The following is a 262928-nucleotide window of genomic DNA, read 5'->3' as shown; positions in this document are numbered from 1 at the left end:
TCATCTTCTTGTATTGGAGACCAATACTCGTACGCGTCAAGACATTCAATGTCTCGACGGTCGTCTCCAACTCCTGTGTCTGCCCGGCAGACACTGCTTGTAGCGTCTCGGTCCCTGACCGAGACTTGCGCAGCTTTTCTCGCTTGCGCCGTTCACTTCTCGTGCGGAGCCCGGCTCCGCGAGTTTCTTCTTGTCCAGGCCCGGCCGTGGACAGTTGTTCCTTGTATTCGCCGGCGGGTTTTACCCGCGGGCGCACGCGTTCAAGCCCGGCTTGATCGCGCACCGCTTCGTCGTGCAGCCCGGCTGCACGCGAGCTCGCAAGCATTTCCGGTGCGGGACGTTTGCAACCGTCCGCACTGCTTGCAGCGTCGGCTCCCAGAGCCGACGCGTCTTCTTTACCTCTACGCCTAACGGCGGAGTGTCTTTCGACCAATTGTGTGTCGACATTACCTGTCGACACTACCGCGTCGCCCCGGACGCTTCGAGACCCTCTCGAATCGGATTGAACCAGGCCCTGCTGATTCGGTCCACATCTTCTCCCAACGACTCTCGCAGTCGTTGGCGTTCGCTTGGGGTGACCGGAGACAGCCGCATTCCGCGCTGTCTCTAGTGGAGGGCCGCATGCACCACGTGGTGCATGTGCTGCGCCGACAGGGCCATCGCTCTCTGTCGCGCTGCTGCTGCTCCCGAAGCGCACGATCGTGCGCTTCATCCAGTCGATCACCGGATCATGCCGTGCAAGCCACGGCATGCCCAACACCATATCGAACTTATCGTCCAGTTCCAGGACGATAAGCTCGTCGACGAACTCCTTCTCTTGGTAAGAGAAGCGTACGCGTACGATACGCTTCTCGGTTCTAACAACGACACCCGTTGCTAGCCTCACTTCCAATAGACTTCGAGGTGTTTCCACCTCCTCGAAGTCAAGCCTTGGAAGGCTCTGCAGTCGAACAAAGTTGTTCGACGCACCACAGTCCACTAGAGCACGAAGGGACTTCTCTCTCTTCGAGCTTACCTTCAGGATGACAAGGTTCGGCTTGTCATCTTGCTTCTTGCAGTGAGATTGACTCTCACTGGGGGCAGCGATCTTCATTGCAGCGTGTCCGATGTCGACACGCTCGATCGCATCACCAGCAGGGCGCCCCGCGCCTGCTGGTCCCTTTAGTTTTTTGATTGCCCGTGACGATACCCAGTATCGCCACGACGGCTCCTCGCCGCGTGCACAGGTGCTGTGCACTCGCGGGCGTAGTGACCGATGTTTCCGCAGCGGAAACAACGCACATTTGTTGATCCACGACGCTGCTGGGAACCAGCAGCTGTCGCACTCGAGAGGTCCATTGGTTCGGGACCTCCCGACGGCCTTGCCACCGGTCGTGGCATCAGCCGTGGGGCGTTCACATGCAGTTTAGCCTGCCGCAGGCTAAACTCTTCTTGCATTGCAAGCGCAATTGCAGCCTCGAGAGTATTTGGATACTCTCGGAAGAGATAGGTCTTCACAGGCCCATCTCTAAGGCCCTTCATGAACGTGACGACCTTTGTCGCCTCGTCAATCGGGTTGGTCACGATGTTCGAGACCAAGTACCGTGCCCTTTGGGCGTAAGCATGCACGTCATGCTTGCCCTGTTGCAGATCGAGGAACTCCGCCCTCGATCGGAACTCGTTTTGCGGGGGCTCAAACGCTAGTTTGAGCTCCTCCTTGAACTCTTCGTACGTGCTAAAGCACGTAGGATCTGTGAGTCGGCGTCCGTACGCCCAACTCCTCGCTCGTCCGCCAAGACATGACATGGCGAACGCAACCTTCGACAACGGGTCGACGATACGTCGAGCCGTAATGGCAGTGTCGACCTCGACAAGCCAACGGAGGAGAGGTTCGCCCTCTCTTCCAACGTAGCTGCTTACGTGGAGTTTTAATGACTCCACGCGCGGTGTGGCCGATGGCGACACCGAAGTTCGAGCAGCGGTTTCACGCTGTTCCTTCACGATGAAACCCAGAGCAACACCGTGTTGCTCCGTCGGTGATAGCGTTCGCAACATCGTTGCTACCGCCGCTTCCCCAATGACTGTTGACAGTCGTTGGAGGGCCTCCCACTCTGGTTCCGACAGGTGGGGGCAGTCTGCACGCGCAACATGCGTTGCAGACGTGTTTGGGCTACCCACGGACATGTTACTGTCCGAGGGCAGGTTCTCAGCCCCGCGTTCGTATTCCATACGAACGTGTTAGTCGGTCGTTGGACGGACTACAAAGTGCTACCAGGTGTAATGGGTCTGCTTAGACCCACTACTTAAGCTTACACGTGTGCGCACGTGTAGGAGGAAGCGTAGGAGTAATTTACTTAAGTTCAGTATACTTGTATCCACAAGTATACTTAAACCTAGATAAACGAACCAAACGAAAGCTTTGGTGGTAAATGAGAACTCTATTGATTGTAAATGGGGTTTCCTCCTAAAACTGATATTTCTAATGAGAGGTTCTGCCATTGGATGGCTGGCAGAACCCCTATCTATTGAATGACTCTCATTGGTAGAAAGGTGTTACTTTCTACCAGTCATATGCCTTTTGCTATGAATGTGGACCACCCTGTGGTGGTCACCTGAATGTATGCCTTAGTGCATGTTGCACTAAGGTAGGAGGTGAACCGAATGTGTAGCCCCGCTACACTGCTGGTTTTGGAAATCATCAGTAAGGGCAGTACCGTCGAAGCCATCTATCGGGAAAAAGTCTATAGAACGAGTACCGTGAGGTACAGTGCTCTTTGGCGCACATCCTGGTTTCCGGCACGAAGCAATATCGTCCAGATGAAGACCGTCACACCTGTACGCTCCAAAATGCCTTCGATATTGAGTTTATTGCTGACGCCTTCGTCATAATGTACTGCTGCTATGGTTGTAAAGGCGGAGTGGCGCATGGAGCAGCTTCACCTCACGCTGAAGAAGCGCTGGCTTCGCGTGACACGACAAAGATCATTGTCGAGTAAATACTGGTCGAGGTCTCGTGTCGGATAGCGGCGCGCTGCTACTTATGTTCGGGGTGTACTCCAAATTCGGCCGCACGGGTAGCTGGCCGCCCTCGTGTCGCGGCGCTCCGCCGCGGGTCAGCCTCTGTGTCATCGGGGCCTTGATTCTCACCTTACCAAGCACCACTGGTAGGGTCACGGTCCACGACGCGCGCAGCGACAAGGCCACTGCAGAGCCGGACAACCAGGTGAACTGGTCCGTCGATCTGCCGATGCTACTTGCCGTCGTCACCTACGATACCGCCACGTACGGGGACAACATTAAATCTGGCTGTGGGACCATTCCACGGCACGAAGACCGTGCTGGAAGGCCCGTACATCGAGGTGCATCGACTTCTGGGCCGCCATCCTGGACACGCTCGGATCCATGTTCTTCGTCTTCGCACATATGGGCATCGTCCAGCGCGGATAATTTCGAGGACGTCAAGTGCGCCGCCTCAATCCCCACGTGTGATCTACTTCGCCGGACTATTGCAACTCAAAGCTTACCTAGCGCACCTCTATTGTGCCTGCAGACTTCCCTAGAGAGACTTTATAGCCAAACAAATATCACTGTTGGTCTTCTGAGCATTGAACTCATTCTTTCTAGATTTACACGACGAGAGTAGTGGCCCCATACAGGGAAGGATGGCTCATGAAAGCCGCTCACTTTGAACCCATACATTTAGTCCTGGAAGAAGTCGATTTATCACCTTCGCGGAAGAATGGTGGATTGGCGCCCCCATTCTGAGCGTCTCCAGGTCGATGGATCCCCCTCTCTTCTGCCTTGGTTACCTATAATCTAACTGTTTCCATGCATGAATAGTTCTCTTCGCGTGAATACTACCAACGAGGACTACAGGAAGGACTACGGTGGCGTTAGTCTCGATACGGTAAACATCATTCAACCGACTAGATCGATAACGCGTGCTAACTGATATTTGAGAGTAGGCGCTGCAGTATTTCAGCAGTGAGAAGAAGATCGAGTTCGATTCTCTCTACCCTGTCTACAACGACCCTGATGGACGGGTGAGTTGCCTTCATACATATCGATGTATCGAATGCCGGTTGTTCATTTTCGCATTTTATGGGCCAAGAGGACGTGACCGAATACGAGTTTGGGCGCGTCCCAACCCATGCCGACGTAGAAGACTTCATTTCACAATTGCCAGTCAAGGAGATGTATGCGATCTACGAAGCCGTTTGCCTATCAAAAGAGGAGTATATGCATGAATATCTCTGGATGATGGACTGGCTGAAAACGTCAATGGAAATTTCCGAGGTAATGCCCAGGGGTTTTCAATGATTTCCATTTACTAATGCTTCGGGTCTCTTATGTGTAAATTATGATGGTTAGATTCCACGCTCGCAGATTCAAGCCCGTATGAAATTTCTAACTGAATACGTCCTTGGAAAGTGTGACAAGCTAGATGCCCACCATGATCGCCATCTTGCAATGAAAGCAGACAAGACCATTGCCCAGGAAGAAGTGCATCAACACGGTATGCAGGGATACCGAATGGAAAAGAGGTACAACGTTACGGTCCACATGGTTATTGCTGTGGACGTGGTAGACATGTTGGCGTATCGACTCATAGAGGACAAAACTCTCCTGAAAAAGTGCGTCTGCACAAAATGCGCATATTATCGCTCTCCGCAATGGCAACATTAACAACCATTCGGTCTGACTCGTCAAAACCTGAAGTCAAAGCAATTCTACAGTCATGGATATGGAACGAGTTGCGCTGCAGACAAATACTACAACAGAACGTAGTTGAGCCGAGGTATGCGACGCTGTATGTTGCAGTCGTCAGCGTTGATAAGAAGGATTGTTGTTCACTTATGTATTTAAAAAAAACTATATGAAGAAGAATGAAGGAAGCCCAGTCTGAATATCTTGTGTAAGCTACCTCTGTGGACCACCGCCACTACCACAGTGTTCACGGCTGTAATAGTAGCATCGGCACCATCAAACCTGCCACCGAGGCCCGTGATGGTCTACTTGGAGTCTGCAGCATCGGTGCAACGCCGTCCATCCAATCATTCATTAGCACGCGAACAGGATCTTCGCAGCGGGCACATGGCGCACCATCACCGTTACAACATTGTACGCGGTCACCGTGGCACCAAGATGACCTCCAAACAGCAATTGAGGTCCGTGACTTGTTCGCTTCTACAGCAACACGGACGCCACTTCAACCGCCCAGCAGTTCGAGGCCAGCCTGGCACATGACCACCGCAACGGACGCAATGTGCATCGCCATCATCAGCACGGTGTCCACGAACACAGTGGTAGCGAGAGATCCGCTCAGCAGCAATTGTTGTCCATGAACAGACCCACGGCATCAGCACAGCATGACGTCCGTCGTGCTGTGCGTAACTACGCTGGTGACGACCACTGCAACATGCGCAAGGTCCGCAACCACTGTGTACGCGGTCACAGTAGCAGCGAGCCGGTCTCCAAACAGCACACGAGGTCCGTGATGTGACGCCATCGGCAGCAGCATCTACGACACGCCATCCGTTCAACCGTTCAATGGCGCCTGTGCATCACCATCGCACCGGACACAAGGTGCAGATCAACCCGGTGTACGCAGCCACAGTAGTAGCTAGTCGACTCGAAGTAGCACTTGAGGTCCGTGACGTGACGGCGTCTGGAGCAGCATCGACGACAAGCCATCCGTCCAGCAGTTCGAGGGCACCTGGGTCACGAGCTCCACCGCGTGCAGCACTGCCATCACCACGGTGTACGCAGCCACAGTGACAGCGAGTCGCCCTTCAAACAACAATTGGGCAGCGAGACGACCTCCAAACAGCAATTGACCTCCGTGGCGGCCTCCACGTCTTCTGCAGCAGTACTTACATCGCGAGGTTCATTTTCTCGTACAGGGGCAAGATGGCCACGACTACCGCAGCGGACTGGTGCAGCAGCAGCAGCAGCAGCACGGTGTTCGTGCCTAGTCACGGGTGGCCTCCGAGCGACGATTGCGATTCGTGACGGCGTCTACATAGTCTACGGCAGCATGAACGCCTCGAGACCAGCCTGGACCCTGCGAAGGGTGCTCGTACCGTAGGTTGGGATCGGGGAAGCGGTGACGCAGTATGCAATGGTGATAGTAACGTCCACGAGTAGCGGGTTGAATCATATGGAGGGTTGCCGGGGTGTTCAGAAGCTAGGCCAGCAGGAGCCATAGTTGATCACGGCAGCAGAGGTAACCCCGGGCGATAGTCGTAGGTAGGCTTGGTGTCGGTGTGAGTGAGTGCCAGCAAATTTGGAAATAACGTTTGGAAATGGAGCTGCCGCGGCACGGAAATCCCGGGCCAAGCGCAGGAATCCTGCTGCAACTAGAGAGGGAGGCTTGGCACGCACTTCAACGTATCCACCAAAATTCCGCCAATCATCGCCTTCTTGAAGTTTGCATCCAATCATATTCATCGGAGCGAAGACATCGAGAAAAAAACTTGAAAAGCAGCACTTCAGCCAGTGCTACCTCTCGCTATACGCACCTTGGTATTTCTATACCCCGCCATATCGGTTAGCCGTTGCAATGTCTCTTGTGCCTACTTTGTGCTGGGCTCTCCTTGTGGTCTCTTTGATCCCTCTGAATTCGCTTTGTCTACAATATCCCTACGCATAACGAGGGATGACAATGTATCGGATCGCGCAAATGCGTTGAGCGCCACCAGCAAATCACACGCGGTGACCAATTACTGGAGCCAATGTAATATAATGGTCAAAACTAAAGTATTCAAAACAACCAAATGGTGCATTTGTTCGTATTAGCATCAATATGCTTTCGCCAATGCTACTCAATCCAACATCAACGTTCGTTCGGCACTTCTACAACCACAGCAGGTGTGTAGTGCACTGCCACCGCCACCACGGCGGTCGCCACGACAGAGCAGCGATTCGACCTCCAAGCAGCAACAGACGTCCGGGGCGGCCTCCCCACCAACAGCAGCAACATACACACCTGGCGTGGCGACCGCCGTGGTGGCGGTGGCAGTGCACTACACACCTGCTGTGGTTGTAGAAGTGCCGAACGAACGTTGATGTTGGATTGAGTAGCATTGGCGAAAGCGTATTGATGCTAATACGAACAAATGCACCATTTGGTTGTTTTGAATACTTTAGTTTTGACCATTATATGTACATTGGCTCCAGTAATTGGTCACCGCGTGTGATTTGCTGGTGGCGCTCAACGCATTTGCGCGATCCGATACATTGTCATCCCTCGTTATGCGTAGGGATATTGTAGACAAAGCGAATCCAGAGGGATCAAAGAGACCACAAGGAGAGCCCAGCACAAAGTAGGCACAAGAGATATTGCAACGGCTAACCGATATGGCGGGGTATAGAAATACCAAGGTGCGTATAGCGAGAGGTAGCACTGGCTGAAGTGATGCTTTTCAAGTTTTTTTCTCGATGTCTTCGCTCCGATGAATATGATTGGATGCAAACTTCAAGAAGGCGATGATTGGCGGAATTTTGGTGGATATGTTGAAATGCGCGCCAAGCCTCCCTCTCTAGTTGCAGCAGGATTCCCGCGCTTGGCCCGGGATTTCCGCGCCGCGGCAGCTCCATTTCCAAACGTTATTTCCAAATTTGCTGGCACTCACTCACACCGACACCAAGCCTACCTACGACTATCGCCCGGGGTTACCTCTGCTGCCGTGATCAACTATGGCTCCTGCTGGCCTAGCTTCTGAACACCCCGGCAACCCTCCATATGATTCAACCCGCTACTCGTGGACGTTACTATCACCATTGCATACTGCGTCACCGCTTCCCCGATCCCAACCTACGGTACGAGCACCCTTCGCAGGGTCCAGGCTGGTCTCGAGGCGTTCATGCTGCCGTAGACTATGTAGACGCCGTCACGAATCGCAATCGTCGCTCGGAGGCCACCCGTGACTAGGCACGAACACCGTGCTGCTGCTGCACCAGTCCGCTGCGGTAGTCGTGGCCATCTTGCCCCTGTACGAGAAAATGAACCTCGCGATGTAAGTACTGCTGCAGAAGACGTGGAGGCCGCCACGGAGGTCAATTGCTGTTTGGAGGTCGTCTCGCTGCCCAATTGTTGTTTGAAGGGCGACTCGCTGTCACTGTGGCTGCGTACACCGTGGTGATGGCAGTGCTGCACGCGGTGGAGCTCGTGACCCAGGTGCCCTCGAACTGCTGGACGGATGGCTTGTCGTCGATGCTGCTCCAGACGCCGTCACGTCACGGACCTCAAGTGCTGCTTCGAGTCGACTAGCTACTACTGTGGCTGCGTACACCGGGTTGATCTGCACCTTGTGTCCGGTGCGATGGTGATGCACAGGGGCCATTGAACGGTTGAACGGATGGCGTGTCGTAGATGCTGCTGCCGATGGCGTCACATCACGGACCTCGTGTGCTGTTTGGAGACCGGCTCGCTGCTACTGTGACCGCGTACACGGTGGTTGCGGACCTTGCGCATGTTGCAGTGGTCGTCACCAGCGTAGTTACGCACAGCACGACGGACGTCATGCTGTGCTGATGCCGTGGGTCTGTTCATGGACAACAATTGCTGCTGAGCGGATCTCTCGCTACCACTGTGTTCGTGGACACCGTGCTGGTGATGGCGATGCACATTGCGTCCGTTGCGGTGGTCATGTGCCAGGCTAGCCTCGAACTGCTGGGCGGTTGAAGTGGCGTCCGTGTTGCTACAGAAGCCGTCGAGGCTGTTTCGGAGCACATTATCGCTTGGGGACGAACTACGCTGCTACCGTGGCCGCGAACACCGTTCTGTCTTCATAGAGGGTAGATTTTTTTCCCCTTTAGATTAGCACATAGTAGAGATTGCGAGTACCAATACGTATTTGGCTTGCCCTCCAGGAAGCGCGAGCATTCATCGAATCAAAACAAACGTTATATGAGTACACTGATGAGCCTCGATCGGCCGATCTATCAATGGGTACACGGGCTGCGAAGGGCTGCGTGGATTTCCAACCCAAGCTTGGCGAGCCTTTACATACAAATGCCTTGATATTTGACGCGGTGCAATCCTCTCAGTCTCCAAAAGGCGTCTTCTCGATCACTAGTTTCACTGCTTGCTATTGTGCTTCGAGATGTCGCGCAAAAGAAAGCAGTGTCTGCAAAATACGGTGGAGTCTACTCCTAAGCGTCGACAATCCAACCGCTCACTTGGGAGCACGGATGCCACGTCAGCTTCTCTTGGTACGATGTGATGCGATACTATAAGAATGAATAGTATTGGGCCAAAACCTTACACGTAAATTCACAGATACAACAGGTGATCGTGCCAGATTTGGTGCTGTTTGGCCTCTTCTCCGACGAGCTGGGTGATATGTTAGGCGTCCAAGGGGGAGCAGTTTGAACGACCTGTACCTCTACGTTCCTCCTCATGGAAATCCAAAAGGTGTGGACGGTGTCGACTTCTTTTTAGGTGAACAGGATCTCTTGGAGTATTGCAACAAGAACAAGCAGATTCGTGCCTTTATTCAAGGCGATACATTGGCTGTTACGATGATAGACGACAGTAACGCCCGTCCTGACTGTGATGAAACTGTGAAAGATCGACTTAGTGCTGAAAGTATTAAGTCCAGTAATGGCGGTGGTGGCGCTAGTGATCGCGCGCAAAAAGCTAGTGTTGATCACGAATTGATGTCGGGTGATATGTTTTATTGTGGAGACACAAACGTTGGTTCTACAATCGCTGTTTCTGTGGAAAATGTCACTGGAGCCGTTGGTCGATCATCATCAACACCTGTAGCCGCACCTGCAAGCTTTTCGGACCGGTCAGCTCACGCGAAGACCACGGATACGACGCCGTCGACCAGGGCTGGCGAAGGTACCAATTCTACATGCGCTGTCTGCAATACAGAGTGTTCAACGGAGCGAGTGTGTACATGATGTGGGAAATTCCTGCATCACTTTTGCTCTCATGATGTGTGCATCTCACTCAAAATTTGTAGCCCCAACGGTGGATTCGCTGAAGATTTTGGCGATAGCTGCTATTGCCGCAAGCTGTGCTATTCAAGTGCTACTGGATTGAATGCTGATAACTCACCAGAAAATACAGAATTACCGACAAATCAAACGACTAAATCAACAAAGACACGTTCGAGAGTGCCTGCTTCTGCATCAGAATTATCGTTGGCAAACGCGAACAAGGTGGGAAGCTGTGCCCCGACCAAGTCAGCACGAGCAGTGTGTAGTAAAACTAAAGCGCCTTCTAAACCAACAAGTCAAACCGGAAAGCCAGCTGCTCGTGCTTCGCCTGCTGCACAACGCAAAAAGAAGGCAAGCTAATCTATGCGCAAGAAAACAAAAGCTGTGGCTAGCTTACTCGCAGAGCTCATACCGCTGCAACAAAGTTTGTTGATGCTAGTGTCGCTTTTTCTCCGACCGACGAGAATTGGATGCCGCTAAGTCTGTATCATGATGCTGGGTCAGCGTATTTGATTGGTTTGGTTACTCGATATCACATTGCGAACGTCCAAAATGAGGACAGTATCAGTGTTCCATCAGCAGTATTTCAGCTCCAATGGACATGCACAGCTTCTCAAACGAAATATCACGTTCATGAGATTGCTGAGGACATTTTAAGCAGGGGGGGGTCCGCCCGTTTGCCAAGCTACAGAAAGGAACACTACGATTTGGCGAATCTTGGAGCTCACTCTGCAATATGGTTCCTAAACTATCGAATATTCCAGCCCTTACAGATGAATTCGAAGAAATGGATGGGCAAGGGTATCACGAGTGGTCTGCTTTTCGTGGTCGCAAGGAATTGCAAGTTGCTCTAAGTCCTGCAGAAGTTGAACAAATTGAATCAATGACATTTTCATCGACCGTATCGTTAGGTCAACCACCAGGTTTGTTTACACATCCCGATGGAACTTCAACGACGAAGGTTCGAGAGGACAGTATCAAGCACTTTGAGCATTTAGCAACTTCGGCCTTTTTTTGCCTTTATCCCCCTGTCGTTCTGGAACCAAGTGGTCGTATTTTCAAACGAATATGCCGCAGCAGCTGGAAATCCATCTGCTACTAATATATGTATGGAGGAACTCATGAAATTCTCGGGATTCTGTGGTACATGACTCTGTTCGACAAGGGGGAGATGAGAAACTACTGGGTTGATGACGACGAAGCTAGCATTTTCCCCGGAGCTCGTTCTACTTGTCTAGAAACAGTTATGACATGGAGAAGATTTATTTACATTCGCAAGAACTTGAGCTTTCGCTCAAAGTTTCGAGTTTGGATATCAAGCGCGACCCAGCAGCTAGGATACGCCCTCTTATCAACATATTGAAATCTCGGTGCATGCGTCATGTTGAAGTTGGTCAAAACGTGGCTGTAGATGAAGCTAGTATTGCGTGTCGTTCGCAATGCGCCCGCCATATTATAGTTTTCAATCCCCAAAAACCGACAGGGAAATATCACTTCAAGTTGTATGTTTGTTGCTGCTCGACATCATGGTATGTCGTGAGTTTCAAATTGCACTGTGCAAGTGAACTAAAAGACCGTTTGGATGGCGTGGTTCCAAGTCCAGAGGTATTACAGCTTGTTGATCTGATAGCGAAGTCCTCTGAAATTCGTTCTCACGTAATTGAAGTTGTGAAATCTTTGAAAGGATCTAATCGCGTTGTCAATACCGATAATTTCTACACCTCGTGCCTGCTACTAGAATCGCTAAGATAGATTGGTCTGTATGGTCGTGGTACAGTGCGCACATCCAGCAAACACTTCCCCCATTTCACCATGATCCGAAAAGCTGATGGAAAGCCTAGAGGCTACATGAAACAAGGCGTGTGCTTAGAGAAACATATCGTAGCGGCCAGTTGGATAGATGGCTCTATTGTGAAAGTAGTCTCTAATGCTGACGCCTCCTCTTCCTCTACGGTATATCGTCGCATAAAGGAGGAACGTGTTGCGTTTAAAGCCCCGACCTGCATCGGTGAATACAACGCGGGGATGCAGGGAGTCGACCGTCATGATCAGCTTCGCGGTCGGTTTTCGCTAGCCGATGGTCACTCATTTCAGAAGTGGCATAAAAAAATAGCAATGGCTATGATTGATATCGCGAGGTGTAATGCGTATGTATGCGATAGCTTGGCACGTGATACAAGCGAGATGGATGTTGCACAGCCTCGCAATAATGCGAGGGAAAGCGCCCGTGACAGCCACCGGGCGTTTGTCATTTCAATTGTGCGAGAATTATTCAATGGAGATTGAAAGAAGTGCATTGACAGTGATGACGGAATTGTGTACACTTCGAATACAAAACCCATGACAACTGCTGCCAATTTGACCAGAAATACGAATGAGCCAGATACGCCAGCACATACATGTGTAGCAAAAGAATCGTGGATTGTGTTACAAGGAAGGAGTCGGGCAATGCGCAAATGCATTGTTTGTAAGTTCGAGGGCAGGGATGCCACCCAGTAAACGGATTACTGCGAGACGCATCGAGTTGCACTCTGCAAGCGTACCTATCCTACCGACCACAGAAAACCGCACCTGTGTCAACAGCAAACTGGACGTGCTGGCAAAAGTATCATTTGTTCTACTTGCCGAAGCAGGTGTATACAGTTGGCGGAAATCTGAGAAGGCCGTCTCCAATTTATAAAGTACAGAGCTCGTTCTTGAAGGAGCGTCGAGACAAAGAGAATACTGAAGAGAACAGCAACCACGACTAGCGTTCAGCTCATATATAATACTGAAGGTAAAAGTAGGCACTCAATACATTGTGTGCACTTGAACTACGACTGAAAATCAACCAGTTACTTGGACTCACGACATCCTCCCTCCTTGTACATTGACCCGTGCAATGTGCGCCGCCTTGTTGCCTTTCGTCAAATCATAGAGCACATGCATGGTGCTGCATGTTACCATCAGCAGCAATGTCTCCATGCTTCCTCTCTAGGCGGCTCCAGCACCTTGATGTCACGTAGAATTCTGTTACCGGGCTCGTGATGTCGAGATCGCCTCGCGGCGAATCCGAGGCAGTCCGCGGGCTGTCGCTGTTGCTAGTTCACCCCGCAACGGGCGCCGTCGGAAACTCTGCGTCCTTGCTGCCTTTCGCCTTGTAGGGCTGCGCCACCATCTCGTTCTGACGGTGTCTAGCGTATGGCTGGTGCATCGGGCGCCGTATTCGCGCCGTACTGGATCTCCTTAGCCTCGTCCCTCCTTATTGCTCGCGCCGTTGTGCCGCACACGTGCATGATGTAGCACAATAATGTCGGGATAGGCGCCAAGCCTTACGCTCTTGTTGGTGTTGGCGCGAGTAGCTTGAGAGACACAGTAACATGAGCGTGCCGTGTGTGTTTAGGCGCGAGTAACTTGAGAAACACAATAGCTTGAGCGCGCCGTGTCTGTTCAGGATTTAGATCCCACGTTGTAAAGGGTGTTAACGCTGACATTTTGCTGGAGGGGCGCAAAAATTGTTGATCAAAAGTCGGTGCCGTATCTTAACTTCACTATAGGCTACAGCAGTCTCTTTACCTTCTTTTGGAAAAGGATACTTCATGTATCATTCTGGTAACGATAGGGTTAACGGACATCTGCTTTTCTTCATATTCGCACAATACAGGTTGGGACGCTGCGATACATCTCGCTCTAGTTGCTACCAGGTCAAACGGCAGCGATTTTCATCGGCACGGCTTATCGCCATCATGGCTTACCGACGTCGATCGTGTCCGATCGCGATCCTCGATTGACTGCAGCACTCTGGCCAACGCTATTCCAGTCACTGAGGCCATGCTCAACGCGTCACATTCAGAGACGGACGGCCAGAGTGAACGCGTAAACAGGGTTGTCAAGGACGTCTTTCAAAGCTTCGCCACGTCGTTTCAGTCGTGGAGCACACTTCTGCCTCTCGGGTGAACAGCGCGGTTCACGCGTCTACGGGTCTCACACCATTCTACGTGAACTATGGTCGACATCTCCGAGTTCCAGTGCCCCTCGGTATGGAGCGCTCGGTTTCAAGAAGCGAAACTGGCGAAGACAACGCGGACCCTACCGTATCACACAAATATCACCGTCCTCCGATACACCTTTGACTAGTGATTTCGAGTCCGCTACCGTTGATTGTCTTGAGAGTGCTCACAACACATTCTCTACCTTGCTGAATAGGGTCAATACTCGTCAGAGTTTTACAAGAATGCTGCGCAAGGAGTGCGCGCGCATACCGCCACGAAGACGGCATAATCCCACATTGCAACTTGGACATCTCAGGCGTTGATCAATATGCGTCAACGTCATTGTGCCGTCGAATACCAAGACGCATCGGCGCGGCTGAGTCACCCGTTTCAATGCCAGCTAACTTCGACCCCATTCCAGTGCCGCTGTCACACGACACTGCGGTTGTCTACACGTTCCTATAACAGCGCGAACCGGTGACACGCTATGCGCGCTACATGATCGCGACAGCGTCGATCACATCCCGACCGGCGCGGGCGTAACATTTTGGAGAAGTTCGCCGTGGGCGGCTATGTGTATTGTCCACGACCGGCATTTAACACACCGCTGTTACAAATTGGACACGAATAAGCTCGCGCCTCGCTTTATTGGACCATTTAAAGTGACGAAAGGTTCTGAAGACGCTTACGCACTACACGTTCCTACGGCTCTACATCTGTATCCAACCTTCTATGTCGGTCGGCTCGGTCGATACAACGCGGTGACTATCGCCACCGACGCCGCTAACTCTGCGGCGGCGCGTGGCACGGCGCTTCTTCCCGACGCTCCCGATGACGTTGCTCCTGGTTCACCACAGGACGGGCAAGACGATCATGACGCTGAGCCATTGATAGTGCGGGTTACGTGCGGCATATCGTAGAGGAGACGCTGGAGCACGACGATACGCATGCTGCCACACAGGATGCGCGTCAAGGCCACGACATTCGTTACCGTGCTAGCAATATTCCTCCGCACCGCCAATGCCATGTACGTTGGCTGGGTTCAATGGCTGATAGTTGAAACCTCGTTCGGGTCTTGTCGCGGATGTTCCAGACTGCGTAGCGGCGTATCCGCGCCAGACGTGTTGATGGTCACCTCAGGACCTCTGCCAAAATTCAAGTAGTCACACGTCACAGGGAAAATATGGTGGACACAAATATGGGCAGCAGCAAATTACTTGTGTTCAGTATGCAGGTCTAAACGTCGGCGAAAGCTACAACTGAGTTCTGGTCGAGAGCTACAGGCCCTTGAGTGAGCGCGGACCCAGCTAACTGCGCCCTGCATCTTCTGCCGGATGCCACCGCCTTCTTTTGCTGCGCTGCCACTTGGCGCTTCAGTCTCCCTGCTGCTGCAGCTTGCTGACGTGCTGCTTTTCGCGCAGCAGTTTCCACCTTGCGTGCAGCTCTTGCTGCCGCTGCTTCCTGTTTCGCTTGCTTCTTCGCTTCCGCCGCCGCTACTTTCATCTTGACGGCCGCCTCCATCTCCTTGTATGTCAGCAGCTTGCCCCCGGAGACGTTGACATCGACGAAGTCGCCCTTGGGACGCGGTCTCACTGCGGGCTCGATCAGCATAGAGAGTGACAGACGTGCCACGTGAAGCGTGTCAAGACTCAGCCGGCGCCTGTTCATGGCAGCTTGAACGCGTTTGGAGACAATTTCTCCATTGAAATGAGGCTCCAGAACTGCGTGGTGCCGAACCAGTATCGTCGATGAGCGCTCCGTTCCTGTCGTCCCGCCCCCAACCATCTTCTGTAGCATCACCTTTAGAGACAGCGGGAAAATCCCACTGTCTCTAAAGCCACGTCTCACATTGGCTGACGAAAAGGCAGTTTCAAACGGCCCACACGCCATGCGCGCAACGTCGTCTTTGACTGGAAGCCCCCCTCCCTGTAGCGGGAAATTTCGAACTGCCGCGTTATACAACGCTTTGTAAGGTTGAAAAACTCCGACATCCAAAGGCTGCAGAAAGTGAGATGTGTGTGCAGGCAGCACGAACAGATGTACGTCATGATCCGTGGCGAGCTTCACTGCCGCGATTGACACATGGGCGAAGTGGCCATCCAGTATTAGCAGCTGCGGTCGTGCAGCAGGGAGGCGTGCGATGAACCACACTAGCCACTTGACGAACAGGCCTGAGTTGATGTTGGATGACTCAGTGACTGCAGAGACAGCACCATCCGGTGCTCCGCGCAGCCACTGCAGCTTCCGCTGCGCTCCAGCATAAATGAACATTGGCGGAATTCGGCCGCCATCAGCGTTGACACAGCCCATCATGCTGACGTTCTCCCGGTGCGCAGAGCGCCGTACGTTCGCGCCGCGTCCCTTCGGGCAAAGTACCCGCTCCGTCCCACTCCTTTGTGCTGTCATGCCAGTCTCGTCACAGTTCCAAATCCGAGAAGGCTCGTCTGCAAGACTCAGCTTCTCGATCGCACGAGTCAAATTGTTAAAATAGAACCGCACTGTGTCCTCGTTGGAGCACTCTGCACGCTTTGCGTCTAGGATCTGCCCTTTCCGGTAGGAAATCGTGTCAATGTGCCTCTTGGTCCACCGTTGGACCCACTTGATGCCAGGGAAGTTGTCCGGAACGGGCTTCAGCGACGTTGTCAGCGCTGCTTGGCGCACAAGATCGCGAAACTGCGCAGTCCCAATGCACATACCTCTCACCGCGCGGTACTCAATGGCTTCGACGAGCCCGGCGTCAGCTTCGTCCGAGATGTACACCAGCTGAGGGCCACGTCTGCAGGAGATCGGCACAACGCCGCGAATTCGAAGACGAAGCGACTCTCGCGTCACTCCAAAACGCTCGGCTGCTTCGCGAATGTACATGCCAGCATCAACGGCGTCGATAGCGTGCTGATAGCGCTCAGTCATGGACACTTCAGAGTTATCGGGGTAGAAGAGCTGCAGCATTTTGGTCGGAGGATGGCGAATGTCTTGGGGGCTCTAACTTTCATAAAATGGCTCACTCAGGCATGGGCGAGAGCTTAAAATGCGCGGGGAGCTCTCCTCTTCCTCACCAGTGAATCTGGTGCTGGTAATACACGTTTTGTGGGTGGTATGAATTGCTGGACACAAGGACTTGTTTTGCTTATTGACTTGGTTTTGTATACTTCTCCAAAACCATAATCATGTCCAGACCATCAACATGTCTGGCGCGGATATAAGGCAAGTCTTCAACAGGGCATCATATCGTCCATTTCGAGTCGCTTGGTTTGGGAGAGTGGGATATCGGCAACGTTGGCCTCCCATTCTGCGGCAGTGGATTGCGCGAGATTGTGCGCGCGACATCTTCGGCACCCCTTGCAAACGTGTACGTAGCAGTAGCGGCGATTAGCATCTCAAGACAAGTCGCACATCCTAGGCATGAGCGCACTGACAGACATGCGCTCGGGTGTGGCTTAACGCCTCTCAATCACTTGGATGGATTCATTGCCGGTCTCTGTGATCCAGTGCTCAACGAAAGCAGTCTACGCTTGATCCAGCGAATTCATGCTTACGATATCTGTCACCGTTGTGGGCTTTCTACGCGTCGTTATCCATCGCTCAAACCACCTGACCATCTCCGCATCGGTCAGAGGACCGGGTTAAGCATCTCGTGTTCTGGGATATCGTGCACGTACATATTGCTATTACGATCGACAGGATGATACAGACGGACAGCCAACTCATCCTGAAAAGGGCAGCCTTTCAGCGCCCGCTCGGGTTAGTGGATAGAATACCGTATTGCGCAGTCCAGCACGTGCTGGCGTGGGACTGATACTACTGCGAGCGTGTCAGAGCGAATCACCAGCACTTGTGCAGTCGAGTCAAATGGTACCGTCAATTCGTGCGCCACCTTTGCCGATAAACCCAAGCGGCTCTTGGCGCATAACGCGTGGACTTCGACCAATTTACCCCGTAGCTCAAGGGCTACCGAGTTTGTACCGACTGCCACTTGGAGAACGTAATCTATCCAATTCACTTTGAGTACGTTGATTGGCTGATGCTGGGTGAGCTTGCTAACACCATTTTCTTGTCGAAGGTGAAGTCTTGAATCGCAGCCCGACATACTGTAGCCGTCACTATTGCGTAGGACCATGGGTCCATGTCAAGACTGTCAGGTTGTATGAACGCCACGGGAGAACCGACGAACGTCCTCGGCCACAGTTTGCTCTCATCGTTGTTCACAAGGCGGTGGCGAATGATCTCAGTGTTGATTGGATCCGAGGAGTCCTCATCCGCTTCGTCGGGGTTGGGCGACTTCACGTGCACGTTCGCTCTATCCACTCGAGAGACCCGCACATACTGAAACTCGCTCAGCGCTGGTACTTGTGGCGGGCCCAGGTACGCCAGCAAATCCCGGCAACAGCCGCAGAGGCATTAGGCAGCTTGTCGAGCGATGCAGTTAGCTGAGAGCGAAAAATTCGCGAGTGAGAAGCTATCTGACGAGTACTTACACTGTTGTCTAACGGTCTACCTTCGGCGATGTTCTCTTGAGTGGGAAAGGGGACTTACCGTCCGGAAAACCATGTATTCATACGGATATCTTGCAAACCCTGCAAACTCCACTCTACGTATTTTTCTTTTTCTCAATGACCACATATTACCTGCACATCAACAGCTTTTCCCCATCCTTCGAGCTGCAACACCCCTCGGGTCCACCACCGAGCTCCAATTTATCCGGAGTTCACAATATCAACGTTGCAAACCTCATGATTGAATTATCAACTTCTGTATCAACCTCCCTCATTTACACGCGAGCTACTCGAGTCCAATCGCCGTCTTTTTTCGACCTCCTTTCTGTAGAAAAGCAGCGTCTGAATGGCGTCTCGCCCGCGGGTATCCGCCGGTGACGCAGGTCGCACCCCGTCCACAACACACCCATTCTGTCCACCTCGAGTCACATCTGGTTGGGGCTTCAATTTCGAGCGAGACGAAATGGTGCCTTTGGCGAGTCGATCCAGTAATTCACTCGCTTCAGCCGGTACCACATACACAGGAGCAGGAGGTTGATACGTCCGACATAGAAGTTGATGTCGAAGTGTCTTGGCTGGAGGTGGAGGCAGCTGGGTCGATGCGTTCCAACCTTGTGGAGTGGTGGAGATCTTCTCCGACCTGCGCTCGATATTGCTAGTTGAAGTCGACTGTGAAAGACGACGGTTCCCAGTAGCAACCGGCGTGGCTATCTTCGAGGTCGCTCTTTGAAGACTTCCACTGCTCGCCTGCTTTGAAAGAGCTGATTGGGATGACTGTGCTCTGCTTCGCTGGGTGGCAGTTCGTGACGCTGCGTTTTGGCCATTTTGACGATTGACTCTCGCCTTTCCCTCCGCAGACTCGAAAAACTTCAGTAGTTGCGATAAGTCGGGAGGTGCTGGAAACTCGCGCGAGGGCATTGCAGCCTGCAAAAGAGCTGGCGCTTCTCTCACTGTGCCATGGCTTCCTCGTTCATATGCATGGCTCGACCGAAATACTCCACCCAGTAACTGATGCATTGCCTGTAAGAATAGTTGGCTGACTGGGAGACTTCATCTCTAATTTTTGTTTGTCGGCACAGCATGCAGGTGTGGTGAGGATAAGCCACCTTCCAGTTGATGATCTGACCGAGCGAGTGACCACAGACGAAACACACGCGTAAACGATGACGACGATCGCTGCTGCAGATTCACCACCCGAAGACCCCAGTATCATCTTGGAGAATGGAACAGGGAGCGATGATCGAGTTGAAGCGGACCGCGTGGTGTTCGCACGATCAGCTTCAATTCGCAGGCTTTCATCGGCTACGAGTCAAAAGGGGTCGTTCCGAAGATCATCGCTGCTCATTGGAGCCGCGTCGACGCCCCAGCTTCCTGCTTCCTCACCACTTCGACGCCCAGCAACTGCAGCAGCCACAACTCACAGCCGCGTCCACCAGGCATTACGCGAAAATGACAACAGCTTTGAGTATTCCAGCAAGGAGGCTACACTCGATGGACTGTGCTATTCGTCTCGATTCCCTATCAAAGAAATTACCTCCAAGGGTGCCATTCACAGTCGTGCGTCTTCTTCGGCGTTGCTTCGAAAAGATAACACGACTGCGGCCATTGAGACTATCCAAGCGCAGACAAGCGCAGACAATCAAAAGCTGCCAGGCCCTGAAAATGAATACACATCGGACGAGGCTACAAGTAAAGTGGGCATCCAAGCTCGGAAAAGGGAAATGCGACGACAACTTTTAGCCCAACGTGCTCGGTCCGCATCGCCTTCGTTGATGGGCTCTAGCAGTGATTCAGCAATCAAAGCCACAGCTTCTGTTGTCGATGAAGCTGCGTTCACTCTTCGAAAACGACGCTGTGCCAAAACTTTTGAAGATATGATCGCTGTGCGGTTGAGGCCGCAAAATGGCACAGGAGACTCAAAGCTCAATGTTAAAAGCACTGACCATCTTGAGCACGGAGTGGCAGGTACGCCGTCGCCGCGGACTGAAAATGGTATCAGCAAACTACTCGAACACGGAATCATCCAGTCGGTTTTGTCGTTGAGCACCAGTTCGGATGCAGCTACACAAGCCCATTGTTGTCGTGCCCTGTACTATTTGTCGCGAGCTCGTGATGCTCGAAAAGCCATGATCACACATGGCGTCGTGGCGAGTTTGAAGCAGCTAGCACGAATTACGCCTCCGGTTCCACGACAGGACATGGCTGCAACACTTTGCCAACTTTCCGAAGAAGAAAACGTGGTTGAGGCGCTGTTTTTCGAGGGTATCGACCGCTCCCTCTTGCGGCTCATCACGTCACCAAACTGGGAAACCAAACGCATCTGCGCGCTCGCTGTGTTTAACCTGTCGGCGGATGCAAGCCATATAAAGCATTTTCGCGAAGTGTTTTCTCAACTGCTGATCGCCGCGACAAAAGCTAACGGCGGAATTGGCGGCAGTAGCCTTTTTAACCCCAGCGCTTCCTTGGAGCTCACATCGTCCTCGGCATATTTGATTAAAGCGACGTACAACGCGTCCTTGGTGGCGATATTCCACAGTGCACTGCTTGGTGAAAATATATCTCGCTTCCTGGCTACGCATCTACCGATAGTACCTCCTGCAATTCAAGGCTGGGCTCTTCGAGCCTTTGTTTCGCTTTGCGAGGTACGCGCCAATCGCCAGCTCTTACTTTCGTCTCCATTCTGTCAGATTCTTGAGACGATGCTACTCTCTCCAAGCGAAGACATCCAAGAAATCACGTTGTTAATAATTCTGCAATTGTCCCTGGACGAAGGAAGCCGGATAAAGATCTGCAATTGGCTGCCTATCGGCTCGCTGATCCACACAACGAACCAACATATTGAGAACACAGGCAGTGCCACGAAAGCTGCCCGTAGAGAAAAGCGATTACAACCTACCTCCGAACAACCACAAACCGAGAACCAAGGAAACAGCCTCATTTACCTGCACTCGTGCATCCTGCGAAATCTGTGCGACAGCGTGTTGACGCACCACGAACTCATCCAAGAAGGTACGGTGCTTGTTCTGCTGGAAATGAGCAGAATGCCCGAGTCAACCGTCAAAGTGAATGCTATCTGCTCCCTTTGCTACCTCGTTTCGAGCTCCACGGACGAGGTAGCAGTTCACATTCCGGAGCTTACGGGGTTGCTACTGACACTCACAGAGTCGTCGAACACACAAGACTGCGTCTTCGCCGTGGAAGCGCTGTACAATATCTCGTGTTGCGATGAGTGCGTTCCTCTTCTCTGCGAGTCAGGGGCGCTGCAGGATCGACTGTTGCAACTTGCCATCGACCCTATGCACAAGAAAGTGGCCAAGTTGGTTGCCGCCATTGTCTACAGGCTAGCAGGTATGGTGAGTTGTGCGCCTCAATTGCTAAGGCGAGGTTTCCTCTCGCAGTTGGTCCACCTCATCCGGCAGTACCCGACTTGTCGAGCCTACGCTCTCAACGCACTTTTCTTGCTCGCGAGAAATGGCGGTGAAGACTTCCCACACGGTGGTGATGAAATGGCCCAGCTCGTGCTGGCTTTGCTGAGTAATGGCAACGAACTTGAGATGGTGGCCAAGATATGGATCAAACCGGTCATCCCCGTCGCACGACTCGTGAGGCGCAAAACAAATCTTGACATTTCCCAGGGAGACCCAGCTACAATACTGAGTGGCGTCACGCTACTTGCACATCTTGCCCACCACCCGAAAAACCGTGCAGCTCTTGTTCGCAATGGCGCCGTGTTTCGTTTCCTGAAAAAGCTGAATCGCTTGCAGTCCAAGACCAAACCAAAAGAACATGCAGGTGAAGGTGACTCGAGCGGTGGGGAAGAGGAAAGGGAAGACGTGGAGCAGGACGACGAAGACGACACGATTCTGACCAACTGTGCATTCGTGTATTATTGCCTCACGGCTACGCAGGAGGGGTGCGAATTTCTCGTAAAGGAGCGTGGCGTAGAAGACCTCATCAACCTGTCGCGTATCCGAACCAAGCACACAGGATCTAAAGCTGAGACTGGTGATGGCGGAGTGATATATACGATGAAAGAGCTGTGCACTCTTGCTTTGTGTCGTTTATCTTCATTTGCGGGACTCGAATCGCGACTAATTGAACAAGGCGCCATTCAAGCTGTGATGGTATTAGCGCTTGTGGCAACTGACAGCATCACGATCAAGGCACTGTGCATCATGACGCTTGCAAATTGTCTCGTGGACGTCACACCACACTGCTTGCAGTCGCTCGTAGGCCATGGTATTATATGGGCTCTATCGTCGTTGTGTACAGTCGAGTACCCGGAAGTCGGCTACGTGTGTGCAGTGTCCTTGTGCAATTTGTCAGCTCATCCCAATAAGGTACCAAAATTTCTGGATGCCGGTGCGCCTCGTGCGCTTATTCACCTGCTTTCTCGTAGTGGTGGAGCTGATGCCGCCGAAGATGCTGCGATTGTACTCGTGACAGTCAAGACAATCGCAAATCTGGTAGCGAACGAGAAACTCTGCCAGGCATTTCTGAATGAAGGTCTCGAGAAGCACTTGAGTGTGCATTTCTCGTCTCCGGAAAGTAGCGAGGAGCTTCGACAGCTAGCTGCCATGGTTCTCCTGCGAGTCACGAGCGCTAATGATGCTTTGATTTCGCCCGAGAGAACGAAACTTACGATGCTTCTCTGGATGGAGCAGATCATCGACATGAAGGACGAAGATCTTGTACGGAACTGCATGCTCACAGTGCATGACTTGACGAGTAACACATCGTTGGATGCGGCAGAGCTGGATATTCCCCACGTTTTACGAATACTGGTCCAAGTTTTCCAGCGCCACCACACACGCAATACGCAGATCGTGACACTCTGTCTATCGGTACTGTACAATTTGTCTTGCCAGTTTCTAGCCTTGCCAATGATTGTCCAGTCCGAGATCATGCCTTTCTTACGGCAGCAAGTGCCCTTGACGGAGGCGACATTGGCAGCCCAGAGACGCAAAGGTGTTACAAACGCCACAACTCCAACGCCCCCGCCCCCACTTTCCAATCTTTCGGTCAACGTTCAGCTTTGCTGCCTTGTGCTGCACAACTTGAGCTGTTGCCGTCCTGCCTACGACGAGAATGTTCTTGCTGCTCTCGTGTCCTGCCACGCTGTCGCCACGCTACACGATATCTACTTTGGCCCTTTTGGCGGCCTTGAGGAAACTGCTGCAGTAGCGATCTGCAACATCGCTGTCGGCAAAGTGAATTCCGCGCGCGTACTCGAAGACCACGCCGAGCGTGTATTGCTACATTTCATCCGCAGCGGAGCTTTTGCACCAAAGCACTACTGCTTGGTAGCCGCAACTTTGCGAAAACTGAGTAATGCTCCGGGCAACCAGGCACGCTTGCTCAACGCACGAATTGCCAGCTCGATGGTCTTTATATTGACGCTACCCGACATGGATAGCGACGCCAGCTCCAATATCCTGGCGGCGTTGTGCCATTTTTCATGCTGCAAGCTGCACCTTCCTCGACTTCTGAACGACGGCGTTCTGCCGTGCGTAGTGAAGCTCGCTGATCAACCCACGGCAACAGCTGAAATGGCGAGCTACTGCTTCGAGCTTATCTCAAACCTGTGCAGCATCGATTTTGAGGACTACGTGAAAGATTGTCCTGAGATCAATGTCATCGGTACATTGGCAAAGCTGGCAGATCATCATAAGCAAAGTCACCACCTGCAGCATCTAGTGCAGCAGGCACATCAAGAAGCTACACCCTCGCTCGCTTCATACTGTGCGAGAGGAGAAGGCTGCATGCTACCTTTTTCAGAGCTGATCACGAATTTGATGAAAAGTGCGACCTTCACGACCGGCGTGGCCAAGAAAACGTTGCAGATCAAGGCCAGCTACACTGTACCCGCCCGTAAATGGAGCCCCCAGGCCCAGCCAAAACCCAAGGACCCACCACCGCTCGTGTGTAACGAGATCCCGCCCACGGACAACGGACAAATTGTCCCTCCAGCAGTGAAACAGCGAATTGGGTGCTTCTCACCACTACCAAAGGAACCGCTTGTGCGCGACGAGAGGAACGACGCAATGGCCTCACCTCCCGCGAGCACACCGAATCAGTCTATCCTGGCCCGACGAAGCAGTGAACGAGGTTTCGGTGCTGAGGGGCTGCGTTCCCGGACTAGGAACACTTCTGTTGTCGGGGCAGGAAAAGTTCTGCAGCGTGGGCAGGAATCTCGACATCTTTCCGGGTGGCCTCATCGAGGGAGTGAAGTCTAGTACCAATACACATTTTGCTGGGCACTGGTCAATTTTGCTGTTGGGTGTTGATAAAATGCCATCGCCACTACAGAATGGAACTTGAGTGCCATGGATAACTCAGACCACCGCCACTTCGGCTAGCTACAATGAATGATAGCGTGCTCTGCCATAATAATATCCACGTTCCTGTATATTGATTGATTAGGAACTCAAATTTAGTCTATCCAAGAGGGAAGTTCTCATGAACATCGCTTGACGTGCCTAGCCCATTAGGAATGTGAGGCCGAACGAAACAGCCAGGGCGCCGACCGTCGTCGCCAGGTTCGCAACACCTGAGGTTGTCGCGGTCGTTATGTTTTCACCTGATCCACTGCTTCCGGTCGAGCCGCTTTCGCTATCCAAAACTGTGGCCTTTGCCAGAGTTGGGAACGAGACGCCAGTAGGGGCCTTGACGCATCCTGCACTGTCAGCAGTGCACACAGTGCAAATCTGGCCGTAGAGCTCGCGCTTGCAGCCGTGGGCTGCGGAAGCGCACTCCTTGACGTTTTTGTAGCACGGCGGGTTTTCTCCGGTAAGGGATGCCACAGTAGGCAGGGCTTGCATGTGCCCGAACATATCAGAGCTAATCTGGGTCGACTTCTTCGAAGCCAGCAACGCAGCGTATGTGTCGACCAACGCTTTAGCCCGGGCAGCGTTTTCTACTTGTGAAAGCGGCGTTTTCCAGAAGTCAATACTTTGTACACCACTTGCAGTCGTGTTGAACTCGACTCCGCCGTCTTTGCAGAACTCATAAAAGCTGGGGTAATTGGTGACGGAGTCGTTCTTGTAAGTCATGGCGGTGATGCCCACGACGTCGTCAATTGGCACATACCCGAGAATGCGGTAGTTGTAGGTGCACTTGATGCCATCAGGAAGGACGCCAAAGTCGCACTGGCCTTGGCGCGTTTTGGCACGGCAATCCTCCGTTTTGGTCTTCCACGTTGATAGAGGGCAGGTGTTGGGGAACGAGTACCACCAACAGTTCGGGTACGGGGCTCGTATGTTCGAGTCCTTCAGGCCTGCGCCAACGAACGGACCAATGTCCGGCACGCTAGAGTTGCCGTTCAGTGAGACGCACTCTTTGGAGAACACATTCGTTCCGGAAATCGGTGTGCATTGACCGCCGTCCATAGGCAGCATGGGGCCATACTCCGAGTCGTACTCGGCCACCGTCTCGTTGGTCTGCACGAAAACGATATCGTAGAAGACGATGTACTGCATCCAATTCTTGCGCGCGCATCGGACATCGAGAGTGTCGGCTCGCTGGGAGTAGTCAATGCCTTCGGCTTGTACATACATGAGCGCACCTTCAACAGAAGCCGTGTTGACGGTGTCGAGAGCACCACGGAATTTAAGAGCGTCCGTGGCACCACCGTACTTGGAGCCGAATGCATTGAGGGAAGGGACCCACACAGGAGCGTCACTTTGAGCGCGGGCATGCACAACGTGAACGGGCTTCATGTGATACGAGTCGGTGTTCGTGGTGGGCGTTAGGCCATTGATCCAGGAGGTAGTACCGGAGGCGACTGAAATGCTGGCAGCGGCCACAGCGACGGGAACGAAGATCTTCATGGCGATAGAGTCGAGAGCTGACCGCGAGGGCTGCCTGGGAGGCCTGCTTGTTTGTTTACTTGAACGGGTTTTGGGAAATGTTCCTAGTTCTCGACCAAAGACGCGCTAGGCACTTGCAGTTGAGACCACGGCCGAGGACGCTATAGGAAACTCCCAGTTTACTGGAGTCGACTACCACGCTGCGCCCTTCGGCGCCTCTGGAGTCGAAGACGTAGCGTGATAAGACTAACGGTATCAACATGCTAAATAAAGTTGGGATGGCAGATCTACATCCGTCAAAGTGGTGCTTTACCCAACGTACCACACACCTCTGACCTGAGGTGATGGTTAATTTTGTTCTAACTGTACCACGCGATCTGAGCATGCACAGATGATGTGGAGGCTGCGAAATAATACTCACTCGTGGATGAGTGAATACCTGGATTGCTCTCAGTCTACAAAAAGCCCCGAACAACCCAGCACCTTCCCTAGTTTGCACTCTAAGCACCATGAAGATCTACATCGCAGTGGCCGTCTCAGCGTTGGCTCTGTCTGCTACCAGAGCGGCACCGGATGTCGACGAGTTGGAAGTTTCCGTGTCTGCCGAACTGGAAGTCACCGAGCGGCCTTCCGCACGTAGTCGTGCTCTAGTTGCATCCACTTCTACCAGCTTCGTCAGTTCGCTCAAGAAAATCCCCAACGCGGACAAATACCACACCAAGCCCGTGCGTGTGCTTCAAGCTCGCGTTCAAAGTGATGCCCCAGTCTGGAACGAGACGACAAAGACATTCGGCTCGAAATACTACGACACGGCTGAGGAGCAGTTCCGAGGCGCACTCGACACCGTCAACACGGCTTCCGTTGAAGGCGCCTTGATGTACGTGCAAGCGGAAGGTATCAACTACAACACGCGCAGTGAGGAAGACCGGTGCTGGCGTAAGAACGGGATGCAGTACGTCGTCTTCTATGACATCGTCTTCGCTCAGACAAATGAGACGGTGGCCGAGTACGACTCGGAGTATGGCCCCATGCTGCCTATGGACGGCGGTCAATGCACACCGATTTCCGGAACGAATGTGTTCTCCAAAGAGTGCGTCTCACTGAACGGCAACTCCAGTGTACCGAATCTTGGTCCGTTCATCGGTGGCGAGTCGAAGGAAACGGACGCGCGTGCACCATACCCGAATTGCTGGTGGTACTCGTTCCCCAACGACTGTCCGCTGTCGAAATGGGCAAACAAGACTGAAGAGTGCCGCGATACAACTCGTCAAGGTCTGTGCGATATGGACAACCTCCCGGACGGCGTCACGTGCACGTACAACTACCGCATTCTCGGGTACGTCCCGATCGACGACGTTGTGGGCATCACCGCCATGACGAACAAGGCTACGGGCGCCAAATACGCCAATTTTACCGAGTTCTGCGAGGCCGGTGGTGTTGAGTTCCAGGCGTCGGAGGCTGGCGTGTGGAATGCGAGTATCCCGTTCTGGAAGAACCCGCAGAACGCAACAGCCAACGCCGCTCGCACGGAGAAGCTGCTGTCAGCCTACGCCAACCTGCTCAAGACGTCCAAGTCGTCGCAGATCAAGAGCGACGTGATCAAGCAGATGAAGGCGCTGCCGACGGTGGCTGAGCTCACTGCGGGTAACCCGCCGTGCTACTTCAACGTCAAGGACTGCGACTCACAGTTCGGCTGCAAGCGCGAGCACTTTGGTCAGATGTGCACGCTCTGCAACAGCACCGGCTCCGGTTGCATCCCGCCCACCGAGAACTTTACCTTCCCCACGTTGGAGAAGGCGATGGCGCTGACTGCAGATGCCACCACCGGATCGACGTCGTCGAGCGCTCGACAGGTACTGGCGGTTGGCGCAGCGCTCGCATCGATTGCGCTGTCACTCCTCATGGGCTAGACCGACTGTGTTGATCACCTTGAATAACGAGAAAGTTGCATTGAAAAATTACGAAGCACATAACTAAAATGGTTTTCATCCCTTTCGTGTCTCTTCGCCATCATCAAAACAAAATACCAACATTCCTTCTAGAACACCTCCAATATTCAATATAGAGTACCGTAATATTCCTGTCCGAACACATCCTCCATTCCAAAACCCTCTATCATCGAATCCCAACTCGACCAGCTCTACGAAACAAAAAATGTGAAAAAGTCTGCGTGTCGGACTTTGCAACGGCTCATTCATTACCCATCGCCAGCCACAAGATGCTCGGCGCCCCGCGTCTCGTGGTCTGCAGCCTGCGCGCGCTCTCGCGCGGCCCGTCCGGCCTGCCGCTGTCGTCGCTGCCCGTGGCACGCGCCCGGTTCTTCATGCAGCAGCCGCCCCGCGCCCGGTCCCCGACGCACCTGGCCGTGAGCCGCACGAGCTCCTCAGTGTCCAAAGCTTCGGCCGAAAACTTGTCGCACCTCGAGCGACTCAAGGATCTATGGCGTAAATATGGCGTCGTGGCTATTGGCACGTACTTGACAATGTACGGGGCGGTGCTGGGCTCCGTGTACCTGGCTATTGACCAGGGCTGGGTCCGTACCAACAAAAGAACCAGCTCCAAGGGCGAGGGACAATCTGACGAGACTTTTAACCTCGTGACGACCACCAACAAGTGGGTGTTTGTGGGGGTTTAGAGTTGTTATTATTTGTTGCTAAACTTTTTGGATACTTTTTTTTTAGGTTCGTGAGGTTTGCGGAGGATTTGGGCATCGCGCAGTACTTGGAAGTGGAGAGGGTGAACTCCAAGACGGGCACGTTCCTGCTGGCATGGATCGCCACCAAGTTCACGGAGCCGGTGCGTCTGGCGCTGACGATCGCCGTGACGCCGCGGATCGCGCGGTTCTTGGGTCGCGCGCCCAAGCTGCCCCCTAAAGCAACGCGGAAGATTATGATGAAGCAGCAGCCGCCGCAGGAGCAACCCAAGGCATAAAACTACAGAAATCAACTCAGCCGACGTGTGAACAAGCCTTCATACTGGGATTGTTTTTGACGAGAGGAGACCACCTGGGAGGAATGAGTTGTGCTTTGAGACAGACAGAGCAAGGAGGACGTCCCTGTACCAACGCAGATTACGGGTGTAGACCATGATAGAAGCTGCTCGTTTGACATTCATTTTTGCATTTTCGTGGATATCCTCGTGGTTGCCTATCATCAGCAGGTCGCTGCTCATCTGGTGCTGATGACTTCAACTTGGCCGTCTGTTGTTTGAAAATAGCGTTCGGGTGTGCGACCTTTGGTCGGAGTTCTGAGCGCTTTGCCTGGATCGGGGACGTCGAGCAGCGGGTCACCGAATTGCAGCCGTAAGTCCCTCTTGAAGTTTGTGCGTACGAGCTATGGCGTTAACATGGACTCCCGGGTGCTTGTGCCTACAGGATGCGGCTCTGAAGGGCCGACGCAACTAGCGGACACCAGTAGCCACCTGACTCCACCGAGCTAACAGGAACAAATCCAACTAGGCGTCCGTCGTCATGGCCGACGCTTCCCCTCCGTACGTCTGAGTGCAGTCGCAATAGTTGGTACGGCCGGTTAACCGAAAGCGCCATCGATGATCTTGTTGCCATGATGCAGTCGGGGCCCACCGCCCCGCGGGCCACCACCTGGTCAACCACCGGGTTATCCGCAAGCTCGAGGCCCGCCTCCGGGTTTTGCACCGCCAAGAGGACCCCCTCCAGGTACGCTGTAGAATGGCAAAATAATGATGGTGATGGCAAGCTAACTGCACTTGTGTTGTCTGTGAGAAGGAGCGCCACCAGGCCGAGGACCGCCGCCCGGAGCGCCGCCAGGACGCGGCCCCCCGCCTGGAGCTCCACCAGGAGCAATTCCAGCTCGCGGGCCGCCATCAGGGGCTCCACCAGGGATGCCACCCGGTGCTGCAGTTCCAGGAAGAGGGCCGCCTCCCGGAGCGCCACCAGGACGCGGTCCGCCACCCGTGGCTCCACCAGGCGCTATGCTTCAACCTCGTGGGCCGCCGCCTGGGGCTCCTCCAGGGATGCCGCCCAGTGCTGCGGTTCCAGGAAGAGGTCCACCGCCAGGACGCGGCCCGCCACCTGGAGCTCCGCCAGGCGCTATGCCTCCAGGTCGAGGGCCGCCGCCTGGAGCACCACCAGGGATGCCGCCGGGGGCAATGCCAGGTACGATAATGTCTTTTGCGCTGTCTCCGAGGATTGATTCTAATGCTATGCCTCGCTGCTTTTCAGGTGGACCGCCTCGAGGACCACCTCCAGGTTTCCGTGGCGCACCGCCTGCAGGGGGGCCGCCAGGTCAACCTCCGGCCATGGCTCGCGGACCGCCGGCAGGAATGCCCCCGAGAGGGTTACCGCCTGGAATGGCACCTCCGGGTATAGCTCCACCAGGAATGGCACCGCCGGGAGCAGTGCCGCCAGGAATGCCGCCTCGCGGGCCACCAGGCGCACCACCGGGAATGCCGCCTCGCGGCCCACCAGGTGCACCACCAGGAATGCCACCTCGTGGACCACCGGGCGCACCACCAGGAATGCCACCTCGCGGACCACCGGGGGCACCGCCAGGTATGCCTCCTGGAATGCAGGGAGCACCGCCTCGGGGGCCACCTCCGGGCTTTCCACCATCCCGTGGTCCGCCTGGAGCTCCAGGAATGCCGCCTCCGCGAGCTCCGCCTGGGCCACCGGGTGCCATTTCAGAATCTCCGGAAGGTACATTGCTATTTTGTGGTATACTTTGAGTAGTCGAGCAAGTACTTACGCACTATTCTCTTCATGCTTGGCCAGTCGGATCTTCGGGGCCACCACGCGGACCGCCTGGTATGCCGCCTCCAAGAGGGCCTCCGGGCGTTCCTCCGCCTGGCATGATGCCCCGGGGCCCGCCTGCGCGTGGACCCCCAGGTGGCTTCCCACCCGGTGCGACTCCGACGCCCCCTGCCGGCGGTGCCTTTGCGTCTCGTTTCGGCAAGCTCGCAGTCAAGGTGCTGCGTGCTTTTGACCTGAAAAAGCTGGGTATGATGGACACGGCAGACCCGTACGTGAAGCTCACGATCGGCACGCAGAACGTACAAACTAAGGTTCAAGAAGGTGGTGGCAAGACGCCCGAGTTCAACGAGAGCTTCGACTTTAACATCGCCACGGAGAAGGAGCTGGTGGTCGAAGTTTGGGACCAAGAAAAGAACGGCCAGGACAGGTTGATGGCTCAGGCGAAGGTGGACATTGTGGTGTGGCTTGGCAAGGGTGGCTTCGAGGGCGACGTGGAGTTGCAGGATCGTGAGGGGGGCCCTGCCGGAAAACTGGCAATTGTTGCAAAATTTACAAAGCCGGAAGCTGGCGCTGCGGGTCCGGTCAAGGCACCGCCCATGGCGCCTCCGATACTTTCAGGTCCAGCTGTGGCACCGTTGCCACCTGGGGCGAATGCCATCTCCGTTCCTGGAGCGCCACCTGTGGCACCGTCCGAGCCCCCTCGAGACCCGAATGGCAAGTTCACGGATAAAGAGATCCTGGAAGCTTTCCAGGCCTTCGACCTCGATCACAACAATTACGTTGGTGCTGCTGAGATCCGCCACGTGCTTATCAACATCGGCGAGGCTCCTACAGACGAGGAAGTCGACGAAATGATCAAGATGGTAGACAAGGACGGCGATGGTCAGGTGAGCTTTGACGAGTTCTACGCAATGGTCACGAAAGGCAAACAACCTCCACCCGGCCTGGGAGTCGCTGCAACTTCACCGGAAAAAGCTGCGGCCGCCGGCCCTGGAGGTGCAGCTTCGGGTGCTCAGGCTATCCAGCTGCGCAACCAGCGCAAGATGGCGCTGGAAGAGTTCGCACGCGACAACGGCATCAAACCCGAGAGCGTGAAAAAGGCGTACAAACGGTTCCAAGCTACCGACAAGGATGGATCAGGCCAGATCGACTACTCGGAGTTCTGCGAGGTGCTGCAGGTGGATCCATCGCCCCAGTCTGAGAAGGTGTTCCAGCTATTCGACAACGACAAGACCGGCCGGATCGACGTGCGGGAGTTCATGATCGCGCTGTCCAATTTCACGGGCGCCGAGAAGGAGGAGAAGCTCAAGTTCGCGTTCCTCGTGTTCGACGAAGACGGCAACGGCGTGATCACGCGACAAGAGCTCATGAAGATTCTCAAGGCCAACCACATGGCTTCCAACGAGTCTGAAGTCTCGCGCAAGGCAGACACGATCATGTCCCAAGGCGATAAGGACGGCGACGGCGTCATCTCGTTCGACGAGTTCTCCGTCGTGAGCAAGAAGTTCCCCAATATTTTATTCCCGGCCTATACGCTCGGCACCACGAAGGACTAAGCGGCAGGGAATACAAAGCAACACGTTGCCCGTAGCTGTTTCCATGTGAGCGAGTTCAATTTGGTTGGGTTTTGACAGATCGTTTGGCAGTCCGAAGGAAAGCCAAGACGATTGTTTTCTGAAAGCGAGTTACACAGATTGTCGAGTACACTGCCACTCGTCAACAGCTCCAACACACAGTAAAAGACGGGATCTGTTCAAGACCATCGCCTTGCCTCGTATCGAAATTCGATGCCCTCTAACGAGGCTCCTTCAGAAGGCACGAGGATCATTTGTTTCATTTAGCAACGGTGATATCGCCATCTAAACTTGGGGTGTATCTAAAGAGCGCTACGAGCCGTCCGGAACGCAACCAGAAGTGCTCATTTCAATGCATTCATCTACAGAGCGCAAAGTGGTGTGTTGATTTAGTCCTTTTTGGCTGACTTTGCAGCAAAAGACGTCGACATGGTGCTGAGCACAACACTGACGAAGATCCCAGCTGCATGGCCGAGTAATGTGCCATACACACACGTCAGCGGCCATTGCTACAGCGCGGTTGACCAAACACATTAGACTTGGCACGGAAAACAACTGAACAACAAGGCGAATGCTTTACCTGCCAAGGTCGATCCCAATCCAGGGGAATGGGAAGAGCACCCACGTATGCTCCCAGCATGGCACCAATCGACGAGCATACAAGATACAGTTCTTGGCCATTGCTTACACTAAATATCATTAACAATACAGTGTCAGCGAAAGCCAAAACACCCGACCCCCGACCACTTCCACGAACCTGAGATCCAGGATCAAATCCAGCCACTTGCGAGGTGCATACCCCAATTGTACCGCCAACGGCATCGTCGTGTAACTTGAAATTAACACTGCCAGCAGCAGCGTCTGCGCCCACAAACTACAACATCACACAACCCCCATCAACACTCGCACACCAACCAAGTAGCTCACCCAACTCAAATATCCACGTACTCGACCACGGGAGCTCCAAAGAGCACAATCGTCACGTGGAAAACCGCAGACCCCAGTGCAAGACCCAAAATCCCTTGAGCAATTTGCCTGGCCAGTGACTGGTCTCGGGATCGAAGAATCACCAGGTCCGAGGCCATTAAAACTCCCGCAATGGCAGTCACCACGGGCACGAGGCCACTCAGAACTGCATCTTCCAGGTGCTGACCAGACCTACGCAGTATTGTTATGATTGCACGGAGGGGGGTGCAATAGTTTTTACGTACAGAACGATGGGCAAATAACGGGTTAAGGCGGCGGGCAGCACGAGCTGCAGCGTCTTAGCGGGGAGGTCCATGCGGGTTCGTATGATGAAGACCGAGTAAAGTACGTAGATGCTGATATCCTAACGTATATACGACGTAAAGCAATTCTATTGGTGATAAACTATGAGGTCGAATAATGGTTCGCTGAAAGTTGCTGTAACTTAGGATAGCAGTTCGTTATGTGAGACTACACCGCCAGCTTCCCAGAGACGCCGGAGAATGGTATTTACGAGCGAGAAGCGGTGGCCAGCGGGGTTTACGCCCTTGAACGTGCACTCGATGGAAGAGAAAGGTCCCGCAGTCACCTCCTTGGCTGCGTGGCCCACCAGTTCAGCCGCAAACTTCTCCAATTTGCCTCAGGAACCAGGACTCAAGATGGTACAGCGCCGTCGGGTTCCATTGTAACGCCAGGGAAGTGACACGATGCATTTGCATGGCCAGATCGTGACTCCTAAAGTTTATTACGCTACATATGACACCATGCCGCCACCACACCAAGGTTTGCTCGTGATATTAATGCTGACATATTTGGACATTTGAGTGGGCTGACGAGTGGAATGTTGTGTTTCCTTGTAGTGATCAAGATGACGCCTACACATAGTGTGATGAAGGAGCAGTACCGAGCGGCAGATCGGAAGGTTTGTCTTGATAGATGGGATACCAGCAGCAATTGTATTTACATTTTTGTTATTCTTGAAGGTTTCTGGCAAACGAGGGGCTGGAGATCAAAGTACGTCGAGCCCTCGGCCGCCGAAGCAACATCGGCGTTGTGACTAGGAAACCAAGATAGTCGTGACTGGATGAGTAGAACTGGAAGACGCGAGCGAGCCAGTAATTTATAGACGGCTAAGAAGACTCAGAGACACTGAACAACTGAGGACTTCGAGCGGTTGAGCAGCTCCCACGGAAATGATAATCTTGGAGCTATGCTCAGTCATCAAAATGGCAGAAAGAGTCCATGGCTTGCGGGGAGAGAAGGGTGTCGGTCCAATTCAGCAAGTTGTTTACTTCCTCCTCATCCACCGACTCGTCGAGATCGATGTCGGCTGCGTTGGATACTCGAGGAGACGTGACCGGAGCTTGTCCAGAGGAATCTGCTGTTGAAGCCCCCATCGAGTGATTGAGTGGTGGCAACTTCAATGGAGACGAAACTTTTCTTTTTGAGTCTTCACCAAGCAACAGCACAGCACTGGCAGGGGCAGCTGACTGGATGAGAGGTAACCTCGTCACGATAGTAGCTTCTTTCGCCTCTGGGGTGGCTTCTGGGCGTGTTGCAGAGGTGTTTTGTTCTCCTGTGCCACCATTGTCACTGCCGGCTTGCTTAATCCACGTTGCGAACATCTTCTTGCGTTTCTGTACTTGCTCCAATGCCGTGAGCGGTGCCTTCTTGCCTTTCTTCTTTGGCTTTGGGGGCTTCAACATAGTCCTGGATGACGACACTTCGTGCGTCTCCTGGTTGCTTGTAGCACAAGACTTCACATGCCGTTGTACATCGCCACCATTCTTCTCCCCTCCACAATCACTTGATTTTGTTCTGGACGAGGCACTTGAAGCAGTCGACCGCGCCGACGGTGGTCGACTCGAACATCGACTACCAACCTCCGACTGAGAGCCACTCCTCGACTGTCCATTCCTCACCAAACCTCCCGTCTTCGACTTGGCAGCTAGCAACATCGCAGGCAGCTTGGCCACCAGGGGCTGCATGAGCTCTCGAATCCGGTCGTCGTCCCCAGGAGGCAGCTGACCGCGCAGCTGAGCCTCCCATTCCTGCCGCAGCCGCTGAATCGCATCGTCCTGGATCTTGGCCAGCCGATACTCCTGCCATGGTCCAATATACATGACTCCTCAGCACCAGCATTCAGCAATGCCCACACCGGACATCCTCACGTCGTTTCGCGTCCAATTTTACTCGGGCTAATCATACCCGCGGCGCAATCGCACTTAGCGGATCCCCGGCCGCATAGACCCGGCTTGTTGTTGGGTGTCGGCGTCAGACCTCATTGCGACGAGAGGCCAGCAGCATGTCGGGACTTGTGCGCGTGCTGAAGGACAAGGCGCCGGTGCTGGTGTTCAGCAGCCTGTGCGCGGGCACGGCCTACGCAGTGTACTACGCGCACCACCAGCAGATCACCGACAAGAAGGTGCGTGGCTCTGATTGGCATCACTGCACTGCATTCATTGACTCGTGGTCTCCTCTTGTTGCTGCAGACGATGCGTCAGGGAGTGATCAACGACATCAAGCGCGACCGCCTCAAGCGGAGGGAGATGCAGCAGCAGGAGAAGCAGTAGGTAGATATCCACAACGTCTGCAGCAAAATGACGAACTTGAAATTGTCTATACGACAGATGCTATTGCCGCTTCAGTGGTGTCGTGGTTCCAGGCTGGCACAGCCTTGCAGTGCCGACTGGATGACCTCTAAGACTGTGGAGCATCGCTCTCGATCGAGGTAGTCGTACTTGAGCAGCATTTCATCCGACCAATACTGCAAGAAGGCTCCCATCTCTGCCGAGTCCACTGCAAACGTCTTTCGAGCATCTTCCACTGCAGGCTCCTTTGTTTCATCTAAAAGCTTACCCGACGTGGCGCTGAAGTTCTCGTCAAGCACCTTTTTCACCAGCTGGAGGAAATGTTGCGACCCCGCTTCAGAGTCCGCTGGAATCTTGCAAGCGTAACAGCACACCAAGAGTTCCAGCGGGAACTGCAGCAGGCAACAGACTTGGGTAGCACTGCAGACGCGAAGCTGAGGCCGAGATAGAAGCTTGTCAAGCTCCTCGAAAAACGGTTCCATCTCCTGCACGTGGCCGAGATCTGTAAAGTCCACAGACGCAGACAAATCTACAAGCTCCAGAGTTGTCAGGGTGCTGACAACCAGCTCTGTTGCTTGCTCCAGCCCTGCCGGGTTGTCAGGCGAGTGCTGGTCTATGGCGATGTTGATAGCGACGAAAACCAGTGTCCAAATTGACGTCCAGTCTCGGGCTTGCACTTGCAAGGAGGGGCTGCGATACGGTCTCATCCCTAGACGACGAAACAATGCCACCTGTGAAGGAAGCAGAGCAAGGAGCTGCATGTCTTCCTGACCGCGAATAATATTGGAGGTGATCCACGTACTCAACCAAGCCTCCAAAAGGATGCACGGGTCGTCGTCAAATTGCAGCCGCAGATACAAATCGGTCACGTAGCTGGCAAAAGTACGCTCCCAACGCCTCATAGTTGCAGAGGGTTCCTCCAAAAATGACTGCGAGTAAACAAGTGCCCCCGACAGCCAATGCGTAAAGGGAAGAAAGAGCTGGGCAGTAGGCTCCATCACAATCACTTGCGGTTCTTGTGTCGCAGATTTCCAGGCTCCTGACACACTCACTCGCAATCCACCTGCCGTCTTCGTACTGATTAAGCGTTCATGGGACCAGCTCCCGTTATTTTCCTCGATCACTAGCCACGCGCACTTCGACATGCTCAGCAGGCCCAGCACTCCCTCAACTTGTGTGGTGGATTCGTTATCACTTATTTGTGGCGTAGATTTGCTGGGAGAAATCGAGAGCAACTGCAGCACTTTCCGAGTGACTTTTTGCAGTCTGCCGTGAATGTCAACGTCCAAATCTGCGTTTGCTCCAGCACTCCGACTCGAACATGCAATCACAGCTGTGTTCAGAAGTGCTGCCAGCCAATAACCTTCCCGCAGCGCTTTCTCCCCGAGGTCGGCATTTGTGCGGGTCAGCTCCTCCAAACTTGCCAGCAGCAGATCAACTCGTAGTGCACCTTCACAAAACTCGGTCTGCAAAACGTATTCAAAGAAGTGAGGGAGCCAGATCACAGCAGACTGCTCGTCGAAGATTTTTGTCGACCACGAAATTCCTCCCTCGAAGACAGACCCGGATACTGCAAGAAGTCTCAAAGCGTTCTCTTGATATATGATCGATTTGGCGCGCCTGGCATAATCCTGCATTTGCTCTCCATCAGCATCTTCATCGTCTTGATATGTTTGAGAAGAACTCGAAAACTCCAATCCTCGAAGTGGCGACCTCAGGGTTGTCACAGCAGCTTCTGGCAGCAACACCCGGGTATTCTTTTGAGCAACCTTCGTTAGGTGGTTATATGCATCAGGCGATCGACACTTCACAAGCGCCTTCGTCAGCAGGACCGTGAGGGTTTCGAGGTCTGGAAACGCAGCCGCTGACAGATACAAATGTAGCGCCATCTCAACACGAACAGCCGACGGCAATGATGATGCCGCGGGACTTACAATAGACGTACGTTCGCCAAAATTGCTCGATCTTCCAGCTTCTTTTACAAAGGCTTTCAAGGCGAAAACTAGATGGGAATCTAGTGGGGTCATCAGCAAGTAACGCATGCTGTCGAATTCGTCCGGGAACCATCGGATGAGTCTGGTGCACAACAATGACAACTCCAACCGCGATTCTCTCCCAGCAAAGGCTGCTCCGTGCATCTCCACAAATGAGAACCACCTTTCTAGTTGTTGTCTTAACTCGCTCAGCGTTCCAGCTGCATCCTTCATTTGCTCCATCAAGTGGCGCGTCTGAGTCACGTCAGCAAGTTTGACTGCACGAAGGAGACGCTGGAGAATATCGCTGGAATGCGTTACAAGCTGCTTGTCGAGGACAAGTGGACCTGAAATCGAGGTTCTAGCATGCTCAGTCCCATCTTTGACAACTGAGAGAACTTTGTAAAGACTCCCCTCCAGTGTTGGCGGACAGTTCGGCGCATTTTGCAGCACCTCGGCTGCAAATACTAGTGCTTCTCTGGATTCTTGATGTACAATCGCATCTCTTGCATACCACTCGAGAAGCTCTGGGAGCATGTCCAGTTCGATCATAGCTCGAAACCCCCACCTGTTAGCTCGAGTCGGCGGCTCTTTCGTATGAGTGCCTTGGTAGGCGTCCCATGCCTCACAAAAGCGCATCAACGACACAAGGTAGAGTGATGTAGCCTCGCTGTCCCTCAAGGTGGAATTGACAGCGTGCACAATCTCAATGAACTGCTGTTGCCCGGCTTTTAGTCGTTTCTGATCAACTCGACTGTTTGACTTCATGAAGGAAACTAAAGCAGGAAAGAGTAAGTTTTTGGCACCTCGCAAGCTGATATCGTCTGTAGCTCGCAGGCTGGCATTCGCTCGCAGTAGTTGAACGATAAGCTTCGAAACCCATCCTTCTCCGAAAGTAGTCATCATTAGCGTAAGCACGCGACGAACAACTAAGTGATCACTCTCCACACGAATAAGACGCCGTCGAATTGCACCGCCACTCGTTATGACCTCACCGCTAGTAGCAATAGCTCCATCCATAACGGAGAGGCAGTAACTCTTGAACGCGTGTAAAAAATACGTACGCTGACACATTGCTACCGACGTTTTGCCCCTCAAACTCTGTGCGCATTTCTCCAGCATAAGACACCAGTTGATCCCATCTTGAGCAGATTCTTTTATCGATTCCTCACCGCTTACTTGTGAAAGTAGAGCATCCCAATAATCAGTGTAGTCGTTGCTCTGCTGAATTCCAGTGAAATGTTCCGAAAAGATCTCATACAACATTAAAAGGAGCTCCAACATTGTAACTTGACTTGATCGAGTGGATTCGTTCGACGACATCACTCCGTTCCGAGCCCCTGGACACCTCAGTAGCTCACTTAAATATGAACGCAGAATGATGTTTGCTGAAGAAGCCCCCACACTTCTCGGAGCCGCGATTTGGGAGAACACCTCACTGCAGCTACTTGCCGCATCATTCCAAACCTGTGCAAACGCGGTGATGACACCGGATGTGCTAACAGATAGTGAGTGAATTACCTCCGTCACAACACGATACCCCAACAGCTGCCCAACGCATCTCTTTCGTTGGGGCGACGCCAGAATGCTAGCAAAAGCATCTGCCTTTGAACAATGGCGAATTGCGTCAACTAGTGTAATTTGGTTCACTTTTCCGACGTTCTTCAGTTCTCGCTCCCAAACACTCATCCACATTTTCTTAGCCGTATCCATCTTGCATTTCGGCCTCCAACCACAACTTTGTGAGTCTGCTAACAAAACAAAACGAATGCGTTCATACGCCGCAACCGCTATCGACGGCTCAACGCCATCTTCACTTTGCACTGAAATTTCCACCCTCCTCCTCCTCCGACCTGTTTTCACGCTCGATGCCACTCCGGCACCCGGCAACGAGTCCCAAAATCCCGACAACGCGATCATCGCTTGATTCGTCGCATAGCTCTCGCCAGCTTCCTCCATCGCCTGTGCAGTTCGGCGCGTACACTGCACCAAAAAGTCCCAGCCTCCAAATCTCGACCGCAGTGACTCGGCGCTCGCTCCGTCGCGACAGAAAGCACAGCACTTTTCCACTTTTTGTGCATCCGCTGCCTTCTTGTGCCCAGATCTCGTCCTCGATCTCTTCTGTTGGGGCTCCACAGCCCCACCGCTCGCTGTGGCCTCCAGCGCCTCCTCCAGTAGCTTTTCGCAGACCTCCTGAATCCAACTTTGCACTGCAGACTCTAGACACTTTTCCTCTTGGCTCTGCAACGCTAAACCCAGCAGTAGCAGCCTCAGCCGCAACGGCAACAGTTTCCCACCAATTACGTGCCGCAGAACGTTGAGCTCCTCGAGATTTACGACACTTTGCGCCAATTCCATCTCGCCGAGCGTCATCAGCTCGCACTGAGCCAAAACTTGGCATAGAGACGCCAGGCAAACTGCTCTGTACTCCCCAGTGTCGCCGCCTTGCGGTAGGATACTTCGCTTCTTGCGTTTGCGAGGCGTTTGTGGCATTTTCGCCATTTCTGCACCCACGACGCGAAATTCGCGCAAAACCTGCCGCTTGAGCACCGGGAAGTGTTGCAAATGGCGCCAATCGGGCGGCGGCGGTTGATGCAGCATGCACTCGCATAGTGGGTGGCGCGCAGAGGCCGCTAGCGCTGCGCTGTGGTCCGTGTAGAGCGCGCGCACGCCGCGCTCGAGCGCCGCCCGCGCCGCATCCATCGAGCCTGAGATTATGTTGCAGAAGTTAGAGCAACGTAGGAATTGGAGCAACGTTAGAAAGGCAAGTTGAAGATCATCACTCTTGGTATCTTAATCTTATTCCGGAGCTTCTACTGCAGGCAAACACATGCTCATGGCATGGACAATGTGCCGTGGACTTGGAAAACAATTATGGACTAAAAGGTTTGGCGGACCCCCAGAGTGAGCTGGGCGAGTGCCCTCGCGTACGTCTTGATGGCGGCCACAAACAATTCAGGGTTGCAAGGATTGAAACGCTACCGGAGCAGATCATACAACACATCGTGAAGCCTATCGGAGGAGACCTTGGCGAGCACAACGAGATCAAAAGAAAATGTTTGAACAACAACGAAAATGAAAACATATCTACTCGGTAATTAGTATCTTAACCTAAGCACGCGGCAATCTTACCAACCAGTCTCTCTAGGCGCGCCGAGGTCGCACGTGCCGCCACAACCCCCTCAAAAAGGCAATGCGGTTGCCAGCGAACGTTCAACCCATCTCATCAAACTAAGAACAGCACAACGAGGCCTTGCTTTCCTTTCATGATAACTGTCTTCACCTTCGACAGAGCGTAGCACTCGATGCTTGGGCAGCTACGGCGACATCAGCGAGTCCCAGTCATGGAGTGGAAGAATCGACTCGCTCCAAACGTGGCTGGTCCTTCAGAAGTCGAGCCTTTTAATACTGGTAACCACTGTTGCCGTACGGGTTGCTGCCCATGCTGCCCTGACTGCTAGCGTACGGGTTCTGCTGCATGCCGCCCATGCCCATGTTCGGCTGCATTCCCATTCCCATGTTCATACCAGGAGCCATGCCCATGCCGTACTGGGCCGAGGGGTCGTTGTACGCCGTGGGGGCAATGGCCAGCATGGGTTGCATGCCGCCCATGCCATAGGCAGGATCGAGAGTCTGCGCGTCCGTCTCCGGCTCCTGCTGCACTTGTGTGCGCTCGTCCAGCACTTTCACCTTTTCGCTCAGGTTCTTGACGAACTGGATCATGTAGGGCATCACGAAGTCAACGTAGCCGTGACGCCACGCCAGCTCCAGCGCAACATCAGGCTTGATCAGCTTGTAGCACGTGAACAAGGTAGCGCAGAAGCACTCCTTGTCGTGCACCGACACGAAGAAACGCAGAATGTCCTCCGCCAGCTCCGGGTCCTCCGAGTCGCTGGCACAATCGATGCAGTCCTTGTACATCTTGTCGGCCTTCGACAGCTTCACAGACTGCGGGTAACGCTTGTTCTTGCGGTACAGGTAGGCCGCAATACGGCGGAACTCCAACAGTTCGTGCTTCTCCAGCTTCTGCGCGAGAGAGATCTGGTCGAAGTTCTCGTACGAATCGACGGAGTCACGAAGCGCCTGGTAGTCCTCGTCATCCACCAAGATTTCATTCAGCGCCTCGTTCACAGCCGACAAGTTCTCCTTCTGCACGTCCTTCAGGTATTCCACCACGAGCGGCAGGTTCTTGGATTTGCGCAGCTGGTGGACAACACGAGCGTGGTCCAGGTTAGGCGTCAGCACTTGCAGAAGGCGCGTCAACTCAAGAGGGTGCTGCTCGAGGTAGAAGTTGATCGCCTTGTAGTGAATCTCCTGGTTGCGGACCTTCTGGATACAGTCCAGGAACAGGTCGTGCGAGAACGCCACAGGGTGGTCAACCATCGTGCGAACAGCGTTGTCGAACTGGCCGTCTTCCTTGTACAGGTACACGGCGTGGTCCCAGTGCAGACCCTTCTCACAGGCACGCAGAATCTTCGACACGTTCATACGAGAGTGGAAGATCTTAATGTGCTCCATAAGCTTGGATGGCAGGTACTTCGAGTACAGGATGGCCAGCTCCGTGAAGATACCAGCGTGGGCACCTTCCAATCCAAGACCCTGCTCCATCAGCTTCAACAGCTCCGACGAGTGGCCACGCTTCTCGTAGTGCAGAATCAGCTCCTCGAGGTGGTCCGGGTGCACGATGATGTGCAGGCCACACAGGCCAGCGAGACGGAACTCGTTCACGTCAACACAGGCGTAGTTAACCTCCTTCCATGTGCCCACGGAGTTCGCCTTAGTGGCGGCATCCACAGCCTCACGGAATTTGCCCAGACGCACGTAACAAATGGCAAGCTTGGCGTTGTTGTTGATGTTCTGGAACAGCAGCTTCGCGGCGTTGTACATGCCTTCGTCGTAGCAGCGCTCACCAATGTTCTGGATCTGCGCCACGTTGGGAGACGAGATGAACTCCTCGAGGTCCGAGTACTTCTCCGTCTTCGCGTAAGCGTAAATCAAAGACGTGTCGAGGTACTGCTCCTTCACCGTGTTACGCGCCATCTTCAGATACGGGATAAGCTCGTTGTAGTCGTTGATGCGCTCAGCCGCGGCAATCACATCAACGTACGAACTGGCATCATTGGCCTTAATGAACGCCGTCAGCGAGTCGTGCACCTTGCCCTGGTCAAGCTGGGCCTTAGCCAAACGAGACCACACCTCCGACTCGTTGCAACGGTCAGCAAACTCGTACGCACGCTCGTTGTCCTTGATGTAGTCAAGAAGCACACCGATAGCTTCCACGTTGTGGTTCGTCTTCTTGTAGATGACGAAACCCTCCTCGTAGAGCTGGTACTGCTCGCCCACAGCAATGCGAGCGATTTCCGGACCATCGAAGTTGTCCAGGCGGTTGACGTAGTCCATGACCTTCTCCTTGCCAGCCTTGATAGCAGTCAGAATTAGCAAGTTCTGCAGGTTCTTGTTCGTGGAGAAGTCCGTGCCTTGGAGGACGATGCGCTCCAGCAGCTCAATCAGCTCGTTCGGGAGCTCAGCGTTCATGAAAGCACGCACAGTGGTCGACACCTCATCGGGGTTCGTGGTTTCAGGGAGTGCCGTCTGGACAACCTGGTCAATCAGAGCGCGACGGCTAGGAGACTCGGTCTCGCCCTCCTCCTGCTTCACAAGCACCTTACCCCACAGATCCAAGTCCTGACGCTCCACCAGGTAGCGAGCAAGATCCTTGAACAGGCCGTTCTCCGTGGTCACACGGATGAGGTCGTCATCACACGCGCCGCCGGCACGGCGATAGGCCAGGTAGGCCAGAGACGGGTCCAGCTTCTCGCAGAACTTACCGACAACCTCCGAGTCGTAAAACTGGTTGTTAATCAGGAACTGCTGCGGGTCCTTGTTCAGCGTGATGTAGATCTTACCGATGGCGTTGTGCGTCGCCGTCTCAGTGTTGCCCTGAGCAACACGCGTCTCCAACCACGGCTGCAGAAGGCGCAGGCGGTTACGCTTCTCAACCTGCTCGCACAGGTCGTCCACGGGGCACTGCGCAATCTGGTTCAGCAGGTTCTTGATGTAGTCCTCGTTGCAGTCGAGGTCCAGTAGCTTGCCAATCACAATGGGGGCCTTCTGCGGGCTCACCTTCGTCACGTACACATCAATGTACTTCATCAAGTTGTTGGAGTACAGGTACTGCGTCAGCTCCTCCACAAAATCGTAGCGGTCGCACACGTGAATGAGCGGGCGGGGGTCCTGCAGCTTCGATTCTTTCAGGAACTCCTTCACCTTAACAGGTTCGTACACAGAAGAGTCGCGACACACGCGCTCCACCTCCTTGAATTGGCCCATCTTCGTGGCAGCCTCGATGTACTTGAAGTGCAGGTCTGGGTCCTGTGAGAAGTTCACGATGGAGCCCAAGAAGAAGTACAGACCATCGAACGACTTGAACTTCTCGAAAACCTCCACGAGCTCCTTGCCGCCAAGCTGCTCAGCGTACTTGGTGGCTACCTGCACAACAATCTGCAGGTTCTGACGCATATTGTGCGCCATCAGGGCGTTGATCAGTTCCATCGAAACCTCGCTCGTCAGCGTGCCGAAGAACGTAACGATGAACTCGTGGTTAATTGCCTGCGTGTTCACAATCACGCGCTTCAGGTCCGCCAACTCTGTGTAGTGCTCCAGAGCACGTTGGAACAAGCCAGCCTTCTCGCAAAGCGCAGCAATGCGCGGTCTGTCGTAGTGCGTGAACATGTTGTTCGACAGAATAGCGTCCGCCACCTGCGGCGATCCGCCCAGAAGGTTGATCTCCAGCAGTCGCGTCTGCAGGTACCCCTCCTCAGGGCGGTTGTTCTTCAGAGCCTCCAGCAGGAAGGCCGTAGTCTCCTGAATGCGGTTCACCTGCATGAAAATGTCCACAACGGCGTTCACATCCACCAGGGGACCGTTCTCGGCGACTGCCAGCTTCTGAGCGAAGTCCAGAGCACCCTGCGGGTTAGCGCGCACCAGGTTCTGCAGCATGAACGTGTAGTCGCAACGGTAGTTGGTCTGGACAGCGTACGCCACAATCTTGTCGAACTCGCCGCGCTGCACGAAGCAGTTGATCACCTTCTCCGGCACCTCAGCGCGCAGGTACACGGACAGAGCCATAGTGGTGTCGGACTGAGCAACAAGGTCACCCAGCTCTTCGGAGCACTCAAGCTTGTCCTCCGACAGCCACTTCTGCAGAAGCTGACCACGACCCTGTAGCAGCACGGGGCGAGCAAGCTCAATAGACTCCATCTTGTTCAGCGTGCCCTTCTCAAGCAGGACACTGAAGTACTGCAGGATAGGCTGCGGCTGACCCGGCTGAGCGGGCATCTGCTGGAAACGCTGGATCGTCTGCGGCGTGCGAAGAGCGCCCTGGGGGGAGGCAGCCGCAAGGCGAGCCGCACCCTGAATGTCGTTAACGCCCACAAGACGGTTGAACTCCGTGAAGTAAAGCTCTTCAGCACCCGGCAGGTCGAGGCGTGTGGCCAAAGCCAAGGCCAGCTGCGAGTCGCGCAGCGTGTTCACCACATAGGGCACCAACTTCGTCTTGTTGATAGCGAAGTGCAGAAGCTGACCGCGCCGCGTAATACCGAGCATACCCTTCGAATTGGACTCCAGGCACGTCACGAACGTCGTGTCCTGCGAAACACGAGCACGGTACACGGGCTTACCCGAATGCGTGTCGAACAGGAAGAGGTATCCCATCTTGGTAATCATGTAAACGACGTCGTCGCCAGGGCTCACAAGCATCGACACGGGGAAATCGGCCTGCGCGTCGGCAGCAAACGGAATAGGCTGGGGCGGGAGGCGGAACACGCCGCCGGGGGCGTCGCGGTCGCGACCCACCTCCATGATAAAGAGCTGCATAGGCTGTCCGTCGCCTTTGGTGCCGGCGAAGACCAGCACCTGGGCGTCATCTGTTCTTCCAGGAGGTTTCATCTGCGCAAAAGCACCGGCGTGGCCCTGCAGCACCTGGCTCACCTTCTTGTCCATCGAGTAAAGCTGCATGTTGCCGACGATGCGGCCTCCTTCTCCCTGCGAGATCCCCACGAGCAGCATCCACTGGTTGTCGCCTGAAGCCTCGTAGCTAATAATCTGCGTGCCGGCGCCCAGGTTGGCGTGGCGGTCAAAGATCTTGGCCGGGGGCGAGTCGCCCTCAATGCTCCAGTGAAACACGGCGGTGGCCGTGACCAGCGCGATGGTGTTGACGGAGATCCAGCGCCAGAAGACCACGGCCTCGTTCATCAGGTGGCTCTTCATCTTGGCGCGCAGCTCCATGTTGAAGATCTGCAGCTGGTTCTCAGCGCGCAGGGCGATGACCTTGCTCACAGGGTTCATGATAGCCGCCTCGGCGTTGATGGGGCGGCGCTGCACCGTGTTGTTGGCCGCCATGTCCACGATCACCACGCTGGCCTGGCCGTTCACTTGCTCGCACACGCACACGAACTTGTCCGACTCCATGGTCGTCGTGCCAAACTTGACATAGTCCAGGTTCACACCCAGGGTGCTCAACTGGAATACACAAAAGTACAAATAAGATCCGATCAGTTACCTGTCTACCGTGTGATGTTTCCCCTCTGTGTCGAAGTTGTATCCAAAATTAGAGGGACTGCAATTCCGCACTAGCCACGTACGTTGAGCACTTCCCCGAAGGTGATGGGGAGATCTTGCGCCATGTTGCCTCGCGTCTGTTGCTACTGGTGCTCGCGCCCTCTGTTCTTCGTGTCTGTCTTGTCGGACTGGCGGACGGGAAGGCCGCTCCTCACTCCGAGTTAGATCCTTTCGCTTCTTTCCTCCGTTTCACGACTGCGCGGCCGCTCAACGGGGGGGCCGCGTGGGCAAAAAATCTATTCGTTTCAGCAGGGGCTTAAGCGCGCTTAAATGCAGTTTTCGAGTTACGGTTCGGCCGCGAAACGCACTGCTGCTCGTTGTCGCCGATTCCGACGTGATATTTCACGAGCACGATTCATACTGAAGATTTCATGGTGTCACGGGCTACCTGGCCACTTTCGTACTGTCCTGATATCAGCATGATGCCGAGCGAAACTCCCGCATTTCGTCGTTGAAGCTGATTAAGCGCGCTTAAACGGGTTCGAAAGGGGTAGCCATCTCGGATCCCCTTGCCACGTATGTCACGTCGGCCGAAATATCGCCACTCGGCTGCCACGGCCGTGCCATGCATTGGAAAGCAGCAACAGTAAATTTTACGATGGAGAACACTTGCATGAATGGTCTGGTAGGTGGTGGATGCAAAGCTTTTTCAAATTGCTGAAAGGCGGGACACTAGAAACACATGGTGCTTGCGACGTGGGCTCCGTTATTTCGTGGCCAATTTCACTGCCTACGCGGCGAAGTTGGCGGACGTCGTGAGCGTGAGCCCCTCGGTGGCCATGTCGCGCAGGAACTCCTGCACGCAGTAAAAAAACACCCAAGAGAATGGGGAGAATCAGTTTGGGAGACGCCGAGCTGCAGCAAAGCGAAAGAACAGGCATCACTCGTTACCTCGCCGGCCTTTTCAAACCCAGGAACGGGAGAAGCGCAATCCGTCAGGATCACCAAGTCGTGGAGCCGTTCCTTGGGCCACGCGGACACTAGATCGCGCACCGTGTAGTTGACGCAGTGCGAGATGGCCTCGCCGCACACGACTACCTTGTCCGCGAGCTTGAGCGAGTCTACCAGCGACTGATTCAAGCTGCAACCATCAGACAACATCAACGTGAGTATCTACAGCTACGACCGCACGATCAATTTGCATACCTTGTCGCGGGGTCGTACGGCAGCTCGAACTCGGCCTTGAGCGCCGAGTAATGCTCCGTGAACGAGTTGCTGCCCTTCATGACGTACTGCACGGGCTTCAGCGACGTCTTGGTCCATTCCAGTGCTGCCGCATACACGTTTGGTACGATGTTGTGTCCAGGCGAGCCGATCAGACAGTGCTCGGGCCAGATGCACAGCGTGAACTTGCCGCTCGCCTCCAGCGCCGTCGTGTACGCCAGCACGTATTCCTTGAGACTGGCGTCACGCGGCCGCCAAGTGCCTGCAGTCACGTCCTTGGCTGTGATAAGCGTGAATGGCTCGGGCGTCTTGCCCTCTGCATTCTCCCAGAAGATCCCATGCGCGATGTGGTAGCGCTGGTGCGAGTCCAACGTCAGCACCAGTTGCGTGAGCTTGCTGCCGTGCTTGCGGATGAAGGCTGCGATGCGCGCCGCGTCCCCGTTCGCTGTGGGAATCGCGAGTGAGCCGCCCGGGTGGAAGTCCACTTGCTGGTCGATCACTAGCAGACACAGCCCGCCCGCGGGGATAGTGGCCGCCGCCCGAACTGCTTGTGCTTCGTTGGTCATAATCTAGGATCTGGATCTGATTCAATCTTAATCTAAAACAGACAAAATCGGGTCTCTATTACAGCCTTGATGTGGCGAAAGCGGGGGACGAGTGCAAGTGCTGTATGGCGTGGTGGGCGACGTACCGCAGCATGAGCACTTCAACAGCACGCAGCAGCACCTTCCTCACTGTGAGGCCTCGTCGAAGTAGCACGAGGAACACTATAATGTAGCCTAGTATTTGGGTCTTGCGCTTCACGGACAACGACGTCGGGGGGATACTGGCCGCGAAGTCGTGCACCTTGGGGAAGAGTTCAGGCGCCAGCAGAGGCCACTTCAACGTACCGTTTTGCACGCTCTGTGCGAACCGCACTGCTTCTGGAATGTACGCTCTCCACGATCGCTGCCGCGGTGCTAACGTGTAGTTCACAACTGGCAAGGGTACACGCGAAATAATGTCCGGCTGAACGCGGCGAATCCGCTGGAAGTCTGTCATAGAGGCGCTGCCGAGCGTGAAAATGTCTGGTGCAATAACACGGACAGCGAACGCAAAATAAATAATGGGGCATTAGAGTTTTGATGCAACACACATGTAGTAGACGGCACGAACCTAGATCGGTCTCTTGCCTTGCCTTAGCCAATGCTTCTCGGAATCCCTTGCAGCAGCCTGCGAGCAGAACACTGTTTGGAAAAGGTCAGCGCATACTACCAGTAAATGTGCAACAAAATACACGCACATGATGGAGTCGCTGCAAATCCAGGCATTGCTTTTCACATCTAGAGGTAACCTCGGCAGCGGCGTAGATCCTGTCATCCTCTTCAGTACCAACCGAAGCATCAACTGGTACGCTCTAGGCAGACACACATCATTCTTGTTAGTCACTTCATGTTACCAATACTTCCCTTATCAACACACACCTTGCAACATCGTATCTGCAGCCGAGCAACTGCCGAGCACAACGAAGGAACAGCTGCAGTTCTTCGTCGGGCATTGGCACGCGGAGCACCTACAATAGTACTTTGGTGAGCACAACACCATCCAGTAACACCTCGACCTTTTACACAGACGCACCACAGGTTGTCGTTGGGGTAGAAGGAGCCGCTCCAATGGCATCAGCTTGACAGACGGCATCCCAACGTGGAGCACAGTGTTTTCATCCAGCACCACCACCTGCCACAAGGCACCACCAACACGTCAGTATTCAGCTACTCTTCCATCAACAATCAGTGCCGGTTTCAGCTTACCACGTGGTCGTAGGCGTTCTCGGTCAGATACCTCCCTACGGAGTAGACCAGTCCGCTCGTAGTGATGAAGATCAGGTCGCCTACAGCAATTTCCAGTGCCGTAACAGTGAGCACTCACGAGATAGTTGTCCACAACACACTACACATGCCGCACCTGGTTTCACCAGCTTGGCCGCTTCTCGCGCGGCATCCTGCGCTTCTTTTGGCGATCTGCACAAGTGAGACTGTCATCCTCCCTACGGCTTCAACCTTCAGCAAATCACCCCACTCACCGCTGGAACTCGTGCTCATTGAACTGCAGACTATTGGGCGCCAGCACTTGCGCCGCCGACGTGGCCAGCGCACCCAGCGTGAAGCCCGCGCCGCGCTTCCCCGTCATGATCAATTGCCTTACGTCACGGTACCGCTTCCATGGTACTGTCCTGAAATGATAGCACCACGCATAGAAGAACCAAAAAGCAGGTCGGAAACCGGCTCCCCAAACCGCACAATCAGCAGTCAACGCCTCATAGAGAGAGAAAAGGCCCGACACTCCGCGTCGTTCCCGCGCCGTCAACCCGGCGACTTATCGGCCCAAGCGAGCGCGTGTCGCGTGGCGAGTCGAGCGCCAAGTTTCGGTCTCCAACCGCCTCGACTAAGCGCCTCCAAAGCCGTCCAAGATGCGGCTGAGCGGCGTCGCAGACGCCCAGACGCTCGTGGCCGTAGCGATGCTGCTGCACTGCCCAGAAGCCACAGCGCAGAGCCTCGTGCACGAACCGGCACGCCGGAGACTTGCGGACTCGTCCGACAGCTACAACTTCATGTTCTACTTCGTCATCGGCGCCATGATGCTCACGTGCCTCATCTACAACATCTTCTTCAAGCACAAGATGGAGGCCAACTTCCTGCGGCAGCAGGCGCTGCCCGAAACGATGCTGCGGCAGGACGTGATCGCCAGCGACCAGGACATGAACAACCTGTGGGAGTGCGAGGTCTGCTCCTTCAAGAGCTACGCGGCCCACACGACCTGCATGTTGTGCGGCACCGACCGGTCGTTCAAGATGATGGACAAGACAGGCCGCTCTGGAGAAGAATCGACCAGTGAACACAGCAACGCGCCGTCCTCGGCGTCCTCCAGCACCAAGTACGTGCTGTACATCGAAGAGAAGGAGAACCCGCTGACGCGCAGCGCCGTGAACCGCGCCACGCCGTCACGGTCCATCAGGTCCAAGTCGTCGGCCAAAATCAACCGGGAATTCTTCAAGCGCAAGCTCAGTGTACTGAACTTGCGGCAGCAGTCGGCTCGGCGTCGCCATGAGTGGTCACGGGAACGAAACGACGACGGACAGCTCATTTGGGTGCGCAAGAAACACTACATGGACCGCAAAGCGCTCAAGAACCTGCGCAGCCTCTCGTCAGCGTCACTTCGCGATTCTATTCTTTCGAATGTTAGCGCGAACTCGGTCGGAATTGTATCCCGTATTGTTGTTTCGCCGAAGAACCCGACGGGGAGGTTGTCTCTCGACCCTGCTGACGGAGCGCTGGCTACGCGCTGCTCGGACAGCTCGGAATTCTCGCAGGATGAATTGGAACAGGTGGGGTCGCTTCCCTTCCAGCAAAAGCACGCGTGGTTTGTGCAGCACACGGCTGCCATGGAGGTTCCGTGGGAGTATGGGCACTTGTTGCTGGAGATCGAGCGTGACAACCTTCTCCACAATTCGTGCGAACAGCTTTTATGGGCGACCCCGGATCAGCTGCACCAGTCTCTTCGAATCAAGTTCGCGAACGAGCCGGGCGTGGATGCAGGTGGTCTGGTCCGCGAATGGTTTACGCTGATGACAAAGGAGGTCTTCGATGATGCTACTGGGCTGTTCTACAGAAGCGGTAACGGAGATGGACTCATGGTGAATCCTGCGTCCGCTGAAGCCAGTGTTGACCACCTGATGGTACGCTTTGCGGTAGTTGTCGATGTGTTGGTGTGTTCTTACAGTTGTTTGTGTGTGTGTGCAGTACTACCAAGCAATTGGTCGTTTCATCGGTAGAGCGCTCTTCGAAGGTATCCTCATCGATGCACACTTGGCACTCCCGGTATGCAAGCATATTCTGGGTATCCCCATTACGTTTTCGGACTTGGAGTTCGTGGACAACGACCTGTACAAGAATTTGAAGTGGTTGCGAGACAACACGGGTGTAGAATCATTGGCCCTGGACTTCACGTACGTAGTATTCTGTTTCAAGCCACTGAGTTGCAGTCATGTTAACAAATTGTCTTGTGCATTTCCAGTGTCAACGTCGACCAAATGTCTGACAAGGCGAAGGTGGTGGATTTGGTACCAAACGGATCGAACATCCCCGTCACCGAAGAGAACAAGATGGAGTACGTCAACCTGCGCTTCAAGTGGATCGTTGCAAACAGCATATCGCAGCAGCTGGGATCCTTGATGCAAGGCCTCTTCTCAATTATTCCCAAGGAGCTTATCTCTGTCTTCGACCACCAGGAGTTGGAGCTCTTGATTTGTGGAATCCCCGACATTGACGTGCAGGACTGGAAGACTCACACTATTTATGTGGGGGAGCGCGACGAGCGAGCTATCGCCTGGTTCTGGAATATCGTCCATGAATTCACGAACGAGCAAAAGGCGCGCTTGCTGCAGTTCACAACCGGCTCGGCGCGGGTGCCAGTACAAGGCTTCAAGGCGCTGACCATGAATGACGGACGCATCTGCCCGTTCGCGATCCAGTGCGTCAGCGCAGACGAGTGCTTGTATCCGCGGGCGCACACGTGCTTCAACCGGTACGTCTGAATATTTGTGGTCTGTGCTTGGTAATTGATGGCGTCTAACGCGATTCTGTGTCTTGCTCTGCCTACCACAGCATTGACTTGCCACGATATGACGCGGAGAAAGACTTGCGAATCGCGTTATCCCTCGTGATCCAAATGGAAGTAACAGGCTTCACGATTGAGTAAGCTCGTAGGAGGTGTGTATTTACTGAAGCAGAGCGCGTCGCCAGAAAGTAATTGAACCATAGCAGCGATCAGCTTGCTTCTTGCTTTCCACTCCGTCCTTCCTGCCTGTCCATAACCGCCCAATCGAGAGGATCACGTATCACCCCCCTCATTTCCAAGTGGGAAGCATTCACCTGGATCATGACGCACCGAGCAGCGAGCGCGGCCCAAACGTGGCAACCGCTGAAGTACCTGAAGTTCGAGCAGGTGCGACTTCGACCTGCGTTGGAGCTGCTAGCACGAGTTCCAGCTCTGTCGTCGACTGAGGACGCAACGGAGATCATGGATTTGGGTGCCGGCACGGGGAACATGGCTCCAGCCTTCTTGTAGGTCTTCCTCCTAAGTGAGTTTGACTCTCTGCATGGAGGGGTATCAACTGACGTGGATGCCCTGGTTGACAGCAAACGGTGGCCGAAGGCTCACGTGACGTTCGTGGATTCGTCATCTTCGATGCTGGAGCGTGCGAAGCTGGAGCACCGCGCCAATGACGACGTGAAGAGCGACCAGTGCTCGTACGTGCAGGACGACTTTGAGAGCTTCCAGCCGGACAAGCCTGTGGACCTTATCTTCTCGAATGCAGCACTCCACTGGGTGAGCTCTGAGCGCCACAAGCAACTCATGCCGCGACTCTTTTCGTTCCTGAAACCTGGAGGCACGTTGGCATTTCAAATCCCGGATACTCGTCTTCAACCGAGTCACCAGCTGATCGCAGAAGCAGCCAAGCAAGTGGGGCATTGGGAACGCGTTGCTGGTGTGCGCTGGGTCACCTGCGAGCGTGATCCGGGTTTCTACTACGAGCTCTTCAAGAGTAGCGACAAGGATGTGGAGCTGGACATGTGGGCGACGGTGTACGCACAAGTGCTCGAGGGTGACAACCCCGTTGCGGACTTTACGGGCTCCACTGGAATTCGTCCGATCATGGAGGCCCTAGGTGATCCGTCCGACGCTGCCACGGAGTTTGAGCGCAAGTACCGCGAGCTGATTGCTGCTGCGTATCCCAAGCAAAGCGACGGACAAACCATCTTCAATCTCAAGCGCTTTTTCGTCGTGGCTACCAAGGCAGTGAAGGCGTAGGCTGATGTTGCTACAAGGTGGACGCTGAAGGACAACACGTTGTCAATAAGACCACGTGAATATACGTTCATTTTGTTTTTACTACCTATAAAAACTCTTTTCTCTTTTTACGAAAGGGCGCGACGGCCTGAGCGACTTGGTGGCGACTACCGGGCCAACGGACCTGACACGAGCATGGGGCCGAAGAAGGGCAAAGGCAAGAAGGAGAAGAAGGGCAAGGGCGGTAGTGGTGGCAAGAAAGGAACAGCGGAAGTGAACGACGCCGAGCGTGAAAATGAGGCGGAGCGGTCGGAATTGGTGAAGCAGGCTAAGGCTCTGCTGGAGCTCACGCGGAAGGAGGAGCAGGCGTTCAATGAGTTCCAGCAGCAGCGAGAGAAGATCAACTACTTCTGGATCGTGGAGAAAAAGAACTTTGAGGATCGAAAAGCAGAGCTGCGCAACAAGGAGCGAGAGAGACAAGACCTGGAGGAGAAACACCAGGTCGAGATCAAGGTGCGCGACGGTTGCAGTGGAGCAACTAGGAGTTTCCTAATTGACTGTGGTTTTTGGTGGCTGGAACAGGTTTACAAGCAACGGGTAAAGCATTTGCTGTATGAGCACCAGAATGAGATCACGAAGCTCAAGAAAGGTGCGTATCTTCGACTCGGTGAGGTTGGAAAAGTTGTTAGGGTACTGACTTCAGAATTTGCTGTGCTGATCTAGAGATGGAGCAGTCACTGAAGCTGTCGCAGGATGACTACCGAGGGAATGAGCGCGAGCTAAAGACTGATAAGCGCCGGCTAAAGTTCGACTTGAAGGAGATCGAGCTGTCGCATCAGGACTACCTCAAGTCGCTGAAGCAAGAACAAGATCGACGAATTACAGTACTCCGTCAAGAGTTTGAGCGGCATGCTAAAGAGCTCCAACAGAAGTATGAACGTAAACGCAAGGCCTTTCGAGACGATTTGGAGGCGCGTCGGAAGCAAGACACGCAGAAGATCGAAGAGCGCAAAAATTTGCATATCGCACAGCTCATGACAGCCCACGAGAAGGCATTTGGCGAGATCAAGAATTACTACAACGATATCACACACAATAATCTGGACCTCATCAAGTCGCTCAAGGAGGAAGTGAGTGAAATGAAGAAGAAGGAAGCCCAGGACGAAAAGCTCATGTTTGAGATATCCCAGGAGAACAAGCGCATGTCTGAGCCTCTCAAGCGTGCACTGCTCGATGTCGAGAAGCTCCGAAAAAATATTCGTGTGTACCAGGAAGAAAAGGTGGAGCTACGCACTGCGAAAGCGCAACTTTTAGTGTTGGAGCAAGAATACGCCACTCTGTCGTGGGAATTTGAAGTGCTGCAGCAACGAGCAGCGCAGGTGGCTCGCGAACTGGACGAGCTTACGACGCAATTTCACACCAGCATTTACGATGTGCAGCAGAAGACCGGCCTCAAGAACCTACTGCTCGAGAAAAAGATGGGTGCGCTAACACTCCAACTTGAGCAAAAGGATGCCGAACTCAATGAGGTTCTGCTTCATGCCAAGCTGGATCCGGCCATTGTAGACCGCGTGAAAGGCCGACTTGAAGACATCATGGCCAACAAGGCCGAAGATCTGCGTGAGCTGGAAGCTGAAATGGCTCAAGTTACAAAGCTGCAGCGGGAACTCGCCACGGCCATGCAGCTCAAAATGAGCGAGTACGGCCTCCCACTGGACGAACTGGGCTTCATGCCTCAGACCAAGCCTTCAATTGATCCCCGCGCTGCTCCATCAAACAACAGCAACAATAACTTTAGTTTTAGTGGTAATGCAGCGCCGACAGCTAGTGATTCGATGAAGGGCGCGCATCTGGCAAGAAAGCGAGCCGCAGCGAGCCACGTCGTGAACCTGGCCAAGTCCCCGACCTCGCTCAACGTCAACCACGACCGAGCCAAAGTCCAATAGGAACTCCCAGTATTCGTGCTTCGACTGGTAACATTTTCGACAAATTCGGTAAACTAAGCAACACACATTTCATTGATTCACTCAAGGAGTTGACTGTCCTCTGGGTCTGGGAATCCTCTGCCTGCCCAACACTAATCGTGAGGTGCTCACCACACTACGAGAGGCAACTGCAGCCTTCCATAATTGCACACCACCCTCTCTGCAGCTAACTCAACCGCGAGGGGAGAACCAGGAAGCACAACTTGGCAACCCGTTCATCTAAATAGTCCAACTTGACCGCCATATCGCGCTCAAACCTCGCGAGCTGCGCGTTCAGCTGTTGCACCGTGTTCACAGTAGCCTGTAACGGCACATGTCCATGATCCCCTACAGCCTGCACACACGGATTCACATCCAACGCCGTCTGTCCTCCAGCAGTGGTCGTCGTCCCAGTCTGCGCCACAGACGTAGGTCCACCAACCTGGTGCATCGTACGACTCACTGGTGCAGTAGAATAACCCTCTGGGTGGCCAAAACGGGTCACAACAGACGTCGCTCCGGTCACGGGAGCCTGCATCTGCGCCGATGCCACATCTCCCGGGCGTGCCATGTCCATGGCGGGCACAAACTGCTCAGGCAATTGCTGCATCTCCTCATGGCTCATGGTTTTAATGCCGTGCGCGTTCTTAAAGTGCCTCAGCCAGTTGGTGGCGGTCTTGAACGACACTCGGGCGTCCGAATACTGCACGAACAGGTCCGTCGTCTTGCTCGTCAAGCTCTCAGGCGTGACGGCGCGTCCCAGTCGGCGCTGGCGAATGATCCACCGGTAGAGCTCCTGCTCCACGCCCGGGTGGAACTCGCACGTGGCCTTGAGTGTTTTGCGCTTGAGCGTCGACATGTGCTTGGCGTCCGTGCAGAAGGCCACGATGCGCTCCCGGTTCTTCTTGATATCCGAGACCTGCTGGCGGCTGATGCCGAACTCGCGCGCGATGGCGATGGGCTGCTCGCCGCCCTGCAGGCGCAGCAGAACCTGCTGCTTGTCGTGGATCGACAGCACCACGCGCTTGCGCTTCAAGCCGGCGGCCGCTTCATCGCCGACAGTGAGGGCATCCTGCTCCGGATGCGGCGTGGTAACCTCGGCGTCGCTCATCGTTTATCCGGACAATCGTCAAGTGAGACTTGTGTAGGATTGATGTACGATTGGTGTACGATTGGTGTATATATGGTGTTAATGTTATGTGAAGATTCACTTTCGAGCGGTCGCGATGAATTCTCGGTGGAGCACGGCGTCGGCGAGTGCGTCCGCGCTGCCTGCGAGCGACAGCAGTAGGTTATTGCAGTGGAGTGATGTTCTAGTACTGTGTATTAATCTGACGATGCTGTCTGCAGTCTCGCAGGATCTGTTGCTGCTGGAGAAAAAGCGCAAAGCCAAGGAGGAGGCGGCCAGGGACCTGAGCAATGGTGCGACATCATCAGCTCAGACGCAATGGAGGTACAATATCGATAGTCGAGTGCTGATGGGTGAGACGTTTGTGGTGCTCATGCTGGCAGCGCTGCTGGAGGATACGCTCACGAGTCTGCGCGGCAAGGCGCAGCAGCTCCAGAACGACAAGTGGATGTACCAGGACGCCCAGCTGTAAGCTGTTAGCCTAGCGATAACGCTGAGTACACTGAAGTTGCCATTGAGTTTTTCATGCTCTTTTGTTTGTAGTTTAACGTGACTAAATCAGGAGAGGAACGGACCTCGCCTCTAGCAAACGTCGGACCCAGCTACCCAGTGACTGGCGTGTTCGTCTTCGTCTCAGCTCCTTCGCCGCTGCAGATCGAGCTCGCTGCCTCCTTCTGTTAATGCACATGGGCTGGTAGTTTATGCGCGCTTCTTCATCTCCTCGAACAGCGTCACACCAAGACGAGCAGGCGATCGCGTGACCGCGACGCCAGCGGCCTCGAGCGCGGCGAACTTGCCAGCCGCCGTGCCCTTGCCGCCCGACACAATGGCGCCAGCGTGGCCCATACGACGTCCGGGGGGAGCCGTCGTGCCGGCAATGAAGCTCACCACGGGCTTGTTGGGGTCGCCGTGGGCCATGAGCCACTCGGCGGCCTCCTCCTCGGCAGATCCACCAATCTCGCCCACCATGATGATGCCCTCGGTCTCGGGGTCGTTGGTGAATCGCTCAAGGCAGTCAATGAAGTTGGTGCCGTTGAACGGGTCACCGCCAATGCCGATGACCGTGGACTGGCCGAGGCCCAGCGCCGTCGTCTGCGCCACGGCCTCGTATGTCAAGGTGCCGGAGCGCGACACGATGCCGACCTTGCCCTTCTGGTGGATGTAGCCGGGCATGATGCCCATCTTGCACTCACCAGGCTTGATGATGCCGGGGCAGTTGGGGCCGATGAGGCGCGTGGTGCTCTGGTTGCGCAGGTGCCACTTGACCTTGACCATGTCCTGCTGCGGGATGCCCTCGGTGATGGCCACGACGAGGGGGATCTCAGCCTCGATGGCCTCGATGATGGAGGCGGCGCAGAACGGCGGCGGCACGTAGATGACCGACGCGTCGGCACCCGTCTCCTTCTTGGCTTCGGCCACCGTGTTGAACACGGGCAGGCCCAGGTGCGTGGAGCCGCCCTTCTTGGGGGTCACGCCGCCCACCATCTTCGTGCCGTACTCGATGGCCTGCTGCGAGTGGAACGTGCCCTGTGGTTGTAGAATAAAAAACCACCGGAAAAAAGCGTCAGAGATGATAGATTTTTTTAACACAAGCTCGGGATCTTTTTACCTGCTTGCCGGTGAAGCCCTGGCAGATGACCTTGGTGTCCTTGTTGATCCACACCTTGGCGGACGCAGACATGCTGCGCGTGGCCTGCGCGACGGCGGCAGCGGTCTTCACGGGGGTGCGAGCGAACATGCTGACGAAGAAGGAGTCGAAGAGCTGTCGGCCTCGAGTCTGAATTGTGAGTGGGGGATCTGCGCTCCTCCACCGGACGTTCGACTAGCCCGCTTAAGTACGTCAGTCACGGTACGATTTTTACCCACTCAGCGTTAAACCGGAGTTTCGGCCAATGAGAGCGCACCGTATGGGAGGGAAACGGGTTGAAGTTGACAGGCATTTGGCCAATCAAAGCCCAGCTGACACGACGCTTCGTCACATGATGTGGACACTTCAAGGTGGACGTCTGAAGCAGAGCATCCTTCAGTTTGTTTGATTACTTTGCTTTCTTTACCTGAGCCGCTCTAATGGCCGAGCTCGCTATTCACATCCTGCTTTCGCCTAGTAGTGGCTGTTGCGGATCACGCGCTCGGAGCTGTTTTGGATCTTGACCACCTCGTTCGGGATCTCGTGGCGCAGCCACAGCCGCAGCAGCCGCTCGCGCCGCTCCTCGTTCAGGTACAGCGGGCGGCCTTTGCTCAGCTCGCGGTTGCGCTCGCCGAACTCCTCGCCGTACTCGTCCACGTACAAGCTCCCCACGTACGCCGCCAGCTTCCAGTACACCAGCAGCACTGCGCCTTCCAACACCAACAGGAACATGCCGCTGCCTCGCCCACACTTCTTGGCGTGTACCGTGCACGCGCCCGGGTTCGCTTCGTCTGGGTACCCGCCCTTGTCGAGATGAATCGACGGACACGTGTTGGCGGCGCACAGCAGCATGCCGCACAACAGACAGACCGCAGGACGCGCTGGGAACTGGTGGCAGGCGTGGCACCTGCGCTTCGCCAACTCCGAGTAGAACTTGACGTACGGCCGGGGAAGCGAGCGTAGATACCGGGTGCGATTTGCGCCCGAGCAAAATACCGAAATGGTCGAGTGCATCGTGTGGAGGTCCCGACTCACCACGGACGTCAGCTCGAGTTTCTGCGCGCGATCCACGTTGGCAGTCGTGAGCCATTGCTGGAGAACGGCGTGGGGGTCGTTCATTTCTTCGTATGCAGCCTTGAAACGGTGCACCCAACCAAACACAAGTTGGGTCAGCGCTGCCTGCTCTCTGTCGCTGCTGTCTTGCTGCAAAGCGCTTAACTTTACAAACCCAACAGCGAGAACGTCTTCTTGCGTAATAAATATCGGCTTCGAAGCCGCAGTTGCCCCACCTCGATGGTGTGACGTGGGCCCCGTTGTCAGCGACTGTATCATGAAAGTCGCTACCTTGGCAAGAGGGACGACTTCACACGCGACGACATTAAGAAGTTGTCGCTTGTCTGCAATAGGCTCCACTTGGAAAGCCCCATCACATTTGCTCACCAGCGCCTTCAGAAGTACTTTCAACTGGTTTCCCACGGCATCCTCTCGATTTACGTGAAGATCCCCATCAGCATCAACATTGCTCGCATTTTCACCGGAAAAGCAGGCAATGAACAGTGCTACGTTTTCCTCCGAGAACGCGAGATCGTCTGCCATCATATTGGTAAACTTCTCTTTCCGAGTAATCACGTACCACAGCAGCGTCTGTACAAGGCGTGCTAGTACTACAAGCCGGGCGATAAAAACTGCATCTTCCTCGCTCCTCGCTAGCAGAAGACCCTTCATCAGCACACTACCCAAATGGTTTAGCAAGAGTGGTTTCTGTGGCCACCGCACTTTACCCCATTGGCTCTGCTTTCGCGTTTGTGTCTGTGTGCTGGGATGTTCACTCTCAAGCTCCACCGTTCCGTCCGGAAGGATATCTGATCCACCGTAAAACAGCAAATGAAGGATTTTCGCGTACAAATCCGTCGGTGATACAGAGGGGTTTGTACCAATGCGAGTGCTGACGTGTTTCAGCATCAGCGGTAGGAAGCGCATTGCCTCCAAAAACAAGTGTTCTCGCAACTGATCCGTATCATGGGTCTCGAGGAAAGAGCACAGCAACGTGTGAAAGAGTGCGTTGCAACCGGACGTAGTATAGCGTTCTGGTTGTGATTTCTGCATCGCACCACACGCCACCTTGTGAACTGCCATACAAAGTGAGGACAATCCGTACTCCAGCCACTTGTTCAACTGCTGAGTCTCTTCCGGGTCCTCTTCAGATGACATGGAGGCTCCTGCTTCCGGCTTCTGCTCCAGAAGAAGCGAATTCGCTTCCTCACTACTGTCAGTAGAGTCATTGATGTCAGAGCCAGCGGTAGTGTGTGCCTGATTATCCCTTCCAACAGCATGTTCCAGCCACTGAATCATATCGAACTGTGAAACCGTTGCCATGGATGCCTCGCCGCCAGTCACCCTGCGTTCCATTGTCGGAAGGAACTTGCTTACTTCGTCCGTCGTTGTAGGGATCAGAACGTTGGAGATCGACTTGCACAGTGGGCACAAGAACTCCTTCTTAGTGACATCGACGGCATTCAGGGCATGGCGATGGTGTCCTCCAGTGATTGCACGTTGAAACTGGGAAGTATGGTATGATTCCCAGCACCGGTGATGTACAGAATGGCCACATAGGCGGACATGCACTGGTATGTCTTCCCCAACGTGCATTTCGTCTATAGGTGTACTCAAGAACTGTCCGTGAGAGCCACCGTTCAGTCGAGAAAGTACAGGAGAGCACTGCGCAAAGCCAACATAGCACATGAAGCTGTTCTCGGAATTCACCGAGTGGCACATCGCACATTCCACCGCAGGTATGTCGTCACTCATAGCCTCACTTCCGTCCATTTCGACGTCACTGTCCTCACCAGCGACATCTGATCCACTTTGTGCATGCTTTTCTCGCTCGCCTTCAGCGCCAGGTTCATCCTCACCAACAGCATTCTCGGTTTCATTCGCCATGGCCTTCATTTGCTCGGCAAACGCTGCTTGCCGTTGTTGCATTTGTCGCATCGCGCGCATCTGAGCTTCCTTGCGTCTCTGAGCTAGGGCTAATTTGCGAGCAGCCTCATCGCGCGATTCTTGCTCGGTTACTTGATGTTGCTCCACGATACTTCGGCACTCAGGACTAATGCGAGACAACCGATGCAGTAGCCAGTCAATACCACGGCCGATTTCATGCTTCTGATCACCGTCCAATTTAGTCATGCTTGCACTTCCACCGTGGCTAGACCACGGGTTCAGCTTCAACAGCAAATAGAGAATCGCACAACGGGGCTCTGCATTCGAGTACAAACTAGGTTGTTCTTGGGGGATCCACTCAATAAAGCTGTCTGCAATCCGAGATGCCCGTTCACGCTCAAAATGCTCCGCGTCTGAGGCAGGAACCATCGTCTGGAAGTACCGTACGTCTTCCACCACGTACAGTTGAAGCGTAAACAGGTGTACCGCCCGCGATAGAACACTGAGGCTACTGTGGGCGTCTGTTATCGCCCGCCACAAGGACTCATACACCAACCTTCGCACATTAACGTGCAAAATTGAGACGCGAGATAACCGGAAGCCCAGTGGGCACGGCAAGAACATGTTCACCATTGGATAATCAAGCCAAGTCGAGTGAGTGTTGTTTGGACTACCGTCTGCTTGTTCCTGTTCTCTCTTCTTTGAAGAGCGGAGACGGTGCTGGAACCAGTTTTCATGCGCCGATTCGTGTTGCTTCCGCGTCAGGTGCACAAAAGTCGGGTTGTATTCTGCGTACAGCTCCGGCTTCAACCGATACTGAAATTTGCCTGCACCTGGTGCAGATGAATCCCCAGCTCCGGATGAAGCCGAGAAACCCGGTTCTACACAAACCTCTTTCAAAATTTGATCGAGAATAGGGCCGCCTGAGAAGTTAACCGGAAACAGGTTCTCACGACTCAAGAAAAACTCATTAGCGATCTTGGACAAGTCACTATGCGCGCACGGTCCGACGCAAAGGCGCTGAACAATCTCTCGTCGCAGGTACGGAACTAAACTGCGCATCGCATCGCCTTCTGCCACCTTTGGAGGTAACTCAGATGCGAGTTGTGATAGCAGTGCCAGGCACTCAGTTACCATAAGCTCTGCCTCCTTAGCGTCAGAGCTTTGAGCTGCTTCATACCATTCCTCAACATCGAATCGCTCCATGACTGATGCCATAACCCAATCGACGCCCAACAACTGGAAACTGAACTGTAGTAACAGCAAATCAAGATCGCGGAAGCGAGCGCAAAACGGTGGTTCGCCATAGTTCATGCTATGGTTGATAACTGACATGCCGTTGCGCACCCACAAACCCGAATGTACCTGGGCGTCCCATACGATAGCTTGTAGCACAGGCTCAATCAAGTGAACACGATGCCAAAATCCGATCGGGCTATCAACATCGTGAATCCACACCGACTCGTCGTCCTCTAATACTCTGCTTTGAAGCATGGACAAGAAAATGTCTAAACCGTTCGTCGAATCGCTTAGCGCGCGAATTAATTGCGACAGTGTGCGCTGGAGCGGAAAGTGGCAGGACACCGCTGTCTCAATTTGGTCCGCGCGAAGAATATCTCCAACCTGATAGTCCGGTGGAGGGAAATACTTGCCAGCTGATGCCAACCAGAAGTAAAATGCCTCTAGTATAGGTTTCGCGAGTTTCGCAATCAAATGCCGCGAAGCCTCAGGTGAACGTGTAGCTTCCGACCCTCCTGCAGTTTTGAATGCATTTGATACAACCCATGAAGACACGTCGGATGTCGTCGACACGAACTCAACAGTGACGACCCACCCGCGCGATTCCATCTCAACGTGATCGCCAAACCGTCGAACTTCAGAACATGCACCTTGAATATATGCTAGGTAGAGCAAAAACCGTGCTAGTCGAGAGCCTCCTTTTTCCAGTACGAAGCTCTCAGAAATGCCTTCGATTTGCAAAACGTAGCGTAAATCCAGCAGACCTGACATGTAGCGGCGACACACGAACACCGGAGAGGTAACATCTAACTCGAAGCGGCCCGTAAGTTCTGTCTCCGGAGGTAGAGTCAAGAACGGCGACATTTCTGTTCGATGCCGGATGCGGTACCCTGTACGCTCGGCTTCATGTACGAGAGCACTCACATTGACGTCTCGTAATGTATTTCCCTGAGAACGCTGAATGCCCATAGCAAACACATCCCACACATCTAGTTCCCGATTGTGCTCGGGGTGAAGCACGTGTATCATGCTATTCCAGGTATCTTCATAGGCGATGTCAACGTAATCTGTTTTCCCCTTCTTGCGCAGAGTTTCGAGCACCGAGTTAATCAGTACTTCCAGCAAATCATATTCGGCGACCAACTTTTTCACAAAAGTTGCGCGATTGAAGAATTGCACACTGAAGGCTAGTATCGTAGCAGTCGAGCTGCCAACACCGGCAGCAAATTCGCGATAAAGCTGCCGATAGGACGACGTAAACGAGATCGCGAACGCTTGCTTAAAAAGTGGGTCAGCGAGGAGCGCCATCAGCAAACTGTGGAGCGCATCACTCTCGCTCTTAGGCAGGAATGAGTCAGCCATAATAACAGCCCGGAGCATTGGGTAATCGTCTGTTTCATCCACTTCCATGCTGTGTTCGCTGTGTTCTAAACTTTCTACAGCGCACATCTGTACACGCACCAAACAATTAGTCTTTACCATCGACAGCACGAGCAGATTATCCGAGACCCAGGCATTACGCATTGTCGTACCTTGTCACAAATCAGACGGCAAAGACCGTCTGAAAGGTTTGCTAGCGAAGCGAGCCACTGAAGCAGAGAGTTGATCAAAGGCACCCTTGCTTTATATTCGCACGATACAATAGACGTCACGATTCCGTGCTTGTGCAGTGACGCTGCAAGCTCCAAAACATCTTCTCGAGACGCCTTAGCTCGCACAGCACTCTGCTTCTGCGACGACGTCTCGCCAACAATTTTCAGCATTTGATACTATCCGCACGCACGCAATCGACAAAATAATCAGCCCCACTACTGAGCAGATAAGCAAGTAACTGGACGTACGGCAATTGCGGGGTGGGCCTTGTTTAGCGCTGTCGCAAACTCCTGCGACGTCTGTAACTCATTGTAGTGAACAATTACCGAATAGCGTTTATCTGGCGATTCGCTGCCCAGTTTATCTCGCACCACCTCCAGATCATCTTCATTAATCACCGAGCCATATCTGGCCTCCTTTACCGAATTAAGCACCAGCTTCATCACTTCCCCGATGCACTCACGAGAGTTCACCAACAAGTCCGGCGGCAAGAAATTCAGCGGATTTGCGTCTTGTGCTCCCTACAACAAAAGCCTCATTAGTATCCTACCCCAGCAGAACTCACTGCTCCACCTTCCCGTACTTTGTGTCTGGTACAAAATCCCTCAGGAGCCCAGGCCTCCGTGTCGCCGCAGTCACAGCAGCCTCCACTGTGCGTATAGTAGAAGAACACCTCGTGGTCCTCATGGTCGCTAGAAATGAAGCAGTCATTGCACATCACACACGTCTCGTCCACCTTCAAAAATCATCAAACATCTTTGTCAGCTGTTTCCCAAACTGCAAAAATCAACTCAGCATCCTGCGTCCTGACCTGGCACACTTTGCAGTTCCACGCAATGTCCCCAGGCTTGAACTCGTAGGCGCACATGCGCTTGGGCAGTTTTTCGAGCGCCTGGCGGCCCTCGGCGTCCAGGACGCACTTCTGTAGCTCCGAGAGCATCCTGCGCTCTTCTCCCTCGTTCTCCTTCTCGCCCCAGGATGCGCTGGCCTGCATCTCGTCCAGCAATGCGTGCACCTTGGCGCGCGGGACGCTCAGGACGCGATCCTGCGTGTGTCCTGCGTCGTCCTGCTCCTGCTCGTAACTGGGGCGCCGAGCAACGGCCGACGCCCCGCGATGGTCGATGACGCTGCGAGCGCGCGCGAACAGATCCATCCTGGCCTGCGTCCTGTCCTGTCCTGCGAGTGTCTTCCCCCTCGCCTAAACAGGAGCGTCTATCGTGCGGTCAGCTCGATGAGAAATTTTCAGGACTGACTTTTGCAGGCGGCTCACTAAAAAGTTGTAATTTGATGTGCTCTTACATCATATTGGTGTGAGCCACCATTATGATGACACATGGCTACATTTTGAAATGGGTTCTTGAAGTTTGCATTGGACGTTGCAGTTTTACTTCTTGCTAGCGGAGGCCCGATCCTTCTCGAGATGGCGGTTGCGCATGGCCAGCTCGTCGTTGTTCTGCGTGAGCGTCGCCACCTTCATCTTGCTCTCGATGAGTTCGCCCTGGAAGTAGTCGAGCTCCTGCTCGAGCGCCACCACCTTGGAGCTCAGATCTACCGACACCTTCTCGGTCTGCTGCACCTGCTCCTGCAGGCGCGTGAGCAGCTCCTCACGCGCCATAATCTCGGCGCTCAGGCGTTCGTCGTGGTTTACGGAGATGCGGCGGTGCGTCTCGGTCGCCTCGCGCAGCTGCAGCTCACGCTCGTTCGACTCGCTCTCGACCTGCGTCTTCGACGTGCGCAGAGCTTCCAGCTCCTCACGTAGTGCGTCTGCCTCCCGCTTCACCTCATCCACCTGCGCCTGCAACTCGGTAGCCTTCTCGTCGCCGTCGGACTCGGACTGAGCCAGCCGGAATTCAAGCTCTTCCACGCGGGCCTGCAGCCGCTCGTTCTCCGTCTTGACGTCTTCCCAGAGACGCTCCAGCATTTGATGCTTTTGTGCGGCCTCTTCCAGCGCAGCTGTACTAGCAGTGAGTTGTTGGTCACGGAGAGTTTCGAGCTCTTGCTGTGTCTCGTGTAGCTGAGTGGACACGTCGCGGACCTGCTGCTGCAGGGTCCCGACAGTCGCTTCGGCGGCAACGGCGTTCTCCTCTGCACGCTCGCGCGCACTATCGGCCTCCTCCAGTTTGGTGGACAGCGTCTGGCTTTCGCTTTCAAGCTGATCTAGGGCATTCTGCACCTTCACGACTTCATCTTGAGCGGCGGCGCTAGCGATCTCGGCCTCCCGCAGTTGCGTCAGCAAGCGGGCTTTCTCCTCTTCCATCGCGGTCATAGCGCCGTCGAACTTGAGAAGTTGACGCTCCAGGCGCTTGTTGTCGCTTAATGCAGTCTCCAATGCAGTTTGAGCTTGTGCTTCGGCTTCTCCAGCTTCAGCATCGCCAACTTCGTTCCGAGCCGACTCGACTCGCTGCAAAGCAGCCGTTGAGAGCTGTAATTCCTCGTCCTTCTGCTCGATAGCAGCTCGAAGCTCTCTCAACTGCGACTCCAGCACCTTGTTCGAAGAAGTTAGCTCCTGGATCGTCACGTTCAGCTGCTCAGCTTCACTGCGCTGCGTTGCCAGCATTTGCTTGAGCGCGTTGACCTCGGCCACCAAATGCGGTTCTTCAGCATCAACATACTCGTTAGCAGAAGACGCCTCGGACGCGTCGTCCCTGACATCCTCTTTAGCTCCATCCCTGTCTTTGACTTCTTCTTCTTCTTCGTTCTCCACGTCGGCGATCGTGTACATGCCAGTCGCAGCGCGAGAAGTCTTATCCTCCTTTTGGGTAGTCAGGCAAGCTTCGTGCTCGAGTTTCAATGCATCGTACTGCTCCTTCAGAGTCATGTACACAAGGAAATCCACCTGCATCACTCCGTCCTCGGCGTCGGCTTCGGAGCTTGTACCAATGCCTGCTGCCATCCTCGTCAGTCGCTCGATCTCTCGGTCCTTCTGTTCGATGGTGGCTTCGAGCTTCACGTTGGCAGATTCACTCTCGCGAAGCTGCACCTCAAGGTTTTGCAGAGCCTTGACAAGTTCGTCGCGTGCATTGTCCGCCGCTGATACAGCTTCCTCCGACGTAGCTGGACGGCGAATGGCATTGGTCTTTGCATCTTCGCCGATATGCTCTGGAATTGGCATATCAATGTTGCGGCGGCAGTTGGAGGCCAACGACGAAGCACGGCTGTGGTTCGTGTAGGCGGACATCTCCGATCCCATTTCACTCGTGCTGTCTTCCACGAAAGACCTCTCCTTATCATACCCCGGACCATCACGATCACGGTTCACACGAGAGCTCACAACGGTGATCGAGATGCAGGCACGAGGGTCGTCAGCACACTTGGCGGTGTTCAAGCGAACGCTTTCCTTGCCCGAGTCCTTGGAAACAGGAACGAGTTCTGCCAAGTCAAACTCGAAAACAGCGACGGTCTTCCCGTGTTCGCCTGACGTGTTGACGTGAATCTGGAAGCGTTTGGCTTGGAAAAGGCCCGTCTTGGCCATGTAAAGCGTGCTTGAGAACGCCACCATATCACCCCAAACGACTTCGCCAGTGTCGCCGCTTCTCGACTGGGACGACTGAATCGCGCGAGTACCATTCAACCGTCTCAAGGAGCCGTCGTCGCCGGGGTCAGCAGGTTGATAGAGCCCAGACTTGGATGGAATTTTCTTCTTGCGTCCCATGATGACAGCGACCAGCTCGGTGTCATGCTTGAGCGCCAAATTCGCGCTCAAGCGGTGCACCACGAGCTGCACCTTGAAACCCACGGGGGCCTTGTTGGAGCGCTGCGCGATCTGCACAAGGCGACTCATGGTCACCCGATTCGCAGAGCTCACCAACCAAGAAGGTGGCGCTTCAATCCCAATTAGGAAGTCTGAGCTTCCGTCGAGAAGTTTTCAAGCAGGGACGATGCGACTATCTCCCGGAATAGAGGAACGCCAAGGATGACTCGCTTTTCGGTTGTCCTCAGAATGTTTTGCACTATTTTTACGGGTGGATTCCTAAAGTTTACACGCTTCCTCCGAGCTGGTTGATGGTTGTCGAAACGTTCGACTAATAACATTGTGTTTTGATCATGGAGGCAGGTCGGTGAGACGTATTGGTGGATTGCAAATGTTTTCTTTAAGCGAGGTTTAGTGCTTGCTGCTATGGCATTGCTGCTGTGATACGACGGAGGAGTGTGGTGGTGAGAGATGGAGGTCTCAATACGCCATGCGCTTCTTGCGCTCAATGGCGTCGTAGGTGTTGGACCAAATGTTCTTGATGGTCTCGTAGTCGTCACTTGCAAATTTGGCCGCCACGAAGCGGAGCGAAGGCACCGTCAGCGAGAAATAGTGGAGATTGCCTGTACAGCATCAAAGTCAGTCGTATGGTCATGTAACACAACGTCCTTGAGTAGTGTGCGCACCATAGCCCTTGTAAATCTTGCACTTGATCGGTGAAATTTTGTGGTCTCTGCACAGGCGGAAGGACTGGATCTGCGTGTGCACGCCTCTCTTCTCGTACAGAGCGATCACGCACTATTAATCAAGACACATACAGCTTTCAGACCTCCGTTCGCGAATTAAACCAAGACCGCCAGCCAAAGGAGTGCTCACCTCGTGGTAGGCTGCTCGCGACACGAAAAGCTGCAGAACGTCCATCTTGGAGCCCCCGAAAGCAAAGTACTTGGTCGTCCAACTCGCATTACCCGACGTTAGGTTGCCGACACTGAATGTACCATCTGCAAGTGTTCACAGAGCAAAGTGGTTAATCCAAGACCCCACCATAGTTTGCGGGTCAATCAAGTTGCAATGGCACGTACTGGAGATTCTCGTGAGAACTGTGCCTTGCGTCGAGTCCTTGGTCAAGGCCCCACGCTTAAAACGCATGCGCAGTGGTCGTGGGGCAGCCTTGATTAGGTCCAGAATGGCTACGTAGGACTCGTTCTCAACACTACGCCAGTTGATAGACACCACCGTGCTCCCGATCGTCACTCCGACGCGGTCGGCGGCACCGTTCTCGACTACGAGCTTCACCACAGCCGTTTCCTTCCGCTGGTTGGCCGAGTTCCAAACGTCGACACGCTCCATGAGTACACCCAACTTGCGGCCACTCTCAAAGCGAACGTCATATTCATCTTTGCCGCATTCCTCCGGAATCTCGCCATTTTCGTGCATCGACTCCGGCGGTGGGTTTGATGACCGGCGTTCACCCCCACTGCCCCGTCTTGAGTTCGTTTCGAAGTCGTCGAGGTTGGTGAAGTTCGCACTCATGAATGCGTCGTTTCCCTCGAGGAAATACGGGGCATTGTCATCGCTGTTAGTACCTGCGTTGGCATTCACGTCCCTGAGCGAGATCCTAGACTTAGCAGTTGCTGCAGCAAAGCCGTCCGAGGAGAAGCCCAACTGCGATCGCTGCTCATCTTGGGTTGGACGCTTGCCCCCGAAGGAGGAGAAACGATCGTTCGAGGCCGACGACGATGCTGTTGGTGTACTTGCCGCTGTAGATTCCTCGGGGAAGTCGAATGGAGTTCGAGGAGTGGACCCTTTCGGGCTGAAGGGGTCAAAGTCGACGATTGTCGCCTTCGGGTCACGCGTTTGGTGCGACATCGAAGGAGTTATCGTTGGCTCAGGAGCCCGAAGAGCAGCGAAATTGGGTGCCGTTGCAAACGGATCGGCGGGTTTCATGATGTTTCTGATGCTGTCGTACATGATCGGTTCGCCGCTGAAGGATGGCATGGGCATCAGCTTGGTGGGGGCATTATTCAAGTTCTGCTGGAACTGCGTCTGCATCATCATTACTGGGGCCGGCGCTGGCATTGTTTGTTGGTACGGGTTGTAAGTAGCGAACTGCTGGTTGCCACCGCCAAGACCTCCAAATGCCGGCGGGCCCTGCTGAGTCATGAAGTTGGCACCGTTCGGGTACATTTGCTGCTGGGGAGGTATCATCATCGCATGGCCACCTGCCATGGGGTTGACACTCGCGAAATTGTCGAACGGGTTGGCCATCGGCGGGTATGCGGGCCTAGGTGCTGTGGCGAAGTTAGACGCTCCATTCGACGGGGTACCAGGCTTCTGCGTGGGGTCCAGCATTGCAAACGGGTCGTTCATTGCTGCGTTTGGACACGAAAGCTCTGTAGGACTCTGACTCTTGAGCAGTGGCGAGAAACCAGGAAATGAACGTGCACACGCTGCACCCCGAGGTTTTAGTGAGCACCACAACGCCGCTGGTAGAAACTGCTTCGTATATATAGCGAAGCGCTTTGGAGAAGCTGGGACAGCGTGCCAGTGCAATTCACGCACAACGGCCTCGAGACGCATAATTAGGAGGACAAAACGGACGATTACTGAAGGATAATCGATGCTGTACTGGTATCGTGGTCATAGCGTAGAACTGCGTGCAGTCGATAGATAATGATAAATGTATTCAAAGCGGGTTAGTTCCGAGGCCTATGGGCTGGAATCCCGTTCAATTGTCACGAACGGAGGGCTCGTTATCATGCATGCACCTCGGTCTACCAGAAAATGTCGTTTGAACTAGCGGCAGGATTCGCAGGAGGGTTGGTTGGGGCTGCAGCAAAGATGTCGTCGACTGGCGCCAGCACAGCATTTCCAGCAGCGAAATCATCGACAGTAGGTTCGCCAGTCACAGGACCCGCCACACTCTTCAGAGAGATTTTTGCAGTGCTGCCGGTAAAAGCACCAGCGTTGAACCCGAGGGTCTTGCGCGCAGCCTCCTGAGTCGGTCGCTTTCCGTGGGCGAGGCGGCTGGCAAGAGCGCTCGACTTGCTTCCAGAAGCAGGTGACGCTACCGGAGAAGCTGCAGGAGGGGCACCGCCACCTAGGAAGCTGAAGTCCAGCTCGGCCGGGGCGTGTGGGGCGCCAAACGGATTGGCGAGAGGTGCAGTGGGCTCAGGTGCCCGGACAGGTTCCATCGACGAGTTGCCCGACACCTTCGCACCGCCACCGAGACCCTCCAGAAAGTCCATAGAGGCATCGTCAACGACAGGCTTCTTCTCGAGCAGCTTCTTGATGTTGTCGTACATGACGGGGGCCTGCTGAGGCGGTTGCTGCCCAAACGGGTTCGGGTGGTTCATTCCAAGTCCCATTCCAGGAGCACCGGGGAAGGCACCGGGCATCATTCCACCGTTCGGAGGCATACCGCCCATGTTCATGTGCATGTTCATGCCCCCACCGTTGAAACCAGGCGAGGCACCCATGCCCATGCCCATGTTACTGTGTTGAGCAGACATCCCCATGCCCATTCCCATCCCGTTCATCGGGGCGACTGGAGCAGGAGGTATCCCCACTGGGGCATGGTGAGGCTGGCTAAGAGCTTTCTCAGCGGGGGTCTTGGTCGACGCGATCGGGTTGAGGAAATCGAACGGGTCACTCATGTTGCTGCGAGTTGGTAGCACGGGTGTTCAAGCTGGCAAATTCGGAAGTGAGGAATGTGCTGGCAGGCATCATTTTTGGCTTCGCTCCTCTCAGAGCATGTAGTAAGGTATCGTCTTCTCTAACAATAGGAAGCGAATAGGACTCGATGCAGGCAGAAGCGAGTCTTCGCTTCTTAGCTGCTCCTATTAATGGTTAAGGCTTTCATGCACTTCCAGCGGGGTGGTCTTAGCGCCAACGGTCCTCGAGGATTCCTCAATACCAGAAGCTCGCAAGCATGTCCTCAGACCACCTTGAGCAAGAAATTCATGACCAGGAATGCCAACACATTACATTGTTCCAATATGGACATAATAAACTTCCATAGCGCCTGCCTAGCATGCCTACTCGAATCTCCTGTTGTCGTGGTTGTCGATACACCTTTGGTACCAACGAGGTTGGTGGGAACCAGCCCGCTTGCCCGAGCACGCGGCGACGTCTATACTAATACTTCACTCGTATGATTCAACCCGGTCGCGTTCAGTCGTACTTCTCCACGAACGGCGTGGGGAAGGAGAATTTGTCGGTGCTGTCCAGCTCGGATGCCCGCTCCGATGCAGTCGTAGAGCCACCCGTTCCTCGGTACGACTTGCGCTGCTCCGTAGGCAGACGGATCTCCATCTCAGCCACACGAGTCATCGTTGTTGTAAGCAGCAGCATGGCCTCGTTGTACTGCTTTTCTTGGTCTGCCACGCGGGTCATAAGAATTTTGTTGCACTCCTCCAGAGTGGCAATCCGGTGCTGTAGCCCACTCACATCCGCTGCCTGTCGGTCACTGTCCGTAAGACTCACCATCGTGTCGCTGACTGCGGTGTTGTTACCATGGGAGCGGCCATTGCTCGCCACCCGGTTGGGTCGCGCACCGACGGTGTTCGTGCTGTAGCGCAGGTTCATCTGCGGACCGGGGACATTCGATGGCCGACCCATCATCGAATGCGTAGACTCAGCACGCGTTGTGCGTGCTCCATTGAGACGAGATCCCAGCGTGTTGCTCGAGCGAGTAGTGTTGTACAGCATGCTGCTGTTCGAGCTAATCGTGTCCGTAGCTTCAGGCACCGTCGAAGGTGCCGATATCGTCGATGGCGGAGGCAGCGAAGCAGTAGATCGCAAATTCGGGCCCTTCCTGTCACCGGGAGGTCCAGTGCCCGAAGCGTGGCTTCCTGATGCACGAACTGCTCGGCCGCCACCACCAGTAGCGCCAGACGTGGTGTTCGCCGACATTGGTCCGTTGCGATAGATACGGTAGCAGTCACCACACACCGAGCGCTTCTTCGAGTAGTTCGGCAGCATAATTTTGCCAGCCACGTGCTTCTTGCACAAATAGGTGAAGCACCCCTTGCACTGGTACTTCTTGCGGAACATCGAAAACTTCTTGTAGCACACACCGCAGACGCCGGCGTTGTGGTCGGGCTCATAAATGGGTCGTCCGTAGGAAGCGTCATCGAATGGGGCAGGAGCTGGAGCAGGAGTCGGCTCGCGAGTGCTCTTGGAACGAGCAGGACCCAGCGCGGGCGGGCCACGCAGTTGAGTGGGCAGCGACGTTGGAGGCGGAGACAATGTGTCCGTCACCATCGGCTGCGTCGTACTTGCACCCTCGTTGTTCTTGTGAGGAGGTGGTGCCACCGACTTGGACAAATTGCACTGGGACTGCACGAGCGCTCCATCCACGAAGCTGAGCGTCGTGACCATTCCCTGACTGCTCTCGAACGCGTTGGTCGAAGCTCCCAGGTCAAACGCCTCGCCGATCGGGTTGGAAGGGGGCAACGAGGCGTTTGGGCCGCTCATCGAGGGCGGGTGCAGCATGCTTTCACGCAGGAGCTGGCTCTGCATCTCAATGTCCCTCTTGACATCCTCGTAGTCAAAGGCCTCGTCGTCGTCCTCGCTCAGGTCGAGATAGTCCTGTTCAGCACGCTGGATCATCTCCATGGCTCCCTGCGGCAGCTGCATTTCCCTGGCAAGCTGGAGCACCGTCTTGCCCGCGGGCGTTTCCTCCATTAGCGAGCTGGGGCGCGCGTCCACCAGCAGCCGCAGCGTCTCCAGCGGCGCGCGAGCTTTCACTGCGATGTGGATGGGCAGGTACTGCGCGTTGTTCTTGGTGATGACCGCCTCGGGGAACGCCGCGAGAAGCGCGCGCACCGCCTTGGGCGGCGTGTCGTCCTCTGTGCAGGCCCAGTGCAGCGGCAACATCCCGTGGTGGTCTTTGTGGCGCGCGAGCTGCGGCTCGGACGCCACGCGCTCGACGAGCGCACCCCACTTGCCCATCTCGGCCAGTCGGATGCCTTCCTTAAAGTGCGGGCGGGAGCTGCGGTCCACGCCTAGCGAGTCGGCGCGCAGTGAGCGGCGCGCGTCCACGTCCTTAGGCTTGAGCTGCTGCGGCTTGTCGCTGTCGGCGCTGCTGGTGCTGCTCGTGTCCGTGACGGCCGTGGGCGCCTTCTTGAGCTCGGGCTGCTCGGGCATGGCCATCTGATGGGAAAGCGGAAGCGCTGCCTTTGTGGTTGTGCGCGCCCTGCGTGGCTGGTTCCCTCGGCAGTTGTGCGCTCGTCGGAGCGCATGGGATCGCCGCGCCCGATGCGCCGTCCGGGTTATGGAGCTTCACGCATGACTCGCGCTGCCCACAACCCGACACTGAGCACGTTTGAAAGGGTTATGACAGAAGATAGTTGGTGATGGAACGACGAGTGCATGTGATTGCAAAGGTGGTGTACGCTGTGTGTAATGAAATAATGACAGATACGAGGTAGAGATTGGAGAGACCGGCATTGTTTGTGCACCGCACGGAACCGAGCTGCGATTGGTCGAAATGCTCTCTAGGAAGCGAGCTGGAAGTTCAGATGGTCTAGGTCGGCTAAGCTGGCATGGACGGGCCGCTTGATGCCCATCGCAACAGGACGACGCCAAGATGCCATGTCCCCAGACGATGTGTGTCACCCCGCTGCAAACGCCGAGCACCTGGGGGCACTGGAGCCATGCCAACGAACGCCAAACCTTCACTTCAGGCAAAGCTCAATGGATTCGCAGTGCTGGAAAGCAGGAACGTTACGCATGATTCGCTTGAGCTCACTAATTTGTCAGGCAATTCACAATGCAAACACTGCTTGCAGAATCTTCATGAAGCTCTTCGTATGGCATGAGAGACAGTCCGTTGGTCCCACCCGGCATCACGCTCGGCTACCCTGGCGAAGGCTCGCTCGATGACGGCCACCTGAGGACGAACTGCGTGGACGATGCGGTTGCCATAGAGCTCCCTCTCCTTTAACGGCGTCGGCACAGGGCTATCCGCGGCGCCACGTCCGCGCACAACGCGGCAATCGCTTTGTTCCTGCGCCGCACTCATGTTGAAGGTCCCTACCGGCAATGCCAGTTTGTCTCCGCGTTGCGGCCAGCTGCTTGTAGCGACGTCTAGGTACGGGCTTGACAATCAAGTTTCGTTCAAGCATCAGCAGCCACCGAACTGGCGATGGAGAGCACCGCCACCAAGTTGGCGACCGTCCTCGCTCTGGGCAGCAAGATTTTGACTTATTCTCCCATGTTGGCGTCCGGCGATTTGCTGTCCATGATTCAGACCTGCATCTCATACTGTGAGGTGAGCGAGCCCTCACCACGCAACCAAAGGCACCGCTGGACTTTGCTGGCATCGAAGAGCATTGCAAACTTCGGTGAGGCATCAAGCAGCTCCAACTTCAAGCTGGATCGCTCTAGGTCGGGTCCTAGAGAAGTATACTTTATCCAAGATAAACGATTCAGATCACAATACTGCAACCCACAAAACGTTATGTACAGTCTCCACTCCAAAAGTCACGACCCCTCATCAATGACCACCTTTCGTTCACGGAATGATACATGTATCGACAACTGAGACTCCGCGCGATGATACTTCCTGCGCCGCAGAGATCGATGCAGCAGTCACCATAACCTCAACACCTTCCCCAATAACCCCTCAATCTTCAGGTGGAAAACCAGCTCTGCGGGCGAAACACCCGGAGCGTGAGCGCAAGAGGAAGGAGCGCTTCGAGCTCCTGCACTCCATGAGTCCAGGTTCGACCTGGTTCGTTACGAAGGAGACGATTGCAGCCATAACTCAAACCACTATGCTATTGCTTCTGTATATTTACATAGAGGGGCGAATTCGGTTCTTGAAACAGGAAGCTGCGGAGAAGGAGGAGGCGCTGCAGCGGCTGCAGCGAGTGGTGGCGCCGGACAGCTCCAACCAGCGGATTGCCATCGACTTGGGCTTCGACAGCATCATGAACGACAAGGAGATCCGAAGTCTGGCCAATCAGTTAAAACTCAGTTATGGGGCGATCAAGCAGATGCAAGAACCGTTTCAGCTGCTGTTCTGCAATCCCAGCGAGCAACTGGAGCAGTCGCTGGAACGGTTTGGCGCCAGCAACTGGTACATTCAATGGCGACGTGGTGCCGATAGCGTTGCAGAGCATTTTGGACCAGAAGATCTTGTGTATTTGTCACCAGACTCGCCGAATGTGCTGGAGAAAATGGATCCAACGAAGATTTACGTGATTGGCGGCATCGTGGACAAGTCTCGCAAAAAGGTGAGTACCGTCTAAATTATAAGCTGCAGCAGAGGTATGTCGGTGCTAACGTACGCTATGTGGCTCATTGTAGGGAGCGACGCTTAACGCAGCTACCGAAGCGGGTATCACGACAGTTCGACTACCGATCCAAGAGAACGTCCCGGAGCGGTTGGACCACATTTTGAACGTGAACAGTGTTGTCGACGTGCTTATCAACTTCTTAGAGCTCGGTGACTGGCCACGGACGTTGGAAATTGCGTTGCCACAGGTGGGTGAAGATCAGTGAGAATAACAGAGTCGTCGAGTTCTGCTGCGAGTGCTTTTTGAGAAAGAAGCTAACCTATAGCAATGCATGATGTTACAGCGCAAGCGCAGTAACGTGGGACGGAAGGCAATCCGGCGGCGTCAGAAGCAACAAATGCTGCAGAGTTCATTCGCAACAGAGGACGCTGCTCCACGGCAAAACAAGCAGAGCACAAGTAAGTCGCGTGCTGTCGTCCACGAGGCAGCAGAAACCCCCGAAACAGAGCTGTCTCCAGTAGAGGATTTGGGTCTGTGGCTGGATGATCTAGCGGCATGATCGCTGTCAATACATGTAGTAGTTGACGAATAAATCCCAGGACAGTGCATCTTACCGAAGCCCACAAACTGCTTTCGCTGGAAACCCAGCGAAGCCCGCAGCTTTCAGAAAACTGTGACTTGTGACGAAATGACCACTTTGGGGTACCCTTTTTATTGACTTGGTCCATTTATCAATTTACAAGGTAGAGAGAGAGAGAAGAAAACTACACCCGATGCCTTCGTCTGCCATTTCTGCCACCGCTCTAAGTACCGGAGCTATTGCTCAGTCACGGCAGTGTGCAGTTCACGGATGTGAGGGCTATCCTCAACGCACGGGTTTGTGTCGAGCTCACGGCGGTGAAGGTGGTCGGTTGTGCCTCACGGAAGGCTGCGACCGGCGAGAACAAGCTAAAGGCCGTTGCCGTGTTCATGGCGGTCGGACGTCATGCCGAATCGAGGGTTGTGATAAGTGTGCTCAGAGTCGAGGCTTGTGTCGAACTCATGGTGGTGGAGCAGGGAAGTCGTGCATCGTGGAAGGTTGCACTCGTAGAGAACAAGTCAACAACCGCTGCAGGATTCACGGGGGGAAAGAGGCGTGTCGAGTCCAGGACTGCTCCAAATTTGCACACAAGGCAGGTCTGTGTCGTAGGCATGGAGGTGGAAGTGGAAAATTATGCGTTGTCGAGGGCTGCAGTCGACGACAACAGGCTAAGAGCAAGTGCAGAATACACGGCAGACAGACTTGCAAGACCAATGGGTGCAACAAATGCTCGCACGAAGGATGATTTTGTCTTGAGCATGGTGATGAGAAGCAGCCAACGACGCAGTAATTGATAAAGCGAGCTTATTGTGAAGCAACGGTCCCAATTTCTTGTGGGACGATTCGCAGAGCTGGACGCGTGGTCTCCAGCTTTGGCCCTTGGTGTGGGATGATGGGTTGTGGAGTATCCGATCGTGGGCCACGAAAGCGCCACTGGTTTCCTTCAACTGCATTTCCCGTTGGATTGCGGTGGTGTTGGACATGCAGAGCTGTTTGGATCTCGGCCAAATGACCAACAGGTGACTTGTCCGGAGCTAACATTTCCTTCAAGTGCAGGTATCCACGACCACGTGCACTGCCAAGAGTGGGAATCCGGCTACCCTACGTCTGTTGCTTGAAGATGTCGAATCAAATGAATCGTTCGCCGTTCGAGGTCTTAGTCACCTTGACCGTTGGGAGGTAGATTGAATAGGAATGATGGCTAAAGGACTGGTCAGTACCGTCAATATGGGTGTCTTGCTGCAGAGTTATGTTCGTTTGTGTCCACGACCAGCTCCTACGAGTCGTAGTCAATTCGTGGATTGGAGTCGAAGGAGGTCTCGGAATAATGGTTTAAAACAATTTGATACTCGTACTTCTATTGTGTGCTAGCATTGTCGGCGCACTGAAGTGCCATCCAGAACCCTTTGCACAGGAAACGAGCTGGAGTTGATGAAGTTGCCATCATTACCGGGATCTTTGAGGTTGCTGAAGTCTGCTGGAACTGACAGCCCTCGGGTACACATGCTATGGACTGATGGAACTTGTAAATATCTTTTTGGTCTAGGTGGTCACGAACATCAAGTTGCCAAATTCGCGAGTATTTTTATCAATTCCTGATGCCTCTCCATCTGTGCGGAGCAACACGATGGCTGGCCTTAATGATTATTATCCCCCGTCGCCATTGAGCAAGCAAAAGTAGTAGTAGTGAGTGCAGCATGGCCTTCTTGGCTTCGGAGGATCGCTTTGGGCCAGACTTGGACAGATACAGACAAGGTGAACCAGTAAGTCACTTGAACGTCTCCATCTTCGTGGAAATGTTTCCGATTATGACGCTCGTCTCTTTGTTTCCTGCCTAGAACCCATGCACTTACACATCGGCAGAAGGCGGGTTGGAGCTACCTGGCGGGAAACACGCAAGCGGAACGTTTGGATACCATCGTCCGGAACAGCATGAGCGCCCGTCCCATTTTCTGAATGCAGCCTCCTCTTCGCCTGCAATAGCCGCCACTTTGAGAGTTTTAGAGGAGAACTCGCTGCAGAGAATGCGAGATACCAGCGTGCCGCATTCCTGCACGTATTCACCAACTATGGAAGGTCAATTTCCTCGAACGTACACAACAAGTGACATTCAGGCAGAGCGGAAGCGTGCTGCATCTCACGTGAAGAACCAAGACTCAATACCAGCTCGAGAACTCCATCTCGCTTTGGGTCCCGGTAGCTACAATGTGAGCCAAGACGTACGCAAACGATAGCAGGTATCAAATCTAACACTTGCTCATGTTAACAGACAGACCAGGAGATGATTTCCACTCCATTTTCCTTCACGCATGAAAAGCGTCACGGAATTCTAGAGAATACGGCTGCCCTGGGGCGTGTAGGATGCAGTCCTGGGCCTGCGCTTTATCGTATCGAAGGCAGTATGACCGTGCACTCAGCTTCAGCTGTTGCAAGCACCCCATTCCGATCAAAGCATGCTACTGCATTTATCATGGTACGTGAAAGCGCTTCGTCCTGAAGTCACTTACCGCAGCGAACTCATCTCTTCCATGTTATCAACAGCGTGTGCGCAGTGACAGTCAATTGCACCAACAGCAGAAGAAAGATGCTGCAGTGTACTCAAAAGAACTGGCAAAGTCATACCAAGAACTGGGTGCTAGCGTCCAGGTAGATGCTTGCTGAACGTTAAGGCTGTCACCCTCTTACCTAACAGACTCGTTGCTTTTTTTCACATGCTCTCTAGCGACTTGGAAAGCGACTTGCGTCGCCTGAGCTTCGAGAACAAATCTTTCGGCGGTTCGACAAGGACGTCACAGCACTTGAAGCTTATCGAAGGGGTCCTGGAAGCTACGACCCCGCTTGCAAGCGTGATAACATCACTTGTCGACAAAAGACAAACGCTGATGAGAACGGAAAAAGCGAAGAAACTCCGTTTCAGCTTACTAAGTTGTCAGGTAAACCAACCATCGGGAGCAAGCGGAATAGCTCGTTCGGTGGCGTGGCTAGCCGCGACTTGCTCACATCGATGATTGCAGCCGGCCATGCGAGCGCACACACCATCGGCCCAGGCGTCTATGACGCTTATTCACCCTCGTTCATTGTCCCCACGCACAACCTCGGATACAAGCAGCCTACGACCAAGGCGAGAAGTACAAGCAAAGCCAGCTCTGGAGCCGATGACGGGATTGGAAGCGGAACGAGAAGGTTGAGTCACAGAGAGATGTGGAAAGCCATGAAGCAGGGACCAACGCTGCCGTGATAACTACAACATTCTATTCCGTCACAAGATTCTCGGTTTTGCTGCCACGCAGGCTTTATACACCGCTCTTTCAGCTCACACGTCGAAGAACCACGGCCCAATTCGACTCGTCGTAGTAACTCTCTTCCACCTCGGCGTTGCCAGCAAGGCCCACTAGACTTTCCAGCTCGCCTTGTTTGAACATGTGGCAGTAGCGCTGAACCAGCACTCGCTCGTGCACCTTCGCCGTGGATTTATCACAGGTGTTGTCGTCTCTATTAGCACCGTCGTCTTCGCTGGGATCCTGTTGGCTTCCTTCTTCGATCGGTTCAACATCTTGGCTAGCTTCTGCAGTCTCCGTAGTTGTCGAGCCATCTTCATTGGAAATGACAAAGCGCTTGTCGAGATTCCACGGCACCATGAAATCTTGCCGACCCTCTTCGAAGCGGCGACGAGATCCCTTCATCTGCTCATGCGCCCACGCGTAAATGATCCCTCGCCCACCTACACGCAGAACACGCAGCAGCTCCTTGACAGCAGCTAGCCGGTGTCCAAGAGTACTGAGATGGTGTAGCACAGCAATTGAAAGCGCAGCGTCACACGAGTTCGAGCGCAACGGAACTGCCAGCGCATCGCACACCACAGCTTCGAGGCCACGATCACGACAAATGGTCACGAGTCTCGAACTGCGGTCACCGCCCACCACGAAGCTCTGAGCAGCATCCACACACTTCATATACTTGCCATTTCCACAGCCAAGATCAGCGATCATAGACCCACTAGGCAGTGATCCCACAAACTCAGCAACCCTCGGCCACGGACTGTGTCGTGTGCTGCTGAAGTGCGCCGCTACTGTTTCATAGAATTCATGCACAAACTGCTGCTCCAGCGCGGTTGGTGCCAAACTCGATGCCTCCGCAGTAGTAATAGCCTCTTGGTCATCATCACCGGTATTTTCCTGTCCTTCACGTTCCGGGGTATCACAATACTTTGGGAACTGGCATTCGCACGGTCCCGACCGGACCTTGCGGAATGTGATGCTCACTCTGCGCTGACGGTTCACTTGTTTCCCATCGATCACATCAAACGTACGAGGGACGATGGCATGCTCCCACTTGTAGCGACTAGCACCGCTCATAACAGCCAGCGACCGAGCCGGTAGTAGAACACCTTCATATCGAACACCATCTGGGTGTCGGAAGTCCATGACCACTTCACTGCAGATACTCAGCGATGCAATCGTGGTCGTAAACGCCGAATGGGTGTCCAAATGGAAAGCGATTCCCTGTCCCGGCAAGTACTCGTTTATCGTGATCTGATCCGGCGTATCGCCGTCCATGATCCCGCTCTGTGCGATCTTCTCCATAATCGGCTGCAGCACCTCCGGAATAGGTTCTTTCATCGGCTCATCGGGGTCGCACCTCCTCGTATCGTAGTTGAACTCGTAGCCGAAATGCTGCACCTGTCTCGCTCGGATGGTATTCGCCCAATGGGCGCCATTTTCTCTCTCAAAGAACGCCACACACGCCGCTTCCTGCTCTTTGGTGATGAATTCGGCCTCGAATCTCAGTCCGGGCACCCGCAGTCCTGGAGGATCCGCATTGCGTTGCACATTGTGCGCTCTCAGCAGGCGATCACGAGCCTCCTGCTCCTTCCGAGGCAGTGCAAACTCCGCGTACATGGGGCGTCGTCCCAGCAGCTCGCAGGGCTTCTCGTGCAGCTGTTCGCGCAGCTTCTGGGCCACCGACACGTCCGACAGCTCCAGCAGCACCACACGGCGCGATCCGGTGCCATATAGCACGCGCTTCACGATGGAATCGGCGTCTAAGGAGCTGACGGCCGGGACTGGGTCGATCTGCAGTAGTTGCAGCAGGAATGGGAGGAGCTTGGGCTCCGCGATGGCCTTGTCCTTGATGCGGCGGCTCATCGTGAGCTTCAGGTACTTGCTGGGCTGCTCATCGGCCACGAAATCCGTCAGCGAAGGCTGCGCATTGGCCGCAGACTCGCCCACGTCGCTCATGCTGGGAATGGCCAGCAATCTGCTACTGAAGGCAGTATATTACCTCGGTTCAGTGGCTTTTACATCATTTCTATGCAACTGTAGCCATTTGGACGATACATGGATACCTTTTCGTATACACTTTGACATGCATGCCCACTTTGCTTGACACCAGCGTTAAGGCCGTTGGCGGCGGAGGCGAGCGGAGCGTCTGGGTGGTTCAGACAAACTCGGTGAGTGGTCGTCCTCTTTGTCATCCTCGTCATCCTCGTCCTCGTCCTCGTCTTGGCGCTGCCAGACGCAGAGCTTGCCGTAGAAGTCCGGGGACACGATGGTGGGTTCGAACGGGTGCCAGCGCACGTCGCGCGTGAGTCCATTAGGCTTCATCGCGAAGATCTCCACGAGGTCCCCAGAGATGCTGTCGTACACGTATACGCGTCCGTCGGCTGAGCCAGTGTAGATGTACTTCTGGGCCGTCGAGTGCAGCGGCGAGAAGTAGCATCGGATCAGCGTTTCCACGACCATATGACCACGATACGTCATGACAGACTTGTCGTTCGGATGCTCCACAGGTATATGGTTGCTCCCAGGATACGCCTGGTAGCGGTAGTCCCACGAGTAGGGCCTACGGACCGGCGCAAGCTCGTCAAAGTCGTCCGAAGAGAAGCACTTCCGGATGTCCCAGAGCTTGGTGGTTTGATCCTTCGAGTTCGAGATGAAATAGTAGCCATCGTCGCGAGACGAAATGTGTGTGATGCCGTCAGTGTGGCCCGGAAATACGCCCTGCGGCTTCGGGTTCGACTCGGACAGCACACGGCGATCCCACAACTTGATGAGCGAGTCATCCGAGCCACTCACAAACACGTTCGTATGCAGGGGGCCGTCCACAAATGAGATAGCATTGACGTCGTCATGGTGGCCAACGACGTGGCACATCGGCACGCGCGTCTCCATGTCCATCAGAACGACGCTGCTCTGAGATGTTCCGGCCACGAACTCGGTGCCAGAGGCATTGATATCGATGCACCACACACCAAAGCGTCCAAACCGGTTCATCCGAATCGAGTGGCCATCACCGCGTCCTCGCGTTGGACGTGCCAAAGGGAACACGTACTCCTTCTCGTCTTCGTCATAGTTGGTACTCACCATTCGCACGTTGCTGTTGATGGTCGAGTACATAACGTTCTTGTCGTCGGGCGTGAACTTGGCGTCCGTCACTGTCCAACTGACGTCACGCACCGGCAAGAAGGCTGTCCGCGTCCAGTCAATAGTATCGTAGAGCATGATCTCCCCTCGCTGTCCGGCCGTCAAAAACCTCGAACCGGTACTGTTGAAACCTCCACAGTACAGTCGGTCGCGCACCGAGTCCACGACCCGACAGTGCTTGTTCTCCTGGAAGGGCATGAAGGTCTCCTGCAGCTTGATCAGCTGCGCCTTGGATGAGGCGCCCACCTGTTCGCGATGGCACAAGGTGCGGAACATGAGCTGTTTGCGACTTAGAGAGGTCGGCACCGTGTCCTCGTTGTAACCACGGAGCTGGTGGGCGATGCGCTCGAGTGGAAGCATCTCCCGCTGCTTCTTCTCATGCTCCGAACGCCTGAAAGCCCGCGGAGCGTACCTATCACCGTCGAACACCCTGTCCAGCTTGGCACGCTCCTCGGACGAGAGGATAGGCGAGCCGTCGTCGTCCTCGAAGCTCAAGGAGGTGGATTGGCCCTCGTACTCGGGCATCCAGTCGCTGTCGTCCCCGTCATCGTCCTCCGAGTCCACCCAGCGCAGCAGCGACGACATCATGCCCAAATGAAGATTTTCTTTCTCTGTCGGTTGGGCGAGCCCATAATCAGAATCGACTGCATAATCCGAGGTCGCTCGAAGGTACCTGATGGGGATGCGACACAATGTTACCCGAAGGTCGCCGCAGTAGGAGATCATTCAGTGATTCATATCCTTCTTCAAGCCCGACCGTCATGGGGGGCCGACAGCACACGTCGGGCGTGGTGTTCGCCATCTTCTTCTTCATCGGCATCGGGTCCTCGCTGCCATGGAACGTGTTCATCACTGCGCAGGCCTATTTCCAGCACCGATTGGCTGGCACCTCGTACGAGGACTCGTTCCTCAACTGGTTCAGCATGGCCTTCAACGTGAGCACGCTCATGACGATGCTCATCCGGACGGCGGTCGTGGCCGAGCGTATGGCGGGCGCCGTACGCACCGTCTTCTTCTCACTTATCGTCATTATGGGCGTCATCTTCATGCACTGCTCCTGGACGCGCATGCCCGAGTTCCGCGGTACAATACGCTGTCGCCATTGACAAGTTGTGATACATTGGAGCTAATGTCAACGTTTGTTGCTAATTTTTAGGCTATTCCTTCTTCCATACGACCATGACGAGCATTTTGTTAGTGGCGAGCGCCTCGACGCTGATGCAGGAAGGACTGCTGCGCATTGTGGCTACGTTCCCACCGCAGTACACGCAGGCAGTAGTCAGCGGACAGTCGTTTGCGGGGTTAGCAGTGTCGCTGTCGAACTTTATTATTTTGTGGGCGGGAGAAGACGAAACGAGGCTTTTCCACGGTCTGCATGCAAATGCGGATCTGTGTGCGTTCCTGTACTTCGTGCTGGTGTTCATCACGCTCGTCCTGTGTCTGCTGACGTTCGCGATCCTCACGCGGATGACGCTCTTCCGCCACTACCAGAGTGTCGACCATCCAGGACATGGACAGAAGGAGTATTTCGAAGATGCTTCAAGTGAGGCGGAGACGGTGGACACTTTGGACAGCTCGCCGCGCAAGCGTCTGCTAGAAGGAGAAGGTGAGGGCGAAGCAGCGGAGACCAAGGTGGACATGCTGGAGATCGCCTTCAAGATCCGGTTCTACGCAGCCGCGACGTTCTTCATCTTTATAGTGACGCTGGGTGTCTTCCCAGGCATCACGTCTGCGATCAAGTCCGTACAGCCTGACAAGGGACTGTTCTTCGACACGCTGTTCACGCCGTTCACGCTCATTCTGTTCAACACGTCGGACTTTGTGGCGCGTCTGTCGGCGTCCTGGTGGCCTCCTCTGGGCCAGAAGAAGGTGCTGCTAGCCAGCATCGCCCGATTGATGTTCTTCCCGTTGCTGATGCTGTGCAACCTGCAGAACAAGTCGCACGAAGTGATCACAACGGTGATCTTCCGTAGCGACGTCCTCGCCATGCTCTTCATAGCGGCTTGTGCCTTCTCCAATGGGCTGCTGTGCACGCTGGCGTTCATGGAGTACCCAAACCTCCTCCGCAAAAACGCAGAAAAAGAACTGGGCGGCAGTGTCATCTTCTTCGTGCTATCCATCGGCCTCACCGCCGGCTCGCTCATGTCCTTCGTCGTGCGCGCCATGTTGAAGCCATGAACCAATTTCAACTACACAAAAAACGAAGCAAACTTTGAGTGCATACAAAATATAAAAAGACTAAAATTGTGCACTGTACAAAATATACGACCACAAAAATCGTTCGACGGCGATCATGGCGTCCAAGCTCGAGTACCTGCAGCGCTACATGTCCTCTAGCGGCGGCGGTACGCAGGGCACAGCGCTCCAACTCACTTCATCATACACCCAAGAAACTAATCTATCCATTGACTCCTTTCCCGTGCTTTAGACGCCGAGAGCGACAAGAAGAGGAAGAAAAAGGTTAAAAAGACGAAAAAGACCAAATCGGCGGCGCAGGGCACGCGTGTCGTGGACGCGGACGATGCGTGGGAGCAGTCGGCGCCCAGTCGTGAAGATATCGAGAAGAAGTGGGAGCAGGACGCCACGGAGGACGAACAGCCGCTGGTGGTGGCAGCCGACGGGGAGCAGCTAGAGGACCCGCAGGATCTGCCGGTGTACGTGGACTCTGACAAATATCTGGACGAGTTTAGGGGCAAGAAGAAGCAGAAGGAGGACGGAGATTTGTCTCCACCCAGAAAGAAAAAGACGGGAGGTCCTCGGGGACGTGACAACAGTGAGGATAAGTCTCCGCCTAGGAGACCGAAGAGAGAGAGGCTCTCAAATGTTGCTACGGAGTCGGAGGGACAGGGAGGAGATAGCGGTGAAGTCGTTTCGCCGCCAAGAAAGCAGCGGCGAGGAAGAGATGGAGACGTCTCCTCACCAAGACGAGATGGACAGGATGACGCGTCTCCGCCACGGCGACGTGCGATGAAGAGCTCCACTTCGAGGGGTCTACGTGGTGACGACGTCAATGCCTCACCGCCTCGGCGTGGGCGCGATCAAAGTCGTGATGTTGCCTCACCGCCTCGTCGTGTGAAGAAGGAAACGGAGCCCCCAGTTGTTGAGCGGAAAGCTACTACTGTGAAGGAAGAAGATGCATCTCCACCGAGGCGATCTCGTCGCGACAAGAGGGATCCACAGCGAGAGGAGCGTCAGCGCCGTTCACCATCTCGATCTCCTGCAGCACATGACCGACAGCGACGTGTAGATTCTCTTGGACGTGATATTCCCCCTCGGTCTGGCCGAAGTGAGCGGCGGTCTCCATCAGCTTCAAAGGGTGATGACAGCAGGCGTCGCGAAAGGAAATCCACGAGAAGCCGCAGCAGGAGTCGTGGTCGGGGCCGACGGGATGAAAGAGCATCTCCGACCAGAAGAAGAGGGCGTGGAAGCCGTAGTGGCTCGCCACACTCACGGCGTCGTCGTGAGAGTCGCTCGCCGTCTGTTCACCGCCAACGTTCGTCGAGGAGATCGACAAGATGGGAATCACCACGACGAAAGGATCCCAGCCGTGACCGTAGCCACAGTCGAGGAAGACGTCGGTCTCCGTCTCCACCTCGGCGTTCTCATTCACGATCAAACAGCCCCAAGCGCCACTCCTCAAGGCGTGAATCGAAGAGAGAGAGATCACCCGACAACCGCGATGCTCGTAAGGCTTCGCGCCTGGCTGCTGATTCAGCCCCGGATCAAAAACCCACGAACGAACCAAGCAAGAGGGACGACAAGAACTTAAAGAAGGAGAGTGTCAAGGCAGATGGAAAAGAAGAAAAGAAAGCGGGCTTGTTCACCGCCACTGAGTTTGAAGCGCAGCGCAAGGTCGCAGCGAGGCGAAAGGATGTTTTGCACGGTGTTGATGCCTCCGAGATGGGTGCCAACGCCGAGACGGTGTATCGTGACAAGCGGGGTCGTAAGCTGGATATGTTAAACGAGATGGTTCGGCAACAGGAGGTGCTGGATGGTAAACGCAAGCGCGAGGAGCGCGAAGAGTACGAGTGGGGCACGGGTGAGGTGCAGAAGCGCGAGCGGATGTCGAAGCAGGAGCTGATTGAGCAGATGAAGAAGACTCCGTTCGCCCGTCACGAAGATGATGAAGAGCTCGAACGAAAGCGCCGAGACCGCGTTCGTGCGTTTGACCCTATCAACAGCAAGACTTTCCGAGAGGACCCGCTTGCCGAAGAGGGCAAAGGCAAGAAACAGAAGAGCAAGAAGGACAGAAAGAAGACGAGCCAGGCGAAGCCTAAGTATGCAGGCCCACCCGCCCCGCCCAACCGGTTTGGCATCATGCCAGGCTATCGCTGGGACGGTGTCGTACGTGGTACGAACTGGGAGGAAAAGATAATGATGCGGCAGAATGCGAACACGGCAGTAAGCGAGGAAGCGTACAAGTACGCAGTTGCCGACATGTAGTCAAGGTGAAGCCTTGAGCGAAGAGCTTTTGAGTTCCTCGAGATCGTTCGAACCGGAGAATGACACGGAAGTCCATCGGATCAAACGAATAGGGTCGATTGTTCGAGCTGACAAACGGTGGCAAGAAACGTGCTTAGTTACTTTACTTGTGTGTTCGTCGAGGCAGCGGCGGATGGATACCGTCGCTCCACGAGACGGGGGTCAATTTACGCCTGGCTGTACTCCTTGTGCAGGTCGAGCACGCGCTGGACGTCGCGCTTGCAGCCGAGGAAGATCGGCGAGCGCTGGTGGATGTCCGTGGGGACGAGGTCGAGGATCCGCTCCGTGCCGGTTGTGGCCATGCCGCCGGCCTGCTCCATGATGAACGACATGGGGTTGCACTCGTACAGCAGACGCAGCTTGCCGTCCTTGACCTTCTCGCTGCCCGGGTACAGGTAGATGCCGCCGTACAGAATGGTACGGTGGATGTCGGACACCATACTTCCGACGTACCGCGCCGCGTACGGCTTGGGCTTGTTCTTGCACTCGTCCACGAACGCCTTGGTGGCGCGGTCCCAGTGGGCGTAGTTGCCCTCGTTGCACGAGTAGATGGTCTTGGGCTCGTCCGGGATGCGGATGTCCTTCTGGGACAGGATGAAGGCGCCAATAGTCGGGTCCAGCGTGAAGCAGTGCACGCCCTTGCCCCACGTGAGCACGAGCTGCGTGGAGCTACCGTACATGCAGTAGCCGGCCGACACGAGCTTGTGTCCAGGCTGCAGAATGTCCTTGTACCTGTCACCCAAAGCCACAGTTATCAGTACGTGCCCAACTATAGCAACTTCAACAGAAGAAGCTGCGACTCACCCTCCCTCGGACGTGGCGTCCCGCTGGTAGATGGCGAAGATGGTGCCCGTGGACACGTTGCAGTCAATGTTGGACGAGCCGTCCAGCGGGTCGAAGGCGATGCAGTACTTGGTACCGCCGGACTCGTGGTCCACAATGATGGGCTTCTCCTCCTCCTCGGACACCATGACCTCGATCTTGGTCGAGAACTTGAGCGAGTTGACGAAGATATCGTTGGCCAGCACGTCCAGCTTCTTCACCTGGTCGCCCGTGGCGTTCTCCGAGCCATCAAGCCCGTAGAGACCCGTGAGCCCGGCGCGACGCACAGAGCTGGCGATGACTTTGCAGGCCAACTCGATGGACGTGAAGAGCACGCTCAGGTCGCTGTTGCCCTGGATCTCCTTCTCGGCCAGGATGAAGCGCGAGAGCGTGATGGGGTTCGAATGGTCCACTTCGGTAGCCATGATGCGGCGGACTTGCGGGGAGAAGCAGCGGCGGTGGAGGACGGACACGTGCGGCCGACGGAGCAGATTCGCGAATGCCATATCCGGCCAAGCGGCGGCGCGACGTTTGACTTGAAGTGAGTGGGGCCGAAGTGAGACTGTCGACGTCGCCCGTGTCATGCAGCCATTCTTGAGACAGACAAACTGATCCAATAAATTGTTATCGGATAAGACGGGGTTATATATGTTGAGGGGTTTTGTGACTTGAATATTGAACTCTGATGGTTTAACTTGAAAAGGTTATTGTTTGTTGAGTGTTCGATTGCGACGTGTAGGGTGCTTCAAGAGCTGCTGCAAGTACGTGGCCGACAGATGCCGCGGACAGTGGTCACTACGATAGCCTGCCACCTTGTATCCCTCACTTTAGTTCTGGCCGTGCTGCTTGTAGAGCTCGATCACGCGCTGCACGTCGCGTTTGCAGCCCAGGAAGATCGGCGAGCGCTGGTGGATGTGAGTCTGCAGATATCGACAAGGCAGTTAAGTTAGACCAGATCAGCAGCACCATTGCAATGGCAGCGATGGGACGTACGGGGCACAAGTCGAGGACGCGCTCGGTACCGGTCGTGGACGCGCCTCCAGCCTGCTCCATGATGAAGGACATCGGATTGCCCTCGTACAACAGACGCAACTTGCCGTCTTTGCTCTGCCAAGTCGACAAGTTCAACAAGGTTAGTGGCCGAGCTTGTCGTTGTGTTTGCAGACAGCGTATTACCTTGTCGCTGCCAGGGTACAGGTAGATGCCGCCGTACAGGATCGTACGGTGAATATCCGAGACCATGCTACCGACGTAACGGGCGTTGTACGGCGTGGGCTTGTTCTTGCATTCGTCCACGAACGCCTTGCTGGCCTTGTCCCAGTGCGCGTAGTTGCCTTCGTTGCACGAGTAGATCTGCGTTTTGGAGGCATCATGGCGTTTGGCGTCAAAACTCAAGCAGCAGCGCAAGCAGGAGGGAAGTTACAGCGCGTACCGTCTTGGGGTTCTCGGGGATCCGCATGTCCTTGTGTGACAAGATGAACGCACCGATCGTCGGATCCAGCGTGAAGCAGTGCACGCCCTTGCCCCACGTTAGCACAAGCTGAGTGGAGCTGCCGTACATGCAGTAACCTGCCGCCACAAGATCCCTGCCAGGCTGCAGGATATCCTTGAATCTGCAATTGATTCATACAAACGAAAGTCAGCTTCTCTTCTTGCAAAGAAGGCCTGTCGGACTCACCCGCCAGGCTGTGCTGCTTCACGGTGGTAAATGCCGAAGATGGTGCCGGTGGAGACATTGCAGTCGATGTTGGACAAACCGTCAAGAGGGTCGAAGGCGATGCAGTACTTGGCTAGAGCACATCAAAGTTCCAACAGGTTAACAATCGTTCACTGGTGCATCCAGCGCTGCGCTACTCACTTCCACTCGAGTCGTTCTCCACACAAACGGGCTCGACTTCCTCTTCGGAGACCATAACCTCAATCTTGGTGGAGAACTGCAACACACGCCCAGGTCAGCGCCCACCCACATTGTCAGCGCATTTTCAACGTACCTTCAAGGCGTTGATGAAGACATCGTTGGCCAGCACGTCGAGCTTCTTCACTTGATCGCCCGTGGCGTTCTCCGAGCCATCCAGACCGTACAGCCCCGTGAGCCCAGCTCGACGAACGGAGCTAGCGATGACCTTGCAGGCCAACTCGATCGACGAGAACAGCACGCTCAGGTCGGCATTGCGCTGGATCTCGCTCTCGCCGAGGATGAAGCGGTTGAGCGTGATGGGGTTCGAGTGGTCGACTTCGGTAGCCATGGTGAAGGAGGAGAGGAGCTCTTGAGCGAACGAGTGTGCGCTGCAGCGCAAATTGCGGAATGGCAATGAAGTGACGTAGGACAAATGCCACGCAGTGACGTATGGGATCGAAGGGTGCGACACACAACATGCGAGGTAGGATAGACCGCCGGCTTGCCACGATGAGGTAAACCGCAGCACCCACGCAAGATCTCCCAGTGGCCCATAAACACTCGTGTTGCGGCAACAGAGCCGCACTTCAACAACAACTTCCATGCAGTCTTCGCGCAATCGACTTTGTACGGAAAGGATTCCTGGCACGTATCCAGCGGACGAACATGAAAACAACACTACAAAACTAATCAATCCCACAGACATCCACTCAGCCAAAGCCAGCACAGCGTTCTCTGCGCCGAAGAGAGCTGTTCGTGTGTCTTGTCTTTTTTCTGCTGTTTTTGTGTGTTAATTTCTACTCGTAGCTCCGAGGGGCTCAGCCAGCCGAGCACCGCAATCAGCAGATGCAGTTGGCGAGCGTCCCTCGGCTAGTAACGTGGCGGGCAACCTTCCTGTACCTGCTTACATCTTGTTCATGGAGGCAACGTCCACCGACTGCACGTAGTCCTCGAAGCCCTCGATGGCCTCCGTGATGTCGTCCAGCAACACCAGGTCGTCAATGATGATGCACTGCACCAGCAGCTTCTTGATGCCGAAAGCCACAGGCACGAGCTTGTGGCCCTCGCCCCACGTAAGTCCCTCCACGGGGAGGGCCTTGATCTTGACGGCCAGCTCCTCGAGGTCCGTCTCGGCCTCCCAGGGCTTCACCTCAATGACCACCTGCGAGCGCTCCACGGGTTTCTTCTTCTCCTTCTTGGCGGACTTGGCGGCCTCGGCACGCTTGGCGGCCAGCGCCTTGGCGGCCTCGTCCTCCTCCTCGTCGTCGTCACCGAACAGGTCGTCGTCGTCATCGTCCTCTTCCTCCTCCTCGACCTTCTTGGCGGCAGGGGCGGCCTTCTTGGCAGGGGCAGCAGCCTGCTTGGTCACCAGGATGGCGCGCAGGCCCAGCTTGGCGGCCACGTGCACGTACCAACGGTACACGTTGGCCACCTTGGCGGCGTCGGGAACAGCCGAGAAGTTCTCGAAGACGGCGACGTCCGCGGCGCTGAACTGGTAGCCCTCGATGTAGCTGCGGTTGGTGAGGAAGCCGTTGAGCTTCTTAAGGCCCGCGTCCTGGTCCAGGTTCTCGAAGGTCACGCCCATGTTGCTGTAGTAATTTCTATGCGGCTGGTTGGCTAGTGACGCGGGGATCTTGCAGGGGAGACTCGGCTTGGCTGGCCAGGAGCGCCGGTGTTGGGGGTGTGGAGGATTATGGTGCAAGAGGTTAGAGGCATAGTGGATTCAAGTCTGCGGAGCGAGGGTAGGGCACACCGCCATCTGTTGAGAGCAGATTTTGCACCAAAGTGAAGTTTTGTGATCGAGCCTTGCAGGATCGTTTGTTTGAGTTTGAGAATCTGAGGTTCTGGTGTTGCAGCTTGGTCTTCTGCGTTGCCTCTTGTTGCCATGTTCTTGATGATGTGAGAGTAATACGAAAAACTCTCCGACAAATTCCTCAACATCGGAAATTGGTTCGCGGGGGCAAAGCTGTGTGAATTGGCGTTCAGTACACTGTCTTTACTGTTAGCGCAGGCAACTCAATCTACCGTACCTTCAACGTCGCCGCCAAATACACGGATGTAAGCTTGGAGCTGTCAGACCATTCCGGCTTGGCCTAGATGATACGTCGAATGGATTGATGTCAGCTTCGCCAGATTGTTCTGAGGCGGCGTATCCATAGCACGTTAGATTCAAGTACAAGTTTACCACCGGTGCCGGCGCTTAAATAAAGCTTGGTTCAGGCCGGCGTAAGTATGTCAAGCTCGCAGGAAATAATGTCGGAGTCGATTTTTAAAAACAATCTCCTAGAGAGTGGCCCCCATCAAAGTTGCGCTATTTTTCAACGGCATTGGACAGGCAGAGAAATAAAAAATGGCTCTGCTTTATATATTTTCTAGCATGTTTCATAAGATTCTGACGTCAAGAAGAGTGCCGTTTTACTTGCTATCAATAGTCCACATTGACATGGCCAGATGCGGGTCAACATATTTGTTTCATTACGCAATTTTATCGGTACGAGAAAACCCCTGTAGTCTCGGGTTCCGTTTACTTTTACTGTTTTCTCCAGACCGATACTCCATGTCGAGTGCGTCTGAAGACCCCCCAGGTGAGCTCAATGTTATCCAGCCCAAGCCTTCCGAGCAAATTCGCCGGCGCTCGCATCGACTGTCAATAACAAACTGGCGAACAAATAGTGTTTGTGCGAGGAGTATAACCCAAGTCGACGTTTATCTCGGCTCGCTGACAGCAATATCGGAGCAGCTGGCGGCATCTCTAGTTAAGCAGAGCCAAGAGCGAGGAGCAGAGGTCACTATGCATTCGTTGGAAGCTTTCCACCCGGAGCGATACGTCGATTCAAATTCTCCCTATCGCGCACCAACACGCGTGGCAGTTTTCGTAGTATCCACGCACGTTGCAGGGAAACCAGCTCCAAATGCCGAAGCCTTCCTGCAGTGGCTTCGCGAGGTCCCAACCGCAGTGCCTTCGTCAACGGTTCATCATTCCGAGGAGACCCTGGAAGCAAAAGCGATTGAAGCGAGTGCACCGCCACAAAACAGCTCTCATGACACCAAAAGTCCGCGGACGCATCGAATTCATTCAGAGGGAGTGCTGCAGCGACACCACTCGATGACAGATGCATTTCGAGCAAGCTTTCGTGTATACTGGCGCCACCCGTTTGGCGGAGGTGACCCTGAGAGTAAGCCTGATGGTCCCTTGTGCGGAGTCCAATATGCTGTTTTCGGGGTCGGCAACTCGATATACCGCACGTACAACGCTACAGCCAAGTACGTGGACTCACGGTTGCACGAGCTAGGAGCTATGCGTGTATGCCCCCTTGGACTGGGTGATGTCTCCAAAGGCATTGAAGTTGTGTTTGCCAAGTGGGAAGCTCAGCTTCTGCAGACGATTTCTAACAGTGTGTCAGTCAGCGCACCAGCCACAGCTCGAGAGCCATCAAGCCCACCACCCCGAGAATCGGTCCGGTGTGCTCCTACCAGCTCTACAGAGATCAGTATCTCAGAGGTGGTGGAGCAGTCGATAGTACAAGGCTCCACACCAATGCATTTAAGGCTGCCCCGTGCTGGGCTGCCCGGGAAACAAGGGCATGAGTCACCTCAAAGGCGATACAGCAGCGCGTACACAAGCATTATTGCGCAGCGGGGAGCTTTCGATCAAAACACCTCAATGCCTCCGCTTATTGATCGAAGATAAATGAAAGAGGTGCCAGAATAATATCCACTGCAGTTTTGCAGACTTCCTGTTGTCTCGGACTCCGAACCATCGTAGAGAAAGTAAGGATAACATATTCTCCTGTGGACGGTGCACATTGAAATGTCTGGTTAAAGACGTCAGCGCAATTATGCCTTCATCACTAAATCCAAAGCCTCGATTGACGGATAATTGGTTCAGCGATCACAGGACAACTTTTTTGCACTCTTCACTTCAGCAAGTTTACGATTGTTATTTGTGGTATTGCTACTGAATGCTGTCGGCAAGGCGGCATAAGAAAGCCATCGAGGGCGAACAGAATTGGTTCTAACTATCAATAGGACAGTGAAGAAGTTTAGATCAGCAAAAGCACCTCATAGAGAAGCAACCAAATTATCTTTACAGCGCCAGGAGTGAGTCGACCAGCTCGCTGGTTTGCGACGTGCCTGATCAAAGATGTCCAATGGCGTTCGAAGTCTCAACGAGGAGGAGCAGCACCAAGACAAATACCAGTACTCGAATCAACTACTGCTGCCCAATTGTGGGTCAAATCACTCCCCAGACTGCCGGATAACCCATGTGGACGTGTTTCTCGGGTCGCTGACTTTTACGTCGGAGCAGCTTGCATTTTCACTCGCGGAAAAGGCCAAATTACGTGGAGCAGTCGTCACAGTTCAATCGCTGGATGAGTTTCAGCCCGAGCAGTACATCGATTCAAGTTCTTTGTATCGCGTAGCAGTATTTGTGGTCTCCACTCACGCTGCTGGGAAGTCATCTCCCAATGCCGAAAAGTTTTTGCAGTGGCTTCGAAAGACATCAAAACCATTTTGCTCCCCCACGAAAGGTCCACCGCAGCTTCAAGTCAACCAAGACAAACTTTCAGCAACGAGAAAGCTAAACGCGGGTTTTCCCGCTGGGAGACCCTTAAACGCTAATGATCAAAGCCCACGAACACGCCAGATCACCGCAACGAGTTCTCACTCGCAAGATACCCGGTCGAATTTTCAACTGAAGTGGCGTAGTCCATTTGGCCGAGCGAATTCATCCAAGACATTGAACAAACCCGATGAGCCCTTACGGCGTTTTCAGTATGCGGTGTTTGGCATGGGCAATTCTAACTACCGCACCTTCAACACGACAGCAAAATATGTGGATGAGCGATTGCAGGAACTAGGAGCCGTCAGCGTTTGTCCACTCGGACTAGGCGACGTATCGAAATGCGTGGAAACAACGTTTGAGAGCTGGGAAACACACCTGTTACAGATGATCTCCGCGTCGATGTCGACATGTACACCACCTTCATTGGACGAACCGTCAAGATTATTGCCAGTGCACAGAGCATCGCTTCTTTGTGCGGCTACTAACACAAAAACTATCGGCAACATACCCCAGAACGATCTTGTACATGTTGGAGATATCGCTAAACGCGGTCCGACATTGGCAGATTTGGAGCTTCCACTGCGGCAACAATTAGAAAAAAACCGTCAGAGGTGACACAGTAGTGCCACTACCATGATCCTGGGTCAAGGCACAAGTTTTGAAATCAATACTGCTCTCACTCCCAGTATCTGACTAGGGACACAGAGAAAAATTGACCACCATAATGATATGGTTAACTTTTCCGAGATTTCACACCTTTTCGAGCGCAAATGCAACGTATACCTTTTAGGAATTTATGAGAGCTGTCATTAAAAAAATAAGAAAGCGACCTGAAATTCTCACACTACTCACACGTAGCGTCGTCAATTTAATGTTAAAACCCACATACCAGTGTACAGTACAGTACATGTACTTCCAAAGAACTGAAGTTCCACTCGCTATTCAAATAGGACAGTTGCTGTAACGCAAGATACTTTCCTGCTATCCCGTAAGGTCCTCAGGTCGACAAAGTTCCAAGCCATCAATTTGAGCTTCGCTTCCAGGTGTCACTACCACCAACGAGATCTGTAGCGTTGGAGAGTTAGAAAGGAAGACAGTCGCACTTTCGGATTTGGACATTCCGTCAAGGCAGCATGGCGACACCAACGCTATTTCCATCCCATCGCTGACAGACCGTGGCTGAACAACCAGGAATGTTTTTCCGGAGATCAACTTCGTGGAATGCAGCTTTCTCTATGTCGTGAAATTAAACGTTTGATAGCTCTCATCTGGTTCAAGCCTTAAAAGCATTGACTGCGTAACACCCCACTTTTACCAAGTCTACTCACTTCAGAGGAGATCACGCGTTCGTTTCTTAATCAGCACCCAACAGTACATCGAAATGACAGCAAAATCCGCCCAACAATATGCGCTGTCGACAAAACACGCGCGTGCCGCTGCGATTCCCCAATCTTGGATTTCAAGCGGCGATGGTGTTGGTTGCAGTTCATCAGAAAACGCCTAGCTAAATGGAGCCTCTCAAGTTAAACCTTATGCTGATGTCCATTGATACTGGACTATCAATAGTCGACATGCAAGTAAAAACTTGAGCGCGTTCATAACGAATTACGGAATTTTGAGCAGCGCAGCCTTCCCGTCTTGTGCTCAGTACGCAGTATTGATGGACACAGAATCACCCGCCACCGTGCAGCATTCACCGAGACCACCACCTCAAAGACAGTCTCGGCGTCTGTCCGTATCCTTTCGGAAAATTAACCAAGCAGTCGGCACGATAACCCACGTGAATATTTTCAGCGGGTCATTAACTGGAACATCCGATCGCTTCGCTTCATCATTAGCTGAGAAAGCCGTTCAATGCGGAGCTGACGTCTCGCTAAAATCTCTTGAAGATTTCGATCCTGGATGCTTCAATAACGACCCAAAAGGTTCGTATCATTCAACTTCACGCGCTACCGTGTTCGTGGTGTCTACACATTTTGCTGGTGGGCCATCCCCGAACGCAGAAATCTTTTCTCAATGGCTTCGCCTAGCATCCGGAGACGTCAACGCATTTGCCTCAATTGACTCGGTGCTACCGGAGGAAACGAGACCAACCGATGCAACACTTCCAGTAGAAACTGATGCTGCCACCGAAGCGAGCACAACAACACGGGGTAGTTCTCCGGACTCCACAAAGCTCAGACAACGAATAGCTATCTCGCCAAACACAGCAAGAAAACCACGCCGTCAAAGTTCGTTTTCTGCTGCAGTTCGACCACTTCTTCGTATGAACTGGCGAATCGCATTCAATAACGGGAATGGATCACTGAATACCAGTAAGCCGAAAAATCCGCTACAAGGTGTTCAATACGCGGTGTTTGGCGTGGGAAACTCCATGTATCTCACGTATAACGCGATGGGAAAATTTGTAGACGCACGGATGCAAGCTTTAGGAGCCGTTAGACTGTGCCCACTCGGGCTTGGTGATGTCTCGAAAGATATTGACGATGCCTTCGTCAAATGGGAGGCACATTTTCTTCAGCTTTTGGCGTTCCAAAAGCCTGGTCCTCCAACAGGCATAGCAGTTGACGCCCATGACCCCCAGGAATCAACCTTAGAACAGCATCAAAGTACACCAAACACGAACAAGTGTGAGGCCATCGAACTAACAAGAGCTACGAATGTCTCGCCATTAGCACCGAATCAACATTACTTGGAGACAATCTCTCAGGAAAGTGAAGCGTCATCCCCGTGTCAACCCACGGATGAACCTGGTAAAAGCGCTAGCTTCACCGCATCAGCCGCTATCACTGGAACAGGGTCACCGGTACGATTATTGATGCAAGATCACTACGGGCGTCATGTACGCTTGCGCTTCCGCTGCCGCTATGTTAATACGCAAGAAGCGAAGCCTCCAACAGACACAAAGCTGCCCATGATTGCTAAAACCAAAGATACCCAACCACAGCGGAAGCTTTCCCGAAGGCATACTTCAGTGCGGCGTGACGCCACACACATCCGCCACCCCTGCTTTGCACTCCAAGCAATAACGATGCTCAAGCGTAACGTCGGCAGTGGTGACTGTCAATCAAATGCGTCAGCACTCAAAGAGATTTCACTTGCTCGGCTCGCAATCCTAGATTCAGATTTGACGTTCGAGACGGCCGACACATTTGGTTACTTCCCACCGAACCCAAAAGACACAGTAGACGCCATCGGATCAAAGCTTGGTCTCGACATGGATGCATATGTCGAACTATCTTTTCATGATGGAGAGCCAGCTCCATCTACGAATCTAGCTGCTGAGTCAGCAGCGCCATCAGCATACAGCAAAAATCGCCACCTTCCATTTCCAAGTCCATGTCGGATACGAACGATCCTCAGCGATTTCTTGGAGCTGCGAGCTATTTCTCGAGAATTTGTGCGCGTAGCATCTGGCTTCGTGACGGACCACAAAGAGCACGAGCTTCTGGAGAACATGGCCTCTATCGACGGCTCTGCAGCTTTTAACCGAGAATTCGCGCAAACAAAATCCGGCATGCTGAAATTGCTGGATATGGCGCCAAGTCTACGAATGCCCTTCGAGGTTTTCGTGAACATTACGCCGCTACTCAAACCGCGGTTGTATTCAATTGCCAGCACGCACTTCAAGAACGATCGAGAGTTCGACATTGTTGTGGCATTAGGCAACCCGAACGAAGCGCACGGGCTATCAGTCTCAAACTTTCGACGCATCTTATCCAAGTCAGAAATTCAGTTGCCGCCGACTGAGAACAGCACCAACCATAACAGTAATGCTCCTGCGGAAGCAGCTCCAGCATCCGCTCCAGTACTCCGAATGCTCCGCGGATTTGTGGCAGCATCACGATTCAAGCCTCCATTTGACTTATCAGTGCCTACAATCATGATAGGGAATGGCATCGGCATTGCTCCTTTTCGAGCACTTCTTCAGCACCGTGAATTTGAAGTTGATAGTGGCAATGATGATTTGGCACGCCAACAAAAAATATTAGGAACTGCCGATTCTGCCAGAACTCCGACCAGTCTCTCGTGTGGCAAGAATTTGTTATTGCTTGGATGTTCAACCAAAAATTCAACTCTTTTCGAATCCGAACTGCGTGACTGGGAAAGCAAGGGTCTCTTGGAATTCCATGTCGCCCATTCTTCCGAGCCAGAACAGCCCGCACAGCATGTGCAGGATTTGGTTGCTGCCCATAAACAAAAGATTGCTGCGCTCATGGCGAGCTCCCCAGAGGCGCGAATTTATATCTGCGGGAAAGTTGCTATGGCCCGGGCTGTGCATCAAATACTTGCCGCACAAGACACCACAAACAGTTGGTACCAAAAGGCATTGCAAAGCGGGCGGTACATTGAAGGCATCTTCGAGTGAGCAACACTCAGTCTTTGGAACTGGGGACCACTTCTCACAGTCAAATTCGCACGTCCACAGGCTGTAGACCTGCAGGCACAGGATCGGAAGAGTTTATCCAGTGTTGAAGAACACCTTCTCCGTGTTGTCGAGAACAGTAGCAGCGACCTCGTCCTGAGTTTCACCGCGGATGGCGCTAACAATTTCCAGCACTTGGCTGCACAAGGTTTGATAGAGATGACGCAAAAATATTAGCGCTCCGGTTGTAAATTCGACAATATGTCCCTCATAAGCGAGTGATACTTACATGAGGGTGCAGGGCTCATTGCGACCTTTAACAAGGCAGTCAGGTGCGTACTTTTCAGCCTTTTTAGACGGCCACGAGGTTTGCACGTGGCCGTGACCAGCATGGGTTGCTCGAATATCGCACCAAGGAGCATCTTACCGCACACAAAAGAGTCCGTCAGTCCTAAGCTACTTCCACGAGTCATGAAGATTACGATACTGTACCGGTCTCAATCATCATCCGCTCAAGCGGGATGGCCTTGACACATTCCAGATTCTCCGCCGTCTTCAACGAGCAGCCATTCACACCTGCAGCACGAGAGCCCAGTTAACACCAAATCAATTTCCCCAATTGAATCAAACACTCCTCACGCACCAATATACAGTCCGAGTTCCACCAGCTTGAGCATCTCCTCCTTACTGCCTGTGAACGAGTGCACGACTCCATGCGAGAACCTGGACCGGTTCTTTGAAATCATTTCTACAGTAGTTCCCCAACAAAACCCATTAGCTCTCCAACTGTAACATTGCATCCTCTCACCCACCGTAGAAATCTCCTCCTGTGTTCCTGTTGTGCAGGAAGAGCGGGAGCCGTGTCCTCTCCGCCAATTCGAACTGCTTCTCAAAGTACTTGAGCTGCGTCTCCCTGTCGCAAAACTCGAGGCGGTCGTAGTCAAGCCCGCACTCCCCGATGGCCACAACCTTCCCCTGCGCCCGTCCGGCCTCACACAGTGTCAACAACTCGTCGAAATACGCGTCCGGGTCGTTTCCATCGGCCTCGAACTCCCCACAGCGCGTGGGGTGCACTCCCACGGTGGAATACAGCTGCGGCAGCTGTTCACTCTCATTCTTGTTGGCTAGTTGCAAAGCCGTACGACTTTCCTCGAGGTTTCCGCCCGTCACGATGACTTTGTGGACGCCGACAACCTTGGCCCGAGCCAGGATGTGCGTTAGATCGGACTGCAATTACATCAAAAAGGCAGAGGAATTAAAGCGTGCGAATTGGTGGATAGATAAACAAGACGCTGGAGATTTACCTCGTGCTTTTGTTTGCCGCGGTAGAGTCCCGTGAAGACCGGATCCGTGAGGTTCGCGCCGATATCGATCATCTTGAGCGCCATTTTGGATGTGCGCAGCATGAAAGCGATAAGTTCGCACCTTGGTTGGCTAAGTTCGAGTTTGTACTGTGAACCACGAAAGTATTGATCCGTAAAATTGCCACAAAAAAGTTCATACATGAACGACAACTTCAATTTCAAAAGGGAAATTTACGCGGGAAAAAGGGAAACCGAGAGCTCATTTTTCTTTTTGCGTCCTAGCAGAGAGCTACAGATAAGATGGGAGTGTTGTCGATCTCGGGCGAAGAGCGCGGTGAGATCGTCCAGATGCGTAGGGCTGGAGTGTCCGTAAAGGAAATCTCCAAGCTGACGGAGCGCAGCACCCACTGCGTCTACCGCATCTTGAAGAAAGTGAATGATGCCCAACACACTATCACGACCACCAACAAGAAGACGACGACTCCCAATACACAGGGACAGAGTGAACCTCTGTCAGATTCCAGTGCGGTGCTGTTGTGTGAAGTCGAGAGCATGGAAGTCTCGGCGCTCGAGCCGATTCCGATTCCGATGCCAAGGTCGATGAGTGAATCGCAGCAGCAGCAAATGCAAGCACACTTGGGTCGCTCTGACGCGGTGGGTACAAGTGTTGGGTTTACCACTGCATCAGTTGCCACGAGTGTTGCCAAGCCTCGTGACAATGAAACCAGCGTGGGTTTCTGGCTCTTGCGGGATGCAACTGCGTCAATGGTTTCTCCATCGAGTCCGTCAACAAGCCAAGCGGCTCCGTGTGCTGACGCAGATATTGCAAGGCACAATCAAGTGCAATCGTTGCATATTCAGCCGACCAAGAAGCAGAAGACTTCAACTTCTCAGGCTTCGGAAGACGCTCAAGTGTTGCCAGTATTAGGAGATATGGAGTCGACGCCAACCATTCGAGCTGTTCCAAGTGCTGGAGCAATTATCCAAACGCCGGCGCAATCACAGCTTTTGCTGCAAAGCCAACTGTCCAAGAAGCAGAAAACTTCAACTCCTCAGGGCTGCCTACCATTGTCGACTCCGATATCTTCGGAGTTGGCAATAAACCAACGCTCCAACACGACCGGGAGCACGACCACGAGGAACTACAGCTCTGATGATAGATTTGACAAACTTCTCGAGCGGATCCAAGACGAGATTCGCCGACTGGGAAGCTTAGCGCAGTCTGATATTTATGATGCTCAGCTACTGCAGATGCTGGTCAAATTCCGCGCGGAAATGTTGCTTGTGCGGATGCAGAAGGCACACTGCAAAGTGGTAGAAGTATCCTGTAAGCGAGTGACGGAGGAAGGCTCTGGCGACATGGAAACAAATTCCTTACTTCGCCAGAGACTGGTGAAGGAGATCGCACTCCTCGAGGTCCAGGCAGCCCGTGAAAGACTGGAGCTAGAGCGTGAGCGGATCAAACACAAGACGACCTCCATCCTGTGCCGCAAACGACTCTTGGACGCTCATGCTTCCCCGGCCGACGTGGACAAGCTGCTCCCTCGTCACTAACAACGCCTTTACTCTCCGGAAAACCAACCCAGCAAACCATTTCACGGAACAGGCCAAGTCAACAGTTGGCAGACGACATCGGTACGCTGCGTGTTTTGCATCCCTCTATGTTGCCATTTTTGTGCGTTATCGATTGGTTCTACCAATACTGCGTTCGCTGCCACTCTCCACGTTTAGTTTTCATGCCTCTGTTGTTACTTCTCCGCGCTGCTGAATTACATGTGACTTAGCTGGAGCTGATTGGAGTACATGTCTTCGCCTTCTTGAGCAAAGACTCCGAATTTTCTCCTTCGCCCAGTGCGAGCTTCCGCTTCGCAGCGATTAACTCTCCAGATTCGACGCTCGTATCATCAGTGGCATCGCTTCCTACACTATTACTATTGCTATCATCGCGCTTATCGGCCCTGGTGCCACTTTGGTCATGTTTCTCCAATGTTTCTGTAGACGTGCTGGTCCCATTTCCATTGCTATCAGGTGTAGCGAGATTCCACGAGATCTTCTGAAACACGTTCTTAAACTGGGGCGATCGGGCCTTGTTAGAGTTCTTGTGGATAGCTTTTTTCTGAGCAAACAGGTTGCTTCCTCCCAGGAATGACTGTGTGTCCACCTCCTCCTTCTTCCGTACTGGTAGTTTGAGTTCGTGCTCTTCTTCAATAGAAGAAGCAGGAGCATGCGGCGACCCTGTGGAAGTCAAATCAGTGCTTTCTTCCTTTTGCGAGGTCGTGGTTTCATCATCGTCATCATCATAATCGACAAGCTTAACGGATCGTGGGCGGTTCTGGCAAGGTACCTCTTCCTGAGTAAGCATCAAGCACTGCACAGTTAGCATGAATAAACGCTGAGCCCCTCAATGCATTCATGGAAGCAGATCTCACCTCTGATAACCCATTCTTGTCCAACTCAGGCGTAGGCTCGTTCGTATCTGTGTCTTTTTCCCAGTAAAGTTCCTCCTCATCGTCAATACTGCCAGACCGGACAAATCGAACCTTGCTTGGAGTATCAGCAGAATCCATAGTTGCCTCGACAGAGCCAGAGTTACCGTCATAGCGCGTATGTATGGCCTCAAATACCAGCGGACACACTGTTTTGTATGTCTCGTAAAACTTCGTGTAAATGTGCTCCACCAACGACGTCAAATTTGACTTCATCGTGCAACACACACAAGCCAGATTAGCAATGAGTCAAGTCTTAAATCAATCAAACGTGCTGTCCTCACCCTTTCAATAAACGCCAGCACTTCCAAGATCGCTGAACTGACCGCACCAGAATTAGGTTTGCCGATCTCCATATTCGCAAGCATAGGTGAAAAGAGATCATTCTGAATCAAAAACCTTGAAAAGAAAGCTTCAGCCCGAACTGCACATGCTCGAATAAACTTCACGGCATCTGAGTTAAACAAGCGAGTGACACAATCAGTCTGCGTGGCAATTTACGCTATTTCACAATGGAGCTCGAGGCACCTGAGCAATGATCTGCCGGTTCGGCAAGCTACTACGTACGGATAACAAAGAGCTTGTTCTCTGATCGCAGCATCTTTTCGGTGTAGGTCGAAATAGGTTGCCTCCCAAACAAATACTTGACGCGATAGCCGTGGTTTTCCGTGCAGAACGTGAGCAGTTCCATGATACTGTCTTGCAGATCAAACATGGCGGATTCATCGTGAACGAAGGTATTGTTCTTCAATGGTTGGAGCAGCCAATGCATGTAGTTCGGGTAGAGCACACTCAAAAATTTGTCATCCTTCAATAACAGACGTGGAGCAGACAGCTTAGCCATTATTACATGTCATCTCAGCCCACCAAAGTCATCAGAGACTTACATGTCCAATCGGTACGCGAAATATCTCCCGTAGTAAGTTGAAAAGCTGAATTCGCATAGGCTCGTCACGCTCAAAAACAATGAGCATTGCGGTGAACAAGGAAGAGTCTGATGTCCACGTTATCCGGTCCTTATCGGAGGTCGGCGCAGGAATGCATTTGCCCTCGCTGGCAAGGTACGCTCGTAACCTGTCTGGGCCCTGGTATAAAACCAGCACATTCAAGATGTCGACCGCCAGCGAAATTTCCTCGGATGTAGAGTCAGGAGAACCCAACACAGCGGCAAACGCCCCAAAAAGTTCGCCATCTCCAAACAAATTGCCGATAAGAGAGCCGAATACTGGTGGGGGACCGAAAGGATCCCGGCGCTGGGGTGGTCTGTCGATGGGCTTTGTCACTCGAATCAAGTAGATAATTGCCTTGAGGAGTCCAAGACCATCCAACCGTTTATCTTTGCTTGAAATAAGTCCGGTACTGCAAGTTCAACGTACAAATTAGCATCACGCTCCGAGCAATTTAGCTGGCGGTGCATCACCACGTACATGGACTTCCAATAGTCTTCGGTCTCCGAAATGTACGAAAGAATGTGGTAGTTGTTCTCGTTGGTCATGTGTTCCAGCAAGAGCACACATCCGTCTGGTAGCGTGCGTGACAACACATTGTCCTTGATCACCTGAATACGAAAGTTCATGTGCACGCGCTCCACCACACCCCGATCCAAGATCGGGATCACCTATCATGCAGCACACGGCCTTTAATTCTCACCCCTCCGTTGTCCGTCAACGCCTTCGTTCTCCACGTACCTCATGGAATCCCCCATCTCCTTCTAATTCCGTTCGAAAGTCCATCTCTCGGATTAATCCGGGATTGTAGCCGAACACGCCGACTACCGAGATGAAGTTGGTGTCACTCAGTAGCACCTCGATCAGACTGCGGTTACCCATTTCAACTGTGGCCCAAAAGTCACCCAAAAAGTGTCAGTCCTGCATTCCTCTCCACTCAAAAGCGTCAAATCCACTCACGGATCGCATAGAAAACCTCGAACAGTTTGTGCAGCACGCTCTTGTCCTCGTCCAGCTCGCTCACGTCGAACAGATCCAGCAGCTTGATAATGTACGCACCACCCTGCCCAACATACAAAAAATTCATCATTCTTGACTCGCATTTCAGCCAGTCAGCGCTGCTTGCTCACCTGGGCCACGAGGTCCGTCTGCACTTTGGAGCGCACTGTCGGGTGCGACGTCTTGAGCACGAGCAGGAGCTCGTCCAGGTGCTCCAGGTCGCACGGCGGCAAGTCGCGTCTGTCATGGGAGAGCCAATCAACGGTCAGAAACCGCCGCATCGCGCCGGACAAGAAGGAACGAGCGCTGCGTACGGCTTAATGTCCTCGCGGAAGAACTGGTCGAGGCTGCTGCCGACGCTATCCATCGTCGCGTCGTCGTCTTCGTCTATGCAGGCTGGGAAACCACCACGCGCGCGATTAACTGATCGCTGGTCCAGTGGCAACTTTTCACTCTGCCTGCGTTACGGAGCTTTTGAAAAGTGAAGGTCACTCCCCTTTTTATCGTCCGTTTTCGACCAATGGAAAAGAGGATGAAGCTGACTTTCGACCAATGGAACGAAGGTTGCAGTTAACGACGATGCTACGCTGCGTACGCGATGGGAAGCAGCTTCGCGCACAAGCGAAATCAGACACGCGCTTGAAGCCACAGAACCGTCGACTGTTTGTAGCTGACAGTCTCCAAAGGTGACCGGTCGACCAGCGGACCGCAGCTTCGGTAAGCTTACCAGTACAATAACATCAGTACAAATTCCATTTTCAATTTCAGCCAATCACTATCCGTTCCAAGCGCCTTTTTCTGCCAATCGATCATCGGACAAAACTTGTCTCGCATCGCCGTGTTCACAGCGCTCAGTTGAAAATGGCGGGACGGGAGTTCGCGCATGTTCAGCCGGTGCGTGCGCGGCCCCTGGCGGCCCACGGGCCTGCGAACCGACCCCTCTTTCGTGCCCATCTGCTCTGCAAGAGACCTCTCTAACTTGCGGCAAATTTTCGCTCTTCTGTGCGCCAGGACAACGCCGAGATCGAGCGCTCTGTGCTCTCGCAAGAGGTACTCCACGCTGCTGCTCCCCACAGTGCTGCTACATAGAGGTCTCGGCATACTAATAACTGTGTGGTGCTCATGTGGGTGTTTATGACTACAGGTGGAGGCGCTGCGGAACCGACTGGGGCTGCGCCAAGTGGACGTGTCGAAGGAATGCGGCGTGAACGCCAGTATGCTGTCCCAGTGGATGCTGGGCAGGTACAAAGGCAACGTTGGCAGAGTACGTGATGCAATTCTATAGGCTGGGAGGCTGTGCAATGTGCGGGGAGCTGGGGCCTAACGTGGTGTCTGTGGCAGATCAACGGACTGATGGAGTCGTGGTTGATTCGTCGGCGCGGAGGGAAACCCATGGATAAGGGCATGATGCGTACGTTGCAGAGAGCGTTGATACATATGAGTTGCGTCTGACGTGCTGTTGTTGTGAGTAGTGTTCACATCGACGGCAAGCTCGCCAAAGCTTAAACGGCGACTGGAGGAGATGAACGACCCTTTGCAAGCGAGGAGGTGGGCAGACTCTGGTTCGATACGCTCGTGTCGTCAGTCTTATTTATTGTTGGGTGATCGTTTGGAGTAGGAAAGACGGCATGATACTCGCCCAGCGGAAGCTGTATAGCTACCCGAAGGTACTTCGCTGCTGAGCGAATTGGTTCAATGACGAACTTCAGCTGGGTGCTGACAATTCAAATTGTTCGTGCTGCTGCAGTTTCCAACTCGCGACATTTTACTGATTCCCATCAGACTTGATCTCGACATCGAAGGCTATCGATACATTGACTCCTTCTCGTGGAACTTGTACGATCGAACTTCCCCCCATTGCATGATGAATTCCTCATCATTTGGTCGATTTCGGACACTGATTGCGCCTGCTGCTGTGCTTTTACCTCCAGATACGAAAAGGATTTCACTTATGATACATTCGCCGCCGCATTAATAAGAGATCTGGACCTTCCTGAGTGCTTCTACAAGCGCATCGCGAAGTCGATTCAGGAGCAGGTTGAAAAAGCGCGGCGATCGCTCCCATGGCATGAAGCCGTCACCAAGGAGAGTTTGCATCCTATCTTCATCAACCTACGGCTAAATGACACCATCTACATTGACCGGTTTGAGTGGGATCTGAACAACCCGAATAACTCGCCCGAGCAATTTGCCCAGGTCGTATGTGAAGACTTGGTAAGTCCACAGGTCCATTAGCCTTACTCCAGACAGTGTTTTCTCATTTCTTTTGTGCGGACACAGGGTTTAAGCGGTGAATTCGAAGCTCAAGTGGCGTTATCCATCCGCGAGCAGCTTCGTGACTATTCCAGAGTAAGAAGACTTGACATGTTGGGACTTATGCCGATTGTGATAGCTAACCTGATCGGATTCGTGACCTGGTGCAGCTTATTCGTGAGGGTTTGAAAGATCGGGTTACCAGACTTCCTCCTGTCACGGCCGCGTTCCGCGATCGGCTTGATACAGAGGCGTGGGGCCCCTCTGTGAAATACATTTTGGCGGATGATATCCCGCAACTTGAGCGGGAAGATTTCAAGCGGATGCGGCCGCTGTCGCGACCCACAATGATCGTGGTTCCGCCACCTCCGCCCACAGCGAAGCCCAACCGCCCACCCAAGCCAGTGAATACCTTCCTCATGTTCTGCAGGTACTTCATATTATCAACCTCGCTAATTCTGGGGGACTCTCTGCGAGTATTCACCGTTGTTTTGTAGGCAAAACCGAAAGAAGATCATGGCTGACTACCCTAGCACCAGCGCTAAGGATGCATCCAAGATTCTCGGCGATATGTGGCAAAAACTATCTGAAAAAGAGCGAGCCAGGTATGGGCAAGGATCCAGTCCCACGAATGGAAACGTTGCAGGGCTAATGGAATGATGTTATTTTACAGTTACATTCCCATGACGGAGATGGAGAATCAGCGGCGAATGAACGAGTGGCGGATGAAAGAGAACGCCCTGAATGGTATTACCTCAACGCTCACTGGCGGCATCGCGACCCCATCGACAGTGCCAAGCCAGCCAGCTACCCCCGTGCTGCTAGCTCCTAGAGTTACACCGAGTGCAGCATCTTCAATTGATGAAGTGGATGATCCCGATGCTGACGAAGAGGATGAAGACGAGGACGAAGAAGAAGACACCGCTAGTGCAACCAGTGTGTCGTTGTAGACAGACACCTCCTGATAATTTTGCTTCGATCCTCCTGGTCTCTCGCTTTATATTACGTCGTCCATATCATACTCCATCTCCTACGACGCCTCCTCGCTGTCTGTCGAGGGAGACAATCGCCACTTGGACTGGTAGTAGTGGCTCTCCAGCTCGAACAGCGCCGACGAGATGTCGGAGCTCAAGTGCGAAATCTGCGCGTCCACGTCGTCGCATCTGTCCACAAGGCAGCATTAGCATAGCACTGTATAGCAAGATATGATGTACGCTCGGGCGGCCCTCACCGCTTGAGCAGCTCGTCCGACGTCGAGTCGACGTTCTGGCTCATGCCTTCGAAGTCGCCCAGCGCCAGCGACAGCTTCATCTCGGCCACGAGCTTGAGCAGCGACTCGCTCGCTTGCACAAGGGTCGTGGCGTAGATGGAGCTCTGGAAGGACTCGCGCGTGGTATTGGACGAGTCCTTGATCTTGGACGTCTTGATCAGCCCCTTGAAGTTCTCCACCAGCTTCTCCACATTGTTGTCTAGCCGCTGCCGGTACTCCTCAGCCATGCTGCGCGCTCAATTTTAAATTGCGCTACGAAACGTAGATGACAATTAATTGAAAAGCAGAAGAGAGCCTAGTATAGGCTCATGACCTAGTTAAGTGTTAAAAACACTATTTACAGTAACGATGTGGCCTTGCTGCGCGACGCATACCCGCTCTTAGTGATTGATATCTGGACATGCACAGTCGAATGAAGGTAGCTCGCAAAGGTGCTCGTGCACTTCAATTGCTACCACACGGCTCGGGTCCGTTTCCTGGTGGCGCTTGGTGCTCAAGTAAAAAAACGGATCTTTGCCGAGGTTTTTCGGGAAAAACCTCTTGCCAAATGTAAGCAGCTCGAAATCTAAAAGGGGGGACCGTCGCTGCCTTCAAAAGCAGTTCCGCAACATTTCAATCAGGTGCGTGGCTTGTCGGGGCAGGGCGGGGCGGCTCGCGCGCCGCACGGGATCGCGCTCCACAGGGCGGAGCAGACCGCGCCGCCAGCGCCATCATGTAACTCATGTCCAGAGCCACCTAACAAACTGTTTACACGATTGCTGCCTCCGTTATAGAACAGCACCTTAGAACCCTTAAAGAAAAGCAATGCTGGCTCAACTCGTAGCAGACGTGTGCCCGTCGTCGGCGTCGTTCTTCGGCTTCATGGGGGTCGCTTCCGCCCTCGTCTTCGCCAGTACGTTGTCTGTAGCCGTGGTAGTGGCAGTGTAGCAGTAGCTGTTGGACTGCTACAGTGCTATTTGCTGGGTCGAAGAGTGCGTTTCTAAACTGTTGCTGTTGCTGTTGTTGTTGCTGCTGCAGACCTCGGCGCCGCGTATGGCACGGCCAAGTCTGGTGTGGGCATCGCGTCGATGGGTGTGATGCGGCCCGAGCTGGCCATGCGCAACATCATCCCCGTGGTCATGGCCGGTGTGCTGGGCATCTACGGTCTGATCGTGGCGGTGATCATCCAGGGCTCAATTGACCCTCCGAACGGAAATATGCCTAAGTACGGCTCGTACTCGGGCTTTGCACACCTGGCGGCCGGTCTGTGCTGTGGTCTGAGCGGTCTGGCGGCCGGCATGGCCATCGGCGTGGTGGGCGACGCGGGCGTGCGCGCCGTGGGCCAGCAGGAGAAGCTGTTCGTGAACATGATCCTGATCCTGATTTTCGCGGAAGCGCTGGGTCTCTACGGCTTGATCGTGGCGCTCATTCTGTCGCAGAAGAAGAGCGATTGCCCGTCGGAGTAAGCTATCATTTGTGGATGGCGGATGCGAGCTTTCGCTTATGGTGACTGCTCTCATTCGTATTCATAGCTTTTGAAGGAAGTAGAATGGTGGTGCCAAGCGGAATGGCAGTGATGGTGATCGTATCAACTTTGCCTCCGTTCCTGTCATTTCGTTTTGGCGCTGCTGCAGGTGATAACACTAATACTACAACTCTTTTACATAAGCCACTTAGGAATCGATAGCTCCTGCCAATGCGAATATCAGATGCTGGTAGGGCGTTAGCTCGTCCGTATACTAGTACAAAACGAGATACACGATCACCGATCGATATCCAAGTTGTCAGCCCGCGTGGGGAGCCAAATCAAGATGATGGAGGGCTCTATGTGGCTGGACTGTTCACCATTCGACACCATAGATAGTAAGAATTGAGCTCTGAGTACAACAAGTGCATTTCAGATTATCCGCTCAAAAAGCTATCTATCTCTTTTGACCAGCTCACGACGCTACTTTATGTGCATGAATTGCTTCGACAGCGTGCACAGAACTTGACAGGTTTGCAGTAGCATAATTGCTGTGTACTTCGAAGTACTTCCGCAGTACGCCGTTTGTTTGATGCTAGGCCATGTTGTGCACGATGCAGCTCTAGATTTTGAAAGATGAAACTAGTTATGGTATTTGTTTTGACTGATGTAGTGTGCGGTTCAAATGCTGCAAATGTAGCAGTAGCTCAGTTTCTTCCTTGAGAAGGTTTACTCCAGATCTTGTTCTTTCTTTCGGCTCCGCTACCGTTCAAAGTGATTCTTGCTTGAAGTTACGAGAGCAGATTATCCGATCGCGATTTCTCTCATTCAGAGCGAGTCGTTGCCGAGGTGGGTGATCAAATCAGTGGTCAAACCCTGCTCATCAGCGGGCCCCTTTCCAGCAGCTTCTTCTACTTCACTCACAGCGTCCAACGGCTCGTAGTTTCGTGCCCAGAAACGCCAGTGCTTTCAGGTCACTCGTTTCACGCACACCTTTCAGCGCGTCAATTTGAGACCCTCCTTGATGACCTTCTTCAAGTCGCCCACCGACATGCTGCCTTCAATCTCCACAAAGTACCCCCCCCCCCCTATCTCTTAACTGCCATTTCGGCAAATTCTGGAATGAGATGGCTTCAAACTGAAGGCATTTATTTTTTACCAGAACCACTTTACTGAGAAAACTCAAAGGTTTATGCGGCGTGTTAAGACGAGGCCGTCGGCCCAAAGGCCCAGCTCGATAGAAATGTAAAGTAGCTTGTTGAGTTGTTAGTGGGGTCTTGCTCTCTACGTGCCAAATTCGAAGTGACTCCTGGTCGTGGCGTCGGCAGCGTCGAAGCGTTCCCCTGCACCTACTTACTCCGACGGGCAATCGCTCTTCTTCTGCGACAGAATGAGCGCCACGATCAAGCCGTAGAGACCCAGCGCTTCCGCGAAAATCAGGATCAGGATCATGTTCACGAACAGCTTCTCCTGCTGGCCCACGGCGCGCACGCCCGCGTCGCCCACCACGCCGATGGCCATGCCGGCCGCCAGACCGCTCAGACCACAGCACAGACCGGCCGCCAGGTGTGCAAAGCCCGAGTACGAGCCGTACTTGGGCGAGTTGCCATTCGGAGGGTCAATTGAGCCCTGGATGATCACCGCCACGATCAAACCGTAGATGCCCAGCACACCGGCCATGACCACGGGGATGATGTTGCGCATGGCCAGCTCGGGCCGCATCACACCCATCGACGCGATGCCCACACCAGACTTGGCCGTGCCGTACGCGGCGCCGAGGTCTGCAGCAGCAACAACAACAGCAACAGCAACAGTTTAGAAACTCACTCTTCGACCCAGCAAATAGCACTGTAGCAGTCCAACAGCTACTGCTACACTGCCACTACCACGGCTACAGACAACGTACTGGCGAAGACGAGGGCGGAAGCGACCCCCATGAAGCCGAAGAACGACGCCGACGACGGGCACACGTCTGCTACGAGCTGAGCCAGCATTATTTCTTCAAAAGATCTCTGGATTGGACGACTGAATAGGGACAGAGCGCACCACATACGCAACCATCATACGTTAGCCCCTTCTCTCTCTCATACAGCCTCTCAGCGTCTCCGTAAAGCAAGAACAGATCGCCGGACCTACCTGATCTGCTGAGCTACTCGTCCGGAACGCAAATGACTCGAGACCTTGAACCGACGCTTGGATCTAGTTCTCTCACCTTCAGACGACATTCTTCGATGAATGTTGCGCGAACAAAAAGTATCTTCAGGAGATGCGCATCAACCGCAAGATGCCATCGCCGTGGTTGTGGACATTGCTGCTGTCGCTGTTGGTGTACACGACGTCGAGGCCGCTGGACCGACTTCCGGGAGGAGACAGCGGTGAGTTACTGGCCGAAGCGTGCGTGGGAGGCGTGGCGCACCCTCCTGGGTATCCGCTGCTGCTCTCGTTGCTGCGGCTGGTGCACTGGACAACTAAAAAGTATTGCGGCGTTGCTGGTGATGGAGACAACTCGGTACATTTCGTGCAATTGGCCAATGCAGTGAACGCCGTCATGGCGGCAGGTGCATCGGCGTGTGTGACCCACACTGTGCACTTGCTGACGTCCAGGAACTCGTCGGTAGAGGCAATCGCGGCGGGACTCAACTTTGCGCTCTCCAAACTCACGTGGGAGTACGCAACGGGCCTTGAAGTGTTTGCACTGAATAATCTACTCGTGGGGGCGCTACATGTTTTGGTGGTAAGGCATTTTATGCAGCCTACGATGAAGAATGCCTGCTTGGGAGCATTCGTGTGCGGGCTTGGACTTGCGAATCAACACACGATCGGTAAGGAATGGAGCTGCATCTTGGAACTATGAATTTGTAGGCATTTTGCTGAGATTGCTTATGAGTTTATGCGGTTATTTTTTTGCATTCTAGTGTTGTTCGAAGTCCCATACATTTTGTTAGTTTTGTGGACGCGTCGATTTCGCGTGGTGGAACTTCTCTTGATGGCAGTAGTGTAAGTCTTAACTGCTTTGCTGCTACATATGTACCAGTATACTCAAATAGGCTCTCACATTGCTTTGTTGTGAGATAGTTTTATAGTTGGTTTGTCCATCTATCTGCAAACTTTTGTATCCGCGCAAGAGCCAACACCCGGTTCGTGGGGCGATACGTCTACGCTGGGAGGTTCGATCCATGACGTGCTCGCAGGCGAAGTATTTTTCAGCTAATAAGTTAGTTTTGGTATCACAGGACTGTTTGATCATGTACGTCGGAAGGAGTACGGAACATTCCGACTTTCGCCACTGTCAGGAGAGTCGGAGGTATTGATGCGCGCGTTCCGTATATGAGCTGAGGAAACATGATAGCTAACGTTCATTTCTTGTTTCAGGGCCTTCTGCTTCGTTTGGAAGCCTATGGCACAGACTGTTTTGATGACTTCCACTGGATGGGACTTGTTCTGATGTGCTTCGGTGCCAAAATACTCCTGTTTCCTGGAAGAACTTCCAGCAACATCACACAGGTATTAATCAGCTCGTACTGATGAAGCTGTGCACTGAGACTAACCGACGAATGTATGTGGTACGTATTCCTACTTGCAGCATCATCAATCTTCGTGGTATAGGCACGCCGGGTATGCACAGATGTCCGCTATGGTGTGTTATCTACTGGTATTTCACTCCTTGGCCAATCTCCCGCTCGATTCGCCAATGCCTCGTGCGGTCTCAAGTCGCTTCAATATGCAGCCGAACTCAATTCTAGCTATCTGGCTGGGAATCGGACTAGCTGCTATCACGTCAAAAATTGCATCTTTTGTCGCTGCGGATGACAATTTGACAAAGATTGTCCGTTGCTCGATCTGCATGGTGTTAGTGGCATCTGAATACCAGCGAAACCAGCCAATTGGTGACGATATGAATGGAGATATGATCCGAAGACACGGTGAGGCAATCTTCCAAGTCGTCCCACGTGATGCAGTGGTGCTCTCATACACAGATATCAATTGGAACTCGCTACGCTACCTTCAGGTATGGTTGCTAGAGATAAGGTGCTTTCGAAAATGTCCGGCTCATAGATTTGTTTTTCTTGGGCAGGCTTGCGAAAACGTCAGGCCTGACGTAACGCACTTGAGCCTCCAGCTCTTACCTTTTCCGTGGTTTCCTCGACAACACTCGCTGTATCCAACAATTGCATTCCCACCAGTACAACGAGAGGTTTCTACGGTGAAAAGCTCACCAGGTTACGCGCGGCTTTTGCACGACTTCCTGGCTGCAAACATGGGGCGGCACGGGGATCACCTTTTTCTCGACCTGCACGCGGTGGTAAGAAATTGGTGAAACTACTTTCTATAGTATCAAGCGCTTGCTCTAATCGTGCTTGTTTCGCGTTAATCGTATTGTACTGTAGAATGACGAAGACATCGCTCCGAATGGCCAGTATCTCGGCTTTTCCCTCATACCTCATGGGTTGGTCTGGAAAGTGAGCTTGCCACCGTCGACCACAGCAGACTCCGACGTTATCTATGCGCAGTGGAAAGTAGTGCCATCACCTCCAGTGAACTTCAGCCCCTTGCTGTACCCTCCGGGGAGTTGGGAATTTGCGTCGGCTACCATCGCGAACGACGCGTGCTACCAAGGAGCCCTGTATGCCTTGAGCCACTGGCTCCAGCGTGGAAGAGCTGTCCAGCACGCAAGTGAAGCCGCCACGTACGTACTCGGAATGCACCACTCATGGCAAATGCTGAGTCAAGTGGAAGCAGATGCAACAGTGGGCAATGGTTCGTGGGGACTCACGTACGAAGCGTACGACGTGGTCAAGAACGCGGCGCTTGCCGCCATGCGGTACTCAGACGGACTCGAGCTCATGGAGCCGCTGATAGCTCCGTTAAAAGAGCAACAGAGACGGCATGGATCGAGCCGCGAAGAGAAGACCGAGCTTCAGCAGTTGCAGAAGTTAATGAAAACCTTGACGGAGGCGCGACAGCATGCAGTCCGGCGGATCGAAGCGCTGCTGCCAGACATGAGACTGCGCCAAGATCCCGACACGAAGGTATTTGAGAACTTCGTAGGAGCTCAACCTTCGCAGCCAATGACCAAGAAGGCCAAAAGGAAGAGCAAGAAGAGGAGACAAGTCTAACCAATATGGCTACATGCACTTCAACATGGCAATTTGTCAGTACTGACACTTTAAACTAAATTTCACATTGGCCATGCAAAATATAGCGCTAGAATATTGCATCTTTTCGTACTTAGTCGAGAGCTCCATCGCTTGGCTCTGGATCCGTCGAAAGATACACCAGTCACAAGTGCCAAAGCGTCACCAGTGCGACCTCGTTCCCGTCGTCACTCCGCTGTCTTCAGCTTGCTTCACCCCGTACAAGCACATTATCCATCATGGTACGCACCTCCACCACCTTGTTATCGCTTCGATTGCCTTCTGCCGCCCCGTATAACCTCCGCAATTGCAATTCTCCGCTTCCAGTCAGGCACAGTCAAGACGCAAGCGGAAGTGAAGGACATTACGCGCATCGAGCGCATCGGCGCCCACTCGCACATCCGTGGCCTGGGTCTGGATGACAGTCTGGAGCCGCGGATGTCGTCACAGGGGATGGTGGGCCAGACGGAGGCCCGCAAAGCTGCTGGCATCGTGGCCAAGATGATCGAGGAAGGCAACATCGCCGGCCGCGCCATTCTCTTGGCCGGCAAGCCTGGCACTGGCAAGACGGCCATTGCTATGGGCATTGCACAGGCTCTGGGAGAGGATACGCCATTCACTACTATCGCCGGTAGTGAGGTGTTCTCACTGGAGATGAGCAAGACCGAGGCGCTGACGCAGGCTTTCCGGCGCTCCATTGGCGTGCGAATCATGGAGGAGACGGAGATTATTGAGGGAGAAGTTGTCGAGATTCAGGTGGACACCCCTACCGGTGGCGTAGGGGATAAGGTCGGTCGCCTCACGCTCCGCACGACAGAGATGGAGACTGTGTACGACCTCGGAGCCAAGATGATCGACTCTTTGACCAAGGAGAAGGTTGAGGCGGGCGACGTGATCACGATCAACAAGGAGTCGGGCAAGATCGCCAAGCTGGGGCGCTCGTTCACGCGCTCCCGCGACTATGATGCGATGGGTGCCCAGACGCGCTTCGTACAGTGCCCCGAGGGGGAGCTGCAGAAGCGGAAGGAGGTGGTGCACGTGGTGTCGCTGCACGAGATTGATGTGATCAACTCACGCTCGCAGGGATTCCTCGCACTCTTTTCTGGTGACACGGGTGAGATCAAGGACGAAGTCCGTGAGCAGATTGACACCAAGGTGGCGGAGTGGCGTGAAGAGGGCAAGGCTACGATCGTGCCAGGTGTGCTCTTCATTGACGAAGTGCACATGCTGGACATCGAGTGTTTCTCGTGGCTCAACCGTGCGCTGGAAAGCGACATGGCCCCTGTGCTAATTATCGCTACCAACCGCGGCATTACGCGTATCCGCGGTACCAACTACAAGAGTCCGCACGGAATTCCCATCGACTTGTTGGACCGCCTTATGATCATCCCCACGAAGCCGTACAGCGAGTCCGAGATGCGCAAGATTCTTATCATTCGCTGCGAAGAGGAAGACGTTGAAATGACGGAGGAGGCCAAGGACCTTCTCACTCGCATCGCCGTGGAGACGTCGCTGCGCTATGCTATCCACATGATCATCACAGCGTCGCTCGTGTGCTTAAAGCGCAAGGGCACCGAGGTGGATGTGCCTGATATCAAGCGCGTCTACTCGCTGTTTGCCGACGTCAAGCGCTCCACGCAGTTCCTGATGGAGTACCAGCGCGAGTTCATGTTCCACGAGGTGGACGACGAAGAAGACGAGGATCAGGATATGGAGAAGTAGATGAGGACAGGCAGTCCTGGAGCAAGGAGCACAGGTGATCTTGCTATTGCTCCAGTTGCCAGCGCCTTGTGTGACCTATAACAATGAAATCCCCTCTTACTATTGCTTTGCTATTTGCATTGCTTCTACACTTTATAGTGCGCTGTTCATTTAGCCGAGAAGAAGGAGCGCAAGTCACGCTGCTTGGGCGGGCCGCTGTGCTTCTTGGCCTCTTTCTTGGCTTTTGCAGCCTTCTCCGCGGCAGTTTTCTTCTTCTTCTCGTCCAGTTTTTTCTTGGCGTCCTTTTGCTCCTTCTCGATCTCCTCAGGCGTCAGTTCTACCTCCTCGTACGTCTTCTCCGTCACCATGTATCCCTGCTCGTTAATGCGAGTCTTACTGACTAGTACCCGTCGCTTGGTTGCAACCTCTACCACAGCGTCCACCTCGCTGTCAGCTTCGTTCTCCGACTCAGCGCGCTGCTTGTTGGATCTAGTCTCTTCTTCTGATTCTTCAACCGGTTTTGCCTTCTTCGTCTCGGCAGGAGATGCATTCAACTTCCGCTTCACGTTGCGGCTCTTGGGCGCGGGAGTGGTCGCAGCCTTCGCAGGCTCGTCCTCTTCGTCTTCATCATCACTAATAATCCTCTTACCGCGTCCGTTCGACGTCTTGACAAACACAGGAGCGTCCGTCTCATCGTCCTCCTCCTCATCACTGTCCACCGTCAGCACATTGCTCATATCGAGCTTCTTCGTCTCCACTTTGCTGCTCGCTTTACGCCCATTCCTGCCAGACTTCGACAAACCAGTCTTGCCACTGCTCTTGAAGAATGACGACGACGACGGTGCTGCTCTCTTAATGGCCGACGCGTTAATGGAGTCAAACGCCGAGATGGTCTCCTCGCCCTGTTCCTCCCCGAAGTCCTGACGCGCCGAGGCCTCTGCGCACTGGACGCCGCTCGCGTACAGCGCCTTGGCAGCTCCAGACAGCGGCGCGTGCTTGTCCACGCTGCTGAGCGCGTCGTTGCGCGCCTGACGCTCCTGCGCCCAACAGGCCGTGGCCACCGCCGCGGCGTCGTCTCCGCCGCTATAGAGCGCGTAGATCTGTTGGCACAGCACGTCGCCCTCCTTTTCCTGCTCTTTAACTGTCAGAGTCAGCACACGAGCGCGTGGGTCGCGCGTGGCGACCGCCGTCTCGCTCTTGTCGGCTTCAGAACTGGTTTGTTGCGTCACCAGCACGTGCAGCCCTTTGGCGCCCTCATTCCCAGCCAAAAAGTGAGCGAGCGCCTCCACACTGACAGCGTTGGATACATGCGAGCGGATGCTCAGCGTTCGGTACGAGATGGGCTCACCCGCGTCCAGCACGGCCGCTCCGATCTCCTCCAGGCAGCGCTCCATTGCTTCCCGCCAAAAGACGATTGCGATCGCGCAGTGTGGTGCACGTCATATTGGTGTGGTGCACGTCTTATAGGTGTGGTGCACGTACTGAGGCACGTTTCTGCCCCCGAAAAGATCGCGATGGCTGACCATCTGTTTGGTGTAAAGAAACGCTACCTCGAACCGCCGGAACTAGAACTTGAATACTGAAAGTCGTTTAACAGTACTAATCACAAGATTAATCCACTTCAAGTTCGAGATACAGAAAAACTTCGAGGGGGCAATCAGACCTGATGATGCATTCCTCGAGGATCTGGAGTTGCATTCGACGCCGAAGCTGCTTGCTTGCACATGGCGCACGAACGTGTTTGACCAAGCACGGACATGGTCAGCACCTTGGAAATGCAAGCACGACAAAGGTGCTAGGTGCACACGAAACCGATTTATGCTGCAGTGCTACGACAAGAACATGCACGACGTGGAACTAAGTTGCATGCTGCATTTTCAAATAAAGAACTGTCACCTGGCCTATCTACCGGCCGAGACTTTCCTGCTGGTATGTTCGCGGCGGCCGCTCGCACGCGTTCGGCCACACGCTCCTCCCTGTGTGCATCACTATCTGCTTACTTCTTCTCGGCGAAGTGGTTGTTGATCCACTCGCTGGTGATCGACTTGGGGCGCTCCAGCGGCAGGCTCAGTGCGCGGTCCCAGAAGAGCTGTGAGAGCACACCAATAGCACGCGACACACCGAAGAGCACCGTGTAGTAGTTCTTCTGCGTCAGGCCGTAGTGCTGCAGCAGCACACCGCTGTGCGAGTCCACGTTCGGGTACGGGTTCTTGGTCTTGCCGTGCTCCGTCAGAACACCGGGCATGACCTGGTAGATCGTGTCCACGATACGGAACAGCTCGTCGTTGGGCATGTACTTGAGGCCGAACTCGCGCTGGCACGAGTAACGCGGGTCCGTCTTGCGCAGCACAGCGTGGCCGTAGCCCGGGATGACCTTGCCGGCGTTCAGCGTGTCCCACGCGAACTGGGTGATCGTCTCCTTGTTCACCTCCAGTCCCTTGGTGTGGAACTCGGCCTGCAGGTCAAGGATCCAGCCCAGCACCTCCTGGTTGGCCAGGCCGTGCAGCGGGCCAGCAAGGGCGTTGAGGCCGCCCGCCAGAGAGAGGTACGGGTCCGACAGCGTGGAGCCCACCAGGTGCGTGGTGTGTGCGCTGGCGTTGCCACCTTCGTGGTCGCTGTGGATCACCAGGTAGAGACGCATGAGCTCGTCGAACTCGGCGTTGTCGAAGCCCAGCATGCGGTTGAAGTTGGCCGAGTAGTCGAGGCTCGAGTCGTAGGCGTTGTTGGCCTCGCCGAAGTACGTGTTGCGATAAATAAGGGCGGCCACCTCGGGCAGGCACGCGATGAGGTTCATGCTGTCCTCGTACGTGTACTCCCAGTAGGTGGACTTGTGGATTCCCTCGGCGTACTTCTTGGCGAAGAGACTCTCGGTGTTCATAGCCGTGACGGCAGCCGACAGCTGCGTCATAGGGTGGGCATGCTTGAGGTCACGGACGATCTTGAGCACGTGCTCGGGCACCTTGGCGCGCGAGTGCAGCTCGGCGGTGACGCTGGCGGCCTGGGCGGCCGTGGGGATCTCGCCCGTCATGAGCAGCCATAGTAGACCTTCCGGTAGGGGCTCGCCGCCCTCCTCCTTGGCCGGCAGCTTCTGCTGAAGGTCGGGGATGGTGTGGCCGCGGAAGCGGATGCCTTCCTCGGCGTCCAGCAGCGACGTCTCCCAGAGGAGCGACTTGATTCCGCGAGCACCGCCCAGCGTCTGCTCCACAGTCACCTCGCCCAGCGACTTGTGGCCGTGCTCAGCCTTGAGCTTCTTGAACGCCTCCTGGCGCACGGGGATCTGTTGCTTGAGCTCGTCCAGGAGCGTGGGCGTGGACGTGGAGAGCGAGCGGACGGCGGCGGGCGAGCGCGCGGCGATGGAGGCCGACTGGCGGAGAGACTTGACGATGGCGCTCATGTCTGGGAGGTTTGGAGGCTTCTTGGAGGTGTGCTCGGCGCCCGGGGGATTGCGAAATGCGGGAGTCTGTGGCTGCGCGACCATTTAGCGTAGGCCCCGGCTCGGGCGTGGCGGTTCGATGGTTCAACCTGGTCGGCATTCGCGGGGATATACTATATTGCAGGGAGACTCAAATAAAAATAGTAGGGTAACAGAGTGTGTGTCGCGATCGATTATGGCAGGGAAGACGGATCATAAAGGTGGCAAGTTCCGCCCGCGATCGCTGATTGGATGCCGACGTACGTGGCCGGTCCAATGCCTTTGCGGCCGTGAATTTCACGGCCGTGAAGGTGATGGGTATTGCCTGCACTTTGGCTGGCGGTGACACGCAAGCCCGGACCTCGCTTTCGATGGAGCGGCTCCGGCTGGGCGCGCTGGCCTCGCTCATGCAATGCATGCATCCCCGTTTAACGTGAGGTCTGCCTGCGCAAGACCTGCGTTTTCGCAGATGACCGCGAGCGCCGCGGCGGAAGCGCAACGCTGCCGCCGCCGCACGACAGTCGCACTAGGGAACCACGCGTCGAGACGGCGGAGCTGACGAGCCAAACATTGTCGAGGACACCAAGCCCCTATCCTCTCCGCAAAGTTGACGGCAGACACCGGATTTGCTTCAGAGGCTGCTTGGCGCTGATGGCGCCGCCGGCTGCTGCACTGCAAAGAGGAGCTTGAAGCTCAGCTTCCGTTCCGAATGTCGCGCGCCGCTCGTTTGCAGGTCTTGGACCCCAAGCACCAAGTGCAGACGTTGACATGCCCGGTCCCGTGTGTATCTTGAAGTTGTTTAACGGGTGACTACTGTTCCCGACTGGAGGATACTGAAGTCCGGAGTGCATTGTACATAGGCGTTTTATATACTTAATAGTACATTTTATCCGGACGTGTATAATAAAATTATAAAACGTACGGAACGGGAGCAGTAGTTCGGTTATTGCAACACGCAGTCGGGAGCAGCATCAATATGGCGTTCAGTCAAGTTTCAGGCAAACTTCGAGTCTAGAAAAGGGGGGAACTAGGGGGGATGCGCTCACCACCCTGTCTATGCCCGCTTCAGACTTTACAGCTTGCAAGTTGTTGCTCGTCAGCGGATACTCGAGGATACTCGCGTTGAACATGCATCCTGCGCTGCTGATCCTGCAACTGGCTCGAGGGCAGTGGCCAAATCGCCGCCATTTTCCGAATCGATGGCGCTGCGCATCGAGCACGAGCATGCAAGGCGGCGGCCACTTCCAGATCGCGCTTCCAGCGGAACTTCCAGGCCGCGGCCTCGTATCACGACACTGGAGACTGCCAGCGTCCTATTTGGACTGCTGATTCCTTCATGGTTATAAGCTGCGACTGCTAACTTTCAAGCTGGCTGGTGGCGATGATGGTGTGGTCGTTGATCGTCCGGTCCTGGTGGTGCAGACAAATTGCCCTGGTGGACGGGGCCGATGCAGAGACTTACTGTAGCCTGGCAAGGCAAGCAGACAACTTGTTGCGCTCGGGGCGGACCATTGCCTCGTAACTTGTCTCGCTGGGCCTGCGCTGCTCACGTATCGTACAAGCGTTGATAATCCCGGTGAATTGCAGGAGGCAAGAGTTCATCGTGGCTTGACAGCAAAGTTCGTGGGGCGTCTTGTGTGTTCGGCTTTACAGAGGCAATTTCGTCGGCACCTATATCGACTGCGCCGGAACTCGGAGGAGGCCGCTTGATGCTGGTGGAAACCTGGATTGCTTCGTCTGGTGATGGCCATCCTCGAACGCTGCCGCAGCCTTGCGTCTGGATCGCATGAATGACTGGGGTCGTGTGACCCATGGAGACCAAGTGCAGTTTACGTGCTGTGGAGACTTTGAGTTCTGCGGGCTGCAGCGCTACGTTGAAGGCGTCGTTGCAACGCGTTTGCAATGCTGCCGGTTTGACAGGCAAAATCGTATGGCGCTCGCATTTCATCGGCCACGCTGCAAAGTACTGGTACCCTTTCACTACCTGAGCGGGTGTGAGTGCCTGCCTCCATCGCCGTGCGGTCACTCGTAGTCTCAGCGCCTGTAGCTGAAGCCGAAGCGCGGTCAAGCAACTGGTGCTTGCTGCATGGGTAGGTTCAATGATGCATCTCTGAGTCTTCAAGTAAGTGGACGAGAAGCGTTTCGAGCTAAGCTCAAGGTGCCTTCGTCGCAGAGCTGCCGGTTTTGGTGCGTCGCGCATTGGCAATTCTTGAGGGAAGATACTTGCTGTTCGTATTTTTTGCGTCACGGGAGCCATCTGGCAGAGGCGATTGGAAGTTCTTATGCTCCGCGTCCGATTGGATGTGTCTTGCAGCGAGTTTGTATCCATCGGACGCACGAGGCAGCAAAATTGCATCGCGTTGGCTTTCACTCGATCCGCACAATTGCTCTGCTCCTCGAGATCAGAACTCATCGTTGCCGAGCCGAGTGTACCCATTCAAATCCACTTCGTACCGCAATGTCCGCCCTGGGTCTGTCGACGAACGCCGCACTTCGAGGCCTCTGCCTCAGCGCAACGAGAAGAATTTGCGCGCAGGCGCGAACTTCTTCGTGTCTCTCCGTTGATGCAATGGCCTGCCAGTCCGGCGGCAACTACGGGCTCTGGTATCGCACTCGCTCTATGCCGTAACCGATCCCATCCGTTGGTTTCCTTTCAGTTCACCAGCCACTTGTTGCCTTCCAAGAGAGATGAACCAGATGTCTGCGTCTACCTGGCTGCAGGGATCGCTTGCTTTCAAGGCTCAGGAAACCGCAGTCTCTGCCGCAGCAAGCGCAACATTTCGGGCCGAGGCGCTCTTCATCTCGCATTTGTGCGCCAACTTCGCAAGCGAAAAGGTGCAACTCGCCACGACAGACGCCTAAGCTCCCATGAGCGGCGGCCCGCCCCCTTCCTCCGGCTTTGTGCCTCGCAGCTTCGGGCTTCCCCCCATTTCGCAGGCGCCGCGCTCGTCCATGATGTCGGTCGAGTACGACGGCATCCCGCTGCCCCCGCCCAGCATCCGCTCGTGCGGCTCGCAGCAGTACGTCACGAGTTACATCCCCACGGGCGCCGCCTTCCCGTCGGGCAGCGTGCAAGAGATGATCTCGAGCATGAAGTCGTACGCCAGCGCCACGGACCTCGTGCGCACGTACAGCGAGATCCCGTCCGTGGAGGAGGCGCTCGTGACGCTCGACCGCGCCGCAGTGGCACTAAATGCGCGAAGGTATCGCGACGCCCTTAAGCTGTACCTCGAAGGAGGCTACGCCATGGCCAATGTGGCCGAACGACAGGCCAACCCGAAAATCTGCAACTTGCTTACGAGCAAAGGCTTCGAGACGCTCAACTGGTGCGCAAGACTGTGCGATTGGATTGAAGGCCGCATCAAGGAGAAGCACCCGCGCCCGGGGGTGCACAAAGTGGGGATCCCCGTGTCCAATTGGGACGAGGACTGGGTCGGGCCCTATCTGGACGAAGAGGAGGCGCGTCGGATGTGGTATACCCCTGTGTACTGTCCGCACCCGATCGACTTTTCCAACATGGGTTACCGGCTCCGCTGCGTCGAGACTGGCCGTCGCCCTCGACTAATGATATGCATCACCATGTACAACGAAGGCCCGCAGCAGCTCAAGGCGACGCTCAAGAAGCTGGCCAACAACTTGACGTACCTCAAGGAGCAAGACTCGGGCCACGACAAGGCGCTGTCCGAGACGTTCAAGGGTAACGACGTGTGGCAGAACGTGCTCATTTGCATCGTGGCGGACGGCCGCGAGCAGGTGAACGACAAGATGCTCGACTACCTCGAGGCCGTCGGACTGTACGACGAAGACCTGCTGACGATCAACAGCGCCGGCATTGGCGCGCAATGTCATTTGTTCGAGCACACGCTGCAGCTGTCGGTGAACGGGAAGTGTCTGCTGCCTATTCAGACGGTGTTTGCGCTAAAGGAGACCAAGTCCAACAAGTTGGACTCGCACCACTGGTACTTCAACGCCTTTGCAGAGCAGATCCAGCCCGAGTTTACAGCTGTGATGGACGTGGGCACGATGCTCACCAAGTCGGCTCTGTACCATTTGCTGTTCGCTTTTGAGCGCAACCACCAGATTGGAGGAGCGTGCGGACAGTTGACGGTGGATAAACCTTTTGAGAATCTGAGCAACTGGGTCATCTCGGCGCAGCACTTCGAGTACAAAATCTCCAACATCCTCGACAAGTCGTTGGAGAGCTGCTTTGGCTTTATCAGTGTGCTGCCTGGGGCGTTTTCAGCTTACCGGTATGAAGCAATTCGCGGAGCTCCGCTTGATGCGTATTTCCAGACTCTCAACGTCGACCTGGACGTGCTCGGACCGTTCATTGGCAACATGTACCTGGCCGAGGACCGGATCTTGTCGTTTGAAGTGGTGGCGCGCAAGAATTGCAACTGGACGATGCACTACGTGAAGGACGCTGTCGCTCGCACGGATGTCCCGCATGACCTTGTGGGGCTGATTTCGCAACGCAAGCGCTGGCTGAACGGCGCGTTCTTCGCTACACTATTCAGTATTTGGAACTGGGGACGGATCTACTCGGAGAGCTCGCACACTTTCACGCGTAAGGTGGCGTTCCTGGTCTTTTACGGTTATCACCTGCTGTACACGGCGTTCGGCTTTTTCTTGCCGGCAAATCTGTACCTCGCGTTGTTCTTCATCGTGTTCCAAGGCTTTCAACAGAACCGCCTCCAGTTTATTGACACGTCGGACTTTTCCCAGACCGTGCTGGACTGCGCTGTGTACATTTACAACTTCGCGTACCTGTTCGGCCTCTTGATGCTGATTATCATTGGGTTGGGCAACAACCCGAAGCACATGAAGCTCACGTACTACTTCGTCGGCGCCGTGTTTGGCGTGATGATGATGCTGTCGTCGCTGGTGGGTCTCGGCATCTTCTTCTCGACGCCGGCAACGATCAACTCCATCGTGGTTTCCATTCTCACCGTCGGCGTGTACTTCATTGGCTCGGCGCTGCATGGCGAGATGCACCACATCTTCATGACGTTCACGCACTACACGGCTTTGATCCCGAGCTTTGTGAACATCTTTACCATCTACTCGTTCTGCAACCTCCAAGACTTGTCGTGGGGCACCAAGGGCCTGCACGATGACCCCTTGCTGGCCGCCTCCCTGGATGAGACTGAGAAGGGCGATTTCAAGGATGTGATTGCCAAGCGCCGTGCGATGGAGGAGCGTCGCCGCGAAGAGAAGGAGCGCACGGACAACCGGAAGAAGAACTTCGAGGCCTTCCGCACCAACGTGCTGCTCACCTGGGCGTTCTCCAACCTCATTTTGGCGCTCTTCGTCGTGTACTTTACCGACTCGTCGACGTACATGCCTATACTGTACTACTTCGTGGCCAGTCTCAACTCGTGCCGGCTGCTGGGCTGCATCGGCCACTGGGTCTACATTCACACGGATGGACTGCGCGGTCGTGTTCTTGACAAGACCGAGTGCGGCAACGGCACGGGCCGCTACCCGCAGAACTCGTACATTCAGCTGGACGAGCACTACGCTGCTCTAGTCGAGGACCAGCGCACGTACGCTTCCGGACGTACCAACGCATCAGTACGTACCAACAACGACATTTCCTCGGCCGCGTAAGCCGAGAGGAACGTGACAACCTCAGTGCTCTGCTGCGATCGAATGCAGCTACCACACAGAGAGGTCCCAGCAACAAGCTGCAACAACCAAACCCACACTAGCACAAGCGAACATGTCGAGCAGTAGTGAGTCAAGTCTTTCGTAGATCAAGATACATATCCGATAGCACGTTTTTAAATCGCCGACATCGCCATACAATTCTAATTTTGCATTTTAGTCCTCAGGGGTCGCGTATCTTTTTTTGATTAGCAAAATGGCGCTGGAAGCTGCGACTTCGCTGCTCGGGACTTGGGAAAGCAACGAGGCCTTCGGCAATACGGCGCTCGACTGGTCGCAGGCCGTGAAGGACCAACGTGTGCAGCTGCAACTCACGTTCGAGTCCGGCGACAAGTACAAGTTCCACTTGGTGTCGAAAGAAGGCGAGACGGACGTGACGTCGGACTTCCACCACGTTGTCGCGAGTGAGGGCTCGTACACGCTGCAGGGTGAGGACGGGATCGCCATTCATGGAGACACTTCCGGCATCAAGTGGACGTTTATGTTCGAAGAGGAGGACAGTCTCAGGATCCGGTACGATGCTGGTTCAGGACCTTTGGACTGCTGAAAGTGCTCATGGATGTCGTTGTAGGCTCGAAGGAGCCAAGCGCTGGGGGAGATGCAAGGGTGTGGACGTCATCTACTTTGCCCGAGTGAAGCCAACGCCGTAGTGTCAATGCATCGAGATCTTAGCAAGATGCAGTGCTTTTGATAATGTTGCTACATGTCCAGGACGTCGTCCAGCCACTCTTCGAGTTGTTCCGTTTCAGCAGGAGTCCTCGTAGGAGCTGGTGCTGCAGCAACAGGCATCGCCGGCTTCACTACCGATTTGTCACCACTGGAAGTCGACGCGCTCAGATGCAGCAAAAAGTCTAAGTCCGCGTCTCCCTTCGATAGTTCTGCTGGTGCTGCCGTCGTAGCAGTAGCAACAGGATCCGCCGCACTCGTTCCTTCGTTAACAGCTTCTTTCTCCAGCTCTTCACCCTGCGGCTCGAATGGCAAGTCAATCTGTCACAACATGCGTCAGATCTTCATCCAGAACTACAGCATTTTGCACAAACTCACGCAGTATTTCGGGTCCATCCGGTACCGAATATCGGGCGACACGAGCTCCAACTGCGACGCGATCCAGTGCAAGTCCTGCAACATGCAACACGTGAGCGAATGGCTTTAAAGTACTGCAGAATTCGACGTACCAGCACTCCGAGAGCTCCGCCGTCGTCTGCAGCCGCGTCCTTATCTTCCCACTGCTTCATGACACGGCTCTGGAAGTGCTCGCCAGGTGCAGCCCCCATCTGTTCCCTGTAGCTGCGCTCCGATGCAAAGAACTGTGTGCGTCCGCCATCGACTCCGACTTCTGCCGCTTGCTCGTCGACGTCTGTGGCCTCGCGCTCCTCAAAGCGGAACGCGTTGGAGCCCAAATTACGCAGGTGGGAAGGTCTGCCTCTTGAGGATCCACCGCCGCGTCCCCCAGCTGTGTCGCCTCTTCCTCGACCGCGGCCACGCCCGTGCGTCGCGCGATACTTGACCTGCGACCGCCCCATGATGATACTACATGTAAGTGAGCCAAAGTAAATTTGCCACGATTTAGACCAATCAACGCGTATTATTTCACGAGACTACAAGATCAAAAAGAATAAGAACGTTTAAGAGAAGCCAAAGAAGACAAGAAAAAAAACAATACAAAATAATTTTGATGAAATCAACTCCGTTGTTCATTAGTGGTGGTGTGGATAGCAACCATCCAAAAAGCTAAGAAGTAGTTTACTTCTTCGACTTCTTGGTGGCGAGCTTGCGCTGGTAGAACTCAAGCTCCTTGCCCTCCAGCAGGTAGCCGTCGGCGCGGCCGGACTGGCCGGGACGCGACGAGATGACGGCGAGCAGGCGGCCAGAGGTCACCTGCTCGTCGATCTTAGGGTCGAGCACGCGCGTGCGCTGACGGGCGGCCAGCTTGCGGAGAACGTGGTCCGACTTCTTGACCTCCTCCTCCTCCTGCTTCTCGGCGTTCTTCTTGACACCGATCTTGACACCGTAGTGGGCCTCGTACCACTGACGGAACGGGGTGGCGTCGATCAGCACCACGGCGCCCTTCACGAGCGTCTTGGTACGCACAAGCTCATTGTTCGAGGCGTTGTAAACGACGTCGAGGATGCGCGTCTTGCGAGCGCAGACCTCCGTGCCCCACGAGAAGTTGCCCGTCTCCAGGTGCAGAGCGCGGAACTTCAGGTGGCCACCACGCACGCGCACAGTGTGCACGCGCTTGCCTCCAAGCTTGGTAGCAGCGGGCTGACGGCCGAGCTCGAATTTCCTTTTCTTACGGAACTGCTTGCGCTTGCCACCAGTTTCGCGGCGCTTGTGGCGCGAATCGCGAGAGATACCTGCAGAGTGTAAACAGCTGAGACGTTAGTAAAAATGACCATTGCTCTGGTATGGAATTCACATGGGGACGGAGCACGCGAACTCGAATGCTGCACGACGAGGAAACAGCAGAGAGTCCGCGCGGGGCGGCGCGGGGAGTGCCACGACGGCAGCTCGGACCCGACACCAACCGCATGCGCACTGGGCAGCAGCATCTCCATCCCGCGGAGCTCTTGACACGAAGAGAAGGCCGAAGCTTACCCATGATTCCGACGGAGTAATTTCGGTACTGTGGACACAGCGGCCGGGCGGAAGACTCGAGCGCCCGCAGCCAGTCAAAACGGTGGCGGTGGGAAGAAACCCTGTTCAATCCGATACGGATTGGGGTGACTGACCTAAATTAGTGTGGTGGACATGATGCGGACTTTCAGCCAATCCGCGTGCGTCACCCGTTGCCCGCCATTTTTCGGCGCGCAAGTTGCAACCGAAAGCCATCATGCCGCAAGAGGACTTCTCCGCGGAGCTGCTGCAGCTCTACTATGGTGCGTGTGCGTGTGCAACCGCTTTGGTCATCTAGAACATGCCATCACACATCTAATGAGCCCTCATTTGCCCTCACCCACGCTCTCTAACCCTTTGAATTCCTTGCAGATCGACTCTTCCCGTACCGGCAAATGACCCAGTGGCTCAGCTACGACGGCGGTGCGTGGTTCTCTCTATATTATGCAACTAGAGAGGTCTAACTGTGTATACCTGCAGGGGAGGAGTTCTTCTTCCGTCGCGAGCTGTCGTACACGCTCGAGAATGACACGTACATCCGGTACAAGGCCTTCCACACTGCCGAGGAGCTCAAGAGCAGCATGAGCAAGACACTACCCTTCAAAATTGATATTGGAGCGGTATTCTCCGTGTCACCCGCTGACAAGGGCAAAGTCAGTGCTGCGGACTTCACCCCCGAGCAGCGCGAGCTCGTGTTCGATATCGATCTCACGGACTACGACGACATCCGCACGTGCTGCGAGGGCGCCGCTATTTGCAACCGCTGCTGGCAGTTTATGGTCGCGGCCGTGGAGGTGCTCAACGCGGCACTGCGCGAGGACTTTGGCTTCGAGCACCTACTCTGGGTGTACTCTGGACGTCGTGGTATCCATTGCTGGGTCGCGGATGAAGGAGCTCGCGCACTGGAGAACGAAGCGCGGTCGGCAGTCGTGGGATACTTGTCACTCGTGGAAGGCAACGAGAACTCCGCTCGCAAGGTGAAGCTTCGTGAACCGCTGCATCCGTCACTCGAGTGAGTTGCTAGTGTTTTCTGTGGAGGCTGATGGAACCATCACTAATATTGTGTTGCTGGAATGTAAGCCGCGCGTACCGCCTGCTGGAGCCGATGTTCGAGGGCATAATTCTGTCGGAGGAAGGTCAGGGTATTATGAGCTCAGAGAAGGAGTGGGCCAAGCTGCTGGCGATGGTCCCAGATGAGGACATCCGCGCCAACATGACCCGTCGCTGGGGGGCCACAAACTGCAGCACTAGCCCCGGTGAGAAGTGGCGTGAACTCAGAGACGCCGTGGACAAGCAGGTGTTGAAGAATGCCAATGCCGCGCGCAGCGGTAGCAGCCTCAAGCGACCGGCTCCTAACGGCGACGCCAACAAGCGCTTCGCGGCGGCTGAGCTGCGCACGTGTCTGCAGGAGATCGTACTAGCTTACCTGTACCCACGGTTGGATGCCAACGTGTCCAAGCAACGGAATCACTTGCTAAAGAGTCCGTTTGCTGTGCACCCCAAGACGGGTCGCGTGTGTGTGCCGATCGATGTGTCATCCATGGAGGCTTTTGATCCTTTCAAGGTGCCCACCCTGGGCCAGTTGCACGAGGAACTCGACTCTGACGCACCCGATACCAGTATGAAGGAGTATGTGGACTTCTTCGAGTCCTCGTTCCTGAAGCCATTGGCCGTGGCCGCTAAGCGGAAAGAACGCGACGCCCGCGAGAGCGACGCTGCGATGACTGGTGACTGGTAGAAGAAGCATGCGAACGGCGAGTGATAGAATGCAGGCTCAGCATAGCGGGTAAATATATTGTGTGCCTTTACGGCGTAACTTTCTAGCCCTGCTGTATTGTGCACCTTGCTAACGCAGCTCTGTCCGGCCAGGCATTTTGCAACAAAGTCTTGGACTTAGTTGGGTCCTCGGGTCGCTCTGGCCGCTTTGAAGCGGGATACTCGCTTCACAGGTTGCTGGACGAACAAAACGGGTAAACGTCAGGAAAATGACTCAATCACAAAAAGAGCGCCGGGTGAACGTACCGCTTCGCCGACCGGTTCCAGGCTCACTGTTTGACCAGTGTAGTTTGTGCCGTTAAAGCGCGAGTGTCGAGGCTCCGAGAAGGAGGCACTGGGGGTAGACACTGGGGCCGGCACCTTTTCCTTGACTTCATGTTCCACGATGCTACCAGAAAATGCTGTCGAGGCCGAAGAGGCCGAAACGAACGAAGCAGTTTCTGGTACTGGAGGCTTCAGCGACGGTGACGGTGACGGCGCAGTAGCAGGTTCTGTAGTCGAGGGTGTGAGTGTCGGCTTGGGTTTCGTCTTCGCAGCGCTTTCTTGCTGCTTGCCAGTCGCCTTAGCGTGTGCCTTCTCACGCATCTGCTTTGCCTTTTCTCCTAATTTTTCGTCGGTGGGGCTCAACTCCATGGCACGCTCATAAGCCTCGGCAGCTTCTTCATACTCTTCCAGTGCTGCCAAAGCGCACGCCCTGCGGTAGTGTCCTTTGACCCACGGCTCGTGCAGCGAAACGGCGACGTCGGAATCCTCCAGCGCCAGATTGTACTTCTTCAGACGATGATTCGCCGCAGCACGGTTGCCATACAGAATCTGTCAGGAAACAGCGGCAAGGCAGGTTAGTCAACGAGCGGAGAGTAGCCCAATGTCGACGAATGTTTACATGTGCGGTCGGGTCCAGCTTAATGGCTTGGGAGTAGTACTGAACAGCCGCCTGAAAACGCCGCCGAGCGAAAGCATCGTTGCCCTTGGCCTTCAATGCAGCAACCTGGTCCTCCACCGACTCTTGTTCCTGATCTGCTTTCTCCTCGCCCTGCACGCTTTTTCCAGATTCCTCGCGCGCTTCCAGATCTTCCATGCGCTTCATCATGTCGTCCCAGCTCCACGAAGCCTGCTCCTGCTTCAGCCGCTCTTCCTCCTCTACTTCAAAGTACTCTTTGATATCTGCACACAAAAGTACCATCACCGTTAGCACCAAGACTCCGACAGCCAACAACCAAACGCTCCGCACCTTCATCCGTTGCACGTGGCACAGGTCCAAAGTCACTCTCCTCCTCCGTCTCCTGGATCTCGCGGATGTTCTCGTCCTCATACATCTTCTGCAGCTGGGCGACGCTGCCCACGTCCGTCTTCTTGGCGCTCAGCTCGCGCAGATTCTCCTCGTGGGTCTCAATCTGCTTGCGTAGCGCTGCAATTAAAACGAATCATCAGCCTCTAGTCTTCATCCTCCAGTCACACCTGACAGCGCGGTACCTTGCTGCTTGCGCTCGATGATCTCGAGGGCCTGCGGCGTCGAGCGCCACGAGAAGAACTCGTCGCCCAGATGGGCCAGCACCTCATTGGAGCGCACGATCTTGCCCGGGACCATGGCGCGCTTGCCCAATGGGACCATCACCTGGTGGGAGAGCTTCTTGGGCAGCTCCATCAGCGTGTCGGCCACGGCGTCGAAGCGCTGCACCTGGTCCAGCAGCTGCGCCACCTGCTCGCGCACGCTCTCGATTCGCTGCAGGCGTGCAACCAACGGGAAAACACGGTCAAACAAGTGCAGATACTGTACAGCACATTGCAGGCGCTCGTACCTCCTGCAGCAGCCGCGCATTCGCCGCCTCCGCCATCATACCTTGCGCCGCCATTGATCCAGCCAATCTAGGAGCTGAGCTACAAAAGGGTACTCGGGGTCGGGTTTCCCGGGTAACCTTTTGTAGATCAGCATATTCTCGGTTATGTCCGAATTGGTGTGTTCGTACGCAAGTCTTTTTGAAGAAGATCTCCCCCAGATATAACCAGCGAGCGAAGATGGCAGCGGGCGAGTGCCAGACGGGCAACACCAAGGACTACGACAAGGAGGAGGATGACCTGCTGGCCGGTCCCGAGACGGTCCTGGACGAGGGCGACATCGCACTGCTGAAAACGTACGGCCTGGGCCCGTACTCGCGCGTGATCAAGCGCGTGGAGGACGACATCAAGAAGGCGCAGAAGGCCGTGAACGACCTCATCGGCATCAAGGAGAGCGACACGGGGCTGAGTCTGCCCAGTCTCTGGGATCTCGTGAGCGACAAGCAGATGATGCAGGAGGAACAGCCGCTGCAGGTCGCGCGCTGCACCAAGATCATCAACGCCGGCGAGGAGGACGCCAAGTACATGATCAACGTCAAGCAGATCGCCAAGTTCGTGGTGGGACTGGGTGAGAAGGTAGCCCCCACGGACATTGAGGAGGGCATGCGCGTGGGCGTGGACCGCACCAAGTACGCCATCCAGATCCCGCTGCCGCCCAAGATCGACCCCACGGTGTCGCTCATGACGGTCGAGGACAAGCCCGACGTGACGTACGACGACGTGGGCGGTGCCAAGGACGCGCTCGAGAAACTGCGCGAGGTCGTGGAGCTGCCGCTGCTCCACCCGGAGCGCTTCGTGAACCTGGGCATCGACCCGCCCAAGGGCGTGCTGCTGTACGGACCTCCTGGTACGGGCAAGACGCTGTCAGCCCGCGCCGTGGCCAACCGCACGGACGCGTGCTTCATCCGCGTCATTGGCAGTGAACTCGTGCAGAAGTACGTGGGAGAAGGTGCTCGTATGGTGCGCGAGCTCTTCACCATGGCCAGATCCAAGAAGGCCTGCATTGTGTTCTTTGACGAGGTGGACGCCATTGGCGGAGCACGCAGCAGCTCCGAGGAAGGAGGCACGGACAACGAGGTGCAGCGCACCATGCTCCAGATCGTCACGGAGCTCGATGGGTTCGACCCGCGCGGTAACATTAAGGTGCTCATGGCCACGAACAGACCCGACACGCTGGACCCGGCGCTCATGCGTCCCGGGCGATTGGACCGCAAGGTCGAGTTCAACCTGCCGGAGCTCGAGGGCCGCACACAGATCCTCAAGATCCACGCCAAGAGCATGAACTGCGACCGCGGCATCCGCTTCGAGCTCGTTAGCCGTCTGTGCCCCAACACGACCGGTGCTGAGCTGCGCAGTGTGTGCACGGAGGCGGGCATGTTCGCGATCCGCGCGCGTCGCAAATCCGTGAGCGAGAAGGACTTCCTCGAGTCGGTCAACAAGGTCATCAAGGGATACAAGAAGTTCTCGTCCACGCCCAAGTACATGGTCTACAACTAGGTCAGACGCTTGGTGGTGCCGAGGCGACTAGCAACGCGACAGAGATGCTTAAATAATACACGCTTCTGCTTCCAAATGATAAATCGGCTAAACTCGAGATCAGTTTCATAATCAGAGCCAGTCTAAAACAGCACTCTCAGCATGACGTCGCGACCTGCGCCGGCCAAGCTCAAGGCGCGCTCCGAGTTCTCCGTGACGCTGGAGGTGGCGCCCTCTTCGTCCTCCTGGTATCGCTACGAGTACAAAGAAGCAGGCTCCACGTGGGAGCAAGGCGCTCAGCGTGTGGACGCGGCTGCGGGCGCCTCGGAGGTGGTTCTGGACGACCTGAACCCGACCAGCACGTACCAAGTGCGCGTGTACGAGGTCTCGCAGGCTGCGGACGGCAAGGAGCAAGTGTCGGAGCCCAGCGAAGTGGCCGCCGTGGACACGGAAGTGCCCGGCTGCGGCCCCGACTCCAAGGGCCAAGGCTGCCTCTGCATCATCCAGTAGAGACTCATAACACTTTTGCAGCACAATTTGTTGATATTCACACAGACCTCCTTGTCCGCACGATCCTGCAGCACTCTTTGAGCTCCAGTGTATCGTGCTGTGACGAGAGTTTGAGGCAGAACGACACCTTACCTACCTCTTTTTGTGCATCAGGACCTCACTGCAGCAGCAACTTCCACTTGGCTAGTCGCTCGTCCAGCGGCTTGTCGTCTTCAGCAGCGGGCGACATCTGCGTCCACACTGCGTCCACGTCCGACTGCTGTTTCCACCAGGCCACGAGAGCTTCTTGGCCCTCGCTCGCCTCCAAGGCGGATAGCAGCGCGTCTAGTACATCGGCTGCGCGGCCACTCTCGACCAGGTGCGAGCAAGCCTCACGCAGCCACTGGACCGAGAGCGCCTGCTTGGCGAACAACGGCGTCCAGAGCTCGCTCAAGTTGACGGCGAGCTGAGGAATGTCCACGCGTAAGTCGTCGTAGTCGTCTAGAATGGACTCGACCGCGGCCGCAATGTCGTCGGAGGTGACGTGCTCCGCGGAGAACAGCTGCACCAACAGCTCGGCCACGTCGGAGCGTACAGACTGCTTCGCCTCGAGACTAAATGCCAGCACGACGTGAGCAAAATGCCGCCAGCGATCCGGATCAGCTTCGAACTCCTTGATGCACTGCACCACCTCGTTGAAGTCCTTGACTGAGAGGTACTCCTCCACTGTGCTGCGCATCTTGGCCGCGATCTCCGGGTCCAGCGCGTCCTCCTCGTCGCTGTCGCCACCGCCAAAGAAGTCTTCGATGCCGTTTTCGCGAAGATATGCTTGCACGTCAGCTTCATTTGCCCTCACTGCAGCGGGCAGCACACTTTCCGGGGTGATCTCCTCGTCCGTGAGCATCCGAATCACCGTCTTCTCGTCGCTCTCCACTTCCAGCACGGACAATACCTCAGGGAACACCAAGGAGGTAAGTTTGCACTCCACACAATGGGCCAGGGCTTCGGAAATAATCCACGACAAGCCAAAGCAGCCCGCAGCGACCAAGCGACCGAAGATCAGTGCCGAGTACTGATGGATGAGAGGCAAATCGATGCGCATGTCTTCGAGGAACTCCATGACGTTCACCAGTGCGGCCTGGATCGAGTTAGCGTCCAGCGCGCCACGCTCGTAGAGCCCCACAAGAAGCTCCACGGCGTGCTCGCGCTCGCTGGTCTTGCCTTCCAACGCCGTATTCATTGCTTGCTCGGCAAACTCCACGTGATACGGATCCACGGCCAGCTCTTGAACGCACGTTGTCGCTTCATCCAAGTCCAGGATGGAAATATACTCGTGGATGATGTTCTTGATGCGACTTGACATTTGGGCGGGGGACAGCTCTTTGTCATCGTCGTCCTCGGGCTCCTCAGGTTCCTCTTTCTTGGCCACAATGAGATTGCTGCTCTGCTTTGCAAGCTGAACACTTGAGATTCGTGTCTTGTGACGGCGTCGTTGCACATCATCGTGCTGGGCATTCTTTCCTTGCTGCTGGAGCTTTTGAGCCTCTCTGCGGACCTCGTCCAGCGTCTGCTGTTGCAGTTCCTGTACATACATCGAAACGATAGCAGAATACGAAAGAGTGAGCAAACGGAACAGTACTGGGGACCGCGCTGTTGATATCCGACGAACCTTGCGTCGAGGTTCCCACATGTGGTCTCTCGTTTCTAGGACGTCCTTGACCAGGAATCGAGCTCGCGACGGCAACCTTTCGTCCTCGGACAGCTCCACCATACGCAAAATGATGATCTTCATGATTGTCTTCGTCTTGGGCTGGTCGAACCTTTTACCAGCCGTCGCCAACATCTTGCAAAGCGCCTCCAGGTCTTCTTCGTCGGGAAAGCGCACTGCTTGAGCCTGAACCTCTTGACCATCCTCTCCGGGGATCAACTCCAGTCCCAGCAAGTAGAAAATGCACCCTTGCACTCCGGATTGCTATAGTGGCGTTAATGTACCCGAGTCAATATGGCACACAATAACACAAAGACTACCAGGAGACATCAAATCGCACCTTGATCAGATCCACCTTGTACAGTTCGCCAATGAAACGAATGTTACCAAGCATCTTTGCCTTCGCGCGCATCGCAAGCTTTGAGCGGAACATCATCAATTAGACCAGCACCTCCATAGAGCAATACAAGCGATACGTACGATTTCGCGTCGTCGAGGGTCAACCTCTTCCTCTTTCTTTTCATCCTGTGGGCCGGTATGTTTGTTCTGGTTTGAAGCAATGCAGCACGATGCAATGAGTACGGGTATGCAACATCCAAGTTGACACACAAGTCGATCCAGGCACAGAGCGCGTACCGTCTTTTCAAATTCGCCTTGGCAGCGATTCACAAGTAGTCGTGTGAAGGTAACTTGAGCTGAGGCCGCGTGGCGTGCAAGCTCGGCTGTCATAGCACAAGGTATTCAGTGTGTAAGTTCACGTCCGACCACCAAATGCAAATCAAAATGAAGGGCCCGCACCTGACTCGAACGGTCCCCCAAAAGGCTCGTCGTCCCCGATCTCGCTGATCTTTCGCTCTGGTACAGTTAACCACGCATAACAGGTTACCATCTCACACCAACATGTAACTTACAGTTGCAGTTCCTCACTTGAGTAATAGAATGCTCCTGGCTCCTTTTCGCCCACTGCAACCAAGCAGTCGCCGTGGCGACGGAATTGAGCAGTAGGGATTGATTCTGGTTAAAACGACAGACACGCCACACCGACTGAGTTAGACGATAGCGCAGACGAATGCCCAATAAGCTTAGAGCTGCTTCTTACCACTGCCACACGTCGAAGTAGCCGCACTTTCGGGTGCCATAGCATCCTCCAGGCAGTTATGGGGGCTATTACCAAACCAAAACGTGTGTCAAAAATATGAGCTTGAATAGTTTGTAGGCAGTGAACATACCTTTCGAACGGGCCAGCAAAGGATGCGAATGTTGCCTTGTCGATGGCAGTCCAAAAGAACGACTGCAAGATCGTTCATAACAAAGATGGTGGTGAAATTAGTTAGGAGTTGGCACGAGGATAGATTCGAGTGCATTTTTGAAAAACGTACGCTTTTTTCATCACTCAGCACATGCAAAAAGCTCCAGCTTTTCTTAAGCGTTCGCGCGTGAAATTCCTTGCACAGATCGGCGTATACATCTGCGAAGTTTGGCTCTTCCAAGGCTTTGTCCATAATAATTGAAACAATTGAGCTTCACAGGAATTAAAAGCCAAGTTGTCTGTCAGAACTACCGGAAGCCCCTCTTGCACGAATTTAATTTGCTCCACATGATGAAAAAGAACGTACCTCAATAAGGCAAAGCTGTCGATTTCAACGGCGCAGAGCTCATTTGTCAGCTTCGCAAACTTTTCTCTCGTAAGCTTGTTCAGCAGGCTCTTCACATGGCTCATCATTTTCTCGAGTGGGGACGCGTCCTTCTCCTTCACAGGTTTCCACCGGTTCTCTGACACTGTCAAAGGCTCAATAGGGCCATCGTAAAGTGGTGGTGGAGGTGGACGGCCATAGCCACGACCCCCGCCACCCCCGCGACCTCCGCGACCACCACCACCACGGCCGCCACCACGACCTTGTCTACTATCTCTTCTACCGCCGCCTGGGCCACCCTGGCTTCTCGAACCACGTCCGCCAGATCCTGAGCGGTCATCCTTTCGAATACTGCCTCCAATAGACCTTCCAATGCTATGTCCAAGGTGCCCGGATGACCGTTTGGAAACGGAATTGGGGTCACGAATTTGAATGACTTCCACAATTTTCATGTCTGGGAGATCCGCTGGTCTGGGAAGCGCAACGGCGACGAGTCTACTCCCACACAACAGGGTGCCAGTTAGTCCAACAACAGCCTCCACAATCAAGATCGCTGCGCGTCAATTGTTTACCTTCGAAGTTCCGCCAGCGTGAACTGGATCTTCTCGATACGTGACACAACAGGTCGAGACGGTGCCAACGATGCTGCCAAAGTTGACTTCAGCGTTTGGGTCTCCATTGACGCCGCCAACGAAGTCTTCAAAGTTCGCGGCGGTGCCCTATCATTTGACGCCGACAACGACGACTGAACCGTTCGGGGTGGAGCAGTGTCAATCGATGACGACAATGAGGACTTGAATGGAGCAGCACGTCGCGCAGCCTCCCGCTCCTCGCTTTCCTTGTCAAGCTTAGCATAATACTCGCGGGTTCTTGCGTCCTTTTCAGCGTTAGCATCACCATTGGATGTTTTGTCATTTTCCAGCTCTTTTCTTGCCCCAAGCGGACTCCGCCGCGATTCCTCTTCCATTGACCCCTTGCGATTCAACGGTGCCTTCATCATTTGAGCTAGACTACTGCCACGTTCTTGTTTCCGCGATTCCATGCGCTCCTTCAGAGTGTCAGCAAGGCGTTTACGCTCCACCTCGTCAACGATAGGAGGCGTCTTCACGGGTTTATCCTCCTTTTCTTTAGCCGCAGGTGACTTCAGCGGCTTCGGGGAAATTGAGTCTCTGGCAGGAGCATTTTTCTTTAACCCACCAGGTGCTGATGGAGACCGCTGTGAATCTGTAGGACCTCCCATCAGAGCGCCCTGGGAGCCTGCTGACGACCCAAGCGGCGAATTCGAGTTTACCCTACGCAGGGAAGCTGCTCCACCGTCCAGAGACGACCGCCGCGACGCTGTATCTAGCGCTGGTCTGCCATATAAGTGGCCGATTGACCCCGACAAGGGACGTTCCTTTCGAACTCGTACATCTTGCGAGCTCTCTGAAGCTGACAAAGAGCCTGCCAGCGGCGCTTTCAACGCCGCTTGTCCAGATGAGCCACTCGAGAGCCTGCGCACAGGCTGCGGCCCATCATTGAGGCTCAAACGGTATTCCTCGCTGTAGCGCTCGGTCCGATGGTTCCTGTCACTGCGATCCGATTTCTGCGATGACACACTGTCCGTGCTGTTTTTCCGGGTCAGTCTTGTTCGCGACACAGAGCGACTACCAGGTCCCCGCTCCGCATGTCGATACGATCCCTGGTCTTCGTTCCTCGGCTCCCTACTGGTTGATCGACGCAGCGACGATCCCTGGCCTCTTCCACCCCTGTGATCCTTATTCTGTCTCGGTCCACGATCGTTACCATGGTCGAGCGACTGCGCTAAGCTGCTCACAAACCGCTTGGTTTGTCCTGCTCCCTTCTGCGGGGACGGCGACGATAATGAAATCACCTGTCGCGGTCCTTTCGTCTGCACCTGCAAGTCTCTCTTCTGCGGCGTTGGACTCCTGCTCCTCGCGTTCTTGGGTCGCTCCCTGCTCCGGTCCCTATTACCCGCCCGGTCTTTCTCCACACGAACGGAGCGCTCGTTCCTCTTGGTCGGAGCTGGCGGTGGGTCCTGTCGCAGCGACGACCGCAGCGACGACTTGAACGGGGCAGACGGAGCTGCTTCTGTCTCTTTGCCATTGTCATTCACCACCTGCACTGAGCGACGCCCTCCAGGGCTCGTTTTGGAGCCCCCGTCCTCCTCCCCGTCCTCTACCGAGGCCTGCACACGTCGATACGTCGTTCTGCCACCGCTTCCTTTGCGTCCCAAGCCACCGCCACGACCTCCGCCTGTAGTATCATCAAAGAATTGATATTTAAGACGACTAAAAACGAATGATACACAGATATATCCATGTTATTGCGAAGGCTCTACGGCGCGTCAAAGCGCTGGGAAAGCATGAAATTACGCGTTACCTCTACGTTGGGCGTCTGCACGCGACGTTCCATCCATGAAACAACCCCTCGCGCTCCTGTACACGTCGATAAAGCGCTCGCCTCGTCGCCTCACTCCCCAGTCTTGATGCTTTCTGGCACTCCCAAAACACAAAAATCATGTGATGTATCAGTACACCATAGCATGTAGCATACACAACTATTCCATACCACAGTCATGCTTCAACATAGGCTCTTCCGTTGCCAGTCAGTCACATCACTGGATGCGCCTTGGGTCTCTCGCCCGCCTGCTTCATCCCTCGCGCTGCAGCCTCCACCGCGCCATGGCGTCCTCCTCCTCCTCCGCTTCGCTGGCCAAGACGCTGCAGAGCAAACCGGCGCCGCCCGGCCACAAGATCATCCGCGAGGGCGACGGCGTCATGATCTTCCCGGAGCAGAACCAGGTCTTCTACAACCCCGTGCAGGTGCTCAACCGCGACCTGAGCATCGCCATCATCTCCGAGTTCGCCCGCACCAGAGCACGCGAGCAGCTGATCAAGCAGGCGCGCAAAGAGGCCACCGCCAAGGGCGAAGGCGCCTCCTTCCAGCCGCAAATCTACTGTGACGAGGACATTGACAAGCACCTGGCGGATACGGCCGAGGACAATGGCATCCGCATCTTCGAGGCGCTGTCCGCCTCTGGTCTGCGCTCTATTCGCTACTTCCAGCAGATTCCTGGGGTCAAGTCCATCCTCGTGAACGACATGGACCCAGCAGCCGTGGAGAATATCAAGCGCAACGTGGCGTTCAACGAACTGCCGCTGGACAGAGTCATCCCCAATGAGGCCGACGCCACGGACGTCATGTACAACCACAGGAAACCCGCCGACCAGTTTGATGTCATCGACCTGGACCCGTACGGATCCGCGTCCATCTTCCTGGACAGCGCCGTGCAGAGCGTCGCCAATGGCGGCCTGCTCTGCGTCACGTGCACGGACATGCCCGTGCTGTCCGGCAAACAGCCGGAGGTGTGCTTCTCGCGGTACGGCGCGCTGCCCAACAAGTCGCACTACCTGCACGAGATGGCGCTGCGCATGGTGCTGCAGACCATCGAGGCCTCGGCGAACCGCTACGCGCGCCACATTGTGCCGATCGCGTCGTGCAGCATTGACTTCTACGTGCGCGTGTTTGTCCGCGTGTACAAGTCGCCAGTCAACGTCAAGAAGGCGATGACCAAGCTCTCGTACGTTTACCAGTGCGTCCAATGCGAGAGCTTCCACCTGCAGCCGCTGGGCGTGTCGAGCGGAAACAGCTACCACGCCTCGCGGGGGCCCATTGTTGGCCAGCAGTGCGACCAGTGCAAGGGCAAGTACAAGATGGCGGGCCCGATCTGGTCGGCGCCTCTCCACAGCCGCGACGTCGTCCTGAAGATCCGCGAGCGCGTCGAAAAGAGCACCACCGAGTTCCCCACGAAGCCTCGCCTGCACGGCCTTTTGACCACCATCTCGGAGGAGATCGTGGACGCCCCGCTGCACTACACTCTATCTGGCCTGAGCAAGGTTCTCCACTGCTCGAACCCACGTATGTCACAGATCCAGGGCGCCATTCGCCACGCAGGCTACCAAGTCTCGCAGTTCCACAAGGTTCCCGAGGCTATCAAGACCACCGCGCCGAACGACGTCATTTGGGATATTATGCGTTGCTGGGTCAAGAAGCACCCGCTGAACAAAAAGCGTGACGGCCAGGAAACCCCAGGCAGTCGCATCCTGGCTACCGAGCCCAAGTTTGAGGCAAATTTCTCGTCGAAGCGTCCCGGCCCGAACGAGAAGCCCAAGGCGCTCCGTTTCCCTCTCAACCCGGAGCCGAACTGGGGTCCGAAGGCGCGTGCTGTCGGTAACAGGGCTGACAGCGCGGCTCCTGTTGAGGAGAGCGAGGGTGAGTGAAATTGCTAGTGTCAATTTTGAAGCACTCCATTCATCTGACCATTCTGTGTGCTTGCTATCCCTGCTCTCCATGTAGACCAGGTAGAGGAGCCGGATGCAAAGAAGCCCAAGACGGAGTAAGTGCAGCGAACGCGAAATAGACAAGAACGCCCCTCTCCATATATTGTTGCGTAATAGAGTGCTTGGGGCTTGCGCGTACAAGCTCGCAGTGAAGAGCTAACGTTATCGTCTTGCTGGTGAACGTTATTGGGACGTGTCACTGTGCCAGACTTTGACCTTGAGCTCATGGTACGTAAGCGGGTACTCCTCTTCCATGTTGTCTTTCTTGCGCAGCTCCTCCATGGACATGTGAGGCGGTCGAAGCCCAGAGTAGCGGTAAGGCTGCTGTTTCGACAGCAACGTATTGACAGTCTTCGTATTTGGTGACTTGCTGCCATCAGCTGCAGCAACCGGAGGTGCTTGGTTCGTAGTTTTTGACGCGCTACTGCCACTGGAAGAAGATGCTGAGCCTGTACGAGTTGCCTCGCCTTCTTTGATGGATTCTGTCGCCACCTTTGGTATCATACTGCCGCGCCGGTTGCGTGTAGCAATGGAAATTGCCACGGAAGCCTTGCGCTTGGCTGGCGACGCCACGTGTGGTGAGAGGCTGGAACTAGGAACGATATGCGTTGGGACTTCGTCCTTTTTAGTGGCCTCGACCTTCGCGTGATACGCTTGCAAGACGGCGACGATTTGCTCTTCGATGTCGCCTAGCACCTGCTTCATATCGTCCGCTGGCAAGGAACAGCGAGATGAATTGTGAGCACGGGGAGAATAGCTGGGATGGAAGTGCTACTTACTGTGGACGTCAGAGCAGCCGATACGTGAGTGGAACAGCAAGACTGCTGGTTTGATCCCCTCGAAGAATGTCTGCATCTCTCGGTTCGCATCCTCTTTGAGTTTCTTCTGCTCATTCGTGTACTGCAGCTTTGAGCGGAGGCCTTCAATGCGGTTCATTCGCTGGAAATCAATGGAATCCTTGCGCTGCTTCAATCTGAACGACGTCACGAGTCAGACAAGTGAACGAGCCAGACAAGTATCGCTGCTTGCCAGGATTTCCAGGTGCACTTACTTCCCGATCTCTTCGCGGAGCTTCGTACTGACTTGTCGATGGGTCTCGATCTCCTCGGCCAGTTGGTTCACGTGTTGGATACGATCAAAGTGCTCAGCTTCTGTGAGAAATCATCAAGCAAAAGCACCCAGGCGAACCAGAGCGCAGCATCGAGGGCAGTTAAGGAATGTAACCAAGTACGCACAATTCAACATGAAGCTACAGAGACGAAGGACAGCAACTCGCAGGAAAGGATATTGGTTGTTGAAGGCGTCGATCATCTCCGAAACAGTCTTCGTGCCCGAGACCTCGTGGATCTTTTCGATGTAGTTGCGATTCTCTTGATACCTCGTCAGCATGGCGTCCGTAGTGACCTTGGTCTGGCCGCTTTTCCACTTACTGCGCTTGGCACGAGACTGCACCACACTTTCTTGCGCTTCGGACACAGTTTTCATAATGTCATTCTCGCCCAAGAACTTGTACTTGTCCACGTCGACCAGTTCCTCGGCATCTTTTTGATGCAGCGCAATCTCTTTCAGTTCTTGTAGCAGGACTGCCGCACGCCGGTCGCACTTCATCTCCCACTCTTCACCTTCCTGCCGCACGTCTTCAATTTCCTGTTCAATGGTCTCGATCTCCTGGCGAAGCTTGTCCACCTCGTCGTTGACCTTCGCCACCTTGTGTCGCTTCGACAGCGTCTCGGTGGAGGTCCTGGTGAAAATGTCGTCCATGCGAGCGCGCTCGGTCCGATGCGCGTCGATCACCTCGCGCAGCTGGCGATTGCGGTTGAGCTTCTCGTTCATCTTGACAAGACGGCGGTCGATGTCGTGCTCCATCTTGCGCACCCGTCCGAGCATGATGGCGTGGTTGTGGTCCAGCGCCGCCAATTCATAGAGCTGCGTCTTCTGCTGCGCCAGAGTGGACTCGTGCGACTGGATGAGCGCGTTCAAGCGCGCCACTTCCTTGCGCTCCAGCTCCAGGCGAATCATGAAGTTGTTGCCCTGCAGGTACAAGTTAGACAGCTTCTCGGCGGTCTGTTCGTTGAAGAACGGGTCATCTCGCGCCACGTGGTCATCGAACGAGAGCTGCACACAACCAAACGATCAGCGATGGGTAGATGACGTGACTACAGTCGATGGGACTCACGCACCTCCTCTTCCAGTCGGCGGTTCTTCTCCTGCAGGTCGTCGATCTTCCTAGCGTACTCATTCAGACACAGAGTAAGCTCTCGCGCGTGGCGCTTGCCGTCGTCGTGCTCGAGCACCAGCAGCTGCTGGTCGATGTGGTCGCTCTGCAGCTTCTTGCCGGCTGGAGTGGGCGAGGCAGCAGGCGAGGGGGCTGCAGTCCCCGAACCAGTGGCAGGACTGGGTGCCGCTTTCTTCACAGATCGCGGGGCTGGCGACGTCGGCATCGGAGAGAATGGACGGGTCGTTTCGGACTCAGCCATAAAAAGGGTCCGGTATTTTGACGCAGTATCCATGTGTGTAGACGAAAAGTGTAGCCATTGTAGACGAACGTGCGGTGCTGGGAGCTGCGTGATCAATCCGATTGCGGACTATTTGCCCATCACCCTTTGGCCATCACGTCAAAAGTCGAGCCATGACCACGCATAGCGAATAGTATTGCTGCCCATACTGCTGCACGTCGAGTTCGCCTTCGTTGGACGACGATCTCACAGAGCTGCTGACCACCCACTTCAACGTCGCTAATTGGTGTGACGCACACGCTTGGTGTGGTGCACACGAGCGAAACGCGTTCCCAACTTTAACCGCTTCTTCGGCGCCAGAACGAAACTAGCGGCGCGGGGAACTCGCTCTCCCTCTCCGCGACGACAGCAGCGCGCGACCAGTTGTGCTCCGTGCGCGAGAAACCCTCAGCACAGACGCGGCCGCAGTCACTTGCTCAGAGGCCGCTCAACACCCACGTGCCCGCCAACCCCCCCCCCTTCTCCCCGGAAATTCAATTGTACCCTCGAAATGGAACACTCCCACAGCAGTACCGTAACTGACGTTAATACTAGCCCCCCGAGTCCAAGCTGTAGCAGCGGCGGAGGCAGTCCCAGCGCCGCTGGCAACCGCAACCGCAGCGTGAGTATGAACATGCACTCGAACGCGCCCCCCAGCAAGAAGCAGCGAGCGTCGGACGACGAATTCGAGCAAGCGTCGCCTCCCCCAGCCCCAGTCACGTCTCCGTACTCTGCTACAGACGCGGTGGCCGCTGCCGCCGCAATTGCTGAAGCTCGAGACCAAGTGAGTGACGGTACCGACGTCCCGGACGTTGAGGAGGACGCAGAACAAGTTGCAGGCTCGGAATCCGCCAATTTGCCGAGTTCTGTGCCTTCATTCGGAGGAGACGGAGATTCGTCCTCAGACGACAGCGACGTCAATGAAGAGGCCTTTATGAACTGGCTCGTGGACCAGAAGACGGCCGGAATGCCTGCGGGCCAAATGCTGGACGCGCTCGGACTGGGCGTGTCGGAGGGAGTCGCGGTGGACGACGACGAGCTGTGGGAAGCCATGCTCTCGATGGGCATTCGACTCATCAAACCGTCAGCTAATGTGCGTGATAGGAAATTCGGAATCGTCCAGGCTGTTTTTCTTATGTTTGCAACCTTTGTCTTTGTTTATCTGTTGTTGTAACAGAGGCCGAGAGAGAAGCTGGACAATGTTAATACACTGCAGGATGTGGCGGCGCTGCTACGCTCCAGCAAGAAGATTGTGGTGCTGGCGGGTGCGGGTATCTCAGTGTCGTGTGGTATCCCCGACTTCCGATCGGAGAATGGCATCTACAGCGTAGGTTATGATGAGGATGTTTGTGTATGATGTAGGACTCTAACTGTGTGCGTGTTTTTTTTTCTCTTCGTTTTCTTGCAGAGGCTAAGCGAGTACAACCTCCCAAATCCGCAGTGCATGTTCGGTACGAACCTGGCTGCTCAGTTCGTATTTTGGAAGGGCCTCACCTGTTTTACTTGTCTTGTGCAGACATCGAGTTCTTCCGGTCAAACCCCAAACCGTTCTTTGCATTTGCGAAGGAGTTGTTTCCCAAGTCGAGCGGCTTCACTTTCGTGCCGTCTCGGTGTCACTATTTCTTGAAGCTGCTGGAGGAAAAGGGCAAGCTGCTCCGCATTTACAGCCAGGTAAGCCGATATGTTTCCCGCTAGCACGCTTCTTCATTCGGCTAGAATGACGGCTAATAATTGGGGATGCATTTGAATTATCCAGAATATCGACATGTTGGAGCACGCGGCGGGGATCTCTCACGAACACAGTGTGCTGTGTCACGGTTCTTTCGCGACGGCGACGTGTCTGGCATGCAAACGAATGTACCCGAATGACGCTATTCGCGACGATGTACTGAATCAGCGGGTGCCAATGTGCACGTCTTGCAACTCCCCGGAAGGGATTGTCAAGCCCGACATCGTGTTCTTCGGCGAATCGCTGCCGCGGCGCTTTCACGACTCCATTAAAAGTGACGAAGATGAAGCGGACCTAGTGCTCGTCATGGGTTCTTCTCTGAAAGTGAACCCTGTGCGGAGCATAGTTAGTCGCTTCAAAAAGGATACGCCTATGATCCTGATCAACAGGGAACCAGTGGGTCGTCCGCACAAGTTCGACGTAGAACTGCTAGGATATTCAGACGAGATCGTGCAAGAGTTGTGCCGATTGCTCGGGTGGGAGATCCCTCAGCCGGACCCCGTGCTGCTGGGTCAGTCCAATCTCCCGCGCCCACCTGTGATATCTACAAGAACTCTCGAGCCTCTGTCGTTCGAGTTTGTTGCTCCGTCAAGGCATATGTTCAACGGCTCCAAATCTACATATTGCAGCTCCAGCGACGACGACAGCAGTAGCTCCTCTAGCGAGGATGGAACTGGTGCCGAAGGCGACATTGATGCTGACCCAGATGCTGTGGCGGTTGCAATGGATGCAGACGACGAGAAGAAAGAGGTACCCAACGATGAGTTGCCAAAGGACGACCAAGACGAGCTGATGGGAAGCGGCAACGAGCTGCTAGCAACTCCAAGCTTCGACGACAATTGAACAGATAACGCTCAGTCTGTGTGTCAACCCAAACGAGTCCAGCACTCAAATATTGGGGACGCGACCGAGTTGCTATCCGGCGCTTCCATCGAACTCAGCCGACCAGACATGCCCCCCCCCCACCATGTACAACAACACAAGGCTGAAGACGGCAATCTCCCCGTTCTCCTGTTGCCCTGAGCAAAAGCTGTGCTGTCAATATTGACATGCCCTGGTAAAACAAAAGATATGAGCTAGCCAGGGCCACGCTGTGAACATCAATCGTAGACAAGATACATGCTTCACGGGCCTGCTTGTACGTAGATATGTTGTGTCCTGCATTGCTGCGTCTATCTATCTTGTGACGTCGTCTTGGTGCGTTAGGTCTCGGCTTGGACGAGCACAGGACGAACCATTCTTCCTTGCGGCGATCGAAGCATGGCAAGGGCATAATGTCCCTGCTTGCTGAATGCTTGACCTTGGCTTGCTACAAAGAGCTGCTGAAGAGGCTCGCAAGCGATGAAGCCTACAGCGCGGAACGCACCCTTGGGTCGGTCGTACACTGCCGACGTCACGTAGCCGATGAGGGATCGCTGGTAACACAAGCGCGAACAAACAGTCAATTCATCGCCCCTCACTGAAAGAACAGATCAGTCAGTCTCACCTCATCAGCTCTGGAGTCCTTGGCTTTGCTCTTCTTGCTCAGCTCAATAGCGCAGCCCTTCCAGCTTTTGTCGTCGCGGAATTGCTTCACGTCCTTCGCGGAAGGAGCGAAAAGCTAACAGCAACAAACACAAGAAACCCACTTGTCAGCTCCAACAGCACTAACATCAGGAGACCTCAATCTGCCACGTACCATGGCGTTGACCTCAATATTGCCTCGTCTTGGGACAACGACAACGACGCGAACAAGAGTCGGCGTCGGTGCAGGTACACTGGACTCAGCATCGGGCGCTGGCGACGTCATTGCCTCATTGACTTCGTCTTCGGCGTCTTTGCTCTTTGATCGATAGAAGCAGAAAGGCTCCATGTATTTCTCTCCGCGGAGAACGCAAGGTGCCTGCGGGACCTCATCTTCATCTTCACCATTTTCTGTTTCAAAGAGCGACTCCCATTGTGGCTGGAACGGTGATGTGACACCGTGCTTCTTAAAGTTGACGCGCTTCGACTTGGGCTTCTTCGCCTGTTCAGTTGCTAGATCACGTGCACGGGCCTCCCAGTGTGCCTGTCCTGCTTGAGTGTCAGGATAATCGCAAGGGAAGCTACACAACAAGAAGGAATAGTGACGTTAGATAGCCAATTCAGGACGGACGTCAGCAAGTGCACGTGGGTACCTCGGCTGATGCAGCACTGTCGACAGAGCGGCGTCTTCCTCGAGTCCTACGACCAGCGCTCCACCAAATACCAGCGTCTTCAATAAACTAGGCACGCTCGCCGGCGGACACACGATATCCCAGCCGCTCGTGTGAGGGTACGGTTCGCTCTTCTTGATGATCAGGAGGTGGAGAGGTGGAGACTTTACACGTAGCTTCTCAGAGCTATTTACCAGCGTACCTTCCTTTCGCTGACGGTATATCTCCTCGTTCAGTGTGTTGTCCTTCAGGAAATTGCTCTCAATTTTCTGCCTCTTGGACAATGACCACAACAGAGAGCTGGGGCTTGTTTCCACCTCCATAGCCCTGTGATCCTCAGCTGGGTTCAGCTCTGTTTGGCTTGCACCTGCAATTTTATTCGGGTACTTGGCACTAGCAGGTTCATCTTCAGAAGCAGCCGTGCTCGAACCGCTCGTTGTCCAAGCCAGCAATGCCTGCATCTCCTCGAGAATCATCTTCGACTCCGGTTCTTCTGCATCCTTACCAAGCGAGGAGAGGCTAAGTCCAGATAACGGGCTCTCAATCACACTCGTACCCACTTCCGGGACTGCGTTTGCAGGTGGTTCATGCAGAAGTGAAAACCCCGTCTCCGGACGAGCAGAAGGATGGCAGAGTTTACCGTCTTTCCAGCGTGCGAGACGCGGGTCCTTCACTGCGACAGCATACATGGTATCCTTCTTCTCCTGTCCATTCTTGTGAAGTGCACGCAGCAAATTCTGTCGGTTGCAACCACGGCTCTTCTCAGCCGTGTCCTTCTCCGCAAAGCCATCTTCATGATCCGAGTCTCCCTCCTCCTGCATGTCGTCGGTCTCTACCTCCGAACCACCTGCAAGAGCCTCCACCAATTCATCAGCCAGTTTGCCACGCAGCTTCAGGCGACACAGGTGTCCTCGTCGATCCAGCATCTCCACCCCTTCCTCCTCCTCCTCACCAACCACCGCTTGACACGCCGATGCAATGGCCGTCGCTGCTTCCATGTACGCCGCCGGATGCACCCAAAGCCACAACTGCCTCTTGGTGCTCTGCCAGTCTTCATGCAGCTTGAACTCTTCTGCTTCATAGTCGGCCTTCAGCGGTCTCCACATGAACGTCACGGGTGCAATTGCACCGTGCGGGAACTGTCCTTCATGGTACACCATGCTGCGCCCTTCCTCCGCTCCTGCCAGGAACCTCAGTCCATGGAAATCGGATCCGTTTGGGTCCGAGACCAACTGTAGAGCTTCCAGGATGACCTGGGGCAGTCCAAAGAGCTCAATAACCCCATAATAAGAAGCATCGTGCAGCAGCGCCGTACTGCGAAGAGCTTGCAGCGCTGCAGACGCGCTCTTGTCCGTCCGCCGAGACGCCAAAACGTATCCAAACTGCTGCGTCATGGCCATGCGCTTGGCGTGCCACAAATGCGACGAAAGCCAGAGCGGCCGCTCGCAACTTGCAGCACTTCGCATTGCCAGCAATTTGTGTGCACGACGCTCGTGTTTCCGGCAGCGATTCGCGTCGTTTTGTGCCGCTTTGGGCGTCACGCGCAGTCTCTGCGGCATTTGGTGCGACTTGAAGGCGTTGGCGCGGCGCCGACGCTGGTTCTTCTGCGACTCAAGTTTTGCATCGGTGGGGCAGCGGAGAGGCGCATGCTGCGACAATTCGTGCAGCGCCTGGAGCTCCGGCGCGCGTGCGTTGGCGAACTCGAGCACCTGCAGCATGCGAGGACCAAGACCAGCCATTGCTAATGGCAGGAATTGCAATTACTGTGATCACTTTGAAGGCGCAATACTTTACTTTTCAATATCAATAATTGAATTAATCTCAATTATTGGAGAGTACAAATTACGCTACCATCAACTTCAGCAGGATGGTCCATCTTCGGTGGACACTCGTCCCAGGGAGAAAGGAATGGAGAACAGCATGGATTCGCGGACGACGCGGCAACGAGCGGAGGACAAGTGCGTGTACTGGGGAGCGCAGGTGCAATGGTGGGGGCGGTGGGCGCAAGAGCACGACCTGGGTCTGGACGCTGCTAGCAGTGCGAGTGTCCACCTGTCGTTCCTGCAGGAACTGGCGACGCAGGCAGCACAAGAGCAACAGGCTGCAAAAGAACCAGCGACCAAGAAGAAGACGTCTTCAACCTCCAAGCAACAGTGAGAGCTTCAATTACCTCTAACGTCCCAAAATGTTCCTCGTAAAAAGTCTGCACTGTCCTCCTCGATTCCGAGGGCGTCCAACACTTGCTGCAATGGTGGGGCTTCGCTTGAGGGGTCCTCTACTCCCAGCACTAGTGGTAAATATCTGGGACCAAGGAGCTCTGGTGCCAACTGAAGTACATCAAAAATTGCCACATCTCCACAGTTTACCACATTCGTGGAGGTGGTTTGCACGAGAGAAAACCCTGCGTCTCCTTGGAAGCGAACACCGGAGCGTTGTCGACTGACTTTTGCAGCAGTTGGGTCCCCATTCTCTTGTCGGGAGGTTACCAGCATGTCCTGAAGCAATTGGTGCACAGTGCGCTCGTCCGGCAGCTCACTTCGACAAGTGGATATCACGCGAATTTCGCGCTCTTGTCGCCATCCTAGTGATGCCGCTGCGGCGGGATCGAGAACCATGGTACGCGTCGTGTATTCTCGAACTTCTTCTTGTGCACTTGGTGCTCCTTCGTCGTCGAAAAGAGCTCCGAGAGAAATCCCCCCCGCTTCTGTTGCAGGTTTATTGCTGACTTGGCTGGGGTGCGGGAGAAGTGGCTTGAGATTGCTCTCAACGAGTTTGCACAATGGACGATGGAGCACTGAAGCGAGGCCGTACTTTACTTGTAGAGCCACGGCCTCCCGCTCTTCGCGGTTGTTGCCATCTTCGTCGTCAACAGCCCCATCTTGCACCAGTCGTTCCGCTAGTTTTGCCAACTGCGACTCGTGCAGCACACAGTGGAAATGCTGCTGCGTCTCAGGGTCGTCCATGGTGATGTCCAACAGCAATTCGCCATCCCACAGCTCTTGCAGCCGTACACAGTAGAACACGTCGCCCACATTAACAACACATTGGTGCGTCAGCGTACTAGGAACTGGTACCGAGCATGGAGGAACCAGTCCCAGCTTTTCAAGGCTGAGCTTGTCCTGGTTCTCGACCGACAGCCTTCGTCCCCGGTTCTGCGGCTCGGCTCCAGTTGATGGTCGACTCTCCACCTCCGCAGCTACTTCAAGCGTAGCAGTGCCACCAACTTCCGACAGAACAACCCGAAGACTATCAAATAGCGGCTCTAGCAGCGCCTCGTGTACTGCAAACAGCTCGGCATCGTCATTGTTACCACCTGCGTGGCTCTCGCTCGGGCGATAACTTGCGAACGTTGCACAAAACGTAAGCAAGCGGCGTAGATCCACCTTTGCAGTCAAGGACTCGCTGTCGCAATTGCCCTCGCAGCCCAACAGCACAGCGCGAACCTCCAGCCACCAAACTTGCGACGTTGCAGCAGAGAACGCCTCAATCACATCCAGTTCCGCGAGCACCGCGTCGTCGTCACACGCGCCGGCAAGAGGGAGATATCGTGTGCCTCTGTACACCGTCACCTCGTGTGTACGCTGCTGCTCTTGTTGTGCCGCTAGCTGCTCTCGAGGAAGTCGCGTAGCTGCCTCAGGTCCACTGGTCTCCGCTAATACAAGGTGGCCATTCTTGTAGCCTGCGTGAACGTGGGTCAGCAGTAGCTCGGCCAATGCTTCCAGTCGTTCACGACGCCGGACTGAATGCTGTGCTAGGAAGCTCTCGTGGTTTGGCACAAGTCGTTGAATGTCACGCAGGTGGAAGGTGAGGAAATCGTCCTGGGCTGAACGGGGTTCGTACGCCACAAAGTGCACGCTAAAGCCATCGTCTGGCTCTTCGGGCTCTTCGGACTCCTCGTAGAGCACTTGCAGCAGCAGCAATTGGTCAGTAACCATCCTTGAACTGTTCGAGAGCGGAGTGCTCCGCTTCAAAATGCCTGGTATACCACCGGCAGCGCCGAGTGAGTGATACTTGAGAGCGTAGCTGCTCAGAACTTGTTCCAGCTGCTCGCCAGTGGCATCCCGTTCCCGACACACACGCGCTGTCTCCAGTTGAGCGACCCGCATACTCTGCTCGGCTCGCATTGTACGGCTCATCAGCGCCTCCATCTTGTGTCGTAGAGCCTCGCGTCCGAGAGAGCGAACTGCAAGCTTCATGCGGGTTTCAAGCTGAGCACGACGCGAGTCGGACAGCAACTGCGCAGTTTGCAGGCTCGCCTGCTCCATAACCTCCTGAGCTCGCTGCTGCTCGCGTTCCAACGTCACTCGAGTCTCGACTAGTTCTGCTGACGCGCGGGAAAAGCCCGCGGAGATCTCGCGTAGTTGACGCGCAAGCTCCAGACTTGTGTTGCGTTCCAGCACTAGCTGCGCCTCGAGTGCTTGTGTGCGTTCTGCTGCTTGTGTGGTCTGTTTCCGAAGCTGTTCTTGCAACGCAAACAGCGAGACCTTCGTCTGTGCTAGAGCTCGCTCCAGTGCAAAACTGCGCTCTCTGTACGACCGCTCTTCCGCGTTCTCTGGGTCTCCAGCCGCTGTCGGCCTGATAATCGAGCTGCGCACGGTTCGCATTGTCGGCGACGCTGCAGTAGCCTCCGATAGCTCCGTTGTCGAGCGATCAAGCGCAAGAAGTTCTAACTGCTTGGTAGCGTTCTCGGTCTGGACTCGAGCCTCGTTGCGCTCGCGTTCCATTGCCCTCAGTGCCTGCTCGAGCTGCGCAACGCGTTCCTTTAGCGCTCGCTGCTCTCCATATCGACGGTGCATCTTTTCGTGGTACGTGGCTGCATCAATCTGGCGGTTGGCGGCATGTGATCGAGCTGCGTACTCCTGCCAAAGCTGCTGCATTATCACTGGATCGGGGCCTGTGACCTCTTCCGTTGCACGCAGTTTAAGATTCTCCTCGCTGCTGCTCGCAGTTGCAGGCGACGTGGGCCGTGAGCCATTGCTAGGAGACCCGGACAACGCACGGCTTCGAAGACTTCCACCAGTGTTCACTCGGACATCCGTCCTTGATGGTCGTCTAGGGGCTCCGTTCGTTGGTGGGGTCGCAGGAGCTCTTGGAGATATTACCACGGACCCAGCCGCCACTTCATCTCTCTCCTGTCGGTCATCCACCTGGTCACTTCTACTTGAAAGCGCAGCAGCAACTTCAACTGCACTGGCGTCGGGTCCTTGGGTACCTGGTCGAGCATGTTCATGTCCTGGTAGCAGTGGGAACACGACACCCCGCTCCTTCTCGATGGGTGAGCCATGCTGGTCGATATCTGCATCACCCGACGCTTGAGTCGAGGCCACTCGGTGCCGTGGCGTCCTGCCGTTCGTGTGCCAGCCTTTGCCCTTCTGGAACGGCTGAATGTTGTGATACCCCGTCGGCATCAGCGTCATCAACGGAGACAACAGAATCGGGTCATTATCTCCTGGTGATGCCCGTGGAGGTGGCAGTGGTCGAGACGGAGGTGTGCTGCTCATAGCCGCAGCGTCCTTTGGCAGACAGCAAATCCACTAAACCCGCACCAAACTTCCCCGTTACGCTGGACACGACTGGCGTCTCTTTGGTGGCCTCGTCCCCAATTAGTTGGGAACGCCGCAGCCTCCTGAACGCTCAGGTTTCGGTTTTGCAGACACCAGTCCATGACTCAAAGCACGACGCGAGATTCCAGCAGCGATGCCGCTCTCCGAGAGCTCGAGCGAGCTCTGGACGCGTTCATGGCGACCCACGTCATCACCGCTGCGAATTCATTAGCGATCGCCGCCAGCAAGAGCGGAACCGAAGAACTGGGCGACTTGAGCCGAGTTTCCGTGGACGAAGAGGACGACGATGAGCCAGTGGAGGTCGAGGTGTCCACAGAGCCGGCGAGGTTCCAGCGTGACTTGAAGCGACTGCAGTGTTTGAGTTCGGTGGTCACCAGTGCACGACAACGCCGAGGCCCTTCGGGTATCGTGAGTGTCGGGAGGCTTCTGCTTGCGTGGCTGCAGACTGTCGAGAGCTCCAGCGCAGCAGCTGCCGCTTCATTGAGCTCTGGTGCGTCGCCTCCACCGTCTGCAGTCGAAGCTGCACGAGCTGCAGAGCAGACCCAACAACAGTCGCCAATTGACCCGGTCGCGTCGTGGCTGGTTGCGATTCTGCTGAAGGTTGCGTTCCAAGTGCCTCAGACGAGCTCAAGAGCGGACCTGAGCTCAGCGGAACGCGCATCGATTGATGAGCTCGTCGCGTACGTCGTTGGCCGGTGCTTGCAGGCCTTCCAGCGGTCGTGGCAAGCAGACGAAGAAGCTCAGCGTCGAGCTCGCGCTGAAAGCTCCGGCACTTTGTTCTCGTACCTGACGCTGCGAAAGGCAAAGCCGAAGACGCAGAGCAATTCGGGGCCTCCGAGCGCTGTAGCGACGTCTTTGGCTTGCACAGCTGAAGCTGCCGTAGTCTGGAGCCACGTTCTCGGCCTTGCAGCGCCTTTTGCACCGGAAGTCTCTCGCATGAAGCTGCAGAAGGAGATTCTTGCGCGTGCTGCAGTGTGGAATGCAACGAAGCACGCGGCTGCAAGTGGCGACAGCTTCCAGCATCCGTACTTGAAGCATTTGACGCATGTACGACTTGGCCTGGCACTCAGTCGGGCGCATCCAAGCGCCACTTTGACTTCGCGGATGTCAGAAGCTTCTCGGTGGCTGCGCGTGGCGATGCCGTTGCTGCTCAAGCCGCACCGCTCCCATCTTCGAAGCTCTTGTGCGCACCTCATAGCTCAAATGCTCATCCACGAGCTCTATTCGTTCTCTCGACAAGAGCTCAACGCGCTGTATACATCCACCGGTAGCGACTGGAGCCGCTGCGTTAGTGATCTCCACGCGGCCGCACTCCGACTAACCGATTGCGCCAAGAAGAAAGGGCGAAGTCGCTCACAGCAGCACCTGGAGGCGTCGTCATGGGCTCTCCGAACTGTGGTGCTGGCGCTCTCTCCAGGCGAGATTTTTGCTCGCTACTGGCGTGAAGATGCGCTTGCGTTGCTGAGACTGCAGTACCATCTCAACCAAGACGCTAGCGCTGGAGGCGCGACGGCGTACAACGTCCTGCCGAGCTTGGAATTGAGCTTCACGTACTTGATGCACCGCCACTTGTTGCTGCGAGACTCGGGAGCAGCCGCAGCTGGAGCGCCGTCGGACTCAGACTGCATGGAAATCATCAACACCACGCAGGCGTGGGCATTCTTTTCGCTGCCGCGCTTACGACCGCAGTCTGCCAACGGTACCAGCGCCAGCGGCTTTACAGCTCTCAAAACGGTAGCATTGCCAGCTTTGGTGCACGTCACGCGCGCCATCGCCTCGTACAACATGACTTACACTGTCCAGAGTCATCTGCGTCGGCTCTTGGCGGAACCTGTCGGGGTTGGTGACCCACAAAAGCTCATCGGCCTCGAAGGACTCGCGGATTTGCTTTCGAGCTCTGGGGGTGATCCCGAGAATGCTGATGGAAGTGGTTTGAGCTTCCAAGTGAACGCCAAGGACCTGAGTGCCAGCAGACAAATGGTCGGGGAGCTCGTAGGTCGAGTGCTTCTGGAGTGCAGTACGCGGATCGGACACAAGCTGCTTACGGAGATCCCCGTGACAATGAACAAGCAGGATAAACTGGAACATGACGATGGAGACGACGAAGACGAAGAGCACTGGAAAGACCCGACGCAGGCTGTTGCTGTGGCGACATTTGCGGCAGCGTTGTCTCTGATGCCGCCGCTGTACGCACTTCTAGGGCTCAGCAACGACCAAAAGCTGCTGCTTCTTGTGCGTGCCAGTGTTCACGCAGAGCGCGCAGTGCATCGTCGTGCTCACGAAGCTCTTCTCGCTCTCATCGGCCCTCAAGCCTCGAACTCGGCTGAGTCTCCACCTCCAGGTGCAGCGACGGTTATCCGTGCGTTGACCGACTACATCATGCGGATGCATGGTAGCAGTACCACAGCAACCAGTGATGCAGCGGGGGCGATTGTCATCTTGCGGCTGCTAAGTGTCCTCCTTGAGCCGTCAAGAGGTACGACGACACGCTGGGAAAGCCCTCGGGCTCGATTCGAGGCGTTAATCCAGGTGGAGGCCATTGCCGTCTACCTTCTTGCTCGAGGTGATGACAACGTCGAAGCCGAGCAGCTACTGCGCTTAGCTGCACTGGAGACGCTTGAAGTCGCGCATGAAGCGCGTGTGGTGTGCTGCCAGCAGCCAGGGATAAGGACCTCGGTGCAATTACCGCTAGTCGATCGCCCAAGCGTGTGGACACTTCTCGGCGACCTTGATCCTGAGCTACAAAAGACGTTCTTTAGCTTCGGAGCCACTGCGTTCGAGGACTCCCATCCTGACTTCGTGGACAGGCATTCAGCCCTCCGACGCCTGGTCTCCGATGTCTCTGAGCGTCACAGTTTTCGATGGTCTCTGTGTCTTGCACGCGTCTTCAAGTGCCTGGCAAGAAGAGCCCCTGATGTGACTGCCTACATTTGGGCCGACGTGGCTGACAAGGTCACCAAGCTGGAACCTGTGCTCGCAGTCACACCAGTAGCAGCAGACACTCAAACTCAGCGAGAAGTTGCTCGATGGCGAAACTTGGCCTTGGTGACTACGGTATCAGCATGTCCGATCCTGCAGACGCAGACCCGAAAGACAGAAGTGTCTTCATTCGGCTCTGAAAGTTCATCTATCGCCCCCAGTGTGGCTCCGGCGACCATGGTGGCATCGCTCGTTCGACAGCTTGCTTGTTATCTGCGCAGTACCAGTGTCGCTCAGCGGAATGCCGTCGTGTTGGCGCTGGGTCACGCGGGTATCGTGGCGCTACCAACCCTTCTGGACGTTCTAGCACGACTTGAGGGAGAAGCATTCACCACAACCAGTAAAGGAGAACAAGAGTCGTCGGAAGGGAATTCAACGTCGCGTTCACGGAGCGTCAGGACAGCGAAGCTGCCACGAAAAAAGATGCTGGAGCTGCAACAAGCGCGGACCGCACAACTCACTCTGCAGTGGGCTATCGGAAGGTGTTACCGGCTTTTGTTGGAGTCCCGAACGCGTGAACAGCACGACAACTCGGAGCTGGAGCCGGGTGGGCCCATGGGCGAGCGTCTCCGACAAGTTGTGGCGATATTCCTAGCGAAGATGATGACTACGTTCGAGAGTGGCGCGAGTTCTCAGGTTGACAGCAGTGAGGAGGGATCAGTGACCATCAGTTCTGGGACGCAGATCCCGGAAGAAAACCCGGTGCTCTTCATGGTACAGCTCGACTTCATCGCGAGTTCACGGGCTCTGCTCCTCCATTCAAACGCAGCGACCAAGCCAGCATCGCAGCTACCGCATGATAAGCTAGCAGCTGTGCTACTCGGCTGGTGTGGCTCATTTGACGAGGACCTCGCGGACAGTGAGTTGGCAGGATGTCTCCATTCAGGTTTTGTATCTCCTGAAGCAGGTTGCGGGTTATACTCCCACTGGATGCACTTGTGCGATGTCCACACCGCCCGAGACGGCCAGTTAGTGTTCCCGTGGGTGTGGATCGACAGCCAGCATCAGCTTCTTGGAGGGTCCACAGCAGCTAGCGGTGCCTGCTCCGCGTCGCGAAAGGTGGCGCGATACTTGCTGTGCCATCGAGCTTTCTCAACTCTAGCCGAGCTGCTTCGTAGCAGTTTGGAAGCTTCAGACGGAACAGGAACCTGGGATGGAGACAGCGTGGTCGCATGGCTTGATGCATGCTTCAGCGTGGATGCTGTAACATGTCCGCACTTCACCGATCTCCATCAACTCGCACAACGAGCACTGCACGCTCTTCTGGCGCTGCCCCCTGGAAGCACGCGGTTCAACCACGTGGTCAAGCGCTGTCTCGAGAAAGCCACTTACGCATTTTCCAGCGCAGAAAAGGCCGAGCAGCGGGTAGCGCGGCAGTATCTCGAAGCGCTCGGAGCCTCCAGCGAGGTCGTGGGCTTCTTTCGGTCTCTTCTTCTTCGATTGCAAGAGCGACGCGGTGATGTCCACGACAAGGAGGAGTCTTACCTTGCCGTGCGTCTTCTGCATGTGCTGATTCTTCATGTCGGTGTCCAGCTGGATGACAAGTTAGTGCAGCAACATCGCCAGGTGGCACTCGACATGGTGGCAGCTCTGGTCTGTGAGCCTGACGCTGATGGCGACGACGATGAGACTGCAGCTGCTCGCTGGGGACTGCAGGGCTACTACAGCCCAAGTCTCGAGGGACAGGTCGCTGGTCGACTGCAAGTCAGCGTGTCTGCGCTGTTAGCCTCGAGATTTTCGGTGCTGAGTTTGCGCGTAAGTCTCGCGATATTGCGCTCGATGCCAGCAAACTCCGTTCAGAGCCGTGACGATGTGGCTCAGCAGCGGCAAATGCTAGCGGCAGTACTGCCATGGCTTGCTGAGGTGCCGCTCAGGGTATCCAACGAGCAAGCTAGCAGGCCAACGGAGTTACTTGACTTGCTGTTCGGCCTCACAACCGCTCTTGGGGATAGCTGCAGCGAGCAACTTGATCACATGTGGCTAACGCTAGCGTTTGCTAGCAGCGGTGGAGACGACACGAATCTCAAGGAGATCGTAGGCTTCCTGTTCCGACAGCAACGCAAAAGCCAGCTACCGTCAGAGACAGCGAAGACAATTTTGTGGTGGCTGTGTCGATGGCAGGATGCGGCATCTGATGTGTTACGCTTGCTGCTGCTCCAGCTGCAGCTCTCGGCAGCACAAGAGCCAGACCCAAGCGAAGTCGTGACTGCCTTGGACGAACTTGGCGCGATGGTGACGTTGGCAAGCGACACCAGTTGCCACCTTCGACAGTCTGGAGGGAATACTTCCAACGCCGACGTACGGGCTTTAGCTGTTCACCTGGTGCATACGTCACTCGCGACGCTTTTCGCGCTGCTGAACAATGACGCCGTCGACGAAAGCGTGTCAAGGAGCATCACACAGCACTGCCACGTCCTGCTCCACTCAGTTCTGCCGCTTCTGGAAGCTCCACGAGGGCTACTTGCTGCGGCACTCGCCTTGATCCAAGCCACGACGTCGATAGAAAAGACCAGGGTGCTCAAGAACGAGGCAAACAAGCAGTCCTCGGTACAGTCTCGCATGCGCGTCGAGGACTTCCTGGAGGCTCTGCGAGCCCTTGCCGTGTGCTTATCAACCGTCGAAGCACAGATCTGGAGCGAGCTCTGCGTACAAGAGATCGCATTGGCGATCTCGCTCGATGGGCCCTCAACGTTGGAGAGTCTGCAAAGTCTACGACGACCGTCACAGCCACATGAAGTGTGCGTGCGCTTCGCCTTGGTGGCGTACACCCAACTATCGCCACGTTTCCAGGGCGACATTCTGCTCTCGGTGCTGACTTTGCTACGCCAGACACTCACCGCCGGCGTGGATGATGGTCGACTATCGCGGTCGTTGTCGCTTGCTCGAGAATGTCTGGCCCTGCTAGCCATGCTGGTGCGGAGTATGCCCGTGTCCAGACTTGTGCTGTATCCGCAGGTGTTCTGGGTATCCCTCGCACTTCTCACACATTGTCGCCAGCAGCGTGATAATCCGCCAAGCGGTAGTCCTTCACTGCATGACGGAGCGTTGGAGCTCTTGTCAATTCTCTGGAATCGCACCCCGTTCACCAGCCATGCCGTGACTCAGGACCTCATTCGCTATACACGTCCTGCGCAATGGGAGTCCAATACTGCGCACAACTCCGTCCTGCTGGAGATCGTGCGCTGCATTTATTCAGAAGAAGCTCCTCAAAGCCGCGCTCGAGCCTTGGATATGCTGAGGAGGTCAGTGCTGCTGGTGCCTCACGACCTTCTTGGGGTATCGCGTCGCGAACACTTGGTGGTCTGCACACTTGCACTGCTGCCGGCACTAATCGTTCCTTCATCGAAGAGAGATGAGTCGGATTGCTGCGCTTGGGACGACCTGGCAGTGCTCTGGCAGACAATGGGGACTTCTGCAGCATACGGCCAAATGCTGGCGTTGCTCCAGGCTCGTGATCTTGACCAAAATGAGCGAGGAAGCAGCCACAAACTCGCAGCAAAGTTCATGACGATCTTCGTTTCTGCGTTGTACGCGTTGGAGCAGGACAAGAGCATCGACAATGCCGAGTTCGACGGCTTGAAACTGAGCTTGGAAGTTCTTGTGGCAAGTTTGCCACTGCCCGCTGGAACTCAGAGCACGGAGGCATCGCCTTCTGAGAGAGTTGATGCAGATTTGAACAGCAAACGCTCCGATTTCGTCTTCGCGCTGCTTGAAGAACTGCTTCGTGATGTGCTGAGCCGAAGGGAGACGATGAAGCGTTCGTGGAAACCCGTGCCAGAGCTCGAGGCAACACTAGCAAGGCTGCTTCGAAGTCCGAAAAACGAGCGGCAGTGGAGAGCGTCCGTGCGAGTACTGAGCTGGGTCGCAGAGATGGCAAAGGCAGCCAGTGGTTCGTTGGTGTCTCCTCTGCCCGTGCCCCCCTCAGCGAGGAGAAGTCTGCCTGGCGGAAATTCGTCCGAGATGTCAGCTGCACTTGGACGCATTGCAGAATCGGAGAGTGATCCACCCGGGAAGGTAAAGGCTCCCCCTGGTAGCTCAACAGCGATAGAAGATGCAAACGCATTGAAGAAGACTCCGTCAACCAGAGCTTTGATGCGACTGATGGTCCCACGCTCTCGAAGCAGCGGCAGCATCAGCAAGAACTCCGTGAACGAAGGTGCCAGCAACAACAATGAGTTACCAAGATCACCCGAACCTCCATCGATCAAGGAACAGCGCTTGTCCGAGCAGCCTGGCAGCGAGCATGAAGAGCACTCAATACCCAGCGACGTTGAATCCGCTGTAGACACTTGAGCCTACAACATTCAAAGTACAAGCATACACGTTAGAATGAGGCTCGCCACGACTGCACACACACTAGACTCGTAACTATCAGCACAAGACGCGTGTAAAACAAAGCATGCATGTTAGCTGCCACGCAACAATTCTAGACCAGGCCAGCTCGTACAAAGCTGGCTGGCGGCCATCGTACTGCGTCCGCGTCCGTACTTCATCGACCACTCGACAACCTCTTCACACCCTCGGTCCACTCCTTACACTTTATTCTTCTATGCCCACAGCTCCTGGATGTAGCGGTGGTCGTCCTGCAGCTTCTTGAGCGTAGCCAGCGCCTCGTCCGCAGACTGTCCACCGAACTTCTCGATGATCTCGTGCAGCACCTTGTTGACGTCGTTGCCCATGCTCGTGGCACCGCACACGTAGAGGTGCGCGTCGTGGTCGCGAATGAGCTCCCAGGTGGCCTGGCCATTCTGCACCAGCAAGTGCTGCACGTACACCTTCTTCTCCTGCTCGCGCGAGAACGCCAGGTGCAGCTCGGTCAGCACGCCACTCTCCTGGAACCCGTCAAGTTCATCCTTGTAGATAAAGTCTTCGTCGCGGCGGCGGCAACCGAAGTACATGATTGACTTGCCCACGGTCACTCCGTCCTGCTGCTGCTTGGCACGCTCCTGTAGGAAAGCACGCATGGGGGCGATACCAGTGCCCGGGCCGATGAGGATAATAGGGGTGAGCGGGTTTTCGGGCAGGCGGAAGGTCGACGCGCGCATGAAAATACGAGCGGCAGGCCACTCGCGCGGCTTCTTGGAGCCCTGCTCTCCAGGGCGGCTGTCCCGCTTCTTCTTGTCGTCCGTGTGCAGATCCAGGGGCTGCAGTCTGCCCAAGTAGGTCGAGCACACACCGCGGAACACACGGCCATCGCTCTTGGAGCTCTCGATGAGGCTCACAGTAGCGTGCACCCGCTGCGGGTTCACAAGACTAGAAGACGAGATCGTGTAGTACCGAGGCAGCAGGAACGGCACGATGTAGAGCAGGCCCTGCATGGACATCTTGACCGAGCGGAAGTGCTCCAGCACGTCGACAAACGAGCGTTCGTCTTCCAAGATCCACGTCTGGTACTCCTCCTTGCCCTCCTTCGACGCCAGGCGCTCGAGCTGAGCACGCTCTGCCGAGTCGGACGCAAAGAACGCAAGCTGCTTCAGCGGGCCCTTGCGCGGCGCGCTGTTAACGGCCAAGTACCTAGTGAGGATCTCTTCGATAGTGCAAGGCGACGGGAAGGGCAGTTCTCCATGTGCATCGGAGCTCACAGGCTGCACCGACACCCACTGGTCCAAGTCGTAGCCCAGACGCTTGGCCAGACGCTCCACGACGCTCGTCTCGTTCTCCGGGAGCACTGCGAGGTTGTCCGCCGTGTGGTACGTGACCCCCGTGCCGCGCAGGTCCAGCTCCACATGGACAGTCGATCCTCCCTCCGTCGAAGGACGCAGCTCACGGTTCACCACGACCTTGGCACTCTTGGCCGTGAAGAAGTGCTTGGTAGAAGCCTTCATCTTGACGTCCTTGGCCGCCTTCTGCGCCTCCGACGCACGAATCTCCACCACTTGGTACTCGTACTCGGGCGCCGTCATCTTCTCCCCGTCCTTACCGGTAGCAGCGCCGTTCTCCTCAGTCTCCTCGCCAATAAACTGCTTCTTGAGCGCTTTCCACAGAGGCTCCTTCCAGTCGTCGAAATCTTCATCCAAGCTCGCGTCGTCGTCGCCCTCTCCATAGTGGAACACCCTCTGCGCACCGTGCTTGTCCATCAACTTGTCCACGAGCCGCCCCATCTCGTTGTAGTGCTCGTACTGCGTGTTCCCTAGCCCAAAGACCGTGTAGCCCACGCCAGAGAGCGCATTCTCGTCCAGATTTCCGTCTTTATCCTTCAGAAAGTCAATAAAATCCACGGCATTGTCCGTCGGGTCGCCCTCTCCGTACGTGGCCATGACGAAGATGATGCACGTCTCGTCCTTGAGCTTCTCGGCCGCGTCGTAGTCCTCCAGGTCGATGGCGAGCGTCTGAAAGCCCGCCTTGCGTCCCTCTTTCTTCAGAGCCTCCGCGAAGCCCTCGGCCGTGCCCGTTTGCGAGCCAAAGAGGATGGTGACGCGTCCCCCAGGGAACTCAGGGCTCTCCTCGACGCTGGGGCGGCGCGCAGAGGTGGCGGGGGGCGCCGCCTCCTTGTACATCTTCATCTGCTGGCCGATGCGCAGCATCTCCTGGGCCAGTTTGTCCTGCTTGGGCTTGGGCTCCCGCAGGAACAGCACGGCGGTGGCTAGCATGGCGAGTAGCGACCCGACGACGACGTACGCGTCAGTCGACATGGCACAGAAGCGACTTGTGCAGTACTCGGCAGATTCACGAATGACTCCATGCTGGCCACGCACGCGGGAGTACAAGTTCGGGATGGAGAAATGTACAATTGGTGGTGGAGAAAATCGACTGGCACCCTCAGAGGGAGGCTGAAGGACGGCACAAACAAAGTTGCTGCCGCTTACAGGAAAGGAGCTGGATTGACCTTCGTGCAAGCTGAAGGAAGTAGCGAGGACGAGATCTGCAGATTCGGCCAGAGGGTATTATAGCACTGGTGTCGTCAATCAGCAACACAATTTATCTCCTGTGATTTATCTCATGAACATCAATGCTCGTCGCCCGTGAAGGATTAGGACACCCTAGACCAGCAAAGGGTAAGGCTTGGTACGTTTAGTTTGACGCTGCCTATTTTGAGGTTGGATATATAAGGATATACACACTTGCTGCGCCAAGGTTGGGATGTAGACCATCGATGAGTCAAAGGAAGAGGATATAAAACTAACAAAAGAGATTCAAGGGAGAGCTTGCGGAAACAAAAGCGCTCTCGGAAAGAGTGGATAAGAAGAAGCGCTTCAACCGTATCAAGGCTGACGCTGGCCGTGCAGGTGGCAGCTTTAATCACATTAACATTAAGAATTTCTTAACCAACCAACGGAATCATACAGAGCTAAAGGGCATCTACGGGAAGGAGTGCGACTGCAGGGCCGAGTACAACAAGTAATGCAAACTAGATACGTGCTACTAGTAAACGAAATAGTTGAACGCATGTCCTCAACTTACAGAAAGGTTACCATCTTTTTTTGCGATGTAGTGAACGCGAAAGCGAAACACCTGAACGCGTGGTGGAACTCCTATAATTGTGGTCGTTTTAACTCATTGCGCGGGCCCACCCCCGCTCCGTGAAAAGTTATTGGTCCGAAAGCCTCCGGCAGCGTGCACGGCTGTGTCAGATGCTATCGACGCGATATGTAGAGCTTATTATTTGTCTGCGAGTACCCTAGAAGTGTTATGCTCTCGGAGGTTGTTGGCTCCGGTGCTGTTGACAAGGTTCGCTACAATGTCGGGAACAAGCAATAACTAGTCGGTCACTCGACCACATACTGCAAGTCTACATGTACACTCAGGGATCCCGAAAAATAGATATCGCGGGAAATATATTTGCATTTTACGTATCAATAATTTATTTTGGGAATTTTCCTAGTTCGGTCAGTAATTTATGTTTTATAATCTTAATTCTCGGTAACTTATTTCTCCCCTCCATCCAATCGGACAGGCCCATTGCGGCCACCTACACGCTGCTAGGGGCGGTACCACCAACCTCCAATGGGAGCGTCTCTTTAGCGTGGTTCGTGCCGTTTTACGCCACGAGCGTCATCGCTTGTCTCCCTTGATGCTGGAGATGATTCTCTTTTTGAAGGTGAACAATTGCCTGTGGGATGTGGCGACTGCCGAGCAGTGCATGTAGGAGATGAACTTGACGAACACTATTGCAGTAATTTACTGCTCTAACTCTTGGATTGCAGTTATTTATTTCCTTCCTTTTGTCCTGACAAACAAATACGTATTTCTTTCCTCGTGTTGCAATAAATATATATCGAATTTTCGGGATGCCTGTGTACACTACGCGTGATGCGCCTTGTCTTGCTGCCGTCAACTGCTCGTCGACGGCCCCCATACAGCCGTTGCGTGTTTTTCGCGCACTTCAACGTGCGTCCGGTGGCGGTAGTCTGCATGGCTCCATCAAATTCAGGACAGCTCGCAGGCGTGCTTCGGTAAGCCAGGATACATGTAGGGTTCATATCATACAGGATATCGCCAGCAAACGCGAGCCTGCTACTGGCACATTCCAGGATTGACCACGTTAAGTTGATAGCTTGCCGATTGATGCCACAGGCTGTAACTTTTCGAAACCCAAGGTTGCTGACGTACACGAAATACATGCTGGTAAGTTAGTATTCGGATCGCCGACGGAAGAACTTTCAGCATTAGCCTGAAGGTAGCTTTGTACCGAGACTGGATTCATGCCGCTCGTAGAATCCAGATAAAAGGTCGACAGGAACCTACTTCCGGGCAGGCTTCATAGACCTGGATTTGCCAGTTTTGGTGAAAGTTGGTTTGCAGTTGATAGAGCGGCCGGGGTGCAGCAACCTCGCGCAGCTGTCGTAGTGTGCGTCCTGTAGCAGCGGTTCTTCGTAGCTCAATCAAAACTGCGCCATCAACAGCAATAACAACCCGTCAGAACCCTTCATAGAAGCACTTCATGACAACATGTGTCTTACCGCAAGGTCAACCGACCGACACGGCACGTAGTTTCCACACGTGAAGGCCGTCTGAAGCGCTTTCCCAAGGCTGTGAGCGAGGGTCAGGAAGTGCTGCTCGCCAGAAAGGTAGTAAGCCGACAACAACCCTCCCAGGGATCGGATCGTGACCTCGAAGAAGCTCACGGTGCTCTCCCGGAACATGGTCTCACTTAGGTTTGCCTTCACCCACGCACTCGCCTCGTCGAATTCGTCATGCAGCCCCATCACAAACAAAGTGTCTAGTGAATCGACCGTCGTGAGCGCCATATCGTGACCGTACACGTTCCCCCCCTCGAGGCTCGGCATGCCCAGGTAGTCGCTCCACCCTGCAAATTTGCGGTATCCGTGCCAAGCGTGACGCGTCATGTTCACCACTTTTTCTTGGTCTTCATTGAAATTCTCGGATTGTTTCTTGTAGACCGCTCGCAGACTCGAGGCTATCGGAGTGGGCTGGTGACGCCCTGCTCGCAAGAATTGACGGGATCCTTGCTCCCCAGACATGGCAGGGAGGTAGATGAGGTGCGCGTACGTAAACAGAAAGAGACTCAGCGCCGCCATGGCTGCCACCATCGCCCACAGCAGCTTCTGCACCGCACCACGCTTCACATACACCACCGAGCCATCCTTCATCGCAATATACGCGTCCTCTCCACAACGCATCGGTTGATACGTCGAAGATTTATGGACGCGACCTTCCTACCGCTGAAACGGGTGCTGCTGGTGTGTGTTGTAACTGCTCAGACTAAGCCTCAGTCGAGTGAGCTGTTCAGAAGATTGACACGAAGAGAAGAACAAGATGGCCGAGGACCCCACGAGTGTGTAAATTGACGTACGGCTAATAAAGCTACTGTAGTCTGATCGGAGACTTGAGTGTGGACATGTGAGACTTGGATACGCGGGCCCGAAGCTCAGTCTCGATGTCATTCACTGAAAACCCAACTGATCGATTGAAAATTCACGAAAGCCTTTGACGGCACATCGAAAACTGGCATGTCAACGTAGAGTGACGGACTCACGGTGAATGCGACCTCGGTGCAGACTAAAATATAGCCCTTGAGCGTTGACACGCTCACAATGCCATCTAGCGGCCACCTATCACTCCCCATATTCTTGAATACTCCAACCAAAGCTCGAAGTTGGGGCTTTCCCTCGCAATCGCTAGTTCAACCCCTTTCAGTCCGTAATACTCGAGAACGAAATTAGGGTCCTTTCTCGCCTTCAGCCAAGATCGAAATTGTAGGTTCTTCGCGGTCTTGGGGAGCTTCGCCTTCTTCGCGAGATTGGCCAACTTACCCAGAACGGCGGACTGGAATCCCCGTTCCTCGGCAGCAGCAGAAGCGTCCTTGTTGTCTTCTTCAACTGTATCGAGACTTCTCAAAACTCGCTTGCTTGGGCTATCAACGAGCTGGCGGGGCCGAAGTGCGTCGCCACCTGAAGCCAAATTTGTCTTCTTGGTCTGGTAGGAGCTCGTGGACGATGAGAGGACTTCGCTGGTTACAGCGAGAAAAATCGCGATCGCAAGCAAACGTTTATACTTTCCCATGCTTTCTTGTTTGTTGGCGAATGCTGGGATCGGATAGAGAGGATTGGAAAGTGAAAGTATCGTTGTACGGTAAGGCCAGTCGGTGGCTGGGAATTTCCTGAAACGATGTTGATTGGACTAGTTTAGGCCATATATTCCCACCCCAAGGTGGTGGGATGAATCCCCGTCCCCATATATACATGAAGTCATCAATAATCATCCCCAGCTTAGACAGTGTCTGGTTATTAACGCCAACACTAATCCCTGGGATAGCCCTCTACTCTGATTTCCACTATCAGTGTGCATACTATTGCAAACTCATGGCGATTGTACCATTGCAATACCAAACAAATCTGCCTCGCTGCATGCCATCAGCAAATACTACTGATAGGGTCACTATCGCTGCCTGGTAGCCATCTGTTATTATAGGCAATCATTTCGGACGGGGGACAGTATAATCGACTGATAATCATTTCCGACGCGAGAAAGTATAATCATTTTACATGTACTTATTTTCTATGGGTGGTTTACTCTTGTCATTAAGCGAACCTTAATGTTCTACATGCACATGTACGTGATTTGAGATAAGATTAGACGTATTTAGCTCAACATCTCAATATTGGTACCTAATTTTTACAAATTACACTAAATATTGTCGACTTGTATTGTGACCACCATCAATATCTGTGGCCACATATGCTTAAAATACAATATTAGCTATCATTTCGCTGTGCGGCGCGACATGCATGTTCCGATCCTACTGCTGTGGGACGACTTCTCCCGCTACTGGACCAATGAAGTTGTCTCGTATGCAGAATTGATTAATGTGGTGCTTTTAGAAGTCCCAAAGAGTGCTATATCAGTGTGCCAGCCAGCTGGAACTACCCGTTTAAGACTCGTTTGCGCGACTGCTGGGCCCAGCAGTTGCGAGAGCAGCTCCGTGGTCACACCAGTGGTAAAACGTTCAAGGTGTGGAGCCGATTGGCGTGGGATGGCGTAACAGGTCTAATCACGTCTGCCTGCCCACGGAACCGTACTGTTTTGAGCATGCTGTGGTAGACTCCCAGTAGTCCGCTTCGTCACAACTTCAACACACTGTAGGGCACTGCAAAATAACCGGAACTCTCGTCCCTATTTCTTCAACTTCAACTCAAACTCAACTCGTACTTCGCCCTGTCCCCGTATGTACACTCGTACAAGTGCACATACTCGAACATGGAAGGCATGGATTCTACGTCACGTCCCCTCTACCATCTTGAACTCAAACAAGAGCCCGAACTTGTTCTCGTCTTCGTCTTTAACCTCAAATTCGTTCGCCGTATGACGTCTCTCTGTCGCCGCTTGGACCTCGAGCTCAAATCCAGAAGTGAACGCCATCCCACTTGGCCCCAGCAGTTTGACCTGCCATCAACTCCATTACACGTCTTCTTCAAACCCACAGTGTTTCACTACTCTGCCGGCCTGGTACCGTTCGTCGTACTCAGTGATTGGCACTCGTCGTCGTTCGCCATCCTCTACTCCGTGCTGTCGATACAAGGGCTGCAACTCATACTTCAAAATGTAGTGGTCGGCTTTGTTTCGCCGTCGTCGTCTTCGTAGCTTCAGCAGTCTCTCATTAGGTCAACTCCACGCACCATGTCTGCCCATTGTTCGTCTAACTCGCTTCGTATTGCCTGCACAAGAACCGTCGTTGTTCTATATTGTGGAGAAGTGGAATCGCGAAATTTGCTAACGCGATCCAACTTGCGCACGGTATGCCCGAACTACCGACTGTCGGAGGGGGTACTCCGTTGATCTGGTGCTATCTCAACCTTTGAGTGTGTGTGTGTGTGTGTGGGGGGGGGGGGGGGGTGCTTGGGTGTATTCTTTTACGTGTTTGCCGTCTCCTATGACGGGGTCTTCTTGGGCGGGGTAAGTGGTTGTGCACCTGGCCAAGCGATCCAGGGACTTCCGTGTAGTTACTGTGCGCGATGAGATGAGTCCGAAGTCGTCAGGAAGGCCAACGCACTTCCCAGCCAATAAACGAACGCCATGATGAGAGAGAGGAGGAGGAAAGATTGCTTGGGGCTGGCGACGAGAAAATAGAAGTGTGGCCTCCCTGACCAAACAGCTCTGAACCAAACGCTTGATTGAGAAAGCCTCTCTATTAAATATTATCCTATCTAATCTGATATACAATGTGAGAGTACTACCTTACAATCCAATACATGTTCTAGTAGCCGCTCTTGTCACCGCGACCTCAACATGGCGTTCGACTTCGCCTTCATGTTCTAGTTGTGCCTCAATGTCCGCCGTCACTTTCTTCAGTAGTGTCGTCGAGTAGTGATAAGTCACTACAAATGATACATGAGCTATAAATTCGTCACCATCTTTTGCCCTATCTTCTCTCTCGATCAGATAGTTATCATAACCGGCAGGTTCCACAATCAGTATATATCCGATCCATGCGTATACAAACTTGGTTGCTTTCGGCCCTTTCGGCGGCCAACACATCCAAACTCGATCACCGGCAACGAAATTGCGCTTCTCCTTCATTTTTCTGTTGTAATACCAACCTTGGGCTCACAACCTAGCAGAATGCTTTGCGGAGGGCTTTGCTTCAGCGCTGCGTACTTGACCTCATAGATGAACAACTAGATGAGAACAAAGTGATCACAAGGAAGACAAAATCAGAATGAATTCATTTCCTACTCGTTACCGGATGTTCTTGTACATGCAACCTGTCGTACGCGAGGAAGAAAGACCGTTGTACATTTAGCGACAATATTAACAGCAAAAAGAACCTTTGATCTTTCGTATCTCAACTGACGGCACGAAAATCGTCTTGTCTCCGCGTACACCTGGCTCCAGGTGAGTTACATCATCGTATCATTATGCAGTGCAACCAATACAGCATGCAACTTTCTGCTTTTTTCAGCTCGACTTATCAAGAAAGTATGCCAGCACCGGGCAGTAAATTGGAGCTCGTATGCAGCGGAGCACCCAATTGAGGATACCATGTACTTGTGAATTGGCAACAGAGTTGATATTGCGCACCGATCAGGGGAAAGTGACGTATGAGACATTGACCAACCGTTTCAACACATTCGTTTCGTGTCGCATTGAGGTCACTCAACTTCGCTTGACAATTGCCATCAACGACCTTGTCGTCATTCGAAAACCTAACGATTGCAAAGTTAATGTTGACACTATTTTTATAGGTCGAAGCTCGTCAACTGCGTTCCAAAAATGCGTGTTCTCAACAGATTATTTGTTGTGAGACCGCTGCGAACTCATACTGACAGAGAACGAGCGCAATGTCAGCTCTGCAGCTGAAATCCAGCCCATGTGCGTTTTAGTAATATAGTAGTCATATTAGACTTAGTATTACTAATATTGTGATCGGCGACTGTTTTGTCCTTTCCAAATGTCCTTTAATTGGACCTTCGCGGTCGAGGGTAACGCATAAATGTAAGGCAGTCCGCGATTGCAATTGGGGTATAATTCGGAGTTGCCAATATTAAAAAGGTCGGTTATGTTGCGTAGCTTTGCGGTAGAGCCACCAGTCATTGTTCAGAATTCCGTAAGTGTACTCGGCAGATTTTCGCTGGAGAGCAATAACGCTACACTAAGCTTAATTGCCACCAGCTGTGCCTGCTTAGCGTACTGGCTTGGCTTCATGTAGAGTTTCATGTCGGGCCGAGTCTCCTTCGTAGAGTAGCTATTCAGAGCCGAGATCACCTTCGCCTCAGCTATTGACTAGACCTTCTCAAAGCTGTCATGCTCTTCGTCAATCCTAGTTCTGCTAGTCTGTCACAACTCCCAATCCTTACTTCGACTCTCTGCGTTTATACGTGTTGTGGACGCTCCGAATGCCCAGCCAAGTATGGGCATTCTAAGGGAGTTACTTATAAATCGGCTGGAGAGGACGCTGATAAAACAGACTTCAAATCTAAGAATTAGCATCTAACATTAAAGTTGACCCCCGTTTTTATTATAGCAAGTCGGGGGTTGCGTTTCTTAATAGCGCTGTAAATCGGTTGATTTGCACGGCATTCACAATACGTAGTACTAAATATTAAAAAACCGTTTCCTACGTATTGGTTGTGTGGTAACTGAGAAGATTATGCATATTTTAGTTGCAGAAGAATACCAAAGTTGCACAGGGGGGGGGGGTTCCAGATGGAGATAGCAGTGCTATCATATCGCTCATGTGTTCGAAATGCATCGATCGAGAAAGCTGCCAGTTCCCGATTTACTCTTCACTCAAGTCTGCGGTTGCTGCTCCACCTCAATGCGCCTACTCCGTAACACGTTCACGGCGGTTGCGATCGTCCTACTTGCTGTAAGTGATGCGTCGTCACTCGACCAGACAAAGACCTCGGCGATGACTTCGACCGATACAGTGTTACCGACTCGCTTGCTCGTGGATGGCGAGGGTGTCAGCGAGCGATTTCTGAGGGGCAACAAGGGCAAAACAATTGCTACGGGCGACGACGATCTAGCTGACAGCGAGGAGAGGCTAGCAGTTCCCTCGTTGCTTAAAAGCATGGCGAACAAGATGTCAACGACGCTGTTCGTAGCAATGAAACGTGCGGGTAACACTCCTGGACGTTTGGCTGAGAAGCTCAATATCGGAAGCCCAGGAACGCCAGGCATCTACAACAGGCTTTACAAGAGGTTCACCACTTGGTACGGGGGGCGCACAAAGGGTGCCAAGGTGTAAGGAGGGGTTCTATCAACAAACAAGGAGGAGAGCCCAGCAACAACAAAATGAAAGGAATCGTTCACGCCTGGCAAGATCCGATTTCTGTTGACGACATGTTTTACTAGTTGCGTACTACGTAGTATACGGTAGATGTTGTACGCGAGCGAAAACTCTCCAAAAGCTACGAGTGCTCAACCTGGGATTCTCGTGGGAGGGGAACGTGACGTGGCTGGCCATTGCCGCGCGATAGCAACCTAACACTACGTTCCCACAGCGTCACGGCGAAGGCAGGCATGGACCACCTTAGAAGCCATTCATAAGTTTGCCAGCCTGACCGAATATCAAGTGCCCACCCGTTTACCTGTTACCGATTTGCATTTCCCCCTTGTATGAATCACACAAACTACTGTACATGTATCGACCAAATTGGCAAATCTCTTAGACTATAGCCTCCTGCAAACTGACAGGCTGTAATAATACGACATCAAGAGCTTGTGAAGCTTCGGGTAAGTGTTCCGATGAAGAGCAGGGTTTGAAGGTGGGTGGGCGCTGGGAGGTAGTTTTGCGGAGCTTTAGTCACTGTGCTCCCACATACGACGACAGTGGGGTCAGGGTTCTCAGTAATGAAGCAGGTACATGTGCCGAGAAGAGAACTTGGCCAGGAAGCTTTGAATAACAAAACTGAAACCCATGGCCGTCCACTATTCAGCGTTCTGTACTTTTGTGTACCCCACACAACCTCAGCCATTTATCTTGGAGCTGGTCGTCGCCGACCTTTGGCGCCTCTCGCTGCTGCATGGAGCGCGCCCACGTGCTCGTCCGCTTGCGAGGCGAGGCGTGCACGTCTCCGACTGTGGGAATCTGCCGCACGAGCCCTACCACTGTCCGCCTGGAGCACAGCGACATGTCTCCGGGGGTGGCCAGCATCACCTTCGAGCAGGTCTTCGACGTGAACGACAGCAATTCCCGCGTGTTCCAGCAGAGTTTGACGCCCGCAATCGACGACGTGGTCGAAGGTAAAGCTGCCACGCTGATAGCCACGGGTGCGACGGGCTCGGGCAAGTCATTCGCGTGTCATGGCGACCAACAGAAGCCTAGCAGTGGAAAGGCGGGGCCCGGGCTTATTACGCTGGCAATACGCCGCGTGTTCGGCCAGTTGGAGGCGAACTTGAAGAACGGAGGCAAATGCAACGTGCTGCTGAGCTGTTGCGGCGTCGGACGCAGTGGAAGCAGCGAAGATGAAGCTCTGGTGGACCTTCTAGCGGCCACGACGCGTGCTACCGTGTTGCCAATGGAAAACATGGAAGATGTGTTGGTAGAGCACTCGGTGGTGGTGTCTACACCTGCTGAAGCGGTGCATTTGTACTCAAGAGCACTGGGGAGAGTGACAGACGCGGAGAAGCAGGACTTTGTGTTGGCTTTGCATGTGGAGACGCTGTTGCCCGACGGAGAAGCAAGGAGAGGGCGATTGGTTGTTGTGGACATTCATGGAGGCTCTATTGTGGAGCCGCATGGAAGAGATTCCGTGAATCAAGCGGAGAAGAAGCGCGGACAGCAGTATCTGTTGGACACGCAGTTTCCAGTCCACGAGCCGTTGAGTGCTGCTTTTGGTACGTTCGTGGGTAATACGAGCGCGACATACCTGCTCGTTGCGATACGAACCCCAGCGCAGTTTCAGCAGCAGGTAAGAGTGATCCCGTGTCTTGGCAATCGATAAGGCTGAATTGACTAACGGAGTGCCTACTGCCATGGAAAGTTAGGCCATCCAGTCACTTTTGTATGCGTGCAAGGCGAAAGAGATCAGAAGCTCAAGTACAATAAACTATTTATCAGCTTTTGTCGAGAAGCACAGCACGTATGAGCCTTTGAAAGCACAGAACCGACTGTCGATAGGCTCTGGGAGCCAACCTCCAGGTTGTCGTGAAGACTACCTCGCGCCTGAGGCTCCGAATACACACTCCTCGGCCGATCAGGGTGTCTTATTATATTCTAGCAGGTCATCACTGCCTGCACCTGCACCACTGTACGTCTTTACCCTGCTTTATGCTCCTCGAGTGAAGCTTCTAACAGAAGTTCTTGTGACCTGGACTAACAGGTCTACTACTTGCAGCGATTCTACATGTGAGATACCATTTGTTGCCCCACCTTCTCTAGCAGGAGAGCCAGCATTGTCACCGAGTTTAAGTCCAAGCACGAGTTGTGAGAGCGAAGAATCGCAGAAGCAGTCTGTCGTTTCGAGACGTGTGCGCAAGGCCTATGACATCGCTAAAGCTGCAACCAGTTCATCAACTAAAGCGAGTACTCCGTTCGATGCAAAGTCCAACCAATGCGACGAAACGGCTATCCAGATCGCGATTGATGCATTACTGAAGCACCTCCCACACGATACACTGCGTGGGCTATCTCTGCAAACAAAACTGGAGCACATCCGCACAAGCCAGCTTGATCTTGAACGCGCGTTGGTTCACGAGACCTCTATCAAGGACAAGTGTGTGGACCGCATCTCCCGGCTGAGCCAAACCATGAGCTGTCAAGTAGTTGAGCACGAGCAACAGCTGCAGGAAGCGTTGACAGCGAAGCACGCGGCCGAGGCTAAGCTTCAAGGCATCAGCATCAAGTTTGGCGGTGTTGGGCGAGAGGTAGCGCGATTGCAAGAGGAAGTCAAAGCGTTGAAGGCTGGCCAAAAGATTGTGGCGGATAATGAGGACACTCAATCGTCATCCAGCGAGCGGGTAATGCTTCATACTTTGTCAGCGCGACTAGAGGAGGCCATGATACAAGCCAAAGACGTGATAACGTTTAAGGACAGCGTCATCGAGTCGTTGGAGGAACGACTCCAACTCGCAAGCAAACGTGGAGCTGACGTAGCGACTCTGCTTGAAGACGAGAAGAATCGATTTGAACGAGAGAAGACGGAACTTCTCACGCAGCTGCAACAGAGCAAGGAGAGTAAGAGCAGCAAATGCAGCGAAGAGGTTTCACGGATACAGGCGGAGAATATGCTGATCCAGCAGCAGAAGGCCGACCTTACTGTGAAGGTGGCGCAATTGACCCTTGAGTTAGAGACAGCCAGGTCTCAGTGGGCGCAAGACGCTCGTGAGCGTGAGGAACGAGCTGAGCAACGATGCACAAACCAAGTCGGCGAAGCTGAACAGAAGCTTGAACAAGCGACGGCCTCGATGCAGCAGCAAATGGCACAGTTTCGCAATGAGCTGGACATGAAGGTGGCCAGGCAGCGTGTAGCTACACAAGTGGCCTGTAAAGCTGGTGACCTCAAGCGTGATCAGTTGGAACGAGAGTTGCAGCGTATGAAGGTAAAACTGGCCAAGCAAAAGGTTAAACTGGAGAAAAAGGCGCGAGCCTTAGTGGCCAATGCACACAAACAGCACGAAGAGCCCGTGGCGGTTCTTGAACGCGAGCTTGAAGGTCTATCTGCACGCATGGCGACCGTGTTAAAACGAGAACACGATGCATTGACGCAGGCTAAGAAGAGTGAGAAGAGCTTTGATCAGTTGAAAGCGCAAATGCAGCAATTGCAATCGTCGGCTGCTGAGTTGGAGCGTGAGCGAGCAGCTTTGGGGAATCTTTGCCAAGAGCTTGAAACAGACAAAGTGCGCTCAAAACTGAACTTGGGCGGCGCACACGTGAGATGGAGCAGTCATTGGCTGAACAGGTAACGACGGCCGAGGCACGAGTTCACGAACAACGAGACCGGCAAATGCAGAAGATGGTGGAACAGCACAATGCCGAGCTTAGTCGTTTGAAGACCATCATAGTGGAAAAAGAAAAACCAGTGCCCAAGCCGACAGAATTAACAAGGCAACAGTCCTCGTCGCCTGTATCACCACGGTCTTCGTCGTCCGGAGAGGATGGATCACTGTCGTCAGATAGCAGTCATCAGCAGAGTATTGACGAGTTAGACGCTCTCATCGACTCGAAGGAGCGGCGATATCGGCAGCTAGAAAAACGGCGGAAGGCTGGCAGTTTGTCACCGCCATCTTCTTCACCAACCAGAACCTCCACGTCGTCTTTAAAGAGGGCATTGTCACAGAAGCAGGAGGAGATCACCGAGCTTGCAGCGCGTCAAAAGCAGCTCTTAGCAGCGCTGGCGACCGCAAATGAACAGGAAACGCTGGCCAAGAATCAAAACCAAGAGATCGAGGCACGGTGTCAGAAGGAGCTCGCTCGGTACGAGGAGCTGCTGCAACAACTCAACAGCGTCAAGCAGGAGAATTGGAACCTCAGCCTTGCACTCCACGTCACAGAGGCGACAAACCAGCAGCACCAACGTGGACCACCAAGAGGAAATTCAATGTACTAGCAATGAAGGCGAGAAGTACTATTTGCTCCACCATGACTTGATATGCTGTGTGCATTCATTCCACTTCGGTACGTTGCGTATTCGTTTACTTCGTCGCTTCATTCGGAGCGCTGATCTGCTCGGGCGTCTTGCCACACAGTCGCTTGTGCAGCTGCCACGCCGCCTTCTGGCAGTCCCTCGAGCAATACACTGCATCGTGGCACCTCGCACATTTCGACAGCTTCTCGCTCGGTGCGTGGCAAAAGTCGCACGTCTTGCCCTTGGTCTCCTGGAACCAGAACATGGTGTCCTCTTCACTCGGGTGGGTCACACCCTTTGGGTCCTCTTCTCCGTGGCAGAACACGCTCTCACACGGGGCGTAGAACTCCCACTTCTCAGTTTGGTGCATGAGGTTCTGGCCCACACAGCCGAACTTGCTCATGAGCGAGTCCAGCTTCCTGTGCTTGTCCTCCTTGAACTCGTGGCTCAAGCCGTCCACACTGGCGGGCACAAACTCGACTGCAAATTGCGCCACTGATCCATAGTCCGCAGCTCTTGCAACAGGTGCAAACTCCTGCGAGATGGCAAAGTCACTCAAACTCCTCACGTTCTCGTCCTCCTCTGTCTTGGGGAGCGCCAGGAAGTCGGCGTCTCCTAGCAGGAAGCAGAACAACGGCTTGTCATCGTCGTTCAGAGATTTCGAGTGCTCCACGACTGCCTCAAAAGTGGCGTACGGACTTCCATCACTACGACGCTCCCCTGGAGGCGCCACGTATACAAATACCAAGTCTGCGGCCAATGGGTCGGCCTCAACCTCGTAGCCCATGAGCTCGCAGGCCTTGGCCAACCGTTCCTGGAACTCTACGAAGCCATTAGCCTCGATAAAGACCTTGGTTCGAAGCGACAGCGACGCGCCCTCTGTATTGTGATTGTACGTCGCCACCCATGCAGCATGGAGGTACAGGAGGCGGCAGCCGATACCCGTGACGCGGCTCTCTGCCTGCTGGAACTCGGCCTCTTTCCTGCGGGGTTTCAAGGCGTTAGTTCTGCGTAAATGCATAACAAGCGACGTGAATAAACAGCGCGCACGCGTACCATGCGTAGTCATATCGCATGAAGACCTTGGAGGCCACGAGGCGCTCGCGCCACGGCTGCAACGCCGACGCCGGCGCCGTGAGAGGAAGCTCTTCCTCGGCCATTTTTGCTTAGGTCTGACAGGTACCAAATAGCGGGTACTTCGCGATTATTCGAGAAGTATTGCTTCGTCTCTGGGTGTGTCTCGAAGCGTTTGGGCTCACTTGGTTTCACTATACTTCGTCCCGGTGCTGCGAACAGGAGGGCAGACGTTTCTGATTATACCGCTACGAACGCCAGATTTGAAGCTTACTGAGACGTCGCCCCGCCTCCCGTCACGCTGAATTGCGAATGAAACACCGTCAATGGCTGCCAGAACCCAATTAGCGACCAAGACGCCAGGTCCCAGACAACATAAAGCAATGCGCAGTTACAACAGCGGAGGCGTGTGCACTTACGGCCAGGCCGGATATCTCTTCGAGCGCAGGCAGAACGCGCTGCGCCAACGCAGCTTCGGGCGAGCGCGCGGCATCATGGACCCCCCACTGAAGCGACGCCGCGAGCAGGACAGCGACAGCGACGAAGAAACCTACGGACGCCGCCCGGTGCTGGATGGCATCAAGCGCCTGCGGGTGTCGTCCCCCGAGAACTCGGCCATGACGGACGAGGAGGCTGCCACCCCCAGAAGCACGTGGCGGACCAAGGCCATCGTCCCCAAAGCTCCCGAGGCAGGCAAGAAGAGGCCCTTGGAGCTCTTCCCAGCAGCTACGGAGGCGTCCAAATTACCGTGGAAAATGCCGCGACAGGACGAGTTTTTCGCGGAGCAACCAATTGAGATGCCCAATGATGCATCGTGTCGCGCTATGGTGGTCTTTGACCCGTACAAGTCGATGGCGTTGTCGCCTTGTCCGCGGGTGGAACTCGTGGAGGACGACAAGCAGTCGGAGACGGCGTCCGAGAGTGAGGAGGACACCGGCGTGCGGTTCGAGGAGCTCCCGTCAGATAACGACGAGCCCGTGGACATGGAGGTGGACTGAAACGGATGGCGTCTGTCCAAGTAACGTGATACCCAAGTGAAAAAAGCGTTCAAGCTGTGGCGACAACAGAACCACCTCGACCTGCTATTTAGAGCCGACAACCAAGACCACGACCCGGCCACTTATCCTATTTTGCAATGTTAAGAGCAGCAACTACTTGCGCAGCTTTATGAAAACACGGATCGACTTTTTTGATATTGATATTGTTATTGAGCTTCAAATGTTGCAACCTTCGTTCGCTCACTATTAGGATCGGGCGATAAACATTCACTCACGCGCACGCTGAGCTAATGTCGCGTTTTGGGTGTGCCCGAGAACGCGCTTAGAATCAAAGCTGGTGATTCGGCTGAACAGTGCCACTGGGGAATGCATGGCGAACGGCAGCGTTAGGGGAAGCAGGCTCATTCATCCCAACGTCGTAGAGATCGTACAATCAGCGATCCAGTTGGATGGACATCTTGCCGCAGAAGACGTACTAGACGCCAGGAAACTGCCGGTACATTGCCGCCCTCGGGTAGGCCGATGGCCACTCTTGACGGTGCATGACTTCGACAACCACAGTTCGCTGCGGCACTTGAACCCCAGGAAGTGTAGACAGCGGACGGCACCACGACCAGTCTAGGTCATACGTCATCTGCCGACCATTTGGCCCAGACCCAATAATGTCTGCATGTTCAATCCTAGCGCACTCCAATGGAAAATGACATGCAGCGTATCCAGTGGAGCATTCGTGCGCAGGCGTGGTCGGGTACTCCACAACTCAGGCTCTGCCACCATCCCACACCAACTGCCAGAGGTGGAGACGGCGAGGCAGCACGATCCGATTCCACGTCTTCAGGGGAATACGCTCCGCCATCAAGACGTCGTCCAACATCCTCGTCACCAACAACAGGATCGAAGTCGACGGTCCTGAGCGTCTGTCCATAGCGTTCCTCACTTCCGCAGTTCCTTGACGGCGACGCATATCCAAACTAAAAGAACAAATGGAGAAGCCTCAGTAAGTGAAATGCCAGTTTCGTGTACAGTTGAAGTTGCCCATATCTCCAACATGGCTACATTCGACTAAACTCTGCAATCATTTCAGCACAACAAAAATCACAATCAAGCGAAAGTCTCAGTATCATAGCTACTTCTTCGCCATGTCGCGTCTGTTGCTGCGCTCGCTTCGTTCTCCCCCCGCTGTGGCTGCCTTGGCAGTGGCTGGCAGCTTCTCGGCGGCATCCGTGCGACCCTCCTCTCTGTCGGAGGGCGTCTCCTTCGACAAACCCACCTTCTCTGAGCGCACCGTGGGCAGCTACGAGAACCGCCTGCGCAAGTTCAGCGCCCCCGAGCGCGTCTTCGAGTACTTTTCGAGCGTCGAGATCGACCGCCACTACTTTATGACGAGAGATGACCTGGCGCGCGCCGTCACACCATACACCTACCGCCACGGAGCCCCTACAGGCTCCAAGAACCCGAAATTCAACGCCAAGGCGAGCGCCGACAAGACCCCGCAAGAACTGGCCGACCGGTACCTGCAGAAGGTGCAAAAGCTGCTGTTGGAGACGCCCAAGGTGACAAAAGTTGACGTGGAAGAGCTGCTGGCGTTCCGAGACGAGAAGGTGGACTTTGAGACGCACGTCAAGACGCTGAGAACGCTGCAGATCACCAACGCAGAGTTTGACCAGTTTGTGGTGGTGAGAGAGATTGGAGACTTGTTGGCAGTTGGAAGGAGTTGATGGCAGTTTTTTTGTAGATGCATGGCGGACCGCAGCGTGAAAAGACGTTCTTCGACTTGGTGGATGCAGATGGAGATGGCATGATCTCGTACCCCGAGTACATTTTCTTCAACACGCTACTTGCGAGTAAGTGTGTGGTTGGGTATTGATGAGTGGGAGATAATGAGCTGACGATTGCGGTGGTGCAGTTCCTGAGCGTCAGTTCGAGTTGGCGTTCAAGATGTTCGACGCCGATGACAATGGCGAGCTGGATCATCGCGAGTTCAAGCAGGTCGGGCTGTTATACGCTCTGCAGGTGTCTGTTTCGACTGTGACTTACTCGATCATGCTGTACTTTGTAGATCATGGAGCTGTTGCGGCTGCGTACGCCTGCTGGGCGTCAGGACCGATCGCTGCATGACGACGACGACGTGCCGATCTTCAAGCATTTGTTCGGCGAGCTTGCGACGAAGACGCTGTCGTATGAAGACTTTTGCGCCTTCCGCCGTGACCTGAAGCAGGAGATCTTGCGCATTCAGATATCCTTTCCACCTGTCATGATTGCCACTGGGAAGTTGTGAATGTTTTTTTGGTTTCCTTAACGTCGAATTACTTCGAGCAGTATGACGTGGATGGCGACAGAACGCTTTCGCCGCGTGAGTTCGGCATGTTTCTGGTGTCGCACGTGGACCAGGTTCGTAGACGAATATCAGTGTTCTCCTTGGAAGATTACCGATAGACCTAACGGGTTAGCACTGCATGTCATGTCTTCGTAGCATCATATCGATAAATGGGTTGAGCGTGTCGATACGTTGCAACATCTGCAGGTTTGGTTCTGATTTTGTCCTACTTGCACGATTCGAGCTAATACGCTTGCATTCCGGAATATAGGGACACATCAGCGAGCAAGAGTTCATCGATTTTAATGTCTTCCTGGAGCACCTGGACGAGCTCAAGGTGGCTATGGATCTCGTTATGCAAGACCGCGGTGTGAACAAAGGTATGTGAGTCATTATGGTTTTTCTCTACTACTACTAGTATCGCTTACAAGAGTTTATGGCACGGCGTTGCTTCTATGGTCTATGATGTTCAGAACAATTTCAGCGCGCCACAAAGGCTGCGCTGCGTGGAAGCAAGACGACGAAGCCTGTTACCCCACTGCAAATTGACATTCTCTTTGCGCTGTTTGACCTTGATAGTACGTGATCTGGGGTTGTACTGTACTGTACTGTGGTCATGCTAACTTTGATGCTAGGTGACGGGCACTTGTCGACGAGGGAGTTTATCGAGGTCATGCAAACTCGCAAAGACAGCGGATTGAACGAGGTATTTTATGGATACTGTTTCGGGAATATTGGTGGGATAACAGGAGCTTGACAGATATTTGTGTGCCAGCCTCGTGACACAGGTGCATTTAACCTCATCCAACGCGTCAGGGACTGCATTGAGAGCATTTTGTAACTGCAAATCGGTGGCACCTTCACCTCGTTGCATTGGAACAACGGCGGGTGCGATGAGTATCGTAAACAACTCTATGTCGATGCTCCAGAGTATGGACCAAACAACACCTGAGCATTGGCAGCAGCAGTGTCTTCCTCCTGTTTCTTGCTTTTGTCTTTCTTGCCATCGGTAGACGACGACGACGGTGTCCACTTCAACAGTTTGTTCTTGAACTGCGAGAGTCCTGACGAGGCGCTTTCCTTCGTGATGTACCATTTCAGGTGTGACTCGAACTTCTGCAGGAGCTTCTTGGACGTGCAGAGTTTGCTTTGACACAGGTATGGCGGCAGGTCCAGGTCGAAGTGGCTCAAGTTCACGAAGAACCCGTTGCAGTTGATTCGCAGACGGACGTTCCCCACTCTGACGTACTTGACGTAAAATAATTCGCAGTCGTCTGCAGTCGAGTCGCTGTCCTCAAACACAGACATCTCTTCAGAGCTGGAAGCGGAAGTGGGGGAGTTCGGTCCGGCAGAAAGAGAGCTACTACCCGAGTCCGCAAGCATGTTGGTTGCTGATCCAGCAGAGTTGATCTTCCGAATCGGACGGAGTGAAGACTGCACTGGTTGTGAACGAGATTTTGTGAAAGGCGAGCTGGAGCCTCGATGGCTCGGCGTGATGTTGCTGCTTGATGCCGATGGTGAAACGGGGCCGTACGTCGACTTCCGACCGAAAAATACTTGCTCCGAGTTCTGGCTGCTGGCAGGGGCAGGAGATACATTTTCGAAGAAGAACTTGTAGATCAGCTCGTAGAAGTCGGCGGCGAGCTGGATGACGATCATGTTGGACACCTCTGGGAACATACTAACCTCCAGCACTTCCAGAACGCGAAGCTTCTGTCCGTGAACGCGAACGACTGGGCCACTTTCAGCTCGAACCACTAGCATACCTTTCTGGTTACCCGGGTTCAGCTTGGAGCTGCTTTCAAAGCGTTTATCGACGAGTAGTTTAGCCTTCAATACCGCAGTCGGGTCCTCAAAGGCGGCAGACGACGGCCCTGGATGCAGGTTACTCACCTCAAGCCACTGCAGATTCAATGTGAGCTTCGTACAATGGTTCGTGAAGTAGGTATGACAACCTGTAAACCCCTGGATACGAATTCCGACAAATTCATGGTCAGCCCCAGTGATTTCGGGGCTCAAGCGCAAGCGCCACTGCATCCCAACAACTTTGAACGAGATTGCTTTGAGCGCGGTCGCCTTGGACCGGAAAGACGCTCCTCGCGTACGGACTTCTCGATTTCGCAGTTCTTCTTCGAGGAGGACGTGCAGCTTTTTCGTGGAAGTAGGAGCCGAGAGCGTATTTATACTAGTAGGAGAAGGCGGTACGAACACCATGATATCGCTGCCATCTTGCTGCGGTGGTAGCGGTGACTCTGTGGAGTACGTCCTTGGGGTGTATGTGCGTTTGGGTCGTCTCGCTACTGACGGCGGTGCAAGAAGCACATGGCGAATCACATTCATAAGCTGGTAGAACTGGTGCCGATCTGTTGAGAGCTGCAAGAAGGACAGATCTACCTCCGTGTTGGTGGCACCCGTGGAGCGGGTATGCCTATACGCGCTGGTGAGGCTGCACTCGTCCATGATTTGCTTCAGCAATGTCGATCCAGAAGCTGAAGGCGAACCAACATCCGACTGAGAGTACCACAACACGCCTGCCGAAATGTCAACGTCAATGGGAGCTACGTGAGCTGTAACGTTGTCGAAGGTGAGATTCGCAATGGTGTTGGTCTCGCCCGCGTCCGTACCAATTTCAAAGTGAATGTGCTTTGACGCTAACAGCATGTTGCTTCGTGTGTTTTCTTCGCGTACGTTGATCTGCGCATCGTGTATATCAACCGTGTATGCTTTCATGGCAATGGTCTTCGGAACATCGTGGTCGGTAGTGTCTTCGCTGATACTTCCACGCGAAGAGCTGTTATCCTCGTCAAGAGAGTTTGAGGATGCTTCACGGTCACTATCCGGTGTCATACCCAACTTTCCCTGCTGTAGCAAGTCGAGCAGCGTTTCTCGAGTACTTCCTCGGCGGCTGAAGAATCGAGGAGGCTCTGGAATTCGATCACTGCTTTCAGCATCGGAGCTATTTGACACAATAGAGGGAGACCGATAGCTACTGCTCTTTGGACGTCTAGGCGAATATGGACCAGCGTATTCTACGTCAGTCTGGCCTTCGGCGTTGGTAGAGGTACGTTGGGCATCCGTAAGCAGTTGGAAGCTTTCCAAGGTCGTAGTAACCATGTAAAATATGCTATCACGAGTTTGAATCGTCCAGAGAAGCCTCATTGCGTCCACTTGGATTGGAGATGAGCCGTCTTTCAGGAACAAGTTGTCCATAGACATCGACCGGCGCTTGAGTCGCGACAATCTGTTTCTTATATTCTGAGCCCAGTTCTTCCCTGACCGAGGCGATTTCGACGGAGAATTTACAGTAGATGACGCCCGAACGGATACAGGAACATGTAACAAAGGAAGTCGACTCGCGGTCGATTCCTGCTTCGCCGGGACCTTGGGGAGACTGGCAATTGCGAACTCGTAGTCAATTTCTTCAAAATCGTCGTGCATTTTCTCGAACATAGTGGAGTTGGATGGAGCAAATGTAGCAGCCACCTCTTCGTCAAGGGCCTCATAGTCCTCATCTGCTTCTGGTGTATGCGTGCTTCGATAACTCGTTCCCACAGTCTCCACAGAGAAATTCGAGACCATTTCCGATCCGAAAGGGAGTACGTCAGGAATGATCTCCTCAGCAGCCTCAAAATCTTCCTCAATGTGAAGCAAGTACCCGCGGAATAAATGCAGGTAGACTGTTGCTTCCCAGAGCTTCCATTGGCGCTGACCGTCGAGCTCTAAGTCGAGTGAACTAGAAGAACTGTCCGTTCTCAGCACGCCATGCGTGAGGAACTCGTTTAAGACTATAAGCATGCCGATATCCTGTGTCACCGTATCCCACCAGGCGATCTGAATCACGCTAACAGATAAATCCCACTGCACACCAATACACTGAGCTCGCTTACCATCGTTAGTTTGAGCTTGATCCTTTCTAGTGGCACTGTCAGGACTGCAATCGTCATCGTCATCGGTTGTCACGCAGATGAGCCACGGGTAGACACAGTCCCAGTTAATGGCCACAAGGGCCTCGCCAGCAAGAGGAACTTGCGTTGGTTGGCCATGTGGATGCATATTACCAAGTGCAACTTCCAGCGACAAGGCATACTGTAGCTGTCCGCTGTAGTGAATTCCATGCTTCCAGTGGATGACTAAATGCACACTGACTTCTGGGACGAAGACCAGCTGCAATGAATCCACGCCTCGATTGATCCCTAGTTCGGTATGACCTATGGAAGTAGCGTCCTCCAGCATGACTCGCACTGGCGAGCACTTAATCTTCAGTACCTGAAATTGACGGAGATTGAACGCAACCTCGTTAACCAGCACGCGTGTCACCTTGTTTCCGATCTGCCCTCGATCGTCTTTATCACCGTATGGACAGACTAGTTCGGCTTCATGGAAAGCGATGTCCAAGTTGCCAGCATAACGCAGTCGAAAGCTGGACTGCTCTGATAATGCCTCGGTACCCCCCCCGTGTGGTTCTCCTTCGTATCAAAGGCTTCCTGGAGAATGGGGGCAAGTCGTAGTAGAGAATCAAACGGCTTTCTTTCCATCGCCAAATACATTTTTTCAGTCACCATGCTCAGGTCAAAGCCCAGCGTTCGCGACACAACGGACCCCTCTTGGCCTGGCTGATCCCACGATAGTAGTCGGCTCCATTCCACGTCTGTAATGGCAAAGTGTAGCTCTGTATCGCGCAACTCAACCAGCTTGTTGGATGTTATAGCAGCAATTATTGCGCCAGCTGAAGCCGTTCCATCCATGACCATTACTCTGTCCGTGACTTCTGCAAACGTTCGCCCGCCAAAACTTTCCTTCCCCAAACTGTTGGCGATCCGACTCATTGCCTCGGTGATTTCGCGCGGAGTACGCCGCGTCATCTTAACTCCAAACGTTGTTAGTTTAATGCTGGCTACGTTTTCAGTTGACTCGACGCCCTCCAGCTCAATGGTAAACGTTCCACAATCAAAAGAAATGCCCTGAACAGTAGAGCGTTTCGAACTGTCGACCTTTTCACCTGATCCACTCGTGATCTGGTCAAGACGCAGAAACAGAAGCAGCATTCGACTACAGGGACGGAGGTGCATCTTCAGCGAATTGCACCGGATATCGCTTTGAATCGGGACTTTCATGAGGTACTTTTGCCGACCAAGACTGCTTCTGTTTTGGAGAGACGCATCAGTAAGCTCAAGTGTCGACAACGCCTCCCCCAACACAACTTGGCACCTGCACAGTTTACTGCAGTGGTAACTGAAAGCTGTGTCGCTCGATGGCTTACTCGGGTGTCTGCCAAACAAAATGTAGCTAATGCAGCTACCTCTGGAATATCCATCACGTCTATTGAGGCATCTTTCGAATACACGTTGATGTTCACGATTTTTATCGGAATTTGTTCGGTTGCGTTCACATTTGAGCGTTTTCTCTTTGTAGACGAAGTGCTTGCCACCAACTGATCGAGCTGATCAATGACACTTGTGATCGCAGCCCATTCCACAAGAAACGTTTTATGGTGTCGATAGTCCCATTTTACCTTTGTGTTGTCGATACAAATGTCCATATCGCTTTCAGTGGCTTCAATTGACACCTTTTCCTCTCGATCGATTTTGACGTCGTGAAGGTACATTGCCGGATATTTACTAGGCTCCCCGCTGCTCTCCGATAGTAATCCATTGATCGAGACGTACTCAAACTTCGCCGACGTTCCGACTGTTTTCGTGCTTTGGGTGGGGTCTAGAGAATTCGTTAGAGCCACCTTAACTCCCCCAAACGCAGCGGAATGTGCACTTAGACCGTTTGGAATCAGGTCGACATTAATATGCTGAACCACAACACAGCGCTTGATAGTTGACGATCCGCTCTCACTTAGAATGGGAGCCAAAGGCGCTTGGATTGAAGAAGCAGTCCCATAAGCAGTGAAGTCATGAATTCCACCGTCCTTAGCCATAGCTTTGAAGGCAAGCATCCACGAAGTAATTTCAATTTCGGCATCCCAATGGATCCGGCCTTCTCTTTCTGGCGATGAAAGTCGATCTCTAGTTGAGGCGCTTGGCCTCTTTGACAAAACATTATTTATCATTCTTTTTGCTTCTCTCTGGCATTTTTCCACTCGTCCCTGTGTTTCCACGAGGGAGCGGACAATCTTTTCCGAGCGGTGACTCAAGAAGAACTCGACCTTTTCGAACGTTCCAGTAACAACTCCACGGTTTTTAGCCGTTTGCTTTGCCCGCATCTCAACTGAGCACACAGAAAGTAACTTTGCACCGGACGCAACGTTGCAAACTCGCGCGTTTTGGATCAAACCTTCCACATGTACCCTAACTTCGTCGTGAGTGTTGCTAGCGTTTGTTTCAATATCCGAAGGCGAATTTTCAGTTGAAGACTCCTGACAAGGGACGAGATGTCTGAAGTATGTGACTTTGCGGACGTCAGCGCAATACCGAAGAGGGACAGACCCGACAGTGTCCACATTCTCGACAATGGTGACGCCAAGGTGGACGCCAGAGATTTCTATCTCTGTTGGTGATACCACAGGCGCAGCAGACGACTCCCCTGGACGAGAAATACCCGACTTCACATCTCCAACAGCAGCCAATCCCTTCTGAATAAGTTCATTTCTCGTCAAAAGCACGCGCTCCAAGAAAGCAGTGGAGACCACGATGCTGGTCGTCTGTTCTTCGCACCCATGCAGTTTGCACCCAAGGAATCGTTGATTCCGCAAGTGGAGATCCAAAACAGCGCTTGCAGCCGGAATTTCCAAGCGCACTCCGTCACTGCCGTCACTTTCGTCGACTCCTTCAACTTGAGGAGAAATTTGCATGATCATCAACTTTGCTTGTACCTTCAGCTGTAACAATTCTCGCTGTACAAAGACGTCTGTAATCCCAACATAAAGTTTCTGGCACAGGAATTGGCTCTTCATTTCCAAACAATCGACCCGAAGTCGGATACTCTCCACCTTGAGATCTACAAACCGCATGTAGCAGATTGGATTGGTCTTGGCTAGAATATTAGCACACAACAAACGGAAAGTTAGTTTCCTTTTTTCAGCTGGTGGCACAGCAAATTTCAATCTTACGTCGAGCTGTTGCAGCTGCATTCCTGGCCGACATTTTCTTGGGCAAAAGAGCGTCTCGAATCAGTTCTTCATCCACTTGGTCTGCATCTCCCACGATTTCATCAATCACCAAGATACAAATCTTAACCAGTCCAAAAGACTCGAAAAACTCTTTCACATGGCTCTGCACTTCCACTTTAGTGAGCACCAGCCGCCAAGAGGCTGATCCACTGCTGCTGAGCTCCACATTGAAGAACCGCAGAGGCTGTAGCGAGACTCTTTCGACTCGGACAGTGATCACAGACAGTTTGGAGCTGGACGAGCGAGAATTTGACAATTGATACGTGATGGCTTTGGACAGTAACCAGCCCATAGCCCGGTACCGGTACAGGAACAGCCAACCTAGCAGCCCGAGTAGCACGACCCATTTGCGATGCCATCCTGTAGTGTCCCCTCCCTCCATCATGGAAAGGAAGCAATGCAACCTTTCGCGTCCATCGATCTTCTGTGTCCTGAAATGAAATGCCCAAGTTGAAGTGCACTATACAATCTTCATGAGGAGACTTGCAAAGGGGACAAATTAAATGGAACGACGCCGATCTTACCACACTACAATATCACGTTGGCAACTCAATTCTACTCAGGAGCCTCCCTTTACAACGAGCTGTGCGAGGAACTCCTGATACTCTACTGTCCCAGATTGGTCCTTGTCGAAAACATCGAGCAGCCGAGCTGCTTCATCTCGCGAAAAACCGCAGTCCAGGACCAATTTCACGAACTGGGCTTCGTTCAGGCATCCTTCTCTGTCAAGGTCGTACTCTCGGAAAGCGCCTTGCACGGTTCCACGAATTGCGAGGATCCGGTCAAGCATTTTCTTTTGAGCGCTTCGATGGAAGGGGTCTTGGATTGCCCCTGTGGCTTAGCGCGAAAGTGAGGTTTTGGCTTCACATTCCCTTTTCCTGGTGACGAACGCTTGCCAGCTTCCTTTTGAGTAGAAGCAACTGTCGCTGCACCGCCGTTTTCCTTGGAGGTTCCAAAACCAGCGATAAACTCCTTGTAGTCGATGAAGCCTGACACGTCGCGATCCAGGTGGCGGATGACTTTGCGAATTTCTACCTCCGGCAGCCGATACGACTTCAGAACGCTTCGGAACTCTTTATATTCTAAAAGACCATTGCCATTTGAGTCGAACTTTCGAAATGCGAGGCGTAGGTCTCGTGTTTGATGTGCCATTCGTTGTGCCAGCTCGCGCTCGATCTCCAAGATGGACTCGAGTTCTTCCGGATCGAAGATATCCTCAGGCGCGGCCGCAGCAATCGCACTTATTCCCTCGGCAGTACTTCCTGGATTCACCCGCGCAGGGTTGAAGATGACCGAGAATTCATCAAACGAGACTGTCCCCGAACCATCCGTATCGAGCCGACGGATCAGTGTGTCGATATCGTCATTCTTCACGATGCCGTATCGTTTCATAAAGTGGCGGAACTCTTCGTGGTCTAGTTCATCGTTGCCGTCGTTATCATACTGATAGAATGCAGACTCGATAGATTCATGACAGCTCAGCACACGTTTCATCCACTTGATTTGCAGATCTCGCAAGCGAGCACCACGAGCATTCTTTGACTCCACTGGAGCAACGGGTTTAGCAACTGTCCTTTGGTGAGGAACTAGAGCACTCGAATTCTGTCGACGCTCCCCGTTTCTGGTTACTCGAGCTTCGTGAAAAGTGGTCGCAAACTCCTCGTACTCGATGCACCCGTTGCCATCAGCATCGAGCTTCTTCATCAATAATGCAATGTCTTCTTCGTCCCGGACTCCAAATTGATTCATTAGCTTGCGGAATTCATCACATGTGATCTCGCCATCCTGATCTCGATCCACGGCGGCAAACGCAGACCGTAATGAGTCATGCCCAGCTAAAGCGCCACGAATCCACTTCTCTTCGAGCTGCCGCAACCTTGCAGCTTTGTTAGGTTTATTATCATTTCTGACGCCCAATGACTCACTAGCATGTGGTCTTGCACCGCGTCGAGGAAGACGCTCTACTCCGCCGTTTCGTTGAAAGATTTGTGTGTTGGTCTGCACGTGCAACGCTTTTAGTAGTTGCTTTGTGACGAGCCAGACGCTGTGCGTTGAATACTGAGAGAAACTCTTGAAGGTCGATCATCCCAGAGTTATCAGCATCTAACCGCTTTAGCAGCATGGAAATATTTGCCTCCTCTGTAATTCCGTATTGGCCCATAAAGTCTCGAAATTGCTCGAAGTCCATCTCGTGTCGACCATCTCGATCAAATTCCAGGAAGGCATTCTCGATGGAGTTGTGCCGTCGAAGCACTCGCTCCATGAACTGCAGTTCTTGTTCCTGCAGCGCCACTAGTCGTGACCTTGCGGTCTGCTCAGTCTCCGTTTGCGAAGATTTTCTCGCTGTACTTGCTGGCTGCACAGTATCACCTTCATTATAGCGGCTAGATGCCTGCTCGTGTCGCTGCCGGTTGTTTTTCAACGCGGGTTTTATACTACTGTCATACACGCGAGCAAACTCATGAAAGCTAATGGCGCCACTCCGGCCTTTATCGATTTCGTCGATCAATGCATCGATGACTTCGCTGCTCTTCACTCCGGATTCGTGCAGCATGCGTCGAAATTCGTCGTATTCAAGCTCTCCGCTGCCATCCCGATCATACTTCTTAAAAGCGCCCACTACTTCGTTGTCCGTATTGAGAGAAGGCTTTATCCTCCGGTCATATACGCGTGAAAACTCTTCAAAGCTAATAGATCCGCTCCCGTCTTCGTCGATTTCGTCGATTAGTGTGTCGATCACCTCGTTATCTTTTACACCAAAGTCATGCATCATGCGTCGGAATTCCGTGTAGTCCAATTCACCGCTTCCGTCGCGGTCGTACTTGCTAAATGCAGCGGAAACCTCGCCATCTACTGTTGAGTAGCGTTTTATCCTGCGATCGTATACACGCGCGAACTCATCAAAGGTGATCGATCCGTTGCCGTCTGCATCAATTTCATCTATCAACGCGTCGATCTCCTTATCATCCTTTACACCAGATTCGTGCATCAATCGTCGAAACTCAGCATAATCCAGTTCTCCGCTGCTATCTCGATCGTGCTTATTAAATGCCGCTAGCACCTCGTCGACTGCTTTCGAGGTCGTTTTCTGGCGTCGCTTCTCCATTGAAGGTTTTACTTTTCTTTGATCGGTAGTCTCCTGAACGCCTAAAAGGTTCGCAATTGTCTGGAATCCAATTGTTTTCTCTCATCAGGATCGATTTCTTGCAGCACCACTCGAAGCTCTTGAGCTTTCAGCTTAATACCGAGTCCAACCAAAAGCGCACCAAACTCCTGGTGGTCGAGACGTTTGTTGCCGTCAACGTCGTAGTTATCAAATTCTGCTCTTAAATCACGCGAGCGCCCTGTCCGCTGCTCTGATTTTTTCAGCGCTTCTTTGAACTTGCTTCGTATTGAGCTCTGAATCTGCTGAAGATCGGTCTGCTTTGAGGCTTGGGAGCTTCGCGCAGGTTGGGGCGGCGAAGGTTGTTGTGTCTGTTGACGTGCTACTTTGTCAAACGATTTCGATGACGAAGAGGTCGCCTGCACAGGGACCACTGGCACCGCTATCGGAGGGCGATAAAAAAGAAGCCCTGCCGCAAACTCGTCGTAGTCGATGGTACCAGATCCGTCGCGGTCAAGATAGTCTACAACGGTCTGAGTCTCTTCCGGTGCAAATTTGTACTTGGCCATGAAGCGGCCGAACTCTTCGTAGTCAAGTTGCCCGTTACCGTCGCCATCGTACTCCATGAACACCTCGCGAATAGTTTTACTATGCCCCATCCATCGCTCGCGCAGCTTGGTGCGAATAGCCTCCATCGGGTCCTGCATCATTTCAACTTTGGCATCTTCGTTCCAGCTTTAGCTCTGGTTTTGGTCTGTGGCTGCGCGATCTTCTTGGGTTGCGTCTCTGTTAATTGCGAGAGTGCTGTATTTTCTTTGGGGAGTTGCCTGCATTGGCGTTTTTGGATGGCGGGTAGTTTTGTTCTGCGCCGAGCTGGACGTCGCCCATGAAGGCGTGGAAGGACACACTCTGCTTGTCTTTAGTACCCAAATGGCGCAGTAGCAGCTCCGCGTCAGCATCCGGAAGTCGTGGTCGCGCACAAGTGCTCGGAATTGCTCAACTGTCAGCACACCGGCCGCTCGCGGTCGTAGTGGCGGAAAACGTCCTTAACACTCTGCGTCTCGCTACGGAGAGCACACGCCAGCAACTTGCGGTGCAAGTCACGCGCGCGGGCCGATAAGCCCCGGCGCTCGAGCCATCGCGGGCGGACGTCATCTCGGTGGACGATGAGGATTTCTGGACCAGGAACATGTCATGGATCGAAAAATAGTGCACTACAATAGAACATCATGTTGAAGTTGCCGGAGGGTGATGGTCCTGAACAGGGCTGAAAGGATGTATGACGCCCTTGTTTGAATGCTTTTACTACAATTTTGGGTTTTGGAGGAATTGGTTGTAAAGTGTTGGGCCACACGAATTGAGTACAAAACAATTCAAGAATACGCACGTCTCGATGTCATTCACTGAAAACCCAACTGATCGATTGAAAATTCACGAAAGCCTTTGAGGCATCGAAAACTGGCATGCCAAAGTAATGTGACGGACTCACGGTGACTGCGACCCTCGGTGCAAACTCCCTTATAGCCCTTGAGCGCTGTCATGCACAATGCCTTCTAGCGGCCACCTATCACTCCCCATATTCTTGAATACTCCAACCAAAGCTCGAAGTTGGGGCTTTTCCTCGCAATCGCGGCTCTAGTCCTTTCAATCCATAATACTCGAGAACGAAATTGGGGTCCTTTCTCGCCTTCAGCCAAGATCGAAATTGTAGGTTCTTCGCGGTCTTGGGAGCTTCGCCTTCTTCGCGAGGTTGGCCACTTACCCAGAACGGCGGACTGGAATCCCCGTTCCTCGGCAGCAGCAGAAGCGTCCTTGTTGTTCTCTTCAGCTGCATCGACGCTTCTCAAAACTCGCTTGCTCGGGCCTTCGCCACCTGAAGCCAAGTGGTGGTCTTGATCTGGTAGGAGCTCGTGGCCGATGAGAGGACTTCGCTGGTTACAGCGAGAAAAATCACGATCGCAAGCAAGCCTTTATACTTTCCCATGTTTTCTTGTTTGTTGGTGAGCGCTGGGGTCGAATGGAGAGAGTTGGAAAATGAAAGCATCGTACTACGGTGTTTTTTCGCCACATAATCATTCTCGAAATACAGACGATTATAGTTGAAACGCGCAGTCATCAGCATTACGGCAAGTCAAACTCCGCTACACCGGGAACGGGTGCGCCTCCGTGTTGAACACAATCTCGTCGAGGGCCAGAATGTCGGCGTCCGAGAAGAGCAGAACAGGTACTTGAGCGTCTCCGCGACGAAGAAACTCTCCATTGGCCCCTCTTTCGTCGACGGTATACCGCGCCAGACATTCATCGTGCTGCGGTATCCACCTTGTGAAACCGTGACGGAATGCGCAAATCGGTTAGCGACTGGATCGTCAGTCGTGGGCGATCTGAGACCACCGGCCATTCAACGCACCTTGCTGTGCTTTTCAAAGGCTTCCATGATGACGCGTCCGTGCTCGCGGTAGATGTCGTCCCCCGTGACACGATGGAGGATCATCAAGCTCTCCACGTCTCGGTCGCAGAATGTTGTAGTCTTGGGTCGTGTGCGCGTACAACTCGCCATCGTTTTCTTGAGAGTCCTGAGTGCTGGCTTCAGTGGCGAACTGGTGATCTCGGGGACAAGTGCGATGCAGACTGCAGATACATCTACGATCTCGCAAGCCCCCATGAACACAATGGACATTTCACTAAAACAAATGGAGGAGCAAGTACCTGGGCACACGTTTCGGTGAGTTCCTTGGCCAGCTCCAGGTGAGAGGTCGGCATGCCGTGATGATATCCGAGCGCAAGCATGCCTGGTACAAAGCAAGTCAAATGCTCCATGGCAGGGTCGAGCTCCCCGGTGGCGATGCGTTTGCCGACAAACGCGTAGTTTGATGGATACGAGCGGCCGACCAGCTCAGCTTGCATCCCTGCCACAGCCGTGACGTACATCTCTCTCATGGTCGTCCTTCTTGCCAGAGAGCAGCCATTGCTTCAAGAGATACTCGTAGTGGCTGTCGCCAAGTGCACCGACTGAAATGTCCGAACCTGGCTGTCCCCTACGCATCCATAACAATGGTAAACGCTTTGAGCGCATTCGAAACGCAGAAACATTGACCTGCTTACCGCATACTGTTCCAGTCCACCATAACGGGATCAATCCGTTCGGGTAATGCATTCTAACCAGGTCGGACATCTTCAGATTCGAATGACATACATCGTGGATCAGTACATGACACTTCTCTCACAACGTTTGTTAGCGTGACTTCACTTACGATGCGTTGACGTGGTCCACCTGGAGCAGGAACGAATCGTCTGCCGTGGCGTGAGCGAGGTACGCAAATTCGAGTTGAAAGGTCCCTGCCTCGGATAGCAGCGGTTCTTCGTAGCTCAAACGATACTGCGACATCAGCAGCAATAACAACCCGTCAGAACCCTTCATAGAAGCACTTCATGACAACATGTGTCTTACCGTAAGGTCACCGACCGACACGGCACGTAGTTTCCACACGTGAAGGCCGTCTGAAGCGCTTTCCCAAGGCTGTGAGCGAGGGTCAGGAAGTGCTGCTCGCCAGAAAGGTAGTAAGCCGACAACAACCCTCCCAGGGATCGGATCGTGACCTCGAAGTAGCTCACGGTACTCCCGGAACATGGTCTCACTTAATTTTGCCTTCACCCACGCACTCGCCTCGTCGAATTCGTCATGCAGCCCCATCACAACAAAGTGTCTAGTGAATCGACCGTCGTGAGCGCCATATCGTGACCGTACACGTTCCCCCCCTCGAGGTTCGGCATGCCCAGGTAGTCGCTCCACCCTGCAATTTGCGGTATCCGTGCCAAGCGTGACGCGTCATGTTTCACCACTTTTTCTTGGTCTTCATTGAAATTCTCGGATTGTTTCTTGTAGACCGCTCGCAGACTCGAGGCTATCGGAGTGGGCTGGTGAGCCCTGCTCGCAAGAATTGACGGGATCCTTGCTCCCCAGACATGGCAGGGAGGTAGATGAGGTGTGCGTACGTAAGCAGAAAGAGACTCAGCGCCGCCATGGCTGCCCCATCGCCCACAGCAGCTTCTGCACCGCGCCACGCTTCACATACACCACCGAGTCATCCTTCATCGCAATATACGCGTCCTCTCCACAACGCATCGGTTGATGCGTCGAAGATTTATGGACGCGACCTTCCTACCGCTGAAACGGTGCTGCTGGTGTGTGTAGTAACTGCTCAGACTAAGCCTCAGTCGAGTGAGCTGTTCAGAAGATTGACACGAAGAGAAGAACAAGATGACCGAGGACCCACGAGTGTGTGAATTGACGTACGGCTAATAAAGCTAGTAGTCTGATCGGAGACTTGAGTGTGGACATGTGAGACTTGGATACGCGGGCCCGAAGCTCAGCTTGGCTTGCGGTACTTTACGCAGTGGTGCAGTAAATGCAGTGATCCAGTTGCACGAACATCGTGCTTGCGCCAGACGAACACACTCAGCGATTGCGCTCACCGCCTTCTTGTTTGTTCCCTATCCTATAGCGTGGGTTTTGGTAAGAGAGCGAGTAGTCTCGTATGGTATGGAACGCAGAGTCTAAACTCCGTCCCTTTAGGCGACGAAGGCATTTTTACCGCATGTGGAGTTTCTAGCACGATCGTGATAAGCACCTGCTGCTGCTGCGCGAGCTTCTGAGTGCGGTGCTGGCGGCTCACAAGCTGGCGTGTTATTTACCTGCACTTTCTGTGGGAAATAGTCAGTCAGATCAATATGATCACTAGCAATGATCAATTATCACTGCATGAATCACTTGTGCCGAGGATTCGTACGGCAGTTTGACGACAGTTCGAACTAAATGATACCATTGGTCAAAAGTATCCGGCAAGCGCGACAAAACTGAAGCAGAGTGCTCAAGTAAGTGCATTTATGCTTGGCGTCTTCTCTTCCTCTGTCTAAATGAGCGTTGTTGCTCTCTCTCCCTAACTAGACAAAGCATTATGGTGATCTTGAGCTGTGTTAACCGACGAGAGCGACGAGAAGAGCTAATCGGCAGACCGTTCACTCCAGTAATACACAGCATCGCTGCCTGCTGTTCAGCCATAGAGGTAGGTGGTTGCGCTCCAGTCTCGCGTTCAATTGCTGCAGAAATGTGCTGCATCGTAATTCGCCACTCTGAATAGGTTTGCCGCTTCCTCCTCGTAGATAGATCACCTGTGCTGCTCCTCTCTGGTGTTGCGCTCGCTTCGATGCGCTTCAGACCGGAGAAAAATGTCTTCATTAGGTGGCAGCGAGTGGCAGTTTCTTCTGCCGGAAGATGTCTTTAATAGCACTTCGATAGCTGCTGAGGGTTGTAACCTTGAGAGTTTTTTTTCAGTGTCGTTCATCTTAGCTAGCAAAAAGGCCTCCAAATCTTTCGGCGTAAATACATTGACGTCAGTTTCACCGTTAGAGTCAAAGTACCTTGCAGAATCCGTTTTAGTCGCATGAATCCATGCAGCAATGTCGCGGCGATAGCTGCGGTAAGCCGTTTTAGTCCCGGAGGTTGTACATGCGCGGCGAACGTTCTCCGTGTTAAGAGACTCGGTGGGTGGCGCTGAGGAGCTCAGAGTAAAACCATTGCTTCTCGGGAGGACGATTGCGCAGAACGATGGGGCATGGGAAAATGCTGGGGACTGGGAACTGGAGACTATGAGGTGCTCTGAGCGATTTTAGCCAATGATATAGCTCAGTCTGTCGTATGACGAGTTGTCGTACGAAATGCACGCCAAAATCATTGTTGGCTGGAGGACACATAGTAAAACCTAGTGTAAATCTCGATGATAATTCAGCAACATATGACACGCTGTCAGTGGGACAGTCCGACGGCAGCTTACGAAGCGCATAAATCAACACTGAAGCTGTCCAACTTGGACTCCAAGGTACATGCACAAAGAACGTGAGTACTGGCTCACGCCGTGTGACATGAACTACGTGGACCGGTTGAAAATTACAACTGGTTTGATTCGCTTTTGGTACGACTAAAAATTGTGATTTCAGGAATCACATCGACCGACCATCGGCTACCAGCCAGGCTGTTGATCATAAAGCAAGTATTATACCACATCTGGTATGATAAGCTGAATCGAAGCGCTATTACATGTATACAGACGTCCTCGCCAAATCTGCAAAGGTCGGACCAATAAAGACTGCGAAGTTGCAAGATTCGCACAGGTGCCATATAGATGCAAAAGTACTAAGTTACTCTGAATTTATTGTTTCCACGTGCTAGAAGCCTCGCGCATCGCGAACATTTTCCCTCCACGTTGTACCTACCTCAGTACATCCCCGACCAATTTCAAATCCCATGCACATGTACTACCTGTGCGAGGTAATTGCTGCTTGCAGTTGCACATTTGCCGGGGACATCTGTACTTGGCACTGGCACGTTTCGAAGCATACAAAAAAAACGGTACAGGTAGTCTTTCTTTGAGCTGATATCCAGCTTGATCAGGCACAGTGAGCATATGTTAATTTTGAAAATTGGCTGTACGTATACGTTAGATAAAAGTCCGTCTTGCTCTTACTATTGGTAAAAAAAGTAAGTGCCAGCCAATTCGCTCCTCTTAAGCTTTCAATACTAGTATAGTATATAATACATTTATCCCCCAATCTGACTTCAAGCGAGGTATGGTGGGAGGTCAAAGAAGGGTGAATGTAGCCTTAATGATAAAAGGCTACCAGTATACATGCAACTGTAGTAAGCTCGCATCCCAACGAGCGCAAACTGACATCCGTCCTCCTCAATGACTTTCTAAAATATACTTGTTTTAATCCTAATTAACTATTATGTTTTTTTTGTACTGTATCACTTGGAGCTGCACTGCTGGTCGAGACAAATACTGAGAAACGTTTACAGGATTGTTGAATCAGCATTAAAGACTACTGGCACATTGAGGTCGCGCTATTATTAATATGAAAGCGTGAATGTATTTTAAAAACATTTTTTTTTTCTGATGACGACACTTCGGCACAGATAACTGCAATGATGACTGCACATCCGAGGCGAAATCGTTCGTATGCGCACGTATTATACCGTAGTACGATGCTTTCATATTCCAACTCTCTCCATTCGACTCCAGCGCTCACCAACAAACAAGAAGCATGGAAAGTATAATGGCTTGCTTGCGATCGTGATTTTTCTCGCTGTAACCAGCGAAGTCCTCTCATCGGCCACGAGCTCCTACCGGATCAAGACCACCAACTTGGCTTCAGGTGGCGAAGGCCCAAGTAAGCGAGTTTTGAGAAGCGTCGATGCAGCTGAAGCGGACGACAAGGACGCTGCTGCTGCCGAGGAACGGGGATTCCAGTCTGCCGTTCTGGGTAAGTTGCTCAACCTCGCGAAGAAGGCGAAGCTCCCCAAGACCGAGAAGAACCTACAATTTCGATATTGGCTGAAGTCGAGAAAGGACCCCAATTTCGTTCTCGAGTATTATGGATTGAAAGGACTAGAGCCAGCGATCGCAAGGCAAAAACCTAACTTCGAGCTTTGGTTGGAGTATTCAGCAATCTGGAGGGCCAAGGTGGCCGCTACATGACATTGTGAGCGTGTCAACGCTCAAGGCTATATTTTAGTCTGCATGGAGGTCGCATTCACCGTGAGTCCGTCACTCTACGTTGGCATGCCAGTTTTCGATGTGCCGTCAAAGGCTTTCGTGAATTTTCAATCGATCAGTTGGGTTTTCAGTGAATGACATCGAGACTGAGCTTCGGGCCCGCGTATCCAAGTCTCACATGTCCACACTCAAGTCTCCGATCAGACTACAGTAGCTTTATTAGCCGTACGTCAATTTACACACTCGTGGGGTCCTCGGTCATCTTGTTCTTCTCTTCGTGTCAATCTTCTGAACAGCCCACTCGACTGAGGCTTAGTCTGAGCAGTTACTACACACACCAGCACCCGTTTCAGCGGTAGGAAGGTCGCGTCCATAAATCTTCGACGCATCAACCGATGCGTTGTGGAGAGGACGCGTATATTGCGATGAAGGATGGTGGTGTATGTGAAGCGTGGCGCGGCGCAGAAGCTGCTGTGGGCGATGGTGGCAGCCATGGCGGCGCTGAGTCTCTTTCTGTTTACGTACGCGCACCTCATCTACCTCCCTGCCATGTCTGGGGAGCAAGGATCCCGTCAATTCTTGCGAGCAGGGCGTCACCAGCCCACTCCGATAGCCTCGAGTCTGCGAGCGGTCTACAAGAAACAATCCGAGCATTTCAATGAAGACCAAGAAAAAGTGGTGAACATGACGCGTCACGCTTGGCACGGATACCGCAAATTTGCAGGGTGGAGCGACTACCTGGGCATGCCGAACCTCGAGGGGGGGAACGTGTACGGTCACGATATGGCGCTCACGACGGTCGATTCACTAGACACTTTGTTTGTGATGGGGCTGCATGACGAATTCGACGAGGCGAGTGCGTGGGTGAAGGCAAACTTAAGTGAGACCATGTTCCGGGAGAGTACCGTGAGCTTCTTCGAGGTCACGATCCGATCCCTGGGAGGGTTGTTGTCGGCTTACTACCTTTCTGGCGAGCAGCACTTCCTGACCCTCGCTCACAGCCTTGGGAAAGCGCTTCAGACGGCCTTCACGTGTGGAAACTACGTGCCGTGTCGGTCGGTTGACCTTACGGTAAGACACATGTTGTCATGAAGTGCTTCTATGAAGGGTTCTGACGGGTTGTTATTGCTGCTGATGTCGCAGTATCGTTTGAGCTACGAAGAACCGCTGCTATCCGAGGCAGGGACCTTTCAACTCGAATTTGCGTACCTCGCTCACGCCACGGCAGACGATTCGTTCCTGCTCCAGGTGGACCACGTCAACAGCATCGTAAGTGAAGTCACGCTAACAAACGTTGTGAGAGAAGTGTCATGTACTGATCCACGATGTATGTCATTCGAATCTGAAGATGTCCGACCTGGTTAGAATGCATTACCCGAACGGATTGATCCCCGTTATGGTGGACTGGAACAGTATGCGGTAAGCAGGCCAATGTTTCTGCGTTTCGAATGCGCTCAAAGCGTTTACCATTGTTATGGATGCGCTAGGGGACAGCCAGGTTCGGACATTTCAGTCGGTGCACTTGGCGACAGCCACTACGAGTATCTCTTGAAGCAGTGGCTGCTCTCTGGCAAGAAGGACGACCACATGAGAGAGATGTACGTCACGGCTGTGGCAGGGATGCAAGCTGAGCTGGTCGGCCGCTCGTATCCATCAAACTACGCGTTTGTCGGCAAACGCATCGCCACCGGGGAGCTCGACCCTGCCATGGAGCATTTGACTTGCTTTGTACCAGGCATGCTTGCGCTCGGATATCATCACGGCATGCCGACCTCTCACCTGGAGCTGGCCAAGGAACTCACCGAAACGTGTGCCCAGGTACTTGCTCCTCCATTTGTTTTTAGTGAAATGTCCATTGTGTTCATGGGGGCTTGCGAGATCGTAGATGTATCTGCAGTCTGCATCGCACTTGTCCCCCGAGATCACCCAGTTCGCCACTGAAGCCAGCACTCAGGACTCTCAAGAAAACGATGGCGAGTTGTACGCGCACACGACCCAAGACTACAACATTCTGCGACCCGAGACTGTGGAGAGCTTGATGATCCTCCATCGTGTCACGGGGGACGACATCTACCGCGAGCACGGACGCGTCATCATGGAAGCCTTTGAAAAGCACAGCAAGGTGCGTTGAATGGCCGGTGGTCTCAGATCGCCCACGACTGACGATCCAGTCGCTAACCGATTTGCGCATTCCGTCACAGGTTTCACAAGGTGGATACCGCAGCACGATGAATGTCTGGCGCGGTATACCGTCGACGAAAGAGGGGCCAATGGAGAGTTTCTTCGTCGCGGAGACGCTCAAGTACCTGTTCCTGCTCTTCTCGGACGCCGACATTCTGGCCCTCGACGAGATTGTGTTCAACACGGAGGCGCACCCGTTCCCGGTGTGGCGGTAAGCGAGACGGAGTTTCAATATAATAACCCCGACCTCTTTGATGGCAGGCCAGCATGCCTTCGATTCAGCGGTTGCTCCTTCCCACCCAAACTCCACGTCCAGTTGATGCCAGCACTCGGGGTCTCGTGTGATGACCGATTTCTCGCAGCGCCGAATGCCTTCTTGCTGCCGCCATTGACCAAGGCAAGCGAGCCCTTGCTGCCATTGACGCTGTGCGATCCAACTTCAACTCTTTCTCTCAAGCAACATAACGATCAATCAAGCAACATAATACAAACTGATTATTTTCAGCAGGTATATCAGATGATACAGGTCTTTTGTGATATTTAAGCTACCCACACGCCATCAATTATTGTAGGTTTTTTCAATTTATGATTTGTGTCCCCTTTTTGCGCAAGCACACATTTTTGGTCCGTCCCTTCTGAAAACGCATTCCCGAATTGTTCTGGCCACCAGCCTCACGATGCAATTTGTCTCAAGCCTGCTCCAGTGAACTTCACTGCGAAGCCTCCACCCTCGCCGCTTCAGCGGAACGCGTCGTTGAGCAGGGCACAACAGAGAGAGCGAAGCCCTCTCTCCTTGGGACAGCCTCCATGCCATGGCTGTGCTCCCCGTCTTTCCATTCGTCGAAACTCTGCTTTCCTGCTCCCCTTTTTCAACCAATCCTGACCATCCATGTCTATACACCTTCCACTCGTCTCTGCGCCAAACTATAATTCGCATCACGGGAAGCCAGACTCCACAACCGAAGGAGATCCAATTCGCGCGACCGATCCCATGGGCGCAGCGCTGTGCTCGTGCGGCGGGCCGGAGGACCAGGGCCTCAACGGCCTGGGCTACGACCGCCTGGGCAGCCTCAAGGCCGGGCGCGTGGCCGCCGTCGTGGGCAAGTACGGCGCCTTCCCGCCCAAGTACCAGCACTTACAGCACCCGGAGCACAGCTCGCTGCTGCTGAGTCGCGGAGAGACGTACGCGCTCTCGGACGACGCGCACGACGAAGTCGGAGACGATGCGCACGGCGGTCGACATGGCAGCGCGCAGGCCTACGCCGATGCCTTCCGGGCCAAGCTGCAGGAGCCGCCGCTCAGTCCGCGCAGCAAGTTCAACCTGCTGAGCTCGCGCCTTGCGCTGGGCAGCAGCCTCACGACCACAGAGAGCAGCGCGGGCTCGGACGAGGACGAGGACCCAGCCTCGGGAGTGCGAAGAAAACAGCGGCAAATGGCCTGGAACTCGTACTCGTTCCCGGCCGAGGAGGGCGACAGCTCCCTGGACGACGAGTCTGTGACCGAGGAGGACTGGAAGCAGCGCGCCAACCCGCTCATCACCATCATCGTGCCGCCTGGACCCTGCGGCCTCGTGCTGCAGGTGGACCGTGACGACTCAGGTGCGCCCGTCGTGGACGGCTTCGTGCGCAAGTACGACGGCCGCAAGAGCACCATCGAGAACAGCGGCCTCGTCAAGAAAGGCAGCGTGCTCTGCGCCATCAACGACATCGACGTGACGCGCATGCCGCTCAAGGAGGTCATCCGCACGCTCAACCTGTCGTCGCACCTCGAACGCGCCTTCACGTTCCGAAACGGCTTCCAGCACCGCAACTCCATGTGACGGAAGAGAAGACAAGTCCCCGTTGAGAAGAACCCAAGGCCGTTGCATGTGCTCTTTATAAGGATTCGAAAGTGAGCTTCAAGGCGGGAGAGAGAGGAAGGAAGGATGCTGGCTTTGACCGGCGCGAAGCCGACGCGTCCATTTAGTGTAAGGATATTCTAAAGCGATGGCGCTCCTTGCCAGCTGTATAAAGGCTTGCGGGCAATACATGTACAACAGTCATCGCGGTCGTGTATTGTTTGCATTGCTCGTGTTGGTGCGTTTATGGTGGGGTGACTGACTCGGGAAGCAGCAGCTACTTCTTGTCGTCGTCCTTGGCGTCGTCGCCCTCGCTGGACGGGGCCGCCTCGGTCTTCTCCTCGCTAGCCTTCGCAGTGGCCGTCGCCTCGGGTGTTGCCTCGGACGTCTTGGCCTTGTCTGCCTCATATTTGTCAGCGTCCTTCCAGGACTCCTCCACGAACTCTGTGTATGTCTTGTTGCCGCCAAACGGACGCGGGCCCAGGACCCGCACAATGTCCGAGTGGTTGATGGTCTCGTTCTGCAGCAACTCCTCGGCCAGCTCATGCAGTTGGTTCTGCTTGTCCTGCAGCAGCTGCTTGGTGCGCTCGTAAGCGTTGTGTACGATCTTCTGCACCTCCTCGTCCATAACCTCCGACGTCTTGTCACTGTAAAGCTTGTCTGGGTACGAGCCCTCATCTTTCGGGAACGAGAGCTGACCCACGCGGTCGTTCATGCCGTACAGCTGCACCATCGAGTAGGCAATCTGCGTTACCCGACGCAGATCGTCAGAGGCGCCCGTCGTGATACGGCCATCGAAGTTCACGAACTCCGAAGCGCGGCCACCCAGCGCCATGCACATCATGTCGGTGAGCGCCTCGCTGCTGTGCAGAGCGACCTCCTTCGGGAGGTACTGCGCGTAGCCGAGCGAACCCTTGCCGCGGGGCACGATGGTCACCTTCAGCAACGGGTCGGCGTGCTCCAAGAACCAGCCAGCCACAGCGTGTCCAGCCTCGTGGTATGCCACCGTCTTCTTCTCCTCGGGCGACATGATGCGATTAGTCTCTAGTCCCCCGATCACACGGTCCGTGGCCTGCTCGAAGTCCTTGAACGAGATGCTCTTACCATTCCGTCGAGCGGCCACAATGGCGGCCTCGTTACAAATATTGGCAATCTCGGCACCAGCGAAGCCAGGCGTCAGAGCAGCCATTCGGCGAGCGAAGTCGTCCACCTTGCCATCCAACGTGAGCCCCTGGAGATGAACCTTGAAGATCTCGCGACGGCCCTTGATATCCGGGACGTCCACAGTGATCTGCCGGTCGAATCGACCGGGACGCAGGATGGCCTTGTCAAGAATATCGGCGCGGTTCGTACCAGCAAGCACCACCACACCCTCACTCGAGTTGAAACCATCCATCTCACCAGCAGCTGGTTGAGCGTGTTTTCACGCTCGTCATTGCCGCCGGAGAAGTTGCCCTTGCTTCGTGCACGGGCCACAGCATCAATTTCATCGATGAACACAATGCATGGAGCGTTCGCGCGAGCCTCCTTGAACAGGTCACGTACACGCGAGGGACCCACACCAACGAACATTTCGATGAAGTCTGAACCAGAGATGCTGAAGAACGGCACGCTGGCCTCGCCAGCCGTGGCCTTCGCCAGCAACGTTTTGCCCGTACCGGGCGGGCCAACGAGCAGCGCGCCCTTGGGGATCTTCGCTCCAAGCTCCGTGAAGCGCTTTTGGTTGCGAAGGAAGTCCACGAACTCCATGATTTCCTTCTTTGCCTCGTCCACGCCGGCAACGTCCTTGAACGAGATCTTGATGTCCTCCTTCGTGATCTTTTTTGCCGGGCTCTTGCCAACCTTGAAAATGTTGCCAAGGCCGCCGCCGCCGCCTCCGGCGCCACCACCCATGCCACGCATGGACATGAGGAGGAATCCGATCAGCACCATAGTCGGCAGGAACTTCATCAGCTCCGATGTGAAGCTAATCTCGCTGCTGTACTGCACCGGAATGTAGTCGTGCGGGCGGATGCCCATCTGGTGCTGTGCGTGCTCAATCTGTCGCTCAAAGCCCTCCACACTGCCAATGTTGAAGTAGTACGTAGGACTGGAGATCGGGCGTCCAGTAGCGCCACCGCGCGAGCCCATACCAGGCACGTTCAGTCCGCGACCGCCACCACCCGCGTGGTGTTCCGGCTCAGCGCCAAAGTCGTACTCGCGCTGGCCCTTGGCATGGGGGTCCTGCCAGTCCGAGAAGTCGGTGCTACCTCCCGGAACAGAGCTCGACGCAACGGGCGATGAAGCACCAGCCATGTCGTTCAAGAACACCTTGACGTACTTCTTGTTGACCACAACCAGCTTCTCTACGCGTCCCGACTCCAAGAACGTGTTGCGGAACTCCTGGTACGTAACTTCCTGCATCGGCTTGTCGATCGACGCCAAGTCGGACAGGAACAGCGCCGCCACAGCCAATGGGACCAGGTACGCCATGCCATCCTTGCCACTCGGACCGCCGCCTCCCGACGAGCCTCCGCTGCCACCAGCCTTCTTCTCCGCCGTCTTGGAGCTCAGCTTCTTCACGTCTGCCGCCCCCTTCTCTCCTGTCTTGGGGGCCGTCTTGGGCGGTCCGACCTTGCCGCCGTTTTTCGGGTAGAAGCGGCCGAAGCCCTTGGGAATGTTCTCCGACAGCCACGTCGCCCAGCTCAGCGGCTTCTCCGCGTTTGTCTTGCGTACTACTCAACAAAACATCATATTATTGTAAAAATGAGTCCTCTTCAAGGCATTGCAACGTGTCAAAATGACGTACGGAACGAGTGCGGCCTCGTGGACTGCAGCATTTGACGCATTAGCGCTGGATTCTGTTGCGATCCGCGCAGGAATCCTTGCATGCCGCTGCGCTGCAACGTGTTGCCTAGTTGCTGCAAGGCCAGACAATAAAAAAATAGGGTTAGCGGCTGCAATTGGCGGCGTATCTTGCGCTCCTGGCAGCGCTAATGGGACGCACCTGCTGCAGCAAGTGCAGTCGCCGTGCCTGACGGGGATCGCGCAGCACCGAGGCGGCCTCGCGGCGCAAGCGCTGCGTCGACGTCGTCGCCAGCATCATCTTCACGGAGGAGTCTCGGAACTAAGCACTCGTTCCCCCCTTTATCCAATACAGACCACCCGCCCCACGATATTAGCCCTGCGTGTTGTCTGAATGTACAGTACCATCATTCCTATATTGGTGTGCCGAACATAATCTAGTGTTTTGAACACTACATCCCGAATTACGCACCTTCGCGCGACACCCCGCAGTGACTGGCGGTCAACGCCCCAGGCCATTTGCGCCGCCTTCCCCGAGCGGGTATTCGTTCATTTCGCCCCTAAGAAGCAGAGGAAGTACCGAAGACAATGGCTGAAGCTGCTCCTGCACCCGCTGGAGAACGTGGAGGATTTGGCCGTGGCGGCCGTGGCGGCCGCGGTGGTCGTGGCCGTGGCCGCGGTCGCGGCCGTGGCCGTGACGAGTCCAAGGAGTGGGTCCCCGTGACCAAGCTTGGCCGCCTGGTAAAGGAGGGCAAGATCAACTCGCTCGAGGAGATCTACCTCTTCTCGCTGCCCATCAAGGAGTGCGAGATCGTCAACCACTTCCTGGAGGCGTCGCTCAAGGACGAGGTCATGAAGATCATGCCCGTGCAGAAGCAGACGACGGCCGGCCAGCGCACGCGCTTCAAGGCCTTCGTGGCTGTGGGCGACAGCAACGGCCACATCGGCCTTGGTGTCAAGTGCGCCAAGGAGGTGGCCACCGCCATCCGTGGCGCCATCATCCTGGCCAAGATCTCGCTCGTCCCCGTGCGTCGTGGTTACTGGGGACGTATGGTCGGCAACCCGCACACCGTGCCCAACAAGGTGACGGGCAAGTGCGGTTCCGTCCGCGTGCGCCTCATCCCGGCCCCCGTGGTACCGGTCTGTGTGCCGCCCCCGTGCCCAAGAAGCTTCTGGGCATGGCCGGTATTGAGGACTGCTACACCTCGGCCCGTGGCCACACGCGCACCCTGGGTAACTTCGTGAAGGCTACCTTCTACGCCCTGCGCGCCACCTACTCGTACCTGACCCCGGACCTCTGGGAGCAGCACACGTTCGGCCCGTCGCCGTACCAGGAGCACACGGACTTCCTGGCCAAGACCGCCATCAAGAAGTAAGCGGCCTTATTTGGCAGTGAACTCTGTTCTCAACAAGAAACGGACGATTTGGAAGCGCAGTTTGGTTTAGCGAGGGGGGAAAGCGTGGATCTGAAGCGCTACGGTGCGACGGTGTCGACCTCCCTCATTTGTAGAGATAGGGACTCGGGGAGAGCGTCGGGGCGACGCTACGGTGCGTAGGTGTCGACCCTGGGTAACTTCAAAACGAAGAAAGCATGTGCGTCTTCTACAACAACTTCTTCTAGCGTTGTTATTGTTTTCTATTGATGATCCACGCCCTTGAAGGTGAGCTGAACTACGGATGGCAAAGTCATTGTAACGTTACTTGTCCTTCTTGGACTCGTCGTCAGTCTCTGGCGTGTCGGCGATCTTGTCGGCGTGGTGGTTCTTGATGACGCCTACGCTCTGCTCCAGCAGGAACGAGACAATCGGTGTGATGGTCTCCAGTTTTTTCTGCAGCACGGTGGCGATGTCCACCACGCGCTCGTGGAGCGCCTGCACCTTCTTGTCATTCACGGGCGTCGCCTCCTCAGCGCTCTTGAGCTGGTCACGCACGGCCTTGAGCTCCGCGCCTGCAACCAGCACCACCTCGAACGCAAACAGCTCGTTCATGAAGGACCTGCATCAACAAACACACAGCGATGTTCAGACACTGGAATGTCCATCGTGGGGAGTCAAGAGGAAGCAGCCAACGTACGTTCTTGTGGTCGGTAAAGCATAGGAGGGGGGCAATTGTTACAGTGTTAGCATCATCTCACCCACAGCCTCATTCCCATTGCAAATGCCGTTCGTACCCGAGCACTGGTTGCTGCACCGCCGAACGCGCGGCAGCCACCGTCCACTTGCGATAGAGGAAGGCGAGGACAGGCAGCGTCAAGAGCAGGCCGTGCCACAGCCCCTTCCAGTACGACGTCGAGTCTTCCGTGCATGAGTCCATGTTTGTTGCACACTAAGGTCCCAGCAAATTGCTGGCTTCGTTCCGAGAGTACCGGTATTGAAAGCCTGTACGTGGGTTTTGTAGGCCACTATTTCTCACTTACCGTTTGTATGTGTGCAATAAATGGAAGGTCACGGTATACATATACTGGTATTTGGTCGGTTCACCTCAAAAACGAGGTTTTTCTCGCTAGATGGGTACCGGTATTTGTATCGGCTGCGTACCGGTTACCCACACCTCGACACCAATGGTGACTGCCCACACACACACAAGAACGCCCTTGCTGTCACCACCACACACACACAAGAACGCCCCCTTCCCCACACAGTAGCATGGTGCAGGTGACCAAGCCCCTGGTGATCGCCGGCGTCTCGGCCGTGGCGGCCGCCGCCCTCCTGATCTTCGCGCTCACCCGCAACGGCAGCTCTAGCGTACGTGGCCAGTTTGTTGCCTAGTTGGGCGCGTCGTGCGCTCGTGTCGACAAACTCAGCGATGGTTTTGGTGGTGTGTACCATGCGGAATGGTACACCTGATGACAGTCAACTGATCCGCTACGTTGCTTTGCCTCTATTGCAGGACGCCAAGAAGGCCAAGCAGGACGACGGCGTGCGCGAGGTGCCCAACCTGCACAAGGAGCAGCTGCTGAGCATCCTGGAGACCATTTGCACGCAGATGGGCCAGGTCGTGATGCAACTGGCCAAGCTGGAGGCCAAGATCCGCCAGGAGTCGTCGCAGAGCGGCCGTTCGTTGCCCGAGGACCAATTGGCGTCCTACCTCATGGGCCAGTTCGAGGAGGCCATGAAGGCCATCGAGTCTCAGGTGTACGCCAAGTTCCAGACGACGGAGGACGAGGTCAAGGTGGCCACCGAGTACTTCGAGGAGGAGGACGACAAGGACGTGGCCAACGCCGTGGCCAAGCTGCAGGAGCTCTACCGCGTGATGACTGGCGGCGGCTTCAGCGACGTCGAGGTGCCGGCCGAGCTCACGCTCACCAAGTTCATCGAGATCATGCAGGAGACCATGGAGTCGCTCAACGTGGCCATGGAGGAAGTCTGCCTCGAGGTCAAGGACCTGAACCCGGACAACAAGGAGGAGGCCATCAACCAGCGATATGTCAAGCGCGCAGACAACCTGTCGGCCGAGATCCACGCCAAGCACGGCCTCACGCGCGAGGTGCTCCAGGCTGCCATGATGAAGTACCAGCAGGAGCCCGCCTTCCTCATGGCCATGACCGAGCTGCAGCAGCAGCAGGCCGAGCGCTTCGCGGCCGCGGCTGCCATCTTCAACGGCGAGGTGAACATGGGCTTGACGGAATAAGCGCGTGTGCCAGCAATATCTACTAGAAGAATGGAACCCGATCTCACAGCCCCATTCAACTCCTCCAGCCCAAGTCACCTGTCTCCAGCCACCCCCTCTTTTTCCCTATCCGCCCCCAAGACGTTCCCGACGCTCACGACCACGTGATTCGGAGTTGCTAGATCCACGCCGTCCTTGTCCAAAGTTATGATCGCTCACTAGGAGCGAGGTAGGAGACGAGAGAGGAGGCTTTGCGACCCCGTCGTGGGCACGCCTTTTTGATTGTCTGGCTGTGCGTGCGCGTCGGCTACATATCGGTTGAATGAGTTGTGCCGGTCAAAGTTGTGCTCCTGTTCTGCGTTTGTCATTGTGCTGCTTATCACCTCAGGTGGGACCTTCGCTTCAACTGGAAACGTGAGCCGGGCATTTGACTGTCCACGTCGGTTGTCCTCAGCTTTTGACTTGATCCGGTGGCAGCACCTTCATATTTTTAGTCGCGTTTTCAAGCTGGTTCACGAGGAAGCGCATTTAGCTTCGAGCGGCATGCAGCAAGCCCGCCTGGAAGGATGGATGGTCAAGCAGATCGAGAATGCCGATCTGGCTAAGGAGACGGCGATCCAGCTACCAGCACCGAAAAACTCGAGGATTGCCGCATCGTCGTCGGCCAGAGTCACCCGACCGTCAGCTGCAACACCCAGGGGGATAAAGGGTGGGGTGGCTGCGTCACGCCGCTCGGTGGCTGCCGTCGCAGGACAGGAAATGTGCGCTCTGCAATCGCCTCGTCCAGTCTCAGACCACCCTGGTACAACAGAGATATTCCAGAGAGTCCGTGACCCGGACGAGGGCGTCGAGAAATTGTGGCGTGCTCAGTTCCATGATCGCCGACAAGCTTGCGTCGAAGGTGACCACATAGATCGGACCAAGGTGCTGCAAAATAGGAAGGAAAAGCAGCACCAGGGCGACGATGAACAGTCCCCGTTGTTCCTGTGGGGGTTGCCTCGTGAACACATTCTCGATTTCATCCGCCAGTCCGTGCTCCCGTCGTCCTGGGCGTACGTATTTACTGTTTGCAGCGTCGTTAGTGAACAATGCTGACTCGCTTTTTGCTAGAAATCCTGCTCCTCGCCCCGTAGGCGAATGGGAAGCTGTTCCAAATGCAGAAGAGGAAGCTGCGCGATTGCAGCGGGCGATGTAAGTCTCATTGTTTGCGGCTCTCTTGTCCGTGGAGAATTCCCATTGAATGCTGCGTATTCCACCAGATCAAACGCGCTAGCACATGCACCCCCCAAGGCATCAAAGAAACCTTCGTCACCTCGAGCCTCACCTCCTCGGAGTCCATTCAATACAAACGACAGCGCTTCGAGTCCTCGCAGAGGTGGCGGAGTGAGCCCACGTGTACAGAGTGTAACTGGTGGTCTTAGCTCAAGTGCACCACCGAGTCCGAGAACACCACGGGTGACTCCACGGTCGGAAGAAAGGCAAGAAGCTTGTCGGAGACTTCACAGACGAACGCCACCATGAGGTTGACGCTCGCTTTTCATTGTGCAGAATTCACAGATTTATTGCCGATCTACGCACAGATCCAACGCTTTGGGAAGCATTCCAGGTGCTTAGACATACTTTCTGACTCAAAGGGTGACTTATACCATGTTGACACTGAAATGACCTTGCTTTTCAGCGTGATGTTGAGCACATTCAAGACCAGTACCGCCTTGTAAGTTCCCTGCTCTCTGATCAGCTACTAGTATTGTTGGCCCATTGCTTATTGCTTGACGTTCTGCTTTGCAGAGGAATAATACGAGCGACGTACGTGTAAAGCCCTCTTCGTAGTAGTCACGAGGTTGCTTATGTTGACTGTCCTCAGAAAATTAGAGAGAATAAGGAGCGCGCAAGAACGCCTCGATCAACAGAAGACCATGAACAGAGGTAGAAAGCGTGCTGTTCGTTTTACTACTGGTGGCTATAGAATCATTGGGCTGACTGCCTTCGGCATCCACCATGGCGCGCTAGGAAGAAACAAACCGAGGAGCGGATGGAGCGCGCACGGCGACAGCGTGAGCAGCTTGTTCAACTAGAGGACGATCGACTAATAGCCAAGCGGGAGGCTTATCTGCGTCGAGTAAATCCTACTCGGCAGCTATCGCCCGCCGAACTTGAAGTGACGGTGCGCTATCGACGACACAAAGTATGGCTCCACGTCGTGTCGTTCGCAGCCATCTCGAATCGTTGGCACCAGCAGCTCGTCCAGACCAAGCATTGTATTCTGATACCAAAGGTCGAAGGTATTGCTGCGTCCACGATTCAGCGGATGTGGCGCAAGTGGAAATGGCGGCATGCGTCCAAGCACACGGTCCTTATGTACACTTGGCTGCGTAAATGTCTGTGGAAGCTTCTTTTGCGAGCACGTTGTCGTCGGAAAGCCCGGCATGCAAGTTTGATACGGCAATTCATGCTCGATCACTTCACCGAGAGCCATGCCACTCGAAACTTCAACCGGGTGATGGTTCACTGGCGAAGCAAAGTCATCCAAGCGCAGAAGGCTGGCATGTAAGCTCGACCCCTTAACCAACATCACGTCGGTGTACTGTCGTCCTAACTATGAATGCGTTCGTGGTGCTATGCAGGGCCTTTATCTATTGCAACCGAGCTCGAATGCTAGCATTGTCAATGTGGTGGGATACTGTTGACCACGAACGTCAACGCATGGATCGTCAGCTTAACAACACCATCGACGATGGGCGGCGCCTGACAGTACGGAGAGACTCGGTTCTCAATAACATCGGATCTGCGGGTAGTAGCAGCGCACCTGGTTCTGCCGGGAGAAAACGGAGCAGCTTTTCTCGGGCTAGTTCGATCGCATTGCTTGGTGGAATGGATGAGAAGCTGACCAATATGCAGATGCTTTTAACTCCAATTGAGCTCCAGCGCCTACAGCAGACTTCCGTTCAGGTCGTGAAGATCCCCAAGAGGTGAGCTACCCGAATTCTTACCTGGTATCAGCATGCTCAGTAACTGACCTGTTTCCTTTTCCCATCGTTCAGCACCAAAATGCGGTTGCTGACAGAGTTCCTTGCTGAGGCAAGAAAGGCTTTCCGACAGACACAGCAAGCGTATAAGGAAATGATGCTTTGCGCAAGCTACGCCAGGTTTGTGCTCTACCTGTTCCGTGTTGAGAATGCGAAACTTACCCTGTCGATACCTTCATGGACCTGAATTTGGTAGAGAAGTCAAGCTGGAAGAAGCTCGCGCTATCGTGCAGAGCTCCAACAATCGTGGAATCACCCGCACAAGCAGTATCACTCGAGTGGCGCACCCGCCTCCGTGTTCTCTCTCTTCTCAACCCGAACGGCGGTAAGCTGATGGAGGCTCTCGTTCGGCGAGGAGTACAGCTCACGCTAGATGCTGATCCGGAGCTTCGAGCACTCGTAGTGCGCCAGCAAGAGCACCGCTTGCAGTCGCCGCATCAATCTCCTCGTCGGCCTTCCGTATCCTTCTCGGTACGGCTGTACTCTCCTTTGCAGCCCCATCAGCTTCGCCATCAACCCATCTCCAAGGAGCAGCATCTTGAAAAGGCCAACACTAGGAAATCTCCCGTTGCACCTTTGCCATCCACCACTCCCGACGCAACACCACTCCAAGCACCGGCACAAGCAACCATTTCTGGCAGGAGAACTCCCAACTCGGCTCGAGGCTCTCGTCGCTGAGAACGTTAAATGCATTAATTTATTAACGGCGCTAGAATGCAACTGAGCTTACCACATGACTGCGAGTCTCTCTCCTCATCAGAGCAGGCAATGCGTTTCCTCTCCTACGAAAACATACGAACATTCGAGACACGAACGAGGCACCACAAGCAAGCAGCTACGTCGGGTTGCTGGTGATTATACTCTATCCATGTCTTCGGTCCGCGTCCATTAGCGGAGCTGCGCTGTGAGAGTGTACTGGAGTTCCTCTCGGTGCCCGATGACCGCAGCAGTGCCATAAGTTGGAATGATTGAGAGTGCTATTTCGTAAGCCAGAGCGCTCCGCAAGCGCCACGCTGCCGCAGACTGCCGACCCCCGACCATGACTCTCACCATCCATCTCACCGTCCTCTTCGTCGATGTCCTCGAACACAAAATGCTGTCGTCCCACGATAGGTTGAGATCGAACTCCGTTTCACGGATTGAGTTAGGCAGCTCACCTCCGTGGCGGAGCCGCACTAACTCCGCAGGAGCATCCGGCACAGTCGTTTTATCCTGGTTTGTGAGTTGAGCATCTTCAATCCGCTTAGCCTTTGGAGAATGACCCCGCACAAGGGTCACAAGCTCCAAGCTCAGCATGGGCGACTGCACTCAATTGGAATGGCTTCAATAAGTCCGATTGGCTTCGAGATACCCTTGAAAGTGTAGTAGCCGTGTGCCTTGAACTGGAACACTGTGGTACCCGGAATATCCTTGATCTTTTCCGCCTTCGTAATGATTGCTGGCTCTGGCACACAGCCTGAGCAGCACAGAAAGCGCTCCATGCGTCACCACCAATAAGCACCTGACCACCATGTGCAGCCTTAGCAATCCGGGCGGTTTGGTTTACAATATTGCCGAAGTAATCAGCGCGTCCACTTGTTTTGTGTGGGCTCACACTTGCAGGCACACCGGTCTCGATACCCATCGACATGGAGAACCGGAGCTTGATTCTCGTTCTCAGGTCCCATTCGCGGAACTTTTGTCGGATGCGTAGCTGGAATTCTCCACACCACAAGATCGCGCTTGCAGGCGTGAAAAACGCCAGCATAAAATCTCCTTGCAATTCTTGGCACTCGTAGCCATTGTGTTTTCTCAGAGCTCACGGGCTACCATACACAGTGTTAATGCGATCTGCAAGCTTTCGGCGTGACAGCGAACGAGCGGACGAGCGCCTTCAATAAACGTGAAGACCATCGTCACTGGCTTCTGTGCAGAGGGGGCATCGCGCATGCCAAGCGAAAGCTGGTGAGGGCTGTTCAAAGTAGGGAACCGTCGTAGCTCCAGATCGCGCGGCAGTAGAAGCTGAGCAATACTTCGTCCCCGAGAACTGCGTGACAACCGAGGTCTTCCACCACAGGGTTGCTAGCTGAACAAGCTGTTCCTTGAGTCGGTCCCACACGTTGTCGCTCAAAATGATCTGGCCTCCGTGAGCATACTCGCTCACAGTCTTTGTCCACTGAACAGCCTCTGATAACGACGTCTCCGGCGTAATTCGGGGTCAGCGTGTGGACCATCCTGACCCGGAACCCGCGGTAGAGCAGCAATTCTTCTGGTCTTTCCGTTTGTCGTCACTGATACTTCCTTCATGTCGTCAAACTGCTTGAGCAATTTATCATTCCACGCAGCATACACCAGACTGAGCTGCAGCGAGACACCACTTGGCAGCGTGGAATTCCGAGGCAACGCAATCACAAAGAGCCCCGACCTCGAGTGGCTCAGGATCTCCTGTCCGCCGTACTCGGACGCCAGTCGAGAGAGCACCGTATGTTCATACAGTAGCTTGGCGTCCTCCATGAGGTCCTTAGCCTGACTCACCATCTCCCGGAAGCCCTGCACTGACACCTGCACAATCACGACCTTGTCCCACCGCACGGGCGTGAGGTCTCCCAGGTCCGTCTTGATTTTCAGCACCGACGTCTTCTTCCCCACTGCTGCGGTGCTGTTGGAGCCTGCACCGGAGTACTCCGAGCCCGACATCTCCACGGTCTGCGTGCTGCTTCCCACCCCGTTCTCGGCCTCCACCGAGTGAGATGAAGCAGAGATGGTCCGTCTCCTCTCTCTTGACTCGATTGCGTCCTGAATCCGTCCTGTACTGCGGCCAGCTCGGCCGCCACGTTCTGTTCCTTCTGTAGTGCCACGTTGGCGTAATCCTGGCCGCCGCCTGTCCGGCTTCCGCACGCTCATCTTACAGAGCGGCCTGCTCTGGTTTGCGCCGCTGTCCGCCTGCAGGCTGAGCTCGCAGTCCAGGCTGTGGCGCAGCGGGTAGCTGGCGTTCACATGGCGCAGCGAGTCGCTGGACGTGGCCGAGTCCTTGTCTAGGCCGCGCGGACTCTGCGAGCGCACCCAGGGCCCGCCCAAGTCGCCTCCCCGGCGCGTGTCGTCGTCCAGCGTGTCGTCCTGGTGCACGTGCTGCAGATACGGCGCCAGCTCGCGCACGATGTCGTTGCGGGGCAGGCACTTTTCCAGCACGCGCATGCAGCACCACCAGCACATTCTGCCGCTGGCAATGGAGTAGTGGGGGGGGGGGGGGCAAGCAAGCGAGTGAGTGGCGTACGGATGCGGAATGGGTCGAGAGTGAATGCGGCGGCTTTCCCCCTTTCCTGCGGCGCGGGGTTTCGTTACGGGCCGAAGGACGCGCCTCTATTGGTCTCGTGGCTGGTGCAAGGCGGAAGGCTCTGCTGTTGGGGCTGCTTGCGCTGTGCTGGGCTTGCTTCTTTTCCGCAACATACACTCTGTCTGACTGGCGCTCTCTATGCGGCATACAATTCGGCTGTCTGAGCCGTCGTGCGCTCGTACGGCCAGAAACAAGCCAGCTAAACTTCCGCGGAATCGCGATGATGCCGGGCTCGGCAACCCGGTTCGTGTGGCACCGGCCTTCTTCAGCCATCCAGCGTCTGCCTGCGAGGCAGGAACGCTGCCGACGCTGCCTGTTATTCACTGCTCAATCTATTATCTAAGATGGAACCCGTACGGTGGACGCCGCGATCGAATCCGCGGAAACGCTAGGCCGTTTACGCCGCGGCGCGTAATAACCAGTTTGCCTCGATGCGACGGCCGTCGCGTCGACTGCAGCGCGGCGCAATGTCATCGCTGGATCTGCCCGCAACTGGGCAACACGGCAACTCGGCTGGGATCGTGTTAAACCTGAACAATCACGGACAATGGATGCAAGGTATCACCTGGTTGGGTGTCTAGTTGACAGTCAACGGACCGTTGACGTTGAACGGCAGCCCCGGCTATCAATGTCCGATAGAGGCTCCGTCTCCGATCTCAAGGTGTTGTCATTGCAACGTGCAGACCCAGGAACCGAAAGGCATGCTTTTCGGTGCAGCATGTTGCGTAAGCCGACATACGAGCGTATGCGAAAAATCGGCGTCGCTGACGCAAACGAGCAATGACGAGCAGCAAGACAAGTGTGGTCGATTAGTTCTGTAGGTTGCCTCGCTGTTAGGCCGAGTTGGCGATCATCATGGCCAGCGTGATGTACATTTGGATCTTCTCCTTGATCATGAGCATCAGCGCGGACGAGAGCGCTCCCTGCATCGGCAACAGCTGCACGTTAGCCTCTTAAGCATCAATGGGTGCGCCCATTTTCAAAACCTACCCTGGTGAGCTCCGGTCCGAGGCCGCGGTAGAGCGCCAGCGGACCCTCCTCCGTGTACACGCGCTGCAGCGTCGACGCGATGGTCTCCTTCTTGGGCTCGCCCTGTTTCGCGTCGGCAACAGCCGTCTGCTTCTTCTTGTTGGCTTGCATCAGCACCTTGGCGCGGATGTACGGGAACAGCGCAAGCGTCGCGATAGACCGCGCGAGGGCTCCCAGCATGAACGCCTGCACCAGCGAGAAACAGACAACACAACAGTCAAATCAAAACAACCCCAAAACGACAACAGCGAAAACACGGGACTCCACCTCCAGCGCGCCCAGCGACTGCGAGGCCTGCTTGAATTTGCGCAGGTACATTCCTTTGAGTCGCTCGAAGACTGTGTACTGGATGGTTGGCTGCAGACATAGCACAAAGTAGGCTCCGAGGCCCTTGTAGAGTCCTCCGACGCCGTTCTCCTTGATGATCGAGCGGAGGATCTGGAGGATGCCGCCCGACTCGGAGCTCGTCTGCATTCGCGTGCCCACGAGTTCCATGGGCATCGTGATGGGCAGATGGAGCAGCTCGCTTAGGTAGCCAATGCCCAGGTCCGTGAGCGTGCCGATGGGCTTCCCGTCCTTGGGCGTCACCATCTGAGCCAGCATCGTGTATGCGTAGAAGTAGAGGAACTTGGAGGTCGACGACTCCGCCGCCTTGTACTGGATGCCCTGGTACAGCGACTTGATGAGCGCCACCTGCTTGTTCTTCTTGGGCGTCGCCTTGTCTTCGCCCTCCTCGTCCTCGGGGAGAAGCGACGCGCCCGACTGGATGCGTGTCTTGAGCGTGTCCAGAGGGTACAGGATGCTCGTGGACAGGAAGCCGCCCACGCCCGCCGCGGTGGCGGCCGCCACCATTTCCATCGGTTTACTCAACGCCATCTCGATACTTTTGGTATCTGCTGGAAGCGACGCACGTCGATTCAGACGGGAGGCAGTAAATCGGGGTATTATTGCCACTAAATCGAGTTCCGACCAATCAGAGGAGAGCAAGTACGTGGCGAAGGTGGCTGGATGCACATCGGTGTCAATGTGCATCGGCAGCCACGAAACGTGGTCGCTGCAGGCTATTGATCGGGGCACGAGAGTGGAGAGAGAGAGAGAGAGAGAGAGAGAGAGAGAGAAAGCGTGAGGCAAGTTGTCCGAGGTGCTCAATGCCAGCGTTCGCTTGGTGATCGCCAACTTGCACGTACAGGCTGAGGCGCGAGCGGAGCAAGAAGAGGCTACGGCAATGCCCCTGATGGCAACCCAGAACAACATTCAAGCGTGCATTTGCAGCTCGCTCCAGCGGCAGCGATTTTTTTTTTTACCTGCTTGCGACGAGCGGTGCGAAAGACCCCTGGCCGGTAGTAGCGGAGCGTAATCGCAGGGAAAGCAACAAAGGCGCGCTGTGCATGTTGAAGCCGCTGTTGCTTCTACATGTAGTGCAAGCATTGATGTATGGGCGAAAACATCGCTCCGAAATATGCCCGAAATGTTGCTCTACGCAACCGCTCCACGGACGTCTGGCCTTTGAGGTCTACTCTAGTCGTTAGAGCTAACGAAAGCATGGAGTTTCTGTTGTCGGCAGAGCTATCCCATCGTTTTGCAGGCTCGGCAAGTGAGGTCCGCACCGCTCGAGAAGTCCGGCCGACTAGCAAAACCGTTAACGCTTTATCGCAGAGTTATTCTAATATGATCGTGATCGGTTCTCAGGTTTGAGCTGCTGGGGCTGACGGTGAACACTCAACCTCGTGGATGTCGTTGTCGGAGCAAAACGGTAAATACTGTAAATTGCAGCCTGAACTCGTCACTCTGGCGGAGCTGCGGCGCAGTCAGCCCTGCTCCATTCGCACAGTGCAGCTCCGCCTTTGATGGGCGGCGCACAATTGCCCGACTGAGCGCGCAATCCACATCGTCTCATCGGGTGTCGCAGGCTTTCACTTGGGTCTTCTATGCATTCCAGCCCCATGATTGCGGTCAGCGAAGACCACCGTCAGAATGCTGGGGCCAGCGCTCTCATTCGCCATTTCGGCCCGCGTCAAGGAAGAGCTAGGCTTAGTAGAAGATCCGATGGCCACCGTCGAGCACGCCAACATGCGCGCAGCCGGCATGTCCGAGCCCGAGGGTTTCTGGGGGCCACCCACCTCCACCATCGACTGGTGCGAGCTCAACTACGAACACAGCTACTACATCGCCGAGTTCTGGAACACCATCAGCAATTCGCTCTTCGTGTTGCTAGGACTCTACGGCCTGTATCGGTCGATCAAGATGGGCTTTGAGCCCCGGTTCCACTTGCAGTTCATCGGCGTGATGGTGACGGGCTTCGGGTCCGCCATGTTCCACGGCACGCTGCAGCACGTATACCAGCAGTGCGACGAGACGCCTATGGTGTGGGCCATCCTTGTGTGGATCTACATCGTGTACAACAACGAGATCGAGCAGCTTCCGATGAAACACGCCAAGAGCTGCGTGATCGGCTTTCTGACGACCATCGGCGCGGTCTTCACGGTCGTGCACGCCATCTACCGCTTCACGACCGTCTTCCAGCTTTTCTTCGGCGTCTTGGCTGTCCTCACGTGCGTTCGTCTGTGCATGCACTACGCTGAGGTGAAGGACCTAAGGGCCCGAGCTGTGGCGAGGTCCTACGTGACGTCGGCGCTCATCGGCTTCAGCTTCTGGATGCTGGACTACCACTACTGCCACACGTTCCGCGGACTTCCCGTGAACCCGCAGGGGCATGCCTGGTACGATGCTTATTACGTGTCTGTGTTTGTCCTTTGCTGGTGTCATGCTAACTCGTGCTTGATGTTATCACAGGTGGCACATTTTCATGGGCATCTCGTCCTACCACGGCCCGATCTTCATGCAGTACGTCCGCATGGAGCAGCTCCAGAAGAAGGTGCGCATCCACGACACTTGCCTCGGCATCCAGACCATCGTCGTCGAGGATAACGATCCACAGAAGCCCAAGCAGTTGTAAATACTCGCTGTGACACGGCTGGCGAGCGACCAAGCACGCCTGTTTGTGCTTGTTGGCCATGCCCGTCGTCCCATTATTTGCGTTTAACCTAATATATAGCAACTGAAGTCGACGCTCACATTGACCGTTTTGAACGCTTATGCAAGAAAACGCTTCTCGTAAGTCTACTTCTTCAACATACACAGGAAAAGGCGTCCAGCATACAAAATTCAAGTCAAAAAGCAGCTGAGATCAAAACGAACGTCCCTTCCGGAGCCATTTTCGCTTTCGCCAAGTTGTGCGCAGGAGCTTCCCAACCGAAGGATGCAGCACGCCAGCATGCGAGCGCCGGGCTTCTGGGGGCCACCCACCTCCACCATCGACTGGTGCGAGAACAACTACGAGCACAGCTACTACATCGCCGAGTTCTGGAACACCATCAGCAACTCGCTCTTCGTGTTGCTAGGACTCTACGGCCTGTATCGGTCGATCAAGATGGGCTTTGAGCCCCGGTTCCACTTGCAGTTCATCGGCGTGATGGTGACGGGCTTCGGGTCCGCCATGTTCCACGGCACGCTGCAGCACGTGTACCAGCAGTGCGACGAGACGCCCATGGTGTGGTCCATCCTGGCGTGGCTCTACATCGTGTACAACAACGAGATCGAGCAACTTCCCGTCAAGAACGCCAGCAAGTACGTGATAGCGTTCCTCGCGACCATCGGCGCGGTCTTCACGGTCGTGCACGCCATCTACCGCTTCACGACCGTCTTCCAGGTCTTCTTTGGCAGCTTGGCGGTGCTTGGCGCTGGACGCCTTTGTGTGCACTACGCGGAGGTGAAGGACCCAAGAGCTCGAGCGGTGGCGCTATCCTACGTCACGTCGAGTCTCATCGGTTTTGCGTTCTGGCTCGTGGACTATCACTACTGCCACCTCATGCGTGGACTGCCCGTGAACCCACAAGGCCACGCTTGGTACGTTCGGCTGGATCACTGAATAAGCGTATGTCTGCTAACTGAGTGGCTATCTTTCAGGTGGCACGTGTTCATGGGCATCTCGACCTACCACGGCCCGATCTTCATGCAGTACGTGCGAATGGAGCAGCTCCAGAAGAAGGTTCACATCCTCGACACGTGCATGGGCATCCAGACGATTGTGGTGGAAAACAGCGGTCCCGACAGCCCCAAGAAGCCCAAGCAGCTCTAAAAAAGGTGTTTCAACTATCTAGCTGCATCTCGAACAGCAAAATGCAACAGTCATAACTGAAACCAGCCAGCTAAAATTCAATGCGCGTTGCCGTTTTCCAGTTAGCAATATGGCTACATACTATGTAGCCATATTGTTCATATCCTGTCGAACACGATGATCAGTTTTGAACTGCTGCTAATGGAGTGCGCAGCGACCTTGCTGCAGCTTGTGCGCGATGCCGCTGCAGGCGTCTACAGCTCGAGTTTGAGCGAGAGCGACCTCATCAAGCATCTAGATGGCGTCAGGAAGCAATTACAATGCTCCGGAAGCGCTGAAATTGGTCCAGAAGCGCGTGCAATCGCCGTATGCCACGTGACAGCTCAAGTGGTGGCGTTCCTGGCCCTGAATCGACCCATTACAGCGCAAACAGCGCGTTCCAAGTGGCAGCAGCGCGTGTTTCTATTGGAGACTGCAGTGGCGAGCTCGCTTGCGAGCGTTGGGAGCTGTGTCAGCGAAGAAGACGCGGATTTTGAGCTGAAAACGACAGACAGGAGGCACTTTTGCTACATGTACCAAAGGCTGCTACAGAGGCTCTGGGAGATTGCACAGACGCCAACACAAGCTGTAGCGGTGCTGACGAAATTGTGCGTGTTGTTGGCGTGCTGCTGGTTATCGTACGACCGAATTGGGACGCTGGAGAAGGTGCAGGAGCTGCTCACAGTGTGTAGCGACTTCTGTTTGAAGCACAGAGAGACGAAGCATCTGGCCAAGTGGCCTTTGTTTCTACGTGGGATGGTGGTTATGGTGGAGAAGAAAGAAGACGCGAGAGCGTTGACGTGCTTTCAGAGAGCGGTGGGCGTCTGTGGGGATGACGAAAGTGACGGGGTTCTCTTCTATTGGTATGCGGTGGCGCTCCTTCGTAATGGGAAAACGGGTGATGCGGTCGCTGCGCTTGACAAGTGCATTCGAGCGAACTACGAACCTGTAGCTTGCTTATCGCTGCAGGCTTTGACCGAGCTGCAAGATGAAGATTTTCACGCTGCATCGGAGCAGCTGCAACGTGCTCTGGAAATTGACGCTTCGCAGTCGAGGTCTTTGTTCAACTACGCGCTCCTCATGGGGCGCATGGAAAACTTTGAGGGGCAGCAGCAATTGCTGGCATTCGTTCTGGGGTCCGAGGATGATAATAAAGTTCCAGATCGGAAGCGAAAACAGCCTGGTGGTAACGCTGATTTCTCTAGCGCAGCGGAAGAATCAGCACGTCTATTTGATAAAGCCAGCCTGGAGCCGTTGTTTCCGTCTCAGCGCACAAGTGTGAATCTACCGACGGTTCATTTACACTTAGCTGGAGCTGCTATGGAAAATGGTGAGCAATTTGGATTGATGCACGGTGTGCTACGAAGACGTAGCTAACATGTTCGATCTTGTTGTCATTTAGGCAGTTGGCTGAAGTCGAAGAAGCATTTCGAAACGTTCCTTAGTCTTGAAGACCTACGTATATCTTCCGCTGTGGCCACTGAGACTGCACGAGATTATGTCTACGTGCTGCTACAGGTATGGCGCAACGTTTCATTTCTGCGTTCGACTGACTTATTGACGCAATGTGTTGCCTTTAGTGCAAGCTTCCATCACTGGCGCTCATAAAATGCGAACAATTTTTGCTAACGTTTGGCGAGAACAGCATCATGAAAGAGGAGTCTGTATCGGTGTCACTACTGCTTCTTCATCTGTACAAGGCCGACGCTTTGTTGTGCTTGGAGCGCGTCGATGAATGCTACGAGTATCTCAAACAGACTGCTCTACCAAAGGTCCAAGATGCGATGCGACAGCTAAACAGGCCCAGTGACACCCTATCGATCGATGTGATTTCTGAAGAGATTGTGTCGTGCCACACGCAGTTGCTGAACAATCTGGCCATTGCCACGGCCTGCCGCAATAATGTTGATGCTGCGATCTCGATCCTACGAGAAGGGCTTCAGCAATATCCGGATTGCCTTGCCATCAAGTTTAATCTCGTTCTTCTGCTGTGGAGAAAACGTGACGAGAGCGCTGCCTGCTCGATATGGTTCACAGCTCGAGGTTGGGATCTCCAAGCAAACGGCAACGAGCTTGAATCGAACGGCATGGCAGGTGATGCTAACCGATTGGCGTTTACGGCCGCAGCATCCGCCACTTCTTCTCGAAATCCGTCCTTTTCAGAGCATGTTCAAGACAACCTTAACGGAGAAGCTGGTGTGTCCGCCCAACAACTTGTCTATCTGGATGCATTGATTTTGAATTATTGGCACAAAAGCCGGAATATCAAGCTTGCTGATACGTCGCTCCAGTACATCGAGTACATTGAAAGCCTAGGCACAACTGATAGCGCACGGCACGATTGATGAGGCCATGGAAATACCGCAAACCTCAAAGGAGTTTCAAGACCACTATTTTCGCGCTTCCTCGAGTCGACACCTTGGCCGAACGCATCCAAAGTTTGAAGACAGCTCAAGAATGCCCACCAAGGACTCCCGTTTGACGCGTCGTTCTAAGAAGAAGACGCCTACCGATGCATCGATTGCAATACTCACCCCTGAGCACAAGTGGTGGAAAGCCGTGGGCCGCCTGGCTCAGGTCCAGCTTGGGTGCAGCCTGCTGATGCAGCTCTCTTACGTGGCATTTCCAGCCTACAACTTTTCGCTGGCGCTGTGGTGTCTTCTAGCTTGCACTCCATCATGGAGTGCGAAGTATACGCGTCTTGTGCCTTTGCACATGATCGCTATCAGCTTCTCCGTGGTCACAGACATCGTTTGGATGAATTTGTGGGTTTCAGGGCGGGTGTTCTTTGACCAGTTTTGCAATACGAATGCCGTCTCAATCGTGAGCTGTGGCGGCGCGTCCGATCACTTCCCGGGCTGCAGTACGAACCAATTCGCCCTCTTCATGCTCGTCGTCAACCTCCTGGCCAAGATCGCGACTGTCGGAAGTATGCAGCGCATTCATGCGATGGCAATGGCCAACCGAGCCAAACACCGCAATCATGTAGCTGTTGCTAATGTAGCCAGCGAAACATCGAGCGCTACCACTGACGGAGCAGAAGTCAAGCCTCTGCCGGGAGATACCAAAGACGCAGTTGCAGTACAAAAGCACTCGAGTAGTAATGGCAGTTCAGGAGCAGGCTCGTAAATGACGAAACACTTTTCAAGATTATTTAGTTATTGGGCTACATGCCAAAGTTTTCTTCAGGGTGTTCCGAAACAAGGTTTTCATCTTCAACTTCTTCTGCTCTAGCAGAAGGTAGTAGTACCCCATCGTTCCAGTTAATATCTTCTGGTATTTCTGCTAGGAGCGATGAAGACACGTCCGTAGCAGTGTTTGCTGCTTGTGATAGCTCTCCATCATTCTGCTTTGCAGACTTAGCTCTCTTTGTTTGTCGGCTAGTGTTCAGTACCGCTTCAGGAGACGCGAATGGGTCAACCATTCGATCATCTGGAAGTAGCGATACCAACCCGTGATCGTTGCAAACTACCACGAAGGCCTCCATGGATAACGCAAACGACTGGTCTACGCCACCCATTAGAGCCTCGCGGAACATGCGCAGGATTCTTCGGTCGCTGAAGTGCGGCTTTCGGCTTCGGATAATGGCACTAAACTCGTCAAGGTTTAGAACGCAGTCGTGGTTCATATCGCCCTGCACAAACAAAATACAGCATAGCATCGTTACAACTCACTTTCAATGAGAGGGTTTCTGTAGGATGAACGCGTACTGTGTCAAAGAGTGCAGTCAGGTCCTTCTTGATTCCTTCACGACGCTGCTCAAGTGCATCCATTAGCAACTTGAGCACCTTGTGCACATCTGCAACGATACGAGGAGGTAAAGGACGTTGTCGACTCTCCGGGTTGTGAGTTTGAGATGGCGCAGAGTCTGGATTCTCGTTTGCCAACATAGCACGCCGCATCTCAGCGCGAACGGCTAGACGATTGCCTGCAACTTCTGCAATCGTTCGTCCATCGTAAATTGCTGTGTTATACTCGACCTACCAGTGACAATAACAGGTTTAGAGAAATACATCAAACCTACGACCTAGCGGGGGACTACCTGCCGGCAGTAGGTGGAGATGCTATCCTCGGGCAGGCAATTGATATACCACCGAAGCACACTGATAGCATGATCGAGTGGCACCCACTTTTTCGTCGGCTCCACTTGAACGACGTGCTCCTCCACCAGCGGTTTGTGATTTTCCAGTTGACGTATTTTCTTCCCTTTCGGAGGCACTCGTGGTGGTGCGCGTAACATATAATGCCGGGCTTCCAAGAAAACGCGAAGGAAACTCCGATCCACGTAACCGGAACGCTTTTTAGTCTTGAGGTTGGAGTCACCGCCAGAGTCCGTTGTCTGACTGGAACTGCTGGTGTCTTTCTTCTTGCCAGCTACTTTGGTTGTTAGCGTCGCACCTGGGTCATCGGTTTCCGGGTCCTCGTCTTGAGCTTTGAGCAGGTGCGACATACGGGCAAATAGTCGAACGTGCGAGTTCCGTTGGTACGTACTTTTGACTGAGACCAAGAAGCGGTACAGCCCAATCTCGGCACTTTGGCGTAGACCGTGAGTCTTCAGGAAATACTCGCAGATGAAACGAGACTGTCAATTATTCGCCACACAAAGTAATGCTGTTAGACCTCTTCTGCTTTCGCGAACCGAAAATTATGTTCAAGCGTACCAGTTCCTCTCGGGCTACACCGTCAGCTTCATCTGCCTTGTCGGAGACGAATTTATCGTCATATATGGCCTCGATCTTCTCAATCACCTGCTCAAGCGTGTAGAACGGGAACGCTACAACTGATTTCGGCAAGTTTGAAAGGAAGAGCACGGTATGACTCGGCAGCTCCCTAACACGAAATAAAACCAATATTAGCGAGATGAGCATTTACACTTCAGCAATGACCATCCACTCAACACGAACCATTGCTGCTCGATGCGCTCGAATCGCCTTGCTGCTTTCTTGGTGCGCTTTTTGCTCCTGTCAACTGACCAAATGTCTGTTTCCTATTCACAAATCACCGCGCGTTAGTGGCAGGTCTTACGCTGTTCAACGTCGAGTTTGTCAAGCTACCCCGTCATTCTCATCATGGTTTCTTCCTAATGGATCCGTCTTTGCTGCCTTAGGAAGAGGTCGACCACCGCAGTTCTTGCACGAGACAAACGCATTAAATCGGCGCCACATCATCTTATGCATCACACTTTTTGACACGAATCGAGGGATTCCGTCCTATCAAGCGAGACGGCCAGCAATTAGTCCATTTCCGCTATTCTAGCTGACACCAAATGCAATTGAGCGCAAACCTGAACATCCCACAGGCCATCGTCATCGACTTCAGTTTGTGATGACCGCGACTCATAGACAACCGGAGCAACAGCAACGATTTCCTCCAGTTGATGAAGCGTGATTTCCTGCTTTGTAATGAATCTGTCTTTCTCTCGAACCGTCCGCCTAACGGCAGACGATAAGCAAATACCACGTCACAAGGCATCGTGCATACCCAATTAGTTGCTTCAAAGCATACCTGAGGTCGTTGACGAGCTGCTTATGTTGCGCTTGCAGCTGTATTCATTGTTTAGTCAGTGCCGCATTCGTGAAGACCATCTCCACCATCAAAATGCAGCTGCAGTACCTCTTCACGTAGCTGTTTTTGATACTCAAGTACATTTTCATGAGTTTTCTACCCACAACAATCAAAAGTTGAATCAGTCTGAAGCCCTAAGGTATCAAACTGCGGCAGTAAAATACGCAGAGACTTACTGTCAGCAGGGCATAATCGTCTTGTAGCTTGCGTCCAAGCACTCGCTGCAGAGCGGCCGCGTTCTGTAGCTGAAGTATCTGTGCCTCTAACTCACGTTGACTTCCGAGCTCTTTCTCAATCTCTTTCGTTTGTCCTTGATAGTCGCGGAGCTCGATTTCCCGAGTCCGGTGGATAATTTCCCGCGCAGCCAGCTTCTTGTTGATTTTCACGCATTCTACGCTTTTTCGCTCGTATTTCTCACGCCAGCGCTCGGCAGTCGCCCGGTCTTCTCTACGCTGCGCTTCAGTGCGCTGCTCATAGTCCCAGTACAATCGAAGAGAAAGCTCCAGCAGCTTTTCAAAGAGCTTGAGGTAGCTCTCCTCGATACGAAACAGCGTGAGTCCCAAATCCTTCCGGTGGCCCATCGTATTCTGCGCCACATCCTTAAACTGCGCTGACAGCACACGCACCGAGTCAATAGCTCGCAGGATTTCAGGGTCACGTTGCACCCGTTCGAGCTCTCGTTGTTGGGCTTCAGGGTCACTCTGTATCAACGCGCGTGGTAGGTATCGCCCCGTAACACGGTGACACAAAGCACTAGCATACGTAAAAAGCTCCGTATTCTCCGGTTGCTCCAGCCGCTCCGCATAGCTCTCGAGCGATCGTGTTATCTGTACCGGTGGTCTCACCTCCTTCTTGATCGACTTCGGAGCCACCGGAGGGCTCTGCTCCGTCCCGCTAGTCAAGAAAAACGTCGCGTTCTTGCCAGGCCGAGGCAGCGACAACGGTCCGAGCGTCGACGGCGATGTCGGCAGGGACGCGTCCACCTTGATCCCATTCTTTTGAGGCAGAATATCCGTGATGGTAAACTGTACCGGGCGTCGCGAAACGTGCTCCTGGTGGTTAAGCAGTGCCTCCGCCGAGATACTCGCACTCAGCGTCTGTCTCGCCTTCATCTTTTCACTATTGCTCGCCATTGCCCCTCTCAAATCCGTTCTCTCCTTGCTCTAACTAAAAACTTCAACTTTCACTTCAACATACGGTACGCGAATTATCTCTAAAAATACTAAGTCTATTTTTATCCAATCGCATCTCTTGCTTCCCCAGGCCTCAGTATCTATTTCGCCGCCATGAGGCTCCTGGTGCTGCTGCTGCTGTCGCTCCCGTGCGTGCAGAGCGTGCTCCCCACGGGGGTCCTGTCGCTGGACCTGCTACCCCAGTCCGCGCACGAGTCGCCGGCCTTCGCGGAGCAGCTGTGCTCGCCCAGCGCCGCCGCCGGATGGGGCGTCTCGCTGCCTGCGCGTCACGACTCGCGCTGGAAGACGTTGGTGCAACTACCGGTCGGGAACCGAGACGGCTGCACGTCCTACCAGCTGTCGGACGACACAGTCACGTCGATACACGGCGCGGTCGTGGTTGTGGATCGCGGCAACTGCTCGTTCGTCGTGAAAGCGCTGAAAGCCCAAGCGGCCGGGGCCAAGGGGTTAATTGTGCGAGGCACGAAACGCGCCGTGTACGAGGCTGTGGCTAGTGGTAATAGTACAAACACGTCAATCTTGAGCTCTGCTGCTGCACACACAGGTGCAGGGGCTACGAATCTGGCGCTGGTGGACAAGCCGGCGTTCGAGTTCGACTGTACTCGCGGAGAAGCGTTCGTGGACAGGTTGGCCACGCCCGCATGGCGGACAGACGCAGAGGAATGCAGCGGCGACCACAAGTGCGTGTCGAGGTCGTGTGTGTTGACTGGACGCACCAGCGGCAGGAAGCACCAGGTCTGCTGCTTGTGGGACACGTTCGTGCTCATGGGCGTAACGAACCGGACGGCGGCCAAGGAGCTGACCATCCCCGTCGTGTATGTGACGATCGCGAACGGAAAAAAGCTGCAGAAGGCTATGGAGAAGTACCCAACGTCGCTGGTGGCACGAACGTACCGGCGTGAGCTGCCGCTGGTCGACGTGTCGTCGATGCTGCTGTGGGCTCTGGGTGTCGCGACGGCGTTGGGGGCCGCGTACTATTCGGCGAGTCCACTACGTCGTCGGAGTGAGAATGTTGCAGCCCGTGAGCAGCAGAAGATGAGCGATGACCAGGACGCGCACCACGAGGAAGAAGAGAACGAACCACGCGAGGACATTTGGGAGCTGGATGCCAGGCACGCGGTCGGCTTCATCGTTCTTGCTGGGGTTTTCTTGACCGTATTCTACTACGTGAAGATCGGCGGCGCGATTCCAGTGCTGTTTGCAGTGTCGGGCGCAGCTACGCTGACTCAGGTGGTGGCAATGCCTGCAGCGGAGTGGCTAGTGCCGAGCTCTGCTTCCCGAGAGGTTACTGTGCCATTGCTCGGTGACACTGCACGACTGTCTGAGCTTCTCGGTTTCCTGCCAAGTTGTGCACTTGCTGTGGTATGGTACCTGCATCGACGGACGTACTGGGCACTGCAAGACATGATGGGGATTTCACTTTGCTTCGTGTTCCTGAGTACGGTGCAGTTGCCCAACCTCAAAGTGGCGACCGTGTTGCTTACGTTGGCTTTCTGCTACGACGTCTTCTTCGTGTTCTTGTCCCCGATATTCTTCGGCTCAAGCGTGATGGAGGACGTGGCCACTGGTGGACCTGCAGCTTATACGAAAAGCGGCTACCCGGGCGTCGACTACTGCGAACGATACCCACAATATCCGGCATGTGTAGACCCTGAACCCATGCCAATGCTCCTCGTGCTGCCTCGGGTTCTCGACTGGTCTGGAGGCGTCAGCATGCTCGGTCTCGGCGACATCATTTTGCCAGGCATGCTCCTTTCGTTCTCACTGCGCTTCGACTATTCTCAGGGCACAAACTACTTTCAGCTCCTGGCTGTCGGCTACGCTGCTGGCTTAGCTCTAGCCAATATTGCCGTCATGGTCACGGAAATGGGTCAGCCGGCGCTCATGTACCTCGTGCCGACTACGCTGGGCACCCTCATTGCCGTGTCGAAGCGGAACGGCGATTTCCGCTCCATGTGGATTGGTGCTGGAGTTATCGAGGACGACGTGTACAGTATGAAGAGGGGAAGCAGCGATGGTCCCGGATACAGAGCTGTTGGGTCCGAGGAAGCACCCACCGGAATCATAATTGGTGAACCGATTGGGCGCGTGAGCGACAACTCAAGAGGAGGTGATCACGTGCCGCTGCTGAGTTCGTCGAGCTCTTAGACCATTTGGACTCTATTCTCACTTTAATTCATCAACAGGTATGCTTTGAAACCTTAGTACGTGCGTGTCCGTTGAGTGCTTGGACGACTTCTGCAAAGCGTCGCTATCGCTTTGAGCAATGGCGTCGGTGCATCTCGTTGGAGAGCTCCTTGGTGCGTCGGGTCTGTCTTGCCCAGCAGGCCAAGAAGCTTTCTCTATCGCCCATGTGCTGGACCTACTTTCACTGCACCCGTCTTCCGACTTCAGCTACTTCTGCAAGTGGCGCCTGCTTGTCGATGACCGGGCCAAGACTCCACACGAGAATGCGTCCTGGAAAGTGATTCAAGGGGAGACGCGAGGTCAAACCCAAGTCCATGCAGCCTCGAGTGGTGGAGATCTTGCAATGCCAGAGCTCTGTCGCCACTCCAACGGCAAACAGGAACGTGAATTACTACCGAAGATGGATACGGTTTGGACACACCCGATCGAGCTTCACCTAGCTGTATCGCACTCGGACGCGTGGACTTGCTGGCCGAGGTTGGAGTTCCAGGTACGTTGGGGATACTACACGAGTAATACTTCAAGTATCAACACTCATATTTTCATTTTCTCTCAAGGTCTGGAGTTTGGATCGTTTTCAATTGGAGACATTGTGTAGGTGCTGCAGATCTTGGGCTGTAGTTGCAGTCTCGATCCTAATGGTTTTGTGGTAAAAGGTGGAAGAGCGAGCATCCCATTGCCCCTAGTGACAAACGAGTATGTGCTCGACTTACCGATTGTACTGCACGAGCCGAAATCCATGTTGGCGTCTTTGATGCGAGCTGTCGGGCTACCATGTCAAGACGCCATTGCGAAGAGCGACCGATTGAGTGGCGAGGATTGTGACACGACCATCCGAGGCACTGGCATACTATACTTGCGCCTTGCAGTGCTCACTCGCGGGTTGTCTGCAACGAGAAACTAATTCCATTTTACTGTCGACACAGCTAACTACAAACTGTTCCAGGCGTAAACGCAAAGAAAAATGAAAAATGTAAGCCACCTACAGCACACTGCTGTTGGCTGGTATCACCCCATGGCTATGGTCGTCTCAGTCTTTGGTCAGTCATTGCTTCATGCAATCGTTGTCGATCCAGTCCACAGCGTTTTGGAAGTGCGGAGGCTGCTCGTACACTCCGTAGAATCCAAACTAGACGAAACAAAAAGAGCACAGCGTTGTCAGTTATACATTTTCGATCCCAAATAAACCGACGAAGACGTACCTTATTTGCCGCCTGAACAATGCAGTCTTGCAGTTCCTGTTGCTGCTTCAGAATCTTGGTGCTCTCAGCCTCCTCATCGTGCGCCTGTCCCTTCAAAGCCATAACCTTCTCGGAGAAGTGACTGCCAATTTGCAACTGGAAATCGTCCTTCGTCATGAAGTCCTTGTCTCCGTTGTCAACGCCATTCTGACGACTACCACTTGGTGATGGCACCGTCACGATCGTGGTCTCTCCTCTGGAACCCGTCGGGATCCCTAACTCGTTGTTACCGTCCGAAGTCTTGATCACATCCACAATCGTCGTCGACTTGTTTCCGTCCATTGTCGTGATTGACACAACCTGCTTGTCGTCAATGACTGGACCCACGGGGGTAACGATCACCGGGCCTTGCGGGGTGTCTACTTCGACTTGCGGTGCCTGGTAGTGTACCGTTGAGATGGATGGCGACGGCAACGTCACTGTCGTGGCCTCTCCTTCGGGTCCTGTCGGGATCTCCAACTCGGTCTTACCGTCCGAAGTCCTGATCACTTTCACTGTTGTAGTTGACGTGCTACCATCGGCCTTTATGATAGTGACATCCTGTCTACCGTCAATTACAGGTCCGTTGGGAGTCACGACGGCTGGGCCTTCTGGGGTATGAAATTCCACTTTCGGCACCGTCAGCACGTTTTCATTGCCTGGCCACGCTGGCACCGGCACCGTCTTCGTCAAGTCTCCGGGACCGACAGGGACATCCACAGTATCACTGCCGTCACGGAGCTTCGCCACAGGGAGCGTCATCGTCTCAGGCAAGTTGTTACCAAAGTATTTTAGCAGCGTAACACTCACCTGCCCATCGGACACGGGTCCATTGAATATAACCTTCGCAAATCCTTCGGACGCATCAAAATCAACCATGGGCTTCCACTCGATCAATTCCCCGTGCAACTTAATCGAAGATTGAGGAACCGTCTGGGAGCCGTCGGCGTAGCTGCCCTCGGTCGTCGTCGATTGCGACGGGATCGTCACCGTCGTGGTCTCTCCTCCGGGACCCGTCGGGATCTCCAACTCGTTGTTGCCGTCCGAAGTCTTGATCACGTCCACAATCGTCGTCGACTTGCTTCCGTCCGCCGTCGTGATCGACACGACCTGCTTGTCGTCAATGACGGGACCCACAGGCGTCACGATCGCCGGACCTTGCGGGGTGTCCACCTCGACTTGCAGCGCCTGGTTACTGCCGGTACCCTGCTGCTCCGACGGGTAGCCGTTGGCGTAGCTGCCCTCGGTCGTCGTCGATTGCGACGGGATCGTCACCGTCGTGGTCTCTCCTCCGGGACCCGTCGGGATCTCCAACTCGTTGTTGCCGTCCGAAGTCTTGATCACGTCCACAATCGTCGTCGACTTGCTTCCGTCCGCCGTCGTGATCGACACGACCTGCTTGTCGTCAATGACGGGACCCACAGGCGTCACGATCGCCGGACCTTGCGGGGTGTCCACCTCGACTTGCAGCGCCTGGTTACTGCCGGTACCCTGCTGCTCCGACGGGTAGCCGTTGGCGTAGCTGCCCTCGGTCGTCGTCGATTGCGACGGGATCGTCACCGTCGTGGTCTCTCCTCCGGGACCCGTCGGGATCTCCAACTCGTTGTTGCCGTCCGAAGTCTTGATCACGTCCACAATCGTCGTCGACTTGCTTCCGTCCGCCGTCGTGATCGACACGACCTGCTTGTCGTCAATGACGGGACCCACAGGCGTCACGATCGCCGGACCTTGCGGGGTGTCCACCTCGACTTGCAGCGCCTGGTTACTGCCGGTACCCTGCTGCTCCGACGGGTAGCCGTTGGCGTAGCTGCCCTCGGTCGTCGTCGATTGCGACGGGATCGTCACCGTCGTGGTCTCTCCTCCGGGACCCGTCGGGATCTCCAACTCGTTGTTGCCGTCCGAAGTCTTGATCACGTCCACAATCGTCGTCGACTTGCTTCCGTCCGCCGTCGTGATCGACACGACCTGCTTGTCGTCAATGACGGGACCCACAGGCGTCACGATCGCCGGACCTTGCGGGGTGTCCACCTCGACTTGCAGCGCCTGGTTACTGCCGGTACCCTGCTGCTCCGACGGGTAGCCGTTGGCGTAGCTGCCCTCGGTCGTCGTCGATTGCGACGGGATCGTCACCGTCGTGGTCTCTCCTCCGGGACCCGTCGGGATCTCCAACTCGTTGTTGCCGTCCGAAGTCTTGATCACGTCCACAATCGTCGTCGACTTGCTTCCGTCCGCCGTCGTGATCGACACGACCTGCTTGTCGTCAATGACGGGACCCACAGGCGTCACGATCGCCGGACCTTGCGGGGTGTCCACCTCGACTTGCAGCGCCTGGTTACTGCCGGTACCCTGCTGCTCCGACGGGTAGCCGTTGGCGTAGCTGCCCTCGGTCGTCGTCGATTGCGACGGGATCGTCACCGTCGTGGTCTCTCCTCCGGGACCCGTCGGGATCTCCAACTCGTTGTTGCCGTCCGAAGTCTTGATCACGTCCACAATCGTCGTCGACTTGCTTCCGTCCGCCGTCGTGATCGACACGACCTGCTTGTCGTCAATGACGGGACCCACAGGCGTCACGATCGCCGGACCTTGCGGGGTGTCCACCTCGACTTGCAGCGCCTGGTTACTGCCGGTACCCTGCTGCTCCGACGGGTAGCCGTTGGCGTAGCTGCCCTCGGTCGTCGTCGATTGCGACGGGATCGTCACCGTCGTGGTCTCTCCTCCGGGACCCGTCGGGATCTCCAACTCGTTGTTGCCGTCCGAAGTCTTGATCACGTCCACAATCGTCGTCGACTTGCTTCCGTCCGCCGTCGTGATCGACACGACCTGCTTGTCGTCAATGACGGGACCCACAGGCGTCACGATCGCCGGACCTTGCGGGGTGTCCACCTCGACTTGCAGCGCCTGGTTACTGCCGGTACCCTGCTGCTCCGACGGGTAGCCGTTGGCGTAGCTGCCCTCGGTCGTCGTCGATTGCGACGGGATCGTCACCGTCGTGGTCTCTCCTCCGGGACCCGTCGGGATCTCCAACTCGTTGTTGCCGTCCGAAGTCTTGATCACGTCCACAATCGTCGTCGACTTGCTTCCGTCCGCCGTCGTGATCGACACGACCTGCTTGTCGTCAATGACGGGACCCACAGGCGTCACGATCGCCGGACCTTGCGGGGTGTCCACCTCGACTTGCAGCGCCTGGTTACTGCCGGTACCCTGCTGCTCCGACGGGTAGCCGTTGGCGTAGCTGCCCTCGGTCGTCGTCGATTGCGACGGGATCGTCACCGTCGTGGTCTCTCCTCCGGGACCCGTCGGGATCTCCAACTCGTTGTTGCCGTCCGAAGTCTTGATCACGTCCACAATCGTCGTCGACTTGCTTCCGTCCGCCGTCGTGATCGACACGACCTGCTTGTCGTCAATGACGGGACCCACAGGCGTCACGATCGCCGGACCTTGCGGGGTGTCCACCTCGACTTGCAGCGCCTGGTTACTGCCGGTACCCTGCTGCTCCGACGGGTAGCCGTTGGCGTAGCTGTCCTCGGTCGTCGTCGATTGCGACGGGATCGTCACCGTCGTGGTCTCTCCTCCGGGACCCGTCGGGATCTCCAACTCGTTGTTGCCGTCCGAAGTCTTGATCACGTCCACAATCGTCGTCGACTTGCTTCCGTCCGCCGTCGTGATCGACACGACCTGCTTGTCGTCAATGACGGGACCCACAGGCGTCACGATCGCCGGACCTTGCGGGGTGTCCACCTCGACTTGCAGCGCCTGGTTACTGCCGGTACCCTGCTGCTCCGACGGGTAGCCGTTGGCGTAGCTGCCCTCGGTCGTCGTCGATTGCGACGGGATCGTCACCGTCGTGGTCTCTCCTCCGGGACCCGTCGGGATCTCCAACTCGTTGTTGCCGTCCGAAGTCTTGATCACGTCCACAATCGTCGTCGACTTGCTTCCGTCCGCCGTCGTGATCGACACGACCTGCTTGTCGTCAATGACGGGACCCACAGGCGTCACGATCGCCGGACCTTGCGGGGTGTCCACCTCGACTTGCAGCGCCTGGTTACTGCCGGTACCCTGCTGCTCCGACGGGTAGCCGTTGGCGTAGCTGCCCTCGGTCGTCGTCGATTGCGACGGGATCGTCACCGTCGTGGTCTCTCCTCCGGGACCCGTCGGGATCTCCAACTCGTTGTTGCCGTCCGAAGTCTTGATCACGTCCACAATCGTCGTCGACTTGCTTCCGTCCGCCGTCGTGATCGACACGACCTGCTTGTCGTCAATGACGGGACCCACAGGCGTCACGATCGCCGGACCTTGCGGGGTGTCCACCTCGACTTGCAGCGCCTGGTTACTGCCGGTACCCTGCTGCTCCGACGGGTAGCCGTTGGCGTAGCTGCCCTCGGTCGTCGTCGATTGCGACGGGATCGTCACCGTCGTGGTCTCTCCTCCGGGACCCGTCGGGATCTCCAACTCGTTGTTGCCGTCCGAAGTCTTGATCACGTCCACAATCGTCGTCGACTTGCTTCCGTCCGCCGTCGTGATCGACACGACCTGCTTGTCGTCAATGACGGGACCCACAGGCGTCACGATCGCCGGACCTTGCGGGGTGTCCACCTCGACTTGCAGCGCCTGGTTACTGCCGGTACCCTGCTGCTCCGACGGGTAGCCGTTGGCGTAGCTGCCCTCGGTCGTCGTCGATTGCGACGGGATCGTCACCGTCGTGGTCTCTCCTCCGGGACCCGTCGGGATCTCCAACTCGTTGTTGCCGTCCGAAGTCTTGATCACGTCCACAATCGTCGTCGACTTGCTTCCGTCCGCCGTCGTGATCGACACGACCTGCTTGTCGTCAATGACGGGACCCACAGGCGTCACGATCGCCGGACCTTGCGGGGTGTCCACCTCGACTTGCAGCGCCTGGTTACTGCCGGTACCCTGCTGCTCCGACGGGTAGCCGTTGGCGTAGCTGCCCTCGGTCGTCGTCGATTGCGACGGGATCGTCACCGTCGTGGTCTCTCCTCCGGGACCCGTCGGGATCTCCAACTCGTTGTTGCCGTCCGAAGTCTTGATCACGTCCACAATCGTCGTCGACTTGCTTCCGTCCGCCGTCGTGATCGACACGACCTGCTTGTCGTCAATGACGGGACCCACAGGCGTCACGATCGCCGGACCTTGCGGGGTGTCCACCTCGACTTGCGTTACAGGAATGGAAGGCTCAGGAGTTGCGACTGGTGCCTGTGTGGTGGGGAACATCTCTATATACTTCTGGGGGATCTCGATCGGAGTCTCGAAGCAGTACACGTCAAGCATGTAGTAGAGCGAGTCGATGGTCTTCTTATCAAAGGTCAACGACCGCTTCTTCGTCTACAAGTGACAAAACGACACACACCGTTAGGAGACTAGAACCTAAGTATCATTTCAAGGTACAGGACTACACGTACCGGAACCATGGCCTTCTTGACACAGGTAGTGTCGCTCGCGATCTTTTCGTTCAGCTGGTCATACAGATCATCCTTGACGACCTCCGGTAAATCTGAGTTGGCGATGTCCTCCTTGTTCTTGGCCCAGACTTCATCGAGGTCGCTCATGTACTCCGGGTACGAGACGATGCCGTCTCCATTCCGGTCGAGCACTTCAAAGCTCGGGTAGTAGGGGTCCCCCATGGACTCGACAAAGTCCGGGACCTCCAAACTCGCCGCCATTTGCTGCTTGGCCGGCGTCGCTGTAGCGTCCAATTGTCCTGCTCGCAGCGTGGCGTACCCGACGCCTGCCGAAGCACCGATCAAGACCAAGGCTGCGCCTGCCGCGGCCAAGCGTTTGGTTTGCCGGCGCTTGGGATTGGGGCGATCCGGTGCGACGACGCGGCGAATGAAGCTCGCCTCTTCATTCTGGCTCCCGTAGTCGGTGGGAGGCTTCATGCTGCTGACACCTCGCTGGACGAAGCTCCTTTGTGGTGCGTTCCGTTACGGAAGGAATATTGAGAAGTGACCCCGACAAAGACAAAGATTTCCATCCGTCGGTGGACAGGAACCCCGAAGAGTCTCCGCTTTGAGCCATGCCGACCGCATATCGACGATCTTCACTACGCTTGGGATCCAACGATTTTGATCACTTGGGGCACGAACCGACACTGAATTCAAGCGCCACTCGATCGTACATCGCGTCGCTCCACGCGGATACGTGCGGCTAGGAATGCGTATTGGTTATGGACTACTAGCCTTGCGATATACCGGGTGGCTGGCGTGTCGAGGCCAATGTAGCTGAGGCGCGTGTGCGAGGTGGTCCCGTAGTAGACCGATATTCGTTCGGATGCTCGGTTTCAGTTTGCGCTGGTACGAGAGGGCGTCGGCGCTTGCTGCGTGCGCAATGGGGACTGTCATCTCCCACGGAATGCGAACAGGATCCACCACAAGTTGACGCGAGAAGCGCGTCATGGGCGCGCTCAGAGCAGACGGCTGCTCCTCCCTCTTGGCACGAGCGGCTGATAGTTCGTCCATCAACGGCTTCTGTCGGTCTTGAGCTAGCACCACGGGCTTGAGAGGAGACCGTTGACCCATGTACCGATCGCGCAGCTCTCCAAACGTTCTGCAGCTGCCAGCAGTAGCTAGCGCGGGAGTGTCGACTCCGTCGTTGTTGTTGCTGTAGCTTTCTACTGCAACGGGCCACGGAGTTGACGGTGAGAGGATCAGTTCGTCATCTTCGAAGTCGTACAAGGAGTCGGAATCAGACTCCTCGGATCTAGTGGTCATGACGGCCGGCCTTGAGTGAGCGTGTGGTTTTGCTCGAGCGTGGCCCATGGACCGCAGTTGGGCTTGACGAGAGGCCATAGCCAGCGGAGATTTCGGCTTTACTTGATAGCGACCCAAGCTCCGCACGTCGCCTTGATCACCTTCCTCCTCAGGTGGCCGAACGAGGTCTTCGACCGAGCGATGACGCCACTTCTTCGCCAAGTACACGACGCTCCTTCGGTCCTCGTTGATCACACTGGCACTCGCACCATGCTCCAGAAGCACTTGCGTGGCCACTTCATTCCCGTTCATCGCAGCGAAGTGCATGGGCGTGTTGAGCTTCATCGACTTCGCGTTCACATCTGCCCCGTTGGCAATGATGTCGCGTAGAAGTTGTCGGTCTCGACAGAAAGCTGAGAGGTAGTGGAGTGGGCTGTGGGCTTGCTTGTTCTGGTGTGACGGGTTTGCGCCTGCGTCCAAGAGAAGACGCACAATCTTCAGTTGCCCTCCAAGGCACGCCTGCAAAAGAGGCGTTTGTCCGTCAGCGTCCACAGCGTCCAGAGTCGCTCCTGCTGCTAGCAGCTCCTTGACCACGTCTATCTCTTCTGTGATCACTGCCAGGTGAAGGGGAGTCCAGCCGCCTTCTCTGGTAGCTCCGTTGATCTGCACCTTACCGCTGCGAATCATGGCTATAGTAACCCACCGAAAGTTCTTGAGAATTGCAGTGTGCAAACAGCTGTGGCCCGCCACCTCGTCCAGACTGCTGAACGTCGCGTGCGCTTGGTCGGAAGGAGTGTGCGCTAAAAACACCGCAACGAGCTTGTCAATGTCGAACGTCTGCTGCAGAGCGAGGTGAAGCGCGTTGAAACCTCGTCTGTCGCGCACGTCTGTCTTCGCATCAGTCATCTTGAGCAAGATCTCCACACAAGAGATGTGTCCACGCAGCGCCGCGAGATGCAGAGCAGTCCGCTTCTCGTCCTGTGTCACGAGATGTACCAGAGAGTTCATCATATCTCGCCGAGATGGCAGCAGCAGTTCCGTCAAAATGGCGTCGCTACCGTTCGCCGCTGCAATGTGCAGCAGCGAGTACCCGTTGCAATCGAGTCCCAGTAGAATCTCGTCCGTCTCCGTCGTCAACATCGCCGCAAGGAACTTGAACAAATCCGTGAGTCGAAACTCCGCCATGACGTGGAAAACACTCTAACCACAGCACAAACCCAACGTTAGCAACCAAAGGTGATCACAGTAAATGATTGTTTACCCTCCACCTTTTGCAACTGGTCTTTCGTGGTCAGGTCTGCTCCGAGTCTCAGCAGCAGCTTCACCAATTCCATGTCGTTGGTCTTGCACGCCCGGTGCAACGGCGGCAATCCCGCCTTATTGGTGCTGATAAAATACGCTCTTTTCGCGTCCTCCGATGCGACCGACAAGCTCGCGTCGATGAACGCGAGCAGTCGCAGGTCGATGGCCATGTTCCACTTGTCCGAGTCGGACCTCAGCTGGGTCAGCATGGACGTTTCCTGCCTCAGTTTCTGCTGCTTGGCCGCCTCAGATTTCGCTTGTCCAGTCGCCAATTGGCTCGCGTAGTGGTCCTCCCACATCATCTGCCGGCTCTCGCGAGCTTCGCGTTTGCCGTCGCGCAGCACCTCGAGGCTCTCGGCACAGTCCGAAATGTCGGCGGTGTTGAAATCCAACGACTTGTGCACGAACTCGCGCTGGAATTTGTGCGCTGCATCCACCAGATCCTTGGGAATTTGGCCCCGTTGCCGCCGCCGCGGGGCCTCGACCATCGAGCGCAGACGCTCCTGCAGCGACGCCATAGCCGACTAAATGACATGCATTTATAGCATGTGCGGTATTGGCCAATGAGGACGCACCATCACATGTCGCATATACTCCCGTTAAACTTAATCGCTGCTAGCGAGGTATCACTCCGCCACAAGCGACAAAGCAGCGAAGAAGCGAGGATGTTCGACTACGTGGCGCGCCAATACCGCTGGTACAAGCTCGAGTTCGGGCTCACGATGCTGAGCTGGTGGGAGGTGTCCATCTTCAGTACGTTCCCCGGCGTCTGCACCTGGCTGCTGATATAAATTCTGACGAGTGAGTGCCAAATGACAGACAGCTTCCTGCTGCTCGTGACGAGCGTCACGGGCTACTACATCTACACCTTCGGCAGCCATGTCGCCGGCCTCCTGCAGTAGATATAAGAAGAGAGAGACGCACCACCGAAGGATCCGGATGCGAGACTTTATACTGATGAAGACAGCAGAGGTTCTTGGACGGAGCTTAAGGGAGCTAGGCTATCGTAACGTGGTGATCCATTTAGCAAATTGGAATTTTTGCTTGAAATATTGTTGATGACCAGGCTGCTAGTGGTTTCGTGGGATGAAGATTTTCTTTTGCTCACTATTATTAGGGGGGAGGAGGGTACCGAATAACGAGCATTAAAGAAGCACAAAACTTGCAGGGAAGGAAGATGGAGGACTTTGACTGTGACGACTTTGACAGTGCGTTGGTGGTTGCAGGAGGAAAATATGAGAAGGTGGCTGGCTGACTTGTGCATGGTCGACTGCTGTAGAGACGCTGAAGGTGATTGTGGTGGGCAATGGCAACGTGGGCAAGACGAGCATGACCACGCGGTATGCCAAGGGCAGGTACACTGGCACCTACAAGAAAACTATTGGCGTGGACTTTATGGAGAAGACGGTTGAGCTGCGTGATCTGGGCGAGACCATCAACCTCATGATTTGGGACACTGCCGGCCAGGAAGAGTTCGACGCGCTCACAAGCAGATACTACAAAGGTGGGGGGTTGGCTCAGCTGTTAACCTCGGTGGCGGAGGTTCTAACAGTTTTGGTGGATGGTCAGGTGCTGGAGCGGTCATCTACGTGTTCTCCACTGTGGATCGAGCTTCTTTTGACGACCTGCCCAAGTGGAAGCGCAAAGTGGAGGAGGAGTGCGGCCAAATTTGCAGCGTTATGGTGCAGAACAAAATCGACTTGGAAGATGATGCGGCCATGACGCGAGATGAAGTCGAGGACATGGCCGACTATTTAAACATGCGGCTTTATCGCTCTTGCGTTCAAGACAACATCAATGTCGGCGAAGGTTTGTGCTGCTCTCTAATACTTTTGTTGACCGGAATTGTAGAGATATTCACGGTTGGCGTCTTTTGTTTCATACGCAGTCTTTCGGTACCTGTGCCGTAGGTTTCTGAAGAGTGGCGACGACGGCGACGAAATGGTGCATGCTGTCACTGATATTTCAACACTCAGCCAGACAGTGAAAGCTACCGAAACCTCGCGTCACAGCTCGCAGCCGGAGCCCAGAACGAAGCGCGAGATCTCGGACATCTCGGATATCGAATCGGATCGTACGTCGACGGCTGCTCCATCGCCCACCTCCCAATCACACTTGGGGAAGGCGTTCCCTTCTTCCCCGCCGACGATAATTGATCGTGAATACGCCAGTGATAGCGGAGACGAAGCAGAACCCGACTCTCCCAGGAGGGGGCGTAAAAATGATGGCGGCGATGCTCGAGACAGTGGTCGAAAGCAAACCAAGCGACAGAGCTCTTCTAAACGCAATCCGAGGCAAGACGAAGACGATATCGCTGAACGTACTGAGGAATCTCCACGCCGAGCGGATTCAGACCGCGGCAAGGACAGAGAAGACTTCGATGATGAGGGTGAAGATGAAGATGAGGATTCGTCGGACACGCCCAAGGTGAACCCGAGCAAGCGGCGCACAAATGGCAAGAAAACTCGCCCGCCGCCAGAATGCGTCATTTCCTAAGGTTTTCTCCGCTCAATAGCTCCACACACCCATCAAGGGCTACTCCAACTAAACTACCGCGTTGAGAGAATGCTCTTGTTCATCTTTCGTGTTCAGTGCACGGCCCTTTCCGTCGAGGGCGTGCTTTTCATTAAATGATATCGTACGTCCTTGCTAACTTAGTGTCTGCATCGCTTAATAGTGCGCGCCGTGGATTCTTGAGCGTGACAGCGAGTACAGGTCCGAGAGGAAGCCGTCCTTGTCCGAGTGGCTCGTGCGTCCGTATCGTGGAGCTCGCTTGTGCTGTTGTGGGCGGAAGCCATCGTCAGAGTACATGCTGATGTCGAGGCTGTCGAACTCGGCGACGGGAGCAGCCTCCACGACGCCAAGGTCAAACTTGCTCAGACCGAGACCAGACTCCTCCAAGGGCAGGGCTGCGACCTCGTATCCGTCGTCGCTGTCACTCGAGATGACGGTAAAGCTGCGACCAGAGCTCGGCGTCTTCAGCTCACTCGTCTGGTACGGGGAACGGAAAGGAGGCAGCGGGGCCTGGTACCCTTGCTGCACGTGTGTGTAGCGAGGAGCAGGCTCGTGGCATTTCTGCTGCACTTGCGTGTACCGCGGAGGTGGGGCCGTGTACTGGTCCAATGGTGACTGGTACTGCCGAGGCTGTTCGTAGGCCGAAGCCCTGCGCTTCGGATTCGTTCGGTTCTCCTGCACGCGTTTGTTGCGGCCTTCCGTTTGCTGCTTGTGCTTCTGAGGAGTGGCTGGGTACGGGGAGAACTTGTCCTCCAAGTCCAGGTCGGACAGCGACACAGTGTCGCTGCGGTTGCTTTTGCTCTTGGTGCGTTCCCGCCCAGCAGCAACACGTTCACGAATGTATTCATCATCGTCGTCGTCCTGGCTGCTCCAGTCGCTCGCCCAGTCCAGGTAGTTGGAGCGCAAGCTGGTGTCGGTAGTCGACTGTGACGTCTGGCCCACCTTGACCGGAGACTTCAACGCGTTTTGTCGGGTCGCCTTGGCTCGTGGCCCACGAAGAGCAACACGCTCCACTTCCGTGTCCGTGTCGGCATTGGCATCACGGGCCTTCTTGATGGAAGCCTCGAAGTTGAGCGAGTCGATGACCACGGTGTTGTTGATGCAGAGCTTGCAGAAGCGCTGCTGGTGCGGGCGCCCAGTCTTGGCGTCGATGTGGAAAATGAAGCGGTAGTCCGAGCACGACTTGCAGACACTCTGGAAGCAGCCTGCACACGGGCGGTTGGTGGATATGAACGACCGGCCGTAGCAAATGTGGCACAGCGAGCTGGCCGGCCACTTGTTGTGCTGGGCGTGCTTCATCAGCATCGAGTACTTCTTGGCGCGGGCGCTCTTGACGGACTCGGTGACATTCAACAGCGTCCCTGCGACCACATACTCGGCGAGACGCTGTGCTACCGAGTCCAAGTTGTACACGGTGGACCAGATGAAGCACTCGACGGTGGTGTCGTCGCGGTTGCGGTACAGGAAGCACGTGACCTGGTGCTCGCGCTTGATGCCCTTGATAGCGTCGATCGGCCAGTCCGGGTGGTCGATCGAGTGCAGCACGTGGTAAGCCAGCTCGTTGCCTTTGGTGTCGGTGGTCGTCCCCATGCGCTCGTACGCAAGCACATCGCGGTGCTTGGACAACCCCCAGGCAGCCTTAGCGGCGAACCACTTGATGCCGGCGAAGCGGTACGGCGCGTCGTCGCTCCGTGCTTCGGTCACGTTCATAATGCTGCCGTCGACCAACTTGTACTTGAGCAGCGTCTTGCACGCACGGAGATCGTCCGTTGTGTCGCAGTACAGTCCATCCATGACGTCCTCCACGGGTCCGTGGATCAAGCCTGTGCCTTTGAAGAGCGTCACCTGCGGGTCGCGTGTGCCGTACACGCTCTTGTAGATACTAAGCTGCTTGCGCCGCCGGACGTGGATCCAAGCGCCTTCGTTGCTGTGGCTGCTCTGCGCAGAGTACTCGGCCACTGCGTCGCAAAGGAACGAGGTCACATTGCGGTCGTAGCGAGCCTGCTCCTCCGGCGTGAGCTCGATCTGTGGGAATGGCGGGATGTGCTCTGTCATGGCTGACCTGCCGGCTCTGAAAGCGACGGCGAGCGGGGAAGCGTTCAATAAGGCGACGTGTGCACAAGTCGGCAAATCACTTTTTGAGCGACGCCTGCGGTCTGTATTTTTCGAGCAGGTTTTCAGACGGCAAGGCCGACGTCGTCGAACTGCCAGAGAGACGACAAACACACAAGCATGGTTCAAAGTCGGAATCTTACGACCGGGAGGTCCATCTTTTGTAGCCTGGCAGATCCCAAAACCAAATCCGGCGGAAGGGGTCTCGACAAGCTTGTGGATAGGGAGGGGCCGCAAGTTGCAACGGAGGACACGCGACAGCCTGTATCGAGCAACGAACCGAGGACTCTTGAGTCAAGAGTCTTGACCGGATAGAGAACCGGACGCTTCAACGATAGTGCACGATGAGGTGAGTGGCCGATGTAAATGCAGAACGAGATCGGTGGCTCGTGTAGCCACCTTCGCCTCTGCAGACACGTTTCGGTGGGCGATGCACTGTTCGAGGCGATACATGTACACTTTATAGATTGCAGCGTAAATTGCAAAGCAGGCCATTGTGGAATGCCTTAAAGCAGGCAAGTGTCTCTACATCGCGTTAGTACATGCTCACTCGAACATAGATGTTCGTCACAATGCGGCAATACTGCAGCATCTAATAATAGCCAGCTCAAGACGACGCGAAACAAACTAGTTTGAGGCAATCTCTGTTTATAAAACCTCTATCTTCACATTACCTACATTAAAAAAATGAATGCTTTAACTTACTCAGTTTCAGAGGGGTTTCCAACTATTTTTGGTGGAACATCCTTGGATGGGGTGAAGCCGCATTTGAAATGCCGTTTCAGCATTTTGCCGGCGCCCAAACAAGCAGAGGCCGCGCCGGAAGTGTATCCCGAAGATCGACGTGCGAGAGATAATTGGTCGTTCACCTGGACGCATGTTGCAGTGAAGCGAGCACCTCAAACTTCAAAGTGGTCCGTAGCCACCTCCTTTGATACCTGCTCGTCTCGTTTGGCAGACACGGCCCTTCCTTGTAAGCACAAGACTTCTACAGCGTCGGCAAAGCCCGAGTTCGGCGGGAATCAATGCCTTTTCGGGGTGATGAAATCCCCATTAATCCCACAGATCCCGCTGAGGGTATCACTGCATCAACTGGTCCTGCCACTGTGCGGAACACACGCAGATTCGCCCTGCAGTGCAGGTCTTGCTGTACTGCAACTTCCAAATTTTGCCCAAGCGAAATGCACACTCACCATTCGAGTTTCGTTAGTTAATGAAGAGCCGACCGGGTCACACTTTGGTGCTACAGCTGCAATCCTTCCGCCATTGCTCCAACTATGCACTATCGATCTATCATGTAGGCAATACATGTGTACTTCGATGCAGTCTTTGGATCGGACCATAGGTCAATACGCCGCTGTTTCGGCGATTGGCTCAGCGTGAGTAGCGAACCTATTCGTCGAGGATAACCATGTCCTTACCAAGGGCGGACTATTCCTTGATCGGACACTGCAACGTGATGCAGCTGTTCCAAGTTTCGATTTCCAACCCTATTGTACTGAGTTTGAGTTTTCCGCCAGCATGTGCAAAGTTTCCAGGTGTTGCAGACGTTTGCATTTTTAAAAATTACAGCAGGCCACATGGAATGAGCGAAGTACAAACGTCGACACACATTGTCTGCCCTCCTTACTTTCAGCGTCATATGAATTGCAATCGGGAGATTTCTTTGTGGACTCCGACGGCGGAGTACATCTACTGTACTGTACTGTAGCTTCCTGTCCGTGTTCGACCATTTCGCATGCTTGTAGTATTACTTGCGAGATGCCTTTGAATTCGTCCGCTCAAAAGCGCGGCGAAGATAACTCCACCCATAGGAATAACAATCATAACACCTCTTCTTGACATCTCCTTTAGCACAGTAAACGTATCGGGTACATGTACACGTATGTACCGCGCTCTTTTCCTGTTCGAACAACGCCGTGCTCGCTCGTCGACAAAAAAAAAAAACAGCAAACGATGGCCGCTCTCAAAGCCGTCCTCGTGTCTCAATCGCAGGCCGATCCACGCATTTACGGACGCATGCTCGCCCCCAGGCCCGGCGTTTCTGTTGTTTGTGCTGCTGAATAGTCTCGTATCCATGTATCCACAAAAGGTGGACGAACAGAAAATTCCCCAGCTGAGTGTTGAAAGACACATCATGGGGCAGGCAGCGTAAAGAATATTGCATTCACACGATCAGTTCCGCAGATCAAAGATTCTGAAAAGCAGCGTCAACCTGAGCCCTTTCAAGCTTGAAAGTTTCAAGTGTACATGAACATGCAGCTCGGTTCAAGGATCCATTGAAGAAGCTGTTGATTTTGATAGTCGACAAACTTGCCGTTTACATTTCAAAGTGTTTGGCCGCTTCTCCTCGTGGAACGCATGCAGGTTCGTTTGAGCAACTCGATAGAGAATTGTTTGTAGTATCGCTGCTCCTCGTCGTGAGGTGGATGGTCGGGAATCGGCTCGTCCCCAAGCAGAACACCATGGAGGTGATTTTTTCTAGTGAGCTTTCACTAGACAATGACTAATGAGGCAGACGATGGCACTATCGACAGCACTTCGTGCCCTTGGTGGGACTTTACGACCTAATGCATGGCATGGCAATCGATTGTTGATCTCGTTCGCCTCATCGGTACATGTAGCGCAACCAGCATCCTCGTGAGCTTCTTGCCATTCAGGTAACGCGATCGATCACCTTGACAGGATTAGGAAAGGACGCCATTGAACGGACGCCACGAAAATCCCCGTGCCAAGATGAAACATCTGACGTCTTTGCCAGCTTTGGCTCGCGCTATAGCACTGCTAGGCCTCTACAGCCTCGATCTGCTTGACCTGTACGGCAAGGTGGTTTGGATCGGCCCCACCGAGTCATTCTCCTTTGACGTGGTGCACGAACAGCGCTTCGAACAAGAACCGCTTCCAAGACCGGCGTTTGTAGTGGCAAACTCGTCAGCTATTGCACTGGAATCGGGTGCCGAGTTACTTCGTGCATCTGGGTGGACATCGTACTACGAGAAATGCAGCGAGCTGTACGCAACCAAGTCCAACGAGCGCTTCGACATGATCAAAGCGGTCAACTGCGACCTCGGAGCAGCCTTCGCTGCGGACACACACGTTGCTGGTGAGCTGATCCTCTCAGCTAGCATACGTGCAGACTCCGTGGCTTGGGTAGGGTGCCAATTACTCTTCTTCCACCGGCGTCCGCCACTCTGCCAAGAAAATCTCGTCACGCTTTTCCCGCAACGATATCAAATGCCTGAGGGCGAGACGAGTTACGACAAGATGGCTCCAATCAATTCGATGGCCGAGGCGGAGCTCTTGAAACTGCTGAGCCTGCTTAGTCGCAGCCATCCATTGTCAGATGTGGTTTGTGCTCAAGGGTTTGAGTCCACTGCAGGTCCTGGGCACTACGATGTCGCCGTGTTTGGTTGCGGGAGCCCAAATGTTTTCGAGAGTGCCTTTGTCGGAGTGTACGCGCGGGCGTTCGCGGAGTTGCATGACAATTTGTCGTGGCTAGCAGTCGACAAGTTGAACATTATGGGGTTCGAACTTGTGTCAAGACAGAACTCTCGCTCCCAGTTCATTCTTCGCGAAAAAGACGGAGAACTCGTGGTTATGGAGGAAAGCGCTACCAACTTCGCCAGTTTTGGACACCTCTATGTTGTCTTGGTCATCGTGGATATTATCCTTGTCGCTGCCAATGTCCGCGCTGCGTTTGAAACTTCTGGACTGTTTAGATGGAGGACACTGCTTGGGTTCAATGCAGAAGACGACGTTGACAAGGGAAACTGGATGTTATTATACCGATCATTGTATCACAGCAGTGCTATTGCTGCCCTCACGATGTTTTCTTCGCTCACTTCGTGGCTTGTGACTTTTCCGTTCGCGCACTTGTGGTGCGATGACGCCGATGCAGCAGGATACGCGGTTTTATCGGCTCTGCGTGTGTGGATACTTGTGCTCTGCATGGTAATCCTACTTTGGAGCGTGTTCGTTCGGCTAAGTGAGAGCCGAGCATACAATTTGGCAAAGAGCTCGTTCGTGACCCCACTCGAGGTGCTCGTGTTGTCGGCATTTGTGATTTTTCTGGAGACAGGAAGACTTTTTGATGTAGCTAAGGCCAGACGCCAACTTGACGGCCAGCAAGTAATTGACAAGGAAGCTTTCGCCGGTCGTTTGGCGGTCGCCAACGCTTACAGTGAAGATCTTGATGGATTCGCGACGACAACTCCTCGAATACTGCATGAACTATTTGCCCCACTGGGGATCGTAGTCGCTGAGAGTCTAGCCTTAATTGCACTGGTACTCGTTGTGAAATCCATTTACTACCGCCACCGAATAGATCTGGAAAAAAGTGATTCCGTTGCAGTTGTGGATTTCGACGACACCGATGAGCAGGTCTCGACCGATCGAACAGCTGAGCACTACTTGGCAGCACCTCTATTGACTCGCCATCGTGCAAAGCTGTACCATCGATTGCCATTGGAAGAGCTGCTTCAAACACCTGCGCGCGCGAATAGCCTGGTGCGTGGCTGCTATCGAATCGACGAGGTTGAGGAGGACAATCTAACCTACATGCTACCGCACGTGTACTATGCCTTCGGAATCGTTGTGAGCGATGCTGGATTCCTTCGTACTCGACGCGGTTTCTCCAACGTGATCCAACGCAGACTGGACGTCGAGATATTTTTTGCTCCGTTGGAAGACACAGCTTCAACGTTAGCGTCAACTTCTAATTGCCAGCGTATCGGCGATGGACATGCAGCAAGCAGGGCCAAGTTCGCGTTAAATAGTGTGCCATCTCCCGTCGATGCAATCGCTACAGCACAAGGCAGTCCGTCTCCTCCACGGGTGCGATCCGAGCTCAGACCAACGGCGATGTCTCGACCTGTGCGCCGGCGCAAGAGTATGGAGGGTCTACCGGACAACTCTTCGCCCAAGTTCTAAGAGCTCGGAGGACGTTGGCTGCCAACCACCAGTTTTTTCGGAGACCCTGGAGCAAGGATGCAGCACGTGCCGTCGGACCGGTACATCAAATTCCGGTGCGTGATGAACACGAGTTGACGTGGAGTACTGTGGCCCTATCGCCAACATGACGTGGATCGAGTTGATCACGACGCGCATGAGGAAGCGTTCCAAATCGACTGGCGAGACAGCGGAGATGGGAGCTGTAGACGACAACAGAATAGTACTCTACCCACCTACATATTACTGTACATGTATCCTATGTAAGCTTAGTGGAGTGAACGAGCACCTTGCGGATAGGCAACACTTTCGCTAACCAGTGGTGAAGCTGAGACCGTCGATCATCAAATCACCGAAATGTGTGACATGTGATAGAAGTGCGTGGCGGACAGCGTCCAGCATTGCGATGAGTGTGTCAATGCTGCTGAGCCGGCATTCCGTTATTTGCCTCTTAGAGCATGGGCGCTATCCAGCATTCGAAGGCTACCGAAGACGCTCCGCTTCTGACTGCCACTCCGACCGGGGCCGTCGCCGTCAAAGTCGAAGGGGAACTCCAGACAGAGCCCAAGCACCATGCGCTGCTGGGAATGGCGTGTGTCGCCTGCTCGGCGCTGTGCTTTAGCTTCATGTCGACGTTCATCAAGTATCTGACGTATTCGCTCACGTCCATGGAGGCCATCTTCTGGCGCTCGATCGTCGCCTGCCTGTGCAACTTCGTACGTCCTTCAGGTTTACTTGTGAAGCGGTTGAACAGCGTGAACTGATGCAGATGTGTGTGCGGAACAGATTGTCGTAAAGCTCAGCGGACAGGACCTCTATGTTGCGCCGGAATACCGGCGAATGCTGCTGTACCGTTGCTTCGTCGGCTTTTCGTCGATGGGCTTCGCCTTCTACTCGATCTCGCAAATGGTGCTCGCGGACGCAAGCGTTGTCATTTTCACATCGCCAGTAATGACTTTCTTCATGGTGAGTTTGACGTCCAAACACAGCGATGTACTCTCATTGGAACTAACAAGCGGCCTTTGCTGAACAGGGTGCTCTCTTCTTGCACGAGAAAATTGACGCTATCAGTCTCATTAGCGCCATCGCGGCGTTCGGCGGACTTGTGTGCGTTGTTCGCCCGGGCTTCCTGTTCGGCTATGATCACCCCACCGCATCGACGGATGGCTCGTGGATTGCCGTGTGCTCCGGTTTGCTTGGTGCGCTGAGTCAAGTGTTCGTGTTCCTGATCGTGCGGCAGCTCCGCGGGCTGAACGTGTTCGTGATCATCCACTACTTCACGATGTCCAACGTCGTATTTGCTATGGCGTGGGTCGCGCTGGTTCAACAGGTACGCCTCGAAACTCTTGCACCCTAATGGTGTGTGTATTCGACCTTACATTGAATTTTATGATAGACTTTCTCCATCCCCTCGACGCCTCTGGTCTGGGGAGCCATTGTCGGCTGCGGCATGTTCACGTTCCTAGGCCAGTCCTTCCTCACTCGGGGCTTCCAGCTGGAAAAGGCGGGCATCGCGTCCGTCATGCGCTATCTGGACGTGGTGTTCGTCTTCATCTGGGACTCGGTCATCCTGGGCGAGCACATCAACCACTGGAGCATCGTCGGCGCCTTCATCATCGTCACGTGCGCAGTCCTCATCGCGCTGCGCAAGATAAAAATGACCGCAGCCTGAGGAAGTTTAGCTGAATACTGAATACACTAGCCGAGCGCCGCCCGCGTTGCGGGCGGTGGGTGCATGGTTGGTTGGTGCCCGTTCGCTCGCTCATCCAGCTCGCTTCACTACTATTTTTACTATGACAGGGTTATGTTTTATCTCAGTATATTTTACAGTAAACTTGTACCATAACCCTAAGCCCGCTACGGCTCGCAAGCTTCGCCTTCGCTTGTCTACCATGCACTGTTTGGTCCTGGGTTTTCACCCGCGTGCTTCGCACACGGACTTCAAACCGCAGGCGTACTCGCTGCGCTCGTCTCACGTGGTTCCCGTGTGTACGAACCCTAAGCCCGCTACGGCTCGCAAGCTTCGCCTTCGCTTGTCTACCATGCACTGTTTGGTCCTGGGTTTTCACCCGCGTGCTTCGCACACGGACTTCAAACCGCAGGCGTACTCGCTGCGCTCGTCTCACGTGGTTCCCGTGTGTACGAACCCTAAGCCCGCTACGGCTCGCAAGCTTCGCCTCCGCTTGTCTACCATGCACTGTTTGGTCCTGGGTTTTCACCCGCGTGCTTCGCACACGGACTTCAAACCGCAGGCGTGCTCGCTGCGCTCGAGGGGGAATGGTGACTCTCAACAATTACCGCTATGCAAAGTGACAAATGTATTCCTTTCGTAAAATATGCATTCACACGAAGTCGCTGCCTACGCCCTCTCGAACAGCTGTCGGTACACTATGTTCGCCGTGTACACTCCGTCTTCTTCCTCCCGCTCTGGATACTCGACCAATGCCTTGAATCTCGACCTCGACGTAACCCTTGACATGGCCACATACAGCTGACCGTGGGAAAAGCAAGGAGTCGCCAAGTACAGTCCCAGGTACTGCACCGTTTGTCCCTGCGCCTTGTTGATCGTCATGGCAAAGGCAGTCTGGATAGGAAACTGCCTGCGTCTCAGTCGAAATGGGAAATCGCGGATGTCGCCATCGCTGATGAACACGATGCGCGGGATCAACACATGCTGGCCTTGTCTGTCGCCGGCCATGATGGTGGCGTGGATGACATGATCTTTGAGTTCGACGATTCGCAGGCGTGTTCCGTTGCACAACCCCAGGTCGGGATTTAAGTTCCGCATCATGATGATCGGCATCCCCTTCTTGAGTTTCAGCTTGTGGGGTGGGATGCCACTGATGTTCAGGGAGTTGAGCACCTCCTGCTCGAATAAGTTCCCGTCCTCGTCATCCTCCACTGAGTCCGTGGACACATATTCTCGAGCTGGCCCAGTCATGCGATCCGCTACGGCTTCGTTGATACGATGGACTATCGCGTTCGTGGTGGTGAGGATGGTGCGACTCGCAAAGTACTCGTCCGTTGCGACTTCCGAATTGTTGATGTCGGCGTACATCTCGTCGATCATGCGCCGCATACCTCGCGGAATAGCTCCCGGACGGATCTCCTCGTCCTCATCTGGATCACCGGCGGGGTTGTCGATGAGCATGTCGCGTGGAATCTTAATGTAGTCATTTCCCAGATCATTGTGTACCTCGTGTCTCCCCTCTCCAACCTTCAGCAGGTACTCGGAAAACGCAGCCATCTCAGCAGCACTATCGGACGTGGCAGCCGTGCGAACACGCATGTTCTCTGTCAGACGCACCTTAAGGAAAAGTGGCCACAGTTCGGATGACTTCAGGCATGCGTCGATTGTCTCTGTCGCCGAGCCGCCCTTCACCACCGGGAGAATTTGCCTGAAATCTCCCGAAAGCACAACGACTTTCCCACCGAAAGGTTCTGCCTCGTTATCCAAAACATCACGAAGCGTTCTATCCACTGCCTCAAACGCGTGCCGATGCGCCATGGGTGCCTCGTCCCAAACTATCAAACTTGCTTTCCTCATCAATTCCGTGACCTGGGATCGCTTGTTCATGTTGCAAGTAGATTCGCCGTCTATCTTCAAGGGGATTTTGAAGGTAGAATGCGCTGTCCGACCTCCCATAAGCAGCAGAGAAGCAATCCCACTGGAAGCGACCGCGATTGCAATTTTTCCGGATAGACGAACCTTGGCCAGTATGTTCCGAAGCAGTGTCGACTTCCCGGTACCGCCTGGTCCATCAACGAAGAATAGCTTCCTGCCTTCCTGTGGGTCCTCGACAGCTTGGGTGATCTGATCATAGGTGAAGCGCTGCTCCTCGTTTAGGTGGTCCTCCTCGCTCACAATTTGTTCAAGAACAGACGCGTCATATCCCGTTAGCTCTCGTCGGATGAGATTGTTTTGCAGAACAGACTCAAGCACCAGGCGAGGGAACTCGCTCAGCCGAGGGAGATCAAAGTCTTGGACGGAGTACCCACTGACACTGAGCAAGTCTTGGATACTCTTCAGTGTGTCGAACGTCACAACAGACGTTTTAAAAGGGTCCAACATCTCTCGGTTCCTGTAGGCATAGTCAAGCGAAAGGTCTTTGAAGAATTGGTCCCAAAGACCCCGAACATCCGTAGGCGCCGAGTAGACCAAGATTGTTGCAAAGAGCTGGCGCAGCTGGTACGGCATCTGGAACTCGGCAGCCTCCGACAAACACAAAACCCATTCGCTGTCGTTCTCCAGATAGCCGGCATGTTCAGCCGCGTCTCGATACGTGGGACACAGCACACCATCAACTGTCCGCAGGTCTTCGAAAGACCTCGGTCCTCGGCGATGGCATAATAGCAGGCGTAAATAGAAGCGCTCCATATCACGCGGTGAAACATGCACCATCCGACCAATTGCAGCCTGGTACCTTTTACGTCGAACCCAGCACTTCGTGTTTCCCATCCAGCGGAATTCCTTGGGTATATCCTGGTACAGCATTGTCTTCGCGATCTGGTTCTCGGGTTCGTCGCTCGCACACAATTCGAAGAAGCGGGTCAACATGGTGTGATTCCCACGACCAAGGACACGCTCCGGGTCTTCCGTCGCTCTGAAGAACACGGTTTGGGCATCTTCGACGTGAACGGTAAGCTGAGTGACTGCGTGTGTCTTTCCTTGGATCAAGAAGTCGAGTAAGCGGATACAGGCTTCAACTGGAGATATGTACCTGGCCGTGAGGAAGCGCAGAATCTCGTTTGGCTCTTGCCGAGGGAGCTCTCCACCCGCGCGAACTGCCTCGACAGTTAGCACAGCTTTATCGGACCCTTTGTAGACGTACTTGTATAGATATTTCACAGCTGAAATATCCGTGCACACCTCGACGTTGATGTGGCAATTGTACTTTTGGGATAAGTACGGGTTGTACGGAACAACCCACTGGTTAATAGTGGCGTTGTCGTACTCCCTGCCCTTCCATACCAGGACGCCTTCAGCTCGTCGACGCCGTCTGTAGACCGGATAGCCGTTCACATTGGTCCTTGTCGCCTCTGCAAAAGGTTTCGGATATCCTTTCGTACACTTCCCGTCCTTCATGCAAGCGCATGACGGGTTTGCCGCTCCACAGGGTCCATGCAGCATGCATGTCATGATTGTCTCGAATAGCTGCGGGAACTTTTCTCTGTCAGGAAGCTCTGCAGACACCATACGATCTACGATTTGGCGAGTACGCGGCTTGTCCTCTTCAGCCAAAATGATCAAGATGTGCGCGTGAGGGAGCCCTCTCTTTTGAAACTCGACCACGTAAATCCGCGCTTCCATACGGCCCAGCACTCCTTCGCTCAGGTCTTTAAGCTGAGCTTGCAGTTTTTGCTGCCAGACACGGGCTACAATATCGGGGCGGTCCTGAGCGTTTTGTTGATCGGACCCAAGGGCCTCGACTATCTCTTCCCATGTAGGGCTGCAGGTCGTTGTCATGAACACATCAGGCTTGCCGAATTCTCTAACAATGGCCATTGAGTCTTGGTAGGACTGGTACATTGCTCGAGGACTGCCCATATGAGATGAGGGCAGAATAACGCGGCGTCCCACTTGGTTGAGAAAATGGGTATCACCACCTCGGCCTCGATCAGGGTGGACCAACGTACCATCGCCTCTGTCGAACTCAGAGAGTAGTCCTTCGCCTGCTTCCAGCTGAATTGTACCTTCGTTAAGCAGTGCATCCTGAAGCCCTCGGTACTGATCGGCGCGAATTTGCTTCTGATGTGAGGCCACCCAGCGAAGTTGCTCCTGCTCGCATTTAGCGCGTTGGTCGACACACCACTGCTGAAAGAGACGGCCGCCTTGATGAAGAGCAGACTGATCTCCCTCTTTTTGGTGCAACCGGAAGGCGACATGTTCGCGAAGGGACATCTGGTTCTTGTTGCGACGTCTGACTCCGTTCGCGTATGTGTCCGTGTAGGTCCAACCCAGCTCCCCATACGGAAGCAGAAGAGGGTACTGAAGCGGATCATACTCCGGGCGCGTCTCGAACAGTCGCAGAAGCCTGTGATCCCGAGTATACAGTAGTAGATCGCGAGGCCTATCCAGGTTGCCGTCCTCGATGAGCGTCGCGCCTACCTCAGAAACGGTTGGCAAATTGTATGTCCGAGGATGCGCTATATTTTCGTGGAGGCGGAACACCATATCCACGACGTCGCTCGTGTCTCGCGAGCGCACTTGCTCTCCGAAACTCAGGAACTGCTGAGCAAATGGGTTGTGCTGCGCCATCATTTGCTCAATGTCCATCAACGCCACAGGATCCAAGTCAGCAAAGATTCCTCTGCGGCGTTGGGCGCGCTGCTGCATGTCCGGGTCCACAATATAGATCTGCGCGAACTTAGGGTCCGTGCGCTCTCCGGTGGCGGGATCAATATAGGGGAGTAGAGATCCCAAGTAGTGACCCATTGCACCCTGGATGCGGTACGTGTACACACCCCTCTGTCCCGCTACGCTTGCATCCTGGTTGACGTCCTGGAAGGATCGGTTGGAGCACGAAGCGCCAATGGACGTGAACGCAAAAGCTTGGTTATACGCTCGTATGTGCTGTCGAAACGCTGGATCCCGGTACAGTTGCAACAATCTTGGAGGTGCAGGCCGTAAAGGGGGAAGACGAACCTTGTCTTCCAGACAACAGCTCATTTTGGATTCGCCAGGCCACTTCCAAGCGCCACAATGTTCACAAACAGTGGTGGGAGGAAGCCGATGGCGCCCATTCACAACGTCTGGACCCTGGACGTAGGCCACGTCAAAATCGTCGTGGTTTGCCAACGCCTCTCCACGTCGAGCCGATCTACGCCGAAATCGCTCTCTCTCGCGTTGCTCCAGTGCTTCTTCCTCAGTCTGTTCTCTGCGGCGTTCCGCATGTTGCTCTTGGTTTACCCTTCGCGCTTCGGCGCGTTCCTCCTGCGTAAGCTGTGATCTGCGCTCCGCGTGTTGCTCTTGGTTTGCCATCCGTTCTTCAGCACGCTGCTCCTGCGTAAGCTGTGATCGGCGCTGGGCATGTTGCTCCTGGTTTACTATCCGTTCCTCGGCACGCTGCTCCTGCGTAAGCTGTGATCGGCGCTGGGCATGTTGCTCCTGGTTTACCATGCGATCTTCGGCACGCTGCTCCTGCGTAAGCTGTGATCGGCGCTGGGCATGTTGCTCCTGGTTTACTATCCGTTCCTCGGCACGCTGCTCCTGTGTGAGCTGTGATCGGCGCTGGGCATGTTGCTCTTGGTTTACCATGCGTTCTTCAGCGCGCTCCTCGTGTGTAAGCTGAGACCGGCGCTCCGCGTGTTGCTCTTGGTTTACCATGCGTTCTTCAGCACGCTCCTCCTGCGTAAACTGAACCCGGCGGTCCGCGTGTTGCTCCCGGTCTGTCCTGCGCTCTTCAGTGCGATCGTGTACACTCCTGTGAAGCGCGCGAGAAGCACTGTTGCGTTCACGCTCCGCGGCGTGGACCTCTTCGTTCAGATTATGCCGACGTTCCTGCTGTGCGATCCGGTTTCGTTCTCGTACGTCCTGAAGCTGCTCGGCACGGAGCTGGGCTCGCCGGGCTAGCTTTCGCTCCGCGTCACGCCGCCGCGCACTCTCCCGCTGGGAGTCGGTCATGTTACTTCTTCTGGAACGCGCTCGCTGCGCCTCCCTCATCCGACGTGGATTTGCTTGTGGGTCAGTCGCCCTCTGCACTGGAGCACCTGCAGAGAGCTGGCTAGTCGCCCCTTGTCCAACGACCGTCGGCACAGGAGGGGCGGTTTCACCCGTTGCAACTGTGACGACGTCCCCTCCACCTGCGGCCGCCTCTTGTAGACTCAGTTGTTCCATCTGCTCCATTGCCACCCGAAACCGCCTTTGAGCCGCGCGGCGGCGCCCCAAGCGTCGCCTCTTAGACGCCGGAGACTCATATCCTTGTGGTGACGCGTTGGCATCGAGGGCCTGGGTATGGCGCTGGTCCAGCTCCTGACGCCGCTCATCACTAACAAAAGAGACCACTGAGCAAGGGACACTTGACAACAACCAAGAAACAGCCGTACCGCTCCCGCTTGCTGCCGACATTCACCATGGTGCTGTCCGCAACAACTGCAACAGCAAATGCAGCGTTAGTGGACTTCCCAATAAATGCGCACGTGCATTGGAAAACAACCACCCAAAACTGCAGTCGTTAGTAAAAGGACGGCCGGTACCTCGCAATTCGCAAGGAGACGCCTTCTGGAGACACACCTGCAGGATACCCGTGTAGCACCTCCAGTCTTGCACAGTCCTCGCCACGAACCCGAGTCCTGCACGGCTGTAAAACACCTCATTAGCCTTGCCGCGTTTGCTTTCGTTTGTTTCTGGTCCCTCACATCCACCGTTATCCCTTTAAAGCACCCCCGCATTGGTGCTGCGTCTCAATACCTTTGGAGACACAGCTGCGGGTTCGAGGTGCTGAAGCGCGACTCGGTACCTCAATTCTTTTTTTTTCTTTTCTTTTAGTTGCTTCCTTTGGCAACGGAGGTCTACCGGTCGCGCTCAATGCCACTGAGCTTTATCAGCTCAGGCAATTAACCGTTTTGGTTGTAAAGGGACACGTGTCAGCTTTTTGGGAATCTTTTTTAATATTTTTTTTAGCAGCAAGGCATCATAGGCATTAAAGGGCCGTACAAACCCCGAGTTCGCGCGCAGACTGCACCAAACCAACGGTTTTCCACCGGTACCACTGCAAATGGCCACCGTCGAGCGGTCCTCACTTGTCACAATAGTGCCGACTCGTCCTTTTGATTGGAAAGTGTCCGCCACAGCCGTAACTGCACAGAAACCCAAATAGCATGTTACCACACTATGGGCCGGTCCCATTACACGGTGTCAAGCCCGGGGCTAGGATGGACGACCCGGCTAGGCCGGCTTTTATCGCCGTGTGTACCCATCCCAGTCCCCCGGATTGGTATGAGACTTCCCACTATGCCGGCGGGCATAAATGGGCGCCTCAGCACCGCGGCTCCGAAGAGCAGGTTGGATGGCGGACTGTCTTGGAACGCATTTCGGGCGCCAGCTGCAATCTTTTTATCGGACCTCTAACCTGGAATTATGCTTCCCGGGGGTGAAGGGAGCCCCCCAAAATAGCATGTTCACCAGAAAGCCCGAAAATACGGGGTAACCGTCACGATTGCTTCGAGAGAGGTCGGCCTGGCTCGCTGGGCAGGGATGGGATCCTCTTGGGGGCTGGCTAGGCCGCATCAGTGTGGCCGTCATAGGGTACCCATCCCTCCATGCAGTTGTGCCCTTCCCACACAATGCACGGCTCCGGTTATCCTCCTCTAACACGCACGGTTACCCCTCGACTGCCCTGAAGGTACCAGTTATCCGCAACAGGCGGCACTCCCGAAATCGTTATGTATTAGAATTAAATAGCATTAATCTATACCTACCCTGCCTGCGGCGGGGATGACCTGCCTGCGAAGCTATCCCGCCCGGTCCTCCGTCGAGCTGGTCCGTCGCCGGAGCGTCGTTTTGAAAATGGAAATGAAAAGAAAAGTTGTTGAAAGGCGGTTTATTTTGTCCAATCAGCAGCGATTTCATTCGGCTAGTTCCGATGTGGTGTAGTCCACTCTACGCATTATAATAGCCAATCGCGCAGAGGCTCCACTAAATAGCCAATGAGAGGTCTCGTATTATAATAATAGCGAATGGGAGGGCCGCCTTCGCTGCGCTCGGCAGCTATTTATAGCCAACGGAAAGTCCGGATTTGCGTTACGCTCGAGGTGCGTACGGAATGACGGACAGACGGACGGACGGACGGACGGACGGACGGACAGGTTACTCTGTTACTTGTAGGGGACTAGCCGAGCGCCGCCCGCGTTGCGGGCGGTGGGTGCATGGTTGGTTGGTGCCCGTTCGCTCGCTCATCCAGCTCGCTTCACTACTATTTTTACTATGACAGGGTTATGTTTTATATCAGTATATTTTACAGTAGACTTGTATCAAAACCCTAAGCCCGCTACGGCTCGCAAGCTTCGCCTTCGCTTGTCTAGCATGCACTGTTTGGTCCTGGGTTTTCACCCGCGTGCTTCGCACACGGACTTCAAACCGCAGGCGTACTCGCTGCGCTCGTCTCACGTGTTTCCCGTGTGTACGAACCCTAAGCCCGCTACGGCTCGCAAGCTTCGCCTTCGCTTGTCTACCTTGCACTGTTTGGTCCTGGGTTTTCACCCGCGTGCTTCGCACACGGACTTTAAACCGCAGGCGTACTCGCTGCGCTCGTCTCACGTGGTTCCCGTGTGTGCGAACCCTAAGCCCGCTGCGGCTCGCAAGCTTCGCCTCCGCTTGTCTAGCATGCACTGCTTGGTCCTGGGTTTTCACCCGCGTGCTTCGCACGCGGACTTTAAACCGCAGGCGTACTCGCTGCGCTCGTCTCACGTGGTTCCCGTGTGTGCGAACCCTAAGCCCGCTGCGGCTCGCAAGCTTCGCCTCCGCTTGTCTAGCATGCACTGCTTGGTCCTGGGTTTTCACCCGCGTGCTTCGCACACGGACTTCAAACCGCAGGCGTACTCGCTGCGCTCGAGGGGGAATGGTGACTCTCAACAATTACCGCTATGCAAAGTGACAAATGTATTACTTTCGTAAAATATGCATTCACACGAAGTCGCTGCCTACGCCCTCTCGAACAGCTGTCGGTACACTATGTTCGCCGTGTACACTCCGTTTTCTTCCTCCCGCTCTGGATACTCGACCAACGCCTTGAATCTCGATCTTGACGTAACCCTTGACATGGCCACATACAGCTGACCGTGGGAAAAGCAAGGAGTCGCCAAGTACAGTCCCAGGTACTGCACCGTTTGTCCCTGCGCCTTGTTGATCGTCATGGCAAAGGCAGTCTGGATAGGAAACTGCCTGCGTCTCAGTCGAAATGGGAAATCGCGGATGTCGCCATCACTGATGAACACGATGCGCGGGATCAACACATGCTGGCCTTGCCTGTCGCCGGCCATGATGGTGGCGTGGATGACATGATCTTTGAGTTCGACGATTCGCAGGCGTGTTCCGTTGCACAACCCCAGGTCGGGATTTAAGTTCCGCATCATGATGATCGGCATCCCCTTCTTGAGTTTCAGCTTGTGGGGTGGGATGCCACTGATGTTCAGGGAGTTGAGCACCTCCTGCTCGAATAAGTTCCCGTCCTCGTCATCCTCCACTGAGTCCGTGGACACATATTCTCGAGCTGGCCCAGTCATGCGATCCGCTACGGCTTCGTTGATACGATGGACTATCGCGTTCGTGGTGGTGAGGATGGTGCGACTCGCAAAGTACTCGTCCGTTGCGACTTCCGAATTGTTGATGTCGGCGTACATCTCGTCGATCATGCGCCGCATACCTCGCGGAATAGCTCCCGGTCGGATCTCCTCGTCCTCATCTGGATCACCGGCGGGGTTGTCGATGAGCATGTCGCGTGGAATCTTAATGTAGTCATTTCCCAGATCGTTGTGTACCTCGTGTCTCCCCTCTCCAACCTCCAGCAGGTACTCGGAAAACGCAGCCATTTCTGCAGCACTATCAGAGGTGGCAGCCGTGCGAACACGCATGTTCTCTGTCAGACGCACCTTCTGGAAAAGTGGCCACAGTTCGGATGACTTCAGGCATGCGTCGATTGTCTCTGTCGCCGAGCCGCCCTTCACCACGGGGAGAATTTGCCTGAAATCTCCCGAAAGCACAACGACTTTCCCACCGAAAGGTTCTGCCTCGTTATCCAAAACGTCACGAAGCGTTCGGTCCACTGCCTCAAACGCGTGCCGATGCGCCATGGGTGCCTCGTCCCAAACTATCAAACTTGCTTTCCTCATCAATTCCGTGACCTGGGATCGCTTGTTGATGTTGCAAGTAGATTCGCCGTCTATCTTCAATGGGATTTTGAAGGTAGAATGCGCTGTCCGACCTCCCATAAGCAGCAGAGAAGCAATCCCACTGGAAGCGACCGCGATTGCAATTTTTCCGGATAGACGAACCTTGGCCAGTATGTTCCGAAGCAGTGTCGACTTCCCGGTACCGCCTGGTCCATCAACGAAGAATAGCTTCCTGCCTTCCTGTGGGTCCTCGACAGCTTGGGTGATCTGATCATAGGTGAAGCGCTGCTCCTCGTTTAGGTGGTCCTCCTCGCTCACAATTTGTTCAAGAACAGACGCGTCATATCCCGTTAGCTCTCGTCGGATGAGATTGTTTTGCAGAACAGACTCAAGCACCAGGCGAGGGAACTCGCTCAGCCGAGGGAGATCAAAGTCTTGGACGGAGTACCCACTGACACTGAGCAAGTCTTGGATACTCTTCAGTGTGTCGAACGTCACAACAGACGTTTTAAAAGGGTCCAACATCTCTCGGTTCCTGTAGGCATAGTCAAGCGAAAGGTCTTTGAAGAATTGGTCCCAAAGACCCCGAACATCCGTAGGCGCCGAGTAGACCAAGATTGTTGCAAAGAGCTGGCGCAGCTGGTACGGCATCTGGAACTCGGCAGCCTCCGACAAACACAAAACCCATTCGCTGTCGTTCTCCAGATAGCCGGCATGTTCAGCCGCGTCTCGATACGTGGGACACAGCACACCATCAACTGTCCGCAGGTCTTCGAAAGACCTCGGTCCTCGGCGATGGCATAATAGCAGGCGTAAATAGAAGCGCTCCATATCACGCGGTGAAACATGCACCATCCGACCAATTGCAGCCTGGTACCTTTTACGTCGAACCCAGCACTTCGTGTTTCCCATCCAGCGGAATTCCTTGGGTATATCCTGGTACAGCATTGTCTTCGCGATCTGGTTCTCGGGTTCGTCGCTCGCACACAATTCGAAGAAGCGGGTCAACATGGTGTGATTCCCACGACCAAGGACACGCTCCGGGTCTTCCGTCGCTCTGAAGAACACGGTTTGGGCATCTTCGACGTGAACGGTAAGCTGAGTGACTGCGTGTGTCTTTCCTTGGATCAAGAAGTCGAGTAAGCGGATACAGGCTTCAACTGGAGATATGTACCTGGCCGTGAGGAAGCGCAGAATCTCGTTTGGCTCTTGCCGAGGGAGCTCTCCACCCGCGCGAACTGCCTCGACAGTTAACACAGCTTTATCGGACCCTTTGTAGACGTACTTGTATAGATATTTCACAGCTGAAATATCCGTGCACACCTCGACGTTGATGTGGCAATTGTACTTTTGGGATAAGTACGGGTTGTACGGAACAACCCACTGGTTAATAGTGGCGTTGTCGTACTCCCTGCCCTTCCATACCAGGACGCCTTCAGCTCGTCGACGCCGTCTGTAGACCGGATAGCCGTTCACATTGGTCCTTGTCGCCTCTGCAAAAGGTTTCGGATATCCTTTCGTACACTTCCCGTCCTTCATGCAAGCGCATGACGGGTTTGCCGCTCCACAGGGTCCATGCAGCATGCATGTCATGATCGTCTCGAATAGCTGCGGGAACTTTTCTCTGTCAGGAAGCTCTGCAGACACCATACGATCTACGATTTGGCGAGTACGTGGCTTGTCCTCTTCAGCCAAAATGATCAAGATGTGCGCGTGAGGGAGCCCTCTCTTTTGAAACTCGACCACGTAAATCCGCGCTTCCATACGGCCCAGCACTCCTTCGCTCAGGTCTTTAAGCTGAGCTTGCAGTTTTTGCTGCCAGACACGGGCTACAATATCGGGGCGGTCCTGAGCGTTTTGTTGATCGGACCCAAGGGCCTCCACTATCTCTTCCCATGTAGGGCTGCAGGTCGTTGTCATGAACACATCAGGCTTGCCGAATTCTCTAACAATGGCCATTGAGTCTTGGTAGGACTGGTACATCGCTCGAGGACTGCCCATATGAGATGAGGGCAGAATAACGCGGCGTCCCACTTGGTTGAGAAAATGGGTATCACCACCACGGCCTCGATCAGGGTGGACCAACGTACCATCGCCTCTGTCAAACTCGGAGAGTAGCCCTTCGCCTGCTTCCAGCTGAATTGTACCTTCGTTCAGCAGTGCGTCCTGAAGCCCTCGGTACTGATCGGCGCGAATTTGCTTCTGATGTGAGGCCACCCAGCGAAGTTGCTCCTGCTCGCATTTAGCGCGTTGGTCGACACACCACTGCTGAAAGAGACGGCCGCCTTGATGAAGAGCAGACTGATCTCCCACTTTTTGGTGCAACCGGAAGGCGACATGTTCGCGAAGGGACATCTGGTTCTTGTTGCGACGTCTGACTCCGTTCGCGTATGTGTCCGTGTAGGTCCAACCCAGCTCCCCATATGGAAGCAGAAGAGGGTACTGAAGCGGATCATACTCCGGGCGCGTCTCGAACAGTCGCAGAAGCCTGTGATCCCGAGTATACAGTAGTAGATCGCGAGGCCTATCCAGGTTGCCGTCCTCGATGAGCGTCGCGCCTACCTCAGAAACGGTTGGCAAATTGTATGTCCGAGGATGCGCTATATTTTCGTGGAGGCGGAACACCATATCCACGACGTCGCTCGTGTCTCGCGAGCGCACTTGCTCTCCGAAACTCAGGAACTGCTGAGCAAATGGGTTGTGCTGCTCCATCATTTGCTCAATGTCCATCAACGCCACAGGATCCAAGTCAGCAAAAATTCCTCTGCGGCGTTGGGCGCGCTGCTGCATGTCCGGGTCCACAATATAGATCTGCGCGAACTTAGGGTCTGTGCGCTCTCCGGTGGCGGGATCAATATAGGGGAGTAGAGATCCCAAGTAGTGACCCATTGCACCCTGGATGCGGTACGTGTACACGCCCCTCTGTCCCGCTACGCTTGCATCCTGGTTGACGTCCTGGAAGGATCGGTTGGAGCACGAAGCACCAATGGACGTGAACGCAAAAGCTTGGTTATACGCTCGTATGTGCTGTCGAAACGCTGGATCCCGGTATAGTTGCAACAATCTTGGAGGTGCAGGCCGTAAAGGGGGAAGACGAACCTTGTCTTCCAGACAACAGCTCATTTTGGATTCGCCAGGCCACTTCC

General features: G+C 54.5%; 101 protein-coding genes across 102 annotated transcripts; 49 read left to right on the top strand and 52 right to left on the bottom strand.

Annotated features, from left to right (window-relative positions):
- Window positions 1–3811: 3811 nt before the first annotated feature.
- On the top strand, window positions 3812–8515 carry KRP23_10652 (uncharacterized protein; the record flags this gene model as incomplete). Its single annotated transcript, XM_067881127.1, has 3 exons — window positions 3812–3886; window positions 3945–4022; window positions 8354–8515. The coding sequence occupies 3 exons, from the start codon at window positions 3812–3814 to the stop codon at window positions 8513–8515; spliced, it is 315 nt and encodes a 104-aa protein (XP_067741402.1).
- Window positions 8516–15137: 6622 nt separating this feature from the next.
- KRP23_10651 (MFS-type transporter clz9) lies at window positions 15138–16850 on the bottom strand (the record flags this gene model as incomplete). Its single annotated transcript, XM_067881126.1, has 1 exon — window positions 15138–16850. One exon carries the CDS (start codon window positions 16848–16850, stop codon window positions 15138–15140), a length of 1713 nt encoding a protein of 570 aa, XP_067741401.1.
- A 2707-nt stretch (window positions 16851–19557) lies between these two features.
- Window positions 19558–24630, top strand: KRP23_10650 (uncharacterized protein; the record flags this gene model as incomplete). Its single annotated transcript, XM_067881125.1, has 1 exon — window positions 19558–24630. One exon carries the CDS (start codon window positions 19558–19560, stop codon window positions 24628–24630), a length of 5073 nt encoding a protein of 1690 aa, XP_067741400.1.
- A 243-nt stretch (window positions 24631–24873) lies between these two features.
- On the bottom strand, window positions 24874–26223 carry KRP23_10649 (uncharacterized protein; the record flags this gene model as incomplete). The annotated part of the gene is made up of 1 exon (XM_067881124.1): window positions 24874–26223. The coding sequence occupies one exon, from the start codon at window positions 26221–26223 to the stop codon at window positions 24874–24876; it is 1350 nt and encodes a 449-aa protein (XP_067741399.1).
- Window positions 26224–26711: 488 nt separating this feature from the next.
- KRP23_10648 (uncharacterized protein) lies at window positions 26712–28112 on the top strand (the record flags this gene model as incomplete). The annotated part of the gene is made up of 1 exon (XM_067881122.1): window positions 26712–28112. One exon carries the CDS (start codon window positions 26712–26714, stop codon window positions 28110–28112), a length of 1401 nt encoding a protein of 466 aa, XP_067741398.1.
- Window positions 28113–28420: 308 nt separating this feature from the next.
- Window positions 28421–29133, top strand: KRP23_10647 (uncharacterized protein; the record flags this gene model as incomplete). The annotated part of the gene is made up of 2 exons (XM_067881121.1): window positions 28421–28815; window positions 28884–29133. The coding sequence occupies 2 exons, from the start codon at window positions 28421–28423 to the stop codon at window positions 29131–29133; spliced, it is 645 nt and encodes a 214-aa protein (XP_067741397.1).
- A 403-nt stretch (window positions 29134–29536) lies between these two features.
- Window positions 29537–30343, top strand: KRP23_10646 (uncharacterized protein; the record flags this gene model as incomplete). The annotated part of the gene is made up of 4 exons (XM_067881120.1): window positions 29537–29559; window positions 29660–29691; window positions 29772–29875; window positions 29945–30343. 4 exons carry the CDS (start codon window positions 29537–29539, stop codon window positions 30341–30343), a joined length of 558 nt encoding a protein of 185 aa, XP_067741396.1.
- Window positions 30344–30379: 36 nt separating this feature from the next.
- On the bottom strand, window positions 30380–30880 carry KRP23_10645 (uncharacterized protein; the record flags this gene model as incomplete). Its single annotated transcript, XM_067881119.1, has 1 exon — window positions 30380–30880. One exon carries the CDS (start codon window positions 30878–30880, stop codon window positions 30380–30382), a length of 501 nt encoding a protein of 166 aa, XP_067741395.1.
- A 104-nt stretch (window positions 30881–30984) lies between these two features.
- KRP23_10644 (Calcineurin subunit B) lies at window positions 30985–32484 on the top strand (the record flags this gene model as incomplete). The annotated part of the gene is made up of 1 exon (XM_067881118.1): window positions 30985–32484. The coding sequence occupies one exon, from the start codon at window positions 30985–30987 to the stop codon at window positions 32482–32484; it is 1500 nt and encodes a 499-aa protein (XP_067741394.1).
- A 407-nt stretch (window positions 32485–32891) lies between these two features.
- On the bottom strand, window positions 32892–33784 carry KRP23_10643 (Phosphatidylinositol-glycan biosynthesis class F protein; the record flags this gene model as incomplete). Its single annotated transcript, XM_067881117.1, has 5 exons — window positions 32892–33011; window positions 33083–33191; window positions 33260–33376; window positions 33451–33660; window positions 33714–33784. 5 exons carry the CDS (start codon window positions 33782–33784, stop codon window positions 32892–32894), a joined length of 627 nt encoding a protein of 208 aa, XP_067741393.1.
- A 187-nt stretch (window positions 33785–33971) lies between these two features.
- KRP23_10642 (uncharacterized protein) lies at window positions 33972–34529 on the top strand (the record flags this gene model as incomplete). Its single annotated transcript, XM_067881116.1, has 4 exons — window positions 33972–34130; window positions 34194–34251; window positions 34329–34390; window positions 34452–34529. The coding sequence occupies 4 exons, from the start codon at window positions 33972–33974 to the stop codon at window positions 34527–34529; spliced, it is 357 nt and encodes a 118-aa protein (XP_067741392.1).
- Window positions 34530–34682: 153 nt separating this feature from the next.
- Window positions 34683–35591, bottom strand: KRP23_10641 (uncharacterized protein; the record flags this gene model as incomplete). The annotated part of the gene is made up of 1 exon (XM_067881115.1): window positions 34683–35591. One exon carries the CDS (start codon window positions 35589–35591, stop codon window positions 34683–34685), a length of 909 nt encoding a protein of 302 aa, XP_067741391.1.
- A 182-nt stretch (window positions 35592–35773) lies between these two features.
- On the top strand, window positions 35774–36041 carry KRP23_10640 (uncharacterized protein; the record flags this gene model as incomplete). Its single annotated transcript, XM_067881114.1, has 2 exons — window positions 35774–35893; window positions 35961–36041. 2 exons carry the CDS (start codon window positions 35774–35776, stop codon window positions 36039–36041), a joined length of 201 nt encoding a protein of 66 aa, XP_067741390.1.
- Window positions 36042–36112: 71 nt separating this feature from the next.
- KRP23_10639 (uncharacterized protein) lies at window positions 36113–40735 on the bottom strand (the record flags this gene model as incomplete). Its single annotated transcript, XM_067881113.1, has 3 exons — window positions 36113–37525; window positions 38486–38916; window positions 39886–40735. The coding sequence occupies 3 exons, from the start codon at window positions 40733–40735 to the stop codon at window positions 36113–36115; spliced, it is 2694 nt and encodes an 897-aa protein (XP_067741389.1).
- A 699-nt stretch (window positions 40736–41434) lies between these two features.
- On the bottom strand, window positions 41435–46716 carry KRP23_10638 (Clathrin heavy chain 1; the record flags this gene model as incomplete). The annotated part of the gene is made up of 2 exons (XM_067881110.1): window positions 41435–46552; window positions 46675–46716. 2 exons carry the CDS (start codon window positions 46714–46716, stop codon window positions 41435–41437), a joined length of 5160 nt encoding a protein of 1719 aa, XP_067741388.1.
- Window positions 46717–47381: 665 nt separating this feature from the next.
- KRP23_10637 (uncharacterized protein) lies at window positions 47382–48381 on the bottom strand (the record flags this gene model as incomplete). The annotated part of the gene is made up of 3 exons (XM_067881109.1): window positions 47382–47447; window positions 47543–47732; window positions 47798–48381. The coding sequence occupies 3 exons, from the start codon at window positions 48379–48381 to the stop codon at window positions 47382–47384; spliced, it is 840 nt and encodes a 279-aa protein (XP_067741387.1).
- A 58-nt stretch (window positions 48382–48439) lies between these two features.
- Window positions 48440–49984, bottom strand: KRP23_10636 (uncharacterized protein; the record flags this gene model as incomplete). The annotated part of the gene is made up of 8 exons (XM_067881108.1): window positions 48440–48882; window positions 48971–49041; window positions 49098–49211; window positions 49279–49367; window positions 49433–49531; window positions 49606–49685; window positions 49760–49815; window positions 49878–49984. 8 exons carry the CDS (start codon window positions 49982–49984, stop codon window positions 48440–48442), a joined length of 1059 nt encoding a protein of 352 aa, XP_067741386.1.
- A 280-nt stretch (window positions 49985–50264) lies between these two features.
- KRP23_10635 (E3 ubiquitin-protein ligase pub1) lies at window positions 50265–52552 on the top strand (the record flags this gene model as incomplete). Its single annotated transcript, XM_067881107.1, has 4 exons — window positions 50265–51530; window positions 51595–51800; window positions 51869–52378; window positions 52459–52552. 4 exons carry the CDS (start codon window positions 50265–50267, stop codon window positions 52550–52552), a joined length of 2076 nt encoding a protein of 691 aa, XP_067741385.1.
- A 180-nt stretch (window positions 52553–52732) lies between these two features.
- On the top strand, window positions 52733–53665 carry KRP23_10634 (Trans-aconitate 2-methyltransferase; the record flags this gene model as incomplete). Its single annotated transcript, XM_067881106.1, has 2 exons — window positions 52733–52917; window positions 52993–53665. The coding sequence occupies 2 exons, from the start codon at window positions 52733–52735 to the stop codon at window positions 53663–53665; spliced, it is 858 nt and encodes a 285-aa protein (XP_067741384.1).
- Window positions 53666–53839: 174 nt separating this feature from the next.
- On the top strand, window positions 53840–55590 carry KRP23_10633 (Dynein regulatory complex subunit 4; the record flags this gene model as incomplete). The annotated part of the gene is made up of 3 exons (XM_067881105.1): window positions 53840–54157; window positions 54227–54293; window positions 54368–55590. 3 exons carry the CDS (start codon window positions 53840–53842, stop codon window positions 55588–55590), a joined length of 1608 nt encoding a protein of 535 aa, XP_067741383.1.
- Window positions 55591–55795: 205 nt separating this feature from the next.
- On the bottom strand, window positions 55796–56719 carry KRP23_10632 (Jerky protein homolog-like; the record flags this gene model as incomplete). Its single annotated transcript, XM_067881104.1, has 1 exon — window positions 55796–56719. One exon carries the CDS (start codon window positions 56717–56719, stop codon window positions 55796–55798), a length of 924 nt encoding a protein of 307 aa, XP_067741382.1.
- A 115-nt stretch (window positions 56720–56834) lies between these two features.
- Window positions 56835–57209, top strand: KRP23_10631 (uncharacterized protein; the record flags this gene model as incomplete). The annotated part of the gene is made up of 3 exons (XM_067881103.1): window positions 56835–56895; window positions 56959–57030; window positions 57121–57209. The coding sequence occupies 3 exons, from the start codon at window positions 56835–56837 to the stop codon at window positions 57207–57209; spliced, it is 222 nt and encodes a 73-aa protein (XP_067741381.1).
- Window positions 57210–57436: 227 nt separating this feature from the next.
- On the bottom strand, window positions 57437–58475 carry KRP23_10630 (Succinate--CoA ligase [ADP-forming] subunit alpha; the record flags this gene model as incomplete). The annotated part of the gene is made up of 2 exons (XM_067881102.1): window positions 57437–58264; window positions 58347–58475. 2 exons carry the CDS (start codon window positions 58473–58475, stop codon window positions 57437–57439), a joined length of 957 nt encoding a protein of 318 aa, XP_067741380.1.
- Window positions 58476–58838: 363 nt separating this feature from the next.
- Window positions 58839–65289, bottom strand: KRP23_10629 (E3 ubiquitin-protein ligase UBR2; the record flags this gene model as incomplete). Its single annotated transcript, XM_067881101.1, has 5 exons — window positions 58839–63992; window positions 64076–64312; window positions 64385–64657; window positions 64720–64872; window positions 64948–65289. 5 exons carry the CDS (start codon window positions 65287–65289, stop codon window positions 58839–58841), a joined length of 6159 nt encoding a protein of 2052 aa, XP_067741379.1.
- Window positions 65290–65520: 231 nt separating this feature from the next.
- On the bottom strand, window positions 65521–67917 carry KRP23_10628 (uncharacterized protein; the record flags this gene model as incomplete). The annotated part of the gene is made up of 1 exon (XM_067881099.1): window positions 65521–67917. The coding sequence occupies one exon, from the start codon at window positions 67915–67917 to the stop codon at window positions 65521–65523; it is 2397 nt and encodes a 798-aa protein (XP_067741378.1).
- Window positions 67918–68307: 390 nt separating this feature from the next.
- KRP23_10627 (uncharacterized protein) lies at window positions 68308–70197 on the bottom strand (the record flags this gene model as incomplete). Its single annotated transcript, XM_067881098.1, has 4 exons — window positions 68308–68450; window positions 68514–68625; window positions 68704–68828; window positions 68910–70197. The coding sequence occupies 4 exons, from the start codon at window positions 70195–70197 to the stop codon at window positions 68308–68310; spliced, it is 1668 nt and encodes a 555-aa protein (XP_067741377.1).
- Window positions 70198–70601: 404 nt separating this feature from the next.
- KRP23_10626 (uncharacterized protein) lies at window positions 70602–71483 on the bottom strand (the record flags this gene model as incomplete). The annotated part of the gene is made up of 1 exon (XM_067881097.1): window positions 70602–71483. One exon carries the CDS (start codon window positions 71481–71483, stop codon window positions 70602–70604), a length of 882 nt encoding a protein of 293 aa, XP_067741376.1.
- A 517-nt stretch (window positions 71484–72000) lies between these two features.
- On the bottom strand, window positions 72001–73983 carry KRP23_10625 (uncharacterized protein; the record flags this gene model as incomplete). The annotated part of the gene is made up of 1 exon (XM_067881096.1): window positions 72001–73983. The coding sequence occupies one exon, from the start codon at window positions 73981–73983 to the stop codon at window positions 72001–72003; it is 1983 nt and encodes a 660-aa protein (XP_067741375.1).
- A 1562-nt stretch (window positions 73984–75545) lies between these two features.
- Window positions 75546–76632, top strand: KRP23_10624 (tRNA methyltransferase 10-like protein A; the record flags this gene model as incomplete). The annotated part of the gene is made up of 4 exons (XM_067881095.1): window positions 75546–75555; window positions 75637–76070; window positions 76144–76320; window positions 76417–76632. The coding sequence occupies 4 exons, from the start codon at window positions 75546–75548 to the stop codon at window positions 76630–76632; spliced, it is 837 nt and encodes a 278-aa protein (XP_067741374.1).
- Window positions 76633–78722: 2090 nt separating this feature from the next.
- On the top strand, window positions 78723–79891 carry KRP23_10623 (uncharacterized protein; the record flags this gene model as incomplete). The annotated part of the gene is made up of 4 exons (XM_067881094.1): window positions 78723–78860; window positions 78923–79126; window positions 79195–79299; window positions 79376–79891. 4 exons carry the CDS (start codon window positions 78723–78725, stop codon window positions 79889–79891), a joined length of 963 nt encoding a protein of 320 aa, XP_067741373.1.
- Window positions 79892–79961: 70 nt separating this feature from the next.
- On the bottom strand, window positions 79962–81890 carry KRP23_10622 (Alkylated DNA repair protein alkB-like protein 8; the record flags this gene model as incomplete). The annotated part of the gene is made up of 1 exon (XM_067881093.1): window positions 79962–81890. One exon carries the CDS (start codon window positions 81888–81890, stop codon window positions 79962–79964), a length of 1929 nt encoding a protein of 642 aa, XP_067741372.1.
- A 156-nt stretch (window positions 81891–82046) lies between these two features.
- On the bottom strand, window positions 82047–83663 carry KRP23_10621 (DDB1- and CUL4-associated factor 11; the record flags this gene model as incomplete). The annotated part of the gene is made up of 1 exon (XM_067881092.1): window positions 82047–83663. The coding sequence occupies one exon, from the start codon at window positions 83661–83663 to the stop codon at window positions 82047–82049; it is 1617 nt and encodes a 538-aa protein (XP_067741371.1).
- A 173-nt stretch (window positions 83664–83836) lies between these two features.
- KRP23_10620 (Equilibrative nucleoside transporter 1) lies at window positions 83837–85253 on the top strand (the record flags this gene model as incomplete). The annotated part of the gene is made up of 2 exons (XM_067881091.1): window positions 83837–84158; window positions 84232–85253. 2 exons carry the CDS (start codon window positions 83837–83839, stop codon window positions 85251–85253), a joined length of 1344 nt encoding a protein of 447 aa, XP_067741370.1.
- Window positions 85254–85368: 115 nt separating this feature from the next.
- On the top strand, window positions 85369–87518 carry KRP23_10619 (BUD13-like protein; the record flags this gene model as incomplete). Its single annotated transcript, XM_067881090.1, has 3 exons — window positions 85369–85420; window positions 85504–85827; window positions 86791–87518. 3 exons carry the CDS (start codon window positions 85369–85371, stop codon window positions 87516–87518), a joined length of 1104 nt encoding a protein of 367 aa, XP_067741369.1.
- A 206-nt stretch (window positions 87519–87724) lies between these two features.
- On the bottom strand, window positions 87725–88804 carry KRP23_10618 (Fructose-1,6-bisphosphatase 1; the record flags this gene model as incomplete). The annotated part of the gene is made up of 2 exons (XM_067881088.1): window positions 87725–88289; window positions 88362–88804. The coding sequence occupies 2 exons, from the start codon at window positions 88802–88804 to the stop codon at window positions 87725–87727; spliced, it is 1008 nt and encodes a 335-aa protein (XP_067741368.1).
- A 402-nt stretch (window positions 88805–89206) lies between these two features.
- On the bottom strand, window positions 89207–90625 carry KRP23_10617 (Fructose-1,6-bisphosphatase, cytosolic; the record flags this gene model as incomplete). The annotated part of the gene is made up of 7 exons (XM_067881087.1): window positions 89207–89299; window positions 89373–89486; window positions 89556–89732; window positions 89812–89992; window positions 90058–90169; window positions 90238–90313; window positions 90371–90625. 7 exons carry the CDS (start codon window positions 90623–90625, stop codon window positions 89207–89209), a joined length of 1008 nt encoding a protein of 335 aa, XP_067741367.1.
- A 555-nt stretch (window positions 90626–91180) lies between these two features.
- On the bottom strand, window positions 91181–91861 carry KRP23_10616 (Elongation factor 1-beta; the record flags this gene model as incomplete). The annotated part of the gene is made up of 1 exon (XM_067881086.1): window positions 91181–91861. One exon carries the CDS (start codon window positions 91859–91861, stop codon window positions 91181–91183), a length of 681 nt encoding a protein of 226 aa, XP_067741366.1.
- A 7444-nt stretch (window positions 91862–99305) lies between these two features.
- On the bottom strand, window positions 99306–100615 carry KRP23_10615 (putative deoxyribonuclease TATDN1; the record flags this gene model as incomplete). Its single annotated transcript, XM_067881085.1, has 6 exons — window positions 99306–99408; window positions 99499–99631; window positions 99702–99785; window positions 99853–99957; window positions 100022–100436; window positions 100514–100615. The coding sequence occupies 6 exons, from the start codon at window positions 100613–100615 to the stop codon at window positions 99306–99308; spliced, it is 942 nt and encodes a 313-aa protein (XP_067741365.1).
- Window positions 100616–100813: 198 nt separating this feature from the next.
- KRP23_10614 (uncharacterized protein) lies at window positions 100814–102067 on the top strand (the record flags this gene model as incomplete). Its single annotated transcript, XM_067881084.1, has 1 exon — window positions 100814–102067. One exon carries the CDS (start codon window positions 100814–100816, stop codon window positions 102065–102067), a length of 1254 nt encoding a protein of 417 aa, XP_067741364.1.
- A 226-nt stretch (window positions 102068–102293) lies between these two features.
- KRP23_10613 (Serine/threonine-protein phosphatase 4 regulatory subunit 3) lies at window positions 102294–105312 on the bottom strand (the record flags this gene model as incomplete). 2 transcript variants are annotated; one of them, XM_067881083.1, is made up of 10 exons in its annotated part: window positions 102294–102881; window positions 102943–103209; window positions 103284–103453; window positions 103567–103807; window positions 103887–104358; window positions 104427–104617; window positions 104688–104833; window positions 104907–105009; window positions 105077–105185; window positions 105260–105312. In XM_067881083.1, 10 exons carry the CDS (start codon window positions 105310–105312, stop codon window positions 102294–102296), a joined length of 2340 nt encoding a protein of 779 aa, XP_067741363.1. The 2 variants fall into 2 exon arrangements, with proteins under 2 accessions (XP_067741363.1, XP_067741362.1); XM_067881082.1 differs by having other exon boundaries at window positions 102294–102863.
- A 494-nt stretch (window positions 105313–105806) lies between these two features.
- On the top strand, window positions 105807–108148 carry KRP23_10612 (Chromatin structure-remodeling complex protein BSH; the record flags this gene model as incomplete). Its single annotated transcript, XM_067881081.1, has 12 exons — window positions 105807–105839; window positions 105957–105995; window positions 106090–106209; window positions 106287–106356; window positions 106418–106493; window positions 106564–106612; window positions 106693–106781; window positions 106877–107159; window positions 107226–107294; window positions 107369–107628; window positions 107696–107803; window positions 107872–108148. 12 exons carry the CDS (start codon window positions 105807–105809, stop codon window positions 108146–108148), a joined length of 1473 nt encoding a protein of 490 aa, XP_067741361.1.
- An 80-nt stretch (window positions 108149–108228) lies between these two features.
- Window positions 108229–108695, bottom strand: KRP23_10611 (putative mediator of RNA polymerase II transcription subunit 22; the record flags this gene model as incomplete). Its single annotated transcript, XM_067881080.1, has 2 exons — window positions 108229–108361; window positions 108430–108695. The coding sequence occupies 2 exons, from the start codon at window positions 108693–108695 to the stop codon at window positions 108229–108231; spliced, it is 399 nt and encodes a 132-aa protein (XP_067741360.1).
- Window positions 108696–109329: 634 nt separating this feature from the next.
- On the top strand, window positions 109330–109913 carry KRP23_10610 (V-type proton ATPase 16 kDa proteolipid subunit; the record flags this gene model as incomplete). Its single annotated transcript, XM_067881079.1, has 2 exons — window positions 109330–109360; window positions 109486–109913. 2 exons carry the CDS (start codon window positions 109330–109332, stop codon window positions 109911–109913), a joined length of 459 nt encoding a protein of 152 aa, XP_067741359.1.
- Window positions 109914–111265: 1352 nt separating this feature from the next.
- Window positions 111266–112137, bottom strand: KRP23_10609 (V-type proton ATPase 16 kDa proteolipid subunit; the record flags this gene model as incomplete). The annotated part of the gene is made up of 3 exons (XM_067881078.1): window positions 111266–111693; window positions 111819–111937; window positions 112049–112137. The coding sequence occupies 3 exons, from the start codon at window positions 112135–112137 to the stop codon at window positions 111266–111268; spliced, it is 636 nt and encodes a 211-aa protein (XP_067741358.1).
- A 41-nt stretch (window positions 112138–112178) lies between these two features.
- Window positions 112179–115029, top strand: KRP23_10608 (Transmembrane protein 260; the record flags this gene model as incomplete). Its single annotated transcript, XM_067881076.1, has 8 exons — window positions 112179–112734; window positions 112828–112909; window positions 112988–113079; window positions 113146–113216; window positions 113285–113416; window positions 113496–113921; window positions 113988–114215; window positions 114301–115029. 8 exons carry the CDS (start codon window positions 112179–112181, stop codon window positions 115027–115029), a joined length of 2316 nt encoding a protein of 771 aa, XP_067741357.1.
- Window positions 115030–115286: 257 nt separating this feature from the next.
- KRP23_10607 (RuvB-like 2) lies at window positions 115287–116769 on the top strand (the record flags this gene model as incomplete). Its single annotated transcript, XM_067881075.1, has 2 exons — window positions 115287–115289; window positions 115375–116769. The coding sequence occupies 2 exons, from the start codon at window positions 115287–115289 to the stop codon at window positions 116767–116769; spliced, it is 1398 nt and encodes a 465-aa protein (XP_067741356.1).
- Window positions 116770–116915: 146 nt separating this feature from the next.
- KRP23_10606 (uncharacterized protein) lies at window positions 116916–118142 on the bottom strand (the record flags this gene model as incomplete). The annotated part of the gene is made up of 1 exon (XM_067881074.1): window positions 116916–118142. The coding sequence occupies one exon, from the start codon at window positions 118140–118142 to the stop codon at window positions 116916–116918; it is 1227 nt and encodes a 408-aa protein (XP_067741355.1).
- Window positions 118143–118744: 602 nt separating this feature from the next.
- Window positions 118745–120226, bottom strand: KRP23_10605 (Citrate synthase, mitochondrial; the record flags this gene model as incomplete). The annotated part of the gene is made up of 1 exon (XM_067881073.1): window positions 118745–120226. The coding sequence occupies one exon, from the start codon at window positions 120224–120226 to the stop codon at window positions 118745–118747; it is 1482 nt and encodes a 493-aa protein (XP_067741354.1).
- A 2802-nt stretch (window positions 120227–123028) lies between these two features.
- On the top strand, window positions 123029–125770 carry KRP23_10604 (Chitin synthase; the record flags this gene model as incomplete). The annotated part of the gene is made up of 1 exon (XM_067881072.1): window positions 123029–125770. The coding sequence occupies one exon, from the start codon at window positions 123029–123031 to the stop codon at window positions 125768–125770; it is 2742 nt and encodes a 913-aa protein (XP_067741353.1).
- Window positions 125771–126023: 253 nt separating this feature from the next.
- Window positions 126024–126477, top strand: KRP23_10603 (uncharacterized protein; the record flags this gene model as incomplete). Its single annotated transcript, XM_067881071.1, has 2 exons — window positions 126024–126340; window positions 126399–126477. The coding sequence occupies 2 exons, from the start codon at window positions 126024–126026 to the stop codon at window positions 126475–126477; spliced, it is 396 nt and encodes a 131-aa protein (XP_067741352.1).
- A 49-nt stretch (window positions 126478–126526) lies between these two features.
- Window positions 126527–127350, bottom strand: KRP23_10602 (uncharacterized protein; the record flags this gene model as incomplete). The annotated part of the gene is made up of 3 exons (XM_067881070.1): window positions 126527–126814; window positions 126872–126946; window positions 127003–127350. 3 exons carry the CDS (start codon window positions 127348–127350, stop codon window positions 126527–126529), a joined length of 711 nt encoding a protein of 236 aa, XP_067741351.1.
- Window positions 127351–127570: 220 nt separating this feature from the next.
- On the bottom strand, window positions 127571–128429 carry KRP23_10601 (40S ribosomal protein S8; the record flags this gene model as incomplete). Its single annotated transcript, XM_067881069.1, has 2 exons — window positions 127571–128184; window positions 128426–128429. The coding sequence occupies 2 exons, from the start codon at window positions 128427–128429 to the stop codon at window positions 127571–127573; spliced, it is 618 nt and encodes a 205-aa protein (XP_067741350.1).
- A 231-nt stretch (window positions 128430–128660) lies between these two features.
- On the top strand, window positions 128661–130181 carry KRP23_10600 (DNA primase small subunit; the record flags this gene model as incomplete). Its single annotated transcript, XM_067881068.1, has 4 exons — window positions 128661–128706; window positions 128816–128866; window positions 128924–129455; window positions 129524–130181. 4 exons carry the CDS (start codon window positions 128661–128663, stop codon window positions 130179–130181), a joined length of 1287 nt encoding a protein of 428 aa, XP_067741349.1.
- Window positions 130182–130336: 155 nt separating this feature from the next.
- KRP23_10599 (Hsp70-Hsp90 organizing protein 2) lies at window positions 130337–132072 on the bottom strand (the record flags this gene model as incomplete). Its single annotated transcript, XM_067881067.1, has 6 exons — window positions 130337–130396; window positions 130466–131032; window positions 131103–131383; window positions 131451–131627; window positions 131693–131942; window positions 132019–132072. 6 exons carry the CDS (start codon window positions 132070–132072, stop codon window positions 130337–130339), a joined length of 1389 nt encoding a protein of 462 aa, XP_067741348.1.
- Window positions 132073–132235: 163 nt separating this feature from the next.
- KRP23_10598 (26S proteasome regulatory subunit 7) lies at window positions 132236–133552 on the top strand (the record flags this gene model as incomplete). Its single annotated transcript, XM_067881065.1, has 1 exon — window positions 132236–133552. The coding sequence occupies one exon, from the start codon at window positions 132236–132238 to the stop codon at window positions 133550–133552; it is 1317 nt and encodes a 438-aa protein (XP_067741347.1).
- Window positions 133553–133693: 141 nt separating this feature from the next.
- Window positions 133694–134041, top strand: KRP23_10597 (uncharacterized protein; the record flags this gene model as incomplete). Its single annotated transcript, XM_067881064.1, has 1 exon — window positions 133694–134041. One exon carries the CDS (start codon window positions 133694–133696, stop codon window positions 134039–134041), a length of 348 nt encoding a protein of 115 aa, XP_067741346.1.
- A 157-nt stretch (window positions 134042–134198) lies between these two features.
- KRP23_10596 (Eukaryotic translation initiation factor 4G) lies at window positions 134199–139781 on the bottom strand (the record flags this gene model as incomplete). The annotated part of the gene is made up of 13 exons (XM_067881063.1): window positions 134199–135602; window positions 135690–135992; window positions 136069–136146; window positions 136209–136274; window positions 136365–136450; window positions 136527–136583; window positions 136656–136742; window positions 136828–136892; window positions 136958–137019; window positions 137108–137249; window positions 137345–137857; window positions 137935–139618; window positions 139745–139781. 13 exons carry the CDS (start codon window positions 139779–139781, stop codon window positions 134199–134201), a joined length of 4584 nt encoding a protein of 1527 aa, XP_067741345.1.
- Window positions 139782–140046: 265 nt separating this feature from the next.
- Window positions 140047–141765, top strand: KRP23_10595 (tRNA (guanine(26)-N(2))-dimethyltransferase; the record flags this gene model as incomplete). Its single annotated transcript, XM_067881062.1, has 2 exons — window positions 140047–141637; window positions 141722–141765. 2 exons carry the CDS (start codon window positions 140047–140049, stop codon window positions 141763–141765), a joined length of 1635 nt encoding a protein of 544 aa, XP_067741344.1.
- A 123-nt stretch (window positions 141766–141888) lies between these two features.
- Window positions 141889–144146, bottom strand: KRP23_10594 (Outer dynein arm protein 1; the record flags this gene model as incomplete). Its single annotated transcript, XM_067881061.1, has 5 exons — window positions 141889–142418; window positions 142485–142678; window positions 142757–142853; window positions 142941–143820; window positions 143886–144146. 5 exons carry the CDS (start codon window positions 144144–144146, stop codon window positions 141889–141891), a joined length of 1962 nt encoding a protein of 653 aa, XP_067741343.1.
- A 682-nt stretch (window positions 144147–144828) lies between these two features.
- KRP23_10593 (NAD-dependent protein deacetylase sirtuin-1) lies at window positions 144829–146772 on the top strand (the record flags this gene model as incomplete). The annotated part of the gene is made up of 5 exons (XM_067881060.1): window positions 144829–145293; window positions 145378–145527; window positions 145609–145651; window positions 145717–145871; window positions 145957–146772. 5 exons carry the CDS (start codon window positions 144829–144831, stop codon window positions 146770–146772), a joined length of 1629 nt encoding a protein of 542 aa, XP_067741342.1.
- A 359-nt stretch (window positions 146773–147131) lies between these two features.
- Window positions 147132–149842, bottom strand: KRP23_10592 (Ribonucleases P/MRP protein subunit POP1; the record flags this gene model as incomplete). The annotated part of the gene is made up of 4 exons (XM_067881059.1): window positions 147132–147344; window positions 147416–147529; window positions 147608–148013; window positions 148086–149842. 4 exons carry the CDS (start codon window positions 149840–149842, stop codon window positions 147132–147134), a joined length of 2490 nt encoding a protein of 829 aa, XP_067741341.1.
- A 169-nt stretch (window positions 149843–150011) lies between these two features.
- On the top strand, window positions 150012–150260 carry KRP23_10591 (uncharacterized protein; the record flags this gene model as incomplete). The annotated part of the gene is made up of 1 exon (XM_067881058.1): window positions 150012–150260. One exon carries the CDS (start codon window positions 150012–150014, stop codon window positions 150258–150260), a length of 249 nt encoding a protein of 82 aa, XP_067741340.1.
- A 424-nt stretch (window positions 150261–150684) lies between these two features.
- On the bottom strand, window positions 150685–153604 carry KRP23_10590 (uncharacterized protein; the record flags this gene model as incomplete). Its single annotated transcript, XM_067881057.1, has 2 exons — window positions 150685–150853; window positions 150915–153604. 2 exons carry the CDS (start codon window positions 153602–153604, stop codon window positions 150685–150687), a joined length of 2859 nt encoding a protein of 952 aa, XP_067741339.1.
- A 162-nt stretch (window positions 153605–153766) lies between these two features.
- KRP23_10589 (uncharacterized protein) lies at window positions 153767–160939 on the top strand (the record flags this gene model as incomplete). Its single annotated transcript, XM_067881056.1, has 1 exon — window positions 153767–160939. The coding sequence occupies one exon, from the start codon at window positions 153767–153769 to the stop codon at window positions 160937–160939; it is 7173 nt and encodes a 2390-aa protein (XP_067741338.1).
- A 254-nt stretch (window positions 160940–161193) lies between these two features.
- On the bottom strand, window positions 161194–163278 carry KRP23_10588 (NADPH--cytochrome P450 reductase; the record flags this gene model as incomplete). The annotated part of the gene is made up of 1 exon (XM_067881054.1): window positions 161194–163278. The coding sequence occupies one exon, from the start codon at window positions 163276–163278 to the stop codon at window positions 161194–161196; it is 2085 nt and encodes a 694-aa protein (XP_067741337.1).
- Window positions 163279–165468: 2190 nt separating this feature from the next.
- KRP23_10587 (Mannosyl-oligosaccharide 1,2-alpha-mannosidase IB) lies at window positions 165469–166227 on the bottom strand (the record flags this gene model as incomplete). Its single annotated transcript, XM_067881053.1, has 2 exons — window positions 165469–165474; window positions 165547–166227. The coding sequence occupies 2 exons, from the start codon at window positions 166225–166227 to the stop codon at window positions 165469–165471; spliced, it is 687 nt and encodes a 228-aa protein (XP_067741336.1).
- A 421-nt stretch (window positions 166228–166648) lies between these two features.
- KRP23_10586 (Secreted RxLR effector protein) lies at window positions 166649–167110 on the bottom strand (the record flags this gene model as incomplete). The annotated part of the gene is made up of 1 exon (XM_067895907.1): window positions 166649–167110. The coding sequence occupies one exon, from the start codon at window positions 167108–167110 to the stop codon at window positions 166649–166651; it is 462 nt and encodes a 153-aa protein (XP_067741335.1).
- A 4345-nt stretch (window positions 167111–171455) lies between these two features.
- Window positions 171456–171794, top strand: KRP23_10585 (RxLR effector protein 24; the record flags this gene model as incomplete). The annotated part of the gene is made up of 1 exon (XM_067881052.1): window positions 171456–171794. One exon carries the CDS (start codon window positions 171456–171458, stop codon window positions 171792–171794), a length of 339 nt encoding a protein of 112 aa, XP_067741334.1.
- Window positions 171795–172572: 778 nt separating this feature from the next.
- On the top strand, window positions 172573–176097 carry KRP23_10584 (Kinesin-like protein KIN-5C; the record flags this gene model as incomplete). Its single annotated transcript, XM_067881051.1, has 4 exons — window positions 172573–173460; window positions 173537–173799; window positions 173872–175387; window positions 175450–176097. 4 exons carry the CDS (start codon window positions 172573–172575, stop codon window positions 176095–176097), a joined length of 3315 nt encoding a protein of 1104 aa, XP_067741333.1.
- An 85-nt stretch (window positions 176098–176182) lies between these two features.
- Window positions 176183–177275, bottom strand: KRP23_10583 (N-lysine methyltransferase SMYD2-A; the record flags this gene model as incomplete). The annotated part of the gene is made up of 2 exons (XM_067881050.1): window positions 176183–177098; window positions 177172–177275. The coding sequence occupies 2 exons, from the start codon at window positions 177273–177275 to the stop codon at window positions 176183–176185; spliced, it is 1020 nt and encodes a 339-aa protein (XP_067741332.1).
- Window positions 177276–177572: 297 nt separating this feature from the next.
- On the top strand, window positions 177573–178187 carry KRP23_10582 (uncharacterized protein; the record flags this gene model as incomplete). Its single annotated transcript, XM_067881049.1, has 1 exon — window positions 177573–178187. One exon carries the CDS (start codon window positions 177573–177575, stop codon window positions 178185–178187), a length of 615 nt encoding a protein of 204 aa, XP_067741331.1.
- Window positions 178188–179326: 1139 nt separating this feature from the next.
- KRP23_10581 (Calcium uptake protein, mitochondrial) lies at window positions 179327–181345 on the top strand (the record flags this gene model as incomplete). The annotated part of the gene is made up of 10 exons (XM_067881048.1): window positions 179327–179863; window positions 179923–180031; window positions 180094–180176; window positions 180247–180423; window positions 180498–180578; window positions 180661–180711; window positions 180776–180884; window positions 180978–181082; window positions 181140–181210; window positions 181280–181345. 10 exons carry the CDS (start codon window positions 179327–179329, stop codon window positions 181343–181345), a joined length of 1389 nt encoding a protein of 462 aa, XP_067741330.1.
- A 71-nt stretch (window positions 181346–181416) lies between these two features.
- On the bottom strand, window positions 181417–184737 carry KRP23_10580 (Protein KINKY POLLEN; the record flags this gene model as incomplete). Its single annotated transcript, XM_067881047.1, has 1 exon — window positions 181417–184737. The coding sequence occupies one exon, from the start codon at window positions 184735–184737 to the stop codon at window positions 181417–181419; it is 3321 nt and encodes a 1106-aa protein (XP_067741329.1).
- Window positions 184738–188329: 3592 nt separating this feature from the next.
- On the bottom strand, window positions 188330–189370 carry KRP23_10579 (Squidulin; the record flags this gene model as incomplete). The annotated part of the gene is made up of 1 exon (XM_067881046.1): window positions 188330–189370. The coding sequence occupies one exon, from the start codon at window positions 189368–189370 to the stop codon at window positions 188330–188332; it is 1041 nt and encodes a 346-aa protein (XP_067741328.1).
- A 175-nt stretch (window positions 189371–189545) lies between these two features.
- KRP23_10578 (Calmodulin) lies at window positions 189546–190727 on the bottom strand (the record flags this gene model as incomplete). The annotated part of the gene is made up of 1 exon (XM_067881045.1): window positions 189546–190727. The coding sequence occupies one exon, from the start codon at window positions 190725–190727 to the stop codon at window positions 189546–189548; it is 1182 nt and encodes a 393-aa protein (XP_067741327.1).
- Window positions 190728–190768: 41 nt separating this feature from the next.
- Window positions 190769–191434, bottom strand: KRP23_10577 (Microtubule-actin cross-linking factor 1, isoforms 1/2/3/5; the record flags this gene model as incomplete). The annotated part of the gene is made up of 1 exon (XM_067881043.1): window positions 190769–191434. One exon carries the CDS (start codon window positions 191432–191434, stop codon window positions 190769–190771), a length of 666 nt encoding a protein of 221 aa, XP_067741326.1.
- Window positions 191435–192865: 1431 nt separating this feature from the next.
- Window positions 192866–193281, bottom strand: KRP23_10576 (Mannosyl-oligosaccharide 1,2-alpha-mannosidase MNS3; the record flags this gene model as incomplete). Its single annotated transcript, XM_067881042.1, has 2 exons — window positions 192866–193030; window positions 193132–193281. 2 exons carry the CDS (start codon window positions 193279–193281, stop codon window positions 192866–192868), a joined length of 315 nt encoding a protein of 104 aa, XP_067741325.1.
- Window positions 193282–193971: 690 nt separating this feature from the next.
- KRP23_10575 (uncharacterized protein) lies at window positions 193972–194415 on the bottom strand (the record flags this gene model as incomplete). Its single annotated transcript, XM_067881041.1, has 2 exons — window positions 193972–194100; window positions 194173–194415. The coding sequence occupies 2 exons, from the start codon at window positions 194413–194415 to the stop codon at window positions 193972–193974; spliced, it is 372 nt and encodes a 123-aa protein (XP_067741324.1).
- Window positions 194416–197737: 3322 nt separating this feature from the next.
- On the top strand, window positions 197738–198256 carry KRP23_10574 (Secreted RxLR effector protein; the record flags this gene model as incomplete). The annotated part of the gene is made up of 1 exon (XM_067895906.1): window positions 197738–198256. One exon carries the CDS (start codon window positions 197738–197740, stop codon window positions 198254–198256), a length of 519 nt encoding a protein of 172 aa, XP_067741323.1.
- A 450-nt stretch (window positions 198257–198706) lies between these two features.
- Window positions 198707–200670, top strand: KRP23_10573 (Endoplasmic reticulum mannosyl-oligosaccharide 1,2-alpha-mannosidase; the record flags this gene model as incomplete). Its single annotated transcript, XM_067881040.1, has 6 exons — window positions 198707–199345; window positions 199418–199543; window positions 199623–199693; window positions 199762–200092; window positions 200160–200396; window positions 200476–200670. 6 exons carry the CDS (start codon window positions 198707–198709, stop codon window positions 200668–200670), a joined length of 1599 nt encoding a protein of 532 aa, XP_067741322.1.
- A 776-nt stretch (window positions 200671–201446) lies between these two features.
- KRP23_10572 (uncharacterized protein) lies at window positions 201447–202274 on the top strand (the record flags this gene model as incomplete). Its single annotated transcript, XM_067881039.1, has 1 exon — window positions 201447–202274. The coding sequence occupies one exon, from the start codon at window positions 201447–201449 to the stop codon at window positions 202272–202274; it is 828 nt and encodes a 275-aa protein (XP_067741321.1).
- A 295-nt stretch (window positions 202275–202569) lies between these two features.
- Window positions 202570–205377, bottom strand: KRP23_10571 (ATP-dependent zinc metalloprotease FTSH 10, mitochondrial; the record flags this gene model as incomplete). The annotated part of the gene is made up of 4 exons (XM_067881038.1): window positions 202570–203616; window positions 203694–205006; window positions 205081–205192; window positions 205279–205377. 4 exons carry the CDS (start codon window positions 205375–205377, stop codon window positions 202570–202572), a joined length of 2571 nt encoding a protein of 856 aa, XP_067741320.1.
- A 287-nt stretch (window positions 205378–205664) lies between these two features.
- KRP23_10570 (40S ribosomal protein S2) lies at window positions 205665–206452 on the top strand (the record flags this gene model as incomplete). Its single annotated transcript, XM_067881037.1, has 2 exons — window positions 205665–206186; window positions 206246–206452. The coding sequence occupies 2 exons, from the start codon at window positions 205665–205667 to the stop codon at window positions 206450–206452; spliced, it is 729 nt and encodes a 242-aa protein (XP_067741319.1).
- Window positions 206453–206773: 321 nt separating this feature from the next.
- KRP23_10569 (uncharacterized protein) lies at window positions 206774–207389 on the bottom strand (the record flags this gene model as incomplete). Its single annotated transcript, XM_067881036.1, has 2 exons — window positions 206774–207071; window positions 207247–207389. 2 exons carry the CDS (start codon window positions 207387–207389, stop codon window positions 206774–206776), a joined length of 441 nt encoding a protein of 146 aa, XP_067741318.1.
- Window positions 207390–207721: 332 nt separating this feature from the next.
- KRP23_10568 (uncharacterized protein) lies at window positions 207722–208706 on the top strand (the record flags this gene model as incomplete). The annotated part of the gene is made up of 2 exons (XM_067881035.1): window positions 207722–207820; window positions 207966–208706. The coding sequence occupies 2 exons, from the start codon at window positions 207722–207724 to the stop codon at window positions 208704–208706; spliced, it is 840 nt and encodes a 279-aa protein (XP_067741317.1).
- Window positions 208707–209228: 522 nt separating this feature from the next.
- Window positions 209229–209880, top strand: KRP23_10567 (uncharacterized protein; the record flags this gene model as incomplete). The annotated part of the gene is made up of 2 exons (XM_067881034.1): window positions 209229–209737; window positions 209796–209880. The coding sequence occupies 2 exons, from the start codon at window positions 209229–209231 to the stop codon at window positions 209878–209880; spliced, it is 594 nt and encodes a 197-aa protein (XP_067741316.1).
- A 1254-nt stretch (window positions 209881–211134) lies between these two features.
- On the top strand, window positions 211135–212040 carry KRP23_10566 (uncharacterized protein; the record flags this gene model as incomplete). Its single annotated transcript, XM_067881032.1, has 4 exons — window positions 211135–211232; window positions 211310–211654; window positions 211727–211831; window positions 211908–212040. 4 exons carry the CDS (start codon window positions 211135–211137, stop codon window positions 212038–212040), a joined length of 681 nt encoding a protein of 226 aa, XP_067741315.1.
- Window positions 212041–213850: 1810 nt separating this feature from the next.
- KRP23_10565 (uncharacterized protein) lies at window positions 213851–214903 on the bottom strand (the record flags this gene model as incomplete). Its single annotated transcript, XM_067881031.1, has 1 exon — window positions 213851–214903. The coding sequence occupies one exon, from the start codon at window positions 214901–214903 to the stop codon at window positions 213851–213853; it is 1053 nt and encodes a 350-aa protein (XP_067741314.1).
- A 954-nt stretch (window positions 214904–215857) lies between these two features.
- Window positions 215858–216929, bottom strand: KRP23_10564 (Peroxisomal adenine nucleotide carrier 2; the record flags this gene model as incomplete). The annotated part of the gene is made up of 3 exons (XM_067881030.1): window positions 215858–215947; window positions 216015–216239; window positions 216321–216929. The coding sequence occupies 3 exons, from the start codon at window positions 216927–216929 to the stop codon at window positions 215858–215860; spliced, it is 924 nt and encodes a 307-aa protein (XP_067741313.1).
- A 1098-nt stretch (window positions 216930–218027) lies between these two features.
- Window positions 218028–219009, top strand: KRP23_10563 (Alkaline ceramidase; the record flags this gene model as incomplete). The annotated part of the gene is made up of 2 exons (XM_067881029.1): window positions 218028–218773; window positions 218847–219009. 2 exons carry the CDS (start codon window positions 218028–218030, stop codon window positions 219007–219009), a joined length of 909 nt encoding a protein of 302 aa, XP_067741312.1.
- Window positions 219010–219312: 303 nt separating this feature from the next.
- KRP23_10562 (Alkaline ceramidase) lies at window positions 219313–220191 on the top strand (the record flags this gene model as incomplete). Its single annotated transcript, XM_067881028.1, has 2 exons — window positions 219313–219959; window positions 220020–220191. The coding sequence occupies 2 exons, from the start codon at window positions 219313–219315 to the stop codon at window positions 220189–220191; spliced, it is 819 nt and encodes a 272-aa protein (XP_067741311.1).
- Window positions 220192–220371: 180 nt separating this feature from the next.
- KRP23_10561 (uncharacterized protein) lies at window positions 220372–222554 on the top strand (the record flags this gene model as incomplete). The annotated part of the gene is made up of 3 exons (XM_067881027.1): window positions 220372–221539; window positions 221612–221727; window positions 221790–222554. 3 exons carry the CDS (start codon window positions 220372–220374, stop codon window positions 222552–222554), a joined length of 2049 nt encoding a protein of 682 aa, XP_067741310.1.
- A 112-nt stretch (window positions 222555–222666) lies between these two features.
- Window positions 222667–223338, top strand: KRP23_10560 (uncharacterized protein; the record flags this gene model as incomplete). The annotated part of the gene is made up of 1 exon (XM_067881026.1): window positions 222667–223338. One exon carries the CDS (start codon window positions 222667–222669, stop codon window positions 223336–223338), a length of 672 nt encoding a protein of 223 aa, XP_067741309.1.
- Window positions 223339–223375: 37 nt separating this feature from the next.
- KRP23_10559 (uncharacterized protein) lies at window positions 223376–226886 on the bottom strand (the record flags this gene model as incomplete). Its single annotated transcript, XM_067881025.1, has 10 exons — window positions 223376–223843; window positions 223920–224189; window positions 224252–224791; window positions 224871–225039; window positions 225114–225196; window positions 225264–225419; window positions 225494–225641; window positions 225715–225752; window positions 225823–225870; window positions 225951–226886. The coding sequence occupies 10 exons, from the start codon at window positions 226884–226886 to the stop codon at window positions 223376–223378; spliced, it is 2856 nt and encodes a 951-aa protein (XP_067741308.1).
- A 174-nt stretch (window positions 226887–227060) lies between these two features.
- KRP23_10558 (Signal peptide peptidase-like 4) lies at window positions 227061–229115 on the top strand (the record flags this gene model as incomplete). The annotated part of the gene is made up of 1 exon (XM_067881024.1): window positions 227061–229115. One exon carries the CDS (start codon window positions 227061–227063, stop codon window positions 229113–229115), a length of 2055 nt encoding a protein of 684 aa, XP_067741307.1.
- A 1084-nt stretch (window positions 229116–230199) lies between these two features.
- On the bottom strand, window positions 230200–236268 carry KRP23_10557 (uncharacterized protein; the record flags this gene model as incomplete). The annotated part of the gene is made up of 3 exons (XM_067881023.1): window positions 230200–230283; window positions 230357–235714; window positions 235792–236268. 3 exons carry the CDS (start codon window positions 236266–236268, stop codon window positions 230200–230202), a joined length of 5919 nt encoding a protein of 1972 aa, XP_067741306.1.
- A 285-nt stretch (window positions 236269–236553) lies between these two features.
- On the bottom strand, window positions 236554–238898 carry KRP23_10556 (Serine/threonine-protein phosphatase 6 regulatory ankyrin repeat subunit B; the record flags this gene model as incomplete). Its single annotated transcript, XM_067881021.1, has 2 exons — window positions 236554–238278; window positions 238347–238898. The coding sequence occupies 2 exons, from the start codon at window positions 238896–238898 to the stop codon at window positions 236554–236556; spliced, it is 2277 nt and encodes a 758-aa protein (XP_067741305.1).
- Window positions 238899–239557: 659 nt separating this feature from the next.
- On the top strand, window positions 239558–240876 carry KRP23_10555 (Ras-related protein Rab-23; the record flags this gene model as incomplete). The annotated part of the gene is made up of 4 exons (XM_067881020.1): window positions 239558–239588; window positions 239660–239884; window positions 239950–240189; window positions 240269–240876. The coding sequence occupies 4 exons, from the start codon at window positions 239558–239560 to the stop codon at window positions 240874–240876; spliced, it is 1104 nt and encodes a 367-aa protein (XP_067741304.1).
- A 174-nt stretch (window positions 240877–241050) lies between these two features.
- Window positions 241051–242949, bottom strand: KRP23_10554 (uncharacterized protein; the record flags this gene model as incomplete). The annotated part of the gene is made up of 1 exon (XM_067881019.1): window positions 241051–242949. One exon carries the CDS (start codon window positions 242947–242949, stop codon window positions 241051–241053), a length of 1899 nt encoding a protein of 632 aa, XP_067741303.1.
- Window positions 242950–245742: 2793 nt separating this feature from the next.
- On the top strand, window positions 245743–247935 carry KRP23_10553 (uncharacterized protein; the record flags this gene model as incomplete). The annotated part of the gene is made up of 1 exon (XM_067881018.1): window positions 245743–247935. The coding sequence occupies one exon, from the start codon at window positions 245743–245745 to the stop codon at window positions 247933–247935; it is 2193 nt and encodes a 730-aa protein (XP_067741302.1).
- A 476-nt stretch (window positions 247936–248411) lies between these two features.
- On the top strand, window positions 248412–249625 carry KRP23_10552 (Pseudopaline exporter CntI; the record flags this gene model as incomplete). Its single annotated transcript, XM_067881017.1, has 4 exons — window positions 248412–248669; window positions 248740–248919; window positions 248987–249283; window positions 249350–249625. 4 exons carry the CDS (start codon window positions 248412–248414, stop codon window positions 249623–249625), a joined length of 1011 nt encoding a protein of 336 aa, XP_067741301.1.
- Between the last annotated feature and the right edge of the window lie 13303 nt (window positions 249626–262928).

The sequence above is a fragment of the Phytophthora ramorum genome, assembly GCF_020800215.1.
Source record: "Phytophthora ramorum isolate Pr-102 chromosome Unknown Phyram_PR-102_s0010, whole genome shotgun sequence".
Classification (NCBI taxonomy): domain Eukaryota; phylum Oomycota; class Peronosporomycetes; order Peronosporales; family Peronosporaceae; genus Phytophthora; species Phytophthora ramorum.
This window is presented reverse-complemented; position numbering and strand designations above follow the sequence as displayed.